This window comes from Dermacentor andersoni, chromosome 1 (assembly GCF_023375885.2).
Source record: "Dermacentor andersoni chromosome 1, qqDerAnde1_hic_scaffold, whole genome shotgun sequence".
In the NCBI taxonomy this organism is placed as follows: domain Eukaryota; kingdom Metazoa; phylum Arthropoda; class Arachnida; order Ixodida; family Ixodidae; genus Dermacentor; species Dermacentor andersoni.
The window spans coordinates 385,002,159-385,290,516 of record NC_092814.1 but is presented as its reverse complement, the minus strand read 5'-3'; the positions used below and the strand labels follow the sequence as shown (position 1 = coordinate 385,290,516).

Genomic DNA, 288,358 nt, shown 5'->3' with positions numbered 1-288,358 from the left:
AATAGATTCTATTATCAACCTTCCCACACGTGTCGAAATTTTGGGCACATCGCTTGTGTCTTCATGCATAGATCACGTCAATGTTCGCACTGAGAACGACCAGGTACTTCCGTTTATTATTGAGCAAAAGCTATCCGATCACTTCTATGTTGGGTGTAGCTTTCTATCGTCTCAGCATGCTGCGGCTAACAACCCAGTATCACAGATAGAGGTTATTGATAAAAGAAAGCTGGACTCGTTGTTGCAAGGCTACGACTGGAAATCTTTCCTAGCAGAAGTTCCTGCCAGTCACCTGTATAAATCTTTTATTGCCGTTTATACGCAGGCAGTGCACTCTTGCAAAAACGTAGTCGTCTTAAAGCAACGAAAGCCGAAATGCCCGTGGATAAATGGAAATGCTCTAACCGCGTTAGCTGAAAAAGAACTAGCCTGGGCGCGTTGTCGGCGCTCACCTAATAATCAGTATCTTCGTGAAGCTTATAAGATGGCTCGCAATAAAGTCACTGCTGTGCTTACAGGTGCCAGGCGACAGCACTTCCAAGGTAAATTTTCTGAATTTAGAAATAACCCGTCCAAGACTTGGTCCGTGGTTAACGAATTAAGGGGTCGTCCCCGGAAAGGCGCATACCAAACTATTGCGAAGAATTTCGGTCCACCATCTATAACGTTAGCAGACCAATTTAATTCCTTTTTCTCGTCTACTGCAGCAAGCTTGTCCGGTAATACGGCTAGTTATTGTATGCCACAATCGGTAGTTGACTCTGCATTCCTGCCTGAGTGTACCGAGGATGATATTCGCTATATTTTATTTAACTTAAAACAGCACAAGTCGGTTGGATTAGATGGTGTATCTGTGGACGTCCTTCGCAGAAATTTCGAGGCCCTGAAGAATGTTCTTTTAGCACTTATAAATAACATTATAACCACAAAAGAAATACCGCCTGGCCTCAAGGAAGCGCTTGTAGTTCCTCTCTTCAAAAGCGGACAGGTCAATGTTGTCACAAACTACAGGCCAATTTCGATACTTTCGTGCATTGCTCTTATACTTGAAAAGCATATTTTTCACGTAATGCAGAGCTTCATTGATGCGCACAACATAATGTCGCCTAATCAGTACGGATTTACTTGTGGGCGTGGCACTAGATTAGCATTAGATGAATTAACCGATTTCCTCAATAGTACTCTTGAAATTAGTGCATTCGCTTGTGCATTATTTCTAGATGTATCAAAAGCTTTTGACTCCGTCAACCATGAAATTTTACTTTGTAAACTTCATAGCTATGGCTTCCGAGGGCCTTTTCTAACTTTCCTTGAGAATTATTTGCACGGTCGAATTCAAGTAGTAGATCTCGGAACTATTAAAAGCAAACCTAGACAGTTGAGCGCTGGAGTTCCCCAAGGGTCGATTTTAGCTCCCCTTTTATTCAACTTGTACGTTAATGATCTCAGTCAAGCAATTTTTCGCTGTCAGGTGTTTCAATACGCACATGACACGCTTTTAGTATCTCGTCATACTAATTACCATCAAGCCGTGGCTGAATTACAAACTGACACTACAAATGTTATCAGTTGGTACCGTAAAAACTTAATTTCTATTAACCAGAATAAAACTAAATTAGTATGTTTTCACGATCCGCCGAAATCTATTCCTGTCATCACTCCACTGTTTCTTCATTGTCCTCTGTGTAACAATTGCTCTCTCTCTCCTATTCCATACCTCTCAAGTGTCAATTATCTCGGTGTTCATTTCGATTCTAACATGTCCTGGAACACTCACTTGGCTAACGTTTGTGAAAGGCTGCGCAAAATAGCCTGCCTACTGCATTCTATTAAAGAACTATGCCCAATTTACGTAAGGAAAACAATAGCACATGCATTAGCGTACAGTGTGCTGAGATATGGAATCTGTTCTTTTTATTTCTGTTCAGTGTTTTGGCGCTATAAAGTTGATTCTTTACTAAAATCCATAATTCGGGCGGTGATGTATGGTGTGCACATTACTAACAATTCCAATCTATTTTCATGCTCGCACATGCCCTCGTTCAGGCTGTTATTCAAAGAAACGGTAATCCTTTTGTATATATGGAACAATGAGTTCTGCCTCCCGTATGTCCCCGCCAGAGCATTACGTACACGCGACCGCTTTACCTTACCAAGTGTACGGACAAGATATGGCAAACGTGTCCGTGCCTTCTATGTACCTGATGTGTTAAATGACCTTCCAGATAGTTTTATCTTCCAGCACACGGAAAGAAGTTAAATCTTATACTTTTGATTTGTATGTGTAATTTCGTTTCTTTTCTTTTTCTTTCTTTCTTTCTTTAGTTTTATTTTGAGTCTTGTACATAATTGATTTACTGTGCCGCTCCCTGGCTTGCTCCATTCTGCCGAGCGCTGCCCCACAAGCCCATTGTTGGCTTGGGCAGGCTCGTATTTGTATGTCATTTTCGAAATAAATAAATAATTTATATATATATATATATATATATATATATATATATATATATATATATAAAAAGACAGCCCACACGAACACATCATACAAGAATTCTGCGCTCTTGAAGAAAAATATCAAAATTACATGCAATTTTACACTGATGGCCGTAAAACAAAACAACGCGTGGGTGTGGGGCCGTAACGGAAAATTGGGAAACAAGTATTCGAATAACAAAACATGCCTTCGTTTTCACTGAAAAAGTGTATGCTATATGGGTTGTGGTTAAACAGATTATCCCTGACAAACACCCCCCCCCCTTCCAAAAGTAGAGTAACATACACAGATTCCTTAAGTACACTAAAGGCTCTACATCCGAACTCTGACTGGGAACCCCTGATAGGAGATACCTTAAACGTGGTGGCGCTTAACAATTACGCGAGATAAATTTGCTTCTGCTCGATCCCAAGTAATGTGGGGTACCGGGTAATGAAGCAGCTGAGAGATGCGCATCGATGGCAACGTACAAGGGCATAACAAGCACAAAACTTGCATATAAAGATAGCACCCGCGCAATTAGGAAGGCCTTAACGTCAAAATGGCAACACGAATGGGAACATTGTGCAGAAAGCAAGCTAGATCCTACAAAATCCGAACTTGTTGAATGGAAGTGATGCAACCACCAGGAGCGGTTCTTTGAAGCAGTTTTGTGCCGACTACGCCATTGGACAGACACACCTCACACACAATTATTTACTTACGAAAGAAGACGCACCAACATGCGAGAAATGCCAAGATCCACTAAGAGTTATGCGCATATTACTGACATTTTCACATATTGAAGTACACAGACGACACCTTTTGCACAGTTTATATAAATGACACATACATTTACACCTTGCTTTAACTATAGGAGATGATTTGGCAGTTCCATTACCTGACGTGCGTAAATTTTTAGATGACACTGGCTTCTTTACATAAAATATAGATCAACACAGCCTTTTTCTTTTTAAAGGGGATTTTAAAACACCTTGTGTTTGCCGCAGCAGAGCCTTCGCCGCTTTTGCGCCACTAAACGACATTTAACGAACAATATTTACAATTTAGTAAAGCAATGAAGGGGGCTGGTTGGTGAAGCGCGTTATTGAACAGTATTAAACAGTTGGTAGTTTGGGCTACGTCCGTCCACGTCCTGTCCTTCCTTCATATCGTCTGTGTAAAACTGGGCGCAATATAACCATGAATATTTACAACTTCACTGTGAACTACGTAATCATGCAAGGAAGATTTAACTCTGCATAATGATAGAATCGTCCTAGCGGCCAATTTCAGTATGATTTGTTTCGGGATAGTTTTGACACAACAACAATTACAACCTATTTCTGTAACTATACTGCCTCCGTACAAGTCGATGTATTCACAGCAGACAGGGGAATTCTGTAATGTTTACAACTTCACTGTGAACTAACTAATATTGACAAGTAAATACAACTCGGCATTATGATAGAGCCCTCTTAGCTGCCAATTTTGGGATAGTTCTTATACAAGAGTTACAACCGTTCTCTGTAACCGTACTCCCTCCGTAGACGGCCATGTATTGACAGCCGACGGATGAATTCTGTACCGTTAACAACTTCAGTGTGAACTAACTAAATATGACATGTAAATAGAACTCGGGGTAATGACAGAGTCGTCTTAGCGGCCAATTTGAGTATGACTTTTTTTCCAAGGCACCTACATTAAATTGAGAGCTACAGAGCCTTCGCGAGAAACTAGAGAGGAAAATTTTTTCGTGTCGACGTGACCCGTATACAGGGTGTCCCAGCTAACTTCTAACAAGATTTTGAGAAAAAAACTATATGCTCTTCAGAACAGATATCGCGTGGATGTTGTTAGCGCTTATCTAAACTTACAGCACCATTTTTTGCTCGTCTTTTTTTGAGTCATTAGCAGTGATAAATAAATTACCTTCTTAACTATAGCTTGAAACGTTCAGGCGTCAATAGGAAATTTGTAGAGCTTCACAAGTATTGCCGAACCCAGGTACTTCCAACGAGATAGACTTATTGTGGCCGTTTTTATTCGGGAAAAACGATAGCCCGCGGAGTTTCAAAAATACCACGTGACAGCGCGCTTTGTGCGCCCAAATGCACCGCGATTACAGCGCCCTCATGAGTGATTTGTAAAAACATCGCCAGCGCCACGCCTTCCCTTAGGAGAAAGGGCTTCAACCTTTGCTCGGCTCTGACATTAACGGCAGCGGCTGGCGACGGCTCTCCGAAAAAGCGCTTCGTCAGCAGCCGCTCGCACCTGTCGCTGAAGAAAGCGCCGTCATCAGCCGTTTATTCGTCTTTCTTTAAATATGGGGTTTTACATGCCAAAAACCACTTTCTGATTATGAGGCACGCCGTAGTGGAGGAATCCGGAAATTTTGACCACCTTGGGTTCTTTAAGGTGAACGTAAATCTAAGTACAGGGATGTTTTCGCATTTCGCCCCCATCGAAATGCGGCCGCCGTGGCCGGGATTCGATCCCGCGAACTCGTGCTCAGCAGCCCAACACCATAGCCACTGAGCAACCACGGCAGGTAGCCGTTTATTCCGACATGACGAGAGAGCAATTTCATTTCCAGCGTTCTATTCGATGCGGAATAGAAAAAATACGTACAAAACATGCATCATACATCGGGAACGTGTGCGCGAGAGAGCATCATTTGTCACAACGCCGCTTTTCTTCTAAGCTATGCCAGCGGCTAGATGCATGTGAGCTCGACCAAGGTAAATATACCTGGTAGCGAAGCTTCCATAGGAGCCCATACGTTCAAAACATGGCGGTCCATCAGCGGTTCATTGGGCTTAGCGCCACCTGTCTGTGGTGGGAACACTTCCGGCGGAACAAAATCTAATGTGACGCCATGCCCATTAAAAGCAGAAGTGACGTCATTTTGTTTTCGAAGGCGCGAAATTTGTTTTGTTGGCCTGCATTTGGAGCTATATATTCAAATGCCCCACCATTCGACTTGATTGGCGTTTCGAGCTTTCGGCGCGGAAAGCGATGCAGGAAAAGGCCAGCCGTAGGGTTGTCGAAATCGCACCCCTGCACAGAACATACTTTCTCTGTAGGCCGACGAAAGCTTTAGATGCAGAGTGCTGATCCTATTGTCGGACGCCAAGCCCGTCAGCTAGCGCAGTCGCACGAAAACAACTACACAATTATCTGGCGGTCGTAACTCACTACTTTTGACTGAACAGATTAAGAAGCGATGAAGCTACCCGCGTCACCAAATTCAGACAAACTTCGACAAGCGGGAAAGCACAAACTGTGAGGGGGGCGTATTTCCACAGTTGAACTTTGCGAGTGCACCTTTCTGCCCATTTCAAGACGTACATTGCATTGCGAGTGATAGTGGCGTCAACGCCCCCTGTAACGATGGGCGCCGAAAATAAATGCATTTATTAATAATATAATTGAATAAACTTGTATTTTCTTAACTCGTCACAAATATATAAAATTGACCAGGAATTTTATTTTCGTTGAATGAGTCAAACTGTGTCTTGCTTGAATTAAAAAAAAACGCTTTTTTCTTTGTCAATGTTTGTTCCCTCCAAACATAGTCGCGCTTCAATCGCTGCTCCCATAACCTCCCTTGCTGATGTCGGTGACAATCTGTACTGAACCGCTTTTCACCCGAAGCTTCGCGACCTATTTGGATCGACCTTGGCTCGACCGTCTATTACTAGACAGTTTCAGAATAGCGTTTGCAACCGAACGTAAAAGCATTACATACGTAAAGAAACAGCGTCGTCCTCACTGCGAATGCTCGCAATGTTATTGCGCTACTGCGGTTTACGCGCGCTATGATAACGTACGTTATTTGGCGAGTTTAACGTCAGTAATGTTTACACTATAAGAAAAGTTTGAACCCTTTGGAGTGTATCTCTGCCACACAACAATAATCGTCATCCGCCTTGATCCGTTTCCTTTCTTGAAAACGCCGCGCCAGCTACTTTCCTGTCGGAAATGCTATGTCATGCTGATAACGCGCATGCCGTTCGTTACTGGAAAGTACCGGGCTCGCAGCGTTAAAGCACGGAAACACGTCAAGACAGATGACAATTATTGTTGTGTGGCAGATATACACCCCAAAGGGTGCAAACTTTTCTTAGAGTGTACGGACACTAAGAAATAGCGTTGTCGAACATGGCGGCACCCGTGACTCCCGCTTCAGCGTGAATTCTCGTAATGGCTGCGCTTTGACTCCCGTTGATCGCCAGTAAATATTGAAATGACCTTTCTATTTCTCTAAATTTACCTGAAATGTTAGTTACGAGCGCATAGCGCGTCAGATTTCTGAGATCGTTCAGCGATTCCAGCGCCCGAAGGCATAACGAGACGCGTCGGCATAGCAACAACAAAATAGTTGCTAGTGGATTGTCTTGGCTTGGACATGTTAGGCACGAGGCACCAGACGGCGCCCTGTTTTATAACGTCTTCCTTACGTTTGCGTTCCCGTACGGTAAACTAAATGTCTTAAAGGACGCACACCGTAACGTTCCGCAAAGGTGATTACGTTTAACGTAGGTAAGGCGATAAACGCTATTCTAAAACTGCCTACTGTCGTGCCACGCAACCGTTTCGAGGAATTTGTTTGCAGTGCCTAAAGCATGCCGTACTCAAGTGAGCAGAAGGCGAACATGGTATTAGCGTTGGGAGCGGCACGGCGTGACAAGAGGAAAGCTGCCAAGGTAAATCGAAATTGGCAATGTGGGGGAAGACATAGCGCGAACACAATTGTGAGGAGTCACTTGACGCTGAAAGGAACAGGTAGCTTCAAGAAGACGCCGCACAGAAAGGGGACTATCAGTAAAGAGACTGAAGGAGACATTTTGGCTTTCATGACTGCAAACGCTCATTCCCGCGTGCGTGATGTGAGTGGTGAGGTCAGCATTTCAAAGTTTGCAGCGTCAAGAGTTCTTAGGAAGGATGAAATGCATCCGTATCATCTCCAACAGCATCAAAAGCTGCAAGAAAGAGACTTTCAATGGCGGCTTGATTTTTCAAATTGGATCCTTGTGAACAGTGACGAAATACCGGATTTTTTTGACAAAGTGCTCTGGAGTAATGCGCATTATGGATGTTGACTTGAGTGTTTCTTAAGAAGGTTGCCTCATCTATAGATGAGGCAAATTTTTCTTGAGTCCAAATCAAATGCCAGCCATGCGCAGATGAGTGTTGACAGTATAGAACTATGCGTTAACGTGGAATTTCTTTTGCAGCTATACTTAATTTCTGCCAAATGTACTTGTCCTACTAATTTAAACCATGAGGAGCCTTGAAGCAAAATTTCTGCTCTCTTGAGTTTTATACGCACAAGAAATTGCATACTTTGAAGCAGAATATTGAAACTAAAATTCATTGCGGCATCTGGCATTTTCTTTGTTCTGTAAATATTTTTACAAGAAAAAAGGAATAACGCCCGTTCAAACGTTGTTGATAATAAGTTGACACTTCAGCTTCCATATGGATGCTTCACAACATTAACTACTCCAAACTACTCCAGCTTAAGGAGGTTTTGGTCCAAATAATGATTTTTTACGTTGTTCCTTCTTTTGATTACGCATCTCTTTAGCTTTCAACAAATCTATAACACTTGGGTGCACACGGTTTATGACATACTTATTTATGCCATTTATGTTGCTGCATCGACAAGAAAGTGGGCCTGCCTCGTTCTGTAGTCTCGATTTCGTACGAAGCATTCATCACATAAAAACAATCTGTGTTTAAAACTAGTGAACTGGTTTTAAGACTTCCTTGCAGTCATCAAGGATGCCACTTGCACGTTCCTCTTTCTTTGGTTTGCGGTGTCACGCGCTCTTCGAAGAGTACGTCGGGTCCATTGAAGAGCCATTTTGTGACTTTTTGAGTGTTGCTGACGGGGAGAATGCAAGTACTGAGACGAAAAACTTGGAGGACGCTTAAGCTTCGCCCTCTAGAGTGGAACGCGATAGCGTTATCGCACCCCGTTCGCACAGCCCACTCATTCGCTCGGCATGCACTTGAGTCGCCCAAAGACGAAACGTGCGCCTGAGCAAGCGCAACGAACCAAATAACTCGCTGCCTCGGAGGAAGAAACGATCTACGCGAGCCGAACGTCGTGATCGGCACGGACAACCGGGCCGCGACGCGCCGTGAAGGCGGACGCGATCATAGGGCTGACGCCTCGATGGGATCGTCCTCTATCTCACTAGGGAGCCCCACGCAGACGCATGACTCCTCGCCAGCAGCACGGCACACATCGCAGGGGACGCTTTCTCACCAGACGCGCTACGGTGCAGCTATGGTGGCTAGAGGGGGAGGTGTCAGCATCGGCTGGGCTGCGCCGCGCATGGCGGTGCGGCATTTTTTCATGACAACGACAGGTGGCGCGCTCGTCGTCTCGGAGATGCCTAGCGCGAGGTTGTGTTTGAGCAATCTCTCCGGCTCTAAGCGCGCGTCATGAAGTTAGCTTCGCCGGCCAGCTTTTGTTTGCTTGTCACAAGAAGTTCTGAGTAGCCTTCTTGACCCACGCTACTGCAAAAGTTTGGTCGATATGCAGAGTAAGCTGGATGATCTGGATGTGGGCCACCTAAATGAAGTTCACAACATGGTAATGGCCTGCGATGTGATGCCAGATCATAGTGAAATGGTGGGATCAAATAGCGACTCTCGCATAACCTACTACGTTAGGGGGTATGTGGCCACGAAAATGCTAATGAGAACAAAGTGCGAAGAGTGTTCTCAGCTGTTGCTTCAAGCAAAAGACTCGCGCTTGCTTCCGGAAGGGTCGTGCCTTACCAGCCACATGGATAGAGGTGGCCTACTTTACCCATCTCAGGCACTAAAAGGCTTGGTTGCTGCGATGGAAGATGCCTTCACGCATTGTTTCAGCTTTAACAAGTTGAAGGCGGACAGCATCATAGACCTTATTACTTGCCTGTCAATAAATAGGCTGGGTAAGGTTGGCTGTGCGCAACATAGCGTAGAAATCACCAACCAAGTGATACGGTTTTTGTCATCACGAAGTTGCACTTCCTTGTCGTAGGAGAGAACGCATCGAAGCAAGGGAAGCGAGATAAAATGAAGTACCTCAAGCTGAGGCGCACAACATAACTGCATGACTGCCACGTTTATATCAAAGACCAACACAAAGCGTATGTATATGTATATAGAACAGGAATTGTTCACATCACATTGTATGCCCAGAAATATCTGCATATCTGAACAGAACTTCCCACTCGACAAATTATTATTGTTTGCACTGCACCTTGTTCACCGTTTCTCGGTATATACCTCCATTATATATTGGATTTGCGCCCCATTTCGTGTCATATTGTTTGTTTGAGAGCTAACAACTATGCATATGCAGTCGTGTGCATTATTTTATTAACAACAAATATTCTTTTTTTCTAAGGCATTCTTGGCATTATCTGAGCGGTACTACGTATACGCGCATTTAGTTATTTGCAGGTTCCTAATATTGGAAACCAAATTTCCCTTTGCGCTCTCATTATGCTCAGTTTTGACCATTGGTGCCTACTGCATGTTCTACCTTTCATCACAAAATTAAATAAACTTGAAATAATCCTGGTTCATTTGAGCAGCCCGTTTCAAGTGCGGAGGCGCGCACCACCCAGTAGACGATTAGGACAAGCGCCTGTAGCTCAAGGCACTAATAAGGTCACGCCAGACAGAACTGCATACGGCACTCCATTATAGTCCCTTAAAATGTAAAAGCGGCACTGGCAAACCGCAAACGCACTGAGTGCGAAGCTAAAGCACGGCGATAAAATGACCAAAATTTAGTTGTACTTTGGGCCAGCTACGGTGATAAAGTCGCCTAGCCTTTAAAATGATTTTCCGATACGCATATTGCGCCTCAAGAAGCCGCGCAGCGAGAAAGCACTTCATAGCGACCAAATAACCGCAGCGGACCTTAGCCAGCGTACGGGAGGCATCTCGGAGCCGACAGCAGCGCCGCCGCATCGTCCTGAATAAATGCTGCTTCTCGGGCGCTCCAATGCTGACGCCTCCTAGCCACCATAGCGCAGCGGTCACGTCAGAGACGTCCCGCATCGGACGCTGCACTTAGGAATCGCGCTGGGAGCGGAAAGAGGAGCCGCGTCGCCTAAACACGAGGGTTCGAGTGATGCACGCTGGAAGTTGGAAGGGGAGAGAGCGAGAAAACTTATAAACGCTAGGGTATTAGGGCATCCTCGCACCGGTCCCCGCACGGCCCCAATGCGCTCAAGTGCGACGGAGGGGAGAAGCGGGCGAGTGGCGCGCCATCTGTCGGGGCAGCGCCGCACATTGCGAGGAGGGGGTCTTCTGTGTTTGCCGCAAGATGGCTCTGCGTGTGCGCCAAGCGCAGAAGAAATGTAGCGGAAACGTACTTCGCTACGCGTTTAACTGCGACTTCTGTAATTTACATGCTCATAATTGCCGATATACACCGCAGTATAACTTTCTACGGCACGTTTCTAATGCAACACCGCATTCACTAGAGGCACTTTTGTCCCGCGTTGAAGCATCGAACTCATGGCTGAGTCATAGCCTCCTCTATTTTTCTGTGCCTGCTCAAAGGCTGCTGAAGCGCCGTCTGAAGGCAACGCCCCTTTGCCGACCGAATTTTTCCGCGAGGCGGCGCTGCCAGCCCTGGGGAAGGCACGTGCGGGTGTGCGGGCTGCGGCGATCAGTCGGCGCATTGTTTGCGTTGTGTTTACGCAGCGTTTCGCGTGGTGCCAAGAGCTATGACATACTGCTGTGTGCCGGGATGCAAATCAGACGCGAAGCGGAAAGTGCCAGGAATTTCATTCCATGATATTCCTAGTGACAACGACTTAAGAGTGAAGTGGCTGCAAGTGATATCCAGAAAGGACTGGGTGCCGAATACCACATCACGCTATTGGGTCGTTTGCAGCAAACATTTCCTCCCTGACGACTACAAGGAAGAATGCAAGACTAGGAAGCTTAAAAGAGGTGCGGCACCGAGCGTGTTTCCAGACTATCCAGAGCATATGCAACCACCTGCGAAGAAGTCCCGGAGCGGTGCTGTTTTGAGAAAACGGGAGGCTGCCGTTTTGCATTCCACGTCCCTTGCCCGTGCTACTGCAAGTTGCCTGCCTCGCGATGTCACTGCCAACTCTCCGCTACCGACTGCATCGTCCCCCGTGCTTGACTCCTCGAACATGGATGTTGCTCGAACATGGATGTTGTTGAGAAAAATAAAGGAGGCTATTGCTGAGTGGTAGCGTCTCCATCATGCACTCCGGAGACCCTGGTTCGATTTCCACCCAGCCCATCTTGCAAGTTGTTTTTATTTATGAAATGCCTTCCACTATCTTTCTCTCACGGCTGACGCCGACTAAAGACCCTCCGTCCACGCGCCACCGCCGCGTTCTTAAGTAGCGACAACCTTTGTAGTGCGCCGCCTTTTCCCCTCACACCAAATCCGGTTCCGGCATTTCCGGTTTCAAAATTTCCGGTTCCGGCGTTTCCGCTTCCTGAAGTTGCCCTGCGGGAATTTCCGCTTTGACTGCTGTTAGGCGATGTTGAGACGCCCGCGCGTGCTTAGCAGAGCTATGACAGTCACCATAAGAAGAATGCAAAGGGGACAGGCTGTTGTATTCCGCTGAAGTTAGTAGTTCGCGATCGCTGTTTTCCAAATGCACGAAAACGGCAGTGGTCTCCAAGCGCCCAGGCACTACATTCCCACTGTACGTTGTCTCTCGTTGCACAACCCGTCGCAGGTGGACGCGAAGCAGCGAACACGACCAGATCGCTGATTACAATAGGCGGTGCTTCTTGGATGGAATCGCATTCACAGTTTGAACCGCAGCTGGTGCAATTAAAGCCTCTCCATCGACGCGAAAGTAAACAACGCTAAACACATAGCGTCACTTCCACTCGGAACAGGAAACTGCAGCTACGTAAGTTCCGATTGACGCCGCAAGTTGAGGGGGTGAGTGGGAGAGAAGCGTAAAGGAGGAGGGTAGGTTGGCGGTACTTAACCTGGTCGGCGGTGGCGAGTGGATGGAGGGGCTTTAACGCCGACGAAACAGGCTTTTGTCCGACGCGAGCTCCTTAACGCTATCGTGTTGAAAGTTCTATAGCAACCACTAAAATTAAATTCCAAAACGAGGCACGTGGACTCTCCGCCGGTAGAGAGGCTAGATGGTGGCAAGGAGTGCTGGTAATGGTGCCTTACGTGCAGTCTTAGTGTTTCAATTGCGATGTGGGGCCTCGATGAGGTGGTCTCTGGTGATTTCAATGATTGCCCTACGTTGACGCACTTCGAGGAAGACCTAGGCGTATCCGGAGCACCTCATCCTGAACACAATGTATAGTAGGTAGGTTTGTTTTATTTGCATTAGTCAATCCTGGCAAGCTGTACCACAAGAAGCCGAGAAAAAGTACCCTATATTGTTTCAGCATAGCGCTTGTGGACATTACCCAGGTCTTTCCAGCAAACAACTTCAGAAGGTGAGAGATGCCTGTCAAGCTCTTCTTAATGTACGATACATACTCGCTCCATTACATATCTTGGTCAATTATGATACCCAAGAATTTTTAAGACCGTAGAAATGGTATCATCTGCCCGTTGATTAATACACTGTAGTGCATCATGGGCTTATGCGTAAATACCACAAGTGCACATTTGTCTGATGAAATCTCCATGCCTTGATGCCGGAGGAAGAGTGCAATCTGAATGGCAGCTTTTTGGAGCCTTGCACGCAGCTATAAGCGTGTCGCTCCCAAGCCCAAGCGCATATGTCGTCCGCGTACATTGCTAGTTTAACTGTGTTTGCAAGGGGATCAAGGAGACCAATCAGGAGGAGTTCAAGGAGCGTAGGGCTCACTACTCCGCCCTGGGGAGACGCCACATTAGGTGTAATGTTTAGGAGTGTGGCCGTCCTCGGTGCCCACAAAGAAAGATCGCATAGAGAGATAGCTATGTATCTATCGAAACATGCGACCACCGAGGCCGCCAGCGTGTCATTAAACTACAGGCATGGCGTATGCATAAATGGGAGCATAATTAGGCTGTTATTGACGGCAGTTTCTTCAGTAGGTTCCTTAAGAAAGTCAGTGAATAAAATGAAAAAAAAATTGACCGCCCTTCCACTAATGAGAAGACAGCTGCAAGCGAAGTTCGGGATCCTCGGCTCTTCCTTGTCGTAATGCCTTGGCTTCCCGCTCCCTCACGGCGTTGACGACGAGCCCTTCCTCGAGCGAGTTTCCGGCGGCGTTCATCAAGCGCCACCTGTTCCTCGTTCAAACGCACAACGCGCAGCCCACTACCGTTCCTTCAACGCAGCCTTCTCTTCGGCAGAATGAACCAAACGCGGGCTCGCCGTCTGACTGCCGGGATTGAACTGGCGGCAAATGGTGGGCACGAGGAGTGAACACGCGATCACACCCTTTCCCTCCTCCGGAAGGAGGGGACTCCTGTGATTGGCTCGATCCTTTTTCAGCTTCGTCTAGTTATTCACGCATAAAAAACCCTACTTTAAAGAGCTCGTACTTTGAACCGACAGTGGCTGAATTGGTGGTCTGCGACAATTTCCTTGATGACGCCTTGAAGTCTTGTAGCTAAAATCTTCATAAAGCTCTTACAATCATTTTTGTTAGTGGTATAGGTCTATAGAATAACACGAATATGAGTTTGTCTATTTGATCACACTTAGGTCACTCTTGGTGTGCGCTTTTCCAAAGAAGGGGGCAATGATTTCTTCTCGTACGCATCGTTAAATACGTCTGCTAATAATGCGGCCAGTTCTCTTTTGAAAGCCTTATATGACCCTGCACAGAGTCATTCAGGCCCAGGCGACTTGCCCGAGTTCAAATCACCGATGGCCTTTTCGACTTCCTTCTCGGTAATGTTGCCTTCTAATCGTTCTTTGGCGTCATCTCCCAGTCTCGGCATCCAATGAAGAAAATCGGCTCTAAAACCATCTACATTCGCTGCCTGAAATGCAAAAAGCGACTGGTAGTCCTGAAAGAAGGCACGTCCTGTGCTATCGTTGCCGTAAACAACAACCCCGTTCATTAAAGTCTGATCGACATGGTTTCATCATCCGCGCGCCTTCTCAAGTCCGAGCGCCCTTTTAGTAGGCGTTTCCCCGCCGCTAATGCATCTGCTCGTGCTCGCACGATGGCGCCTTGATAAGACTCTTTGTCGAACTGTTCAAGCTTTGCTTTGACGTTTGTCCCATCGCCTTTGTACACACCAGGCTCTCTGCATTTAAGCGTTATCAGCTGTTGAAGCAGTCTTCGCAAAGCCTTTACTTTCATGTGCATCTCAAATTTTAGACAACTTGACCTTTCTATGCCTTTCATTTTAACATTTTGTTTAAATCATTCCCACTTCTCTACGATTGTTCCCGCTACATCACTGCATACTTCAGTAATCGCACCCCCTACCGCCTTTTAAAAAAACTGGCCCTTTAGCAACAATGCATTCATTTTCCACATTTCCCAATTAAACGCATGTTTCTGTTTCCCTATACCTACGTTACATTTTACGAGACAGTGATCTGAGAACGACACGGGTACTACACAATAACCGTGGCATCGTGGAATTGTATCTAACTAAATGTACATTTGGTCCAATCGCGCATGGCTGCTGCCCTGAAAACGTGTAAAAGTCACTTGACGCCCCCCTTCCAGACATTCAAAAACGTCATGGAGTTCATTTTCACATATTAGTTTAGATAACACATCACTGCTTCTGTCACACACACCGGCATTATTGGCTCTGTCTCTAGCGCTCATTTAACAATTAAAGTCTCCTCACAGCATAACGCGTTTATCGCATCGAACATACTGCGAAAGGTTCTAAAAGAAAAGGGCACGCTCATCTACTGAATTCGGCGCATATAAGCATATGACGCAGAACTGAACATCGCACAAAACAATATCACAAAAAACAATCCTTCCAGACTGACAAGAAAAAATACTTTGAATCTGCAGTCTAGGCAGTTTCTTCACAAAAAGAATGCACCCCCCAGCCGTGCCTAACGCATAGCTTACCACCGCAAAATACCTAGTCGTGAAATGGCACACCATGCTCCCGGTCTCCTCCTCCCCGTCAACCTTAGTCTCCTGGACGGCTAGAACGTCTACATCGTGGTCAGTGACCAACCGTAGCACCTCACTTTGCCTGTGACTAGCCGCCAACCCTCTCGCGTTTAAAGTGACAATTACTAAGGGACGGTATTTGAGCTATGTTGAACTAAAGAGAAAAGTAGGCCCGGAGCATGGCGCTTTACCGCGGACGGCTAGCCCTCGGCGAGACGCCTCCGGGACCTCCCGGCTTCCTGTTGTTGTTCGTGGGCGGCACTTTGTCCACAGGCTTTCTCTCAGGTAGGACATTCGCCTTTGGTTTCAAGCCCATCATCCGCCTCCCAAGAGGGGTCTTTTTCGGCGGCCCTTCGCTGGTGCTGGCCGCACTCTCGTTCCGGTCCTTAGTCTGGTAATGGCGGCGCTTGACTGGGGCTTCAACAGTCGCAGTCCGGTCGCCGTCGTGGACGGCCTCCTACTGCTGCATCGCCGCCGTGCCGTTGTCGGGCGGGTCTTCACTACTGCTCCGCGTAGACTGGCCCATAGCAGTCGCGACCTGTACCGTCCCACTCGGCTTCAGAGTAGTCTCGGCCACCTTCCTTTCCACACCCAAAGTCGTCCTCTCACTGGCCGCCGTTGTCGACACCGTCTCTACAGTTCCTTTAGCAGCGTCCTCCATCTTGGCCGCGTCTATGACGTGCTCTGCCGCAAAGATGCTGTTTACTGGGCCTGTCACAGTGGCATAAGATTTTACGCAGTCAGCGTCGACGCGGCCGAAACGTCTGCATCGAGAACAGCGAGGGACTCTGCACTCACGGCGAACGTGTTCCATGCGTGGCAGCGCAGGCATCGGTCGACCGGGATTGACGACCAAGGCCAACTCTCCACCGACGCGGATCTGATGTCGGTTCCATCATCAGTGAGGGCGTGGCCTTGGCGTACCAGAATTGCACAACAAGATTAATTGTCAATAAGTCTCGGGGGGCCCCCATTAACATCATGCATTCAGTTCGCCAAGGCTGTCCCCTCAGTCCGCTGTTATTTGCTATCTATATAGAAGCAATGTGTGTAGTAATTAACGGAAACGACAAAATACGTGGTTTTAGATTAGCAGTGACAGAGGTGAAGCTACTGGTGTATGCAGATGACATTGCAGTGTGTTGCACAGACAAACCAACTGTAGCGGAAACAGTATCGGTAGTGAAACATTTCTGTGATGTCACGGATAGTAGAGCAAATTCGGAGAAATCCCTAAGCCTGTGGCACGAGTAATAGGTTTCTGCACCGGACAACTTCGCGAACATTAACTGGCTCAAAACACCGACGAGGTATCTGGGTGTTCCTGTCAACAGCTACAATAGTAGCGATGAATACTGGAGGAGCTAAGCCGATGAAACGAAAGAAACGGCGGACAGATGGAAAGGTACGAAGCTGTCTATTTTTGCAAAGGCAACAGTCTGTAATATCTTTTGTCACTAAGTTATATTATGTCAAGGGGCAATCGTGGTATCGGTCGAGAGAAAATGTGCACAGGCTGCACAGAGTGTTTGCGGTTTTCATCTGGGCTTCAACGTACGAACGGTGCAGCCGAATAAATTTGTTCAGAAGAGTGAAGGACGGGGGTGTGGGTTTGGCGCAACTTTTTGTTAGACAACTGTTAAACCGATTTTTGTTTTTTCGCGATGTGCGCGATCCTTTTCTGCGCACCGTATGTCCACTCATGTTGAGCGGCGCTTTGCCGGCACATGTTGTTACTACGGCAAGCGCGACCGGATCACTTCGTGGCTACTTTAAGGTAGTGGTCGACAGTGTAAAATTTCTTTCTGTTCGATTTTCATTGGATTACCTTTGTGAAGACAAAAAAAAACACAATACAAAAATGTGTGTGACAGTCTTTCCAATCTCATTATACATAGCCATATACAGTGGAGGGCCAGGACATGATGTACTTAAATGGGTAAAACGCATGGGGGTGCCACCAGGGGTAAAAACCTTTTTGTAAGCTTCACACCGGAACGCTATCCGTGAAGACTTTCATGGAAGAGCGGAGTTGTATAGTACCATGGGGAACGCACTGCTTGATCTGCAAAAAGCCGGAAACCATAGATCACGTTTTCTTCGAATGTCGGGAGGGTTTTTTTCTGTGACGTCTTCAAGCGAACCCTGAAAAAAGAGTTACCGGTGGACCCCCAAGGGATCAGGTATCTGGCAATTAAGGACGATGACGGGGTTCCATATGACTTTATTATGTTGAACGCTCTCCACTGTTTATGGCAGGCTCGTATGGCAGGGTACTATTGCAATCCTGACGCTGGGTCCGCTCGTGTTTATTTCAGAGAATGCATGCCACGATTTATTGAAATACGGAAAATGCAACAATGTGTTCCGGAATGGCTGTGGAGTCTAGAACCTCTGACAGCCATGAAGGAATCATAATTTGACAACGCCTGTCTAATATGGACAGACGGCTTAGTTGTACGGTTTGACTCATTTCTTTCTTTTTTTTTTTAATGTATTGCATTTGTGATACTGTAATGTGTGCTCATTGCACGTTCTGCCAAAGGCCGATAATAAATAAAAAAAAAACGACAGTGGCTGAATCAGTTAGCGTGGTGGTCTCGCAACGCGGAGATCTGTGGTTCATATCCGCAGCCCGACATGCAATTTTTACTTTCGCGCGGTTTGGGTTTTTTTGTGCGGCGACACCGACACAAGTGAAGCAATACAAGCTTCGCTTGAATAAATGACAGTGCCACAGAGGTTTTCAAAAGCACCTTCACCTTTTATTCATCTAGAGCAATGCAACCAGTATAACTGACCGAACAAAACATGTTTGAATGGATGAAAAGCTCTATGGCCAGCACACAGTACGGCAACATATGCGAACCCACTTTACAGAATCATTCGCAATTCCGCGCGACACGATGTATTCATATTGAACAGTTATCAGACAAGACATTTCCTCACATTATCATTTATAATATATTCCACTTCTTAATTATGCTGCTCGTCGGAAATTCAGAGCCTTTGTTACGGAGAGTAAATGAACATAGTGCGACGTTTCTTTGCGGAGTGTTCCGAATTTACCTTCACGACGAGACACAGCCCCTCGGATGCCGCAGTGTGAACTTGCACGATAACAAAAAGCCTGAGCTCAAACCTTTTGCCAATGAAGGCTCTACGCTAGGTCACGCAACATTTGAAGTTAAGCGCACGTCACGCTTTGAATAAACACGCAAGCAAATAAAAAAAACTCCGATGAAACAGCCGCGTTCAAGTGAACAACGCCATTCGGCTCGACATAATGGCTGGCTTGCACAGTCTTGCCAAGTCTTACGCCAGAATTATTCACTGGTTAGTAGGGGTCACCCAGAACGAACTGATCAATTCTGAAATTGAAAAAAAAATAACATTTGTGGGTTTTTATAGCGAATATATTTGAAACGGAATATTTACTCGTATGAGGGTATTCTGGTAAAATTTTTGAACATTTTCTATCCAGATAAGTTCTTTCTTGCGTTTGTACCCCCCTCACGTACGCTCTTACACTATAAAAAAAGTGTGCACCCTTTGGGGTGTATATCTGCCACACAACGATAATCGTCATCTGCCTTGATGCGTTTCCTTTCTTTAACGCTGCGAGCCCGGTACTTACCAGTAACGAACGGCATGCGTGTTATCAGCATGACATAGCATTTCCGACAGGAAAGCAGTGGGCGTGGCGTGGCAGAGATACACCCCAAAGGGTGTAACATTTGCCTAAGAGTGTACACCCTGAGATACACTCTAAGAGATACACCCTTTGGGGTGTATCTCTGCCACACAATAATTGTCATCTGCCTCACTTGCTTTTCCTTTCTTGAAAACGCCGCGCCCGCTACTTTCCTGTCGGGAATGCTATGTCATGCTGATAACGCGCATGCCATTCGTTACTGGAAATTACCGGGCTCGCCGCGTTACAGAAAGGAAATGCGGACAAGACAGATGGCGATTATCGTTGTGAGGCAAAATAGTGTAATTCTGCTTAAGAGTGTAGTTGAGGGGGGTACAAACGCTGAAATTAAAAACTTATCTGGAAAGAAAATGCTCGAAAATTTTACCAGAATACCCTCATACGAGTAAATATTCCTATAAGAGCTCTCGGCACGGAACGTTGCAGAAAGGTCTTATCGAACCATTTTATTTTATTTTCTAGCTTCGACATTGTTTTGAACGTGCCTCGCAGCTCAGACGCTGCTGCGTCGATGTTATCGCTGGCATCACTACTCATTGCTGGGCATGATAAAAAAAGAATGCAAAATGAATTCAATGTTGCGAATGGGAAGCAGCTGTTTCGACTTCAAGGCCGCCATGCCGCTCTCCGTCACTCGTTCATGAGGCTAACAGTGAAATAACGAAATACGAACATAATAAGTCTTGAACAACTCGCAAAAGAACTTCCTGTGGCCTTACCATGAAACGGCGACAAAGCTGCAGTGTCAGACCCTGGCAGGAGAACGAAACAAGGATCCTCGGTTGCATTTTAGAGAACAACGATGCAGCGAGCCTGGCGACGGTGCGTGACTGGGCTTCGCACGTGTTGGCATGCGACGTCCAGTCCGGTATTGGGTCGTGCCACCTGTCAAGCTGCTAGCCACGGCTGCAGCCACATTTTGTTGATGTGCTCGGCCACCTAGTGGAATCGGCGAATCTTCATAGCTTGGCCATAGAGTAATGTAGTAAACGCAATAAGTAGACATTCGGGTAGGCGCCTGCGGCCGACAGAATCGGCGAAATGCACCAGCGTCCAAGATGGTCACCGCACGCCGCCGAATTTCGGAGGCCATAATTTCAGTTTCGTTTTTCAATATTTGTTTGTGACCCATACCGCTGCCTAAATCGAGTGATTTCATGCAGGTGCTTGTGCCGCTGTTTATATGCTACGACGACGAGCGCGCAAAAGTGTTTCATTTTATGTTAGTTTTATTTAAATTTATATTTGCTGTGTCAAGCTATAACACAGCGCAACAATCATGCCAACTGTTGAGGACGTAGAACTTTATCGCTTGTGATGTTTACGTTTAGCAACTCATGCCAGAAGGAGTATCGTAAATAAATGTGTCATGTTCCATAAATATAAATCAACTTGCTGCAGAGCCAAGAACACAAAAATAGCAGACAACAATTAATTCCAGCAAGACTAAGAGGCAGATACATGAAAACGGGAAGAAACTGCGGAAAGCAAGTAATACGAATGTCACACGGCCCACTTTTAATCGCGATCAAGCCCGATCCGACTTGAATTTCTCGGTCATGATTGGTTCTCTTGCGCAAGGTGCGCGAGGGAGCCATCGCAGTCGGAAATTTATATCCGGATCGGGCTTGATCACGACTGGAAGAGGTCGCGTGACACCACTAGAATGGAGAATGGGCGGAAATTAATGGCGGGATCGCAATAGCTTTACACAAGCAAAATATATACAAGACCTGTTGTAACTAACCAGATAATGAACAAAACCTTCAGAGAGCCGCCAACAGATAATTAGCTCAAAATGGGATTGTTTTAGAAGGAAAAGATATGACGCTTTTTGTGTACTTCTGTGAAGGAGGGTGAATTAAGGTAGCAAAATTATGTGAATGGTTGCGTGCCAAAATAAAGTTGTTACAAAAATAATTGGGCACGCACAAACATCCTCATCTCGAAAATGTAAGCCAGTGTGTCCGTCATTAAACAGCTGCAATTAAGCACTTTGTTTTGGGGGGTTTTCACCTCCTGTCTTCGAAGCCTTGCAATCGTCTTCTGAGACTTGGAAATTTGTCCTTTGTGATAGGAAGATGTGGGCTCAGGCCTCAACCATACAGGGATGGCACAATGAACACAGAGAGGCTTTAATGACACGGGCACGGGGCTAGGATAACGTACACGATAACACACACACAGTTCTTTTCATGAGTGTCTGTCGCTTAGGTATAGTCACGCTCAGCGTCAATGTAGGAAGGCGTCCGATAGCGCGTTGGTATCACACACTCACGGCACGAAGAGGCGCAAAGATGAATCTGGAGCAGCGAGTGGCACAGGGGCTGGAGGCCGGGGCGGATGCCCGGCACACGACGAGCCACTCGCGTGACAGCTGGGTCGGGACGTCTGCCCGCCACAGGGTAGACCGTTCGGAAGGCTTAGCTGCACCGGAACATGTCGGCGTCGGATGCTCGCCCAGCAGTGGACCAGGCCGGTTGAAGCCCAAGGACAGCCCGGCCTGTTCTGCCAGCACACCAAGGAACCACCAGCCTTGGGTAGACGAACTGCTCGGCTCGTTCGGAAGGCCAGCCCAGACCCCGGCCCTTCTCTTCCTCTTCGTCCGTCGCCGCCGCACACCAGTCACGCGCATTCGGCCGCGACATTCAGATAGACCAAACTCCTATCACATTTCCCCCCAAGTTCAAGAAGTCGAGGAGGGTAGCACTACGGAGTATAACAAGTCACACAGTTCAAACTATTGCTCTCATGACACGTTAGTCTGGGTCCGTAGCTATTCTACTTAGATAGTCTGCACAACGTTATCAAATCCAGGAATATACTCATCATGAAAGTCATAATCCATAAGGAGCAAACTCCAACGTAGTACGCGACTGTTGACGTGCTTCGCCGAATTTAGGTATCGCAGCGGTTGGTGGTCGGACTGCAGGATGAACGGTTTACCGTAAAGGTACACATGAAATTTCTGTACAGCCCACACTATGGCGAGGCACTCCCTTTCAATTGTATAGTAGGCAGCTCCAGGCGGCAAAAGCTTCCGGCTAGCGTAGGACACGGGATGCAAATGCCCGTCGTGTTCTTACACAGGAACTGCTCCGAGACTCCTCGACTTCAACTTGGAGTCGCTCATCCATAGTGAGATGGTTCGAAATGGCAACGTCTTTTGATGTCTGCGTTCGGACGAGTAATGGGTAAGGCGGCGTTGTCTCTTCAAGCTCTAGACCTGTCGTGTCATCTGTACCCACCGTTGTCGCTGTTACCTGAAGCAAATCACTGTTGGGTCACTCTTCATATTTTTTCAACATATTTGTGTGAAATACCGTTCTTCTGCTCCCAAGGTCAACAACATACTCCAACGGACTTTTCCTTTCTACAACGTTGAAAGGTCCCTTCTACATAAGTATCAACTTATTCCTTTCACCAGGCAGTAGAACAAGTACTTAGTCTCCAGGATTGAGCTCTCGCGTCTTGGCTCTCCTGTCATAATACGTTTTCTGTAGCTGTTTCGTTTTGGTGAGCTCTTGCGTGGCGATGGCGCGCGTACGCTCTAGCCGTTGACGCAGTTCCATGTTGTATTCATAAGAAGATTTCGTGTCGTTATCCAAACGGGGATTTGTCCACAATTCCTGTAGCACAGCCATCGGACCACGGACATTGCGCCCATACAATAGTTCAAATGGCGAGTAACCGATGCTGCTCTGTGGCAGTTCTCGGTACGCGAAGAGTGGCGGGCCGAGGTAGCGGTCCCAACATTTAGGTCGCTCTTGGCACATCCGTCCTAGCGCGCGCTTTAGCGTGCCGTTAAATCGTTCCACTAATCCATTTGCCATGGGGTGGTACGGTGTGGTAGGCAATTGCTTAATTGACAGAAGACGACTGGAGTCCTTCATCACAGCTGACATGAAATAGGACCCGCGGTTGCTGACGATCTCCTGCGGTAAGCCCACTCGGGTAAACATTTCGACGAGTTCTTCCGGAACAGTTCTCGACTCGGTAGATGGCAGGGCGACAGCGTCAGGGTATCTGGTGGCGAAGTCACCCATCGTAAGGATGTAACGGTTGCCTTTATCTGAAGTTGGGCATAGAGGACCAATAATATCGATGCCTACGCTAGCAAAGGGAGTGTCAATTACAGGCATCGTACCCAGCGGAGCGCGTCCGACTAAATGGCGTGGCACCGTTCCTTGACAGACGTCGCACGATTTAACAAACCGTTTTGTCTCCGACTGCACCCCTGGCCAGTAAAATTCAGCAACAATTCGATCCACCGTTCTCGTCACACCCTGGTGACCGGCGAGGATCCCTTCATGAGCCAACTTCATCACCATCCCCCTGAGATCTTTTGGCACCACCAGCTGATCTAGTATCTTCCCACCTGACACTGTGTGCTTCCTGTATAAAATTTCGTCCTGCAGGTAATATTCGCTAGCGCGGCCATCCGCGACCATCATCTTGCCTACCTTTTCGAAGTATCTCTTCAGAGACCAATCGTCCCTCTGTAAAGCTTTTAATTTGCCTTGCTCTATTCCAGTGACTGCGGGTTGCGGGACAGGCAGTGTAAGCAGGACCGTATCTTCGTTTCCTTTGTCACAGCAACGAGCTCGGTACCAGATTCGTAGTCTTCTGCATGCCTCGAGAAGGCGGCTGCGTTTTTAGCTGTGGACAACGTTTGGCCCTCTACGTCTGGTAGATCTGCTTGAGCGGTGGATGACATCCTGTTGGCAGGGTAACTCATCTTGTCGCTGTTGTGTTTCTGCGGAGACCATGAATTGGCCGAGTCATCAGGTGCACGGGCACCTTCAATGTTTCCCAATACCACATCATACAAGGGATCTCGCATACATTTAACTTGCGCGACGCCTGTAAAGAATGGACTGCCTAAGTATAGTATCGCTTCCGGTAAGTATTGAATTGTGCGGTGCAGCAAGAACACTGCGCTTCTTGTTCCTGTCATTTTGTCCTCAGATACCAAAGAGAGTCGCACGACCACGGTATTGCAGCCAGTGTCTCGTAAGACAGACACCGGTTGTGATTCGAGGAAGCCTCTTCCCACTGGCAGATTTCCACTGTCACATTTGGGGCCTTGTCGCATTAACGTCATGTTGACTATTGGGACCGTTTCGCCACCTTGAAGCACGACGTATCCGCCACCCTCTTCTGTCGGCTTTTCGGCTTGCGACGGAGCCAGAATACACAGAGCTTGTCCTTGATTTTTCCTTCTTGAGGCTTCACCTCCTTGTCCCTTTCTGCCGGACCATTCGCGACCTGTAGAGTTCTCTTTAGTCCGGGACCAGCACTCTGAAGCTCGATGTCCTGCTTTATCACAAAGGAAGCACCGATCAGTTGCACGCGGCATCGCCGTTGGAGGTTCAGTCTTGCGAGCAGAGTCTAACACGACCTCCTTGGATAACTTTTCTCTACCTAGATTGGTCAGGTTTTGTGCCTCTATAAAACAATCGGCATTCTTTGACAACATAGCGAGGGTCTTACAGTTCCTTTCTTTCAGGAACACTCGCAGCGACGCAGAACATCTTCTCAAAAACTGTTCAGCAATCACGCTGTCCCTGAGGGAGTCGAAGGTCCTTTCAATAAGGGGAATTTCAAGCCAGTGGTCAAAGTAGCCCGATATTCTACCTGCATATTGCAGGCCAGTCTCATGGTGTTCGGGCCTTGCGTTCTTAAACGTTTCTCGGTATCCCTCAGCGGTGCACCGAAAGCGCTGAAGGAGCCTTCAGCTAGTCGTAGCCTAGGGCTGCATTAGAATCAAGCCATCCTATGACCGTCAACGCTTCTCCTGTCAGGCAAAGGCTGAGGGAGAGTGCCCATTTTGCGCGGGGCCATTCCTGACTCGTTGCCACTCGCTCAAAACGTTGCAAGTAGGCGTCTAAATCATCCCTAGCTTCGTTAAACGGGGGGATCAACTTATGGGGACTGAATAGCTCAGGAGCCGCCCTGGTAACTGACTGTTCCGTAGTTCTGTCACTCTGTGCACTTTGTGCGCCAGCAGCCTTTTCCTGCAGCTCGATCTTGAGCTTTAGTGCTCGTTCTTCCGCTTCCAATCGTAGACGCTCTTGTTCTGCTTGCGCTTTCACGTCTTCCCGATGTTGGGCGCGCTGGTCGCGTTCCCTCACAATTTCTGTATCAATCCAACGCTTTAACTCCGCTCCTGTCATTCCTAGCTCTTTCCCTATGACATACAACCTCTCGATCTCCATCGCTCCTCCTGTGCGTCTGAAAATCCTGGCAGCCTCGCCAAAATTTGTGATAGGAAGAGGTGGGCCCAGGCCTCAAAGACACAGGTATGGCACAATGAACACAGAGAGGCTTTAATGACATGGGGACGGCACTAGGATAACGTACACGATAACACACACACAGTTCCTTTCATGAGTGTCTGTCGCCTAGGTATAGTCACGCTCAGCGTCAATGTAGGAAGGCGTCCGATAGCGCGTCGGTATCACACACTCACGGCACGAAGAGGCGCAAAGATCAATCTGGAGCAGCGAGTGGCGCAGCGGCTGGAGGCTGAGGCGGATGCCCGGCACACGACGAGCCACTCGCGTGACAGCTGGGTCGGGACATCTGCCCGCCACATGGTAGACCGTTCGGAAGGCTTAGCTGCACCGGAACATGTCGGCGTCGGATGCTCGCCCAGCAGTGGAGCAGGCCGGTTGAAGCCCAAGGACAGCCCAGTCTGTTCTGCCAGCACACCCAGGAACACTGGCCTTGGGTAGACGAACTGCTCGGCTCGTTCGGATGGCCAGTCCAGGCAGTTCAGGCAGTTCGCATGGCTGCCGCCTCCGCCCAGACACCGGCCCTTCTCTTTCTCTTGGTCCGTTGCCGCCGCACAGCAGTCACGCGCGTTCGGCCGCGACATTCAAATAGTCCAAACTCCTATCACACCTTTAATATTCGTGATGCCCTTTGATTGTAGAGTGTATTTTGAGGAAATAGTAGAGATTCTTGCAATAGGTAGAAAGAAACGCAGAAGGTAAGCAATACTGGAGCCTTCTAAGAATTAGAATGGACATACTGCGTTCCTTCGTGGAATGCATATTTTTCTCATCTAAGGCCAAGGAAGCAGTGATATAAATGCAAAGAAACATGAAACTTTCTACGGTAAGGACTCCATACGCAAAAATGAAAATACGTGTCTTCAGCCAATGGAAAACAGCTAACAACGCTCGAGAGCACATAGCCTGCTACAAAGGTTAAGAAAGCGCGTATTATTGCATAGTGCAAATATAGTACCTGTACCGCTTTAGAAATAGCTACATTTCTTTTGCAAAAGTGGAGCACCATACTTTTTTAGAAGTCGCTGTGCGTAACATAAAGCTCTCTGCGCCGAACGGCATCTGTTGATAGACCGCATTTTTTAATGGACCATTTTACTTTATTTTCTAACTTCGTCATTGTATCGAACGTGCCTGGCATCTCGGAGGACAGGAATTTGTTGTCCACCCAGTTCTACAAAATGATATGGAGCCAGTCCTTTCTTTCTTGCAAAAAGAACACAAGAACTTCCTTGGGGGTTGATTTTAAATCCGTTTTGGTCAGCCAACTTGAACACCTTCTTTAAGCCCTGCTGTACCTGTGTCTCACACACTGTGAGGTTGCTGGATTTGAAACCTATTTGTATATCGTCTGCGTAGACGGAATAAAATAATAACTGGTGTTAATGATGCACGAAGCGTGTTAATCTTGACGACAAAAAGCGTGTAACTGAGTACGCCACCCTACGCCAGTTTCTTCTCTGAATTTACGCGACACTGCTTTACTTATTTTCACCCGAAATCTACGGTTTTCTAGGAAGCTTTCTATAATGTTTTCCATATTGTCGCGGATTCCCAGCACCGAAAGGTCGGGCAGGATTCCGTACCGCCAAGTTGTATCGTACGCTTTCTTTCATATCAAGAAACATGGATAAGAAGGATTGTTTGTGTCCTAAGGCATCGCGAAATCTGGCTTCGATGCGCACGAGATGGTCTGTTGTAGATCTCACTTCCCTAAAGCCACATTGAAATGGGTTAAGCATTTTGCTAGACTCTAGGAAATGTAGGAGACGGCGATTGATCGTTTCTCTTTTAAAGTTTACAAAGCCAGCTCGTAAGCGATATAGGACGGTGGCTAGTCAGCAATCAAGTATCTTTGCCGTACTTCAAAACCGGGATCACAATGGCTTCTCTCCACTTGGATGGGAGATAACCAGCTGCCCAGATAGTACTGAAAAGTGTGAGTAGCGTGATTCGTGTGTCGGAGTGCAGGTACTTAAGCATATCATACATTATTCTATCGCGGTCCGGTGCAGAGCTCTGAAGTGCTGATAAGGAAGTTTTAAGTTCGGAACTGGCAAAAGGACGGTTATAAGGATAGTTTGGGATACATTTCCGATTCAGTGGCTGAAGTTCTGTTTCTTTATGTTTCAAAAAGTTATCCGAATAGTGAGTGGACCTAGACACATGCTCGAAGTGCTCACAAAGAGGTTGGCCTTGTCTTCCAAGTTGTTTTCCTATATCAACAAGGAGCAATGGATGAACTTGCTGTCCCTTAAGTATCCTTAGCCCATTCCATACTTTTGCCTCCTGTGTGTATGAGCTAATACCGGACAAGAACCTCTTCCAGCTTGCCTTCTTAGCTTGCCGTCGCGTTCGCCTTCTCTGTGATTTAATATTTTTAAATTCTATCAAATTTTCTGGAGTTGGGGATCGACGCAGTATGGCCCACGCTTCATTTTATTTTTACCGCGCCTCCTTGCACTCATAATTCCACGACGGAGCTCGTGTTTTGGATGAGCTACCACTTGATTGTGAAATGAAGTTATTCGCGGCTTCAATGTTAAACCATTCTAAGTAAGGGACAAGAGCTCCCGAGCCAATTGAGAGGTCTAAGAATAACGAGAATTGTGAGACATATTATAATAAGCCGGTTTGTTTTTATTGAACGCACATGTATCCGTGGTTACTAAAAAGTTCTCTATCAATCAATCTCTCGCGTCGCATCGTGAGTCTCCCCAAACCGTGGGGTGAGCCTTAAAATCTCCCACTAGTATGTAAGGCTCGGGAAGCTGGATAATGAGACTACAAAGGTCTGTTTTTTTAGATGATGATTCGGGGGTATATAAATGGAACATACAGTGATTAATTTATTAAAAAGAATGGCCCGAACTGGCACTGCCTCAAGGCGCGCCATTAGGGCGACGTATCGGCAAGCTACAGACTTGTCGGCTAGTATTGCTTGACCGCCAGAGGCGTTAGCCTCGTCTCGGTCCTTTCGGACGATGAAGTAATTGCGAATAAAATTATTGTTTGTAGCCTTCAGATGTGTCTATTTAACACATAGCAACTTTGGATCGTATTTGTGTAGTACTTATGTAATGTCGTCTATATATAGGCTATGACGAAGTCCTCGGACATTCCACTGAAGTATTTGTGTCTCCATTGTGATAAATGTGTTTAGTGCTGTGTGTCTAAGACATGAAGATTAGCTCACGAGCCCTTTCCAGGCGCCGAGACGCGAGTTTTGTCTTTTTTTGAGCGATCGAGAGAGGCTCACCGCTCCTTTGGCGCTAACGGCCCCGTTTGGCTGGTCGTTGTGTCAATCGCCTCTTCCGAGCACTGTGTTTCATCACTGTGCTTCGCCCGTGAGCGAAAGCTTTCGTATACATCTATACGTGTGTGCACACCACTGAGCAGATTATCCATTCTCCTCGGCTCGGCCTTCAAAGGAGCGCAAGATGGAGGTGCTCCGTGTCTAGTCGCCTAATCGGTGAGAGAAGTGACCAGTTTTCCACCATCATCTTACCCCTCCACGTTCTAAGTGCTGTCAAAGGTGGCCGAAACGCCTTATTTCTATAGCCGGGTTCGCGGCCGTATGCGCACGTGCGATTCCGGAACAACGAGGCCAGAACCGTTTATAAATCATTCTACATTGGGGCATCTAAAGGAATCTATCGCGTATTAATCAAATCAGTTTTTAGGCAGGTAGGGCCCTCTGGGCTGTACTTGTCGGCGATAAGCTAGCCTCGCCGCCTACCGGAATATCTGCCTGAGCTATGTCGAATGCTCGGTTGCCATAGTCGGAAGTTCAAATTCTAATATAAGGGCTTTTTTCGACGATTGTGAGCGTGAAATTCACCTCCTCTAGTGCACAATATCTGCAGGCTTCGAGTGGCGTCTGACACCGGCAAAAGATGCCTAGAGCGGGTGGGGCTATACTAATCCACGTTCAACCAAATTAGGAAGGCTCACTAAGCTTCTACAAAGACACTCCCTCTCCCTCTCCAGAACAGGAATTGGCCTCCCTGGTGCAGTATTCGCCCACCACCTACCAAATGGTCCCTACAATTCACCCACGGCCCTCAGTCCCCAGGAGCTGCGGAGCACCTGACCAAGGCAGCGGTCAGAGCTGTAACGCAGAACAGGGTGCTAAAAATCTCTGGGTCCGGACAGGCCACCAATTGGAAACTGACCCTGTCAACCTTTAATTTCCGAACTCTGTCGAGTGAGGCTAGCTTAGCAGGTCTCTTTGAGGAACTATCAGACATTGTTTGGGATATCATAGGCCTTAGTGAGATTAGAACTGGTGAGGCTTATACATTGCTGAAAACCGGCCATGCCATCTGCCATAGAGGTCTCCCAGACAAGAGGCAATATGGGGTAGGATTCCTAATCCATAAGGACGTAGCGGCCAACATTGACGAATTCTACAGCGTTAATGAGAGGGTAGCTGCAGTCGTAATCAAACCTAATAAGAGGTACAGAATAAATGTAGTACAAGCCTACTCTCAGACATGCAGTCACGATGATGATGAAGTAGATCAGTTTTGTGAAGATGTTGAATTACCGATGAGAAAAGTGCAATCTCAGTATACTGTAGTGATGGGCGACTTCAATGGAAAAGTGGGGAAAAAGCAGGCTGGTGAACAAGCAATTGGCAACTACGGTGTTGACTCTAGAAACGTTAGAGGAGAGATGCTGGTAGAATTCTCAGAAAAGAATAAGCTTCGAATAATGAACACCTTTTTCAGGAAGCGTAGCAACAGAAAGTGGACCTGGAAGAGCCCTAATGGGGAAGCAAGAAAAGAAATTCATTTCATACTTTCTGCTGGTCCTAGCATAGTGCAGGATGTAGAAGTTATACGTAGGGAAAAGTGCAGTGATCATAGGTTAGTGAGCGCTAGGATTCTCCTCAATTTAAAGAGAGAAAGAGTAAAATTGGTCAAGAAGAAACAGGTCAACCTAGAAGCAGTAAGGGTAAAAGCCGACAAAATTTGCTTGTACTTGCAAACAAATATGCAGCCTTAGAACAGAAAGAGATGAAACCGTAACTAGCCTGGCTTCAGAGGCACCCATTGAAATAGGAGCCTGGGCTCCAAGGCAAACAGTAGGCAAGCTCTCCCAAGTAACAAAGGACTTAATAAAGAAACGACAAAGAATGGGAGTGGCCAACTCAACAGATAAGACAGAATTCGCACAACTGTAAAAACTCACCAAAAAGGCGGAAATAAGTGATACTCGAAACTATAACGTGAGAAAGACTGAAGAAGCTGTAAAAAATGAAAGCAGCTTGAAATCAGTCAGCAAGAAACGTCACATAGGACAAACCAAGATGTATGTACTGAAAGATAAGCAGGGTAATATCATGAGCAATGTGGAAGATATAGTAAAAGCAGAGAATTAATTATATACTAACCTGTACGGTACCCAGAGGAGTCAGGATACCACAGTTAGAAACAGTTATGAACAGGATACAGAAACTCCTCCCATAACTAGCGATGAGGTCAGACGGGCCTTGCAAGACATGAAACGTTGAAGAGCGGCAGGGGAAAATGAAATAACAGTCAACTTAATCAAATATGAGACATAGTGCTTGAAAAACTGGTGGCTCTTTATACGAAGTGTCTGTCGACCGCAAAGGTCCCAGAAAACTGGAAGAATGCAAACATTATACTAATGCTCGAAAAGGGACAAGTTAAATAATTCAAAAATTAGAGACCCATTAGCTTACTCCCAGAATTATATAAATATCTACCAAAATAATCTCCAATAGAATAAGGTCAACACTGTAATTTAGTCAACCAAGAGAACACGCGGGCTTCAGGAAGAGATACTCTACAATGAACCACATCCATGTCATTATACAGGTCATCGAGAAATCCCCAGAGTACAATGAGCGCCTCTATATGGCTTTCGTAGATTACGAAAAAGCATTTGATTTAGTAGAGATAGCAGCAGTCATACAGACACAACGTAATCAAGAAGTACAGAACGCTTACGTAAATACCTTGGAAAGTTTCTACAGAGGTTCCACAGCTACCTTAATTCTACACAAGAAAAGCAGGAGGATACCTAAAAAAAAAGGGGTCAGACAGGGAGACGCAATCTCTCCAACGTTATTCACTGTGTGCTTGGAAGCATTCAAGCTATTAAACTGGGAAGACTTAGGAGTAAGCATCGATGGCGAATATCGCGGCAACCTTCGATTTGCCGATGACATTGTTCTGTTTAGCAACAATGCAGATGAGTTACAACAAATGATTGAGGATCTAAACAAACAGAGTGCGAGAGTGGGATTGAAGATAAATATGCAGAAAACAAAGGTCATGATCAATAGCCGGGCAAGGGAACAAGAGTTCAGGATATCCAGTCAGCCTCTAGAGTCAGCGAAGGAGTACGTTTACCTAGGTCACCTAATCACAGCGAGCACTGATCATGAGAAGGAAATTCATAGAAGAATAAAAATGGGTTGGATCCCATACGGCAGACATTGTCAGCTCCTCACTGGAAGCTTACCATTATCGCTGAAAGGGAAGGTGTACAATCAGTGCATTTTACCAGTGCTGACATGTGGGGCAGAGACTTGGACACTCACAAAGAAGCTTGAGAACAAGTTAAGGACCGCGCAAAGAGCGATGGAATAAATATTGCTAGGCATAACGTTAACAGACAGGAAGAGAGCGGGTTGGATCAGAGATAAAATGGTTATAGAGGATATTCTGATTGACATCAAGACAAAGAAATGGAGCTGGGCAGGTCATGTTATGCGCCAGTTAGATACGTTTCGACCATTAAGGTTACAGAATGGGCTCCAAGAGAAGGGAAACGCAGTCGACGACGGCAGAAGACTAGGTGGAGCGAGGAAATTAGGAAATTCGCGGGCGCTAGTTGGAGCCGGTTGGCGCAGGACAGGGGTAATTGGAGATCGTAGGAAGAGGCCTTCGTCCTGCAGTGGGCATACAACCGGCTGATAATGATGATGATGATAGATAAGCAAGGCGCATCGTAAGTCGAGCTTGGGAAATTGCAGCTGGTTGTTTCTGTGCGAGTCTTCATCCGCTCTAAGGCAACGATGCCTGACTTTTGCTATGCACTCCCCCCTTCCCCTGATATCGTATTAGGACGGCGGTCCAAGTGTCCGAATGCACAGATTTCCTACTGACCCGACGATGCGGGCAGCATAGACGTCAGATGTTACCCTGAAAGTCTTCTTGCCAACAAAGTACGCAGTTGCAAGCATTCATTTTCTGTATTTCTACTCTGTTTTCTCAGACTAAAAGCTTTCGGCGTGCGATTTATCCGCTGACGGTTGCAAATGCATAATTTTGATTACGCACGGGGCCATCGTAACGCACGTGCTCACGATCTGTATTTCTTTCGCTATGAACATTTTGGCGCACTCTTTATTGGAATTTTTTTTAGTCCCAGTGTCATGCTCATTTGATTTTTATTTTATTTCAGCTCTGTGATAGGCCTTTTTTGCCAAAGGATTGCGCGAAAACTGCCTACACAAATATCAAAACCTGAAAAGTTTTCGAGGTTCCCCTGAAAACCGTTCAGCTGAAACAAACTGCAGTTGCAAGGTTGTTTCTGAAGTGCCCCTTATATTTATCCCGACAACAAGCATCGACAAGCACCAGAAAACAAAAGAATGCGCTTGGAAGCCACTGCTTTGCAAGTGGAAAGTGTTTTCAAAGCAGGCTCAAGCTGAAGAGGAGGCATAAAACGGAATAAGTGGTTTCTCCAACTTGCCTGACGCCTTGCCAAACCTTCAAAATTCTGACCTCTGGGCTATCATAAACAAGGAGGGGAAGGTTTCCTTCTTTGACATGACACTTCATTCTGCTCCTGCAGTTCGTTCGTCAGTGATTGTGTCGTCGGACCTTCACGTAGAAGTGTTTTTTTTTTTGCGATACCCACTTAGCTAGTCTTTTGATGTGCTTCTCCCGGATAAGTTGTGTGACCTAAGCGATTTAAAGTACTGCTACAGACGATTAAAGAGTTTTAGAGGAGTAGCTGCACTGAGCCTTTTCAGAAGATTCGTTCTCTTTTGCAATTGGTAGCAACTTTAAGATTTTGCATGCAAATTGCAAGAATGGCCTTTCGAGGTTTAAACTTTTTCAAATCCAAGTTGATCTTGTTTTAAACAATGGTAATAAATATCCCCATATTTCTTGCTTTTGCCAGCCTTTAGTTTAGAATTTCACCTCATGCGTACATGTTTTTATGAAGTTCGATGAAACAAGTTAGCGCACCCTGACACAATCAGAAGGCTCTCTTCATCATATGATGTAAGTGCTGCATGAGAACAACAGTTATCTGACTTTGTTTCTTATGCGAAGCGAGTTGTAACCACCTACCAGGAGCATGCATCGGAGTAACTGTATGATAGATCAAGTGCACCTTAAAGCATATTTTGATGACAAGGCTGTATTCGTGACTGGTGCTGCTGCTAACTTATCAAACCCTGCAGAAACACCCCACGTCGTTATAATCCACAGTCTACTTTTTTCAAACAAAGATACTGTGCGCATCTTACCTGCTGCAAAAAGTGATGCTAGGGTGCCACATGACTTTCTTCGGAAGCTTATTAATGATCTGGAAGCATCTGGTTTAGGAATCATAGCACTGATATATCATTCAATAACTCCATAAACAGAAAAGCTATCTCCTTCTTTTCTAAGCCTGCAAGTCTCAGCATTTTATACTAGCGTCCTGCCGATCGATCATGCCCCGTGTTTTGTGGCAGACCCTATTCCCTTAAATGCTGTGGAAATACCCGGCTCAATCAGCGCAACATTGGGAAGTGTACGTACTTTTCTGACTGAAAACTACTGATGCCCAACCAAAGATACTTACAGCATACCTTAAAGTGCTGTGTGACGTGCACGCAGCTGACAAGAACAAGCACTTAAACGTAGCGCTCAACGCTTGCCGTACAAACACCGAACCGTTCAAACAGGGAACACCAGAAAGCTTGCCCTGAACATATTAACATACCCACTATTGCTGCTCTTAACGCAGTTTCATTCTAGCATGAAACGGAAAAGTCCAAATACATCGGCACCATTTCGAAGTGGTGGATTGTAGTAAAAGTAAAGACACCAAAAAAAATTGACCGCTCTTCCACTACTGTGAAGAGGGGTGCAAACGATGCTCGGGATCCGTGGCTGTTCCTTGTCGTGGCGCCTCGGCTTTGTGCTCTCTCATGGTGAGGTCGGCGCGTCGACAGTGGCTGAATCGACATGGTGGTCTCGCAACCCGGAGGTCGGTCGTTCGAATCCGCAGCCCTACACGCAATTTTTACTTTGACAAGGCTTGAGTATTTTTGTATGGCAACAACAACACCGACGCCGGCACAAGTGCGGTGACACAAGCTTCGCTTGAAAAGGACAGCAGCTTCGAGATGAGCTGCAACGCCCAATTACGTCATCCTGATGTCCTCAGCTCGAACATCTGTGCAGTATTCGGTCATTCCAGGGACTATAGGCGGCGTGACTGTAGGTCAAAATGGCTGCCAAGACGGTGATGAAGCTATCTTGCAAGCGTGTGCATCTCGAGCAGCAATGCACGTCAGGCCTTCTGGTTTCGCTGCACACCTTACTTTCTCTCACTAACGAGTCGCAAACGTGTGTAAATGAAGGCGGAGCTACGTTCAACGCCGGTCACATCATATGCTGCGGCATCAAGTCCATTACAGACACCGAGGTCAGCGTCGATTCGCTCTGACTGCAGGCGAGCGCAATCAAGGGCCCGCCGCACTGCGTGAACATCGCAGTACGTGAAGATACAGGCTCTGTAAAGGTCAGTATCTCGTTACTAGCCTTGAAATAGCTCACGGGCATGAAGCCATATATTTGTGTTTTCGCAAACAGTTAGTAAACACAAGCGGACACCGGTTACAGACGTTAGTTGTTTTTCAAGCGCTCTTGTTTTCAACAAATTATTCCTGTGCAGTAAGAAACAAACTTTAGTGCGTTTTGAAATGTTATCTTAAAAAAACGGCTCTAAAATACAATTTATCACCGGCCTCGTCTAGAGCCTCAAGCAGCGTACGGCGGAGCAAATTAACTGAAATTTAGCGTAGCTGTTCCACTAGAGACAAAGTACTTGTGCCTGAACGGGTTTCGCGTTCTTCCACTTGCGTTTCGAGCTGTTTTTTCGCAATTCAGTACCTGCTTCAAAATTCGCTTCCCCTTTCCGCAGAGCTCGGGTCGATCGTTGAAGACAAGTGGGATCACCTCAGTACGCGATTCAGTGTCATTAAGTAAGACCTTCATAACTGGTTACAGTGCCTGAGGTCTTTACGCCTGTCTTCAAGTACACTTTAAAGATACCTTAGCACAGAACACTAGCTAGTGAGGTAGTTCCCTTCCCGAAATTTACACTGCGACCTCGTCTGAGGCATCCCATGTTTGTTTTTTTATGTTTAGGGAACATGCACATACAAGGCAGGCCTTTCTTCACAATGCAAGCTTTTTCCACCATGATTTACTTGAACCGGTCAATATATATTTTTACTACATTGTCATAATCATGTCCCTGGCAACTAAGAGTAAAAAACAGCAAAAGAAAGAATGCCTACATTATCAATAATAGGTGTTCCTTGGGAAATTTTTTTTTACTATACCACTTACAATCATAAGTGTGTCTTCAGTAGTGCATAATCCACTTCATTTGTTTGCTTGTTAGAAGAGCTTGTGTACGTAAAAGACAGCATAAGTCTGAAAAACCGAGTTTTGTTTCTCATTTTATTTTCGAAGTTCAGGGCAAGCAAAGACAGCCTGGATTTACTCTTGCATCGACGTCCAGCAGCAGCGGGGCCGCGCTGCCCCTTCCAGCTTGCATCAGTCACGACGCGTGAACCCATTTTGCCACGTTCAACGACCAACACAGGAAGATTTCCCTCAAAACATTAAAAAGTACATTCTGAAAGAACTGATTGAGGCTGCGCCAGGCTCTGCGCTTGCTAAACACAAGACACGTGCTCGAAAGCAGCACACTCTACGAAGAAGCGATGCTTCACGTGTTCTTCGCATTTTTAACACTTTATGTACACAGGACCATGCAAACTCTCCTCTGAGTGACTATGCAAAGTTCCAGTTTTTTTAATGTGTGTGCAGTGGCATGACGAATTTTTAAGAGGCTCGCTGTAGACATGTTAACCACAAAAGAGCGAGAACTTTACGAGAACAGGATGTGTGTAAATGTCGACACATCAAAACATATATGTGAAATAAAAAAAAGGATAACTGGTAGCACATGCAGTGAGTTGTACACTTGTCAAGAAATGGCGAGTCGCACATGGGTGGCTTTCAACCTCGACATGTGCCACTTAGTTGTGAACTCCAAGGTAAAAAGCTTGGTGATCCCTGTGGTGAAAAATTTTCAGCACATTCGTGAACAGCTGGGCAAGTTGCAGCCTGTGTATTTTATTAAACTACTTCCCAAACTTGCCGACATAAGCAAAAGGCAAAATTGTGCACCAAACTTGGCAAAGCCATGCTGCATGTACAGTAATGCGCATTTCATAAAAAAGGCGAATGGCATTTTCTTCAGTAATATGCACTTAATGTCAATTGATGTACTATTGTGTACATAAATTATATTCAATTTATAGCCAGCAAACTATTTATTTCCTGGGTATATCTGACTATAGCAGGGTCAACTTAAGTCTACAGTGAAACTCTACCGAAATTAAGCCTTGCCACACAGAACTGTGCCGCAATAAAAGCGGTCAGTTGTTCAAACTTTCATTGCTTGTATTCCTTTATATTGTTAGCTCACTGTGCTTTTAAGAACCATAAAAGGCTGAAATCAATAAAGGACCCCCCAAATGGCACACAATTTGTTAATGATGCGGATGTAGCACTAAAGAAACAGCCCCTCACACCAAAAACTTATTGTCTGCCAATATTGGTGAACACAAGTTTGTCGTGCCACATGCTACAGTAAAAAGTTTATCTATATGCGGAAGCATTTCCCACAGTATTCTACCGCTAAATATTTTGAATATTTTTACTCTTTGTATGGCCCTTTCAACGTGCACTCTAGCCCTTGCAATGTCAGCCGTCTTCAGGGCTTCAGCTTCAGAAAACGTGCTCTCCTTTCTTAGAAATGGGGGCCTAACACTTGCCAAAACACGAGCTGCACATAGCTCATCAATGAAAAAACCTCTGTCAACCATGATGTCAGTGAAAGACTCGAACTTGCCAAGGAGGCCGCAATGTTCAGTAATAGCGTTTTCAGATGCACGTCCACCAAATGCATCACTAATAAAGGTGATTGTACCTCCGGGACGGACACACACAAGAAATTTATCCGTACAGGTTGATTTATACTGGGAGGACGTCAGCAGACGACACGTTAAACAACCTGACCATTCAACTGCAATTCCTGTGCAGTCTACAACCCCTCTTACTCTGATGTACTTCTGAAAGTGCAAAGCTCTATTGTTGAACACCTCCTCTTTTGAGGGCCACTCAATGCCTGACTGAAGAATTGCTGCGAGAGGAAGTGTGTGAACAAAAAAGCTATGCACATATGATACACTATGCACATATGAGCGGAACGACCACGCCGATGGAAGGAGGGCGGAACAATGTACCTCCTGAAAGGAGCCAGCAGCTACACTCGAAAGCGTGAGGACGGCCTCCCAAAAAAATGAGAGCCGCCAGCCAGCTACGGATGCTACTCAGGCAGAGGAAGACAACGCGACCCCAACTGGTGCCCGCGTCGAATGCGTCTTCGCACCGGTCAAAAGGTCCCTCCAGCAGGAGAAGAAAGTCGACGGAAAGGCCGGCGGTGACTCCGAGGCACCGCCCGCTAAGACGCTACCCGGCAGGCGCCTCCACCCTCAAGCCTAAGCCAAACCTGGATGCTGACCGTAGGCTCAACCCGAAGCCGACAAAAGACGAACTCTGGCGACGGCTACCGGATGGCCACGGAGGCGTCTAGCGGTCAGCTAGACGTTAAGGTGAGCACCATGCTCCGGGCCTTCTCCCCTCCGGTTTTCAATAACAATGGTTACCAACCCATCGCTTAGCCTCGGCACGCTAAACGTTGGAGGTCTGGCCGCCAAAAGGAAACAGGGTCAGGCTTACAGACTACTAGTGGACCACGACCTCGACGTTTTAGCCGCGCAAGAAACCAAAGTGGACGGCGAGGAGGAGACCGGGAGCATGGCGCAAAGGTTCGCGTATAACTATTATACGGTAGTGAGCCACGCCTTAGAGACTTCGGCAGGGTGTGTGCTGTTCGTGAGGAAGCTCCCTGGTCTTCTCATAGATGGTTACTTCTCGTGCACTTCTGGTCGACTTGTCTATTGTGACTTCAGCTACAGCAATGTCCACTGGCGCGTGTTTTGCATTTATGCGCCTAATACTGTGCAAGAGAGGACAAATTTGTTTTCCAGTTTAAACGATCATTTCCATGTGCACAAAATGATAGCCTGTGTAGGATATTTCAACTGCGTATTGAATGCTGAGGATAGGTCTACGCGACGCGTAGTTTATGAAAAAAGCAGCGATATCCTGGCACAGATTATACATGAATTCGAATTAGAAGATGTCCCTGAGTGTTTTCGGGCTGACCGAGACGTGATGTACGCTCACTTTCAGGGCACAAGTCGCGCACGATTAGACCGTATCTATCTGTCATACGATTTAGTAGAAAAATGCCGGTGCTATGCAGTTACGGCCATATCATTCTCGGACCACTGCCTGGTAAAATGCAGGGTAGGCAGCAAGAAAGAACAAAACAAATTCGTCTGGGAACTGTGGAAAATGAATGCTGAGCTGCTACGGGATGAGTCTTTTAACGAAAAAGTAGTGGCTGCTCTGAATTCTTTTGCAACAGACAGTTCTATGAAATTTGGTGGGGAATGGGAATTGCTGAAGCAAAGCATTAAATTGAAGGCAATCGAAAGAAGTAGCGTATGGCGTGATGAAGAAAAGGCCAGAGAAAAGGATTTAAAAACATTGCTGCAAAAATTGGCGACGCTGGAATACAAGCAACCGGGCGCCTATCAACAAGATATGCGCGCCGTTAAGAAGAAGCTCGAGGTATTCGACGAAGAGGGCTATCGAGGCGCACTAGTGCGTGCTAGAGCAGAAGGGCTAACACGCGGGGAAACGCCAACGAAAAGAGCACCGGGACTAGAAAAAAAAACATTCCAGACGTAAGCAGATGGAGGCCATTGAATATGAAGGGGTGGTATTAACCGATAACCATAACATAGGGCATGCGTTCTTTGAACATTACCAAAAGCTTTTTTGCATTCAGGCATGTCAACGTGCCTGATTTCATGCATCTATTCTTGCATCGAATGTCACAGCTGTCGAGCGAAGTTAAAGAAACGTTAGAACGACCAATAACAGAACCTCAAGTGATGAAGGCCATCGTAGACCTGAACCCTGGCAAGTCACCAGGTCCAGACGGTCTTTGTGCCGCTTGCTACAAATCGTTTAAAGGCCACCTAGCTCCTATCTTAACCGCAGTTTTCAATGAAGCCTACGAACTGAAAATATTTCCACCATCCAATGACCAGTCCCATACAGTACTAATACCGAAAACAGAAGAGACCGAAAAACTCAAATAACTTTCCTCCTATAGACCCATAGCGTTTACTAACTGCGACTACAAATTATTGATGAAGGTGCTGGCACGGCGTGTGCAGTCAGTTATTAAGGAAGTAGGCGGCCCACACCAGACGTGCGGCATCCGCGGCAGAACCATTTTTACTAACATTCATAACATGAAGTGTGTGCTGGAGTGTTGTGATGCCATGTGTGATGCAGTAGCGATCCTCTAGCTTAACTTGGAGAAAGCGTTTGATTGCGTTTCTCACTAGATATTGCTCACCATCCTTTAACACGTTAATTTTGGCCACATAATCACTGAGGGTGTGACCATGGCGTACCGGAGCTGCTATACCAGACTTATAATTAATCAGACTTTGGGGGCCCCCATTAACGTGAAGCGCTCCGTTCGCCAGGGTTGTCCACTCAGACCACTCCTGGTTTGTGTCTACATAGAAACGCTATGTCAGGCCATCATCGCAAATGAATGTATTAAGGGGTTTTGTCTTCAATCACCAGAGGTGAAGCTATAGGCATACGCTGATGATGTGGCTGTGTGCTGTAAAGATAAGCAAAGTGTATTGAATACTCTTAGTACGGTCAGAAAGTAGAGTAACGTCACTAACAGCTTCGTTAACTGGCAGAAATGCTTGGGGTTTTGGCATGGAATATGGGCGTCTACACCAGACCGCTTTTCGAACGTAAAATGGGTCACGACGCCAGTTAAGTACCTTGGCCCACCCCTTGATGCCTACAAGGACAGTAGCGAATACTGGAAGGAGCGAACAAAAGAAGTAAAAGAAAACGCCGACCGATGGAACGCTGGTCATTTGTCAATGTTCACAAGAGCTATAGCGTGCAACATGTTTCTCGTGACAAAGATCTGGTACGTAATGTAGGTCCTACAGTGCTCTCGTATTAATGTGCAGAAACTGCACTACGTGTTCGCGGTATTCGTGTGGGCATCGAGCTGGGAGCGATGCAGCCGAGATAATCTCTTCCGGCGTGTGAAGGATGGCGGTCAGGGGTTGGCGCACCTCTTCTTCCGTCAACTGGTGAACAGATTATTCTTTTTTCGAGACACAAACAACCCATTTCTGCGCACCGTGATCCAAATGAGGCTGTCAAGATCACTTCCCGAATTCGTTGTATGTACCGAAATAATGCCAGGACCAGTCCGTGGTTTTTTTCGGGAAATAGTTCAGAGTATTTCCTTTTTGCGCGTTCGCTTTTCAAAATGCATATTTGTGGAGCGCAAAACGAAAAAAGCTCTATCGTGATTTGTGTAACAGTGTTTTGCTTTTACCCATGTACAGAGCCGTGCACAGTGGAGGCCCAGACCTAGACGTACTGAAAAGATTGAAGATGATGCCAGTTCAACCAGCCACGAAATCATTCTTTTTTAAATTACATACCGGCACTTTACCTCTTAAAATCTTCCTGGAACGACGTGGGTTCTACATGCGATAGGGAACACATTGCCTTATTTGTAAACAACTGGAAACTATAGATCATGTCTTCATCCACTGTTGGGAAGAGGTCTTTTTTCTGGGACGTGTTGCAAAGGACTTTAAAAAAGGAGTTACCGATAGATCCACACGGAATTAGGTTTCTACCAGTAAATGACGAGGAAGGTTTCCCGTACGACCTCATCATGCTTACGGGCCTCCACTGTTTATGGCGCGCAAGAATGGCGGGTTACCATTGTGATCCGGAGGCCCGACAGGCACGTGTATACTTCCGGGAATGCATGCAACGGTATGTGGAAGTGCAGAAGTTGCAATTGCCTGTTTCTGAGCGGCTGTACAGTCTTAAACCTCTGACAGCACTCAAGGAATTTTAATGAGACAACGTCATGCTACAGTAGCGGACGGCAACGCATGTGTATTGTACTGTTTATTTTTCGGTTTTTGTATTCATTCCCTTTTTGTTTGGTCTCGTTGCATATTTTTTGTTGTATGTATCAAGGAGTGTGCGTTGTTGTGATACGTCGAGGACTGGCAAAGAGAAAAAAATCTGCTAGCTGCCTGGTTAGCTCAGATGGTAGAGCGGCTGCCCCAGAAAGGCGGTGGTCCCGGGTTTGTTTCCCGGACCAGGGTGAATTTTTCTTCAATTGCGAGGCTTTTCTTTCGAGGAACCCGTATGGGTTTCCTTTTGAGCAATTGCCACGATCGGGTGGATGTTTCATCTTTCTCTTATTAATGTATTAACTTTAGGAATGCGTAGAACCAGCTAGCGCCAATAATTTCTGTGGCAGTTCTACATTTTTTTGCAGTGAAAGAGAAAAAAAATATTCACTTGGCTAGGTTGCTGTTACTTCCTGGAAAGTGGTCACTATTTAAAATTATAATTGTTATGACACGCACTGGCGGTGCATCTGCGTATCGTGCTGATTATAGTTAAAAAAAATTGCCTACGCGCGTTCCTGCGCTCGTCGTTCGACCTGCATGGTGAAGCCGGCCTGTAGGCCCATCCGACTAGCGTGACGTCATGCCGTCGTGTGGAGCCCTTGAAGTTTTCTAGGTGGCTTTCCCCAACGATAGTAGACTACGTGCAGTTTTAAAACTTGGCGAGGTCGCACGGAACCGCCACGGATTTGTGCATCCGTGGTGCTGCTATCGCACCCAGATCCACGTTTTCTGGCTGCCACTGAGAAAGGCTGCGACGCAATTGTGTGTGGCGGCAATCTTTGCTTTCATCCCGCACAGCAGGTTGATTATTTCGATGATGACCTAATCGTGAATAATAGCAGTCATATTCAAAGCAAACCATGCCGACGTGTTGCGTTCCCGGCTGCAGAAGTGGCTACAAGAACGACGAGAACCGTTTCATGGGTCATTTTTTTTTTTGCCCTCCTTGCGATCAGCATCCCCGTTAAGTGTGGAATAGAGCCAATCATCGTACAGATAAACAAATATAATGGTAGTGCAAGGTATGCAATCTACATTTTCACGAGCAAGACCTTCTGAAGAGCTACATTCATGTTATCAATGGACATACTTTCACACGCCGCGAGGTAAGTGGTCGCTCGCTTGAGGGTACCGTTCCAAAATTTTTTCCACATCTTCAATCGTACTTGCCTAAACCTCCGCAAAAGAAGAGCAAAAGAAGGATGGATATTCTCAAATTCTACAGATCTCGCTCAAGTGCCGTTTCGTGGAGGTTGCGGCACGGATGCATGATATGAGCGAGATACTGATTCTATTGCTTAAGCTGTGCAAGAATTGAGTGACGTGCGATGTGTCCCGCCACCTCCATCTTAGTACAAAATCACAGTTGATGGCAGTGACGGCCCATTCATCGCATTTTTCAAACTTGAAGTTTATGTACAACGGCTGGAAATCGAAATATGTGTGTTGGTAGGAAGCGAGAAAGCGGCCACAAGTGCTTTTTCTGTTCATTCGCGGCATTCTCGAGTGTGAGCGTTGCCACCGCCGATTGCCTGACATCGCTGATAAATACTGTACACAGGTACAAGATTTGCCAAGGATTAAGAATGATGGGCAAAAGCCAAATTTCTGATAAATGCAAGGTTCTGTGTACAGAGCCGACATGTCTGCCGTGCCACTCTGAAAGAAAAAGCAGCTGGCACAAAGCACTCGCTGGAAAAACATGATGCAAATCAAACAAAATAAACTAAAACCTTGCAAAAAAAGGCCATCAGAGCTGCGGCTGCCAGGGCTTCCTTTAAGATAAACATTGGCAGCCTAAAACAACAACTCACAAACGGACCAACCCTAAAAATCACACAAGCACTAAGTGCACTTCTACAAGGGCAACAGCTGCCATTTGAAACATCCTTGCATCAAGTGAAAGCGAAAAGCCCTCAAGGTATCAGATACGCAAGAATGGGGGTTACGAATTGCCTGCTTCTTCGCATTGCAAGTCCGAAAGAATGCAATCTCCTGCGCAACATGAAGTTGCTTCCTGCCCCAACCTGCAGCCGTCTGAATCAAACTCTCGCCGATGCGCCCTGTTAGTACAGGTACAGTCAGATTGCTCTAGAAGCAACGAAGACGTTTTTTAAAAAATGTACATCACTTTGAAAGGTGTGGCACACTTGTCCTTGACGGAATTTAGCTCAAGGAGGGGATTGAATTGACCGAGTGGATATACAAATTTGATGCATTTGTGGACTTTCTAAATATTCTACGGCCACAGACACCTGTTGCAGCTCACCACGTTCTTAGGATAATCTTTATCCCACTGTTCCTTAAGTGGGTGCAGCCAAGTACCAGTTTTCCAACTAGAAGTTTGTGCCAGGCATTGTGGTAGGAAAGATAGCAATCGAGTCTGTGTTGAAGCTTAAGAAGCATGAGGCATCTGTTGCTCTCGTGAGTGATGGTGCAGGCAACAACAGATCTATGTGGATTCATTTGGGAGTGTCGAGCAAAATTTCAGAGCCCGTCAACAAGAAGCCCTAACCATCACTTGAAATAGGACTCTTTCTGCACTTCCTATGTGATATGCAACATATATTTAATTGCGTATCCATCTCTTCTCACACACATATGGGAAGGTAATGTTCACGTTCATCCAACATCATGAGTGTTACTCCTGTACGATATTGTGATATTACTAAGCAGTTTTGTATTTCAGGCCGGCTTTGACTGCATCAACTTCAAGCCTTTCCAACTCCTTTGCGATACCGTGAAAGACCAACTGCTGAAGCTTGCGCCAAAAAGGACAGCTTCACACGTGAAGCAAATCTCGAGATGTGAATGTGTGACTTGTAACACAGGTACAAAACCAATATTGTGTTTGCTGTATTGAAATAACCAGTTTGTTTATTTTTTTATTTGTGAATGGAGCGAAATAATACCTTAATCTACATTTTTCCGCTTTAGTTTCATTTGTTCAGCAGAACTGTTGCCACTCGCTCGAAATTCAACAGAGAACCGCGCAAGGCTCGTTTTTAAGGCACAGAAAGCCGCACTAATTTGATGAACAAGCTGTTTGACGCATTAAATTCAAAATGTCTAGCCACCGGAATAAGCACAAACACATCGCATATTGAGGTACAAATTATATCCTGTAACGTTCCGTGCGTTATGGGCGTGTGCGAAGCATTGACTAGGCCGACACGGTGAAGGGCGAAAAAACTGCTTGCGTCCTTTATTGCGCTTGCTTATAAAGACACGCCAAGAGCAAAGAGGGAAAAGTAAAGAGAAGGGGCACGGCTCGTGCCGAGTAGAAATAGTGATGTGGGTTGCGCTGCTAAGCGTACTATCAGATTACGATACATCCCTCTCCTTTTAAAAGTACACCTATTAGTACAGCAGCTGTGTAATGCACGTCCTCACAGTATTAAAAAGTCAAGCGTTAAAGGCAACTGCTGAAAGTTCGAGTCGTACTGCAGACGATGAGGTGGTCTGAATTGGCGGCGAGATCTTCGTAATGATGTAGTGGGGTCTGTCGCCATTACAGGCGGTGCGTTAATCTGGTCGGGCAGGTCGGGAGCGGCGTGTGTACTTTGCTGGCGTTCGTCAGTACCGTGATCATCTTCCAGTGCGTCCTGAATGAAACCTTCACCTGTGGGGAGCAGATGTTGCCTGTTGAGACGGAGTGTTTTATTGTCCTCTGTCAACACTTCGTACGATCTTGGATAAACCTGCGTAACCACTTTCGCTTTCCGTGAGCAAAACTTTTTCTTCAGCCCAACAGTCTGTTCCACTGGTGGTAAAACCCGCCTCGAATATTCCTTTTGAACATGTTTCCACACTTGCGTTTTCTGCTGGTTGCTGAAATCCGAAAGAGTCGATCTTAATCGCCTTTCTTGGAGTAGTTCTCCGGGTGATCGTCCATCTTCTAAGGGGGTTGACCTGTAGCTAAGTAGCCCCAGCCAGAAGTCTTCTCTTGCTTCTTTCGTTTTTTTTTCAAAATTTTTTGAGCTACCGGCACGCCTTTCTCTGCAAGTCCGTTGGACCTCGGAAACTCCGGGCTTGAGATGACTTGTCTGAAGTCATACTTGCTTACAAACCTGCAGAAGTCTGCATCAGAACTGAGCTCCGTTGTCTGTACACACCTCATGCGGAACACCATATCTCGCAAATATGGCCCCCAGCTTGTCGGTGACGGTTGTCGCCGATGTGTCACGTAACTCCTCCACTTCTGGAAAGTTAGAAAGAGCGTCATACACTGAAAGATACGACCTTCCACTGTATTCGAATAGGTTAACACCGACCCTATACCATAGGTAATGCGGTGTAGGTCTAATGATGAGTGGTTCGGTGGGTTGATTGTATGCATAGTGTTTGCACACAGCACACCTCTGGATCATTTCTGTGATATCTGCGTTAATGTTTGGCCAAAAAAAATGAATCTTCTCGCCCTTGCTTTACATTTATTAAGGCCCATGTGGCCTTCATGCACTCGTGCAATCATCTCGCCTCTCATGGACACAGGCACGACTACTTTTGTACCTTTCAGTAGAATATCTTTCACAATTGACAGCTCGCCAGTGAAAGGTTTCAGCTCTTCAACTTTTTCACCATTGCGAACTGCCTGAATTACGGCGCGTAAATAGGGATCCTTATCCGTCTTCGTTTAGCCGCTTCAACGTGATGTCGCTGACAAGGGCTGTAACCCCACTCACAGCATGGATTGCCACATAGGCATCAGCGTCCGCATCATCCTGGTCCGGTATCGCGGCTGTGGCTCGCGAGAGCATGTCTGCCAAGATGAGTCCTTTTTCTGGAACATATCGAAGGACATAGTCATATTTGAGCAGACGCATAAAAAAACCTTTGTAGTCTAGGCGGCATATCAGCTATTGCTTTTTGAGCTATAGCTATCAACGGCCGATGATAAGTTTCCAAGACAATCTGTCGACCATAGATGAAGTAATGAAACTTTTGGCAGCCGATAGTCACTGCTAATGCTTAATTTTCTATCTGCGGATAACGCTGTTCCGCGTCAGCTAGCACCCTTGATGCGTACGCCACAGGACGCTATTCACTTCCGTGGCGCTGCATGAGAGCTGAACCCAAACCATTCATTGATGCATCTGACGCCACTTTTGTTTCTGTGGGTCAAAGATATCTAGCAGTGGCTGCTGGCCAAGGCTGTCACAGATACTGTGCCATTCATGCGTATGGGTTGGTGTCCATGCAAATACTGCATCATGCTTGATTAGGCTGCGCAAAGAAGACGTGCTCTGCGACAAGGTACTTGGAAAAATAATTGGCTACACCCAGGAGACGCTGCACTCCCTCTTTGTCGACCGGAATGGCCATCTGTTTCATGCACTCGATCAGTCGTTGGTTGGGCTTTATGCCGTCTTTCGAGATAATATCACCCAGAAATTCGATTTCGTGAACACCAACCTTGCACTTTTAACATTTAGCTTAAGACCAGCTTGCCTAGCAGCTTCGAGTACTGACCTCAACCGATGGTCATGTTCCTGCGAGATTCCCCAAATCAAAATGTCATCTACATACACATGAACACCCGGTAAGGAATCGAATATTTCGTACGGAGTCTTTTGAAATACTTCTGACGCAATTCCAAAGGGCATCCGCAAGAACCTATACCTTCCGAAAGGAGTTGCAAAAGTACAGAATCTTGACGGTTCTTCATCGAGAGGAATTTGATGAAAGCCAGCCTTCGAGTCAAGTCGACTGAACACCTTTGCACGGGCCAGTTCCGCCTCTGTCCTCATGCCTTGGCATTTCGTAATGCTCCCGTTTTATGTTAGCGTTGATTATCCTGGGATCCATGCAAACCCTCAACTTTCCATCTTTTTTCTTGACTATTACCAATGGGCTTACCCATTCAGTCGGTTCGTTGACCTTGGTGACGATGCCCGCTTGCTCCATCCGCTTCAGCTCGTTCCGAAGTGGTTCCTTTAGAGCCAAAGGAACTCGTCGGGCAGCTTGAACCACTGGGACAGCATCCGCAGACAGGACCATCAAGTAGTGTCGCTGTACGCAGCCGGTACCTTCGAATAGCTCGCCGAATTCCTGAATTACCTGTTCGGAGTTGCTTGCTGCCACAGCGTCGACTGTCCTGGTAACTAGCCCGAGCAATTCACTTGCCTTGAGCACGAGCAGTGCCTGCCTTCCTTTCTTGGAGACGAAGAAGTCCAAATGCCGGCGTCTGTCACCAATGACTATTTCTTGGCTGATGACGCCTCGGTGTTTGATGACGGCCCCATAGTATGACCGCAAAGTGATGTTGCTACGTTTGACAGGCGGCATTGGCCGCAGCTTCCCGTAGGCTGAATACGGTATGACGTTAGCTTGAGATCCCGTGTCGACTTAGAATTTGAGTTCATCGCCGCCAAGGCTCGGTATCACCATCCAATCACGTTCATTCCGTATGTTACTGGTACATACATCCAAAATTTCGAAGGCGTTGCCATCACCGTCATCCAGGAGCTCATCTACGCGCGCCGCTATACTGCAGCAAATAGCAAAGTGATTCCTTGCGTTACAGATTCTGTAAGTTTTGCCATAAGCTGGACAGTCGCGTAGCCTGTGTTCTCTGCCACAACGTGAGCATAGGAAAGTTTTTGGATGCTTGGCTGAGCTCCGAGCGACATTGACTGGATCTACTTCGTTTACTTTGTCTGCCCATGCTTAGCATTGCAAAGCAGCTGCCTCTGATGCCTTGCATATTTTCCGGCTTTAGCCAGCGTGAGCGCGTTGTCTTGCAGGAGTTTAGCCCGGAGGCTGTCATTGCTAATACCGATCACAATTTGGTCGCGAATCATGGAGTCTGTTAGCTCACCGAAATTGCACGATCGGGCTTGCATTCTCACGTCTCGTGCGAACTGTTCAAAACTCTCCCCCGCTGTCTGCATCCGCTTCCGGAACAGATACCGCTCGTACACTTCGTTTGTTTAAGCAACCGAGTATGCGTCAAACTTGCCGACGACGCTCTCGTAGTCTTCTTTGCTTTCACCTTCGCTGAAGGAGAAGTTGAAAACTTCTAATGCGTCCTGTCCTGCTAAGCTCAGTAGTACTGCTGTCTTTGCTGCCTTGCTTAGGGGTTTGTCATGCGGCTTTGTTACCGTGAAGTAGAGCTCCAGCATTTGCTTAAATCGTTTCCAATTCTTGCCCATATGACCTGTCATTAGTAGTGGTCCTGGTGGCTTCAGCACATCCATGTCTGTTCCTGGGTGCGCCCGAGGTCCTGCTCCCGCTGGGAAGTGTTGCACTGGGCGGCCACTTCTGACACCATGTAACGTGCGTTATGGGCGTGTGCGAAGCAAAACTGCTTGCGTCCTTTATTGCGCTTGCTTATAAAGACTCGCCAAGAGCAAAGAGGGACAAGTAAAGAGAAAGGGCACGGCTCGTGCCGATTAGAAATACTGACGTGGGTTGCGCTGGTAAGCGTACTATCAGATTACGATGCATATCCCTTTGTTAAATTTCTTGTATTTGTACGTGTGTGCGTTAAAGTATTACATGCCATTCTACATTGTGGCAGGTCATCAAAAACTTTCTGAAAATGCTCAATGGAGCAGAAAGAAGCCGTGTTGAAAAAAACAAGATTTTTTTTGCATAGCAAATGAGCACCTGATCCCTACGCATAACAACAAAGTCCATTCTGGTTATTATCTCTTTGCTCCACGAGAAGGATGTGAGATGTGTACTCTCAACAAAGCTGAACCAGGAACCACTGGAGGTATATTTCTTTTTTTACATGCCATTTGACCTTAAGAGATGCTATTTGTTTTCTTTTGTACTGTAAACAAATTAAAAAAACCAACTAACTGTGGTGACGGCAAGCAGTCCCTAGATGATACGGGTACTGTACCACCAGCGGCCATCCTTAATTGAAGTCTTGTGTGCCTGGTGCATTGAAGAATCGTCAACCGCCCTGTATTCTATACTGTCAGGCATCGAGAGTGTAATGGAAAGACAGACAAGGTGGAACAGCTTGTTTGTAAGCCTGTTGTCGTGGGTAGTAGATAAGCTGTCCGACAATTGCCTCAGTCGTGCTGGGTGCGCAACGCATTTCGATGACATAGGGGCAGGCATGATTAAGTTGTATTTGGCAGCACGAAAGCATTTTTATACGAAATTCTTGCAACAGCACCGAAGCTCTAGCATGCAAGTCGGCCAGAAAGGGTGCAAAGGTGCTGTACTTCCAAGTAAAGGTCTTCAGCCTGTTGTGAAAGAATTCAACCCTACCATATGTGCTGGTGATGTAGAAATAAAGGCCCGCTCAACGTACATCAGTCCTGCTTTCATAATTGCAGTAGTGAGTCTTTCTAAGACTTTAGTGTACCTTCAGTGTCAACTAAGATTGGCTGCCTACTCTAGCTGCGTGGAGGAGTTTATATATATATATATATATATATATATATATATATATATATATATATATATATATATATAGAACTTGAGTGGTGCTACAAGGTAAACAGAACAAGTATTTAATTTCGACAGTTTCGATCGGTGGACCGATCTTTATCAGGGTTTACAAAAAAATGGCAGTTCGGCCCTGGTAGTGAAGACACCAGACCGGGTGCCCTGTCGTTCTTACATACATCAAACCGAGAGGAACAGTTGTGACAGTGATTGATTTTCGGCGCCTTGGCAGATTTACAGCGGCCTTTGGCAGCTATGCAGGGCAAGAGGAAGGCGGAGTCACATGTATGTAGAGCAAGGAGGTCAGTGAGGAAAAAAAGGGAAAAGGAAACAAAAAGGAAAGAAAAAGAAAAAAAAAGAAAAAAGAAAGAAAGCACACAGGAGGAGGGAGACGTGAGTCGGAGAGTGAGGGGGGCGGGAAGTAGCGGCAGCTAGGTTCCCGTGCACCCGAGGCAAGGAGGGAGAAAACGGTCGCTCCGCAACACCAGTGCGTGGGCTGCCGTTGTAGCGGGAGAGAGGGCAAGTTGAATCGGGTGGCGGGGGGCACAATAGAGAAGGGGCCCAGAAGGAAGACAGAAGAGCGGCAACTTGTGGAAAGAAACACAGTGTCACAGTACACATATACAAGGCACGGCCCGCTCCGGCAACTCTGTGGTCCAGCTACGGTGCGAAAAAATATATATATAGTTCCAAAAAAGTATATATGCATGGGATTCGCAAAGCAAGTGCGCCCATGGGCTTAGATTTAGGGAGCCGAGTTAAATAGCCTCCTTGTGGTCCGATTTTTGAACGTTTAACAGACAACTGCCATCAAGTCAGCACGTGCGTATTTCAAGAAGGGCAATAGGTCGCTCAGAATGACCACTTCAGTGGCAGGGTCCAGGAAACTGAATTTATTGGTTTTACGCTCGCGCCCTTGAGGCGCATGCGGAGGGGTGAGCAAGCAGTAAATAGACAGCGTCTCAATTTTTAAGTACAGAACATGTACTCGCGTTTCCCATGCACTTTCACGGCATATCCCGGAGGCACGTCAGCCGCCCCGGACTCTCATTAATTCCTTTAGTGTACGTTCCAAATTTATGGATGAAAAAAGATTCTCTCTGCTCGCGTGCACGGGTGTGTTGGAAACCAGATTGCAAGAGCACAACGCTCACGCGTTCAAAGGAGTGATCTGGCAGCCGAACGTGCCTGGAGAAGGGTAAATTGGGGAGACTTTTCACATGCGCGCGGTGATTGTTAAACCGCAGGCGAAAAGGGGTCTCTGTTTGGCCGATATATTCCTGCCTACACACCTCGCATCGAATTTTGTACACGACGTTACTGGAATCACAGTCAAGATTTTCGGTAATTTTATATACGAAGGGCGAGTTCGATGCTTCAGCCGTGTCTGCTGTTGTCATGTGACGGCATACCTTGCAACGAGGTTTCCCACACGGTCGACAGCCCTTGGGCGTGTTTGACTTCTGTGTCCTCGCCCTGACTAACAAATCCCTTAAATTTTTGTTTCTTCTATACACAACCCGAGGCGGCTGCTTGAAGATAGTAGTGAGTCGGATGCTCTGTTTCATGATATTAAAATGGCGGGTGAGAATGGCATTGACCCGCGGAGCACCGGTGGTGTATGTGAGGACCAAGTTTGGATCTGATTGTGTATTGCTATTGCTAACCTTTTCTCCCATTATCTGTGCTCGATCTAAGCTGCGGGCGCGTTCAATGGCATCGTCTACTATTTTTGGAGGATATTTTTGGCGTATGAGAGCAGACTTCAGTTCCTCCGCGTGTCGCTCAAATTGCGCAGATTCGGAACAGACTCTTCTGTATCTGTGGGCCTGGGAGTAGGGAATGCCTGTTTTGCAGTGATGGGGGTGGCTACTATAAAAATGCAGATATTGCTGACGATCTGTCGGCTTTTTGTATAGGGACGTGGAAATGCGACCGCCACTCAGTGACAGAGTGACGTCGAGGAAGTGAATACTATCTTGCGAGAAGTTGTGCGTAAAGCAGATTGACGGGTGCAGAGAATTGAAATTGGAAATGAAGTTCAAGAGACTTTGTTCATTGTCGGCCCACACAAAGAAAATGTCATCCAGGAATCGCTTATAAAATATTGGTTTTACGGCCGAGTTTGCGAGGAAGGGTATTTCTAAAGATGCCATAAAGATATTTGCATAATTTGGCGCCATCTTCGTTCCCATGGCGGTTCCACTGATTTGCAAATAATGCTTGTCCTCGAACTCAAAGTGATTATATTTCAGTACTAGATTTAAAAGAGTCTCAACTGTATCTTTATCTAATTGCCTAGGTTGGCTGGAGCCAGCGTAAGCCGAAACTGCGGAAGCTATGCCCTCGGCGTGAGGTATGTTGGTGTACAAAGATGCGACATCCATAGTGACCAAGTAACCCCCCGCCGGTACCGTCAGGTTTGATACCTCCCGAAGGAAATGATTTGTGTCTTTAATGTACGAGGGGAATGAAGATGGGATGTCCTTAATGAGACTGTCAATAAAGCTGGATATTTTCTCAGTGACTGTTCCATTACTGGAAACGATAGGCCGACCGGGATTGTTTATTTTGTGAATTTTGGGTAGTAGGTAGAAACGGCCGGGGCCAGAGTTTCTTGGTATCAATGCTTTGAACGTCTTATCGGTTATCTGCCCTGCCTTGCGCAGAGTGGTTAGGGCGTCCTTTATTTCGCTTTCAAATTTGTCGGTAGGATTGCTTGGGAGTTCTCTGTAAAATTTAGAGTTTCCCAGTTGACGGAAACCTTCGGCTATGTAAACACTCCGGTCAAGTACCACCACTGCACCACCCTTGTCCGCTGGCTTAATGACAATTGTCTGATCATCACGTAGAGTTCGCAGTGCCTGCTCTTCCTCTTTTGAGAGGTTACTGCGGATGGGACGATGCCTCTCGTACTCTTTTATAATGTCTTTTTGAACCGCACAAATATACATGTCCAAGTATTTGTCGCGTGCCTCGCCAGGTGTCCATGATTTTTCGGAGAGTTCAGGTAGCTGATCAAGACGCCCTTCTGTAGTTTTTCGATCATAAAAGTACTCCCGCAGTCGCAAATTTCTCGCGAAGTCATCCAAATCTTGAAACAATTGAAACTCGTTCATCCTTCCTGACGCCGGACAAAAAGTTAGACCTTTCGAAAGGAGATTTAGTTGTGCACTCGACAATGGGCTACTCGACAAGTTTATGACATTTGAGGCATTGCCCACTGTCTCGTGCTTTTTTCCACTGATTACTTCAGAATAATCGCCCGCCTTGGATTCAAGGTTTTGGCTTTGAGAATCAGCTCTGATGGCCGTTGGGATGTTGTCACGCTCCCGTTTCTTTCTTTGTTGTTCTTGGATATTGCCATTTTTCCTTCCCTCGTACTTTACCAGTTCCAGCGCTTCCAATTCAGTGAGCTTTGACTGACACAACAGAAGCTGCTCCTCGTTTTTAAGCTGCGATGCTCTACGCACGCTATGTTGTGCCACCAGCCTAGTGAGCCCAAGCGAGGCCTCCCGCAGTATAGCATTCCACTGCTCTCTTTCTTTTTCGTCAAAGGTGTCCATTGCCAGCTTCTGTTTTACCTGAAGACCCTTCGGTGCGATGCCCGAGGCTAAATATTTATTCATATTAGAGGCATGCATCTCAAACCGCACACGCTTGTCAACTGTTTTACGCAACGTCATGAACTCGCGGGACCAAAAAGTGCCGGAGCGCGCCGTACCTGAAGTGTTGGCCAGTCAATCTCTCGGCGTTGGCGCTGCGCAGCCGACAGCCTCGGCGTAGGTGGGGCGATCTCCGCGGTGTCCGCTGCCCTCCCGGCAACCGGCGCCCCTGGTCGTGCCTGAGCTCCGGGCACGTGCAGCGTGTTGGTCCGACCCGTCACAGGGGGCAGCCTGGGCGTCGCCCGGATGGTATGGTGAGCCCCGCCGCGTGGGCCCGGCGTAACCATTCGAAGTGTGATCACGCCAAGATCCATGCAACCGCCCGCCGCCCCGCAGGAGCACGCACCTCAGGTGACTGGCAATGATGGCCACCCCCTCGAAGCTGGGGTGCACCCCATCAGATGCGAGTACTCTGCCTGGGGGCAGCCACTGGAACTCGTGGTCAAGGTAGATGGCGTTCCTTGTCCGCCGGCAGTGATTTCGCAGCAAGGCATTGAGGTGACATGCCTCCTTGTTGAAGCGCTCGATGTACCATCTGTTGCGACACGCTCGGCGGCGGTTTGGTGTTCTCGGCAGCACCAAGGTGGCGAACAACTTCTTGATTTCCGGGCGCAGCTTGCGAATTGTGTCCAGCAAGTTTCTATACCGCTGGAAGACCATGCTGCCTGACTGAGAGGTGAGGTCGTTCGTACCCACATGCAGCACCAAGGTGGTCACGGAGTGTGGCACAAAGTCCAAAAGCGACAACGTGTCCTCAATCGATGCACATGACTGCGAGACAAGGAACGGCGGACAAGGAACGCCATCTACCTTGACCACGAGTTCCAGTGGCTGCCCCCAGGCAGAGTACTCGCATCTGATGGGGTGCACCCCAGCTTCGAGGGGGTGGCCATCATTGCCAGTCACCTGAGGTGCGTGCTCCTGCGGGGCGGCGGGCGGTTGCATGGATCTTGGCGTGATCACACTTCGAATGGTTACGCCGGGCCCACGCGGCGGGGCTCACCATACCATCCGGGCGACGCCCAGGCTGCCCCCTGTGACGGGTCGGACCAACACGCTGCACGTGCCCGGAGCTCAGGCACGACCAGGGGCGCCGGTTGCCGGGAGGGCAGCGGACACCGCGGAGATCGCCCCACCTACGCCGAGGCTGTCGGCTGCGCAGCGCCAACGCCGAGAGATTGACTGGCCAACACTTCAGGTACGGCGCGCTCCGGCACTTTTTGGTCCCGCGAGTTCATGACGTTGCGTAAAACAGTTGACAAGCGTGTGCGGTTTGAGATGCATGCCTCTAATATGAATAAATATTTAGCCTCGGGCATCGCACCGAAGGGTCTTCAGGTAAAACAGAAGCTGGCAATGGACACCTTTGACGAAAAAGAAAGAGAGCAGTGGAATGCTATACTGCGGGAGGCCTCGCTTGGGCTCACTAGGCTGGTGGCACAACATAGCGTGCGTAGAGCATCGCAGCTTAAAAACGAGGAGCAGCTTCTGTTGTGTCAGTCAAAGCTCACTGAATTGGAAGCGCTGGAACTGGTAAAGTACGAGGGAAGGAAAAATGGCAATATCCAAGAACAACAAAGAAAGAAACGGGAGCGTGACAACATCCCAACGGCCATCAGAGCTGATTCTCAAAGCCAAAACCTTGAATCCAAGGCGGGCGATTATTCTGAAGTAATCAGTGGAAAAAAGCACGAGACAGTGGGCAATGCCTCAAATGTCATAAACTTGTCGAGTAGCCCATTGTCGAGTGCACAACTAAATCTCCTTTCGAAAGGTCTAACTTTTTGTCCGGCGTCAGGAAGGATGAACGAGTTTCAATTGTTTCAAGATTTGGATGACTTCGCGAGAAATTTGCGACTGCGGGAGTACTTTTATGATCGAAAAACTACAGAAGGGCGTCTTGATCAGCTACCTGAACTCTCCGAAAAATAATGGACACCTGGCGAGGCACGCGACAAATACTTGGACATGTATATTTGTGCGGTTCAAAAAGACATTATAAAAGAGTACGAGAGGCATCGTCCCATCCGCAGTAACCTCTCAAAAGAGGAAGAGCAGGCACTGCGAACTCTACGTGATGATCAGACAATTGTCATTAAGCCAGCGGACAAGGGTGGTGCAGTGGTGGTACTTGACCGGAGTGTTTACATAGCCGAAGGTTTCCGTCAACTGGGAAACTCTAAATTTTACAGAGAACTCCCAAGCAATCCTACCGACAAATTTGAAAGCGAAATAAAGGACGCCCTAACCACTCTGCGCAAGGCAGGGCAGATAACCGATAAGACGTTCAAAGCATTGATACCAAGAAACTCTGGCCCCGGCCGTTTCTACCTACTACCCAAAATTCACAAAATAAACAATCCCGGTCGGCCTATCGTTTCCAGTAATGGAACAGTCACTGAGAAAATATCCAGCTTTATTGACAGTCTCATTAAGGACATCCCATCTTCATTCCCCTCGTACATTAAAGACACAAATCATTTCCTTCGGGAGGTATCAAACCTGACGGTACCGGCGGGGGGTTACTTGGTCACTATGGATGTCGCATCTTTGTACACCAACATACCTCACGCCGAGGGCATAGCTTCCGCAGTTTCGGCTTACGCTGGCTCCAGCCAACCTAGGCAATTAGATAAAGATACAGTTGAGACTCTTTTAAATCTAGTACTGAAATATAATCACTTTGAGTTCGAGGACAAGCATTATTTGCAAATCAGTGGAACCGCCATGGGAACGAAGATGGCGCCAAATTATGCAAATATCTTTATGGCATCTTTAGAAATACCCTTCCTCGCAAACTCGGCCGTAAAACCAATATTTTATAAGCGATTCCTGGATGACATTTTCTTTGTGTGGGCCGACAATGAACAAAGTCTCTTGAACTTCATTTCCAATTTCAATTCTCTGCACCCGTCAATCTGCTTTACGCACAACTTCTCGCAAGATAGTATTCACTTCCTCGACGTCACTCTGTCACTGAGTGGCGGTCGCATTTCCACGTCCCTATACAAAAAGCCGACAGATCGTCAGCAATATCTGCATTTTTATAGTAGCCACCCCCATCACTGCAAAACAGGCATTCCCTACTCCCAGGCCCACAGATACAGAAGAGTCTGTTCCGAATCTGCGCAATTTGAGCGACACGCGGAGGAACTGAAGTCTGCTCTCATACGCCAAAAATATCCTCCAAAAATAGTAGACGATGCCATTGAACGCGCCCGCAGCTTAGATCGAGCACAGATAATGGGAGAAAAGGTTAGCAATAGCAATACACAATCAGATCCAAACTTGGTCCTCACATACACCACGGGTGCTCCGCGGGTCAATGCCATTCTCACCCGCCATTTTAATATCATGAAACAGAGCATCCGACTCACTACTATCTTCAAGCAGCCGCCTCGGGTTGTGTATAGAAGAAACAAAAATTTAAGGGATTTGTTAGTCAGGGCGAGGACACAGAAGTCAAACACGCCCAAGGGCTGTCGACCGTGTGGGAAACCTCGTTGCAAGGTATGCCGTCACATGACAACAGCAGACACGGCTGAAGCATCGAACTCGCCCTTCGTATATAAAATTACCGAAAATCTTGACTGTGATTCCAGTAACGTCGTGTACAAAATTCGATGCGAGGTGTGTAGGCAGGAATATATCGGCCAAACAGAGACCCCTTTTCGCCTGCGGTTTAACAATCACCGCGCGCATGTGAAAAGTCTCCCCAATTTACCCTTCTCCAGGCACGTTCGGCTGCCAGATCACTCCTTTGAACGCGTGAGCGTTGTGCTCTTGCAATCTGGTTTCCAACACACCTGTGCACGCGAGCAGAGAGAATGTTTTTTCATCCATAAATTTGGAACGTACACTAAAGGAATTAATGAGAGTCCGGGGCGGCTGACGTGCCTCCGGGATATGCCGTGAAAGTGCATGGGAAACGCGAATACATGTTCTGTACTTAAAAATTGAGACGCTGTCTATTTACTGCTTGCTCGCCCCTCCGCATGCGCCTCAAGGGCGCGAGCGTAAAACCAATAAATTCAGTTTCCTGGACCCTGCCACTGAAGTGGTCATTCTGAGCGACCTAGTGCCCTTCTTGAAATACGCACGTGCTGACTTGATGGCAGTTGTGTGTTAAACGTTCAAAAATCGGACCACAAGGAGGCTATTTAACTCGGCTCCCTAAATCTAAGCCCATGGGCGCACTTGCTTTGCGAATCCCATGCATATATACTTTTTTGGAACTATATATATATTTTTTCGCACCGTAGCTGGACCACAGAGTTGCCGGAGCGGGCCGTGCCTTGTATATGTGTACTGTGACACTGTGTTTCTTTCCACAAGTTGCCGCTCTTCTGTCTTCCTTCTGGGCCCCTTCTCTATTGTGCCCCCCGCCACCCGATTCAACTTGCCCTCTCTCCCGCTACAACGGCAGCCCACGCACTGGTGTTGCGGAGCGACCGTTTTCTCCCTCCTTGCCTCGGGTGCACGGGAACCTAGCTGCCGCTACTTCCCGCCCCCCTCACTCTCCGACTCACGTCTCCCTCCTCCTGTGTGCTTTCTTTCTTTTTTCTTTTTTTTTTCTTTTTCTTTCCTTTTTCTTTCCTTTTCCCTTTTTTTCCTCACTGACCTCCTTGCTCTACATACATGTGACTCCGCCTTCCTCTTGCCCTGCATAGCTGCCAAAGGCCGCTGTAAATCTGCCAAGGCGCCGAAAATCAATCACTGTCACAACTGTTCCTCTCGGTTTGATGTATGTAAGAACGACAGGGCACCCGGTCTGGTGTCTTCACTACCAGGGCCGAACTGCCATTTTTTTGTAAACCTTGATGAAGATCGGTCCACCGATCGAAACTGTCGAAATTAAATACTTGTTCTGTTTACCTTGTAGCACCACTCAAGTTCTTTACGTTTGAAAGGTAGCCTGAAGAATCCCTCTTTGCCTACTACATATATATATATATATATATATATATATATATATATTATTCACATTTATTCACATAGGAAGTAACGTAAGCTTCTAGCTTACGCCGATGAATGCGGATCTGCAAACGATGTTGTGGACGGCACTACTTGATGCCGATAACATCGTTGTATTCATGCATGCCGGAATGTAATATACACGTCAAGAAAAAAAACGAGCATAAAGCTCAGACGACGAAACTGCTCGGGTACGGCGCAGATTTCATAGTAATATCAGCAGCGGAGGCTGGTCAGCAACCATCCGAGTCTACGGTTTCCTACGGTTTGCTGTCGCTTGACAGCACGCAGGGCAGTGAAGCTTATTACAAACTATGTTGGAAAATAAAACGCCGAGGAGACGTAGCATGCCTTGAAGTGCTCGTTTCAAGGGGCGCCTGACGCATGTAGCGAACGGGACAAAGCCATTGCGAGGCGCACGACGGAACGGTGGCGCCACCTGGCGGCAATTTCAGAACTGGAGACACTGGCGACAATGAAGCAGGCGGACCGTTGCAAAACTTATCTTCGTCTAGTAATATTGAATTGTCTTGGTGCGGCCCAATCCACTGCGAACGCAGCGCGACGACGAAATGTTCTGAGGCGGCGCCACAGTATTTTTCGTCTTCGCGCCCCTCACTGCAAAGCACGTGCCACTCCAGCCGCTCGTCCCACTCAACCGTATTCTAGTACGATCTACATTATCACGGGGAACGAGCGATCGTTTGAAAGATGAGTGGCAAAACATGCGCACACCATTCTGTGCTCGGAAATGCGAGCGCAAGCACGCAGCGGTCCGCGCCGATCCAATCCGGAGAAAAGAGGAGGGGGAGCGTTCCCTCGTGATGTAACGCGTAACAGAATAAATACAAATTAGTCCTATACATATTATGTGTGCATCTTGTAAACTTTAAAATGTTTAATCCACATTATAGGGAAAAATAAAATAGAAATAAATGCATTTTAGAACTTGCTTAGGCATCTAATGCACTCAGTGCAACGACCAAGTGAAATAAGGGAGAGAAGATGCACTAACGGTATAATCTCGTGAGCCCCAGTTTGTTGACCACCGATAAGGCAACAACGCCCAAGGAATGATAGCCACCTAGAGTTAATCCAGATAAACAGCTGAAACTAGTGGCGTGCCGAGGGACAAATTTTGTCTTGTTACCGTTAGCAAGGTATATGTAATTAGGTGGCGAAGCTTCCACAGGAGCCCTGAAGTCAGCAAAATGGCGGCTCGTCAACCGTCACCATATCGGTATCGGGGGACAACTGACAGCTAGCAAAATAAAAAGTGACGCCATAACCGGAAATCGCAGGGACGCCAAGATCGTGTGCTGCTCGGCATGAATGTTTGAACTTCTTTAGCGTCCGTCATTTCGAACGCTATGCCAGCAGTTATATTTCTTTGTAGGCGGAGGCGAGCTTGACTCACCTCAACTGAAGAACCACCGTTTCATTAAACTACAGGAACGGCGTGTGTCTTAATTTGACCATAATTAGGCTGTTATTGACGGCAATTAATCCAGTACGGTCCTTAAGAAGGTGAGCGAATAGGATAGACAGATATGACAGTGCCACGCAGGTTCTAAAGGCAACTTCACTTTTAGTCGTCTAGAATAATGTAACCAATATAACTTACCAAACAGGACATGTTTGAATAGATAAAACGCACTATGGCCATCATACAGTCGTAATGTATAGCAACATATGAGAAACCTTTTCACAGAATAATTCCCTGTTCCGTGCGCCACCATGTATTCATATACAACAGTTCTGAGACAACATTGCCCCACATTATCATTTATAAAACATTCGCATTACTAATTTTACTGCCTGTCGGACACTCCGAGCCTTTATTACGGAGATCGAACGAACATAGCAAGACGTTTCTTCGCGGAGCGCTCCGCATTTAACGTCGGGACAAAACCGCGCGTAGGATGCCTCAGCGTGAGCTTGCGCGATAACAAAAAGATGCACTCACCCCTTTCGCCAATCTATGCTGTGCGCACGCCACAGCTTGAACAAACACGCAAGGAACTAAAAAAAAAAGACTTGGATGGAACGGCCGCGTTCAAGTGAGCAATGCCATTCTGCGCGACCTATAGCATATTGTTATGCGAGTGAAGAATTAGCAACTGGAGACTGCTTACAAAGTCTATTTACATAGGATAATGCAGCGCTAGCAGTTGTTGTTGTTGTTGTCCCGAGTGGCCCAGTCCCTTGAGGATGGCCGCGTGGCTGACGTTGTCGAACGCTCCTTTGACATCGAGTGCCATTATTATGTTTTCTCCGTTGTAGGGGATGTTGCTTAGAACCCCCTGTTTAATTTGTAGTAGGACGTCTTGGGTTGATAATTTGGTGCGAAAGCCGAACATACTGTGGGGATACAGATCTTCATCTTCCATTTATTGTTGTAGCCTCCTTGTCACGATTCGCTCGTACAACTTGCCAAGGCATGAAGTTAGTGATATCGCCCGTAGGTTTTCTACTAATAGCTTTTTCCCTGGCTTGGGGATCATAACTCCCTCCGCATGTTTCCATTCCTCTGGCAGTGTCGCCGTTTCCCAATGTGTGTTGAGGAAGTTCGTCAGCTGTGTGACCGCCTCATCACCTAGGTTGCTGATTAGTGCGTTCCTAATCTTGTCCGCGCCTGCTGCTGTGTTCCGGGTCGATACCTTAACTGCTGCAAAAGCTTCCTTCCTGGTGATGGGTCTGTCTAGGTTGGCGTTTTCTTCGCCTCGGTATCTCTCCGTGTACGCTTCGGGTTTATCTAGCCCGTAGCATTTTACACGGACTTTTTCCAGTAGCTCTTCTTCTGTCCCTTCAAATTGGTGTACTAGTCTTTAGGTGGCCTTGTTACTTTCTGACTTGGTCTTGGTTGGGTCCATTAGAGCCTTGAGGATATGCCAGGTCGTTGCGGTGCTAAGGGTTCTATTCAGCGAGTTGCTAAACTTTTGCCTACTTTGTCGTGTGAGTTGGGCAGCGTATTCCTCTGCCTCCTTGGTAACCTCTGCTATCTTCTTCTTTAGCTTCTTATTTAGTCGTTGTTTCTTCCACCTTCTTTTTTTTGGACGATCTGAACAGCGGACGAAGAATTCACGGCTACGTGACAGCCTTCCTTTGAAACAGAACAGCCACGGTGGGGTTAGGAGACCTGCGGACAGACAAGTTCCACATGCCTAACAAAGGAACCCCGCAGGGATCCGTGATCCTTTTCAACATTACAATGATTGGGATAGCCCGGAAGCTGAAAGAGATCGACGGCATACATCACGTCATTTATGCCGACGATATCACCGTCTGGAGTAACCAAGGCTCGCTCAGCCAAAAAGAAGAACGACTACAAGCCGCAGCAACATGCGTGGAAGAATGTGTTAGGGAAAGAGGCCTCGCCTGCTCGACGGAGAAGTCAGAGCTCCTGCGAGTCAGAAGAGGAAAACGCTCGGAAGAACAAATCAGCGCCACCCTAGAAGGACAAAAGATACCAGAAAAATAAGCCGTCAGGATTCTGGGAATGTGGGTGCAGAGCAATCAACGCTGCACACACACCATAAACCTACTCAAGCAAGCGACGGCACAGGTGGCACGTATGATCACCCGCGTCTCGCAAAAAAGAAGCGGCATGAAGGAGGAAGATACAGTCATGTTGGTTAAGAGCCTCATAATCAGCCGGATTACGTACGCCCTCCCATATTACAACACAAACAAAGGCGAACGGGACCAGGCCGACGCCATCATAAGGAAAGCATTCAAAACAGCGCTTCACCTGCCGGCCAACACCTCGACAGAGAAGCTGCTGGCTCTTGGACTCCACACCACGTTCGAGGAGCTCAAAGAAGCACAATTAGGGTCGCAGCTACTCAGACTACAGCAGACTACCACGGGCAGAAAGCTGCTAAAGAAACTGGGGCACAAAGAAATTGAAAGGGAAGCAAACCGGCAAACCTACCCGATGAGTATCGCAGCACCATCAAGGTAGGGTCCCTGCCAAGAAACATGGACCCGAATTTACACACAGCCAGGCGGATCGCTCGGGCAAAATATGTAGAAAAATACCTAGCAACCAAGGCGCACACGGTATACACGTACGCCGCGGTATATCCCCGAGAACGAAGGGAACAGAACGAAGAGTCGTCGCGGCAGTAATAGACTCGGACTTAGGCAAATCGCTTGCGCGTCGGCACAGGATTGTACGGTAACCGAGGGAGAGGAAATGGCTGTTGCTCTAGCAGCTGTGGAGGGCTACCGCACAAATAGATCCCTTATAATCCTAACAGATTCCAAGGAAGCATGCCGAAACTACATTAACGGCGGAATCGGTCAAAAAGCGCTCCAAATCTTCCTCCGCGCTGGCCAACAGAATCAACGCATTAGACACACCCACTTTTGGGTACCGGGCACACGGAGATTGAGGGCAACCAAAGGGTTGATAGGATCGCTCGCGAGCATACAAACCGAGCGGACCTAAACAGAGATCCTGAGGACTTCATGACAGTGATCCCAACGTACTCGGGCATATGCATAGAGGGACGAGGATCAGATATCCCCCGCCCCACAGTACACTCACTGAACAACAGGCAGTTTCCTGGCGAAAGCTGCATACAGGAACTTTCCAAAATTTGCATATATTAAGCAAAATGTTCCCAAGTCAATACAGGGACACATGCCCGTGGTGTGGCGCAATGCCCACACTTTATCGCATCACATGGGAGTGCAATACCAATAAGGCATTCCACAAAATAGAATATCCGAGTGCGGAACAGTGGGAGAGCATGCTCTCCAGCGGCGACCCTAGCCTCCAACCGAGGCTGGTGGATCATGCCCGACGAGCAGCCACGCTCAGTGGTGCCCTGGAATAGGGGCGCCAACCATGCAGGCCAGACATCGTCATCAAGCAATAGAAGATGAAGACATCCGGCCCGACCGCTGAATTACTCTTTCTAGAGCAATAAAGTTTACTTCCTCCTCCTCCTCCTGAGTGGTCGTGGCACATACCGACAGTGGGGGATTGGCCAAGAATCAGTTGGTTCAATTAGGTGCATAAAAATAATAATAATAACAAGGGAGTTAACAATTTGAGCGTTGGAGTTTAAAAGGGAACGTTTTGTGTTTGGAGAAAAAAGGAAATAATCAGATGAAAACCGGGTATAAGATAATAATAATAATAATAATAATAATAATAATAATAATAATAATAATAATAGATAAGTTCAGCCGACAGCTCGAGAGCCAGGGAGCATTCGTCGTCTTCGTCGGGGCGCCCGCGTGCATCGTCCACAAGAAACACGCAATATGCATGTATCATTATCCCCGGCGGCGCAAGCATCGTCCCGCTGCGTCAAAATATTGGTGATAACAGGAGAGTAATGCGGTTTGAGGCGTGCGTCATGCACAACGTCAGTGGAATTCGGGGCAGAGGAGGCACTGGTACTGACAGGGGCGATTTCGCAGGTAACTAGAGTCACGGCACGCAGCACTCGATATGGGCCTGTGTACCGAGACAGTTTTTCTGACCGGCCACCGTGACGAGTAGGGGACCACAGGAGTACCAGAGATCCAGGCGAAAAGTGGATGTCTCTGTGTTGCCGATCGTACAAACGCCGTTCCTTCTTTTGCGAGGTCAGGAGGTGAGCGCGGGCACTTTCGCGTGCATTTGGCTGCCCTGCTGATGGCGTCAAGTGCATACTCGCTGGTCTCTGCTGCGGCGGATGGAAGGGAAGCGTCCTGTGGCAATGTGGGTGCTCGGCCGAACAACAGAAAGAACGGAGACGAACCGGCAGTGTCGTGACGCGAAGAATTATATACAAAAGCAACATAGGGTAGGGCAAGGTCCCAATCAGTATGGTCGGACGAGACATACTTTGCAAGCGCCTCTGTTAGGGTACGATTCAGACGCTCCGTGAGACCATTAGTCTGTGGATGGTAAGACGTAGTCAGCTTGTGGTTCGTTGAGCAGGACTGCAGGATGTCGGCGATGACGTTAGAAAGAAATCTCCGACCACGGTAAGTGAGCAGTTGGTGTGGAGCGCCATTCTGCAGAATCACGTCGCGTAAAAGAAAATCGGCGACATCTGTGGCGCAGCTCATTGGAAGGGCTCTGGTGATGGCGTTGCGTGTGGCGTAATCCGTCGCCTCAGCAACCCACTTGCTGCCAGACGTGGACAGAAGGAACGGGCCAAGGAAGTCCAAGCCGACGCGAAAGAATGGCTCCGAAGGAATGTCGAGCTGTTGAAGGCACCCGGCTGGCAGCATCGATGGTGTTTTCAGCGCTGGCATTTCTCACACGCCACAACGTATTTCCGGACGCCGCGGGCAAGGCCTGGCCAAAAGAAGCGTTCCCGAATCCGCTCGTAGGTGCGGGAGACGCCAATGTGACCTGCCGTTGATAAATCGTAAAGTTCTTGGGGAACAGCTGACCGGAGGTGCTTAGAAATGACGAGGCGTAGGGCAGGACCATCGGGGCGTACATTGTGCTGCTATAATGCACCATCCCAGAGAACAAACAGTTGAAGGGACGAATCAGAAGACGAAGATTCCAAGCCATCAATGATGGCGCGCAAGGTGACATCACGACGTTGCTCGTCGGCAACGTGTAGCAGCTGAGAAACGGAGAAAACGCAAGCGGCGGCATTGGGGTTAGGGTCGGTGGGTGGTTCGTCCACTGGATAGCGTGATAAACAGTCTGCGTCTTGATGTAATTGGCCCGACTTGCACCCTACTGCATAGGAATATTCTTGCAGCCGCAGAGCCCAGTGACCATGCCCGCCGGTAGGATTCTTGAGTGAGGAAAGCCAGTAGAGCGCGTGGTAGTCTGTAATGACAGGAAGAGCGCGCCATACAAGTACTGGCGGAATTTGGATATCGCCCAGACGAGAGCCAGGCATTCACGATCTGGAAACGAAAAGTTGCGTTCTGCTGCTGTGAGGAGGCGGCTAGCGTAGGCGATAACATGATCTTGACCTTGTTGGCGCTGGGCTAAGACGGCTCCGATACCGTGACCACCGGCATCGGTACGCACTTCTGTAGGAGAGGATGAGTCAAAGTGGGCCAGTATAGGTGGCGTGGTGAGAATGTTGTTGAGCTGGGAAAGCGCGGCAGTTTGAGCGGGGCCCCACGTAAACGGCACGTCCTTCTTCAGAATATCAATAAGCGGTCCGGCAATTGCTGCGAAGTCTTTAACGAAGAGTCGGAAGTAGGAGCAGAGTCCTACAAAACTTCGGACGTCTTTGACAAACTGAGGTACAGGAAGAGACGTGACAGCACGAATTTTCTCAGGGTCTGGTCAAATACCGGAAGCGTCGACGAGGTGGTCCAGAACTGTAACCTGCCGACAACCGAAGTGACATTTTGATGAATTTAGTTGAAGCCCAGCCTCGCGGAAGACTTGAAGAACAGCTGATAAGCCCTCAAGGTGTGTCTCAAATGTCGGTGAAAAATACGAGAACGTCGTCTAGGTAACAGAGGCATGTTGACCATAAGAACCCTTGAAGCAAAGAGTCCATCATACCTTCGACGGTTGCTGGGGCGTTGCATAGACCGAATGGCGTACCTTTGAATTGATATAGACCATCAGGGGTGACGAACGTGGTCTTCTCTTGGTCCTTTTCATCCGCAGAAATTTGCCAATAACCAGATCGAAGGTTAATTGATGAAAAGTATTTGGCACCATGGATACAATCGAGGGCGTCCTCAATGCGAGGAAAGGGGTAGACGTCTCTCTTGGTTTAAATGACCATAATCTACGCAGAAACGCCATGTGCAATTTTAACAAGCACCATGGGCGACGCCCAAGGGCTCGACGAAGGTTCACCAATAACTTTGGCAAGCACCTTGTCCACTTCACCTTGAATAACCTTGCGCTCTGAAGCAGAACTCGGAACAGTCGGTGATGAATAGGACTGGCATCACCAGTATTTATGTGATGCTTAACAATTGAAGAATGGCCCAATTGGCGATTGTTGAGGTTGAAGATGTCGTGGTAGGGAACCAAAAGGCGACACCGAGCTCCTGCTTATTCAGGCAAGAGGTCCGCAGCAATCATGGAACTAAATGTTGCGTCAGGGCAAATAGCATCCTGTCGACATGGTGAATAATCTGAGAATACGTCGACCGAAAACGTCGCGACGTGGTCATCTCCTATAGCACGCAGCGTTGCAACCGATATGTCTTGGGTTAGAACTTCCCCTGTCAGGCCAAAATTGACGATCGGGAGGAATGTCCGCTTATCGGTGACGGTGACGATGGAGTGGGGCACAGTGATATTGCGCATCGAAAGGACATCAGGAACAGGTGTGGCTACGTAATCACCATCCGGCACAAGTAAGGTTGATAGCAAAGCGATGAAAGTCAAGGCGTTAGGCGGCAGGTGGACGAACGCGGTCGTACTAAAGTTGTTCAGCCGTTTGGCAGAAATATGCGCCAGTAGAGGAATTTCGAGGCAAAGGGTGCCGGCATAGCAGTCGATCAAAGCTGAATGCGCCGTAAGGAAGTGGAGTCCCAGCATTAGGTCATGGGAACAATTGGTCAGCACTGTAAAAAGAACAGGAACGTGGCGGTCGGCGATGCTGATGCGGGGAGTACACATTTCAGTGACGTCAAAAGTGCTACCATCGGCCACGCGTATGGCTCGAGTAGTAGGAGCCTTGAGAACCTTCTTCAGTCGACGATGGAGGTTACAACTCATTATGGACAGGTGGGCTCCAGTCTCTATTAGCGCCGTCAAAGGGACACCATCGACGTGAACAAGTAAGTTCTGGTTCGTTGGGAGCGTCAGTGGAGGATTTCGACACGACGTAATGCAGCACTACCCCCAGCCATGGTCTAGTTTTCTGTCCGGGAGGGTCCATATATGGACGGCGACGAATAGCGGAGCGGCTGATGCGACAGGGACCGATGGCGCTGAGGTGACGGCGAGCGACCAGGACGACTGTCATCGACGGATGCGCCTGAGGTAGGAGGCATACGGCGAGGCGAGTAACGGCGTGCGTCGGCATAAGTGCGAGGAGCCGGGGAAAAGGAGCTCGATTACGGCAACGTCCAGGAGGCGCGGCAGTGGCGAGCAACGTGGCCGATGCGGAGGCAACGGAAGCAAATGGGCTTGTCGTCCAGAGTTTTCTACTCGGTAGGGTTGCGGTATCTGGGAGGGGAACACATATGGCTGTGAGGCTGAGCTGTCGGCACCGGTCGGGCGTCAGGTCGGGAGACGGAGCAGGCAGCAGGAAAACCGAGGTTGGCAAATTCTTGCCGCACCACTTCCTGAATGAGAGAGATCGCTGGGGCCAGTTGGGCAAAGGTGGGGTCAAGTGGGCGTGGATGGAACGGCACAGGACTTGTAGCCTCGAGCTCGCGGCGAACAATACGTGTGACGGACTCATTTACGGCCGGTGAAACGGTAAGGTCGACGCAAGACGACGTCGCAGCCATGTTAGGGACCCGTTGAGAACTTCGGAATGACGCGGCGGCTTTTGGCGAGCTCAAAGCGGCGGCATTCCTTGACAATGACGTCGATGGTGTACACATTGTTGAATACCAACAAATAGAACGCGTCGTCCGCGATCCCTTTCAGTACGTGGCCGACTTTGTCAACCTCAGCCATTTTGTCCTCGACTTTCCGGAAAATGGCGAGCACGTCTTGTATGTACGACACATACCATTGAGTAGAAGACTGAACTCGGGTAGCAAGCTCTTTCCTAGCAGCCAGCTGCCGACCGGTGAGATTGCCATAGAGGTCGCTGAGCTTCTCCTTGAAAGCATCCCAGCTAGAGATCTCGTCCTCGTGTGTCCTCAACCAGACACGAGGAGCTCCACCGAGTAGAATAGGACTTTCACTAGCATAAGGGTAGGGACCCAGCGGTTGTTTTCGCTAACACGCTCATACAGGTTGAGCCAGTCCTCAACGTCGACATTATCTTGCCGGAGAATATGCCAGGATCGCGGGCGTTCGTAACCGTAATGTACGTTGTTGTCGGGGTCGTAGGAGTAGAAGCAGACGAGGTGTCATCACCGGGAGCCATGGCAGGAAGCAGGACGGTGCGGCCATAGCGGAGCTTCGTGGCGAGGACGGGGAACAGCACCCTCCTGCAAAATGTTACGCAAGCGAAGGATTAACAATTGGAGACTATTTACAAAGTATATTTACAAAGGATAATGGAGCACTGGCCCGTTCAGCCGAGAGCTCGAGAGCCAGGGAACGTTCGTCGTCTTCGTCGGGGCGCCCGCATGCATCATCCACAAGAAACACGCAATATGCATGTATCAACAAAATAGCCGGTAAGTGCAGTCTTGGCGAGTCTTGCGCAAAAATCACTCGTTGGTACGGGTCACCCAGGACGAACTTATAAATTATGAAATGGAAAAAAAACTTGCATTTGTTGCTTTCGTACAGAATAAAGTATTTGGAGCGGAATATTTACTCCTATGACAGTATTCTGAATAACATTTTTCGAATTATATTTCTTAACATAGCTTTTCTTTTTTCAGTGTTTGTCCCCACCCCCCCTCCCATCACCTAGTCGCGTTTCCATCGTGCACCATAAACTAATATCTCTGGCAATGGGTAGAATTTCGCTGTTCATTCCAAGCTTAGCGACCTCGCTATTAGCACTTTCATTTGGGACGTCGCCATGGCTTGTGAAGATCCCAAGTTTCGCCAAAGTCGGCGCATTCTGCAAAGCACTCTAGCGCTCGTTTTTTAGGGACAGATCTAGTGTGCAGCGATCCAGGTCTAAAACGTCTGCTGCTTTCAGGTTAAGCTTAAAACTATTTAGGGCCTAAATCTTAGAGTTTCGCACGGACTATCATCTACCACAGTGCCTCCAAGGAACAGTGTGTTATTTGGCGGTAATTCAGTAGAAAAAATTTCCTCTTGCTTGGAGCTGTTGAAGTTTCACCTTCAACCAGGATTCCGCGTGATGGATTGCAGTACCCGTACAGCTGGTTCTCGTGGCGATCAACTCCAGGGGCCAAGTAACACGCACACTTCTCTATCCATATAACCCTTTCCAATCCATGTAACCGCTGCAATCATGCATTTTTTTTTCTTTGAGCAGACCTCATCGGCCACAGCCGATGAGGTCTGCTCTGCTATATTAAATCTAAAAACACTTACCCAGGTCTAGATAATGTCTCTGCCTATCACTTAAAACGTGTTGCCCTTTGCATTGCAGAAACACTAAGCAGCTTAATTAATCTAATTTTTAAATGCGGCACCTTTCCTAGTTCGCTTAAGAAGAGAAAAGTCATTCCTGTCTTTCAAAAAGGTGATAAATCTCTGGTGTCTAATTATCGCCCAATCTCTATATTGACACGTGTACTTATCTTTATCGGGCAACCACGTTTCGCCGCCTAACAAATGTAATTGCACAGCGTGGGACGCGCCTGCATGTATCCGAAGTTTCTGAAAAGTTATCGATGCTTCTATCCGCCGTCTGTTGTCGCCGAACCTTATGTTATCTGATTTCATCACCTGACGCGAATGGTGTAGAACTTTGTGGAAGGCACGCGGGTCCGAACGATTAGTCTGGAACATTCGAAGACTGCTCTATAAAAGCCGGCGCACTTGACCCGCTGATCAGATTTTCCGACGATCGCCGACCGTGTTCGCCGCTATCGTTGTGCTATAAGTGTCACCCTGCCACCTTCGTTATTCTCCAACAGTGTTCACGAGACGTCATTCTCGGTATCGACTTCCTGGACCAACACGGCGCCATCATCGACCTGAAGTCGAAGTCAATAACGCTGTCGGAAGATAACGCGATGCCGCCGGAGAGCCCTCGTAGTCACCACGCCTTGAGTGTGCTCGAAGATCGAGTGAGCATCCCGCCTCGCTCCAGCATTGTTATTTCGGTCGGCACCGAAACACCCGCTGACGTAGAAGGCGTCATCGAAGGCGACAAACGTCTACTGCTAGACCGTGAAATTTGCGTCGCAATAGGGATTGCTCGACTGAATGGAGGGAAAACTGAAGTGTTGCTGACAAACTTCAGCCGGGAGTTCAAGCACATCAACAAGGGCACGACGATCACGTACATCGAGGAAATTATGGTAACCAGTAACACGTTTGTCCTCTCGGATTCCGCCGCATCTACCCCGACGACCATGGTTCCCGAAACAGACTACGACATTAATCCAAGTCTCCCCGTGATTAAGCAACAGCAGCTGAGAAGACTGCTCCGACGATACAAAGGCTGCTTTTCGACGTCATCGAGGATTCGACAAACACCAGTCGCCAAGCATCGCATAATCGCCGAGGAGTGCGCTCGACCACTCCGCCAGAGCCCTTACCGAGTTTCGCCGCGAGAACGTGAAGCTATTAGGCAACAAGTCGACGAAATGCTGCGCGACGACATCATCCAGCCGTCAAAAAGCCCGTGGGCACCTCCTGTAGTCTTGGTGACGAAAAAGGACGGAACCCTACGTTTCTGCGTCGATTATCGTCGTCTAAACAAGATAACGAAGAAGGACGTATACCCCCTCCCACGGATAGACGACGCATTGGATCAGCTCTGCAACGCTAAATACTTCTCGTCGGTGGACCTGAAGTCTGGCTATTGGCAAATGGAAGTCGACGAAAGAGATCGCGAAAAGACCGCCTTCATCACCCCAGACGGCCTCTACGAGTTCAAGGTTATGCCATTTGGACTGTGCTCGGTGCCTGCAACGTTCCAACGCGTGATGGACACGATTTTAGCAGGATTGAAGTGGCAGACCTGTCCCGTTTACTTGGATGACGTCGTTGTCTTTGCCGGAAATTTCGACGATCACCTTAGGCGGCTTGCAACAGTACTAGAGGCCATCAAGTCATCAGGGCTTACTCTGAAGCCAGAAAAGTGCCGCTTCGCTTGCGATGAGCTTCTGTTCCTAGGCCACGTCATCAGCAAGTCTGGAGTCCGCCCCGACCCGCAGAACACAGCTGCCATTGCAAAGTTCCCGCAGCCCATCGACTAGAAGGCAGTGCGTAGATTTCTTGGCATGTGTGCCTACTACAGGCGATTTCTCAAGGACTTTTCACGCATCGCTGAGCCGCTGACACAGCTAACTAAATGTGACGTCGAGTTCAAGTGAGAAACGCCCCAGGCCGACGCATTTCAAGAACTCAAACGACGCATGCAGTCGCCGCCCGTACTTGCGCACTTCGACGAGCACGCCGATACCGAAATACACACTGACGCCAGTAGCCTAGGCCTCGGTGCCGTCCTAGTCCAGAGAAAAGATGGACATGAACACGTGATAGCTTACGCTAGCCGGTCGTTGTCAAAAGCGGAAGGCAATTATTCTACAACCGAAAAGGAATGCCTCGCCATCGTTTGGGCTACAGCGAAATTTCGGTCTTACCTTTATGGCAGGCCATTCAAAGTGGTCAGCGACCATCACGCGTTGTGTTGGCTAGCTAAATTAAAGGACCTTTCAGGACTGCTGGTACGGTCGAGCCTCAGACTACAAGAATACGGCATCACTGTAACATACAAGTCCGGACGAACACACTCGGATGCCGATTGCCTATCACGCGCCCCCATTGACCCGCCGCCGCAAGATGACGAGGATGACGCCTTCCTTGGCATAATAAGCGCGGAAGACTTCGCCGAACAACAACGAGGGGACCCGGAGCTAAATGCACCAGTCGAGTATTTGGAAGGGCACACCGACGTTGTCCCTAGGGCATTTAAGCGTGGATTATCTTCGTTCACGCTTCAAAACAACCTACTCGTGAAGAACAACTTCTCACCTGTCCGCGCCAACTACCTTCTTGTTGTTCCGTCGGCGCTGCGTCCAGAAGTACTACACGCCCTACATGACGATCCGACCGCTGGGCACCTCGGTTTCTCCCGGACGCTATCGAGGATACAAGAAAGGTATTACTGGCCGCACCTAACCGCCGATGTCACCCGTTACGTCAAGACATGCCTCGACTGTCAGCGAGGCAAGACACCACCGACAAGGCGAGCGGGATTCCTATAGCCGATCAAGCCTCCTTACCGACCTTTTCAGCAGAGCGGGATGGACTTGTTAGGACCGTTTCCGACATCAACATCCGGAAATAAGTGGATCGTCGTGGCGACGGACTATCTCACCCGCTTCGCTGAAACTAAAGCTCTACCGAAAGGCAGCGCAGCTGAAGTGGCGAAATTTTTCGTCGAGAGCATCCTGCTGCGACATGGTGCTCCAAAAGTCCTCATCACCGACAGAGGAACGGCTTTTACACCAGAGCTCGCGCAAGCCATTCTGCAATACAGCCAGACAAGTCACAGGAGGACAACTGCCTACCATCCGCCGACGAATGGTCTCACGGAGCGCCTCAACAAGACCCTCGCCGACATGCTAGCAATGTACGTCGACGTCGAGCACGAGACGTGGGATTCGGTCCTGCCGTACGTAACATTCGCTTACAACACGGCGGTGCAAGAAACAACACAGATCACGCCATTTAAGCTGGTTTACGGCAGGAACCCGACGACGACGCTCGACGCCATGCTGCCGCACGTCACTGACGAGGAAAATCTTGACGTCGCTACCTATCTACAGCGCGCCGAAGAAGCCCGACAGCTCGCCCGCCTGCGGATCAAGAACCAGCAGAGGACCGACAGCCGACAATACTAGAGTCACTGGAAAAAATTTCAGAGTACCGCAAAGGTCGGGATTTGACTGGCAACACTGAGCGTCCACCGCCATATACCTTCCAAGCCGACTGCGTCGCGGGAAGGCCGCCGTGTTGGAAGAGCTTGATATTCGGTGACACATCGGGTTGGGTGTTTACTGAAGTACAAATACTTTGTGCCCGGAGATAATGGTTGCTAAGAACGAAAATAAGATGCTAACGTTGTGCGAAGTAATGCAGCCGGTGGTTGTTTTGCACGCCGATCATGTTTATTGCTGGAACTGTGCTACGATTGTGGGCAGCAGCTTACCACCGCTATCGGGAGTTTATGCACGCGTTTTTTTTTTCCTTCCGCGGAGCGAGCTACGAAGGAAACATTTCGTCACTTCGAGCCGGAATGAGGGAAGCTTGTGCTTTTGGGCTTGAACATCGTGGACCGCCATCGGCTTCTATTGAATGTTTCCAAGCAGGACGAAACTAACACCTGACAGTGTAACAGGCACGTACGTTCATTGTATAATTTCACAAGCTTAATGGGATACATTTATTTTAGTTTGTAAACGGATACCGCGCGTTCTCGATTCTGCCGGGCGACTTCGTCGGCCGTACACGCACGACACACTACGACTGCATGCCATGTGCGCACCGGTGTTTAGCCGTGATTCGTGAGATATCTGTGCACAGCAGGCGTAAAAACCAACTTCGATGACCATTTTGCGCACTAAATCTTGTGGAAGGCCAATATGAGCCATTTGCGTGATTACAGCAACGTATATGTACTTCTGTACACTGATAATGAGCGAGAGTTTGCTACATTGCGATTTATGAAGGCGGCTGTCTAGTGCGTTCATGAGCGGCTACTCTTCTCAACTTATTTATGACTGTTTGCTGCCTGTGTAAAAAAACAAAAAAAAGCAGGAACGCCCGCTGGTGACGCAGCACTGTTTTTTCTAAGTTACATAGGCGATGTATGAAATTCTTGTGCTTTTAGAGCGGCTTATGTAACATGCATAGTGACAGAGTGAAACTAAAGCTACTGGGTGTTCTGTTTTGTATTTCTTGTTATGCATCAAGCACAACATTATTTGGCTATGCACCGTAGCATTTCAACATAAAACATAATATGTATGCTGACTTCAGTTCATTGCATGTGCTCGGTTTACAAGCTCAAAATTTGAAGCATGTGTTGTGAATATCACCTGGCCATTGGTTTCAAGGTCGAAATGCGTATGTATAAATGAGCAAAGGATAAGTGGAAAAAAGTAAGTATCATGGGCCTCGTATTGACCATGTTTTTATTGACTGCGATCGTCACCGTCTGCAAAAAACAAGTACCATATGGGTCGAGCGACTCGAGGCGAGAGCGCGCTCACGTGCGCGGAGAAATCATGCGAGTACCTGGTGCACGTGAGGACGCGGAATTCTCGCGCGACCAGTGTGCCTTCGCGTGCCACGAGCACGGAATAACCACGTGTGTTGAGCAACAAACGCGTACACTTGTACCCGCGTCAAGCGTGCAAGACGCGAACGATCCCTGCAATGAACTCCTATTTTCATAGCATCGCTAACACCGCGTGCACTTCGCCTAAATATCTTCTAAACAGTGCCGAAAAGCACAAGCAAGGTGTACTTATATCTCACACACGCGGGTGTTTTCTGTAGGCTTGAAGTTCTCCCGGCCGATTCTGTGTAACCACGCAGAATGACGCTCTCGGTCATTTTTCCCAGTCGGAATAGAGAAGAAAGTCTTTCCAGACTCATTTCGGTTGCTGCGTCCGAAGGCGCAGCAGCCAGGCATGATTTCGTTGCAGTGAAATGCGAGCGCGACAATCGGAAACACACACACACACACACACACACACACACGCGCGCACGCACGCACGCACGCAAATACGTTGGGAACCTGCGCTGCCTGCGCTCTAACTCAGCCGGCCCGCCCGGCGCTTGGAAGGTATATGGCACCCGAGAGGTCACGTGGTACGGTTGGGCCAATGAACGTGTCGGCGGCGCGGGGAAAACGAATGCGGTACTCTGAAATTTTTTCCAGTGACTCTAGACAATACAACCTCCGACGACGCTTTGTCGAGTACCAGCCCGGTGACCGTGTTTGGGTTTGGACCCCTATACGCCAACAAGCACTGAGCGAGAAGCTTTTGCCTCGCTATTTCAGACCGTACAAGAGCATCTGACGTATTGGCGCACTGGACTATGAGGTCGTGCCAGACGGCATTTCGCTATCACAGCGGCGCCGCTCACGACCTGAAATAGTCCACGTTGTGCGACTCAAGCCGTACTACCAGCGTTAATGAACTTTGGGGCTTCGCGTAACTGACCTTTGGACTTTGTTTCTTTTCGTTGTTTTGTTACTTATGTTTAATAAGTGTCCTGTTGTGTTTCGCTCTCTTATATTTGTAGCATCGGGACGATGCTTTTTAAGAGGGGGGGGGGGGGGTATTGACACGTGTACTTATCTTTATCGGGTAACCACGTTTCGCCGCCTAACAAATGTAATCGCACAGCGTGGGACGTGTCTGCATGTATCCGAAGTTTCTGGAAAGTTATCGATGCTTCTATCTGCTGTCTATTGTCGCCGAACCTTACGTTATCTGATTTCATCACCTGACTCGAATGGTGTAGAACTTTGTGGAAGGCACGCGGGTCCGAACGATTAGTCTGGAACATTCGAAGACTGCTCTATAAAAGCCGGCGCGCTTGACCCGCTGATCTGATTTTCTGACGATCGCCGACCGTGTTAGCCGCTATCGTTGTGCTATAAGTGTAGCCTGTTTTTGTGGGCACAGGTTCGCCCAATAAAAGCTAGTTTTGTATTCCACCGTATTGCTGCTTTCTTCACCGTCACTACCACGTGACAATATTGTCCTCCATTAGTAAACTTATCGAGAAATTATATCTGAAACGTATAAACAGCTAGCTAACAAAGTTTAAGTTGTTGAAATCTTGCCAGTTTGGTTTCCGTCTTGGCAGTTCGACGAGCTTAGCTTTTATTGCACCAGCCGATTACATAAGGTGTTGTATTTACAGCGGTAAATTGGTTGGTTCAGTAGTTTTAGATTTTACTAAAGCTTTTGACATTGTTAATCATACCATTTTATTTGCCAAACTAGAATCTTTAGGTATAACAGGTCCAGCTTTAATTTTTCTTAAAGATTACTTATATGACCGTGAGCGAACAGTCTCTGTAGGAGGCGCTTATTCTGAGTCGAAAGTTATTAATCAAGGGGTACCACAGGGCTCAAATACTGAGACCCTTGTTGTTTCGAATTTACATTAACGACTTACCCGATGCTCTTCACCTTTCTAATGTTCTTTTATGTGCTGACGATACTACTATTTCCATGCCTGATAACTCTAACAACCTTACTCTTTCAACTGAGCAATGAACTAGCCAACGTTGTAGAATGGTGTCAGGTAAATAATTTAATTTTATACCCTCTCAAAACACGGTTATTGTTATTTAAAATACAGCAGAAGATCTTGCCGCGTATCCGCCAAGTAGCTCTCCCCAGTCACCTCATTCCTGTAGCAGACTGTGTGTCGTTCTTTGGCATAAAATTATTTTCTCACTTGAAGTTTACTAATCATATTGCGTTTGTTAAACAGCAAACAGCTTTTGGCATAAAATCTCTCATAAAATCACATGTATTCTTTTCACAGCACGCATTATTATTTTTATACTTTTCGTTCATTCATAGCCATATCACCTATGCTATTGCTTCCTAGGGAAACATATATAACTCCCACTTCTCGTATATTCATCGCATGCATAACAAGGCTATTCGCATAATCACCAACAGTTCCTTTTACTCAAATGTTCTCCCGTTACTCCAGGCAAAATTGATACTACCTCTATCTGGCTTGTTTAAGTATCATCTAAGTATTCCCTTTTTAAATTACCTAACAAACAGCTTGCTTACGAATTTGTAGACTACAAATTACTCACTAATACCAACCACACTGAGTTTGTGCATAATTACAACTTTTTATTACCTAAGTGTAACACCAACTACGAAAAACTGACATCCTCGTTTTCAGCATTAAAGATATGCGCTGGCCTACCCCATTCACTTAAACTGACGTCATCTTTGCATGTATTCAAACATGAGTTAAGATGTTTAATTCTTTTCGTAAACAGTTTCATCTCCTATAGCATGTGCTCTGCATAATTATGCTTTTCTATATATGTACTTTTTTGTTTCTTTTCTCTTACCAATGTATTACATTACGAGCGTTCATTTGTTTTCCGTGTACCTTTTTCATTTTTGCAGCTGTAACCCACGTTTTGTACACATCTTTTTTTTTTTTAAACCGAGTGTCCTGTTGTAGTCATTGACTTTGGGACCATCGTCTGCATGCTATTTGTCATTTACTCATTGTTTTTTGAATGAAGAACAAACTGAAACTGAACTGAACTAAACACGCACACAGAGCAGTCATACAGGCAACTGAAGGGCGCACTAGCGGCGAAAAAGAAGGTAAACACAAAACTTATCTGCGCATGCTCAGGTATGGCAGCGCCACCTCTTCATCAGGCACACGTGCTAGCCCATGCGAGAGATAACTGTTTAGGCATTTCACTTTTTTTTTTCTTTAAGCAATTCAGTCCATGGCTGGCTCACGCATGCGCTTCCACTACGATGGATATGCCAAGCCTCGACCATTTGACACGTTCTCTTTGTCACCCTCACGGCCGAGGAGCTACCGAGAGCCGAACAAAGTTGGATTTATATCTCAGAAGGGCTTTTCACCTTCACATCACTTTATTTTCCGTAAAGACCCTATTCAGAGGATAATACATAAAGGATGGGGTTACATATCTGATAAATAGAAAAGCAGTACAGGTAATTGCCTTGGGATATGAGTGGTCACGGCATAAAAAAACGCATTTAGGGCATGCGATGGCAACGACTTCGTGCGGAAGGGCATTCTAGGCGACGATTGCTCGTGGCAAGAAGGATGCTCAAAAATTTGCAGTGCGGGCATGTAATCTAAAATGCATGCGCAGTGCGGAAGGATATGTCGGCGCGATGCACAACATGTGGTGTCTTATTTAGTGAGCTGTGAAATCTCTTGTACAGCAAGCAAAGGCTGGTGATATAACGACGAAAGTCTAAACTTTCGAGATTGGAAATTCTCTTTAGAGATGAAACGTTGATGAAGTGTATGTGTGATGCACGAAACGAAAAATAGCGTTTCGAGATGTCGACACGCTATGGATATGTGTAATACATATATTAATATATGTATTAGTATATAGAAGGCTAAACAAGAAGGCCAGCAAGAAGGCTAAACGGTGGCAGCTGTCGTGGTAGAGCTGACGCTCCTGCGATTTCGGGGCGTTTCTGGACGAAGCTCTTCGCGACCTTTTCTTGGCCGGGTTTTGTGACAGACGCACTCAAGCAGAGTTGCTGAAGAAGAGGAAGTGGACGTTTAAAAATGATTGCGAGATCGCAAGGAGTATCGAGTTGGCCCGCAAGGCAGCCAGAATTTTCAGCCCAGCGTCGGGCAACGAACCGTCAACCCTCTTCACCGCAATCCAGGCAGCGGGAAACCCCAACCTCGCTGGAGAGAAGAAACTGCTACGGCACCCGCTGGAGAAAGGTCGACACAAGCACAGTACTGTTTCCGATGCCGGTCAGAGCATAAAGCGTCTACCTGCAAATTTTGCAAATATTGTTGTCGGTTATGCAAACGTGTTGGACACTAAGCGACGTTGTGCTAAAGTAGAGACTCGGCGAATGCGATAGATGAGGACAGTTATGCGGATGAACTTGTGCTGCGCAATGTCTATTCCTGCGAGGGACACACGGCGCTTTACGAAATTTGTAAGCTAGAGCAGAAAAGTGTTCGCATGCAGATTGACACGGGGGCATCTGTATCAATTGTACCAGAGCCACTGTACAAGAAATACTGGCCCAACCTTCCCCAAGAGCGATGCACTCTTAAACTAAAAACTGACGGAGGCACTCCCCTGCCGGTAACGTGGAAGCTAACCATTTCGGTAGAGCAGAACAGTTAGCACAAGCAGCTTCCGTTAATTGTCGTCAAGACAAAAGAAAATACCAATGATGTGCTCTTGGTATAGGACTGGCTGGTGGCACTTAAATTAGATTGGGCTAGTGTGCATGGGATTTGCTTGTACCAAATGGCCTTGTTGCTTCAAGACTACACTAATCTTTTTGAACCTACTTACAGCCTAATAAAGAACAGTGCAATTAAATTAGTGCTGAAAGAGGGCAGTACGCCAGTCTTTCCAAAGCGCGATCGGTGCAGTTTGCAGTTAGGGAAGCACTGTCTTCGCAATTGCAGGATCTCATAAGGACAGGAGTATTAGTACCTGTTCAGCAGAGTGAACCGGCGACGCCACTAGTGGTCGTACCTAAACGGAACAATCAAGTCAGCGTGTGTGCCGATTTATAGTGATGCTAATTCCATGCCTTACAACGGATCATTACCTCCTTTCTGTCGTGGCGGATTTGTTTGTAAGAATGGCCGGGTGGAAATATTTCACTGTGCTTGACCTGCCTACCGCATATCAGCAGCTGTAATTGCATTCTCGGGCACAGTCGCCAGTCGTGATCAACACACACTTTGTTCAAGTACACGCGCGTACCGCGTGGCAATACGAGTGCATCTTCTATTTTTCAGGCTCTCATGGATGACTGTTTAAAGGACTGTATCGGGTAGCGTGCTATCTGGACAACGTGCTGATAGCAGTAGCTGCCTTTGACGGATGTTTTCAAAAATTCGGTAGTGTGCTGTCCAGGTTTCAGGACAGAGGCGTGGTAGTGAATAAAGAACAGTGTAAGTTCTTTCGAACGTCTGTCTCGTACTTGGGACACGTTGTTGACGAAAGGGGATACGCCCGCCAGATGAAAAAGTGAAGGCTATAACGGAGGCGCCTGCACCAAAGTATGAGGCACAATAGCGGGCCTACCTGGGGTTGATTAACGTTTATGGAAAGATTGTTCCTGACATGGCCGCAAGGCCAAGGCCACTGCACGATGTTGTAAACCAAGGCAAATGCTTTAGGTGGTCACGTGATGCAGAGCAAGCCTTTCAGCAAAGTAAAACGGGGCTAACGGAAGTAAAGGTTGACGTACTACGACCAAACCAAAGGGATACGGCTTGTGTGCGACGCATCTGTGTATGGCGTTGGGGCCATCCTGTTTCATAAGACGAGTAGAAAGGAAAAGCAAATTGCATATGCATCTAGGGCACTGAGCAACGCAGGTCAACGTTATGCTCACATTGAAAAAGAGGCTCTGGCCCTGGCCTTTGAGCTGAAGGAGTTTCACAAGTAACTGTTTGGGCGTAGTTTCGTAATTTATTCCCATCACCAGCCATTAGCTAGCCTTCTGTCGCCCACGAATCCCGTTCTAGTAATGGTAGCAGCACGCATGCAACGCTGGGCTTTATTGCTAGCGGCGTATGATTAAAAATGGATGTATCGTAAAGGCAGCAATGTAGGAAACGCTAACGCACTTTCGCCGTTGCCGTTGTCTAACGATCGTAATGCCTCAGATTATGTAAAATTATTCTCAGTTGTCAGTGAACTTCCGTTTTCTGCTGACGCAATCAGGATGGGAACGGGTACAGATAGTGTGCTATCGAAAGTGCTGCTGTACACGAGGAGTGGCTGGCCTCCTCATGTATCTGACAGCGAATTGTCCCCGCATTTTGTTCGTCGGCATGAACTGTCCGTAGATCAGCTGTGCGTTACGCGGGGAAATCGTGGGTAATTCATCGATGCTTGCGCAAACAAGCGTTGGCACTTTGCCACGAAGGTCAGCCCCTAATTACGCGTATGAAAATGCTCGCGCGTAGCTATGTCTGGTGACCTCAGTTAACGCAAGACGTTGAAGATGATGTTAGAAGTTGCTGTACCTGTCAGTTGACGCCGAACGCTTCACCGTAGGCCCTTCTACAAACTTGGGTTCGGCCGAGCCGCAGATGCCAACGAATCCACCTTGGTTTTGCATTCACAGACAACCAATGGCTTTTATGCTGGCGAATACACACTCAACATGGGTGTAAGTGTTCGTGATGAATTCAACAACGACAGACAAAAATTAAATTATGGGGTTTTACGTGCCAAAACCACTTTCTGATTACGAGGCACGCCGTAGTGGAGGACTCCGGAAATTTCGACCACCTGGGGTTCTTTAACGTGCACCTAAATCTAAGTACACGGGTGTTTTCGCACTTCACCCCATCGAAATGCGGCCGCCATGGCCGCGATTCGATCCCGCGAACTCGTTCTCAGCAGCCCAACACCATAGTCACCGTGCAACCACGGCGGGTAACGACAGAAAATGCTATCGAAAGCTGCGGAGTGTGTTCACGTCATATGTCCTTCCGAAGGAGGTCGTTACGTACAACTGGCCGCGGTTCACTGCGAAAAACTTCAGAGTTTCTGCTTTAGAATAGCGTGCGGCATATCAGGGCACCTCCGTCGCTGCGTCAAACGGAAGCGCCGAGAACTGCATCCAGACGGTGAAACGGGATCTTATGCGACAGCTTCTCGAAGAAGTTATCGGCCAGGAGTAAGATCCTGCAGCACCGCATAAACATGTTTCTGTTCAGGTACCGGGATACCCCGACTACAACAACTGGGCGAACGCCAGCTGAATTGTTCCTGTCGTGGAAACGCCGCACTCGCCTGAATCTGCTTCCGCCAAACCTGGAGAGACATATAGAAGAACGTTCCTCCAAAGTAAAGGGCCAAGCCGACGTGGAGGGTATTCAAGAAGGGCCAAGGTGTTCTGGTCCAAGGCCTTCGTCCAGGTGAGCCCAAATGATTACCTGCGGTCATCGAAATAAGGTGCAGTGCCGTTACGTACATTGTGCGTGTAGGACCGGGAAGCAGGTTTATGCAAGTCGACAATTTACGTTCACGTTATATTGAAAGTAACGAACAAATGAACAACAGTGAACCTCCCTGTGTGGTGCCAAGGTCCATTTCAGACCCTGTGCCGGAGGCGTCTGCTACGAGACCTCCTGTTCCTTGGTTGGAGTCTCCTAACTCATGCTGCAGAACGAACGCAGCCACTCGAAGACTGGACCTCCTTGGGACAGCGGAATGCCAATCTACACCAAGGGTCCGCACCGCTGTCTGCTCTTCGAGAAGGTGCATCCCCTCTAGTAGCACAGACCCTTCGACGCAGTGGTCGTGCAAGGAATCCTTCCGACTGGTACAGGCCATAAACATAGTAGGAAGGAGTATGGTGTCATGCGAAGCGCGTGTGACGTCATACTGATAGCGCATCGCTCTGGCTATATAAGCGCTGTGAGCAGGGCGCTCCGTGTTCTTTATGGCTCAGCACTCACGTGCTAATAAACCGTTACGTTTGTGTAAGACTTGCTTATCTTGTATACTTTTTTAGGAAATCTATTGTGCCCTAAAATTCAGGCAAACATTTTCCGATAAGCTCTTGATATCAAGTATGTTCTAGTTCACTTGCTAAAAACACGGCTTAGTTTTTTTCACTACATTTATGGCCCAAACAATGAAACGTTCCTTTCATTCGAGCGCTTCCTAACTTTACGTGAGGCCTCCTTACAGCGAAGGACCGATGGAGGAAGCAAGCGAACTCTGAAAGCTCCCTTCACCCGTCCTCACGTAAGGAACGGTTGCCGCATGCCTGGGTTCGAGATTATCTCTTAAAAGCTTTACGCGAACACCATTATTCAATAAAAAAATGTATCGTCGCACAGTCTTTAAATTCAAGAGCTAATATAGAGAAGCGTGGACGCTTTCTTCTACTTTTGTTTACTAAAGTTTAAAAAAGTAGCGCATTACAGTGCAAAACTTGATGTGCTCCATCAACGCTGGCACGCCGGCGTCGTGCAGCGCCTAGCAACGCCTAGAAACGCTTTCATGCCGCATGCGTGACTTAAACGAACATGTCTGGCAAGACGTACCATGCTCGCGCTTATCCGCAGGTGGGCGACAGCGCGCATGCGCAAGCAAACGTCACGTGGTTAAGCAGTGAGGTGAATCGCTCGTTCAGGCCCAGGTGCGGCGTAAGTACGCATGAAGGTAGCTTTGGAGCTACCTTACGCTAAGGAAGCAGCAAGGAAGCCTTCACCGAGGGCCCCTCAGTGAGGAAGCTTTCAGAGTGACATAAGGTAGCTTCACCGCAATGAAGGCCATCTTACTGAGGTAAGAAAGATTTCATTGTTTGGCCCTATGTATTTGAGCACCAGACTGAGTGTTCTGCAATATTTTTGTTTTTCACTGCAGTTATGTCTTGCATGGAGTGACACGATAAGGGTTGTGCAACATCGTGGTCTGGGCGGCGATTGGGACTTTGTCAGGCATTCAGTTGCCTTTTCGCCACCTCTTCCCGCTGTACCACTGGATAAGATATGTATACTTGAATTGATGATGAAATAAGTCACTTCATTTCACGTTGATCCTCCCCTTGGCTCTGCCTCGTCGCTCACGGCTACAGGAGTAACAATGAACAATAAATGTGTCGGAAGCCTTTACGGTCAGAACCCCAGTGCTTCAGGGCCAGGACTTTTAGGACATTGAGTGTCTTATTTGGTTTAACCTTTAGGTTTATATAGTGTGCAAAAAAATTTTGCATTTTATCGAATATGATCCCTGCAAACTTGCTTCTCGTTTAATTGGTAGTACAATTTCATTTAGTTTCAGGGAGGAGCCCAGTTCTAAGCCCCTCTGCTGAGATAATATCCAGGCAGCAGTTTTTTCCGAGGAAAAACGAAAGCCGTTTGCATTAGCCAACTGTGTCAATTTGTTTAGAGTGATTTGGATCTGCCGTTCATATGCTATGTTAGATGCACGGAAAGCAATTTGGAGATTGTCAACGTAAAGAGAATCCATAAGGGTAGATGATAAGACTTTGTTAACACAGTTCATTTTAACGAGAACGAGTGTTGTACTCAAAACGCAGCCCTGAAGCACACCGTTTGCTTGGATGAATAAACGTAACAGCACCTTGCCAAGGCGCACCTGAAATGTTCGATCACACATAAAATCAGAAAGGCACTTCAGCATCTTGCCCCGAATCTCCAAGTCTGCCAAGTCCCTCAAAATGCCGAATCTCCATGTGGTGTTATACGCCCCCTCTAAGTTGAAAAAGACAGCTAGGGAGTGTTGTTTGTGTAAAAAGGCATTGCGTATTTCATACTCTAATCGGACCGGGTGATCAGTTCTAGAACAACCATTTTTTTTTGTAACCACAATACATATGTTTAAGGACTTTTCTATTTCGAGGGTGGAAGTTAGTCTGGTTTTCCCAACACATTCGTATGACTTTGCCATACAGCTGGTGGGGCGGTATCTGCAGGGGGATGTTGGAGGTTTTCCACCTTTCAGAAAGGCTATAATTGCGGCATTTCCACATGTTTTTGGCTTTTCACCAGCTTCCCAGATCTCATTTAAGATTTTAGTAATGTTTTTGTAGAGGCTTCTGAGATGCTTCTGAGAGTAGAGGCTTTTGAGTGGATGCGGTCCGTACCAACTGCAGTTTTCTTTCAGCAGAGAGTACCCTTTTTACTTGTGGAGAGTGCGAGGAGCATTGTGTGGTTGATCGGATGCACCTGTTGTCGGTAATCTTCGTTTTTCAGCCGATTTTTATTGGTGCGCGAATCGAGTGACACACTTGCTTCGTGCGCAGCACTTCCGGTTCTACTACGGAGAGGACCGGGGGCAAAATTCAATATAAACCAGAACAAAAAAAGAAAAAGTACTACAACAACAAAATCATTGGTTTCTTTATACATATATCAGAGCATAATTTATCAACACCTGCAGACGGCCTACATGGTGCATTGCAGATCGACGGAAAATAACCCGCCGTGGTTGCTCAGTGGCTATGTGTCGGGCTGCTGAGCACGAGGTCTCGATATCGAATCCCGGCCACGGTGGCCGCATTTCGATGGTTGCTAAATGCGAAAACACCCGCGTACTTAGATTTAGGTGCACGTTAAAGAACCCCATGTGGTCGAAATTGCCGGAGTCGTCCACTACGACGTGCCTCATAATCAGAAAGTGGTTCTGGCACGTAAAACCCCATAATTTCGACGGAAAATAGGCGCCTAGGAAGACACACACGAACAGCCGAGAAAGACCAGGAGATGGGAAAAAAGACCGGGAGATGGAGAAAAAGCAAAAAAAATAATAATAATGCTGCAGAGGAAGTTGTCGCCGTAGACACATCTGAAAGGGCTAATTGCAAAAAATAACTTCATTGTAGCGTAAAAGATTAAACTGCTACATAGCTACACTGCTAAATACACAATATGACAGACTACAAAAAAAAATTCACAGGTTGTGATGCAGGATTGTGCCGCGAAATCAAAAAGTAAACCTTGCTACTAATTTATTTTCTGCATTGCTTCGAGAAATGTTGTGGCTTCACACTTTTGATAACTAGCGATACTTTGTTTTGCAGCCGCAACCGTAACCGTAACCAGACTAAATAGTAGGTCGTACCGAAACAGGTTCGTTTCGGATACTCAAAAATGCCGCATAGTTCCGTTTCGAATACGAAGTGTACACTACACGCTCACTAATGCTATTCGTATTCGAAACTTGGAATATTTGCACGCCCCTACCTAAAAGTAGTTGATAACTTTTACGTTACTTTACTGCCAAGTAAATTCGCACAAATACAGTAGATAGGACTATATCTGCATTCCTTGACCCGTTGCTCATCTTTCATAATAATTGCTTTTTCAAAAGGTCTACGGTCATCTTGCCTCGTTTCCTGGTAAGGGCACTGCGCCAAAACCGAAAACTCGCTCAATGTCAGCGCTGGAGAAAAGGCCGGTGTTGTGCGTACGAACGCTTTGCTCAGAAAATTGGGGGTAACTGAATGCCGCCATGCTCGGGTGTACACCGCTTAGTCCTCTATGAAGCTCTATGGGCAGCAGGCGATCTTCTCGCATCAACGTCCGAAGTGGTCATCGCTATCGAGCTGTAGCAGCGCTGGTTCAATCAGTAGGTCAAAATGTGGTGGAGCGTGAATGAGAAGCAAATAGTGGGAACCCGGCTTTGCCTGTCTAAATGCGTGCACTCACGAGCCTGCTGTGGGGGCATCACTGTGGGCCGTTCTGCTGCAGTTCCTCCCAAATTCAATCCCTCAAAGCTGTTCTTTCGTTCAGAGCTTGTCTCGTTAATTAAGTAACTGGTTGCATGTAATTTTTCTAAAAAGTAATTGAACTTTAATGGTCATTGCTGAGTAAAAAATATTTGAACAATTAGGAAACTACCGATAACGTAATTTGTTTGGAATAACTACTTACGCGTAATTCGTGACCTAATAGACTGCAGTCAATATTAAAGTTTCGGCTGCGCAGTGGAGACAGCGTGTAAGCTTCTCCAAAGAATTCAATGGTATAAGAATCTTTGGTTAACTTTCCTACGTAAATCAGGTTGCCGTCGCAGTGATTACTCTTTGTAGTGACTTGCTTCGCAGCTCACCATACATGCGACTGAACATTTTTATCGTTTTATTCGACGTTTTGTCCATGCATTCCATACCGAACTTCTGCCGTCACGCGCAAAGCGCCAGAAAATCAAAACTTATTGCAACACTCTTGGAGCGTTCACATAGTGGGGACTTCCAGCCAACTCTCCCATTGGCTAGATAAGCAGGCTGAGAAGCAGACGAAATACGCCTAATAATTCCATCGGGCGCACACCATCATTGACGAAATCTCTTGATCGCTGCGCGCTTGATAACTTGCGCATCAGCCCTCAACAATATTTGTGCGACAGTCAAAGCATGCGCGCACGCTATCATTTAGTAAACGCGCATGTGTTTTTTAAAATAATTTTTGATGCGCACTTTGGGTGGCCAAGGTAATCTTATAGAGGGCGCACGTTGTTATGACGGACCGTTTTGAACCTTTCTGAAGCACTATATCCACCTCGTAACAGCGACCGCACCTCGGTTCGACAGCGCGCCGATAATTGCGCGTTCAACTCCGGCTCTTACCGTCTCGGCGCTGGTCACTAGAGGCGACTATCGAGTAACATGTTCGCTACACGTGGTGGCAGCTACAGCACGAGCAGCGGAACGTCCGCACAGTGTGTGGCCGACGATGCCCCGCCGCAGCGGCGCCGTATGACGCGCCGCGATGACAGCCGCGCTCCGGCCGCCCCTGAAGCGGCGTGGGATGAGCGGCGACGACGAGACATCGCCAAAGGCGATGGCAACGAGAAGCTGGTCCACGACGGTGGCAGAGCGTCCGGCGAAGTGGTGAAGTCTTCCAAGTTTGACCAGTGCTGCAGCTACGACGTCACCTGGGGCGCCTTGGAGATACAGACAGCAGAGAGGGACGACAAGCCGGACATAACCGTGACCAGCTCCGGCAGGTGAGGAGATTCTGCGCACTGGCTTCGCCGTGCTCATGGCACATGAAAATTTGGGCGGGTTTGCAGCCTTGCAACTAGAATATCTTTAGAACGAGTACGCGGTATCAAAATAGGGTTTTCTCATAGTGTTCGTGAGTGTGTGGACGACCTGAAGCGAGACGAATATCGCAGCATGTCTATGTAAGTGCTTACCCAAACTTAGCGCATACCATGAACTGGAAAACGTTACGCCCACCGTCAACGACGTAGCGTCTTCGTCGCGTTGAGTGAACGGCGCTTGCGGACTGCAGCAGCCGAGGAGATTCCAGTGGCGGTGAGGCGGCAGTAGATGTCGTCGCAACAAAAAATAAAGTGGTGTAGTGATGGAAGTTTACTTTCTCACCGAATTGGCCCGCAGTTAGCGTTATCGAGATACCCACTAAGTGCTCAAAACCTCTAGCTATGCCTCTTATCTGGTTGAACTCTGACGACGCCCGGACAGGATCCTATAGCTCGGCGATCAGGCGTGGCTTCTCTCCGCGCAGCGCCAGTGCAGACAGCGTGGCCGCGCATGGAAGAAGTTGGCGCAGGTGTAGCCGTCCTTAGAGGCGAGGCCTTGTGTCCTCTAGTAGACTGTTCTGTTGAGGTCAGTTCACATCGTTACAAAGGCGAAGTTGAAATGCGGTTCCAAACCAATGAGCAGCGACCTCAATTATGGTCGGTCGATGGAAGCGCTAATACGTCTCGCGGGTCAAAACACTAGTCGACGAAAATTATGCATCCAATACGCCACCATTAAAAAGATTTGAAAAACCACAGACGTTACTAGAATAGGAAAATGTGAATTCATCGGCTGTTTGCTTCCATCTACAAATAATTGAGTACGAAACTGTGCAGGATTTCTGAAATTTGCTCGTGGAGGTGAGTGCTGAGATACGTAGACATTGTATTATCGCATTTTACACTGTAATGTAGTCAAAACTCTCCTATTCGTGGTCGTAAAAACTGACAGTATATATAATGTTAACCAGCAAACATTTGACAAGTAAATTTATTTTTTAACTGCCGTATTACTAAATGTTTTATCTGTCTTCAAATACCATAGAAAAACTACAGGTGGCACGGTTTTTTTTTGTTATTGAGGCTTAAAGTTTGATTTTTGTGAATTATTTCAATATGATTTCGATTTTATCTTAACACGGAAATAGCTGATGCATGTGGTTCTTAATTCAAAATCGGGGTGAACCGACTGCTCTGAAATCATGCAATACTTGCAAGGCTCCTGAGTGTAATTCTGCCGTTATAGTATGAGGGCTATAAATACGGATGGGTGTATTCGTATTGGATTGTGAACCAGTGCAGTGGCGAATATCCTCACTTACTTACGCTTTATGTGTATTCTTGTGTGCTCTACATACGCTATGGGTTGTAAGCCGGCGCTGTAGACTGACTTGGCTCAAGAGGCCTCGAACGGCAAACCTGGATTTTCTTTCACCGAGAAGTTCGCCCTGAGAAATGCAGATGACGCGGCCGTGCCTTCACAACTGTTAGCATATAGCCAGAAATATTTGCTAATTCTCGTTAATAATTATGGAGACGAACGAGACAGTCTAGGTTTCAGTTTTAGCACAGCTATGTCCGATGGGATATTTTTCAACGATACAACAGATCAGGAGCTTACAATACAAGGCCACGAAATACCCCGTGTGGCTGAATACAAATATCTCGGGATATGGATAAACAAAGAGCAGATGTACACGGAAAAGCACGAACAGTCTCTCATAGCAAAAGGGCGAAGGGATGCCGGGATAATGAAAGATACGGCATTGTGGAGGTACAACAGGTATGAAGTACTGAGAGGTATTTGGAAAGGAATAATGGTGCCGAGGCTTACTTTCGGGAATGTGGTCCTGTGCTTAAGGGCAGAAGTTCAATCGCGACTAGAAGCAAATCGGAGAGCTGTTGGAAGATTAGCACTAGGTGCCCACGGGAAAACCACAAACGAGGCAGCACAGGGGGATAAGGGCTGGGCATTGTTCGAAGCACGGGAATCTCAGTGTAAAATCCTATACGAAAAAGGCCTGTGGAAATTTGACGATAACAGGTGGGCAGCTAAGGTATTTAAATACCTACACAGAAAGAGCATTGACTCACAATGACGGAAAAGAATTAGGAAGCTAACCAGTAAGTATGCCAGAGACGTGGACGGAGAAAGAGCATTAAACGACAGGTTGAAAACGCGGAAGGAAAAAATTGGATAAATTCAATGGAGAAGAAGCATAGTATTGAACTATTTCGATACTGCAAACAGTAGATCAGGAAGGAAGCGTTTTATGATAACTCAAGAGGCAGTGCCCTACTCTTTGAGGCTAGGTCAGGATGTCTTAGAACGCGGAGCTATAAAAAGAAATTTAACGAAGACACACGTACTGTGTGTGGTAAATCTGTATAAACAATAGAACACCTCTTACTAAAATGTGATGGTATCCATGACGATGTCGATGCGGGCACAGTCACGCTTCCTGAGGCCCTAGGGTTTAAAGATAACAATAGTCATGTAAATAAAAATCCGGCGGAAATTAGCAAAAAGCGATGGGAAGATTGGCGGCACAAAAACGGGGGTAACATAAGGCTAAACGTATAGGTAGGAAGGCGTATTTGAATAAAATGGCGAATTTTAATAACTTACAACACAGTTAAACAAAAACTAAAAGCTGAGCATGGCGGCAACTGTCATCACCCTGTTTCAAAGGGGACGCTCCTAGCTTACAGTATTGATGGATAAAAAGCAAACAAGTGATTAATACGACCGGATCCGTTACAGGTATAGGTAGCAGTGCAATATAGATGTAGATTAGCAAGGTATCTTTAAGGAAATGAAAAGCGGTTAGGGAGACGTTTTCACAAATGCTGTAATGAAAAGCCGGTATAGCATACCTGATGAGCTCAAGCAGGCTAGATGACTATTTGTCACCGCCCCGTTTCAAAGGATGTGGCAATAACCATAACCAAGCCGCCATTGCAGGACGTATGGGTTTCTATGGTAGCTTCGCTACCCTGCGTTCATATACCTCGATTCGGGCGCGTTCTGGGGAGCGAATTTCACTGCCAAGATCGTACGTATGGTCTTGTCTGCCATGGAACGTAGGCGGCTTATTGGCTCCCCACCCTTCGTCAAATGAACTGCATCGACACCAGAAAGCTGCCGACCATTGGCGAAGGATTTCGTTCTTTCCTAACTGCCACTGATAAAAATGAGACAGAGTTCTTACCCGACATAAATGCTTTCTGGCGTCGATGCAGTTAATTGGCCCGAAAATGGCGAAAACGCCTGCCTTTTACACAAGGTGCAATAACGCAAGGCTGGCTTCCCGGCGGTGGTAATATTCTACTTAGAGCGGACTTTCATTCACGGCAACGTAGCCTCGGCACGATCGAACACTGCTGCAGGTGGTGCAAAGTTACGCCTCCACCAGTTACGATGCGCGGCCACGGTAGCTGCACTTGCTCTCTGTGGAGCGTGGTCTTGTGTTTACTTCAAGGCCCGAAGATGATTTCGTTAAAGGGTTGCGCATGCCACTGCTGGAACTGTCAGGCAAAAAGTTGGGCCAGTGGAATGTTTGCCTGAGGCAGCAGTCATCCTGTGTCCTCTTTACGCGTCTTCTGCTCAGCATCCGAACCTTAGGAGAGCGGCCTATTTACAGAGTCGTGCCCGCGCCATCCGATTATTCGCAGGGTGCTCGTCGCCTTACCCTCACTGAGTGACCCGGTATTGTAGCAGCATACCGGACGCTTCAATATGTCCCTCGCTTTACAACGCTCGTCCGCCGATGCGGTTAGGTGGCCGTTACCACGCCTGAATGCTCGCGAAATTCTTCTCTTGGCGACGCGCGTCACACCGATTTCTTATCTTAGCAAGTGCCTAAGCTTGAGAGTTACCCTCCTTTGCCTTTCCACACTCTCTTGCTGGATACTGACCTTTGCGCATGCACCTATGACACCTTGGTGCTTCGCAGGTTTGATTTTAGGCGCTTAGACTGCATCCGTTTTTCTCAATTTTTTCGCCTGCAGCTGTTGTGCTCTGCATCGGTTGCATCTGTTGCGTTCTTCACAGAACCGGCGCCATCGGCGCACGCACTTGAAATTGCGTTGCCCCTTCGGGTTTCACTATGCATCTGCCTTTCTAACACAACATGACCTAAATTGAACTTTCGGCGAGCCGACTCTTCATCAAGTCTGCCTTCGGCTGGCCTAGTTCTATCACTGCCGTGGAGAGCGTGCAAAACTTCTCGCTGGCCTTCGGAGTCGGCGTCTGCTTGCACTACAGCCTTGCGAAACGGCGAAGCAGCTGTTTTTTGCGCTGGTCAAGGTGTTTGTCAACTACTGGCAGCGCAGCGTTTTCAGCGCTCTCTTAACAAGCACTAGGCTTGCTTTACCCATAACAGTACTGGGTTTGTCACTGTCCTCATGGCCTTTGCAGTCAGCCTGACTTAAAACAATAAAAGCGGGAGGTGGCAACTGCTGGCTCGCCTCAACCTTACCCTAACGAATGCGGTTACAGCTGAATTTAAACCACCTACTGGACTGTGCCTAATCTCATTAGCAGAGGTGTGAAGTATTAGGAAAGCGTTTGGCACTCCTTCCCATCATGCTTTCTCCTTCCCATTCCCACGCTCTTAGTGCTTCCTCGCTGCATGGGTGTCACTAATTTCTGTCATGTTTCTTGGATAATTTGTCCGCACACCCGCTCTCACAGAATACCAGAAGTGACACGCCCCCCCCCCCCCCCCCCCCCCGGAAATTAACAAGCGCTCCGTCAAAGAGGGGTTTTGTTTTCTTTTTTTTTTTAGTGGCACGAGCATCGAGCCTTTGACGAAGATAGGTCCTCCTATAGAAACGTTGACCAGCCTTTCTGAGGCCCTTTGCCTCTTTTTATAACCTTTATACCACACGAGCATCGAGTGACACTCTTGTTTCTTGCCCAGCACTTCCCGCTCACCTTTCGAGGCGACGGAAAAGGAAATTCGAAATATATAAGAAAAAAAAAAAAAAAGAACAGTACAGTGCAAAATTCATGGGTTTCATTTAGATATACCAGAGCATAAGTTACAAGTTGAGCTACTAAAGTACCTTGAATAATTAGAATTTGAAATCACTCAGACGACCGGGGACAAAATTCAGACGACCGGGGACAAAATTCAAATTAAATAAGAAAAATAAAATCATAGTACAGTACGAAATTCATGGGTTTCATTATAGGTATCAGAGCGTAAGTTCAATTACAAGTTGAGTTTTTGAAGTGTCTGGAATAATTAAAATTCGAAATCACTCGGACGACCGGCGACAAAACTTAAAATAAATTGGAAGAAAATAGAAAAAGATAGCGCAGTACCAAATTCATGGGTTTCATTATATATGGTATCAGAACATAAGTTTAGTTACAAGCTGACTTACTGAGGTGTCTGGAATAATTAGAATTTGAAATCACTGATTACCGCACACCAAAGGACATAATGGTAGACCCATCACGTGATCACGACTTCGGCATAATTCTTGGAAACCCGAAAGCATACAGCCGAAGTAGTGACGTCACTCATGATATCACACACAAGAAGGTGGCATATTTAACCGGCTAAATAATGGATAAGTTGCCTCCGAGTTCCATTCGTGAGTTGCGTTCACCTAAAGTTAACCTAAAGGACACCAACGCCGCGCTGCTAGTGCCACTAAGAGACACCTCAGCCAAAGATTAGGGACCCCTACCAGTTCTTTATATTTGCTTTCTACGGTTCGCTTCGTATTGCAAGCGTGAACTGTGCACGGAGAGAAATAACAGCGCTACAGCAAAGGTCTCAGTGTGCCTGTGTTTCTTAGGGGACGCCAGCTGGCCGTCGGCTCCATTTAAGAAGTTTGTAGCACAATTCTCCATTGTGGTTCACCGTAGTTTCCTTTGTGGTCACAACTTCAGGTCCGCTGGGTTTGCTGTGACCGCTATCAAGGTGCGCTGAGGAGCACCACTCCTCCTAGCGTCTGTAAGGCACGGTGTAGGGGCTGGCAGACGTAAAGGCCAAAATAAAGTTATAAAAATAAGTTAGTTCCCAGAAGTTATATGTGGCCGTTACAACTATTACTTGGCATTAAGCGGGCAAGTATTTTATGAAACCAGTATTTTCTTCTTCCAATCATACGCTGTCACTACGCTGGCCTCTATGAGCTTTTGACGACCGGGCTGTTGTTCAATTAGGGAATTCTTGGCACCGTCAACGCGAAGGTCATAGACCGCATAAAAGATGCTTCCCATTGTGAGTCTTTGTCGTAGGCCTTTAAACCCGAGAAAAGGGCGTGCGACATCATCGCCCTCACCTTCGGTGACGGTGTCAATGATCCCACATTCATGAGTAGGGACAAGTAGGTAATTGCCCCGCATTCCAGCCCTTCACACACGGTCAGTTACACTACAGAGAGAGCCGAGAAATGACTTGCATACTTCGTGCGTCACGCCACCTATTCTGCATGTTTGAAAGATGAGCGGCTCAACAGTCGGCTACCCCCGTTTGTTCTCTCATCCACTCCGCTTTCTGCCAGTCTCTTAACGTGACGCCTAACATTTTTCGTTTCATCACTCGTTGCGCGATTCTTATCAAGCTTCTTTGTTAACCTCTAAGTTTCTGCACCAGATTTTAGTACGAGTGGAAGGCAATGATCGCACACTTTTCAACGAGCTCCCACTCATCGTTTGGTAATGGCCGCCGTATGCGCTGCAACCCATTTTTTCCCTCAAATTTCTTTGTCATAACCAGGGTCCCTGTGAGTAATTGACCTAGATAAACGTATTCCTGCACAGATTCTAGAGACTTACTGGGGGTCATGAAACATTCGCCTCTTGTCAGGCTATTAGCTTTAGAAAAGAAAGCTAGTCGTTTTAAAATGTGTAGGGTGACAATGAGGTAAGGACGCAAGCCGCCAGGCTGCATGTACTCTCCTGACGATAGTAGCAGCAGGTATAGATCTCAGGAGCTACCTCCAGGTGGTGCTGCCGCAGTCTGTAAGTGGACACGTGACCACTCGAGGCAAGTGTGATTCCACTGTACTAGGAATCTAAACTCTAATTTGCGCGTCGCGTTCTTTTCTAGCGAGCCCTCGCTAAGGGGGCGGCAACTCGCGACTCCGAGTAAATGACCACTGCTTAGTGGCTGCGCCGAGGAGCAGCCCATCCAGGTTCAGGCTTGAAGCGAACTTCCCGTCCCAGCATGGGCTGAGTGCCTCGTAGTTCTCAAATCGTCGTGATGTCGCCGCGCACAAACCCTAAAGTAAAGAAATGCGGATGTCGAAAGGCTTTTGTTGTCTACTATTATACGTGTAATCGCCGTGGAAATACAGCAATCTAAGATTTCATCGTTTCTGGAAAGAAGCAGACGACGAGCATGGGAGAGCGACTTGGATAAGAAACTCCCGCATTGGGAAAACGTGACTCGTATTATAACGGTTTGTTCGAAACACTTCACTCGTGTGGATTTCTCTAATCCCGGTAAGTAGACCATTAATTTCTTTTTGATTAGTTTGAATATCTTGTTGGCGTTTTAAATCGCGTAGGGCACTTCTTGCAAGCAGGTGCTTTGATGAATTATAGTGAGGTACGCTTAAGCTGCATTTAGTTTTTTGTTCGTTTAGTTTTCTGCCCCAGCAATAGTGTTACTAATCCTTCAAACAGCAGGTATATTCTCGCTAATGTGCTTCTAGTAGCTGGCACGGCGCCAGGAATTATAACTGCCTCGGCAGGTCTGAAGTTGATCATCACACATGTTATGCCGGGAGGAGACACATCGTTTTCGTAGCGTTCTTTAGTTTAGCGGTAACACGCACGAGATATTTCGTCATTCAACTCGGTGAGTTTTCGGTTTATTAGTCGCAAGAAATTGGAAGCAACTGCAAACAGCACTTATTCCAGATTTGGAGCGTTGGACCAGCGCACAGCGCCGCTATTTTGCTTTCCCACACTGTGCACACTGCTACATTCCGGTATGACTGGTTCAATTGGTTGACAAGTCATGCATTTAAAGTAATACAACTGATTTTGCCAAAAGAAAACTCGCCAAATTTGGGAAACCTGTTGCAACAAGCTCAACTTGGGCCATTGGTTGTCATTCAGTTTTCGCGTTTCAACGGGTTCGCGAATTTCCACGTGCGGCAGGTGTCTGCTGTGCTCCCGGGCCGTACACCTCGACCACGGCGCGCACGAACAAGAGCTAGTCATCGGACGACCTTATCGCACGTATCGGCTAACTATAAAGACAAGCTGCATCCCGACTAACAAACGGAACTCTCATTTGCTTTTATACCCAGTCTGCCTAGCACGAGGTCGCGAGATCGAATCCCTGCCACGGCGTGCACATTCTGATGGGGGGAAATGCGCAAACACCCGTGTACTTCAATTTAGGTGCACGTTAAAGAACCCAAGGTGGTCCAAACTTCCTGAGTCCCCCACTACGGTGTGCCTCATAATCAGATCGTGGTTTTGGCAGGTAAAACGGCATAATTTTTTAAAGATACACTGACCAAGTGACTATAGTTTTAACTTCGTTCTATCAGTGTGGAATATCCGTATGTGGCTTCCGAAAGCACGACAGACGTTACTGCCTATATGTTGTGAGATGCTGTATGTAATATACTACAAAACAAGTCGCAGCGTGTACTTGCCCTTGAAAGCCGAAAACTGTCAAGTATCGTACTTGTAGTAGTCAAGAAACCGCGCGCAAAAGTGCTTGCTACTTTTGGAGGCCCGCTCAGCCAAGCACTTAAATTTTTTTGAGTGGCACGAGCATCGAGTGACTATTTCTTGGGCAGCACTTCCGGTTCACCTCCTGAGACGACCGGGGACGAAACTCCAAGTAAATTGGAATAAAATGAAAAAGATAGTGGAAATAAAGAACAAAGATAAAGATAGAAAAATATATGGTATCGGAACATAAGTTTCGTTTCAAGTTGAGTTACGGAGGTGCCTGGAATAATTCGAATTAGAAAGAACTGTTTACCGCACACGAAAGCACAGAATTGTCGACTTTAGATACGCCACGTGAGGGTCGACTTTGGCGAAATTCCTTGAAATCCGGAAGTAATGACGTCACTAATGACGTCTTGCACAAGGTGGCGTGATATTAACCCGGCTAATTAATGGAAAACAGTTGCCTCCGAGCTCGGTTCGTGCTTTGCGTTCGCCTGTACTTAACCTAAAGAACACCAATGCCGACGTGCGAGTGCCATTAAGAGACACCCAAATCGAAGATTAGGGTCGCATACCATTTTTTTAACCACTCGCTTTCTTGAATGGGTCTTTGTCCTGAAAAAAAAAAAATCTGAAGCGGCTCGCACGGGTGTCCCGAATATTTGTGCGCACAGTGCAAAATTTTCGCGATTTCGTTGCGCAAATCCTTGAAACTGATAAAAATAAGGTGATCGACATGAAGGACCCTTCCACGAAATACCTCGAGTCGCCTGGAGGGCACTCGCCGAACCAAACGGAGAGTGTGGATTGAGTCGTGCGTCGTCTGCTAGGCACAACGCGTTCGCGTGTAAGGCGTCAATAACATTGAAGACCGTTTCTGCAGTGGTCGTAGCACAGTCGTAAGTGCCGTTCTGCATTTTGTGTACCGTGTACAAAAGTATTTACCGTTGCGCTGTCATTTGCTTTGCGCTGTAAGATCAGCGACTGCCCGTGTCGAGCATGCGATGTGTGTTGTCATGCCTTCCGCTCACCGCAATTTTCACTTGTTTCCAGCATATCACAAATAAGAATTTTATCTCGTTTTAAACAAATGAAGTGGGAGACACGTTACGCGAATGCTGCGCTTTATCGACTTTTCACGATTTGTTGGTCACCCCGAAACATGCGTATATACATCGCTAAACAGTCGAAAAAAGAATGGTAAGCTTGCACTCCTACCATATCGCGTAATATATATTATATTACAACTGTATTACGATAATTGCGATAATTGTACGACTCTAGATTAAGTTGGTATGCGATCAGAATTTTTTTTTTATTACGTGGTTGTGATGCTACTATGGTGCATTCATCTTGCCTCGATATTAAATCGAGAGCTTTTGTACGTTGATTCGCTGCTATAAAATGAAAGCTAAAATAGGGTAATATACGAGGATCATGTGTTACACGGCAGTCTCTATACGCGGAACGTCGTGACACTTTCTTCCTTTCGCCATTCATAGTGGCGGTTTGAGCTTGACGCAAGACAGCGGCCAGTATTAGCTGCAATAAAACAACCTGATCATTCTAGCTCCTTAAATAAGTACATCTTAGTCGTACCGCACTCGTGTGTTGAACCGTTTAATGGCCATAAAGATAATCTCGTCCAAAGCAAACTGAACTAAAATTTAATGAAAAAAGCACTTTCTGCAAGCCTATTGACCCCATATCCCCCTACATCCGACATTGTATGTAGGCGCAGAACCGTTTTCTTGACATGAAGACAGTTCCAAATTTCCTAAATGATGTGGAGAAAAAGGAGAACAAGGTGAAAGCAAGAGCCAACGTTTCGACAAGTGGACTTGTCTTCTTCAAGGCGACATACGCTTTCCTCGCCACAGTATAGACCTTTGCACCGGAAGCCTCGAACCAGAGAGTGGGAAACGGATATCAGGCCCCCGGTAGCGAAAGTAGCTAGCGTCTCATATTTTCCCTCTCTTGCTGGACTGTCACGCGCGCAGTTCTCGCATTGACTGCACGACGTTTTCGCGATTTTATGCTTATCCGCACAGGCTATGCGAACGTCAGGGCAGCACTGCACTGTGTACGGTTTTTCGAACAACCAGAAGAAGCGCAATGTAGTAATAAAAGTGCAGTGCAGCACGCACAATGTTCTGCAAGAGGACTGCATGCGGCTGCTACATGTACCTGTTGTATCGGTTTCCTGCCGACGCGGTACTGAAGCATCGCTGGATTAGCGCTGTAAATCGTAAGGGATTCCTCCCTACGGAGTCGTCGCGCGTCTGCTCGATTCATTTTATCGACGGGAAGCGGACATCTGAGAATCCAGAGCCGATGCTTCAGCTCGGATACGCGAGGTAGGTAAGATGCGCTGTGTGTGTCTCCATCGTCAGCTCCTAATGTTTAGATGGGCTATAAATATGTAAATATGAGCCAACAAGGTCAAGTTTTGGCCTTGTTGGCTCAAGCCGGCAAGCCGACAGTGGCTGACGTCGACGCCATTCCGCAATCGCACGGACTGATTCTCAGCCACGGGCGCTCAAAACAGGAAAGTATTCGCCGTAATGCGTAAAGCGACACGTCTCAACACTGGTGATGCTTGCACTAAAGGTCCAAAACGAAGCTGAGGAGACTTAAGACACGGAGAATCATGGGTGAAAGCAGCTGCAGCGCTGAGCTGACGCTTGCCGGCACCATCCGGCAGTCGCGTGCAGTCGTACGGCCGCTGCCAGCAGGAAAGTTTCCGTCTCGATGCGTAGCCGATGCCTCTCGACACTGGTGAGAATAGCACAAAAGTGGCCAGACGACTCTGTGAAGGCCGAAGATACGGAGATACGCAGATGTAGATAGCAACCAACGTATTTAGATCTGTTTGTTGATAGCAACAGCAGCGCTGAGCCGGCCGAGGCTGAGCAACGACAGTCCAGCATGGCATCGCCGCCAAGCAGACGCTAGGCGGCGCCAGTAGTCCAAATATAGTGGCACCCATGGAAACCTCAGTGCAAAGGTCTATACATAGGTGGGGTTCTTCTAAAGGTGAGAGGGCGTGCGGCAACCAGCGAAGGTGTGTTCGCGTGTCGAATTGAGGATAAGAGTGCTGTGCACAAGGCCATGGACCCTGCCGTCTGTCAATCACGTGTCTACGCCCGTGTGTCAGCCGGTGTGTCAACGGCGTGCACAGCAGCCCTCTATTACCTGTTTCCCTGGTGGTCGTAGGCTATCATGTCTCTGAAAGAGGTAATAGGAGCGGCACAAACCGGTGCTCGTAAAAAAGAAAGGGAAGACAAATAGGAAAATACTGAAATGATATAAATAAATAAAAGGGGCAAAACGGAAAGAAGAGAAAAAAACACGATAAAAAACCAAAGTAAGTGTTGTTGCGTATAGCTTGAAATTTAGCATGCGAATAGATTCTAAAGCTCCCTTTGAAACGTTTATGCCTATTGGTTGTAATGTCTTGAACTTATGGATAAAGTATGATTATCTTTGTTTTCTTTCTCGTTCACAACGGAAATTTGACCGTAAGTTGTAGACTTTAAGTTGATCAAAGTTATGACCTGGTTGGTTGAAATGCTCGGGGATGGCTCTGGGAAGCTTTTAACTCTGTCCGCGCGATGTGCGTTTAATCTGAAGTTTATTGATTGTCCTGTTTCACCGATATAGTGTTTCTTACAGAAGGTACATTCAGGCATATAAATCACATCATAAGATGTACAAGTGAAGCTAGATTTGACTTCCTGTGTATAACTATTTGCGATGCTTCTAATTTTAATGTCTCTTTGAAGGTGCCTGCAGGTTTTGCACCTGGAGCGACAACATGCTTTTATTACGGGGGAATGCTGTTGGCTTACTTTTGCCGCCACTAATATGTTTTTAAAGTTCCTGTTGCGACGATAGTTAACCCTAGGTACATCTGGGAACGCTTTTCTCAGACTCCTTTATTCTCAATTCGACACGCTAACACACCTTCGCTCGTTGCCGCACCAACCCGCTACACGCCCTCTCCCCTTTAGAAGAGCCCCACCTATATATACTGTGGCGAGGAAAGCGTATGTCGCCTTCAAGAAAAGTCCACTTGTCGAAACATTGGCTCCTGCTTTCAACTTCTCATTTTGCTCATCGTCTTGAATTTACATCTCCCGCCTTTCCCTTGTTTTCCCTAAATGATGTGGTGCTACATGTTATTTGCCCAGGAATATCGTAGCGCATCCTCTCACCAGAGGGTGCTACTGTGATAGTAGTTAGTAAGAGTCGATTGGAGGATTAGTGGAAGCAAAGTAGGGAAACGACAAAAAACGCAGATGTACGAAAGCACAGTTCGCAATAGAGGATCAGAAAATTTCGTTGTGGGAGTTCATAGTGTTTTTTATTCTTTTTTTATTGTTTAACCTAGGTAGGACATTAGGCAGTAAAATAGCAAGAGCTTGGTGGCGCAACCCACCGCCCCGTTCTAAAGGGGACGCTCATAAGATCCATCCATCCATCCATTTTGTAGAGCACATGGCTCTTGGCCCTTGCCTTTAATGGAGCCCTGAACCACCCCTCGAGCCTGGTGGAAAAAACAGCCCGCCAGTAGCATACGCCGCACTCAACATCTGAGCGAAAAGTATGCAATCGTGCGCGGCGCTTGGAGCTCGCATGTGTAGCGCGAGGTCACATGTCTCTCAAACGGTGTTTTCAACAGAAACCTGCTCGTCCTTCTTTCCTGGACGCTTTATTTTGTAATATAGCAAATTCTCATACGCGGTTGCCATTGCCCGATAGCTGACATCCATCAAAAAGGCTGTTTGAATAAGTGCGCTTCTTCCTAATGTTACTGTGTATATTTATTGGCACAGTTTAATAAATAGGCTGGTGTAAGCGAAAATCTGCTTTCCAATTTCTATAATTATTACGTACTTCCGGAACGCTGTTGTTTGCTCACCCTCGGCTGCGCGCGCCTGCTTAGTATTCGGGCCATCCGGCCTATCGATGTCCCTGCCGTCTGGCATCGCTAATTTTTACTAGCTTTGAACACTCAACTAGCCTCGAAACACGCGAAACTTAAGGTCGGGACACACGCCCGCTTGCGAGCGCGCGCTCACTTCTAGCCTCTCTTGGTTAGATGCCTTGGCAGACTTCGCTGTGTATTGAGCTAGTGATAGCGCTTGAAAATGCGCAAGTTGGATGTGGCCACTATCCGTCGGTCAAGCTGGTGCACGACAAAGCCGGTCCGCACCACGTCGCAGAACCAGACCGGAGCATATGAGCGCGAGCATGCATTCTGTCCCGCACGAAGCGTAGTTTCATAAAATTACTAGAGGGAACTGTGCCGCATAGTCTCATACGATTACTAGAGGGAACTGTGGCACTAGCGCCTACGGCAGGTGCAAGCGGGACACTTCAGCCAGCGTGGGAATGACGGGCAGTACGTGTGCTTGCCTAAACTTCACCTTCTGGCTTGAAATGGGTTTGCCACTTTGAAATGTGGTCACTTTAGAGAAAGTACTAGCGATTTAAGGTATTACAGATACTTTATTAAAATTGTCCGACGGCGGGATTAGGACACAGGACCTCTAGCACAGAAGCGCGATATTGAAACCATTACACCACGGACACATGTACTAGCGGAACCACTGCACCATGGTAGATATAAAATACTAACAGCAGCTAAAACTTCGCACTTATAAATTATTCCTCGTAATTTTGTAGCAATTCTGGAAAGACAAATGTTTCTTCCAAAGCAAATACCATGGCAAAACGACAAGCTGTCACCTCAGAAAAAGTCTGATAGGAAAACCACGTTGCAGAACAAGACGCGGAAATCAAAAACTAGTTCAACTTCCTAAAGCTTTAAACGGTTACCCCTATATTATTCGACCAGATAAATTCCGGAATTTCAAAGCAACGTTTTAAGATGACGGTAAAATAATTGTTACTATTTGAAGGTTAATACAAATGTTAAACTACAAGTATGAAATATTTCGCACGTTTTTGTTTCCTGTTTCAAGTGCTTAGCAAACTGCAAGATTGATGTTTTTCCTTTACTTTTTTCTCTTAATTGTGCACTCAACTGTTTAAAAATGTGTACTAGCCCAATTCTATGTGTGCTGTTTTGAATGTCTGCCATTTTCGCCATACTGCTGCCACTGTATGGGTGGCACGGCCTAGTCAAGAAAATGTTTGCCTTTAGGCGTGTCCCCCAAGACAAACTGAATGTTGTATTAAATAAATCAATAACGAATTAATATGTAAAGTTTTAATAATATATATTATGAATTGTTACCTAATTAATAAATAAAGCGACTAAACGTGCTTGCACAGTCTTATTGCCTCCTGCCTTAAAAAAATTTACCTTTGCAATTTAGGCGAGTTAAGACCAAAATAAAGGGTAAAAAACAAAGCCACAAGAACGTCTCTGGCTCCAAGCACGAAGTTCCGTCTAGTAATTCAACGAAACTCTGTGGCGCAAAAGCAAAAGCTACATTTGCACGTAGCTGCGGTCTGCTACGCATAGCGCGCCGATACCGCGGGGTGATTGCAATGGGGCTCGCTGAGGACAACAGCGTTTGGCGCCAAAGTAGGAAATAGTGATGTCTACGTGAACATCTGAAATCAAATTCGAACTGCCCGCCATGGCGATGTTCAGTAGGCGCAGCGTTGTGGACGCGCCCCGATCCGCCGTAGCCTTCGTAGTACAAGTCATTGACGAAGGATCGAAAGCATCGTGAATGAGATGTTTGATTCTGCTGAACGCATTGAAGCACTTCTTGCGGCAAAGTATTTTGGAAATAGTCCAACTTGAAACGCCTTTCTTTAATTTGATAAAAAGTGGTTCATGGCCCTTTTAAGGGCTCTCGTACGGCGTTAGTGCCACTGATATACTTGCCTACCATAGTATATCATGCCTCTGCTAACATATGAGAGAAAGAGAGAGAACCCGTTAATGCAAACAAATATAACTGTCATAACACCCTTCGCTCTCATGTTAATTCTTTTTATGCCTACCTATTTTACGCACTTTACAGGGACTTATTTCATGCTCATTTACAGCCAGGCTACATTTACCTGTCGCAATTCATCTTTCCATCACATTGAAATATCACTGACACGCCATCGCAATTATCATGACGTTCTTTGACGTTCTTTGGCCATATCTGTTCCGTGTCTTTCTCTAATGTCTTTCTCTAATGAGCAGAAGGTAAACATGGTCCTGGCCATGTCATCTGCAAATGGCAACATCATCATCATCAGCCTGGTTACGCCCACTGCAGGGCAAAGGCCTCTCCCATACTTCTCCAACTACCCCAGTCATGTACTAATTGCGGCCATGTTGTCCCTGCAAATTTCTTAATCTCATCCGCCCACCTAACTTTCTGCCGCCCCCTACTACGCCTCCCTTCCCTTGGAATCCAGTCCGTAGCCTTTAATGACCATCGGTTATCTTCCCGACTCATTACATGTTCTGCGCATTCCCATTTCTTTTTCTTGATTTCAACTAAGACGTCATTAACTCGCGTTTGTTCACTCACCCAATCTGCTCTTTTCTTATCCCTTAACGTTACACCCATCATTCTTCTTTCCATAGCTCGTTGCGTCGTCCTCAATTTAAGTATAACCGTTTTCGTCAGCCTCCAAGTTTCCGCCCCGTACGTGAGTTCTGGTAAGACAGCTGTTATACAGTTTTCTCTTGAGGGATAATGGCAGCCTGCTGTTCATGATCTCAGAATGCCTGCCAAATACCCCAGCCCCCATTCTTATTCTTCTGATTATTTGTCTCATGATCCGGATCCGCGGTCACTGCCTGCCCTAAGTAGATGTATTCCCTTAACACTTCCAGTCCCTCGGTACCTATCGTAAACTGCTGTTCTCTTGCGAGACTGTTAAACATTACTTTAGTTTTCTGCAGATTAATTTTTAGACCCACCCCTCTGCTTTGCCTCTCCAGGTCAATGAGCATACATTGCAGTTGGTCCCCTGAGTTACTAAGCAAGGCAATGTCATCAGCAAATCGCAAGTTACTAAGGTATTCTTCATTAACTCTTTTCCCAAATTCTTCCCAATCCAGGTCTCTGAACACCTCCTGTAAACACGCTGTCAATAGCATTGGAGAGATCGTATCTCCCTGTCTGACGCCTTTCTTTATTGGGATGTTGTTCCTTTCTTTACGGAGGACTGTGGTGGCTGTGAAGCCGCTATAGATATCTTTCAGTATTTTTACATATGGCTCGTCTACATCCAGATTCTGTAATGCCTTCATGACTGCTGAGGTTTCGACTGATTCAAACGCTTTCTCGTAATCAATGAAAGCTATATGAAAGGTATATATAGCAACAAGAAGGCCGCAAATATATATATCAGTCATGAAAATGTGGCGGTAGACCAAACGCATCTGCTATCATAAGAAATTATGAAAACCTGAGACAAACTGGGAGCTTCAAGAAACCGTGGCGTAGTACTCCATATTGGAGTTCTAGCTATATACGCACGGATGTTCTAGCATTTACGACCTCAAACTCTGATGTTAGCTTGCGGGGATGAGGCCGCCCAGGTACCAATTACCAAGCCATCATTTAGGACGATTCTAAATGACGGTTTTTCACCCCTACCAACTTAACCCAAACCAATGCTTGGGAGATAGGCACCTGTAGAATCATCTCAATTTCTCTTATTGGGTCATCGCAAAATCCCATGAGTCACTGGACATGTTGAGCAACATCATGTGCACAGATGCAGTCAATTTTAGCAGAAACGCCTACGTAAATTTGCATAATACACGCTATTGGAGAGACTCCACTCTACGCTGGGTAAAGCGTAATCGGCACCAGTACCAGTGGTCGTTCGATTTGGGGTGCGTAATTCATGCCGCTGTTATAAGTCCCATCTTCGATCGCACGCTGACTGGGCTGCGTTACGTAAACGAAATCCTTCAATAACAGGTGAATGAGTTTCTCAGCTAAGTCCTGCTGTCACGTCTCCAACTTATCTGCTGTCAACAAGATGGAGCACCAGCACACGGGAGCAGCAGAGCATTAAAGTGGCTGGATGCGATTTTTCATGCGCAATAGATTGGAAGACACGGGCCTGTAAATTATCCGGCTATAGGGTCCCCTGACCACTCTCCACTCGATTTTTTTTCTTTGGGATTAAGTGAATGATCGTGGTTACATGATTGAGATGGACGTCAGGGTAGCTCAAGGCAAAAATACCGGATCTCACGAATTCATAGATAAGGGCACACTGAAATCTGATTTTCTTATTTTTTCTGTGCAGACATTCTGGTTCCCAATTTGGCTCATTTAGAAGTGGTACATTTCCTTTCTTGAATCCATCGCTTTTGCCTTTTCTCTAACGTTGGTCGCTGTCCGTTCTGCTTATTTTGCTTTTATTTTTTAACACTTGCCTGTTTTTGCAGCACGTATGCTTTCGTGAAAAATAAAAAGCTCACTTTAATTTGGCCTTGGTCCGAAGTAAATTTCTGGCGCGAATTATACCTTCGCGCAGACTCTTTTGATGCGGTACGAGCAAAGCCGAAATTTTCAAACATTCTATGCCTATTCCATTGGTTTTCGCATTTCGTGCGCGGCCCGAGCGGCGCTTCGGCCGCATTATTAAGGGGCTTTTGTTTTAGATTTAGGTGCACCTTAAAGAACCCCAGGTGGTCGAAATTTCCGGAGTCCTCCACTGCGGCGTGCCTCATCAGAAAGTGGTTTTGGCACGTACAACTCCACAATTTTAAGGGGCTTTTGTTATCAATGTGAACAGTCGGCCTTGAGAGACAGATAAGTGTGACGTAGAAATGAGAGGAAGGAATAGCTGCGGAGCCGCGAAACCTGTTGTTGGTGCTCCTTCTGTACCATTATTAAGGTGTTGCGCTCTCTTTGGGCTTCCGTCAGGCAGAGCAGTTGCTTTCAAACCGCTTTTTTGAGGGCGCTGCTTAATGATTCGGGTGGGAGCGCGCTCACCTGGTCTTTTTCATACTTCGGGAGTTTTTTTGCCAGTTGGAAATAATTGTAAGCAATTAGTACGTCGCTGAAAAAACCGCAGTTAGATGTCATTTTGGGGTGCCTACAAATGCCTCAATGACACTGAAAATTAGGATGATAGTTCTCGCGTTAGATGATTGATTGCAATTACCGAGTTAAATCTCTGTAACGAAATAATTACTGGAGGCTACTCCGTTGCACTGAAAACAATATGCACTATGTTTTCTTCAATTAACGCAACTGCCCTTTCTTTAAGTCTTGGAGCATGATAGTTGGGGAACACTATATAATTCACTCAGTAACCGAAATTAGGCCAAGCCGGATTCACTCGAAATGAGAATCAAAAGCAGTCATCCACAGCAGCACTTAGACTCGGACTCACAGAAAGAGAGACAGAGAGCACACATACATGGTACACATGTTGCCCAAGACCCGCCGTGGTTGCTCAGTGGCTATGGTGTTGGCCAGCTGAGCACGAGGTCACGGTATCGAACCCCGGCCACGGCGGCTGCATTTCGATAGGGGCGAATTGCGAACACACCTGTGTACTTAGATTTAGGAGCACGTGAAAGAACTCCAGGTGGTAAAATTTTCCGGAGTCCTCACTACGGCGTGCCTCATAATCAGAAAGTAGTTTTTGCACATAAAGCCCCGTAATTTAATTTTAATGTTGCCCGATCTATCATTCATCACGTTTTTTTGGCCCTATATTGACGAGTGTTGCCTACAGGCAATACCATCGGCCCGGCGTTGCACAAGTTTCGGGTTATCGACCCACGTGTGGACAGCGCTTAACGCCTGCTTCACCTCTGCCGCGGGTCGGGCCGCATTGCACTGTCTTCGGGATCGGCTCACATATGGGGAGTTTTGTGAGTTAGCCACATAACGTACGGGGCCGCTTTCCACAACTGGAGGCCGAGCGAACGTAACAAGATAGACGCCACCATACGCAAGGCGTATAAGGCGGCACTCGGCCTCCTCGGGAGCACGAGCACCAAAAAATTCATGGCGCTGGGAGTCCACAAAACGCTGGACGAAATAGCCGAAGCACAGAGAACGGCGCAACTCGAGCGTCTCTCTGAAATGAGAACCGGAAGAAAGATACTGCGGGACTTTGGCATCGAGCCGAGGGAAGGCGAGCAGCAGAAAGACGTACCTATACCGGATAGCATCAACAGAAAGCTCAGGGTCTGCCCGATCCCGAGGAACGTGAACCCCGAGCACAACAAGGAGCGGAGGTTGGCGAGGGCCAGGGCTCTCGTGGACCTCCACGCCAGAGAAGAAGGCGCCATCTACGTGGACGCGGCGGAGTACCGAGGGAGCAGCGACGCATACGCGGTGGTGGCTGTCGGGGCATCGACGGGTGCAACGAAGACTGCGGCGAGCGTCCGGACTCGAGAGGCGCACCGGGCGGAGGAGGTGGCCATCGCCTCGGCCGTCTCCGACCCCGGATGCACTACAGTGTTGTGTGACTCTCGAACGGCAGTGAAGAACTACGCCAAGGGTAGGGTATGTAGTCAGGCTGCGCGCATACTGCGCAAGGCCGAAGACATCGGACGCGCAAGCGCTGTGGTGATCAAGTGGTTTCCGGCCCACATGGGCAGTGACGTGTCGGAACGCGGGAACGTGAACCACAACGAGACGGCCAACTCGGCCGCGCGAGGATTAACCAACCGCGCAGCTGTAAGCACGGCCGACTCGGAGTGTTGGTCGCGGTGCAGTGCCAAGGACAAGATGACCACCTTCAACGAAATAGTGAAGTGGTACAGACTTAACAGACAGACTATGCCGCCACGTCACCCGGGGCTTACCCGGAAGGAGGCAGTGTTATACAGGCAATTACAGACGGGGTCCCTGCTCACCCCGGTGCTAGCTAAACACGTGTGTCCGAGCGTGTACGCGAGTGACGTGTGTAGACTGTGCGCTAAGGAGAGAGCCACCGCGGCTCACATCCTTTGGGACTGTAGTATAAATCCACGAGAAGCCAGCGAGAAAACGATGATCCCGCCGCAGCTAGAGGCTGCAACGAGGAGATATGACCAAGATGCACAACTCAAGGCCGTCCAGCAGGTCTCGGCAGCTCTAGAGAGGCAGCGACCTCGCGAAACCGAGGAGAAGGGGGGCAGCACCCCGAGGAAGGGGGCGGCGGCCCTCTCGGATCCGCGGAAGTAGCGAGGAACCAAGACCTTGAGGAGCACAATGCACGAGATTGACGTAGTGGCCGCGTCGCGGTAAAAGCTTGTCCTCCCTGCGTGGAGGGAGCCTCACCGACTCTACAGGCATATTCTCTAAAGTTGTTCTCTCTCTCTCTCTCTCTCTCTATGCACGGACACGATCCTTGGAAAAGTAGCCCTTAACTGCTTCGCTGTAAAATTGATAACGTCTTTGTGTTTCTTAACTAATCAATGACGACGACGAACGCGGGAGCACTGTTAGGAGCTTGTTCGCGCGGTAGTACCGAGAGGCGCCAATGCGCCAGCTGTGGAAGAAGACGGCGGCGCTGGAGCAAATCCTGATGATCATAGCTCTATGTTGACGCACTGACACGATCTTGGGGAAAGCAGCCCTTACAGCTTCGCTGTAAAAAATTCCTCGTTTTTTCTCCTTAAGTAACCCAGTGATCACGACACCATACCTCGTTAACTTCAGAGAGCGACAGGTAATTATTTGGTGTCTTCTTTGCAGAGTCCAGTCCAAGTTTCGGTTTCATAATTACGGTACAGGGCAGGGAAGGAATGCAAACACAGCTGGGCGAGTGACTGCAAAAACCTCTCACGTGTGCTGTGACGTGAGCTGTGACGTGCGCTCTGACGCGCACGCTGGCGCGCAATCTTCATGTTGCTAGTTCGTCTGCTATGCCTGCACGTACTTTGCGGTGTCATCGCCGCCAATGTCGTCGTCGGTTTCGTCGACCATCAGCGACGATTTCCTGCAGGCGGGAGTCGCCGCCGTATTAGACGTGGCCAATCACTTTCCATTCGACCCACTAGAAAGTAGGGACTCGGATTTTGCGGCTGGTGAAAGCGAGGACAAACCTCAAGACCCTCGCATTGGCCACGTTCAGTGGTCAGTGCAGTGCAGTCAACCTGTCAGTGCAGCGCAGTGAACTTGATAGTGCGGAAAATCTGCGAACCCGACGAAAACTCCCGTTTAATTCGGCAGTTGCTGCGACATGGAGAGCGTCCCACTACAAGCAACAACTAAGAGCGCATGCAAGCAGCATGGCAGCCAACGATAATTCGTGACGCAACGTTTTCTCAGTTGTTTACAATCATTCGTTGATATCGATGTCGCGAGATGCTGCGTTTTGTGGTACGGTGCGCGCGCGTACTTTAAAATTGATTTGAAATATGTTCTAAGCTGAATTTGCCGTTGTTATTTTGCAGACGATGTGTGTGTGCCCACACAAATCGATCTCGCGCGTTATCTTAACTTCGAAATTTTGCGCAAGTACTCCTTTATTATGCTTCCAAATGAACTTGCTACGTTCATAGGAACGAAAGCCTGTAACTCTCCTGTAGATATTACTGCTCCAAACTTGAAAGCATTATTGCGTAGCAACTAAAACCTTTGGGCATAACTTTGGTAAGCTGAGCCTTCAGTAAGCTTAGTTGAATCCCGCCGCATTCAGTTAATTGTGCGTTGATAGCTAATACGCGACGAAATGTTGTATTGTTGATTGAGAATAGGGCGCCATATGGTACCCATTCTTACCCAATGACTGGAATTTAGCCTCAAGTTAGTGGTAGACAGGGCGAGATGCTTTGCCTGAGTTTCGGAAAGTGTAAGCTGAACGAAAAAAAGAAGCAGTTTTCCGCGCCTTACCAACATCATAGTCCTCTCCTTCCAGCATCGTTACTTGGTGCGGAACCGTTTTTCGAAACCAAAGCTGTTCTAAATTTCATAAATGAAGTTGTGCTACATGTAGTTAACCCGAAAGCTGCGTAGCATATCCTCTCACCAGAGACTGCTAATGCAATTGTAGCATTTTCTAGACCACTTGCCTCCAGTTCATTGAGTTTAAAGCGCATTGGCAAGTCAGTAGCGTTGCTGACATTTACCCATTTCAGCACATGATACATTAAATGCCGTTTATGTCCATACCACACCGCACCAGTCACTTCATTTCATTACGTATATAATTTACGCACTTCAAAGCGATAGTTATTGGGCTGGTATAGAGCCATGCTACATCTATACATCTACTCCTTGTCACTGTCGGCATAATCTACTGCATAATACTGTTGGGAGCTCGGATTAGCGGAGGCAAGTAGTACACTCGATGAGTTACTTGATCTTGCTATTACTCGAGGAGAGTTTAAGTTCACCAAGTAATACACGTTTCGACAAGTTGAGAACGGAGAGTCTACTGGCTTTAATCAAAAGAAAAAGCAGGTTTGCCGAGTGGCTGTGGTGGCACCCCCGTCGGGCAGGGGTCAATAACCCTCACGTCAAAGCACTGTGAGCGTATCAAAGGGCAATGTCCCCCACAGCGCTGCCATCTGCATTTCTAAGGAGCTCGGACAACGAAGTGACGGACGTCGCTACAATACCATTGATTTCCGCTCGTTGGCAATCATTGGGCCTTGCGCCATAAAACCCCATATATCATTTCCTCTTCCACAGCAACATCTTTTGGAGAAATCCGTTTGGCCGAGTGAACTATGACCTACTTAGGCACCTGTGACTGTGTTACAGTTGCTTCTTCCGTTCTCGCAGCTTCCCTTGCCTGCACATTGCTTTGAGTGGGCTAAAAGAAGACCTCAGCTACTACCTGGCCATAGAACTCGTGGAAGTGAGAAGTGGTGCCGGTGACATGTTCTCTCCTATGGAATACTCAGGTAAGCATCATATGAATAGCAAAACATGCCTCCCTAGCTTCGCTTGATTTCCCGCAGGGGCGTTTGCGTCAGCAGGCGTTTGGTGTGTTGCGACAGCACGTACCCGAGCCCATGAGGGTTGGAACATCCCGCGTGCAGCCGTGCGCGGCTTAACCGTGTCTGGGGAAAGGGAGATCCTGGGGTTTGAGCCGATGCCAAGTATTCGGACCTTTAAGCCTCCCCGGCGGAGGCAACACACGCCGTTGGCCTCTGCTTCACGTAGACGGCACCTCCAAACTGACCCACTTGGAAGAAATTGGCGGTCGCCTTTTCCTGTCCTTCTCTTCAATCTTTCTCTTTCTCTCTCTTTCAATCTTTCCTGTCTTCTGTTCACTTCTTCTCGCTTCCAGATTTCCAGTTGGAAAGGGTTAACCTGGCATAGCTATCCAACTAGGGGTATCTTAGGTTATAGTAAATGTGTACAGCTGGCGTCTTTGTTGCTTTTGGGCTTCGTAGCGTCCCCTTGTTGGGCTAGGTGGTAGGCGGCTGCCATAGCTACCGAAGTAATATTTATTTTGATGACGTTTTCATCTTTCCCCTGACTCTCTGATCGCCCTCTTTCCAAGAGAGGGCGCGCCGATGATTCCCTAACACTATTCGGTCAGACCAAAGAAATATACCCTAAGTAACATGCCCTAAGTTCTGAAAACCCTGATAAAACTACGAGACCTCTATCACCATTTGTTGCCTCAAAATGTCTTACTGAGAAACTAGGTCCCGGCTACAAGGTCACGAAAATGGCCGGCGGTGATCTGTTGCTCGAAGTAAGTGACAAGGAGTTCGAGAAACTATCAGGACTTGCTGAAATTAATAATACCCCCATCTCCATAAACCCGCATCGTTCTTTGAACAGCACACGCGGAGTCTTATCAGAGCAAGATCTCCTATACTTGAGTGAAACCGAGCTGCTTGAAGGCTCGAAGGAACAGCCCGGGACAAATATCCAAAGAATAAAGGTGATACGGGATGACAGAGATCCCCACTAAACACCTAATGTTCATATTCTGCACGAGCACTTTACCAGAATATATTGAAACAGGCTATATAAAAATCCAACTCAGACCCTACAATTCGAAGCGACGCCACTGTTTTAAGTGCCAGTGATTTGGTCAAGGTTGTTAGAGATGCCGGGGCCGTACCACATGTGCACTGTGCATGTCACACGACCATCCTGCCGATAATTGTACTGAGGCACACCAGTGCGCAAACTGCGACGGTGACCACCCTGCATACTCTCGGTCATGCCCTTCTTGGAAGAGCAAAAAGGAAATAATTACACTCAAGATCAAGGAGAACATTTCTTTTCAAGAAGGGCGAAAGCGCATTTCTTTCCTCCATACCGCAGGGTATGCTGACGCGGCGCGTAGGGGGGTGACACTGCAGCAGACTGGGGCATCAGCCCGGCCCACAAAGAGTGTGGCAGGGGCAGTGCCCCCAGCCCCACAGGCACAGCAGCGAGCGCTGCTGCACCGTCTAAAAGCAGGGCCCATCGTTTTCTGGGTTGGTGGCCTCCAAAGCTTTGCTTGTCGAGGCAAGGCCTACCTTCAAAACACCCCGCTCTACTGAGCGGAAGTCCAGCGGCTCCCAGGAGTCGATGGGCACAACCCCAAGCCGGGCGGCGCATTCAGTGCCTTGGGAGGGGCGCGATCCTCTTGACCACTCCGAGAAAGACAAACCCCGGATGATGGGGTCTGGAAATTCTCCAAAGCCTACTTGACTCCTCTTGACAAACAGCACAAAAACACACAGTATGGATACACAAATATTACACTGGAACATGAGGTCTTGTCCACAACCTTGATGGTATTATAGAACTTTTACTCAAATACAATCCAAATGTGCTGTGTGTTCAGGAGACACATCTTAAATTTACGCGAACTTTATCAGGCAATACGCTATTTTCCGGAGAGACCGAGACGACGCTGTTGCATCGTCCGGCGGTGTAGCAATATTAATCGACAGAGGCGTTGCTTGTCGGCAATTCCAACTCCAAACTCCTCTTGAGCAGTTGTTATGGAAGCTGTGCTATTCAATAAGCTAGTCCCCTTCGCGACTGTATACATCCCCCAAGTTATCAACTTTCTAGAACATTTCAAAGCTTTATTGATGAGCTCCATCACCCTTACACTGTAGTCGGTGGTCTAACCGCGCATAGTACTGTGGGGTGACACTCGCTGTGATGCGAGACAAGGGTTTATAGAAAACATCCTATTCTCTTCAAGTGCCTGCTTGCTTTACAAGGAAAAGCCAACATGCTAGAGCTCTATACACAAAACATTTTCATTCATAGTCCTAAGCATACCGTCCAGTATGATTGTGCCATATCTAGAGTGGGATGTCCTTAATAACCCATATGGAAGTGATCACTTCCTCATCGTTCTAAACCTTAAAAAAACTGAGTGTCCTGCATATGTTCCTCGATGGAAAGTTGATTCAGCCGACTGGATGAAGTTTCGCGAACTAACAACGCTGCCCTGGAATGATATCTGTGAACTTAGTCAAGAACATCCAGTAGCATACATAAAAACGTTCATTATTAATGCTGCATCAGTGTGTATCTCCCATACAAATTGGTCGCCTTCAAAACGACATATTCTGTGGTGGAATAAGGGCAAGGAAGCCCAGAAAACGCAAAACACGGCTGGGACACACAAGGACACACACACACAATACACAAGGACACGCTCTTGAGGACCGGGCAGATTGTCCAGGAGCACATTTCGAGCACATTTACAGTACATCTCATTACACAGATACGTTCCTAAAATGCCAGCGACTGGCAGAACAGCTGCGTTTGGGTCGAAAAAACACATGCAATGAAGTATACAATCGTACATTTAAAATGGCTGAGTACCAGGCCTCACTGAATTCTTGAACAAGTCCACTCAAGGAAGTGACAGAATAATGTATTACATGATCAGACACTTACACTCCGAAACCCAAAAAACACTGTCACTCTGGAACTCCATGTTCTCTGCTGGCTACATTCCGTTTGCCTGGAAAGAAGCAATCCCATTTCCTATCCTCAGAGGCCAAGGACCCTTCCTCATGTAGTAGTTATGGGCCAATAGCTCTGACAAGTTGATTATGCAAACTATTTGAGAAAGTGATGAACCGGTGTCTCATACATTTTCTTGAAAGCAACAAGGCACTCGATCCCTCACAGTGCGATTTCAGGGAGGGTAGATCCACAATAGATCAACTTGTCCGTATCGAGACAAATATCAGGGATGCCTTAGTCCACAAACAGCTTTCGTTCTCAGTATTTTTAGATTTGGAGAACACATACGACACAACCTGTCGCTTTGGAATCCTCCATGATCTGTCTGAAATGGGAGTTCGAGGCAGTTTGCTGGACGTGATTTAGTTACCTCTCCTATCGTAGGTTCCCTGTTAGATAGGTTCCCTGTTAGAGTGGGTAATGTTCTGTCTCGTCCTTTTATGCAGGAGGCTGGTGTTCCACAAGGTGGTGTGCTAAGCTACTCTTTTTGTTGTCAAAATGAACTCAATCCAGACTGTCATACCACGCACTATGTTTTATTCTGTATATGTGGATGACATACAGACAGGTTACAAATCATGTAATTCAAGTATCTGTGGGCTACAAGTACAGAAGTACAGCTTTGCATAAATAAATTATCTAAGTGGGCGACGAAAACAGTTTTAAACTAAACCCTCAAAAAAGTACGTGCGACCTGTTCCCTAACAAGAGAGGTATACTGGCGGACCCAGTAATAGGTCTCAAAGGAGAACAGCTATCTGCAAGCCGTGAACACTAATTTTTGGGGATCCTTTTGGACACTGAGCTAACTTTTCTACCACACTTGAAGTATCGTAAGGCAAAGTGCTTGAAAGCTATGAATCTGATGAAGCCCTTGTCACGCACATCTTAGGGAAGCAATGGGAGATGCCTTATAAAGTAGTACAAAAGCCTAATATTAACAGCCTTCACTACGGAGAAATAGTCTAATTCTGCTGGACCTAGTGGCCTGAAAGTGATAGACCTTATTCACCACTTAGGCGTCCGCCTTGCTATACAGGTGCCTTTAGGACTAGTCCTGTGGAAAGCGTCTACGTTGAATCTAACTAAGGCATTATGCTACCGAAAGACATATTTAACTTCTACTCCCCGAAAGTCAGATCAGATATTCAACATCCATGTTGTATTACTATTCGCGACTTGTCCACTGCCAGGCTGATAAAATTGACGTACAGCGCGAAGGACAAGAACTGCAACAGACGGAATACACTGTTCTGTTTAGCAACCGCCCAACCACTAGGCCTCCTCTGTCCCTCCGGTTGGAAGCACTATAAGAAAAAAAACAGGTTCCTCTTTTACAGAATGTCCTAATGGCTCCTACTCGGCTTCCACAGCCTTGGGAGTGGGAGACTATGTGACATCTCCTTCTTAGAAATATCCGAACGAGCACCTGAGGCACATATATATTCGCCTTTTATTGAACTTCACCCCGCAGGGGCGTCTGCGTCAGCAGGCGTTTGGTGTGTTGCGACACCACGGACCCGAGCACACGAGGGTTGGACCCTCCCGCGTGTAGCCGTGCGCGGCTTAGCCGTGTCTGGGGAAAAGGGGATCCTGGATGTTGAGCCGATGCCGGGTGTTTGGACCTTTAAGGCCCCCCGGCGGAGGCAACACACCTCTTTGGCCTCTGCTTCACACAGACGGCACCCCCGGACTGACCCACCCGGGGGAAATCGGCAGTTGCCTCTTCCTGTCCCCCTCTCCACTCTTCGTCTTTCTCTCTCACTTTGAATCTTTCCTGTCTTCTACTCACTTCAGTTTACTTCTCATTTTCCAGGCAGCAAGGGTTAACCGTGTGTATCTACCCAACCTTGGGTACATATATTAGGTTATAGCGGCGTTGTATAGCTGACGCATACAGGTATGTTCCTAACCTCGTAGCGTCCCTTTGTTGGGCTCGGTGGTGGGTGGCTACCATCGCCGCTGAATATTCCAAGAATACATGGCAAATGCATTCCCCCTCCTTGCAGATCGTCCTATCAAAAGAGGGCGCACCGAAGCAATTTTTGATTTCACTTTGAAAACCAACGCAGAAACGTTCCCACGCTACCATGTGATCCACAGTGAAGGATCTCTGCCGATGAGAAAACTATCGCCATTCCTAATAGCAAAATGCCTAGTTGAAAAAATCGGAAAGCAATACAAAGCTTCAAAGATGTCAAGTGGGGACCTCCTCCTTGAACTCAAAACCAAAGACCAAGTTGCAAAGCTCGCTGATCTAACCAGTGTCGGTAACATCAAAGTCACAATCTCAGCACACCATTCTCTCAACACAAGCAGAGGTGTAATATCAGAAGAAGATTTCTTAAACCTAAGCGATGAAGAACTCCTAGAAGGTTTCCAAGAACAAAATGTAATCAAAGTTCAAAGAATAACTCTCCGAAGAAATGATGAACAAATCCCGACCAAACACGTTATACTTACCTTTGGTACCAGTATTGTACCTACTACACTTGATGCAGGCTATCTAAAGATCAACGTAAGACCGTATATCCCAAACCCGAGGCGGTGTTTCAAGTGCCAGAGATTCGGACATGCATCGCAATCATGCAGAGGTAAATCGACATGTGCAAAGTGTAGTGCCAATGACCATCAGTCGGAAAACTGTAATGCTGCTCCACACTACAAACTGCAAAGGAGATCATCCAGCATATTCACGATCTTGCCCCTGCTGGAAGAAAGAGAGAGATAATTGCACTTACAGTGAAAGAGAAGATTTGCTTTTATGAAGCAAGAAAGAAACTAGCACACTTACCTCAAACAACCTACGCCAGTGCGGTGCGACAGGGGACAGCACCGCAGTGGTCTCAGGAGTCTACAGGGACCGCAGTCAGTGGCCCAGTAGTAACTCCATCCGTCCCCTTGGTGGCAGCAGCCAGTCCTGCTCCATCATCATCATCATCACAGACTGGCCTGCAGACCCCGGTTCCACAGGGCCCCAGGCTAAATCGAACTCCCAGGCTTGAGATGCGCGTCTCAGCGCCTGGTTCTCGATCATCCAGTGCCTCGGAGAAGGTTATGGATGTCGACACCAAAACTCCGGCGTCATCGACGCCAAAACATCAGCGCTCTCTGGAGCGCACTAAGAAAGACAAGCTCCCAATAACTACGCGAACAAAGGGACCGGTAACGTGAACGGTTACCGTTCTTCCAATAGCACATTCCGACTAACAAATGTCACCTACAGTTACTTAGTACATATATGTAAATTACCATTCTCAATTCTGCCACTATGGATTTTATAGTGCATTGGAATTGTAGAGGACTGATTCGCAATTTAGGTGACATTAAGGACATAATAAATAACTTTTCTCCAATCGCATTTTGCCTACAGGAAACAAACTTAGGCCCTAAACACAGTCAATTCCTTAGAGGTTTCACCGTTGTCCGAAAGGACCGCGAATGTTCCAACCGGTTGTCAGGTGGAGTGGCTATAGTCGTGCAGGGCGGCACTCCTACCCGAAATGTCCCATTAAATACATCTTTAGAGGCCGTAGCTGTCACCATTCTATCCTACAAAACAATCACCATTTGCTCACTATATATCCCACCCCACACACATTTTACTATCAAAGACTTAGAAAATCTAACAGAACAGTTACCGGAGCCATTTGTCTTGGTAGGAGATTTTAACGCTCATTGTACTCTTTGGGGCAGTGTCAAAACTGACCAAAGGGGGCAACTCGTTGAAAATTTTATCCTGTCAAATAATATTTGTCTTTTAAACTCAGGTGCGCCAACTTACTTCTCACCGACTTCTCGCACATTTAGTTGTTTAGATTTAGCTTTTTGTTCACCCTCTCTTTTTACTGATTTTAAATGGGAAGCTCTCGACACGTCATATGGTAGCGACCACTTACCCGCACTCATCAAACACCTATCATCCCCACAAACTCTACTAACTAGACCACGCCGATGGAAATTACAGCTCGCTGACTGGCAGGTCTTTATGCAGAACGCGAAACTGCAAAATGTCTTTTCGCCAGAGCTCAGTATTGATGATCTTAATAAAAAAATCACTGAAGTTATAATCACAGCGGCAGAAAAGGCGATACCGCAGTCTTCCGGTATTGTGCGCAAAAAGCTAAATCATTGGTGGACAAACGAATGTACTAAAGCCAAAAAAGAACAAAATAAGGCCTGGGGAATGCTACGAAGGTACCCCACTTATACCAATCTTCTAAATTTCAAACAGGCCAAAGCCAAAGCACGATATATTCGAAGAAATGCAGAAAAATTATCATGGCAAAAATACATATCTTCAATCAATAGTACAGTGACATCAAAACGAATGTGGGACCAGGTGAGGAAATTTAGAGGAGAGTACTCATCACACACTATACCACTACTTACATGTCCAGGCACACAAACAACACTACAGGACCAGGCCAACTTATTAGGTGAACACTTTCATAACATATCCAGCTCAGCAAACTATTCAAATACATTTTTAAAATATAAAGAATCGGCTGAGAAAGAGAGGCTGCCTACCACTGGGGCTTCAGCTGAAATGTACAATAAGCCCCTCACAATACATGAATTGAACAGAGTTCTCTCTGCTGGTAAAAAAACGGCAACAGGTCTTGGCTGTGTGCACTACACAATGCTGGCACACTTATCCCAAGCGTCGGTAGGGGCACTTCTTAAATTTTTCAATAAGATATGGGAGTGTGGGGTAATGCCCACAGATTGGAAAAAAGCGGTAGTAGCACCTTTTCTAAAACCTGGTAAACCCGGTACATCCCCTAGCAGCTATAGACCCATTGCACTAACAAGTTGTCTAGCCAGATCTTATGAGAGCATTATAAACATAAGACTCACATTCATCCTAGAAACAAGAAACCTTATAGACAAACACCAGTGCGGATACAAAAAGGGCTATTCCACCACTGACCATCTCGTGCGACTAGAGCATGAAATACGTGACGCGTTTCTTCACAAGCAATACTGCCTCGCAGTTTTCTTTGATTTTGAAAAGGCATATGATACCACATGGCGATACGGAATTTTGAGAGACCTGGCTGACATGGGAATTCGCGGAAGAATGCTGAATTGTCTATGCGATTTCATGTCAAACCGAACATTTCAAGTACGTCTCGGCACAATACTCTCGGGCACATTCACACAAGAAAATGGCATTCCACAAGGTTGCATTCTGAGCACGACGCTCTTCATAGTCAAAATGAACTCTGTGAATAAAATCATCCCATCATCTGTTATGCACTCAATATATGTCGACGATTTGCAAATGGCTTGCCGCGCCTCAAGCTTACCCACCTGTGAACGACAACTACAAATAACGATAAATAATCTTACACAATGGGCTAACAAAAATGGTTTCCGGTTCTCAACACACAAAACTGTTACAGTTCTCTTTTCCCAGAAGCGAGGGTTACACTGTACTCCAGGTCTCACATTGCATGGTATAACGCTACCGGTCAAACAACACTATAAATTTCTAGGCGTAACGTTTGACACTAAACTGAACTTCCTGGCCCACATTAACGCAACCAAAATTAAAGCAAATAAAGCACTAAACATCCTCAAGGTTTTATCACATAAGCACTGGGGATCTGACCGTACATGTCTACTACGTATATACCTATCCCTTGTACGTAGCATCCTCGACTACGGTAGTGTAGTTTATGGTGCAGCTAGGCAGTCCTGCATTAAGCGACTTGATCCAGTTCACAATCTTGGCCTACGACTGGCGAGCGGTGCCTACAGGACATCGCCTGCACAAAGTTTATACGTTGACGCTAATGAGCCTTCATTACAGCACCGCAGAGCACTACTTACACTTTCCTATGTACTAAGAATTCGGTCATCACCACAACATATATGCTACAACATCGTAACACAGTGTCAATCACGAATACACTACACAAGTAAACCAAACATGATTCGGCCACTCATCTTAAGACACGAACAATACTGTCAGACTTATGATATCCCTCCTGAAGCCCTGCAGGTTGCCGAAAGGCCACCAAGATTGCCCCCGTGGTGCAATTTTACACAGCTGTGTGACTGGACGTTAACACATACACAGAAAAAAGACATTCCACAAGAACATATAATACAAGAGTTCCGAGCCATGCAAGAAAAATATAAAAATTACACAGAATTTTACACTGACGCCTCTAAAACACAAGGATACGTAGGTGTCGGGATCGTAACAAAAAATTGGGAAAATAGCATTCGCATAAATAATTTTTCTTCAGTCTTTACCGCCGAAGTTTATGCGATTTGGATGGCAGTTAAGAAAATCACTTCCGACAAGCAGAAGAATGCTATTATTTATACCGACTCGTTAAGTGCCCTAAGAGCCCTTAACTTAAACTCCGCGTCTGAACCCCTGCTTGGCGATATTTTAAACATAGTGTTTAACAAGAAATACGAAGGAACCATACGATTCTGCTGGGTCCCAAGTCATGTTGGGATAGCAGGGAATGAAGCTGCAGATAGAAGCGCATCCATGGCAGCGCACAAAAGTATCACACACATAACACTTCCATACAAAGACAGCATCAGAGTGGTTCGTAAGGCCCTAGCATCAAAATGGCAACAAGAATGGAACACGTGCGCAAATAACAAGTTACATATAACTAAACCCCTGCTTCGCGAGTGGAAATCATGTACTCACCAAGAACGGTTCTATGAGGTAATGTTATGTCGACTTCGAATTGGACACACGCATCTAACACACAATTTTTTACTTCGAAACGAAAGTCCACCAACATGCGAGAAATGTCACGAAACGCTCACAGTAACCCACATCATTATATCATGCCCACACACTGAAACACAGAGACGGAAACATTTCAAAAATTTGTATCACTTACATATACCTCTGCACCCTGCCTTAATATTGGGCGATGACCCACTAGTGCCATTCAGTAACCTGTTCCAGTTTTTAGGCGAAACCAATTTTCTACATCGACTTTAAGGTAACACAGCTATAGCTACCTTAACATTGGGTCTTATACTGTCCTGTGACTGGCGCAGCATGGCCTTAGTCGCTTTTGCGCCATTAAACCCGAATTAACTAACTAACTTATTGAACTTCAGAAGTAGTTCTGTCCTGAATATTACACAGATGCTTCGAAGTCTCCCACTCGTGTTGCTTTCGCAGCTCACGAACCCTCATTTTCGACATCTTGGGCACTAGACCAGCAGCGGAAGAATACGCTATACTCTCGGCTATTCAACACATAGGGCTCACAAATGTGCTAGAGCTAGTCTTCACGCACCTATTAAGTGTCGTCAGAGCCTTGATTAGTCTAGACCCGCCGTGGTTGCTTAGTGGCTATAGTGTTGGGCTGCTAAACACGAGGTCGTGGGATCGAATCCCGGCCACGGCGGCCGCATTTCGATGGGGGCGAAATGCGAAAACACCCGTGTACTTAGATTTATGTGCACGTTAAAGAACCCCAGGTGGTAAAAATTTCTGGAGCCCCCCACCACGGCGTGCCTCATAATCAGAAAGTGGTTTTGGCACGTAAAACGCCATAATTTAATTTAATTTTTGATTAGCCTACGAAAACACATGAACTCCATTTTGAATGAACTGTACAACTTATTGTGTTCCGCGCATCAGTGCAACCAAGTGATTGTCTTATGCTGGGTACCTGGCCACAAAAGAATAAAAGGTAATGTAGCTGCTGACGAAAACGCTGCGTTAGTCGGTTTTAGCGACACAGATGGAAATATCCCGATCACTGCCACAGGCCTAAAGCCTTTTCTACGCCGTAAACTGAGGAACCACTGGGAGGAGAGTGGGATACTCAAGCAGAAAATAACCTTCACGTAACACAAAAACTAGGGAGCTGGATAACTGGAAAACGGTAATGTATAAGGAAGTACTTTGCCGATTAAGAATAGGACGCACTTACGGTATTAACTCTTACCTCTTGACTGGGGCGATCCTCCAACTTGTAAGTGCGGTAGTAATCTGACAGTACTCCATGTTATTCAGCGCCCTGCATTAGAAAAAGAAAGGAAAAAGTATTTGCCTTCTGTAAATTATGAAAATATACCTCTTCGCCACGCATTTTTCTGAGCGATGAACCGCTTTTTAATCTTCAAATAGTCTGCTATCTTAGCCGAAACCGACACCGTGAAAATAATTTGTCCAAGTAATTTTAACACGTGATTAACAGCCCTTGTATTCAAGGACCCTCTTCAAGCTCTAGCGTCACTACTGTTTCCTCGTCGTATGTTTTTACCAAAACAGAATTCCCGTCACCCACGTTCCTAACTAATCAGTGTCGTTATTTTAGTACCTATATATTTTACGCCATATACAGCGGCAGTTTTTAGGCCCTTTTACAGCCATGTTACATCTACCATGATGAATACACTGTCCACGCTATTCACAATACATCCTTAAAATTACCATAAGTCATGGTGCTCTTAGGCCATACATGGCCCTTGCGCCATTCAACGCCACATGTCATCATCAGCTTTGCTGCGTTAAAGCGGCCCACGGCACTGTTTTGACGATGAAACATTGAGCTTCAGGATATTACACGTCTCATTTTTAGTAATGCATTCAAAAGTGAGAATAATTGTCGCCCGTGCACCATGTAACCGCTTGAAACGGTTCGGTCATCCTCAGCTCTATAAATGTTGCTCCTGCACTCTACGGAAGACATCTCCCCAACGAATTCCTGTTGTGACAATTGCGGTGCTGTGGAACACGATCACATTTTAATTAATTTGTATTTTGGTTTATTACATACGGCAAACGGGAATGTGGTCCAAGCAGGACGAATCCATAACAAGTACGCGTGTCGGCCTACTTGATATCCAAATACGCACAAAATACTGCAACGTTGTAGTGACGGCGAAGTACACAGTAGAAAAACTGTGAATCACGAATCACTCTTTAGTGGGCGAACCTGTGCCCACACAATCAAGTGTGACTCAAAGTACAAGAACTGCGGCTAGCACAGTAGGCGATCGTCTAAATCTGATCAGTGGGCCAATCGCGTTGGCTTTGATACATGACACGTCGAAGGTTCTAGCGTAATCGATTGTGGCCGCATGCCTTCCAGAAAGCAGTACACAATTCGCGTCACACATACACCAGGTTACCCAAGTTTAGGAACCATCAGCTACACCGCAAGGGCGTTTGCGTCAGCTGGCGTTTGGTGCGTTGCGAGACCACGGACCCGAGCACACGAGAGTCGGACGCTCCGGCGCTTAACCATGCGCGGCTAAGCCATGTCCGGGGAAAAGGGGATCCTGGGGCTTGAGGCCATGCCCGGAGTTTGGACCTTTATGGCCCCTCGGCGGAAGCAACACACTTCTTTGGCCTCTGCTTGACGTACATGGTACCCTCGGACTGACCCATCCGGGGAAAATCGGTAGTTACCGTTTCCTATCCGCTTCTCCGATCTTCTTCTTTCTGTGTCACGTTCAACCTTCCCTATATTATCCTCTTTTTCTTTCGCTTCTGATTTTACAGGCAGCGAGTGTTAACCTTGTGTGGGTAGTCAATCTTGGGTATCCCATATTTGGTTATAGCGCAAGCGTACAGCTGGCGTTCGTAGGACTTGCATTTGCAGGCCCCACAGCCTCCCCATGTTGGCCTTCCCGGTGGCTGGCTGGCCTTCGTACCGGAACATTAACATTCGCTTGGCTAGTTCCTTTCTCGCGTTTCTTGATCACACGCAAATGAGGGGGCGCAGCGAAGAAGTTCCTAAAATTTTTGGCCGCCAGACATAAGTTTGCACGCTGACATATGATGCACACCTGGACCCCCGTAAAGACCATGAGGGTAATCTCAGATTTAATTGTTGCAAAGACCTCGAAAGAGACCATAGGACCAGCTTGCATGGCGACGAAGATGGCCAGTGGTGACCTTCTTTTGGAAACTCCGCGATAAGAAGCAATGTGATAAAATACAGAATCCAGTGTCGCTTCGAGACTTTCCTGTGAATGTGACCACGTGACGCAACGTGAACACCACCCACGCGGTGTTATTTTTGATGATGACCTGTTGGAGCTGATCGAGGATGACCTTGTGGAAGGAATGAAGGAACGAAATGTTTTGGATGCAAAAGGAATCAAGCGGAGGCGCGATGGTAAGAAGATTCACACAAAACAAATAATTATTCATTTGGATGAGCTGTTCTATCCGGGACCATTGAGGCCGGGTGCATCAAATTTTGTGTTAGAGGATACGTGCCAAACCAGCTCCAATGCTTCAAGTGCGAAAGATTCGGCCGCAGTTAACAGAACTTTCTTGGCCGACTGACGTGTGACAAGTGTGACCAGGGACATACATTTGCATCATGTGTTAACTCTGTCCGCTGTCTGATATGCGATGGGGAGCACAACGCACACTCGCGATCCTAATTATCTCAGAAAAAAGAAAAAAATTATAACTATCAAAGTGAAAGAATATTTCGTTCAGAGGCGGTGGCCACACCTTCTAACCAGATGGCGCGGCAAGCACCTAAGGAACAGCAGGAGTCCCTCGACCACTCCAAAAAAGAGAAACCGCACATCACAGTGCCCGTAAAGGGCTATGTAGGGCTATTACACTTCCTATATTAGACACAAGGCACACATATTTTCTGCAATATGGACCGAAAAATATTGCAGTGGAATGTTGTGGGGGCTTTTACACAATGTAGACCATGTTAAAGAACGTCTTTAAGTTCTTTACAAACTGTCTCCAAAAGTGCTGCCTGCACCCCGAACACTACACGGGGAGACGTAAAGCCAGCGCCAATGTTGCTCCAACAAGGAGGCAGTTTTAAACGCCGCATCCCGTTATCGAGACAGGAAGAGTTTCGTGGCGTCACTTACCAGCCACCGAGGCAACCACCTCACGAGCGGCAAATGCCGAAGCGGCAGAGGAAGCGGCCATAGCACTGGCCCTCACACAAACCAAAGCGACATACGTGATCTGCGATTCGCAAACGGCAATTGGCAATTTTGCAAATGGGCGCACCTCGCAAGTGGCGTATCACATACTCCTGCGACTTCCCCTACACCGGGAGAGGCCGACTTCGATAACCGAAGGCATTTGCTATGGATCCCAGCACACACTGATCCCAGCACACACATAGCCGTGTCTGGCGAAAGGGGGATCTTGGGGGTTGAGCTGATGCTGGTTGTTTGGACCTTTAAAGCCCCCCGGCGGAGGCAACACACCCCTTTGGCCTCTGCTTCACATAGACTGCACCCCCGGACTGACCCACCCGGGTGAAATCGGTCGTTGCCTTTTCCTTCCTCTCTCTCCCTCCAGCCTTAGTCTTTCTCTCACTTTTCATCTTTCCTGTCCTCTCCTAGCTTCCGCTTACTTCCAGTTTTTCCAGGCAGCAAGGGTTAACCTTTTGTGAATAGCCAACCTAGGTTATTTCATATTTGGTTATAGTGGTAATGTACAGCTGGCGTTTGCAGGCTGTGTTTCACACCTTACTCTTTACACAAATTACTCTTTTTATGGCTACTTCCTTCCCCCCACTACCTGATCGCTCCCTGAAAAGGGGACGCACCGATGATGTCTTTGAGTTCTTTGCCCACCAAAAAGAAACTTTCCCTCGTTTTCATGTAGTCCACTCTGAACAACCAGACAAACCCGAGTGAACAATCTCACCATTCCTCGTGTCTAAGTCTCTCACCCAAGTTTTCGGTACAGGTTATAAAGCATCAAGGATGGCAAGCGGTGACCTCCTCTTGGAGCTCCGCAACCAGAAACAGTATGAAAAGCTACCCAATCTAGTATCATTTGGGGACACCCAAGTAACAGTAACTCCATGTCATACTATGAATACCAGCCGTGGCGTAGTCTCCGATGATCATCTATTGCAGCTGACTGAAGCTGAGCTCTTGGAGGGCTTCAGTGATCAGAACGTCAACAATGTCAAACGAATCAAGATGAGGCGTGACAATAAGGAAATACAGACCAAACACCTAATACTTACTTTTGGCGCAAGTGTTCTGCCCGAGTCCATCGAGGCCGGGTATATCAAGCTTCGTGTTCGGCCATACATCCCTAATCCCCTGCGATGCTTCAAATGTCAGCGTTTCGGTCACTGCTCACAGAGCTGCCGAGGCCGCCAAACTTGCGCGAAATGCAGTGCTCATGAGCACACCTCTGAATCTTGTGTAAACTCTCTCCACTGCGTGAACTGTGATGGGGAGCACGCTGCATACTCGCGGTCGTGCCCATCTTGGAGGAAAGAAAAGAAAATTGTTACAATTAAAGTAAAAAAAAAAACATAAGCTTCAAGGAGGCACCCAGGCGGGTATCCTTCCTGCCAAAGAACACCTTTGCCGATGTGACGCGTCAGGGGGCAGCGACACAACGGAATCCGGCGGCTGTCCGACCCACAAGCAGTGAGTCGGCAGTTACGCCATCTGCCCCCGCGGCGGTTGCAGCTAGCGCTGCTACGCCAACCCAGAACGAGCGATCTACCTCCGCGCAGGTGGCCTCAAAGGCCTCGTCCAAGGTGCCGAGGCCTTCACGTCAAACCAAGCGCTCGAAAGAGCGCGTGTCTAGCGCCTCGCAAGACGCGATGGACACAACCACCAGCACGACGGCGCGACCAGCACCTAAAGAGCGGCGAGGCTTTCGCGATCGCTCCAAAAGAGACAAAACTCCCGTCACGGCGCCTGAAAAGGGCCCGTGAGCTAACTGTCGTCTCTTAAACACACAGCACCTAACACATATAGCATAATGGATACAGAAACTTTACGATGGAATGTTAGATAAATTCTCCATAACCTCGACGACATTAGAGAACTCCTACACAAACACAATCCCAAGTGGCTGTGTGTTCAAGAGACACACCTGAAATTAACGCAGACCAACTTTCTAATGCAATATGCCATTTTCCGCAAACACCGAGATGACGCACTCACCTCCTCGGGGGGTGTAGCCATAATAGTCGATAAGGACGTAGCATGTCCGCGAATAAATCTCCGGACCTCCCTCGAGGCAGTTGCAGTACGAGCTGTGCTATTTGGTAAGCTAATCACGATTAGTTCAATGTACGTCTTCCCTTCTTGTCATCTTACTAAAACAGAGTTTGAAAGCTTCATCGATGAACTTCCTCCGCCATATATAGTCGTTGGGGATTTAAATACACATAGGCCCCTGTGGGGCGACACGCGTTCCGATGTACGTGGGCGCCTGATAGAAAACTTTCTATTTGCTTCAGGTGCATGTTTATTGAATAAAAAAGAACCAACGTACAACAACATTACACATAATACATACTCATCCATGGACTTCAGCATAGCTTCGAGCTCACTATTTCCGTATCTAGAGTGGTCTATTCTCAAGAACCCCTATGGGAGTGACCACTTCCCAATTACTATAAAGCTAACAAAACCAGATGCATGCTCGCCGCATTTCCCTCGATGGAGCCTCGAATCAGCGAACTGGGAACTGTTTCGAGAACTCGCATGGTTACATGGGGACGACATTTCTGATTTTAATGTAGATGACGCTGTAGCATACCTAACAGGATTTATGATTGTCGCTGCAACAAAATGTATTAAACAATCTAACGGACTAGCAAAGAACCGTCGCATCCCATGGTGGAATGACGAATGTCGAAAAGCACGCAAAAATCAAAACAAAGCTTGCGGATTGCTTCGCAATTTTCCAACAGCTGAAAACCTTACTTTTTTTAAACAGGTCAAATCACACGGCAGGAGAACACGTCGACGTGCAAATAGAGAGAGTTGGAAGCGGTACATATCTGGGATAAATTCTTACAAAGGCGAGGCAAAGTGTGGAATAGGGTGAATAAACTAAAAGGCCGGGAGACGAACCCCTTGCCCTTATTGAGTACTCAAGGAGATGGCCTGAAAGACCAGGCAGACTGTCTGGGTGAACACTTTGCGTTGATCTCCAGTGCATCTCATTACACGCAATCATCCCTCAAGATCAAAGAACGTGGTGATCGACAGCCCATTGATCGGAAAGGTTGCCAATATGAAGATTACAACCGCCCGTTCAGTTTAGCTGAGCTTAAAACTTCTCTTGCTTGTTGCAACAGCTCAGCACCAGGTGGTGATCGTATCATATATGAAATTATCAAGTACCACCACCCTGAAACACAGAAAATACTCCTCTCACTTTATGTCATGTGGGCGGCTGGATATGCTCCCTCTTTTTGGAAAGAACCTATAATAATACCCATACTCAAACAAGGCAAGGACCCGTCCTTGCCTAGTAGTTACAGACCTATCGCCTTGAGAAGCTGTCCTTGCAAGCTTTTTGAAAAGATGATAAACCGGCGCCTTGTATATCTCCTTGAGAGCAACGGACAATTAGATCCTTACTAGTGTGGTTTTAGAGAAAGCTGGTCGACCGCCGACCACCTTGCCCGTATTGAGGCAAATATAAGGGATGCCTTCATACAGTTTTTTCTCTCTGTATTTCTTGATTTGGAGAAAGCATATGACACCACATGGCGCTTTGGTATTATCCGAGACCTTTCCACTATGAGCATCTGCGACAGTATGCTGAGTATCATCGAAAGTTACCTTTCTAACCGCACATTTCGTGCAAGGGTGGGCCATGCCTTGTCGAGGTCTTTAACCCAGGAAACTGGTGTTCCACAAGGTGGTGTGCTAAGCTGCACACTCTTTATTGTGAAAATGAATTCTTTGGGCATGACCATCCCACGAACGATGTTATACTCCGTATATTTAGATGATGTGCAGCTTGGATTTAAATGATGCAAGTTTGCTATCTGCGAACGCCATGCCCAGCATGCCTTAAATAAAGTGGCGAAATGAGCTGAAGAAAACGGTTTGAGGTTGAGCCCACAGAAAAGTACATGCGTTCTTTTCACCATCAAGAGAGGAACAGTACGATATCCTGCTGTTGAGCTCTCGGGTAATCGATTACCCGTAAGTGCCGAGCACAAGTTTCTCGGCATCATATTGGACTCGAAACTCAAATTCATCCCGCATATTAAATACTTGAAGGTTAAGTGTCTTAAAACAATGAACTTATTGAAACTTCTATCAAGCACAACATAGGGCAGTGTCAGAAAATATCGTTTGAACTTGTATAGGTGTCTTGTCGGCTCACGTCTTGACTACGGCGCTATAGTATATCAGTCCGCTACATCAAGTGCTTTAAAGATGTTGGATCCTGTCCATCGTTAAGGAATCCGCCTCGCGACCGGAGCCTTCAGGAAAAGCCCCGTACAAAGCCTTTATGCAGAAGCAAATGTATGGTCACTCCATCTTCAGAGATCATGTAGCAGTTTTACATATTTCCTTAATTTTTTATTCAACCCGTGAACATCCCTCTTATTCATGCATAAACGATATGACCGCAGCCATACTCTTCAATAACTGGCCTGCAGCGAGAAGGCCGTTCTCTTTGCGTGGAAGGAACCTTAGTGAGGAAATGGGTGTTCCGGGTGCTTGACCATTGGCTTCTGGCTCCAGTGAAAATAATACCGCCATGGCAGTGGCAGCTGATAGTGTGACACATCCTTTATAGAGGTCACTATACAAGCGCCAGAGGCACATATAAAATGCATTTCGTAGAACATTCGTACAAGTACTCGTGCACACTTACACAGACTTTCCTAAGTCGCATGTCGGGGTGTCTTACGCAGCCATTGGTCGATCCCTCTCAGAAACCAGCGTACTGCACCCTGCAACAAGTATTTTTACGGCTGAGGCCTACGCATTGTCGGATGTGAAGCATATAAAAAAATCAAAACTTCAAAAAGCAGTTATAGTTACAGACTCCTTAAGCGTCGTAACAGCCTTGAAGTCACTTTGTAAACACAAAAACTCGGTACTTGCTGAGCTCTATTCCATTCTCTGTAGAGCGTATATATCAAACCAGCATGTGATTATATGCTGGGTGCCTGGCCATAGAGGCATCGAGGGTAACGTTCTAGCGGACCAGATGGCCACATCAATTGCATCGCATGCTGTTAATCGTACCGCTGCAGTCCCTGTCACAGATCTGAAGCGCTTGTTACGAAGCAAACTACGAAACTACTGGCAACACTTGTGGGACCTGGAAACAAACAATGAGCTGCACGTAATAAAGCTCCGATTAGGCTTCTGGCCTTCTGAAACAATCACGCCGGACAGATGTCCTATTCTGTCGTCTAAGAATAGGACACACATTTGGCACACAACTTTTTACTGACCGGGAACGAGCCTCCAACCTGTGGCAGATGGGGGGAGAGGCGGACCGTCCTTCACGTCCTCCTGTAAGGTCCGGAAGCCGAAACTGAGAGAAAAACATTTTTCATTAGCATACCGGCAGCACATCCACCTTCATCATTTAATGTTACTCGGCCAAGAACCTCTCTTTGACACAACCGCAGTCCTAGGTTTTCTGAAAGATGTGTTACATGGTATTAGCCCCACATATTCCTAGCGCCTCCTCTTTTCAGAGGATACGGCTGTGATAGTTGTTTCGTATAGCACATGCCTCTAAGCCCTTGTGTTTCAAGGGTTCTGGTGAGGCAGTAGTGCTCTAGACAATTTTAGCATCTCTCATATTTTGTATATTGTATGATTCTTTCCTAATACATATTAGTGTTCATAGTACATGTCAATATTAACTGCCATAATTTTATTACGCGTAGATTTTATGCAATTTACACCAACTCTTTTAGGCCCCTTTACAGCCACGTCACATTAAAATTAAATTCACATTAAATTCACAGTACCCATAAAACCACTACGAACTCATAGAACTAGCATGGCGCTCTTTCGCCATACCAGGCCCTTGCGCCATTAAACATCAAACATTCATTCATTCATACTCTTCACACAATTACAAACGGATTGTTACAGAAACCCCAGACTCATGCACGCCATGTATCCAGACATCTACATTACAAACAGATGTCCATCGAGTGGCGAGGTCGCCACACTTAATCACATATTATGGGAGTGTGAGCACTTAAACAAGTCGAGCAGTGCCGATCCCTCTGTCTCTTCTACCACCAGCCTCCGCTCGCGCTGCAAGACCGCACTGCAAGACCGCTGCAAGACCGCAAAAGAAGTGACTACACTAAATGTTAAGGAAAAAATCTTGTTCTATGAAGCCAGAAAGCGGCAATTGTACCTTCCACGAAAAGTTACGCCGATGTGACGCAGATGGAGGCAGCGTCACAGAGGCCTCCGGAGTCCTCCGAGCCCACGCGCAGTGGTGCCGCAGTGACTCCTCCTGGCCCCGTGATGGAAGCAGCCGACGCTGCTCCATCCTCTTCAAAGGCCCTGCAAACACCAATCCCGCAGGGCCCTAAGATCAAGCGAACTCCAAGGCCCGAGGCACGTGTCTCGGCGCCAAACTCTCGGTCCTCCAGCGCCTCAGAGAGAGCGATGGAGGTCGACACAAAAACCTCGGTGTCATTGACACCGAAGGACAAGCGCTCTCTCGAGTGCGGGAAGAGGGACAAAATAACCACTCAAAATAAGAAAGCAATAATATAGGTTATTGCTCTTTCCGTAGTGCCATTTCTTATTTTTCAATTTCAAAATGGCTTTTGTTATCCATTGCAATTGTAGAGGTCTCATACACAAGCTAGGTGACATTCAAAGACATCAACAGCTTTTCACCAGTTGCAGTATCTCTCCAGAAAACAAATCTCGGTGCAAAAAGTATTCGAATTCTCAAAGGTTTAACCGTTGTCCGAAGAGACCGCGAATGTTCTAGCCGTTTGTCAGGTGGAGTGGCTATGGTCGTGCAGGGCTGCACTCCTACCCGAAATGTCCAATTGAATACATCTTTAGAAGCCGTAGCTGTCACCATTCTATCTTACAAAACCATCACCATTTGCTCACCGTATATTCCACCGCACACCCACTTCACTACTAAACAATTAGCAAATTTAACAGATCAATTACTAGAACCATTTGTTTAAGTAGGGGATTTTAATGCTAATTGTACTCTTTGGGGCAGCGTCGAAACTGACCAAAGAGGACAGCTGGTTGAAGATTTTATCTTATGCAATGATATGTGCCTTTTAAATTCAGGTTCCCCGACGTACCTTTCACCAACTTCCAGTAGTTTTAGTTGTTTAATTTAGGTTTTCGCTCGCCATCTCTTTTTAATAATCTTAAATGGGAAGCCCTCGACAGGTCATATGGCAGTGATCACTTGCCCGCAATCATCAAACTTTTATCATCACCACCAAGCTTGGTCACACGGCCACGTCAATGGAAATTACAGCTCGCTGACTGACCGGTTTTTATGGAAAACGCGAAACTGGAAGTTGTCTTTTCACAACAACTGAGCATTGACGAACTTAATAAAAAAAATGACTGAGGTCATCATATCTGCAACAGAAAAGCAATACCCCTGTCATCCGGTACTGTGCGCAAAAGGCTAAATCCCTGGTGGACGAACGAGTGTACCGAAGCCATAAAAACAAAATGAAGCCTGGGGAATCTACGGAGGTACCCCACTTATAGCAACCTTTTAAATTTCAAACAGGCCAAAGCCAAACCACGATTTATTCGAAGATAGGCACAGAAATCGTCATGGCAAAAATACATACCTTCAATTAATAATACCGTTACATTAAAACGAATGTGGGACCAGGTGAGGAAATTTAAAGGAGAGTACACTTCATACACAATACCACTACTCACAAGTCCAGGCGCACAAACACTACAGGACCAGGCCAACTTATTAGACGAACACTTTTACAAGGCCTCCACCTCAGCAAACTACTCAAATGCTTTCTTAAAATATAAAGATTCGGCAGAGAAACAGACTGCCCACTACTGGGGCTTCAAATGAACCTTATGATGCCGTCCTCACAATGCAAGAATTGAACAGGGTTCTCTCTGCCGGTAAAAAAACGGCAACAGATCTTGACCATGTCCACTACACAATGCTAGCACACCTATCTCAAGCACACCACAGGGGCGTCTGCGTCAGCAGGCGTTTGGTGTGTTGCGACACCACGTACCCGAGCACATGAGGGTTGGAACCTCCTGCGTGTAGCCATGCGTGGCTTAGCCGTCTCTGGGGAAAAGCGGATGCCGGGTGTTTGGACCTTTACTGCACCTCGGAGGCGGCAACACACCTTTGGCCTCTGCTTCACGTAGACGGCACCCCCAGACTGACCTACCCGGGGGAAATCGGCAGTCGCCTCTTCCTGTCTCTTCCTCCTCGAATCTTCGTCTTTCTCTCTCACTTTCTGGTCTTTCCTGTCTTCTTCTCTCTTCTATTTACTTCCTTTCTCCTTGGCGGCAAGGGTTAACCTTGTGTGGATATCGAACCTTGGGTACACCATATTTGGTTATAGTGACGGTGTACGACTGGCGTCGTGCCGGCTTGTATGGAATCTCTGCCGCGTCCCCTCGTTGGGCTCCGTGGTGGGTTGCCGAAAGTTGATATATTTTCGTGGAAACTTCTTTCCCTCCCCCCTTCCTCATCGCCCTCAGAAACTAGGGCGCACCGAAGATGTCTTCCAGTTTTTTGGACCCCAAATCCAGAATTTTCCCCGCTTCCACGTTATTCACTTCGAAAAGTCAAACAAAGCAGTGCGAACCATATCACCGCTCCTGCTTTCAAAGTCCTTGACTGATGTTTTTGGTCCAGGTTACAAGGTGTCGAGGATGGCAAGCGGCGACCTCCTCTTGGAGCTCCACGATCAGGAACAATATGAGAAACTACCTAAACTAGTGTCATTTGGGGAGACCCACATAACAGTAACCCCGCACCGTACAATGAACACCACCCGTGGTGTTGTGTCGGATGGTGATTTGCTTGAGCTGACTAAAGCAGAACTCCTGGAGGACTTCAGTGAGCAAAATGTGATCAATGTGAGAAGAATTAAGATCAGGCGGAATGGTAAAGAGATTCATACGAAGCGCCTAATAATTACTTTTGGATCAAGTGTCTTGTCCGAGTCAGTCGAGGCCGGGTACATCAAGCTCCGTGTTAGGCCGTACGTGCCAAATCCACTCCGATGTTTCAAATGCCAGCGCTTCGGCCACAGCTCGCAGAGCTGCCGAGGCTGCAAAACTTGTGCGAAATGCAGTGCCCAAGAACATAGCTCTGAAGCTTGTGAGAACGCTCTCCACTGTGTAAACTGTGACGGGGCGCACGCCGCGTACTCGCGGTCGTGCCCCTCCTGGAAGAAGGAAAAAGAAATTGTAACGATCAAAGTAAAAGAGAGTATATCATTCAAGGAGGCATGCAGGCGGGTTTTATACCTGCCCAAAAACGTTTTGCAGATGTGACGCGTCAGGGGGCAGCGACACAACGGCCACCGGCGGCTGTCCGACCCACAACCAGCGAGTCGGCAGTTACGCCATCTGCCCCCGCGGCGGTTGCAGCTAGCGCTGCTCCGTCAACCCAACAGACGGGGCCACCGATCCCGAAGGTGGGCGCAGCCGAGGCTGCCCCAACCTCCCCGGCCCCTTCCAGCGCTGGCAACAGCCGGCGCAGCCAAATCCCTCAGGGAGCCCCATCGACCTCCGGGCTTGGGGGGGCAGGGGTCTTGCCCTCCAAGGCGGGGGACTCTCTCTAGTTACTTCTCGCTCGCAAGAGCACGTGTCCGGCGCCTCACAAGATGCAATGGGCACTACACCTATCATCAAGGCGCACCAAGCGCCTAAAGAGTGGCGAGGCTCCATCGAACGCTTCAGAAAGGGCAAAACCCACGTTACAGCGCCTCGAAAGAGCTCTGTAATCTGAGGCTTCACTTCCGTTTCCGTGCACATAGCACCAGTTTACTTTAAATATGGATACACAAATTATTCAATGGAATGTCAGAGGTCTTCTTAGAAACCTTGATGATGTGCAAGAACTTATCCACAAACACAATCCAAAATTGCTGTGTTTACAGGAAACACACTTAAAATCGAAACACAAATTTCCTCCTACACTATGTTACTTTTCGCAGAGATCGCGATGATGCTGTCGTATCATCGGGTGGTGTTGCCATTGTTATTCATAAAGGCGTAGCGTGTCAACGTTTGCAGCTATAAACGCCCCTTGAAGCAGTGGTGGTTCGTGCTGTTCGCCTAAACAAATTCATCACCATTTGCTCATTTTACATACCCCCGCATTACGAAATAAACAAACATGAATTTCACTCCTTTATAGATAAACTGCCAGAACATTGCTGTTGTTGGCGATTTCACTGCACACAGCAGCCTGTGGGAGACTCTCGTATCGATGGGCGAGGTCGTCTCGTTGAACAGTACCTTTTTTTCTTCCGGTGCGTGTCTGCTGAATAAGAATGCACCCACATATTACTGTCTTGCAAACAGAACTTTTTCTTCAATTGATCTTAGCCTAGTTTCCCCGTGTATACTGCCTGCACTCGAATGGGAAGTTACCAACAATCCTTACGGGAGCGACCACTTCCCCATACTGCTAAGGTCACCTAAAGAAAACGAATATCCACCACAAGCTCCTAGGTGGAAGATTGAGACAGCTGAGTGGGAGAAATTTCGAACTCTTACTAGTATCTCATGGGCTGACATGTCTTCGTTAGGAATTGATGCTGCAGTGTTTTCTACAGCCTTCATAATAGATGCCGTATCTAAATGCATATCAGAAGTAAATGGCTTGGCGTGGTGGTCGTGGTGGAAAGACGAATGTAGGATTGCTCGTAAAAAACAGAACAAAGCATGGGGGTTGCTACGCGCCTCTCCCACTGCGGAGAATCTTGTTCACTTTAAGAAAGTAAAGTCCCAAGGCAGGAGAACGTGCCGACAGGCCAGAAGAGAGAGTTGGCAAAAGCTTTTATCGGTCATCAACTCCTACACAGATGAGGCCAAAATCTGGAACAGGGTTATTAGGATGAGAGGGCGACAAGCATATGCACTCCCTTTGGTAAACACACAAGGCGATACGCTGCAAGATCAGGCAGACTCGCTTGGGGAGCACTTTGAGAGCGTGTCGAGCTCAACCCATTATTCTCAATCCTTTCTCAAGTGTAAACAAACAGAAGAATGTAAGCCAATAATAAGAAAATGCAGACAGAATGAACCCTATAACTCGCCTTCCAGTATTGCCGAGTTGAGAGCTGCCTTGAACACATGTAAAAGCACTGCACCGGGACCTGACAGTCATGTATGACATAATCAGAAACTTACATACTGACACACAATTTACACTACTCACACTTTTCAACACTATTTGGGCTGCGGGATATTTCCCATCTACATGGAAAGAAGCGATTGTGGTTCCTGTCCAGATGCAGGGAAAGACCCTTCCTTGGCAGCCAGTTATCGTCCGATAGCTCTCACGAATTGTCTGTGTAAGCTTTCGAAAAAATGATTAATCACAGAGTCATACACTTCCTTGAACTCAACGATATGCTCGATCCCTATCAGTGTGGCTTCAGACAAGGGTGGTCGACAATCGATCATCTTGTGCGCATTGTAGAATATATCCGCGATGCCTTTGTACACAAACAGTATTTCCTCTCGATATTCCTCGATATGGAGAAGGCATATGATAAACGGCGTTACGGGATCTTGCGAGAATTGTCGGGAATGGGCATCTGTCGAAATATGTTGAAAATAATTGAAAGCTATTTGTCCAATTGTACCTTCCGTGCAAAAGTCAGCAATGCACTGTCACGTCCTTTTACGCAGGAAACTGGTGTACCCCAGGGAGGCGTGCTCAGCTGCACTCTTTACCGTTAAGATAAACACACTACGTGCTTCACTACCACCGGCCATTTTTTATTCCGTATACGTAGACGACATACAAATAGGCTTCAAATCCTGCAACCTCAGAGTATGCGAAAGACAGGTACAACAGAGCTTAAACAAGGTGTCCAGATGGACAGATTCAAATGGGTTTAAAGTCAACCCCCACAAAAGTTCTTGTGTTCTCTTCACAAGAAAGAGAGGCCTGGTCCCAGATCATTGCGTAGACCTGGGCGGACAACAAATTCCTGTAAACAAAGAGCACAAATTTCTTGGCGTTATACTTGACTCCAGGCTTACTTTCATTCCTCACATACAATATCTTAAAGAAAAATGTCTTAGAACAATGAACTTACTTAAAATCCTATCCCACACAACGTGGGGTTGCGACAGACAGCGTTTATTGAATATATGCAGGAGCCTAGTTCGATCACGGTTAGATTATAGTGCCGTAGTATATCACTCTGCCGCACCGAGCGCGCTCAAGATGTTAAACCCCGTTCATCCTCTGGGTATCCGTCTGGCCACTGGAGCATTTAGGACAAGCCCTGTCGAAAGTCTATGTCGAGTCAGATGAGCGGCCACTCCATCTTCAGAGAACGTACATCAGCTTCACCTATTTTCTCAAAGTGCGCTCTAATAAATAACATCCGTGTTTCACAACCGTTACCGACTTGACCTGTAAAACTTTTTCATAATAGACCGTCTATGAGACTTCCGTTGTCACTGCATGCAAGAGAGCTTAGCAAAGAAATGGATGTCCCAATTCACGAACATCGCTTAATGCCTCTAGCTAAGCTAGTACCGCCCTGGGAGTGGCAGGTGATAGACTGTGATGTATCCTTTGTGGAGGGCACAAATCACGCTCTTGACCTCTAAATTGCTATGCATTTCCGCGAACTTCAATCGAAATACTGCTGTTCTGAGTTCTACACAGATGCGTCTAAATCACATTCTGGTGTATCTTATGCTGCTGTTGGTCCCGCTTTTTCTAAATCTGATATATTGAACTCCTTAACGAGTATCTTCACTGCAGAAGCCTATGCTGTACTGTCTGCAGTAAAACATATAAATAAGGTAAAACTCGACCGAGCAATAGTACTTAGACTCGTTAAGCCTTGTAAAAGCGCTGAACTGTTTACAAAAGTATACAAATCCGGTTTTCATTGAAGTTTACTAACTCTTATGCAGCATTTGTTTATCATATAGACATGTAATAATATCTTGGGTACCTGGCCATAGAGGCATCGAGGGTAATGTACTAGCTGACAAAGTGGCCACATCACACGCACCACTAACCACTTTTTCTACGGCTGCTCTCCCTGTCACAGATCTGAAGCCTTTCTTAAGAAACTGCGACAACACTGGCAACGCATGTGGGACTCAGAAAGAAATAACAAATTGCGTGTGATAAAGCCACAGTTAGGTTCTTGGCCCTCCACAACAAAATCACGGCAAACAAATGTCCTATTCTGTCGTCTCAGAATAGGACACACATTTGGGACCCATCATTTTCTCACTGGAAGTGAACCTCCAACCTGTGGTAGATGTGGTGAGAGGCTGACCGTGCGTCATGTCATCTTGGAGTCTGGGGAGGCTGAAGCTGAAAGAAATATTTTCCTCTGGCATACCGGTATTACATCCCTCTTCACCCGGCAATGTTTCTTCAACAGGAACCGTTATTTAACACGAAAGCAGTCCTCGGTTTCTTAATGATGTTATCTTACATGTTACAAGTCCATTAAATTCGTAGAGCATCCTCGTTCCAGAGGATGCCGCTGCGATAACTGTTTTGCAGAGCACATGCGTCCGGGCCCTTGTGTTTCAAGGGCTCTAAGGAGGCAGTAGTGCTCTAGGAAATTTTAGAACCAGATATATTCTATACATCGTATAATTCTTTTCAAATTCATCCTAACCTTCATAGTATACACGTCACATGTCACAGCAATAATCTTATTATACAGATTTTACGCAATTTAAAGCAACTATTTTAAGGCCCCTTTACAGCCACGTCACACCAATTTCATAGAACTCATAACTACACTGCGAACTCATTACCAACGGCATGGCGCTCTTTGTCCATACATGGCTCTAGACTATTCCTCTAGACTATTTTCTCCCATTATCGTCGTGGGTGCCACTGGTACTGTACAAATCTCTATAGAACTCCTCAGCTACTTGAACTATCTCATCCATATTAGTAATATTGCCGGCTTTATCTCTTAAAGCATACATCTGATTCTTGCCTATTCCTAGTTTCTTCTTAACTGCCTTTAGGCTTCCTCCGTTCCTGAGAGCATATTCAATTCTATCTATATTATACTTCCTTATGTCAGCTTTCTTACGCTTGTTGATTAATTTTGAAAGTTCTGCCAATTCTATTCTAGCTGTAGGGTTGGAGGCTTTCATACATTGGCCTTTCTTGATCAGATACTTCGTCTCCTGCGTTAGCTTACTGGCATCCTGTCTAACGTAGTTACCACCGACTTCTATTGCACACTCCTTAATGATTCCCATAAGATGGTCGTTCATTTCTCCAACACTAAGGTCATATCTCCAACACTAACGGGAGAACCATACGATTCTGCTGGGTCCCAAGCCATGTTGGGATACCAGGGAATTAATCAGCAGATAGATGCGCGTTCTTGGCAGCGCACGAAGCCATAACACAAACAACACTTCCATACAGAGACAGTATACGAGTGATTCATAAGGCCCTGGCATCAAAGTGGCAGTTAGAATGGGACTTGCATAAATAACTAGTTACACACAATAAAACCCCCGCTTAGCGAGTGGAAATCGTGGAGTCACCAGCTACGCTTCTATGGGGTGATCCTATGTAGACTCCGAATTAGGCATACACACCTGACACACAATTTTCTTCTTGAAAACGAAAACCCACGAACTTGCGAGAAATGCCTTGAACCACTCACAGTGATGCACATTATTATGACATGTCCACATATTGAAACACAGAGACGGAAGCTTATACATATTCTCTATACCTTACACATACCTTTACACCCCGCCTCAATACTCGGAGATGAACCGCTAGTGCCCTTCACTGACTTCTTCACCTTTCTAAAAGAAACCGCTTTTTTGTACAAACTCTAATGTAACGCAGCTTTCGCTGCTTTACCATTTGATTTCCGTATGTCTTGTGGCTGGCACCGCATGGCCTTAGTCGCTTTTGCGCCATAAAACCCGAATTAACTAACTCGAATCTTGTTGATTTGAAAATAAAGTTTACGCTCTCTCTCTCTCTCCAGGAAACAGACCTAATACCCGCACAAACTTTCTCAGGCACTACGCCATTTCCCGGAACAACGCGGCGATGCAGTCGCCTCGTCGGGCGGCGTCGCTTCAATTGTAGGTGTTGCCTGTCAGCAATTACAACACCGTACGTCACTTAAAGCAGTTGCTGCCCGAGCATTGCTGTTCATTAAGCTAGTCACAATGACCTCCTTCTACACTCCTCTCAGCTACCAAATGGACAGAACTTCTGAGCCATATTGAACTTCCTGAACCCTACATACTCGTAGGAGATGTGAATGCGCACAGCACCCTGAGGGGAGACTCACGTTGCGATGCGAGGGTTCACGCAATAGACAATTTATTTGGTATAATGGTTCTGCGGAAACCCGCAAGATGGAGAGAGGTAATTAAGGCAAAAAGAGACATCCACACAATGAGAGCACAGATCTCATTCCCCTAATTAAGAAAATTTATTTTTTTCCTCAGGTGCATGTCTCCTTAAAAACGTGCGCAGCTTGCAAGAGTGCCGCAAGGCGGGAGTTAACAGCGGAGCTTGTGATCACCTAGCTTTTACGAGCTTACCTAAGTTTTTAGTAGGTTTTGCGAGGTTATGCTAGGTGTTGCTAAGTTGTCTCGGCGGGCTTGACGCTGAAAGATTTAGAGCAGTCGCGGGCCGCGATCGATTTCTCGGCGACGTCGAGCATTCAGACGCCGACTCTAGCGTTTCCTGGACTGACACTCGGGATCCCCGACTCGACGTCGTCTCATCTAGGCCGCAGCTTCGGCGCGGTGTCCCGGATCGATTGGCGGCGACGCATCGCTCCTCGCTTGGCAGTATGGCGCACTTCCTGCGAAGCCACTTCATCCGGCGTCCGGACTTCGGTCTTCCCATGGCGCAGCACATACGCACGGAGTAGAAGAGGCGAAATGTGTGTCACCGCGCCTGCTGTTCCGAGCTTTACACGCCTGTGACGTCGGGACTCTGCCCTTCTAGCGTGGGGTGCGAGGAGGCTACGTGGCTCGGCGCTCTCGCAGGTAGCTTCTAGGCAACGCGAGGTGGCGCACAGCTGGACTGAGTTTTATGGTAGCGCTTCATGACGAAACTAAAGCCTAAACAGCTCCGCTGTTATTCTTCGTTGATGGTGTCCAATAGGCCAGGTCACGGCGATCCCATCCTCGTCCCCAGATGACCTAAGGCAGAAGAGCGACAACGGCCCAGGAGAAGAAAGACAACAAGACAGCCTACTTTTTACAGCGTTGCGCTTAACATTCTCGTTGATAGACATAAGCTTAGCGTCAGGTACACATCTGCCGTACGTACAGTGAAGCGTCATTAAGAAACCTTATGAAAGTAATCATTTTCCGATTGCTTTAAAGCTAACAAAACCATATAAATGCTATACACAGGTTTCCAGATGGAAAGTCGATTCAGGCTACTGAACGCGATTTCACGAACTTTCTCAGTTAACCTGGGATAATGTATGTGCACGGTGTATTGATGATGCAGTGGCGTACATAACAGGGTTTGATTGAGGATGCATCAATATGTATCCCACAAACTAAAGGCTAAGCTAAAGGCTCAGCTAAAGAACAAAAGCGCTCCTGTGACCCTCTTGCAATACTTCTTCCTTCGTCTGTTTCTGCTCTTTTTTTCCGCACTTCGCACTGCAGAAATTTTACAGCATGGACCTAAACCAACTCGCCCACATCGCTATTCTTACTGAGAGCATTTCGAGCGTGTTTCTAGCTCTGAACATTATTCCGAAGCTTTCTTGAAGCAGAAGAATATTGTCAAAATTAAAGCACTGTTTCGCAAGCGCAGTGGAAGTGAACAGTAATAATGTCCTTCTGGTTTAGCCGAGCCCAGAGCTGCTTTAAATGCCAGTGAAACATCTGCTCCGTGAACTGATCTGATTAGTATGTGATGATCAAACACCTTCCCTTTGACGCAAAAATAGTTCTGTAGCGACTTTTCAACACTATCCGAGCAACAGGATGCATTCTCTTAGCGCGGAAACAGGCTATTGTAGGCCCTATCTTGAAACAGGTTAATGATCCTTCTTCTGTGGCAAGTTATCGGCCTGCATCGCTAACAAGCTGCCTCAGTAGGTTTTTTGGAAAGATGTTTAATCACCGGCTATTAAATTTGCTCTGATCGAACAACTTGCTTGACCTTTATCAATGCAGATTTAGAAAAGGCCGATGCTCAACTGACTACGTCGTTCGAGTTGAGGCATACATTCGCGAAACTTTTCTTTCTGTCGGTGTTTCTGGATATGGAAAAGGCGTATGACACCGCTTGGCGCTAAGAAATTTTGCGAGATCTCTGGGAAGTTGGTCACGTGGCGACATGCTTAGTGTAATAGAAAAGTATTTATATAATCGCACGTTCTGTACTAGAGTTCGCGACGCTTGTCAAGACCATTTATCCAGGAGGCTGGGGTACTACAGGGTGGCGTACTTATGTGCACCCTTTTCATTGCAAAAATGAATTCGCTCCGTTCATTTGTTCCAAGAAGTATGGTTTATTGCACTTACGTTGACGATGTTCATATGGGATATAAATCCTGTAACCTCTCCATCTGTGAGCAAAAAGTTCAATTTGTCCTGAACAAAGTGTCGAGATTGGCACAGGAGAATGAATTTAAGCTAAATCCCTTAAAAAGTCAGGTCTTGTTTTTTTTTTTCAAGAAATAGAGGCATGGTCTCAGCCCTTATATTCAAAAGCTCACTGGTGAGCTACGAGCGCTACTACCCCCACATTTGGGTGCTACTACCCACACGTGTAGGTGCTACTACCCACACTTGTGGGTGCTACTACCCACACTTGTGGGTGCTACTACCCACACTTGTGGGGGCTACTACCCACGCGAAAACCTTGTCTGATTAACGAACTATTCGTGAAGTCTCTCTGCAACCAAGTTTTAACGCTTATGGACGTAAACACAACGGCAACCACCCTGCTGCGGTCGTCTCGGAAACTACTCATTGCCGCTAAACTACAGCCTAGGCGGAATAGAGTAATCTTGCAATGAGGGTGCATTCGTGATAGGAATGTTTGTAGATACACAACTGCTGTCTGAGGCTTATTATTGTAGGTTCAAACGCAGGTGCTCCGCCGTCTCACTAGCAGCATATACACTGGCCATGGGGAGTTGTATCATTTCAATACACCTCCGTATCATTTGGAACGTACCAAAAATTACGTCATGCAACTTAAACCATGAATGTCCGAAAACAAATGCTGAAAATTGCAGTCCAGCGTGTACCTGCGTAAACAGTACGAAGCATTCGCGCAAACCAGCATGGCGGTGAAGTGGGCTGGCTTATAGATGCTGCGCTGCGCACGAACTATGTCAGCACGCTGGGAAAATTGTCTATATGCTCAATAAAATCCCCAAAGTTCGCTATTTTATAGTGTTCGTATTGAATGTAAGGTATTAGACTTAAGGTTACATAAAAAAATCCCATGTTTTCATTGCCTTTTTTCTGCTCCGTCCTCTTTCTCTCTCGGCAGAGTTACCCACGTTAGAATTATAAAAAAATGAAACGCCATCGTATTTTGCTGCGAGTTTTAAATCGGATATCTAAAGTGTTGAAATTTAAGACCGGCTTCAAATTTCATGCCTAGAACACATTTCCCAATGTGACCAGGCTAATTTCTAAATTTATGAATTGAATGTGTAAATGTTGTTTCGTTTCTTAAGTTCACTAGCACTAAGAGTTTCTTAAACGAAAGAGCCTCTTCTTTCTACACTGGCCTAGCGGTTCCTGAAAGTTGCGGCAGAACAAGTCCCAGGAAGAGTTGGTACAGCGGCACCTTTTTACTTTTGTTCAATAGCTGCCTAACTTAACACGTCGCTGTTTCTTGCAGATCCATACTACATTCCACGTCAGAACCACCTTAAAGGAGAGCAGTGGATGAAGAAGCCGCGGTACTACAACCTATCGGCTATCGTCAACGGTTGGCTCGAGACGTACAATGTAAGCAGACGGCTGTGACCTTTCTGACGGAGCTAACCTGTAATCTACGAGGTATAATAGCTATCTTCAATATAAGGCAGTGCAGAAGATAAGTATCACACGTTCCATGTCCGTATACGTTGTTCCGCTGCCGATTATAATGTCGTAGCTTGTCATCGGCTGTGGCAGTCGTATTTCTATTGGAAATAGTGCAAAGATGTAATTTCATATAAGGGGGAACTGAGTTGATGCCGATAAACCATTCATAGCCGCGGTGGCTTACATGCTGTCGTCTTGTGCTGCTAAGCACGAGGTTTAAGGACCTAAACCCGGCCGCAGCGGCCGCGTTCTGACCGGGCGAAAAGCAAAAACACCCGTCTCCCATGCAATGGGGCACATTAAAGATCCCCTGGTGGCGATAATTACACCGGAGTGCCCCATATACGGCCTACCTCATAAGCAAATCGTGGTTTTGGCACGTAAAACCATAGAATTTTTAATCAAGCATTCAAGGCTGATAAAGCATCAGTCCTGCTGACTGTACCTAAGCACATGGGGACTGGACCCTCCCGCATGTAGCCGTGTATTGCTTCGCCGTGTCTGGGAAAAGGAGGACGTGGGCGTTAAGCTGATGACCGGTGTGCGGGCCTTTAAGGCCCTCCGGCTGAAGCGATACACATTTTTGGCTTCTGCTTCACATATTTCTGCCCACCTGTACGAAATCGGTAGTGCCCTTTGCCTGTACCCCTCTTCAATATTTTTTTCTTTCTCTTCCACTTTTCCATCATCCCTCTCTTCTATTCATTTCTCCCCTCTTCAAAATTTTTTGGCGGCAAGGTTTAACTTTCTGTATTATATCCATCCTAGAGTATATATATTAGCTTATATCGGTGGTGTATAGCTGGCGTCTGTAGTTAATATTCGCAGCTTGCAGTGTCTCCTCCGTGGTGGGCGGCTACCTTTGCTGCCAAAATCAATGAACCTTTATAACATCCACACCTTCCCTAAACTGTCGATCATCCTCTCTCAAAAAGAGGACGCACCCAAGAAACCGCTCAATTTTTCTTTCAACGCAAGCAAACTTTCCCACACTCCTATAAAAAAATGGTCAGAACCCTCTCAACTCAGTGTTGCGAAATGTCCCACAGAAAGAATTGGTCCCGGTTACGAAGTTACAAAGATGTCTAGCAGCGACCTCCTCCTTGAGGAGCGCAATAAGCAACATGACAACGCCTGAAATGTGGTCTCATTCAGTGGTGTGCCCATCTTAATCGCTCCAGATCGATCCATTAATACAAGTAAAGGAGGCATTTTTGACGATCTACTGAATCTCAGCGAGGATGAGCTCCTAGAAAGCTGGAAGCTACAGAAAGTTACCATGCTGAAAAGAATCATAATTAAAAGGCAAAACACAAAAAATATGTAAACATCTGATCCTTACCTTTGTGTCCAGTCTGCTACCAGAAACCTTAGAAACAGGATACATGAAAGTCCGAGAAGTCTCTGCATCTCATAGCCTCGGAATTGTTTCAAGTGCCAGAGATATGGCCATGGTCCAAATAAGGTATCGAGGAAGACGAAGCTGTGCGAAATGCGGTGCCCACGATCACCCTTCAGATGACGGTAATGGCCCACTCCACTGTCCGAACAGTAACAGTGCACACGCAGCATACACCAAAGCTTGATCTACGTGGGAGAAAGAAAGATATAATCACCCTCAAAGCAAAGGAAAACATTTTCTCACATGAAGCGCAAAAGTGCGTATCCTTTTTCCATACCGCAAGGTATGCTGATGCGTTGCGTGAGGGCGCAGCGCCGCAGCAGACTCCGGCATCTTCCCGCTCCACAAAGATTGTGTTGGGAGCTCGGTTAAGCGGAGCCAAGGAACACATGTTTTGACACCTTGAGAACAGACAGTCGAGTGGTTTTATTCAAAGTAAAAGCAGGTTTTTCGAGGAGCATTGATGGCCCCCCATTCGGGCTGCGGCTTTGGTTCGAGGAGGGGTCAATGACCTCCACGGCGGGGACAACGAAGTGACAGCAGGTCGCAACAAGGGCTCCCCCCCCCCCCCTTAGAATGCAGGAAGCCTAGGTGGGAATGGCGGAAGGAATGAAGAGCTATTGTTCAAGATAGACTGGTCTCACGCGGTCACACGACACCCTTCTTTGCCGCGAACGTCAATCTTCAATGTTCTCTCTGAACCTCACACCACACGAAAGGGGCCTTTATAGGAAGGACTCAATGATGGCCTGATAGAGTAGCGTCGCTGAAAGACGTGCCTTGTGTCCTTCGTCGGTAACTAAATACAAGCTGCGTGGGGGTGTAGGTCGAAGCTGGTCGAGCCAGGAATGTAGCCTAAGTGCTACGCGGCCGCTGGCGAAATGCCTTGCTGGGTACCGGAAAAGTGGCCTGGAAGGCGGATTCCTGACCCATAGAGCATCTCGGTTGCGCTGACTCCGAGGTCATCCTTGATTGCCCCGCAGGGGCGTCTGCGTCAGCAGGCGTTTAGAGTATTGCGACTCCACGTACCTGAGCATACGAGGGTTGGACCGTCCCGCGTCTCAACCGTTCGTGGCTTAGCCGTGTCCGGGGAAAAGGGAATTCTGAGGGTTGAGCCAATTCCAGGTGTTCGAACCTTCAGGGCCCCTTGGCGGCAGCAACTCACCTCTTTGGCATCGGCTTCACGTAGACGGCACCCCCGGACTTACCCAACCGGGGCAAAGTTGCCTTTTCCTATCCCCCTCTCTAATCTTAGTCTTCCTCTTGCTTTCGTTCTTTCCTATCTTCTATTGGCTTCCTTTTACTTCCACTTTTTCCAGGCAGCAAGGGTTAACCTTCTGTGGCATAGCCAACGTTGACAATAACTTATTTGGTTATAGTACTACCATACAGCTGGCGCATGCAAGACGTGTCTTTTCACGGTCTTGCGGCGTCCCTTTCTTGGGCTCCATGGTGGGTGGTTGGCGGTGCTGCCGAATTTCCGAATATATCTATGGCAAGTTCTTTTCCACCACTTCCTGACTGCCTTCATAAACGAGGGCGCACCGAAGAAGTATTTAGGTTCTGTGGCCACGAGAGTGATCTCAAATTTCATGTCCTACACGCCGAGAGAACCGCGAAGTCCGCGAGAATGATCTCTCCTTTTGTAGTGTCGAAATCATTAACGCAGAAGGTCGGTAATCGGCTGAAGAACTTGCGCACAAGACAGTATGAAGCACCTGTGAAAATGTGAGCCAAAGAAACTCGCGCAACGTTCGGAAGAAGGTTGTAGAGGGGAATTCTTCGATTGCCCGCACTCGTGAGTACAACGGCTTGATGCCTTGGGATGAAATGCGATGGCCTCGAAAATACAAGGCTTTAACTCCGAAAATGCATTTCTGGGGCTTTAGGACCAGGCCGTATTCATCCAGTCGCTCAAATAGAAGGCGAAGGTTCTCCGGCGTGCTCTTCGTCTGTGGGACGTGCAGCGAGAATGCCCAAGTAAATTAAAATCAATGCGAGTCCGCGTGTAACCTCGTCCATGAACCTTCGAAAACTTCTTAAAAACGTAAAGCATACGGACAAGCTTAAATAGGCCAAATGGAGTAGTGATTGCTGCCGGCGGAGTGTCGCTCGGTTCTACAGGAATTTGGTGGTACACGCTTATCAAATCGATCTTGCCGTATATTGTCACGTAGTAGTGCCGCTCACTAATACAGCGGTAAATCTGTGAACGAGAAAACTAACCTTTACTGGGCGAACTTGCGCCCACAAATGCAAGTTACACTCAAAGCACAGCGATAGCGCCGAACACGGTTGGCAATCGTGGAAATCTGACCAGCAGGTCACGCGCGTCGGCTTTTATACATGAGTTCGAAAGTTCCAGAGACATCGCTGGTGTTCGCGTGTCTTCCATAAAGTACTACGCAATTCGCGTCGCGCATTCATGCAAATCGGATTACACAAGGTTGAGTGAACACAGTGAATAGAACAATCTTTATTATTCCACAAACTTCCAATATATGGTGGCGCATCCTGAACTGAGCGATAACATTTGTTAGACGGTGAAACGGGGTCTCCCGATGAAAGATTAAAAAAACTACACGTGTCAATATTCCGGTTCGTGCGAGACGGGCGCCGAAATTGTTTGTGGGGAAGGGGATAAAGACCCGGAGTAGTGACTGCATTCACAGCTCTGTAACCACCCCGAGGTCACCAGTCGCCACTGATCTGCTTTGGAACAAGATGGGCTGAAGACCAATTGCTGGAGGAAGGATGAATAACGCCAAGCTGAAGCAAGTGTTCGAACTCGCGGCGGGTTACTTCCAACCTCCGTCCAGTGAGCCTCCGTGGCCCATCGGCGACAAGGGGCCGGTGTTGGTGATGTGATGCGTCACCTTGTGTTTTACGGTCACCGCATCGTTTTGGGGTATCGTGAGTTGCGGGTAAGTATCTTGTCGTACGTTGAGACCAGCCGAAACATACGGATGCCAGATGAGGTGAGGTTGGACTGCAGGACAAGTACATTGAAGGATGTCACGTTATCTTTTAGGCGCCCATCGCGGACACTCACAGCTAGGTTGAAATGGCTGAGGAAGTCCAGTGCCAGTATGGCAAAGCTGACGTCGGTCATCACAAACACCCGTCTGTGTAAGTGCCGGAGCCCATACGACGCGATGGCAGTACTGTTCACTGCGTGGAGGGTTGGTGTGAACTTGCCGCGTTGGCGATCTGCGGCTGTGACGGAAACGAGACAGCTCGGCAACGGTGTCGACGAGGAGGCGGACGCTGATGATGCGGTCGACAAGGAAGAATAGGGGACTTGCTCAAAGGCCGATGTCGCATGCCGCCGTTAGCGACGGGCCAGTTCGTTTGCCGTCCCCGAACAGGGCTGAGTGCAGCGACGTGCTTGTTCGCAAGAGCGATGTGGTACCAGCACAACTGCCGCAGCTAGTGTGCTGTGAGACTATGAAGCAGAAGGGTTGTGCCGAAGTTGGTCGTGACTGTTGCCGCCAGTCGTCAGTTTCTCCAGTGTACTGGTAAGGTGGTTGACTGTTTCCTCCAGGCGACAAAGTCGACCTCCCTGCGCTGAGACTCGCAGCGGCGATAAGTAGCTGTGCCGAAGACGAGTAGTCACACATGCGGTCAACGAGTGCTGCTAGACTATCGATACTAATTTCGTCAGAACCCGCCAGTACCATGCTTGTGGACTGTGGGAGGCGTTAGAAGAACAGCTCGCGCAAAACTGGAAGCTGGCTCTTGTTGGCGGAATGTTCACCCAGTAACTGATGCAACCGGCGTAGCAGTTGTGAGGGCAGTTGGTAGCCGAGCTCCTCGGAGAAGAGCTGTTGGAGCCTACTCTGTTGCCATGCCTCGACGCCCTGTAGGACCGTGCGTGTCAGGTTGTCGAATGTGGTGGCTGAAGGCGGACCCGCTATCAAGTCGTCTAAGGCATTGGTGATGTCGGAGGGTAGCGCGGTGACGACGTGCTGGTACTTTGCTGTCTGTGAAGTGATGCGCCGGGGTTGGAAACGGGCGTTCACTTGCATAAACCGAACTCAGGGATTTTCGGGCCAAAAGCTAGGGAGCTGAAGCTCTGCGGCGTTGACAGGAGACGTAATCGTGGCGTCGTCTTATTCAGCAGTAAGAACAGCGTCATCCATGGCTAGTGCTCGAAAAAAACGTAAATATCCTGGGTCACCCTTTTTTCGAAGGTCGGTTTAGCGGAGGCAAGGAATACGTTTCGACAGCTTAAGAACGGAGAATTGACTGGCTTTATTCAAAAATTTTAGAGCTGGTAGTCGTGGCGCCCCAGTTGGGCAGCCGCTTCAGTTAGAGCAGGGGGCAATGACCCCCACGGCGGGGACAACGGAGTGACAGACGGTCGCTACAACCGTGGGCACAGAAGTGCCACCAGCCACCTTGGCCAAAGCAGCTAGCACTTCTTCGCCTAAAGCAAGGCCGATCGACCACCTGGTTGGTAAGCTCTAAGCTTCGTCTCTTGAGGCAAGGCCTTCACGACGATTATACCGTTCACAAGAGCTGACTTCCAGCGCCTATCAAAAGTGAATGGACACTTTCCTATGCAGACGGCGCAGCCAGCGCCGAAGGACCGCCGCGAACCTCAGGACCGCGACAAGGAAGACAAACAACGCATTCGGTGCCCGGGGAGAGCCCTGAAACTTTATCAATTTTCCTCGCTGAACAGACACCTTACACATCTTCGTTAATGTGGAGACACACATATTACAATGGAACGTCAGAAGACTCCTGCATAACCTTGACGATGTTAAGGTACACAGGCGTAAATATAATCCAAATGTGCTGTATGTCCAAATGAACAGTGTGTCCATGAGGCCCATTAAAACTTAGACAGGATTTATACTGCAGTGCGCCATTTTCATCAAGAACCATGACGATGCTCACGCCTCGTCCGGTGGTGTCGCAATTGTAGTTGATAAGCGTGCAGAATGCAGGGCTTTAGGACGCGGAACGCCTCTTGAGACGGTTGCAGTTCGAGCCTATCTCTTTCGAAAACTAGTTACAATCTGTTCTGCGCACATAACGCCCAACTATCGACTTCAAAGAACATAATTTCTTAGTATAATTGATGAGATCCTTAAGCCATACCTACTCGGTGATTTCAACGCGCACCACAATCTCTGCGAAGCATCTCGATGCGATGCCAAAGGCCAGATAATACAATTGCTTGCTTCTTCAGGGGCACACTTAATAAATAAGAAGGAGCGGACATTACATAGTACAGCACATAACACTTACTCTGCGATAGATAAGACATTTAGTATTAACGATGCTATTCCTTATTTTACCGCTTTATAATCGACGCGGCATTTCAGTGCATTCCAAAAAGGCGCATGCCGTGGTGGAGTGAGCAACGTAAGAATACGCGTAAGGAGCAAAACAAAGCCTGAAGCTTACTGCGTCCGTCGCGAATGGCAGAAAATATAGTGAAGTTCAAAAGACGTGAAATCGCATGGCGGACAAACGTGGCATATTGCTAAAAGAGAAAGCTGCGCAACATAAGTCACCAGAAAAATTCCTATACGTAAGAAGCGAACGTATGGAACGTGCAGCGACAATTATTCAGTCGGCAAACTTACTTTTTGCCCTTGGACGATAATCGAGGCAACAGCCTTCAGTATCAGACCAACACACTTGGACAACATTTCGAGCGTGTGTCTAGCTCTGCCGACTATTCAGTAATTCCAGAAGCATAACCAGATAGCAGAAAGTAAGGTACTGCACCGTAAATGTAGTGGAATTGAACCTTAAACTATCCTTTTATCGTCGCCGTGTTCAGCGCTTCTTCGAACCGCTGTCAGTCATGAGCTGTTAGTCATGTATATTATAAGACATATTCACCATGACACGTCTATGGGACAGTTGCCTCTTTTCAACATTATCTGGGCAACAGGAGACATCCTCTTAGCATGGAAAGAGGCGATTCTACTCCCTGTCTTGACACAAGGTAAAGATACGTTCTCTGTGGCAAGCTACCCGCCCATAGCACTCACACAGCACTTAGACTACGGGGCCATAGTGAACCACTCTGCTTCTCCAAGCGCCTCAAAGTCGCTGGACCCTGTTCACAATCTAGGTATCCGCCTGGCAACCGGCACCTTCAGGACAAAACCTGTAGCGCGCCTATACTTATAAGCTAATGAATGGTCTCTGCATCTACAATAATCATATTCCAGATTCACATATTTTCTCACTGTTAATGCGAACTGTGACCATCCTTTTTAGACAACCGTAAGTGACGTGACCAATCGACTAGCAGTGAGGGAACACTGCGTGTCAGAAAACTTAGCATGGAAATACGTGTTTCAATATTTAGCCATAGTCTGATGACGCCAGCAACGCAATTGCCGCCGTGGCAGCGGGAATTCATAGAACGTGGTACATCGTTCGTAGAGGTGAGAAAACGCCCTCCAGAAGCACATATTAAAATGTTTCTTAGAACTCCAGCTCAAGTACTCGTACCTAGAGTTTTACACTGACGGTTTCAAGTCACATGCCGGAGTATCTTACGCAGCAGTCGGTCAATCCTTCTCGACATCTGATGTACTGCATCCCGAAACAAGCATCTTTACAACATGAACCTATGCACAATCGTTGGCTGTGAAACATATAAGCAAATGAAAACTTCGAAAAACAATTAAATTTACAGACTCCCTAAGCACCGTAAAACCCATAATGTCACTCTGAAAAACACAAAAATCGTGTAGTTATTTAGCTGTATTCTGTTCTGTGCAGAACGTATGTATCTAAAAAGAATATCATCTTGTGTTGGGTACCTGGCCATAGATGCGTCGAGGGTAATGTGCAAGGAGATCAACTCGCCACATAAATCACATTGCAAGCTGTTAATCCTACCGCTGCTAACCCTGCCACAGATCTGGAGCCTTCTCAAAGAAACTGCTGAGCCAATGGCAACGCTTATGGGATGCCGAAACATATAAGGATCAAGTGATAAAGCCACAGCTAGTTTCTGGCCCTCTACAACGAAAACACGATGAATTGATGTTCTATTGTGTCAACTCAGGATAGGACACACCCACAGCTTTCTGGTGTGTGTGTGTCCTGTGTGTGTGAGTAGATATGGTGAGAGGCTGACCATCCTCCACGGCCTCCTGGAGTATCGGGAAGCCGAAGCGGAGAAAAGGAAACATTTTTCTTGAGCCCGTACCGCTATCATTTCCCTCTCCGTCCTGTTGTTTCTTGGCGCAGAAGCGTTTTTTGCCACAAACACAGTCCTGAGTTTCTTGAATGGTGAGTTGCATGTTACTAACCCATCAAAATTCGTAGCACACCATCTCGCCAGCGGATGCGGTTGCGATAGCTTTTGGTGAAGCCCATCCCTCCAGGCCCTTCAGTTTCGAGGGCTTTGTTAAGGCACTATTGCTTCTCACAAATTTTGACCACTGACATATTTTAGTTCATCATATCATGCATCAGTATTGTCACTTTTGCGTTCATTGCAACATCTTTATTACACATACATTTTATGCATTTCTACGACTATATTTAGGGCCCCTGTGCAGTCAGATCACGTCTGCCTCGTACTTATTCGCTACATTGCCAAGTCTTTAACACTAGGTTGGAGTTATTTACCCATACTCGGCCCTTGAACGAGAAAACACCAAATCGAACAGTCCTGCTGATCGGCACGAGCACTGGTACGGCAATGTGACATCCATGATTTCAAACTATACTTCCGTATTTAGGCTGTTACTTCCACAAGTCATTGAAACTCTCTAGTCTGGCTGGTTTAGAGAAAGCAGTCCATCTTAATAAAAGAAAAGTTGGTTTAATTGTCTCGAGCGGACGGCCGTCAAATTATGTGACGTCACTGTCAGGTGGTGCGGGATCTTGGAAGTGGCGTCGCAACGCAGCTCTCGTTTTAGCGTGTTTTCTTGCTTGCGAAGCCTCTTCTCGTGGTAAGAGTGTTTTTTCACGTTGGGTATAAAAGATAATTTGCTAAAAGTGTTCAACGTATTTTCCTTCTTTAGATGCGTTTAAGGACCCAATTCGATGCATTGCATAAGGAGCCATATAACCATATATTGTGCTTTTGAAGCCCTCCAAATTTTAAAGGGAAGCAACTAAATGAGGATAAAGAAATCAAGTTTACTCTAATAAAGAATTCTTTGGAAACTGAATTCTCATTAGGCATTGATTATAGCTAGATAAGTTGTCTTTGCCTCGATTGTAAGACAATGCAGTTTGTATTTACCAATAAAGCAAATAACTACGTCGGAGCAGACGTACTCACAATCCAAAGCGTAATGGTGGTTTGGTGCAGGAACTTAATTTTGGTGTTGTGAACTTTCTTTCCTTTTTACCTCTTTGCTGGCCTGCCAAGACCCGTTTGATGGTCAGAGGGGCTGTTTTTTTTTAACTGTAGCTCGGATAATTTCTATTGTGTACTTTTGCACAAACATTGCAGTCTAGGTGCGCGTGCTAGGAATATTTATTTCATAAAAAAGCTGCGTTCTGCCTGACCTGTGTTCTTCCTTGCTCCTCGACGTTAGGATCAACGGGAATGGAAGGTGAAGACAAGAAGAGAAAAGTAGCTGTGCGTGAACTAAACTCGGAAGCACTCGTTACACTCGCATATCCAGTCTGCTTTCTCATAGTAAGCTACAGTGACACTCATAGTCTGACAAACTATAGCAAACGCACTCACGGGGAGCGTTCGTACGCTTATGCCACTTTTTCTATTCGCCCGACAGTGTGCGTATGCGGAAAGCCTACTCGGCCGTTTTTTTTTTCTTTACCGCGCCCAACCATTGCTCGCATTGACAGAATTTCGCAGCGATAAAGCTTTTTAAAGCTTTACACAGGGAGCTAACGTCTGCGCTCGCACGAGCTTGAAACAAAACAAAGCAAAAAAAAAACATAGAAGGATACGAACAAATGACAGCACTGCTGGTGGATTTTAGTTGTACGAACTAGGCACATGAAATGGCATTAAAGGAGCACTACGCTGACAAATTGAGTTTTATTGGCACACTGGACTCTGTGTTATAAAAGGCTCTCTGCGTTGGTAGGAGACTTGTTAGGCTAAAACATACGCAAGAACGAAAGGCAAGTGGCGACGCGGCCTTTAAGCCTCTGCAAAAGCACGGCCTGACGTCATTAATTTTGACAGCGTCTCTTGAGCGCAGTTAATTTGTTATCGCACTGTATTCTGAAAAAGGGAAAGACTTAATTAGACATGTTTTATGACCGTTTAGTGAGAGACGACGACCCAAATACAATGCAATTTGAAAACCGTGTATTACATTTGCAACCAGTGCGGAAGTTTCGGCTTGAAAATTGAAAAAGTTTGATACTTTGACCTTTTTCTTTTATAACAATGCTATCAAATCAAAATAGTTATTTGGAAGAATATTTCTGTCTGATCTGTTTCGGCATTCCTCTTTAGTTTTCTTTTAAAGTCGAACTGTACGGAAATTTTGGATGGCTCGTAAAGTATAGTTTAGAATAGTGTAGATATGCAGTATCCTCCATGCGAAATTTTACGTTTGAAATACAAATGGTAGACCCCGAAAACCCCAAAATAATGTAATTTAGACAAAGAAACTATAAATTTAAATAAAAACAATTGACGATAATTGTCAATATATGTCAATACCCTGAACGAGCCCGTTGTGAACTAGTTCACAATAGTCCAGGTCAATCCCAATGTACCTAGTACCACCGATCCCCCGCCCACTCCTCCCTCCCGCGACTCCCAGTCAATTCGGTTGCCTGAGAGGACGCACCCTTTCACTCGGTGCGATTCCTCGCCTTCCCTCCCCCCCAACCCGACCACCGACCATACACCACTGACGAGCCTCGAAAACGACCGAAAGAGCCAAAGAAAGCAATTTGCTTTTTACAACAATACGCTGAAATTACCGCTCATCGTAAGTGACGCATAAACTGCAAAGGTGGATTCTTGGGACGACCTCCGAAATTTAGGCCCCCCACAGGCGGTACCCGTAGGGTGCCTGTGTCCCGGTGAAAAATTATGGAGGCGATGTGCTGGAACTTCTTTCATAGCCCCTAAACATCAGAGGCGTGCATCATGTGCTTGCGTGTTGTTCAGAAGCTGGTAATAAAATTATGAAATTACCAGCTCCACGCCTTTGCCAAGGCGTGGAGGGATGGGCCTCACCAAAAGCTATCGCAACCGCATCCGCTGGCGAGATGGTGTGCTACATACTGCTAATTTAAAATCAGTATAACCAAAGTGCTATTTCGTTGCAGTTGGCCTTTACGCGTGACCGAAGAAACGTACATAATCGAGCGTAATTTCATTGCATGCAGTCGGAATGCTGCACGGCTGGGAACCGATCCCATGACATCGTGCTTAGCACGGACAGCAGCAACTTGGCTGCCGCGGTGAGCGGGCCAACAATTAGTGATTTTCAGCGGATGACAAAGTGAGGAATCTCATCTTCTTCGTCCCTATCCACGCGAAGTCAAACCTTAGTGCTGAACAAACAGTGTGCGTTCTCGAAGAGGCGTATGTTGAATACATGCCATGTTTCTCATGGAGATACTTTGAATTATGCATGTATTTTTTTTATTAAAAGGGTGTTTCTAGCGCAGCCGTGTACGTGAACTGACACGTTGTAGTATACAGGCCTGTACAGAATGGCTATTTCTACCAGGAGCACAGTTAGGCTCATGTATTCATCGTCCTACGATGCCACTCCTTCGCCATGACTGGCCCTTGCGCCACTAGATACCACACATTCACCACACGCATCCAAGAAACGGTAGGACCTGGGCTATGACCATAGATAGAGGTCTTTATATTTATACCGCTCCACTCCAGGCTGCAAGTTGTTCGTATAAATCGGAAAAGAGCTGTTGATTCAGCAACCGCTGAAGCGATCGCGAAATTCACGCCTTTAAATTGACAAAGTTGAGAATGTTGATAAAATATTTAAGTTACTCAAATTTCTCAGCAATATCCAAACACGGAAAGACAAAAATAACGCGGCAGCCTTTCACTGTACCTACACATTACAAGCAGTTATCAGAATTATGTAAACTCCAGGTAGGTATTGGGCAAACTTGATATAGGTATGATAAACTGCTCCGAGTTGTACGTATTCGGTAATAGAGCATTTAGCCAAACTTCAGTAAACGATTTACCTCTTTCCGAAAAACTGCAGGCTAATGGGCGTTTCCCAGACGTTCCCAACGAAATAAAAAAATTTCACGATGGTGGTCGTTCATGCCTACGGGCAGCGCTAAACCGCGAGCAGAGACGGACCAAAATTTCAAACAGGGTGAGCGGTGGACTTCAGCTAAACTTTATTGGCGGAAAACGCTGTCACAGTGCATCAGTACACCACTGACAGAATTATAGCTCAATGAAAGCACATGGCCCACTTAGCCGACCGCTGAGGTTGCGCACCTGTTTTGGTGTTTCTTTCGCACTTTTTCAGCGCACCTACCACGGTGCATCAGTGACAGTGGCAATGCGCTTCCGTGCGCGAGGTTGCCGGTTCAGTTGCAAGTCGTGGCCGCAGCATGTCGATGATGGCGGCATGCAAAACCTCTCGCGTACTGTGCGTCGAATGCACCCTAAAGATGGGGGATGTGGTACATGTATGAGACGTCAGAATAATGTGACTGTCTGAAAGTCCTCTTCGAGTATAGTTTTTAAAATTCGCACGTGCTTGTTAATTGCATATCTCGTTACCCATGCTGTTTCATTCAGGAATATTGAAGCGTTGCAATTGTAAACTATTGTCTTTCTTTTTACTCAGGTGAAAGAACATTTCAAAAATGCCTTCCTCAGAGCGTTGAACCTTCTTTCAAATATTGTACCCAGTGTTGGCTTTTCTCTGAAATAGTACAGTAACATTCACATTGCCTTTTGCTATTAAATAAAATTTTCAACACTGAAATTCTTATAAGATGATTTCCCAAGGCAATTTTTTAATAACGAAAAAGTAATTTCGGCTCAGAAGATGCATTAGACGTGCTACGAAAATTGAGTGAAATATCGAAGCACAACGTTTGTTGGTGGCTGATATTACAATGTTCATCCTGTGAGAAAAACCTGAATTTTCCAAAAATCGCGTTTAAATGTTTCCTTGTGAACCAGCGTGCTTAAAACGCACCTCGGACATACCTTAGAGCAGCGTTAACCCGACATTCCTCTGCAAAATCTTTCCTTGCAATCACTCTAGCTTTTCTTTCGATATTGCTTTTGAGTAATTAACCGAGACAACAGCGGTATTCATTGGGCTCGAGATCGTGAGCTCTGGCATACCTTTCTTGGCTTGATTTAGCACACCTATTACCGCCTAATTTGTGCTTTCTCTTTGGGTTTGACGAGAACCGAGGTGTACCTGTCTTCTCAGTGTAGCACGTTCACACAACTCCGTTGCTACTCAATTTTGAGAATTTGAACTAACAGGAAAAAAATTGCTGATGTATAAACAAACGCGGTCCCGCCAACGCTGAACAACTCAGTTTCCAGTAAATATTCCCCTCTTATAAACTAACTAAAAAAAAAATACCTTTTTGCTCTCAGCTCTATAGGGGTTAGAGACAAATCGCTATCAAACCAATGCGCTTTTTATAAGCTGAAAGTAAATTTGGTGCTACTTTTTGAGCACGTCTAGTGCTCGCTTCGGAGGGTTACTTGGTTGATCTCATCATCCACAAAAGGAGTATATTCTTGGCTGCGAAATGAGAAAGCCGCTTTTTTAAAGGATATTACTTATCCCTCCTTAAAACTCGAGTTAGCAAAACTAATCAAGCGCCCTCCACTGTGGCACCCCTCATAACCCAGTGTAGAGATATTTATTGGCACAATTTATGCATTTCCAACATGAACAAGCGCGGAGCCTAATTTAGGTGTAACATATGAATATTTCCATAAATATTAGCTGAATTCCTCAATGTCGCTCTTAGAAACCGAAATAACCTTGTGGGAGATATATTCGTTTTTCTATTTTTTATGACGTGCAATTGACGGGTTGTCTCGCTTTGAAGTAGTTGGTGGTGGGCATTGGTTTTTCACTCCTGCTTTATACTCATAATATAGTTTCCTACTAATGTTTGCGTTAGTCATGGCGTGCGATAGCGGGGGTACGTTTTTTTTACGCAACCAATTATTTTCCGCCAGTAAAAATTATTTGCAGTTCAGCAAACAAGGAAGGCCCAAGCATCACTATTCCGGAACTTGTCTGACGCAATAACTGGCAGATTAACAATATTTTGGCCAACAAACACGTCTGCAAGAACTCGACAAATCCAAATATTAGTCTGGCCCTCTAAATTCAACTTCATTTATCTGCCTGTTCAACAGCGGTATTCACAAGAATGCCAACTGCGAATAGCGGCAGATGTTTTCGCGACCGATACCCGCAGTCTTCGTTGTTGTCTTAGCTTGCTGGCTGGTTATATTCTCGCCACTGCGGAAATTGCTTCGTTTTTTTACGCAAGCTTGTTTTATCCCCATAGAGGTGCATCTCAAGAACACTCATGAACTTTGTCCATCCAAGTACCACGCATTAGTCGTGGGCCATACATTTGCCTTTAGCCAGCAGCTCAATAGCCTAGTTTTTGGAGAAACGTTTAATATTTAACTCATTTATGTAATTTAGAGACCTAAATGAACAATAATATTTGAGGCTAGGTCTCCGTTCATTTCCAGTTAAAGGGTTAAGCAACACGAGCACACGAGCTGATGCTTTCCTTGCGCTGAATTTGAAGCAGCGACGCCTGCTGTTAGTCACAACTGTCGGGGAAATCCCCATCGCCAAACAGAAATCCCTTGGCGTTTTGTATGCTACCTATACAATGGAAATAGAAACGCCTCTGCCCCTCCTCATGGTGAATTCTCACTGTTTGTGGTGGTCTGTCATGACAGAAATGTTAGTGTGAGCCGCATGCTGCGCGGATTTATTGCAAGCCGTCATCCATCAAAGAAAGACTGCAGCGAGCATCGCTGACTCTTCGTCTGAAAACAGGATCCCGCCGCGACACACGGCCACAAACATCCTGCAAGTTTGTTACATGGTGTAGTAATAGTAAATGTGCCGTGTACATGTGATCCAGCACAATTTCCACGCAGAGCTGCTCTTTCTTCTTTTATCTCATGCAATGAGGCTAAAAAAGCAGACGACGCGCAGCGTTGTAGAAGGCACGGGGTTATTTTTCTCGCGCCATCTGGCATGTGCTGTAGCATTCCAATCACGAGAGCTCTAGCAAACTAGTCATCAAAATGCAAAAGCCTTTATTTATACCAAGAGTTTTGCATTTTAGCAATCGGTTTTTTGAGCGGGACTATTTTGACCGCGGAGGCAATCGGCTAAAGAATGCATTGCTCTTCAATAACCTCAGCATCCGAGATCGAGTGGTGTGTGCCGCCCGATCTGGGAAGCCTGTGTGATTTCTACGAAGCTGCTTTCACTGATAACCTTCCCTCTAGTGCATTCGAGTAGACGGCTGGAGTTCCTGCGGACGAAGCTTTCGCTAAGGAATCGCCGACCAGGGGCATTGAAGCGTAGTCACTGCTTTTATCTACGGCCGGTGCTGCCATCCACTTCCTCGTATAGTCCTTGAGTTTAAACACTGTAATGCAAGGGTAAGCTTTGGAGCAGTGAACATCAGCGAGATGCTTTCGGAAGATTCGAGGCGAATGAGGAAACAAAAGAGCGACACAGAGGAAATATTGTCAGCAGCAGAGTGGCGTAACCCTGCGCTTATGAACAGCAACAGGGGAAAATTTTAACTTACGCTTAATGGCATCAAATTCGTATATGAACTTAAATAGTACGCAGTGCAGTATGGTAGCACATGCTACTGCCCCGTTTCAAAGAAGGATCACCATCATGGGACAATAGTGACTGAGTGGTGAATGGAGAAACCTTCTGGAGCATTTAGGTTTAAGGCCTCCACACTCCTACGAAAACCGAGTGCCACATTTCGTATCGATCAGTTTCCTTTTCCGTTCTCTTAGTCTTTCGTCGGTTGAGACTCCGTCGTTGTCACGGAGAAGGGCCACTCGTAGTGATGCGTAAGATATGAAAATCTAGTGGGGCGTTACATAATAGTGGCGGCGATGTGTAAGTCGTCCACCTTGACAGGGGAAACCTTGTGCGCTCCCCAGCCGTCCCGGAACACGTGTCTGTGCAGTGTTTAGTGGTGTCTTCCCCCTCTCCGGCAGTGTGTTCTCAAGGACTGCGGTGAGTACGTGCCAACTGTGCGTCTTCTGGAGCACCCGGAATCCACGTCGGCATTGTCTCAGGATGTCATCCGCTTCGAACTGCATGCGTCCGCTTTCATCATCTCTTCAGACATGACCAATGTGAGTTGAACACCACCCCCTGCTTATCTGAGCCTGCACTTGAAATGTCTGCAGTTTTGGCTTCCAGATGATGATTCTACATGGAGTGCGCAGTACTGTTAACAGTTGGCAACAAAGCTAAAGCTACCACATGCTAAAGCTCTAGGTAGAGCGTATGTCAAAGAAAACCTATTACTATTTCAGCAGCTTGATGCCTAGTTCGATTTATTCTGTGGCAAGTGAAATCCAAGTGTCTGCAAGCTTGATGCTGGCAACGTGTGTGTGCGTGTGCGTGTGCGTGTGCGTGTGCGTGTGCGTGTGCGTGTGCGTGTGCGTGTGCGCGTGCGCGTGCGTGTGCGCGTGCGCGTGCGTGTGTGTGCGCGTGTGTGTGTGTGCGCGTGTGTGCGCGCGTGCGCGTGTGTGTGTGTGTGTGTGCGCCAAATCTATGCTGTTGACAGCAGCACAAGAAAACGTCCAGTATTTGTGTTTATGCAGATAAATTCATAGTAATTTGCTAACTGCATGGTCAGCTGTGTTTAAAGGGACACTAAAGGTTACCAGAAACTCAAGTTAAAGTGGTAGAGCAATGTTCTAGAACGTCTAAGGCGTCAATATAATCGCGAACAGAGCTTTAGTAACCGAGAAATTGAGGTAAATGCATGACACGATTTGAGACCCCCCAGTGACATTCCGGTACTAGCCCGATGACGAAAGCACTCCTCATAATTTGTGTTACTAATCCTCAACTACTCGTATTAAAAATATCATTTCATTTGATTATAAGACGGAAAAAAATGCTACTTGTCTACGTCTATTCGATTCTAAGAAAAAATAACATTTTGAGGTTACCCTTCAGTAATATGGGTGTTCGAAAGGTTTCGTTTTCGCTCGACTGTGCGCGCAGACTCTGCGCCTCGCACGCTTTGGTGTTTCAGTATTTTCGTTATCGCGTCGTGCTGTGAGGGTTCTGCTGGCTCGCGAAAGTTTCATTTGGAATAAGCAGCGAGAATGCCACGTCCATGTGATGTCCTGGGAAGCCCTCGTTGCTTTCCCGCTCCGGAGAGCCGGTGTCGAGGCCGCCGTCGTAGTACGCAACGACGCCGGCAGTGCGAGCCGTCAGCAGCAGGTCGCGCTCGTCGGTGTTCAAATCGCTGAAGTTGAGCCCACCATCGCGAGCCAATCTGTCGGTGTCAGGGTCCATTGCGACGAGCGTCGAAGTTTGCGTCATTGAATGAAGTACCAGCTTATGGGCGTCTTGCGCTGGAGTTTGAGGTATAGTAGCGGCGCCTGGTGGCGGTGCGGGAAACGACATCTGGGTCGTGCCAGCTTGGGTCGTATTGAGCCCTGGCTGTGGCGAAGCACGTTTCTAGGCCGAGTTTTGCGTCGATTCGCACTTTTTTATGCCCTGTTGCAAGTGCGAAAAGGCTCGTCACTTCTCACAGACCACGCCGACCGCGCTGCGAGCTCGCCGCAGCCTATAGTTTAACGAAAACGGACTCTCCGTGTGCCGTGGGACGTAATGTGGGACGTAATTCGTTTCTCCTTCCGCCAGCCACCATACTCCCGCTTTCGCTCTGGTGTCGGCTCTGTCTTGGCTCTGTTTCTGGCCGCGCGTTTGCGTTTTGCGCAGAAAAGCCGTAGCGCCGTCTGCGGACGCCGTTCTACTCACCGATGGCGCAACGTCACTATGAGACCATGATGTCAGTACTCCTCGATCGGAGGGCGGGCGATTTGAACTGCGCTAGAGGTACACGGACGCTTCAGAACGCATTTTCTCTTAAAATAAGTCTCTCCTTGGCACGAAACAAGCGTTTCGAGGTTTCTGTGATGGTATTTCAACAGTCCACGTTGACTTAATAGTAACCTTTAGTGTCCCTTTAAGGGGTACATGTCAACACTATGTATTAGAACATGTCCGAAAATATCCATATCATTCATTAGCTCTACTCACTCTCTCCGACAACATTAAAAATCAATCCGGCAAAATTAAAGACCTTCGTGCGAAAGGTCACTGCTTTATAGCACAGGAGCTGAATATCAACTATTCCGAATACGCATAGCAACTACTGAATATCAAATATGCATATCGACTAGCCAAACGCCCTGGTGGATATACTTACAGCAGGAATATTACGCCTGTGCCGACTAGTGCGAAACGGACAGCTACACGTCAGGAAAAAGAAATCTGCTTTAAACACCATATCACTAATTGTAACTTAGAAAAAAAAGTAGAAGAATAAACTATTGGCATCCTAGGAGCCGGGTATGCTAATAAGCTAGCCGTGAATTAATGGGTGTTGCACGACTAGCTAAATAAATAGTTAGCAAAAAAATATCGGTAGTTCTGAAAAAAGGAAAAAAAAAGCTGTAGAAACGGTGTACCACACAGACGTGACGAAGGGCTTGTTGTAAAGAAAGCATCACTGGTTCTAGCACAAAATATAAAACTGCTACATTAGACTGACAAAAACATTAAATGGTACTACCATCAAAGCTCGGAGGTTATCATGTAGCCTTGCGCCGTTAAACCTAGAAATACCTTGCATTAGCCATTTCGTGTCTGCATTGCTTTAAAAAAGTGTTGTCATTGTTCTGCTTCTGATAATTTGCGATACTTTGTTTAGCAAAAAAAAGAAGAGTAACCAGATTTTTGGTGCGACAATGCGAAATGTTTCGTTAGTTTCAATTCATCGAAAGCACCGAATAGATATTATTCGTACACGAATTCGAATAATCAGTGCTAATGTTCCTTTCTTATCCGAAACTTAGTATATTAGCCCACCCTTAGTTGATAGCAATATCAAACTACTAGACAACAAACCGAAGTAACGTTTATAGTTTTATCAGTCGAAAAGTTTGAAGTAAAACTCGCCTACGAATTAAACAATAACCATATTTCACCCGCGCACGGGCACATTTGAGCATATTTGTGGATGACCACGAGCACTCGTTGTTACGATTGTGTGATGAAGAGCGCCGGTAACGGTTAGCGAATGCTTCGTGCAGCCTCTCGCCTCAACTTGTCTCCGAAGCTTCAGAATACGTGACCTCCAACACTAGGCGTGTAGAAAGACATCGCGCATGAAACCACCAGCCATCTCGGCTCGCTCGATGTGTGCACCTGTCACTGATTATCTCATGGACATGGCTCTGGCTGCGTATGCGCTCAGCCGCGTGGATAGCCGCGTGGATAGCCGTGTGAAAGTCGCTGCTGTAGTCGAGTGCCTAGGCATTGCACTCAGAGCTCGAGGTTGCGGGTTCAATCCCAGCTGCAGTAGCCGCATTTTGATGTGGGCCAAAAGGCGAAAACGCTCGTTTACCGTGCATAGGTGAACGTTAAAGCGTCCTAGTTTGGCCCAATACGATCCGCAGTCTGCCAGTACAGCGTGTGCCTCATAATGAGATTTTTGGCTCGTAATATACCACGATATAATACATTTTATTTGCAAGACATGCGTGGACACGACCGGGTTTCAGCATGACGAACGCCCCATCACCCCACTGACACGTCCGTGATCATGATCACGTCGCCACTCACCCCTCCCTTGCTTGCGCTTTATCATATAACTTCTAACATTGGGCGTGAGGGAAGACGGCGGCCCTCAAGCCACCATACTTCTTAGCTCACTTTTGCGCGTTTCTTCTCTCCACCACAGCATAATGATTGTGGGGCGCTATATTAAGGCAGTTTGTCGTGTGCGTATCATGGCTACGCACGCTTATATCGCCTTCCGTTTCTCTACCACGGGTGCGCTTTAAAAACACGGCGCTGCAGTTTTTTGCTTTCCTTTCCTACCTTCTTCTCCGCCCTTAAACTGGCTCTCTTAACTACTACACGCAGAGACAAAGCAACAGCGCGCGCATGCGATCCCATAGATGAGATGAATATATATATATATATATATAGAAAACTATCAGTCATAGCTCTCGTAGTATAGCCCTCTGGGCCGTTTCCTTTTTTTCTTTCGAAAGTAGTCCTATTAGGGTTATTATAATTACACGAAGGTATTTCGCCCTCGTCAGCAGCAGTCCTTGAGATTGTTATTCTGGCGGCTAGCTTCCCACGCTATGCGTGCCGCCATCGCACCTGGTTAAGCTTCTCCTAGACGCTAGAGTTACGCTTTGTCCGCGCAACCTTGAGCGATCGGAAGGCGCGTTTCCCCCTCTTGGCCGGCGGGGACGGGAGGCTTCGTTCCGGCCGCGAAGCTCTCCACGTCTCAGTAAGGTGCCTGGTGGTGGTCTCGTACGGACGATGCCCTCTCAGTGAGCGCAAATTTCCCCTCATCTTTTAAAAGTTTCAATACTTACAAGCATTTGTCTCGCAAACCATATTTATTTCAAGGAAATTTCCCACGTCTCAATAATTTCTCTCGTCGTATTCGAGTTCTGATTGCCGTGCTATAGTTTGTTAACGAAGCTTTCCCTCAAGTCTAAATATTTTAAGGCAGTTTTCCTTGTCTCTAAAGCCGCTCGAGTTCGCTCTTCTCCTCGGGCAGCCATTTTTCCAAGAAAGTATTTTTCCAAGAAAGCAGCCATTTTTCCAAGAAGCGACTATCGCGGACAACATGAGTCCCTTTCCACGTAAGTGTGAGGCTCGGAGCAGGAGCTGTGGCGCTTGAAAGTAGCCTGGGGCCTGACTAACCAACCGACTGAGCTATCTTTCCGGGCAACATCGAAAGGTCACGAGTTCAAATCACCTGTTATGTTCCCTTTTTTTTTTCCGGCCCTTTTTCTTTCTTTTTTCTTTTCTTTCCTTTAATGTCTTGTCCTTTATTTTATCACTGTACGGGAACCCTCCTAAAATAAAAACAAGAAAGATATATATCTTCAAATATGTATGGCCTCACATGTGCAGGTCATAAATACCAGGTTCTCTAGCCGAGTGCCATCCGTGCGGTATAACCGAGCTCAGATTGGTCCACCTTGAATGATCAAATAGGGCACCACTGTATATTAAATGAGGCGTACAACTCCTGCGGCACCCGCCGTGGTTACTCAGTGGCTATGGTGTTAGACTGCTGAGTACGAGGTCGCGGGATCGGATCCCGGCCACGGCGGCCGCATTTCGATGGGGGCGAAATGCGAAAACACCCGTGTACTTAGATTTAGGTGCACGTTAAAGAACCCCAGGTGGTCGAAATTTCCGGAGTCCTCCACTACGGCGTGCCTCATAATCAGAAAGTAGTTTTGTCACGTAAAATCCCACAATTTATTTTTAAATTTTACTCCTGCGGGGACGGTACAGTATCCGCCTCCCGTGCAAGAGGACCGTGATTCAAATCCCGGGCCGCACATTTCTCCACCGGAAAATACCAGAAAAAAAAACAACAACCGTGTGTTGAGAAAATTGCACAAACAGGCCTGGAGTGCGGCCTGATCCCGGTGACCAGAACCGGTAACGCACTCTCTCACCAGAGCAGGATTGGCCACCCTGGTGCAGTACTTGGCCACAACCTCCTATATGAACACAACAATCAAACCCCGGCCCTCAGTCCCCAGCAGCTGCGAAGCAACTGACCACGGCGGCGGTCAGACCTGCGACGCTGCAGAGGGTGCTAAGAATGCCTGGCTCCGGACAGGCCGCCATTGGAATATGAACCTGGCAACGTTTAACGCTAGAACGTTATCTAGTGAGGCGAGTCTAGCAGTGCTATTGGAGGAATTAGAGGGCAGTAAATGGGATATAATAGGGCTCAGTGAAGTTAGGAGGCCAAAAGAAGCATATACAGTGCTAAAAAGCGGGCACGTCTTGTGCTACCGGGGCTTAGCAGAGAGACGAGAACTAGGAGTCGGATTCCTGATTAATAAGAACATAGCTGGTAATATACAGGAATTCTATAGCATTAACGAGAGGGTGGCATGTCTTGTTGTGAAACTTAATAAGAGGTACAAAATCAAGGTTGTACAGGTCTACGCCCCTACATCTAGTCATGATGACCAGGAAGTCGAAAGCTTCTATGAAGACGTGGAATCGGCGATGCGTAAAGTCAAAACAAAATACAGTATACTGATGGGCGATTTCAATGCCAGGGTAGGCAAGAAGCAGGCCGGAGACAAGTCAGTGGGGGAATATGGCATAGACTCTAGGAATAGCAGAGGAGAGCTATTAGTAGAGTTTGCAGAACAGAATAATATGCGGATAATGAATACCTTTTTCCGCAAGCGGGTTAGGCGAAAGTAGACGTGGAGGAGCCCGAATGGTGAGACTAGAAATGAAATCGACTTCATACTCTGCGCGAACCCTGGCATCATACAAGATGTAGACGTGCTCGGCAAGGTGCGCTGCAGTGACCATAGGATGGTAAGAACTCGAATTAGCCTTGACTTGAGGAGGGAACGGAAGAAACTGGTACATAAGAAGCCAATCAATGAGTTAGCGGTAAGAGGGAAACTAGAGGAATTCCGGATCAAGCTACAGAACAGGTATTCGGCTTTAACCCAGGAAGAGGACCATAGTGTTGAAGCAATGAACGACAATCTTATGGGCATCATTAAGGAGTGCGCAATAGAAGTCGGTGGTAACGCCGTTAAACAGGAAACCAGTAAGCTATCGCAGGACACGAAAGATCTGATCAAGAAACGCCAATGTATGAAAGCCTCTAACCTTACAGCTAGAATAGAACTGGCAGAACTTTCTAAGTTAATCAACAAGCGTAAGACAGCGGACATAAGGAACTATAATATGGATAGAATTGAACAGGCTCTCAGGAACGGAGGAAGCCTAAAAGCAGTAAGGAAGAAACTAGGAATAGGCAAGAATCAGATGTGTGCGTTAAGAGACAAAGCCGGCAATATCGTTACTAATATGGATGAGATAGTTCAAGTGGCTGAAGAGTTTTATAGAGATTTATGCAGTACCAGTAACACCCACGACGATAAGGTGAGAGAGAATAGTCTAGAGGAACTTGAAATCCCACAAGTAACACCGGAAGAGGTGAAGAACGCCTTGGGAGCTATGCAAAGGGGGAAGGCAGCTGGGGAGGATCAGGTAACAGCAGATTTGTTGAAGGATGGTGGGAACACTGTCCTAGAAAGGTTGGCCGCCCTATATACACAATGCCTCATGACCTCGAACGTACCGGACTCTTGGAAGAACGCTAACATAATCCTAATCCATAAGAAAGGGGACGCCAAAGACTTCAAAAATTATAGACCGATCAGCTTACTGTCCGTTGCCTACAAAGTATTTACTAAGCTAATCGCAAATAGAATCAGGAATACCTTAGACTTCTGTCAACCAAAGGACCAGGCAGGATTCCGTAAAGGCTACTCAACAATAGACCATATTCACACTATCAATCAGGTGATAGAGAAATGTGCGGAATATAACCAACCCTTATATATAGCCTTCATTGATTACGAAAAAGCATTTGATTCAGTCGAAACCTCAGCAGTCATGGAGGCACTACGGAATCAGGGTGTGGATGAGCCATATGTAAAGATACTGGAAGCTATCTATAGCGGTTCCACAGCCACCGTAATCCTCCACAAAGAAAGCAACAAAATCCCAATAAAGAAAGGCGTCAGACAGGGAGATACGATATCTCCAATGCTATTCACAGCGTGTTTACAGGAGGTATTCAGAGACCTGGAGTGGGAAGAATTGGGGATAAAAGTTGATGGAGTATACCTTAGCAACTTGCGATTCGCTGATGATATTGCCTTGCTTAGTAACTCAGGAGACCAATTGCAATGCATGCTCACTGACCTGGAGAGGCAAAGCAGAAGGGTGGGTCTGAAAATTAATCTACAGAAAACTAAAGTAATGTTTAACAGTCTCGGAAGAGAACAGCAGTTTACGATAGGTAGCGAGGCACTGGAAATGGTAAGGGAATACATCTACTTAGGGCAGGTAGTGACCACGGATCCGGATCATGAGACTGAAATAACCAGAAGAATAAGAATGGGCTGGGGTGCGTTTGGCAGTCATTCTCAAATCATGAGGAGCAGGTTGCCACTATCCCTCAAGAGGAAAGTGTATAACAGCTTTGTCTTACCAGTACTCACCTACGGGGCAAAAAACCTGGAGGCTTACGAAAAGGGTTCTGCTGAAATTGAGGACGACGCAACGAGCCATGGAAAGAAGAATGATGGGTGTAACGTTAAGGGATAAGAAAAGAGCAGATTGGGTGAGGGAACAAACGCGGGTAAATGACATCTTAGTTGAAATGAAGAAAAAGAAATGGGCATGGGCCGGACATGTAATGAGGAGGGAAGATAACCGATGGTCATTAAGGGTTACGGACTGGATTCCGAGGGAAGGAAAGCGTAGTAGGGGGCGGCAGAAAGTTAGGTGGGCGGATGACATTAAGACGTTTGCAGGGACAACATGGCCACAATTAGTACATGACCGGGGTAGTTGGAGAAGTATGGGAGAGGCCTTTGCCCTGCAGTGGGCGTAACTAGGCTGATGATGATGATGATGATAATATCTTATCGCAGTTGGCCTTCATGCGGAGCATCACAACGGCGAAAGTTCCCTCCGAGTGCACGCATAGTTGCCAGAGTGATGATTTAGCTGCGCTCGTTGCCTTCTCTTCGCCTTGGCGGCGCATGGCGCGTCTGAGGGCATAAACGGCCTGCACGTCCTCATCTTGGAGATAATGTGCGCTGGGTGCAAAAGTTGCGCGAGCCGAGATACTTGGTGCCGCCATGCTACGATGTCTCACTAAGTGCCCGGTGTTGAAGGCCGAGCAATCTCAAGTTTCGGAGAGGCCTTGAAGCGAGAGACAGGGAGAAATGCTCTGACCGCTGCCGGCGCTCTTCTTGCGCCCGCGCTGTGACCGCAAGCGTTTGCGGTCATCGAGTGAGATGTATTCATGTTTACCTGTGCACGCGCCACATCGTGCTTGTTAATTTATTAGTACGGGAAGGTTTATTGCGATTTATACGGCCGATAAACTACGTACCTTACTTCGTGTAGTTCTGTAATACTTTGCTATCACGGTGAATGCTTCGGTTTCTGGGCTAAACTCCAATGCTCGTTCTCGCACCCCATTTGGTAGCATTATATTCGCAACCAGTGTTTGGCAATGGGTTAAATGATTCCGTGTAAACACTGCAATTGTTTTTTTTTTCATAAGAGACAGCACTCGGCGAACATGCAGCAGTATACTGGAACCCGGCATAAACTTGTGAGCAGCGCAACCATCCTTGCACGGTTGCGACCCCCCTTGCAACGCGCCTAGAAGACATTTACAAATTTAGTTTATAGGCGTATCTTTTTTACTGTGCTTCTCCAGAAGCGCCTTGCGCTGAAGCTTGCCACAGTTGACCGCAGTGTCGGAACAAACCCAACCTAGCGATCACTGTGCGGGACGCGAAGCAGCGTGACACGCTAGTGTTGCGTATCACAATGCACGAGGTGTGAAAATGCCAAAGCGCCCATGCTCAACATGACTAGGCGTGCTCTCCATGGGACGTTGTCAGTGATACTCAACAAAGCGCGGCACACGACGCTGTGGCGAACGATGAAGCGTAAGTCCTTCTCGGTTTTAATATATCATCATTATCTTGATGTCCCCAACTTCAGGTGTCGGTGACTCTGGGGTGATAAATGATATCGCCACAGCACCGCCTGGCACAATAAAGGACCTATAGCCTTTGCTTTCTAGCGCGATAGCTTTTCTATCGCTCTTTAACTCTTTTTTGCTGTCTATATGTTTCCAACAGTTTGACATGCGAATGTGCTTGGGCCTCTAGGTTTGAGCTGGCTTCAGTCTTCCCGCCAAAGGGTATAAACTGTTCTTAGAGTGTAGTAGATTACCTGTGTCATGGAGTATGCACCACTGGGTATGTGCTCGGACAGACAAGTTCTGCAATTATGTGATAATGGTATGTGATGATTCTGGTCAGTCCCCTATAATGGGTGTGCCGAGGTGAAGCATGATGTATGTAGCCCTTAATACACTAAATCGATAGCGCCCTATCCACAGCAGACATTCCAAATTGAGCATGGCCACTTGATTCATAGCCATTGCAACGGAGTTGCACCGAGGATGTTACGGGTAGCACGAGTTTCAGGTGAAGTTTCCACCTGGGTGTTGTGATCACAAGGCAAAATGCTGTCGTGGTATCATATGCCATTGTGGTTGGCAGTGTGATTGCCACTTGCTGTATCTACTGTGGTGCCCATAAGACTTTGATTCACGGATGGCATGGGGTTGTGGAAGAGGTTACACAAGAAAGCTGTCGCTGGCTGACTATGATCTTAGATGGTTTCTGCCACATCTTTAATACGATTGGCACTCTTAGGATTCTTCTTGAACTTTGCGTGGGCTATCTGTCTCCAATTGCCTTCCCGCCAACCTGGATCACTGGTAGTCTATGGTCTAATTGGTAGTGCATCGGTCTGCTGTGCTGAGGGAACCGGGCTCAGAACCAACCGTCGAAGTAGCTTGGGTCACTCAGTATGTGACACTGCGCATGTGCGCTTTTCAATGAACCGCTTTGACGCACATTTTGGTTACTTGGTATGGGACGCTCTTCAATGACAATAACATCCTTTAAACTTTCTCGGGTACTGAGTGGAATCCGAGCATATTTTGTCAAGTGTCTTTCACACATGCGCGGACTTTGCGGCTGCGATGCTAGATAGCGCTGCTTATCTAGCGGGACGCGCTAGACAGGAGCACGGTCACACACTTTATGCGTTAAGCGTCCCGCGTTGGCTATACGGTTTGCCGCTACATTTCTTCAATGTTAATTGCATGAATGTCGATATTCATCGGGATGTGGGATCTGTCGGAATTTTAAAGCTGCTTATGCAGGAGCTGTGTTTTAAATGAAGTTTCACTTTTCTCGACTTCACGGTGACCACTGGTCTTTTGTTCACTTAATCTTCAATCGCCTTTGTTGTCTCCTGCCCTGTTTCAGCAGAGACGAAATGGATCCTCACCCATGAAGCGTAGGATTCTACTGCGGCTGAAATCCGACACTACCACGTGAGTTGAACTCGTTCATTTTATTTCCGGAAAAAACGTTTAGAGTATGTTAACAGAGAAACCGCTTTGAACTGAAGCCAAATGCATGCGGTATGCGTGTGATAATAGCCTAGCCTCGTTGTTACGACGGCGTTCTTTGTTCATATGGTTGCTTGCTTCGCTAGTTCCTTCATTGAAACTACCGCAACAGCGCGAAACATAGGGAAGGCACGAGTATGGAGACCGAGGGAAAATAGCGCTGGTTCTTGTCAGTTCTTGGTTCATGTTGTCATTGCGATTTAAGTGGTTCGTAAAATGAACACACAGACTTCACAAACGCTGGCTGCAATTGAAATTAACTTATCACAACACTACATAAAGCTGCTACCATAATAAAACTTAACTATAGCTGAGCATGCGTGGCACTCATCCTTTAAGGTCCTCCGTTTCTTTCTTTGTAACACGAGCAGAAGCAGAGCTAATGCAGTTATCACTTTGTATTTTCAAACGAAATGTGCCGAAGACGATTGTGCTATGTTCTAATTTGAGCCGGTTTGGGAAACGTGTTATCAAAGGCGGGTTACGAGGACATCTTCGGCTGTGATCAGGAATATGTTCTGGCCCTGCTGTGGCCGCTATATGCATGTGTTGGTCTCTCAGCCTATCATCGGGGCATCTTCCGATAACCAATATAGCAACTGCCGCACAAGGCTAATATCTTGTGCACTACTTCACTTTTACGCGCCACGAATAGTGTGGAGTGCCCTTTTCCACAGGGAGCCTTTATTTTCCCGCCATTGACGACTGGGCGCGGTTTTTGTGCAGTGGAGAACAGAACCGGGACACCCCGTTTTACAAATACGGCACAGTTCCACCACCACCACCGGTCGTACTTCAAGACGGTTCTGGTTAGGGAACCTGCATATACACTCTCGTATATGTGCGTATGAAGGCCGCCTAGTGCTGCTGGGTCCTTGGCTCCTTCTTTCCTGACTTCATCTTTAACAATACTTTCAACAACTTCTGCTTTTCTAAGGCGCTAAACTTCACCTTTCACACTATTGGACACCTGATGCTCACACCATTTAAGAACTACACGCAAGTAGGTTACTGCAATGACTGTCTTCACTGTTTTAGAGCCTTCTGAATCATACAAAAATATTCCTTTGTTATCCGACGCTTGCGCAGTGAACACGTCTCTTTCGTTAAAGTTTCCGCAAGTAGAGAAACTCCAAGCAGTAGCTGTACCAATCGTACAAGATTCAAACACTCTAAACTAAAACAGCATTCACAGCAGGGCTATACTGTACAGTGACATTCATATAAAAACTTACCAGATACTATTTCACATATCTCAAAACTTTAGCTACTTTGACAATATTCAGGTTTATGTGTTTGTCACATCGGGCTAAGAAAACATCTCAAAAGAGAGGCGCTATAATGACCCGAATGCATACGCCACCTTTTTGCACAAGATTTGTCGCCATTCTGATGGATGCTAGCCCTCTGCCAGCGTTCGTTGTGTCTGCGGCATCACTTGGTGTCCCGTTTGTTTACCCTCTTCTCGGCAATCTTGTGGGCGCCGTCATATATTATCACGTGGTGACGCGTTCATTGCTTACCTCAGCTGCCTCCTTTGCCTCCGTGCTTACAATGGATGTGCGTGAAGCCCGCTCCGGCTCAGCAAACTTCAGTTTCGGCTGATATCGTAGACAGTGGCTGTGTGGACGACACGAAACTTTGGTTACAGCTTCAGAGGACATGTAAGCACTTTCGCTACTCATTACGCCTTGTCCAAATATCGCGAGCAGTGTATAAGGTGCTTGTACTAAAAGCTGAGCTAGAAATGTATTCCAAGCTATCCAGACTTTCCATTTATTAACTAAATCAGGATCAGTGTTTCGAACTCCGTAAAGTCTCTCGCTGCGGTCACTGATTGTTTTTCTGCCTAATAGCTCGCCGGTGTGCTCAGTTGTCATAGGTTTGTTTTAGCTGCGCACAAGGCTTCGAATGTAGGTCATTTGTACTTTGTAATAGAGAGTTTTATAATAGGGGCCCCAATATTTTGGGGCCCCAAGAGCTTTGCGGGTGTTAGCGTTGGGCACGCACGAGCGAAGAGCTTTAGAATAGGGAGGCCTTTGCGTTTGCGGATAGCGTCTTGCGCTGACAGCGTCACTACGGCATAAAGAAAAGCTATTAGAAATAACTAAATAAAATATACCATTTTATGATAGGAATAGTAGTAGTGACCTTGCGTGTACTCGTGTTTAACTACAATTCAGAGGTTATTCTGTAAGCAGCAAAGAATTAGTTGCGCTTAGTTTCGAGCAAACCAACTTTACGTGCCCTCACTAGCAAAGCTTAGCTGCGTTAGGCCTACGAGCCATAAAATCCTCAATCGAATTCGGAATCAGCGGCGTATAATGAATCAATCTTCATAACAAACGCTAGTTGAGAGAAAGCGATAACCGCAGTCACTTCTCCTAGCTTGCGAACTTCACGCGTTACCACGAATTGAACCCAGTTTGGTGCTAGGTTAGAGCCGTCGCTTCGATGGGTGCCGCCATGTTTGCTGACGCAGAGCTTTTGGGGCCGCTATTTGGGCTGCCGCTATATTGGTGAAATAGCGTTCCCAACGCAAAACCCAAACGCAGTTTGCGTCTCGCGCAAGCGCAACGGCTTCGACGCTCTCTCTTTGGGGCCCCAAAACGTTTGGGGCCCCTATTCTAAAACTCTCTAATAGCTTGTAGCAAATATGTACTGTTGTTAGTCACTTGTTCGCTGTCATGAAACGTACAGCTTCGAACATTCGTGTATTGCTGCAGACGTGTAGTCGCCGTCACCCACGCTTTGGCGCATTCATTTAGGAGTCCGCTCAGTTACTTAATAATGCGATAGCAATTATATGGACACTCCAGGTGCATTTCTGCCATAGGCGTCACTGTGAGGTTCTGTACAGTCCAAGGGCGATAAAATCGTCTCCACGCGCTATTGGCGGCGAGGAGTTACGGAGCCGCCATCATCAGAAGCGCTTCGCTTGCGTAGTATGAGGGATCACGTGGCACGCTCCTCATAGGTTTCGCTTACAGCGCTCAATAAAAACACCACGCGGCAGCCTTCCTGGAAAATTATGCAGGTACTCTCAAAACGAGGGAAGATTTTGACTGTCGGTATAATAATCTTGGGCAAACTGAAAGCACAGATTCGTTTACAGACGCTATCTCTTTACCGAATACGTACAGTACATAAACGCCACTGCGTGCGGTCGCCGCGATGGAGTCTCTAGAACCGGCTTCTTGCGTGAAAGGTAGGCAAACGCTGAGAGTAAACTATGTGAAATATGTTTTTATAGTGGGCTGTCTGTATAACCAAATGGGGCATAACAGAATGGAGCCTCAATCCAGCAATCGCACGCGTTCGCAGCGACCGTCTGCGTGTCTCCATGCATGTCCGCGCACAATGTTTTGCTTTCGCTGTGAGCGCGTTTTCGCACCATGCCATGAGCTTTAGGCCGCACCATATGAGCATTCGACAGTACAGTAGCAACCATTGTTGAGTGGACGCTATCGGAACTGTTCAAAAATAATTCCGTTATAGAGACTTCGACGCCTAGCCACGGCGACTGTGATGTGCCGTCGCGACGATTCAATCTTTTTTTGTCTTCTAAATTCTTGAACATTTCAATATTATTTCTCAAGTTGCGTCGCACTGCGTGTTTATCGGTCTTCTCAGCTTGCGATTTCCCTCTGCTTGATATTCGTATCCAGTGCATTAATTCATAACACAAACATGACCATATGCCGTGCCTTTTTTTAATGTCGTCTTATTCCTCCCTTTCCGTGCCAGTGAACTTGCCAGTATCTAGCGTCAACAAGTTTATAGAACAAACCGTCATGACATAAGCCGGGCAGCGGGCGTGGGCGAGCGTCTCAGTGCGCGTTTTCTGCTACTCACTGAACATCGCGCAGTCCCGGCGCCGTAGCATAAATGTTCCTCGCGTGTGTGCTTGCTGCATACCCGAATTGCAGCCGATGGCTGTCTGCCGGTTCTAAGTTTCGCCAGCCAAGCTTCACGCAGCTCCTTGCCCTGTGGCTACGTGTGAATAAGGCTGACACCAGGCTCCGTTGCGTGCGTCCGGCACTGCGGCACCGAGCAGTAGCCTATCATGCTGCACGCCTCCAAAGGCAGCCACTACCTATTATAGTACTTTCAAATATTGTCAAGCAGACACCCAAGGCCATAAAGCCTCACCACTTAATCAGAACTGCCGCTCAAGTGGGACTTAAAACTTTCGTTTTCAGCTCGCTTCGGCGCTTCCAAAGCAGCTGACGCGGCCGCTGTGACCACGCGATCCCTCATGCCACGTCACGCCGACGGTGGCGCTATCCTATCCAGTGGTCGAGCTCGCCGCCAATATGCTGTATCTGCAGCGAGTGAAAGCTTGCGAGGCTCAACCGGTTAATGCGCCTCAACCTCGCGTGCGCGAGCGAGGAAGGCGGGGCGGAAGCGCGCCCTCTCCTGTCGCGCTCGAGGCACGGGGGTGAGGCGAAGGAGGGAAGGGGGGGAGCGGTATTATCTAAACGCTTTATTAGAAAGTTTTAGCATAGAATAAAGAACCAACTTTAGAGAAGGGAAACTGTACCATCCGCAGTGGCACAAAAATAAGCAGTGGCATTGCATGGAACTTACCGCGGCGGACGCCAGATGGCGTTGCTCAGCCAGGAAGCGAGGTCCTCCGACGTATGTGGAAAGGTTTAATGGTCCCAGGACCTACTTTTGGAAATGCGGTTGTTTGCTTTAAATCAAGGGTACAATCAGGACTCGATGGGAACCAAAGGTCAGTGGGTCGCCTCGCATTGGACGCTCAAGGGAAGACTACAAATGAAGCTGTGCAGGGTGATATGGGCTGGACTAGTTTTGAAGTGAGGGAAGCTCGCAGTAAAATTAAGTATGAAGAACGCCTGAGGAATATGGAAGAACGTAAATGGGCTGGGAGAGTGTTCAAGTATCTGTACCGGAAAAACATTGATTCACAGTGGAGGAAAAGAACTAGGAAGCTTACCAGCAAGTATGTGGCTGTAGGGTGGGCAACACAGCAGCAAAGACGGTCAAGCGGAAAGTGAGAGAGACAGAAACAATCTCATGGGTGGCGGCAATGGAAAGGAAACCTGTGATGAGTAACTACTTAAGAGGAAAAAACGAAACCAGGAAAGAAACAATTTATGATAGCTCAAAGGGAAGCTCATTACTTTGCCTAAAAACACGCACCTATAAAGCGAGCTATAAGAAGGAACACGAAGCATGTGCTTGCTGCGGTAAAGCTAGGGAAACTATGCAGCATGTTTCATTACAATATGAAGACGTCTACCCAGCGGTCGATTTAAGCTCCACTGGCCTCCTCGAAGCCCTTGGGTACGGCGGGAGCAGTGGAAAAGTAAACATGTCCGCAGTAGGCATTAGTAAGAGACGATTGGGGGATTGGTGGACTAAAAGTAGGGAAACGACAAAAAACTGAGACGTACAAAAGCACAGTTAGCAATAGGGTATCAGAAAATTTGGGTGTGGGAGTTCATAGTGTTTATTTTTTGTTTATTGTTTAGCTTAGGTGGCCCCGCAGGGGCGTCTGCGTCAGCAGGTGTTTGGTGTGTTGCGACACCACGTACCCGAGCAAACGAAGGTTGGACCCTCCCGCGTGTAACCGTGCGTGGCTCAACAGTGTCTGGGGAAAGGGGGATCCTGGGGGTTGAGCCGATGCTGGGTGTTTGGACCTTTAAGGCCCCCTGGCGGAGGCAACACACCCCTTTGGCCTCTGCTTCCCATAGACGGCACCTCGAGACTGACACACCTGGAGGAAACCGGCAGTCGCCTTTTTCCTGTCTCTCTCTACCCTCACCTTCGTATTTCTCTTCTACTTTAAATCTTTCCTGTCCTCTCATATTTTCCATTCACTTCGATTTTTCCTGGCGGCAAGGGTTTACCTGGTGTGGCTTTCTTACCTTGGGTATACCATATTGGGTTATAGTTACGGCATACTGCTGACACTGTGCAGACTTGTTCGCATGCTCTGCCACGTCCCCTTGTTGGGCTCCGTGGTGTGTGGCAGACGCCGTTGCCGAACAAATTACTTATTTCTATGGGATCCTCGAACCCGTTTTCCCCTGATCGTACCTCGAAAAGGGTACGCACCAACGCAACCTCACTGTTCTCGCCCAAAAACAAAGAGAGAGAGAGAGACAACTTCATGTAGTCGCCTGCAGAACGACACCATGACTAAATGGCGCCGTGACGGGGGCCCTAACGTCTTCTCAGCGGGTGGTCTCTACTCAACTCCAGCGCGTGTTACTCCCGCGGTCGGTCGCCCTGAGGGGCAACGTTCCGTCGGTTTCGCTCGGCCTTTGTCTTTCAAGAGCCGCCGAGACCTGCTGGACGGCCCAGGTTTGGCTTTCGTGGTCGTAGCATTCCGCAGCAGCCGCGAGTCACGGCGGAATCGTTGTACTTGTCGTAGCCTCATTGGGGAACTTGGTGCAATCCCATAGGATGTGCGTCAGGGTGGCCCTCTCCCGCTGGCACACGCGGCACACATCACTCACATATAATTTAGGGTATAGATGAGTCATTAACACTGGGATGGGTAAAGAACCAGTTTGCAATTGTCTGAACAGCACTGCCTCCGCTCGGCTCAGCCCCGGGTGCGGGGGTGGGAAAGTCCTTCGAGCCAGGCGGTGGAACTGTGTGAGTTCGTTGAACGCCGTCATGCGATCCTTGGCACTACACCACGTTGGACGGTCGGTTGCAGCGGCGCGGCTGGTTAGCGCTCGCGCCACTGCGTGTGCCGTCTCGTTGTGGTTATCGTACTTCTCGGACGCATCGTTGCCCGCGTGCGCCGGGAACCACTTGATTCTAACATACCGATTCTGTCGTTGCAGGTCAGCCGAGCACAGAACGCGCACAGCCTCACCACACACTTTGCCCTTTGCATAATTCCGCACTGCACTTCGCGAATCGCACAACACTGTCTGGCACCCGGGGTCGGCAATGGCCAGGGCAATGGCCACCTCCTCCGCCTGACACGCCTCGCGGAGCCGTAAGCTCGCCGCTGCCCTGGTCGCGCCGGACGACGCCTCGATGACGGTAGCTACGAACGCCGCGCAGTCTCCCTGGTATTCTGCCGCATCCACGAACCTTGCGTGCTCGTCCTTGGCGTGAAAGTCGATGAGGGCCTTGGCCCTCGCCGCTCTTCTCTCCTTGTTATACTCCGGGTTCATGTTTCTCGGGATGAGGTCCACCCGAATCCGGCGCCGGGTTGCGTCCGGGACAGAAACGTCGCTACTCGCCGCTTTCGCTCCGGGCGTGAAGCCCAAGTATAGGAGTATGCGCCTGCCGGCTTCGGTCATAGAGAGCCGCTCCAGCTGGGCGGTCCGTTGCGCTTCCGCAATTTCCTCGAGGGTATTGTGTACCCCCAGGCTCAGGAGCTTGTTAGTGTTCGTACACTCGAATAGTCCGAGCGCCGCCTTGTAAGCTCGGCGTATCAGGGCGTTGATTTTATTCCTTTCACATTGCATCCAGTTGTGGAAGGCTGCAACGTTCCCGAAATTCCACGTCCTTCACTATGAACAAACATCCACAAAAGCTAGAGCAATTTCACCATTCCTTGTGGCCAAGTGCCTAAATGAGACCATCGGAGCTGGTTATACGGTAACAAAGATGGCAAGTGGGGACTTGCTCCTCGAACTAAAAGACAAAGAACAATACAACAGACTCGCACACCTCGTAGCCTTTGGTAACATTCCTGTTTCTGTGAGTGCACATCGAACTATGAACACAGTCAAAGGCGTAGTATCAGATGAAGATTTAATGGCATTGAATGAAGAACTCCTGGATGGATGGAAGGACCAAGGCGTAATCCATGTGCAGCGCATCAAAATTAGGCGGAATGACAACGAAATCCCAATGAAGCATTTAATACTCACTTTCAGTTCAACTACTTTACCCGACTCTCTTGAAACCGGCTATGTAAAATTTCATGTTCGACCCTACATTCCTAACCCGCGACGTTGTTTGAAATGTCAGAGATTTGGTCATGCATCCCAGAGCTGCCGAGGGCAGCTTAGTGCGCGAAGTGCGGCACAACCGGTCACTCTGCTGACGACTGCAATAATGATGAGATACGTTGTGCGAACTGCGACGGCAGCCACCCTGCATACTCCAGAGCTTGTGCAGCCTGGAAGAAAGAAAAGGAAATGATTACTCTAAAATTAAAGGAGAATATAACGTTCCGTGAAGCGCGACAACGGGTCTCCTCGCTATTCACAATGCAAACATCTTTCGCTGAAGTGGTGCAACGGAGGGCGGCACCACAACGGCATCTGGCGGCAGCCCGGACAACGCCTAGCGTGCCTAGGCTATCGCAACCCGCCCCTGCGGTGGGATCAGCCAGCGCAGCCCTGCCATCTCTCAAACTGTCCACGCCAGTGGCCTCTTCAAGCTCCGACAGCAGCCAGGGCACCGCAGAGACCACAGGGGTCTTGTCGACCTCCGGCCCGGTGGGGACGAAGATTCATCGCTTGAGATGAAGTCTAGGCGACGCACACATCGCTCTCTAACGCGGGTGTCCAGTGCCTCGAAAGAGGCTACGGACACCAGTCCAAGCCAAACAGCGCAGGTTGCGTCGAAGGAGCGGCGAGGTTCTCTCGACCGCTCCAAAAAAGACAAAACACCAATTACAGGGCGTAACAAAGGCCCTGTAAAGTAATGTCACTTTCGAGACACAGAGCACAATTTCATTTTAAACATGAATGACGTCATACAGTGGAACGTTTGAGGACAATTAAGAAACCTAGATGACGTCCAAGAAATCCTCTGTATGTTTAAACCTAAAGTGCTCTGGGTTCAAGAAAACCACCTAACTTCCAAGCACACTAACTTCCTCCGGCAATACATGACATTCAGGAAAGACCGCAAGGATGCTGTGGCATCATCTGGCGGTGTAGCCGTCATTGCTGACTGTAGTGCAGCGTGTCAGCATTTGATGCCCCAAACGGCCCTTGAGGCCGTGGCTGTTCTAGCTGTACTTTTAAATAAACTTATTACAATCTGCTCTTTGTATATACCGCCACATTATCACATTCACAGACGCGACTTATTATCATTAATAGATGGGCTCCCGGAGCCCTATTTGATTCTCGGTTATCTTATTGCACACATTAGTTTGTGGGGCGATTCACGCTGTGATGCGCGAGGTGGCGTCATTGAACAGGTGCTTTTTTCCTCTGGAACGTGTCTCTTGAGCACGAAGGAGCCCACATATTTTAACCTGGCCAACAAGTCATACTCTGCCATAGATCTTAACATTTTATCGCCGACGCTTTTACCTTATTTTAAAAGGAATGTGATTAACGACCCGCATTGGAGTGGCCACTTCCCAATAATCCTAGCTACGCCGAAACAAGATCAACTTCCTCCGCAGGTCCCTCGGTGGAAGGTTGACTCAGCCGATTGGGAACATTACCGAGCTCTTACACACATGACTTGGACTGAGATGTCCGGTATTACCATAGATGACGCTGTTGCATATTTTACAGCTTTTATACTTGATCCCGCATGTAAATGTATTACATCAGCGAGCGGCATGGGTTCCAAACGGCGTGTTCTCTGGTGGAACGATGCATGTAGGCAAGCACGGAGGAACCAGAACAAAGCGTGGGCGATGCTTCGCGATTCTCCAACAGCTGAAAACCTAGAAAACCTTAAACATGTCAAATCCCAGGCAAGGAGAACGCGCCGACAAGCAAGACGAGAGAGTTGGCCGAAGTTTATATCAAGCATCAACTCGTACACAGATGAGAGAAAAGTATGGAATAGAGTGAAAAAAGTTAATGGGCAACAACCGTATTCCCTGCCTTTAGTAAATAGCCACGCAGAAAGCCTGGAAGATCTAGCCAACTTTCTTGGTACACACTTTGAACACATATCCAGCTCCTCACACTGCTCCGAAACATTTCTAAAGTACAAAACACGAATAGAGAAGCAAAAGTTAGAAAGGAAATGGGCAAAAAGTGTGGCGTACAACGAACCATTTTGCATAGCAGAACTGCAGGCTGCACTGAACTGTTGTAATACATCCGCCCCAGGTTCAGACCGCATAATATACGAGATGTTAAAACAACTACCATCGGAAACACAGAAAACCCTCATTTCCCTTTAGAACGTTATATGGTCTTCCGGCGAGATCCCCTCAATTTGGAAGGAGGCTATTATACTTCCAATATTGAAGCACGGAAAGGATCCTTCCTCTGTTTCAAGTAACAGACCTATAGCATTAACAAGTTACCTCTGCAAAGTATTCGAAAAAATTATTAACTGTCGCCTACTACACTTCCTCGAATCAAACAAATTGCTCGACCCATACCAGTGCGCGTTTCGGGAGGGTCGATCCACCAGTGACCATCTCGTACGTATCGAGGCATGTATCCGTGAAGCTTTTGTTCATAAACAGTTTTTCTTATCAGCATTCTTAGATAGGGAGAAAGCCTATGATACTGCGTGGCGGTTTGGGATATTGAGAGACCTCTCGCAGTTAGGTATACATGGAAATATGTTTAATGTTATCGAAAGTTATTTGTCGAATCGCACATTCCGTGTTCGAGTGGGCAATGTTCTGTGACAGAAATTTCTACAGGAAACTGGAGTGCCGCAGGGCGGGGTGCTTAGCTGCACGCTTTTTATATAAAAATGAATTCTCTTGATCTACACATACAACATAACATCTTCTATTCAACATATGTTGACGATGTGCAGATAGACTTTCAATCAAGTTCCCTCGCAATCTGTGAGCGACAGGTCCAGCTTGGTCTTAACAAGATCTCCAAATGGGCTGATAAGAGCGGGTTAAGACTGAACCCGCAAAAAAGCATCTGTCATTTTCTCTAGAAAAAGAGGCCTGCACCCTGACCCTGAAATTGCGTTGCATGGTGAGCGTCTCCCTGTAAACAGGGAACATAAATTTTTAGGCATAATTTTAACCGCGAAATTACCCTTTGTACAGCACGTAACATATCTTAAAAACAAATGTTTGAAAACAATGAATATCTTAAAGGTGCTCTCACGCACAACCTGGTGCAGTGATAGAAAATATCTCATGAACGTGTATAAAAGCCTCATACGCACATGACTAGACTATGGAGCCATAGTTTACCAGTCGGCTACTCCAACTGCTCTAAAGATGCTAGACCCTGTCAACCACTTAGGAATTCGCCTGTCCACAGGCGCCTTTAGAACAAGCCCAGTGGAAAGCCTGTACGTTGAATCGGATGAATGGTCGCTTCAGCTGCAGAGAACATATTCGTCTTTCATGTATTTTCTGAGAGTGAACGGAAACAGCCAGCACCCCGCGTATTGCACCATAAATGATTTGTCCTGTTAACTTTTTCGCTACCGGCCCACAGTGGCAAAGCCTTTCTCACTCTGTGTTAGAGACATAGCTGAAAAAACAAGGGTTCCGCTGCTTGAATACCACCTTATGTCCCCTGCTATACGGCCCCGCCGTGGCAGTGGCAACCAATAGACTGTGATACATCTTTCGTAGCTCCTACAAAGCACTCGCCTGTCGCGCATATACGAATGTACTTCCTCGAGTTACAGCACAAATACTCCTCTCCTGAATTCTTTACAGACGCATCGAAGTGTAATTCTGGCGTAACTTACGCAGCGGTCGGTCCATCCTTTTCGGATGCCGGTCTTCTGCATTCTAACAAAAGTATTTTCACAGCAGAGGCCTACGCGAAATTGGCTGCTGTTAAACACATTAAAGAATTTAATATCCCAAAGGCAGTTATATACACACTCTTTGAGCGTCGTAAATGCTTTGAAAACTGTCAAAAAATATCAAAACCCTGTAATTATATCTCTTTACTCAGCATTACTAACCACCTATGTGTCCAAGCAGCATATCATCGTATGCTGGGTGCAGGGGCACCGAGAGATAGAAGGAAACGTGTTGGCTGATCAGCTAGCGACATCCGTCCACGCGAACGCTTCCAACACTTCCATGACTGTCGCTGTAAAGGATCTCAAGCCCTCAATAAGAAAAAAGCTAAGAGCTTTCTGGCAGCGCTTGTGGTATAGAGAAAAAGAAAATAAAATACATGTTATCAAGCCGTATCTTGGCAACTGGCCGCCGGTATCAAAGAACCGCCATTCAGAAGTAACACTTTGCAGACTCAGGATAGGACACACATACAGCACACACGCATACCTCTTGTCTGTTGGCGATCCACCCATGTGTGATAAATGTGGTGAGTCGCTTACCGTGCTTCACATCCTGCTGCAATGCACTGAATTAGACGCTAATAGGGAAAAGCATTTTCCATCACCATACCGGCAACAAATTCCACTTCATCCTCTAGTGATCATAGGTATTAGCCCCGAGAACGAACTACAGGGGCGCTGCGAGCGCCGCTCGCGTTACGTCAGGGCAAGGACTAGCGCCTGTCGTCTGCTACAGTTCGGGCGGTGTCCGAGCGCTTTCTGCGGTGTTTTCGTTTGCTCTCCCTCGTTCTCTCTGCTTGTGTACTTCTGGCGGGCGTCTCAAATATATTTTTACGACGTCTTCATTTGCGAAAATTCATTCAAAGAGCTTATTTCTTAGACGACAATGCAGCTCTCGAAGGCAACGCTACAGTGCCAGCCGAACGAGCGCAGACCAGCCCATTGCGGGTTTTCAGTCGACAACCGCAAAAATATAGAAAATAAGAATCCAGTTATGATACCATACCTGCCGAGGTGCAACAAGTATGTCACACACGCTGGCTATATATGACTTCTACAACAGTCACAATCCGCTAAAACTGCTTTGCTCACGACGAGCAGTTCATGGTGTAATATCGAATTTTTGCGTTTCTTCACAGAAACGCTCGGCAGTAACACGAGGACTTAACTAATACTGCAGTTAGGTTCTACAAGCACAACTTACTTCTTTGACTGCTTCTTAAAATTAGGCGCTTCTTCACGTGTTTATTTTAAGCGGCGGTAATTTGAAGTAAAGCTAATGAAGGCTTACATCTATTTACAGAATACAAAATGGAATGTACCAATATATATTCCCTTTTCTGTGCTACACGTTCAACTCACTTGAGAAATTTACTGGTGCTTGCTGCTTGAGGAATATACATGACGAATTTGTTTGGCGAACTGACAGAGGCTGCTCAACCCAAATTTTTTAGAGAAATGTGCCTTTTGGTCCGTATGGCTGCAGCCAGAAAGAAGTCGATGCGTCAATCATTAGTAGTATGGGACATATTGAAGATATAATTCCCCTGTGGAGGGTCAAAAATCAAGTGAATATATATATGTCTTCTGGTGTTTTCTTTATGAATGTTTGCGATAGTATTGGAGCAAACTTTATTTTGCCTGTAGTTGGGCGAGGTTCTCTTTTATGTACCGACGAAGCGAATAGTTCTCCGTTTGCATAATTAAACAACGCGGGATCGAGACATGGTGAGACAGAAACTGCTTGAATTTTCCTTTTCTAGGCAATCTAAGCTGCGCTGTAGTAGCTCGAAAATATTTTAGCCATTCCAATTGGAGCTGTAAAAAAATGCTTTATGGTTTCAATTAGAAATTGTAGTGAACTGATGGGTTTCACGAACAAAGCGTGTCTCGCCATACCGACAGTGGGTTGCTACCGTTGCGTGCTACCATGCGTGATGAGTGTGCCATATTGTCGATAAAGGCTAATGACGGCCACCATGAAACATTTCATCGCTTGCAATTGATTGGCTCTCGATCTTAACAACGAAACTTTTCTCTCAGGTGATTGCTACTATGGTATTTGTGAATTAATTTTATAAATACTCTACATGACGCGCCATCGTGTTAGCAGCAATGAGCGTTTCGTTTTTGGAGGCCTGTTTCAGAGAGGGGTGAAACTAGCAGCAAACTTTTTCATAAAAAATTGGCGCCTAACTCTTTCTTTTACGCATTAATAAATGGCCATATTTGGCTACACCAACTCGCCAGAGTAATAAGAATCATGACAGCTTCGCTGGGCAATGTCTTTCTAACACGGATAACATGCTGACGCCAATTACCAAGATGTTTCTTTCATGTAAAATGCAATGTCTCTCATAGCTAAATTCTAAGGGAATGTTAAATGTTTAGCCAAGCATCGTACACAACTTTGCGTATTGAATTTGCAGACATTCTTTTTACGCAAAATTTATGACAGACACGGCGTATATATGCTTTGTAAAACTAGTAGCCCCGTTCAACGCTACATTGCTTGCGATATCTAAGCCCCCAAATTTTATTGACTCACGTGCTTTAGAAGGAAGTGTGGTTCAGGCATGGCAGCAGAAAGAAGCCGACATACCCTTCAATAAGAGCGGCTCGAGCCACCCATACCCCAAGCGTACACGAAGGGAACGAGCGCGCGCGGCCGCCGAGCGAGACGGAGCGAGCGGCGTCTTGGCCGTGACGTCACACGCTAGAGGGCGCCACTCCTAATTCTCGCCGCTAATAGAACCGCTCTTTAAATATGAATCCTTGTTCGAATTTTTAAAAGATGTACATCGTTTTCATGTTATATCACCAGGAAATCCGTAGCACGGCCTCTTAACTGAGGTTTCTGCTGCGATAACTGCATTAAAAGAAAGCACCTGCCTCCCAGCCTTTGGGCTCAAAGGCCTCCCAGAGGCATAGGTGCTATTTCCGTAGTTTTGCATTTTAGCTCCATGATCACTTATCACGCGTACTATATCCATAGACAACTATATGTATCACTATCATAATTTTATAATATTTATCATTTTACGCTTCTATGATACGGACTGATTTCAGGCCACTTTACAGCCATGTTACATCCCACCATCACAACTCAAAAATCAGCGCTTAACACAACATTATCACTCAGAAAATAATTAATGGATGGATGGAAGGTAGGACGTCCCCTTTGAAACGGGGTGATGGCAGTTGCCACCATGCTCATGTTTTTATTTTTGTTTACCTGTGTTGTGTGTTATTAAAATTCGCCATTTTCTTTAAATACGTCTTCCTACCCTTTTAACCTTATGTCACCTCTCTGCTTTTGAGCCACCAATCCTCCAATCGTCTTTTGTTAATTTCCACCGCATATTTATTTACATGACTATTGTTATCTTTGAACCCTAGGGCCTCGGGAAGTGTGACTTTAGTATGAGGCGCTCTATTGTTTCTACATATTTACCGCACACAGTACATGTTTCTTCTTCTTCGTTAGATTTCTTTTCCTAGCTTCGCGTTCTAAGACATCCTGACCTAGCTTCAAAGAGTAGGGCACTGCCGCTTGAGTAATCATAAAACGCTTGCTTCCTGATCTGCTGTTTCCAGTATGGATATAGTTCCACGCTATGCTTCTTTTTCATTGAATTTATCCAATTTTTACCTTCCGCGTTTTTAACCTGTCCTTTAGTGCTCTGTCTTTCTCCGTTCTCGCGTCTGTCATACTTACTGGTTAGCTTCCTATTTGTTTTCCGCCATTGTGAGTCAACGCTTTTTCTGTATAGGTATTTTAATACCTTAGCTGCCCACCTGTTATCGTCCAATTTCCTCAGGCGTTTTTTTTTTTCGTATAGGATTTTACTCTGGGGGGGGGAGCTTTCCGTGCTTCGAACTATGCCCAGCCCATATCCCCCTGTACTGCTTCGTTTGTGGTTTTCCCGTGGGCACCTAGTGCTGATCTTCCCACAGCTCTCTGATTTACTTCGTCTCGACTGAACCTCTGCCCTTAAACACAGGACCGCATTTCTGGAAGTAAGCTCCGATACCATTACTCCCTTCCAAATACCTCTCAGTACTTCATACCTGTTGTACCCCCCCAATGCCCTGTTTCATTATCCCGGCATCTCTTAGCCTTTTTGCTATGAGAGGCTGTTCGTGCTTTTCCGTGTACATCTGCCCTTTTGCAGATGCACGGATGCGATGCATGGATGGATGGATGTTATGAGCGTCGCTTTTGGAACGGGGCGGTTGGTTGTGCCACCAAGCCTATTATACTGCCTAATGTCCTACCTTGGTTAAACAATGAAAAAGAGAAAAAAAAACACTGAACTACCACACGCAAACTTTCTGATCCCCAATTGCGAAATGTGCTTTTGTACGTCTCTGTCTCTTGTCGTTTCCCTACTTTTCTTCCCCCAATCCTCCAATCGCCTCTTACTAATAATGTCTATTGCGGACATGTTTGCTTTACCAAGGCTCCCGCTGAACCTAAGGGCTTCAAGGAGGCCAGTGGTGCCTAAATCGACCGCTGGGTAGACGTCTTCCCATTCTAATAAAACATGCTCCGGCGTTTCCCTAGCTTTACAGCAGCAAGCACATGCTTCTTCTTCCTTCTTATATCTCGCGTTATAGGTGCGTGTTCTAAGGCATCCCGATCTCGCTTCGAAAAGTAATGTGCTTCCCTTTGAGTTTTCATAATTTGTTTCTTTCCTGATTTCGTTTTTTCCTCTTAAGTAGTTACTCATGGCAGGTTTCTTTTCCATTGCCGCCACCCATGAGAATATTTGAGCCTCTCTGAATTTATGCATGACCTTCTTTCTTGCTGTGTTGCCCACCCTACAGGCTGCATACTTGCTGGTAAGCTTCCTAGTTCTTTTCCTCCACTGTGAATCAATGTTTTTCCTGTACAGATACCTGAACACTCTCACAGCCCATTTACTTTCTTATTCTTATTATTTTATTATTTATTAATACCTCAAGGGTCCAAAATAGGACATTACATGAGGGGTGGACACGTAAAAGGCGGGATTGATGATGTTGAAATTAGAAAGGTAAGTCGGAACACTCAATGGCAGATCTAAAGCGCGCTGTATCGCGGATGAGTGCAGTTTGTCTGGGAAGGTCATTCCAGTCTTGGGTAGTTGGGACGAAGAATGACTGCAGGAACGTAGTGCTGCGGGCTTGTGGTGGGATTAGCGAGTTCGGATGGCCTCTTCGACGAACACGATGAGCCAGCTGGACCCGCTGGCTGTCACGAGGTATGGAATAAAAAAAACCTGTGGTAGAGGCATAGGCGAGAGATGCGAATACACGAGGCAAGAGGCGATAGGTCTAGTTTAGATTTTAGTGATGAAACGCTAGTGTGATAAAAGTAATCTGAAAGAATAAATCTAGCAACACGGTTTTGAACGCTTTCAAGGGCTTTAGTGAGATTAGTTTGGTAAGGGTCAAAGATAGCACATGCATATTCAATTTTTGGTCGCACAAGCGTTTTATAGGCAACTGATTTCACGGGTGGTTGTGCCATGAAGAGATTACGGCGAAGATAACAAAGAATTTTGTTAGCTGAAATAATTATGTAGCTTACATGATTTGTCCAACACAAATCTTTGGATAGGTGAATTCCTAAGTACTTGAAGGAGTCGGTAGTAGATATAGTGCAGTTGTTAATCTTGTAGGCAGGGGGGATGTAGTTAGGTCGAAGATGGAATGAAATATGAAGTTGAAGTTTATTTTACCACCAACAGTACAGTGTGTTTTACACAGAACGTGTTGTGGAGTGGAAAAAGGGAAAAAAGCTGCGCTGATGCAGCTTGACTAGCCCCACCTCCCATCCGTACAAGACAGCAGAACGACAGCACAGCAAACTTCATACAGTCTTAACGTATGATAGAAAAAGAAACAACATAAATAAATAAAACTTGTACGATAATTGTCAAGTAGACATAATTATTTGCGCCCTTGGGTGCCTAAAAGTGCATCAATCATTCACGCACAAAAAATCAAAACCAATGACAAAAAATTCTTGCAAGATAACATAACAGTAAGACATACTGTAAACAGCAAGGAGTGCTTTATTTCGACAGAATTTTTCTAGGCTTGTAGGGGAATATGTGAACATGTTAAATAGTTCCTTTCCTGGAAGGAAATGCAAGTGATTTTCTGTAAGCTTGAACGTATTGAGTACGTGTGTAATGGTGAATTTTAACATTTGGTGGCCGTAATACGTTCGTGTTCGGGGAATGTGCCAGTGTTCAGAATTTCTGATGGGACGCAATGAAATGTTCGGCTGTAAATTCCCTAAACCTCTTAAGAGGAAGCTTTAGCTCGGGTGCTCCTATCTAAATACATGTAAAAGGGGAATTCGTTTTTCTCGGCAACCACTGCACCAAATTCGACGGGGTTTGCTGCATTTAAAAGAAAAGCTTAAAATCTAGTGACTGTTGGTTTCGAATTTTCGATTTAGGTCGTCAAATTTTTATAAAAATTTGGCAAAAATCGCAATTTTTCAGAAAACGAAACTATCAAGTTTACAACTCCGTAACTCAGCAAGAAAAAATGATATCGCAATTCTGTGAATTGCACCTGATAGCACATCTAAAGCGGACAAAATTGATATGTTACACATGAACCTCAAAAAATGGAGTAATGTGTTATTACAACTTTTGCAGACCCTTCGTGAACAACGTAACAAAATCACGTAAGATGTAAACTGACGTATCAAATTTGTCCGCTTTGAATGGTCTAATGGATGCCGTTTACAGAATCGCGATATCTGTTCTTGATACAGAGCTATTAGCTTGTAAACTTCGTGCTTCTATTTTTTTCAAACGTCTGAATTTTTGAAAATCCTTTTAACAAAATTCAAGCCCTAAATCAAAATTCAACTTCCAACAGTCACTAGAATTTAACTTTCTCTCTCGAATGCAACAAATTTCATTAAAATCGGTCCAGTGGTTATCTCAGAAAAACGTTTTTGCGTTTTTACATGTATTTGAATAGGCCGCGTCGGAGTTGGGCCCGAGCTAAAGCTTCCTCTTAAGTTAAGGCTATTTTTGCGAATTTCAGACCTCAACGACAGCAACAATTGATGTTCATAGGCAACACTGAATTTTAAAACCTTAAACTTCATAAATAAATGAGATGTATGATCTCTCTAGCCTAAATCTGCAACAGCCCGTAAAGCACACTTCTGAGGTGCATATAACTTTTTCTTTGATGTTTGAGTTCCAGATACCCATGCCAACTGGCAAAAGCGTAGGTGGGGACTAAAAAGTGCATTAAAAATATGAAGTTTCTGGGGAACCGGCAGAAACGACTGACACCTCCTTAGCATACCTAGGATTTTTCTTAGCTTAATACATAATTCATCAATGTGAGAGTCCCACAGCATATGTTGATCAAAGATAATACCTAATGTTTTGACAGTCTCTGAAAGTTCAATTTCAAAATTATTTAGTAGCAGTTTATGCGAGTACTTGCGAGCCGTTCCTTTCGCGCGGAAAAGAACGGCCTTGTTTTTAGAGCTGTTGATTTGTAACGAATTACGACAAGACCATTCGGATAATTTGTGTAAAGTTTCAGTAGCTGCTTGAATCAACTCATCTAGGTTTGCTCCTGTAAAAAATAAGCTCGTGTCATCTGCATAGATAATGTATGTTACTGATCAATCTATGTTTACAACATATTTAGTATAAAGGTTAAATAAAAGAGGGCCTAATATACTTCCCTGTGGTACACCACGTTTGGTTTTTGGGGCATAGATATTTCCCTATTTATTGACACACACTGGTACCGATCGCTAAGATAGCTCCTTATTAAGTCAAGTGTAACGCCTTTGATGCCATAATAGGGCAATTTTTCTAACAATCTTTGGTGATCAATCCTATCAAACGCTTTTGTAAAATCTACGAATACGCCTAGTGTGAGCTTTCTTGCTTCAATGTTGCCTATTATTACCTCTTTCTGACCTAGAAGTGCTGTCTCTGTCGATACACCTGACCTGAAACCGTATTGTGCCGCCGTAATTGCAGAATGCATGTCCAAAAATTTTGAAAGTCCAGTGAAAATAATTTTTTCAAGAGCTTTTGAAAATATTGGCAATGCCGATATTGGTCTGTAATTACTCATTTCGTTTTTGTCGCCACTTTTGTAAAGTACCGCGACCTTGGCCTTTTTCATACGCTGAGGGAACAAACCTGTGCTTAAAACAAGATTATATATATGGATCAAACAAGGTACTAATAAATCGATGACAAAAATAACCGGTTCCATTTTTATGCCGTCAATGTCTTCGCTTTTACTTTTTTTAAGTTTCATAAGAACATTAGTTACCTCAGATTGTTCTGTGTGGCAAATAAATATCGAGGGTGTTATTGGCGTGGGTAAATAACGTAACGCATTCCCATCGTCAGAAAATAGCGCTAGCCTTTTCTCCTTCCCCACAAGAACCACTTCTCCTTCCCATCGTGCGTACTGTCCGATAAAGAGCTTAAGTGGTCATTAAATTTATTGGCCAACGCTTTTCCCTTGAATACGTTTGTCAATTTTAATTTCGTTGACGCGGGGCGCTTGTTTACGTGAAAATATAATTGTGTTTAGGGTTTTCCACATTTGTTTGGTGTCTATGACGCCGTCGAAGATAGTAAAGTAATGATTACGTTTGGCTTGCCTTAATATTTTGGCAAGATTGTTTCTGTAAGTCTTAAGCATTTTTAGTGCATCTAAATCGTGATTTTTCAAGAACTCCTGGTACAGCCCGTTTTTTGTACGTATCATTATTAAGTGACTTATTCTTATCCAAGCTTTAAGTGCACGTTTTGGCTTCGTTATTTCTTTGTAAGGGAAACGTCGTTTATAGAGAGAGGAAAAAATTTCAATGAAACGCTCATATGCGTTATCAGCCGAAGAGCACGCGAGCACCTCGTTCCAGCCAGTCGTGACGAGTTCATCTCGGAACTGAGCCAGTGCAACGGTGCTGATGTCCTGATATATTATTTTCGCAGTGATGTCTTTTGCCGTATGAGATGTGCCAGTGACTAAATAAATGGGCAAATGGTCGCTATGGGTCACATTATTGGTACCAGAAAATAGGTCATCAAGTGATAGGTTGGTAATGAAAAGGTCTATAAGTGTTCCGCTGTTTGCAGTAATACGTGTAGGTGTGGTTATTATATTAGACAAAACATGAGAATCGAGGATTGCCGATAATTCACTTTGCTTAGTAGATTTAACCAACATATCGATGTTTAAGTCACCTCCAAAAATTAAAGTGTATTGATTTGCATTAACATACGAAAAAAACAGCATCTAGACACTTGAAAAACTCGCTCAAATTACCATCAGGTGGTCTATACGCCACAGCAAACAGAAATTTGTCGCATTTTAAACAAATTATTTCAATGTCAGCTGTGGACCATTACAAATCATCTAGATAGTCGCAGCTAATACGCAAGTTTACAAACATGCAAACACGGCCACCCCTTTTCGATTTCCTATTCAAATAAACAGCCCTGTATTCGTCTAAATGTATAGTGTCATGATCATTGTACCATATCTCAGTTAGCATTATAACTGAGAAAGAAAACCCAAATTCGCGTAAAAACATACAAAAGTCGTCATATTTTCGACGTGCTGACTGCATATTCAAATGCATAAAAGTTAAAGGCTATTTACATCTTTCCACAATATCGGGCATCAGAGTGGTCGGACTGATACGGCATACACTTATTGTGGATTTGTATGGGTCAGCATATAAGTACATACAGTTTGATTTACACGCAATATTATGTAAACATGACACTGCAATAAAGACCTGTATTTATAACTAGCGTACTGCGAAGTTGGGAACAGACAAACGAAGGATATGGCTTTGACAACAAGTTTCATCAGCAGTGACAGAAAATGAAACCATGATTTATCCTGACACATGTCACGATACAAGCAGACATACAAATAATCCAGACAAAAGAAAACGGGCCAACTAAAGGATAGTACTTCGAAAGTTACAACATAGAAGATAAAGAAATAAAAAAGTAGACAGGAACTTCTGCGCAGAGATCAATGCAAAGTCTTACTAACGTTTAGGGACATGAGCCATGTAGCACACCAGTTTTGAATATGAAAGAGGTCCTCCTGAAGAGTAGAGACGTCTGCGACGGTATTGATAGGGCGGTATAAGACACAATCATCAGCGAAAAGACGTATTGCAGAGGTTACAGTGAATGGCAGGTCATTAATGTAGATTAAAAATAGGAGTGGCCCAAGAACAGTGCCCTGAGGTACACCAGAAAGAACGGAGGAAACTGAAGATGTAAGGTTGTTAGCATATACAAACTGTTTTCGGTTAGTTAATAAACACTGGATCCAGTTAAGAACAAGTGGGTGGATGTTTACGCGTGATCATTTTAGTAAAAGGCGAGAATGTGCAACCTTATCGAAAGCCTTTTCGAAATCTAAGAACAGGGCGTCAATTGGAGTGCTAGAGTCGAGGTTTAAATTAATATGAATAAATAAAGCTAACTGCGTTTCGCCTAAGTGATCTTTCCTGAAGCCATGTTGATCAGGGCGAAATAACTTCACTGAAATTAGGAAGTCAGCAACATGAGAGTAAATGACACGTTCCATGAATTTGGAGCATACGCTGGTGAGTAAAATGGAGCGGTAGTTACTTGGGGAAGACCGATCACCTTTCTTGAAGACTGAAATGACCTTCCCTGTTTCCCAGTCTCTTGGAACAGCGCCTGTGCCAAGTGATTGCTGAAAGATGATGCAGAGGATCGAACTACAGACATACTTCGTATTTTTTAACACTTTGGCATTAATACCGTTGGTCCCACAGGATAATGAGCACTTAAGGCCATCTATTACCTTAACGATGCCTTCCGGCCTAACATTAATACCTTCCATTAGTGCAAAATCGAAAAATGGCAGATCTGGTAGTTCATTGGCAGGTTCTTTTGTAAACATTGAACAAAGTGCAAGGTTCAAGGCATCAGGAAGATTTAAGTCAGAAATGGGTGAGCCAGAATTATCACATAGAGAAATAGAGCTATTAGTTTCGGGTTTTATCGTTTTCCAAAAACGTCGCGGGTTAGAGTGCAACATGTTTGGGACGGTAGTAGAAAAGAAATAACGTTTTGTGTGTGCTATTAATGAGTTATTCTTTAGTAGCTTTGTTATATTTTTCCCAGGCAGAAGAACCTGAGCATTTGGCTACACGAAATCGTTTTTTTTCCTATTGTTTAAGCGCTTTAAAGTAGTGTTGAACCAGGGGGAACGCACTGTTTCATTTATCGTGATAGTTGGAATGTAAAGACCGATTAAACGCAGCATTTCTGTTTTGAAAAGTGCCCAGTTACTCTCGGTCGACCACTGCTGATACGCAAGGGCAAGTTGCTCATGAAAGGTAGAAAGTTCACGATGAATGTTTGAATGATCGGCTTTATCATATAGTGTTAGTACTTTCTTTGGTATTTTACTTTTGAGTATATTGCAAGGAAACGTGGCCTGGATGACGGTGTGAACGATAAGACCACTGACGTACGTAAGAGGAGGCATCTTATCGGGGTGTGACGCTAAGGCGAGATCGAGGATATTTGATGAGTGATGAGTTATTCGCGTAGGTTTAGTAACCAGCTGTGATAGACCGAGCAGCAAGAAAATGTTTATAAATTCGCTAGCCATGTTTGTTTGTGTTAGACATGACGCAACGTTACTCCACTCTATATTTGGAAAGCTGAAGTCCCCGAGTAACAATATGGGGGTGTTAGGATAAGCCGTTGTTATTTCAAACAACGCATCGTGAAAAAACGAAAGAAAGGAGCTATCACTGCTGGGTGGACGATAGCAACAGCCGATGAGCGTGCACGGTGAAGTGGCGTGGCAGCACGTCCAAATCATTTCTAGCGGCGTTCTTATATTTACAAAAGAGCACTTAAGTTGGCGATGAGTAACAATAGCCACGCCACCACCACGGTTTCCATCGCACCTGTCTTTGCGAAAAATATCAAACTCTGATAGATCAGGAAGAATTTCGCAATCAAGTATTGTGGAATTTAACCATGTTTCCGTTAGTACTACAATGTTACTGGACGACGAGGAGATCTTCCATATTCCTCAGCCGTTCTTCATACTCAATTTTACTGCGAGCTTCCCTCACTTCAAAACTAGACCCAGCCCATATGACCCTGCACAGCTTCATTTGTAGTGTCCCTGTGAGCGCCTAATGCGAGGTGACCCACTGACTTTTGTATCCCGTCGTGTTTAAAACCACAACTGCTCACTTCCCTGTTTACTTCGACAACCTCGACGCCTTTCTCTCGGCTCATTTTCCCTATTGCCTCATTAGGAGCCATTACGGCTCTTTGTACGTGACTGTCACGTACAGGCACTTCAGGCACCCTGCACACCACGATCTGCACCTGAGGGGATAGCTCGCGCAAGTCGTCCACCCCCTTCGCCAAGCGCTCGGCTAGTCGTGGCCCTTTCCTGTTTAGGACGTCATTTAGCCCACCTGCCATTATGACAAGGTTGCGCACGTGGGCATTTTCCGCGGGCGTTTCTTTTGCTCCCTCCATGACAGAACCCAGTGTCTGCCCTGGAAATGCCCCTACCGCCACTCTTTTGTCGCCTTTCACCCTCTCCACAATTGCTTTTGAGCACCCAGCCAGGTTTGAGTCGCCGGCGATAATCACCCTTTCACTCTCTCCTACCTCGCCCTGCTTCCCTTTGTCCGTTTCCGCGTGATTCGGACTCGACAAGGGGCATTGTCCCCTGCGCTCCTGCTTTTTCCGCGTGGCGGCCTCAAGGTAGGTGCCACTCTTTCCAGCTAACCCTTCATCACGCTGCATGGATTCCACGTATTTCGGTGACACTCCCTCACCTGTCGCATCGGGGGTCTGTGTTCCATTGTCACGCACATTCTCGTTCACAATGACGGCCCTGTTCAGCTTTTTCTCGGCTGCTTCAAGGCTCTCCAACTACCTTCCGTGCATCACGCTCCCTGTTTAGCTCATTTTCGAGCTCTTGCACCTGTTTGAGAAGCTCTTCCAGGAAAGCCTCCATTTTCTGCAGCCTAGTATCGACATCACATTGTGTTTTGGTTGATTCGGTGCCCTCTCCATTCTCGTGCGTCTCCTCATCTGCCTTGAGGGACCCCCCGCGCGCTGCTTGCTTTCCCGTCTTTGTCGCCATGTATTGCACGGCTTTTTGTAACTACTACAATACTATAATAACGCTACTACTGATGCAAATACTACAATACTATATCAATGCAGAGCGCGTGCCTTTTAGCAAAGACCGATACGCACAGGATCTAAATCTTCAAAATGTCGCAAAGCAACTCTCAACACTGTTTCAAAAACAATCAATGCCGCGGAGACCGAAGGTATGCCACGCTCTCGCACGCGCCCAACCACGCGGCCACGCTCTCACTTTCCTACCAAAACACGCACAGTAAAACCACTAATAGCTATTAGTCTTGCCACTTCCAAGCTACCATTTAAAGACTACAAACACTCAGCGTCCCACCCGGCTGCACGTGTTGGAGCACGTGGCACGAAAGGACGCTCTAACCATCCTCCTAAACAAATGTACACGAAGCACATCCGCACCCCGAAATACGAGAGACAAAAAAGGAAAAGAAAAAGAAAACCACCCAATTACTTTTGAAACACAAAAAATCAGCAAATAAAAAACAAAAGCAAGCTCAAGCATTTCGTCACGGTCACGGAGCCCCGAAAAGCACGTCCATTCGCCACAAAATCGAACACCGTGTGCAGATGCAGATGCGCTTATGACGGCGCCCCTAGCGGGAGATATTGAGACTAACTCGGGCATCCTTTGAGTGCTTCTACTACGCTTATTTTATTACCAGCGGCTCGCGGTCTATTTTTTCGCCCTCTGTAGCCATTTCTTGAACTTGAGAGTGTGCAGGGCCTGGTTTTAGTGCCACGTGCGTAAATGCTTTGAGTGCGTAGAGCTCTTACGCGTGAGAACGCAAAGGGTTTCCGTGAGTCTCACGGACGTATGTGCGACTCATTATTCTCCGTCGGCTGCTGCTTACGACGCGGCCATGCGGGCGCCGTACCTTGAGAGCTATCTGTGACGTGGCCAAAGTGCGCACCCGCGCGGGCCTCATCGTCAAAGCGATCTGCGATGTTTGCAAAGTGCGCGTAGTGCCGGTAGCGTCGTATGCGCTGTGATTTCGACAATTCGTTCGCGTTGAAGCGAGAGGTGCACGAAGGTCAATCGCTTCCTGCTGCTGCCAAGATTCCTCACTCTACCGTTTTGACAGCGAGTTGTCGCGGTCATCGAGCGATATGTGTTCATGATTACCGGTGCGCGCATGACACCATGCCTTTTCATTTAGCTAGTAAACAAATATTTACAAGTCTATAAGGCTGATAAAACTACTATCTTTACTTCGTATAGCTATCTACTAGTTGAGAAGGACAATGATTTTTGTTTTCGCATCAGTACAGTGTAACGATACGAAGGGGCGTGCGAGAAAGCTGTCATTTGGACAGCTTGAGAAAGCCGCAGGCCCCCGCATTGGCGATTACAGCAATCACAAACGCAATCAGCTTATTACTTTTGACAGATTACACAGGAAAATCATGCAAATAACAAGTTATCTACAAGAATGCGAAATTACACAATCTTACAGGAATACATAACATATAAGCCTATATTCCTACAGACAAATGCAATCTGCTGCATAGACTGAATTCTAAATAAAGCCCAAGGTGCACATTATTATTCAAACATTTTTATGCTAGATGAAAAAGCAAGAACGAACAAAGCAAAGATACTGCTCTTGTCCAAAACAGGCCGGAGACTAAAAAACTATTTTGTTTTTGCTCAAAAAAGAATCAGTTAAGAAAGAGCAAAGAGATTCGTCTAGCTTAAAGTGGAAATAACTACGAATAGCTTTAAAGGTAGTGTTTCCCGGTTGAAGCGCTTCGCTGTGCAATGCACTTAGTAATCTTGGTAAGTTAATACGAAGCGTTTGTTGTCCATATGCTGTTCTTACTGTTAGTAGTTTCCAGCATTCCTGTCTGCGTTACATATATAGTGCTATTGTTTCCTAACTTGGCAAGTTCTTTAAAAAACTCGATCCCGTGTTTAACTCCTGATGATAAGCTCTACACAGTCGATAATCGCACATTGTTGCGATTGGCGTCGCTCTTTCTTTTACAAAAAAAAAAATTGAAGTGTATGAAAGTCACCAGGGACATTTTAAATTACACACGGCAACTTTTTTTGCAAAATATGAACGCAGTGCAGATTTTCTTGAGTGGTAGTAGCCCAAACTAAATGACAATAGTTAAGCCGAGATTGAAAGGTGTTAAAAATCATCATCAGAACTTTTTAAGTCAGTATATGGCGATTACGATAAACTATAACAATTACCTGTGACATTTTTACTGCTAAACAATCAACATGTGGATCGCAGAATAAGTTTTCTTGTAAGATGACACCCAATGTTTTAAAGCTGGGTACAATAGCGATGAGCGAAGATAGGCTATCGCAATCAATGCTTCGCCTATCGGAGGAAAGTGCGACTTTTTCTTGATACGTAGGCAATACCGTGGGCGTAAACTTGTGTGTAAGTTGGGGTGGATATGTGTAGATAAAGTGCGAGCAACTTTCTTTGCAAGGAAGTGGTGCTACTCCCTACGCCTCTTTTCAGCGAGTGGTACTCACTCTTGTCAAAGTACCGAGCTTGAAGTCCATTCCCTGGAGATTAGCGATATAACGCTGGTGGAAGAGTGCACTTTTTTTTATCCTCGAGGAAAGCCGTGAATTGCGAATGGTGGCTGGAAACACAGGCAGTCCTTATGTTGCAGAAATCGGTGGAGTTCGTCACACAGATTCGTTACATTCCGTAATATGACAGTCACTATTTTTGCAGCCAATCACTGCACACGCCTTCCCTATGCTGTTCCACATTTTGCAGCATGAATGGAGCACCCTGTGTTAGCGAACACCTCGTCGCATTTCGGACAGGTCATCACACAGTAGCAGGGCAGAAGCGGTAAGGGTTTCGCATTCGTGCGCATTCGCTGAGACAACACGCGGCGTGCCGCCGAAAGTGCCATCTCGTTCGTCTAGGGCAAACTGCTCGGCGAAAAGGGTCACTATTGCGCTGGTAACTAGAATCGAGAATCTAGCAACCAACCTGCCCGTATTAAAGCATTAGCTACCAAAGAGTAATTTTGAAAAGGGGCACAACCTGCGTGCGGGCACATTAGTTTAACCAAAGACAAAGCGCACCCCTTAAAGAAGGGTTAAAAGCGACTGGATAACGTAGCATTCTAGGATGTAGACTGGTAATAAGCGCCTCGTACGTGTTATACCTGCGCATTTAAGTATGCACAAGTTGTTTATCACAGCCCACATACTTGAAGAGGTCGCCAAACTACCCACAAGCATGTATGTACTGTACATGCCGATTTCCGCATTCGCTCGCTTAATGAAACCTTCTAGTTCGCCGCGGAAACGTGCGCCTGAGAAATTCGAGTTTGGTTGAAAAACAGCATTGCCGCTGTCCTTTCATTGGGCATCAGAAAGGTGAAGGCCTGCATGAGGTGCAAATTAGTCTGAAGCCACTTAACACGGTCTTTTCTATGTGCGTCTGCGAAGCCGCATCCGTATCTCTAACTTCGCGACTTGTTTCGTATGCAGCATCATTGAGGATACGAGAGCTCAACATCTTCGTTATTGCTCATTGCGGTTACTTTATCAAGGCTCGCCTCACCGTATTACCAGCTCTTTAAATTCCTTTTAGACGATGAACTAAATGCCCCTCTGAATTCTCCTTGCACCACCAGAGTACGGGAGGCCTCACGCAACGAATCTACGTCCCGTAGTCCTGAGTCATCTGAGAAACTGTCGGACAGCCAACCACTGCCCACTAGCACGGAAAAAAGGGCAAACCGATCGCCTTCACCGCCAACGCTTCCCTACAGCCAGCGCCTGGCCACTAGCATGGAAAAAATGGCAGATCGATCGCCTTCACCGGCAACACTTCCTGACAGCCGGTGCCTGCCCACTAGCACGGAAAAAATGGCAAACCGATGGCATTCACCGGCAACGCTGTCTGACAGCTGGCACATGTCCACTAGCATGGTGGTGAACATGACAAACCGGTCGCCTCCACTGGCAACGCTGTCTGATGGCTGGCGCATGTTCACTAGCATGGTGAACTTGGCAAGCGCGCTGACGCCACTTTCTCCCGCTGGCAACAGAAAGTCGTCGCATTACGCATCGCAGTTGGCCAGCGCCCTGAAAACACACGTGAGTGCGTTTAACTGACTTGTCTATAATGTACAGTGTATCAAAAGGGCCCTGCAAGACCGTTTTGTCAAATCTGAAAGCGCAGTGTACTCAGTACGATGCAGTTAAGTGATTATATTCTCGCGCTTATATATATATATATATATATATATATATATATATATATAACTGCCGTTATATATATATAACTAATAACTAACTATATTTATATAACTATATATATAACTAATAACTGCTGCTTCGTAACTAATTTGAAGGTAGGAGCCTCGTTGGCCACATGCCGCAGGGCGCTGCCTCGAGAGGCTAAAAGAACGGCACAGTTCCTTCACACAGTTCACCGGCCTCACATGCGTGACCACTTTAACAACGTGGTGTTCGTACCTCAACAAAGTCGGGGAGAGTCACAAGAGGTATCAAAATGTAGGCCTCAAATAGACAAGAAGCGAGAATTAGTTGCAAAGTCGGTAAAAGAAATTTACGAGCGTTATTAGCCCCAACGTATTCGAAAAGTACGCACGTTGTACTATATCCCTGTGAAGGGTGCGGTGGAAATGGATTGCGGTACTTTCCAAGTTCCGGTGAATTTAGATAGCGAAATGTTGGGGCAAAGCCACCATGCAGCACACTTTTCGAAATGGAACGAGTTCGTTTGGATTAAGCAGAAGAGCTCACGCGAGGCAATCGCGTCTGGAAAGCGGCTTCCGCGCTGTCCACAAGAAGCGATAGTTAGTCGCGGAGTCGCTAAAATGGGCGTAAGTAGCGCCAATATAGTAGAACGTTAACCACATTGCTCCATAGATTGCACGACCTCTGCGATCAGCCCGGAGGTAAAAAAAAAAAAAACCTTGGTCAAAAAGAAAAGGGTCAATGAAGTATCGATGCTAAAGAAGACAACGTCATCGTGCGTGAAGTATACGAAAAAGATACGAATTCAGTGAAATATGAATAAAGAGACAGAATAGAGACATATACAACATTTAATATTTTAACCACCATGTACGTCAACCTTGTCTTTTGTTCGCGTCGACGTTTCGTTGAACCTGTCGTCTGTTGCTATTGATGACACGACCGCGAAGAACGGTCTAACTCGAATTGTACATGCGTTACTAACGTAAATGTGAATAATGCCCACTGTTCACCATAAAAACGCGTAATCCCGCAAAAGAGAAATAAATAAGGTATATCGCACAGGCATACGCCTGTGACATCCAGGCGTCTACCAAACAAGGAACCACATCAAATGGACTCGCGCAGGAAAGAAGCGCAGGAAGGACAATGCGAAGTACAAGTAAATAAGCGAAAGTGTAAAATAATGATTTCTAGTAGCGTTTTTTTATTTACTTCTGGAAGAATTACAGAGGAATATATATTTGTGGAACAATCAGTTATTTTTGATCCCTCGTTTACTCCTTAGCAAGTTAAGTGCCAAAACCGACTCGCATTGTCATTTGGGAAGTTGCATTACTATGCCTGGCTGTCAGTTCCGTACAGCCGCGCAGAGCACACAACGCTGCGGTTCTAGACGTACTCCGCCCACCACGGAATGTTAGAAAAACACCCACATAAGCATAGCAGAGAAGAGGGCACGTCAGGCGGTTAGACTGATAACGGTAGAAGGGCCACTCAAAACATGCAGACTCCTTCTCCATTGCCGGTGGCGTTTCCGCTACTTCCTTTTCAAATAAATAGGTTTCCATTTCCCGCAGGGGCGTCTGCGCAAGCAGGCGTTTGGTGTGTTGCGACACCACGTACCCGAGCACACGAGGGTTGGACCCTCCCGCGTGTAGCCGTGCGCGGCTTAGCCGTGTCTGGGGAAAAGGGGATCCTGGGGGTTGAGCCGATGCTGGGTGTCTGGACCTTTAAGGCCCCCCGGCGGAGGCAACACACCCCTTTGGCCTCGGCTTCACATAGACGGCACCCCCGGACTGACCCACCCGGGGGAAATCGGTAGTTGCCTTTTCCTATCTTTCTCTCTCTTAAACCTTCGTCTTTCTCTCTCATTTTCCACCTTTCCTGTCTTCTTCTCACTTCATTTACTTCCAATTCTCCAGGCAGCGAGGGTTAACCTGGTGTAGTTCATCCAACCTTGGATCTATTATATTGGGTTATAGTAGCTATGTACAGCTGGCGTCTGCGTTTCCTTCGGGTCTCGCAGCGTCCCCTTGTTGGGCTCGGTGGTGGGTGGCTGGCATAGCTGCCGAAATGTAATAAGTTATTAATGGCTTTAAGCACCTTTCCCCGACTTCCTGATCGCCCTCTTTCGAAAAGAGGGCGCACCGAAGAAACTTTTCAATTCTCTGTCCAACGCAAGGAATCCTTCCCACGCTACCACGTCATGCATAGTCAGTGCCCTGATAAAACAGTAAGAACCCTTTCACCATTCACCGTTGCGAAAGTTCTCACCGATGTTCTTGGTCCTGGATACAAGATTACTAAAATGGCTAGCGGCGACCTACTGCTTGAAGTACGTGACCAGCTCCAACGTGAAAAGATATCAAATATTCTTGCTTTTGGTGATGTCGAAGTCACAGTGACGCCACATCGATCTATGAACACATCCAGAGGTGTGGTATCAGACAGCGATCTTTTGAACCTGAGTGAAGAAGAACTACTCGAAGGATGGAAGGAACAAGAAGCTGTCAAAGTACAAAGAATAACGATCAAGCGCGACAACAAAGAAATTCCTACCAAACATCTCGTTCTCACGTTTGCTACAAGTGTTCTGCCAGAATCTCTCGATACAGGATACACAAAAACACGAGTAAGGCCATACATTCCAAATCCACGTAGATGTTTCAAATGTCAAAGATTTGGCCATGGCTCACAAAGCTGCCGAGGCCGTCTCACTTGCGCAAAATGTGGTCAAGAGCACGCTTCCGACAACTGCACTGGCGCACTCCACTGTGTGAACTGCGACGGTGATCACGCCACATATTCCCGATCATGTCCGACGTGGAAAAAAGAAAAGGATATTATTACACTGAAAGTTAAAGAGAACATATCGTTTCAAGAAGCGCGGAAACGTGTTTCATTCATTCATACCGCAGGCTATGTTGGTGCGGCGCGTGAGGGGGCAACGCTGCAGCAGACTCCGGCATCAGCCCGGCCCACAAAGAGTGTGGCCGAGGTTGTGCCACCAGCCCCCTCGGCGATAGCAGCCAACGCTGCCTCGCCGTCACAGAAAGAGGGCCCATCGACCTCAGGGTTGGTAGGCACGAAGGTCTCATCTGCCCAGGTGAAGCCTTCACGACAAACGCGCCGCTCACAAGAGCGGACGTCCAGTGCCTCTCAAGAGGCAATGGACACTACTTCAAGCCAGACGGCGCAGCAAGCGCCCAAGGACCGCCGCCAGTCTCAGGACGGCGGCAAGAAAGACAAACTCCGCATTACAGGGCCTTCCCAGGCCCTGTAATCTAAATCAAGTTTTCCTCTCTTAACACACAGCACACACACACACTATTAGCTATGGAGACACAAATATTACAATGGAACGTCAGGGGTCTCCTACATAACCTCGATGATGTCAAGGAGCTCTTGCGTAAATATAATCCAAAGGTGCTGTGTGTACAAGAGACCCATTTGAATCTTACACAGACAGGATTTCTACCCCAATTTAACATTTTTCGCAAGGACCGTGACGATGCTTTTGCTTCGTCCGGTGGTGTCGCGATTATAGTTGATAAGCGTGTAGCATGCCAGGCCTTGGAACTCCGAACGCCTCTTGAGGCAGTTGCGGTTCGAGCCTTACTGTTAGGCAAACTCATTACAATCGCTTCTGTGTATATACCACCCCATTATCGACTCCAAAGAACAGAATTTCTTAGTCTAATCGATGAGCTGCCTGAGCCCTACGTACTCGTTGGGGATTTCAACGCGCACCATACTCTCTGGGGAGACTCTCGATGCGATGCCAAAGGCCGCTTAATAGAAAATTTCCTTGTTTCTTCAAGTGCATGCATATTAAATAAAAAGGAGCCGACATTCTATAGCACAACAAATGGCACGTACTCTGCGATAGATTTAGCTATCTGCTCGGCTACACTTGTACCTTGCCTAGAATGGGAGGTAGTCGAAAACCCATATGGGAGTGATCATTTTCCCATCTGCCTCAAAGCTTTAGAACAAAATGAATTCCTGCCACACCCCCCTCAATGGAAAGTTGCATCCGCAGATTGGAAAAAATTTGAGGAAATCACCCAGATGCAGCGAAACACTTTTAAAGATTTTAGTGTGAACAATGCTATTGCTTATTTTACCGCTTTTATAATTGACGCTGCAATAGAGTGCATTCCACAAACGAAGGGGACTGCAAAAAAGAGGCGCGTGCCGTGGTGGAATGAGCAATGCAAGAATGCGCGTAAGGAGCAAAACAAAGCCTGGCGTTTACTACGTCAATCTCCAACGGCAGAAAACCTCATCAACTTTAAGCACGTGAAATCCAAAGGCAGACGAACGCGTCGTATCGCTAAAAGAGAAAGCTGGGAAAAATACGTCACAAGCATAAATTCCTATACACAAGAAGGAAAAGTCTGGAACAGGCTAAGAAAATTAACTACTCGACAAACCTACAACATGCCTTTGGTTGATGATGAAGGCCACAGCCTTCAAGACCAGGCGAACGCTCTGGGAGGACACTTCGAGCGAGTTTCTAGCTCTGCGAACTACTCGCAGTCATTGCAGCAACATAAACAGATAGCTGAAAGTAGGGCACTGAACCGTAAAGCTAGCGGAAGTGAACCGTACAATCATCCATTTAGCATTGCTGAGTTCAAAGCTTCCTTGAACGGCTGCACGAAATCGGCGCCAGGAGCCGACAGTCATGTACATAATGATAAAACATCTTCACCCTGACGCGCAGATGGCTCTGTTGTCTATTTTCAACACTATCTGGGAAACAGGAGACATTCCATTGGCATGGAAAGAGGCGATAGTAGTCCCTGTTTTGAAACAAGGTAAAGATCCGTCCTGTGTGGCAAGCTACCGGCCCATAGCACTCACAAGTTGTCTATGTAAGCTTTTTGAGAAAATGATAAATCGCAGGCTCTTGCACTTCCTTGAATCAAACAAGCTCCTTGACCCATATCAGTGTGGTTTTAGGGAAGGCCGATCGACGACAGACCACCTCGTTCGCATTGAAGCATATATTCGGGACGCTTTCATACACAAACAGTTCTTTCTTTCTGTATTCTTAGACATGGAAAAGGCTTACGACACCACGTGGCGGTATGGAATTCTACGTGACTTATCAGAGTTGGGCATCCGCGGAAAAATGCTTAATGTAATCGAAAGCTATTTATCTAATCGCACATTCCGTGTCAGAATTGGTAATGTCCTCTCGAGACCATTTCTACAGGAAACTGGGGTACCGCAGGGTGGCGTGCTTAGCTGCACACTTTTTATCATAAAAATGAATTCCTTGCGCTCATCAATACCGCGTAGTATATTTTATTCAGTATATGTTGATGACGTTCAGATTGTATTTAAGTCATGTAATCTCGCTATCTGCGAGCGACAAGTACAGCTTTGTTTAAACAAGGTGTCTAAGTGGGCTGATGAAAATGGCTTTACGCTCAATGTCAGCAAGAGTACCTGTCTTCTTTTCACTCAAAAAAGAGGTCTCATAGCAAATCCTGAAGTCGAACTTCAGGGACGGCACATACCTGTGAGCACAGAACACAAATTTCTAGGCGTTATTTTAGACACGAAATTAACCTTTATTTCACACCTGAAGCACCTCAGAAACAAATGCCTAAAAACCATGAACATTCTTAAAATTTTGTCACACACAACGTGGGGTAGTGATAAGAAATGCATCCTGAACCTTTACAAGAGCCTCATTCGAACACGCTTAGATTATGGGGCAATAGTTTATCATTCGGCTAGCCCTAGTGCACTGAAGATGCTGGATCCTGTCCATCACCAAGGTATCCGCCTGGCGACCGGTGCCTTCAGGACAAGTCCTGTGGAGAGTCTTTACGTTGAAGGTAATGAGTGGTCGCTTCATCTTCAGAGGTCGTACTCAAGTTTTATGTATTTTCTGAAGGTAAATGCAAACCGTGAGCATCCCTCTTACGCAAGCGTAAACAACATGACATCTGCAACTTTATTTAATAATCGACCGGCAGTTAGAGAACCCTTCTCACTGCGTGTACGGAAACTCAGTCAAGAAATGGATGTTCCACTTTTTGAAAATCCTCTTATGGCTCCTGTCATGCTATGTCCGCCGTGGCAATGGCAGCTCATTGAGTGCGATACTTCGTTCGTTGAAATAACAAAGAACGCTCCCCAGGTACACATTGAAATGCACTTTCTTGAACTTCAGTCGAAGTACTCTTGCCAGGAATTTTACACAGATGCCTCAAAGTCGCATGCCGGCGTTTCGTATGCAGCCATCGGTCCATCATTTTCAGACTCCAACGTCCTGCACCCAGAAACAAGCATATTCACTGCTGAGGCATATGCAGTACTGACAGCTGTTAAACATATCAAGAAAATGAAATTGCAAAAGGCTATTATATTCACAGACTCCCTTAGTGTCGTAAAATCTCTAATGTCACTCCAGAAACGCAACAGTCCTGTACTCAATGAGTTATATTCGCTCCTGTGCACAGCATATACATCTAATCAGCACGTCATAATATGTTGGGTACCTGGGCACAGAGACATTAAGGGCAACATGCTTGCAGATGAAATTTCCACATCCATTGCAAGGAAAGCTGGCAGCTGTTCCGTAGGTATCCCTGCCTCAGACTTAAAGCCATTTCTGCGCAAAAAACTTCGAAGGCATTGGCAACACAAGTGGGACACAGAAACCTCGAATAAACTCCATTTGATCGAGCCACAATTACGAAATTTCCCACCGATAACAAAAATACGGCGAATCGAGGTCCTTTTCTGCCGCCTTCGGATAGGTCATACGCATGGCACGCACTCTTATCTCTTGACCGGTAGCAAACCTCCCATATGCTGTAGATGTGGCAAGACACTAACCGTCCTCCATGTCTTGCTGGAGTGTAGAGAAATGGAAACTGAAAGGAAAAAAACACTTCCCTCTAGCCTACCGACAAAACATTCCTTTTCATCCTGCAATGTTGCTTGGTGCTGACCCATTTTTTCACAGAAAGTCAGTTTTTAACTTTCTGGAAGATGTTAATTCATTGCAAGTTATAGGCCGAAGAGATTCGTAGCACAGCATCTTACCAGACGCTGCTGCTGCGATAGTAGCAATTTGTAGAGCACGTGCCTACAGGCCCTTGCACCTAAGGGCCTCTTGAGGCAATAGTGCTATTGGCATTAACATATTTTATTCCATCCCTCCATGAGAACATATCTTTTAAATTCATAGTACACCTTAAAAGTCACTGTGACAATTTTAATAGATATATATTAATTTTACTATTGTTTTGAGGCCCCTATACAGCCAGGTTCCATTATTATAGCCAACCACGACGCCATCGATCATTACTTGCATCACTGACTCCATTAAAACATTGCCTGGCGCTCTTTGGCCATGAGTGGCCCTTGCGCCATAAAACCCCACATATCATCATCATTTAGGTTTCTATTCAAAAATAGTTTCACAAGCAACGGTTAAATTTGTTAATTTTTGTTTTTCCTTCCTGTTTAGGTGTTGCCTCGGCTCTCTCCTTTAGTAGGTCGCTTACTTTCTCAACTCCTTGCGACTCTTGTTTCCAGTTCACAATTTTGCATGAAAAGTGCTGTACAATTAGGGAAAAACCAGACGAGGTAACGGGGAACATTTATATTGCTTATGAGTTTAACGGTTATTGCATGGTTCGATCATGGACGCTGTTTCGCATGATCTTATTTTCTACGTTATCTAACCTATATCTCGCATAAATGGTTCCAAGGATATGTCAGCACCACGACGAGCCGTCACTCGAGGAAATAATGAAGGAAATGTTGAACGCAACTGGCATAAGACAGTTTTAGAATAGCGTTTGTCGCCCTACGCTAAACGTAATCACATTTGCGGGAAGTTACAGTGCGCGTCCTTTCAACACTTTCAGTTTACCGTACGGGAACACAAACGTAAAGATCTTACAAAACAGGGCGCCGTCTGGTGCCTCTTTCCAAACTTATCCAAGCCAAGACAATCCATTACTAATCATCCTGTTGTTGCTATACCGATGCGTCTCGCTGCGTACGGGCGCCTGGATCGCTGAACCATCTCAGAAATTGGACGCGCTATGCGCTCATACCTAACGTTTCAGGTTAGCTTAGAGAAAGGGAAAGTTCATTTCATTAATTATTGGCGGCCAACGCGAGTCACAGCGCAGCCATCACGAGAATTCACGCGGAAGCGGGAGCCAAGGGTGCCGCCATGTTCGACAATGCTATTTCTTAACGCACGTAAACATTCCAACGTTAAACTAGCCAAAAAACTTACGTTATCATAGCACACGTAAACCGCAGAAACCCAATAACGTTCAGAGCATGCGCAGTGATGACAACGCTATTTATGTACGTACGTAATGCGTGTACATTTGGTTGCAAACGCTAAACTAAAACTGCCTGTCTCCGGCCGCAACTCGTTCCACGAGCATACGGACCAGCTGACTACGAACTGAATCCCTTTCCTGGTCACTGCATCACTCTAAACAAAGAAGGTTGGACTAAAGAAACAGCGATGCACGTGTCTTTTGCAATAGATGGTGACAACTGAACGCATCACGAGTTAATCGCGCGGGCACCGAATGAATGAGAAAACTGAGATTTACACCCCAGGAGATGCCGATAACTGCCGCCATCCAAAAGGAGTGAAAAAGGCAGCAAAATATTGACCGCCAAATAGCTGTGCAGACTCAACATTGATTAGGCAGCGCTTTAGGAATCTGTATGAGGAGTGGTGGTGCGGGTAGGGGGGGAGGGGTATGCTGCTTAGTTTGGGGAGGGGGGGGGGGCTGGCGCCCTCTGGGTTCGTGCCTCTGTACAACCCATATCAGACTGCACTGCCACATTTGTTTTATCTCGGCCTCGCAAAGCCAACTGGCCTATCTATCTGTGGTTAAGTTCTAACCCTGATAAGATATCTGATTTTAAGCAGAAAATGCATTTGCGGACGTTAGCTCTGACACCATTACTGCTTTCCAGATTCCATACAGCATCTCGTATTTACTGTGACCCCAACTTACTGTTTCATTTTTGCTACATTCCATTTCCCCTTTTTTTTCTGATTTTCTTAATGGGTGTTTGAGTAAGTTTTTGTTTCATTGATGTATGCGCTCCGGTATTTAAATTTCTTGGCAATGGGTATGACTTGCTGTTGAATTGATGCCACATAACTACTCGTATTTTCATTAAAGATCATAATTCCCAATTTCTCTGTGCTAAATTAAAGCCAAGATTTGTCATTGCGTTCCCACAGATATTCGGTGGTTTTTGTAATTCTCTCGCTTGGTCTGCTAGTAGCACTACGTTGTCCGCCTCCATGAGCCCAGGGACCTTCTTTTGCACGCTTTGCCCATTTCGAATGCAAGATAAACCAAACCCAAATTAACTGTTTTCTAGTCGTCTATCTATGCTAACATAAAGTGCGAATAAGAGTGGAGACAGAGAATTTCCTTGCTTCACTCCACGGTGAATTTCCACCATTTCATTGCACTTCCTGACTTTCTATGTAATTTGTAGTTGGTTGTCCCCTTTCTTCCCCCAGCAGCTCCACAAAATCGCCATCGCTCTTCGTGCTTGAGAATGTATTATTACGATATTATCGGTAGACACCCGAGAGACGAGCCGCCGCGAGAACGACCACGAAGTGGGTCTGTGCCCTTGGCGCGAGAAAAATGTCGGCCTGGTGCTCTGGCTCCAGTCCAGTGTAAATAGCTTGTAAATAGCCTCTTCCGTCCGTATCTTTCTACACGTAACATTCTGGTGGAGGTGCGGGGTATGCCACCCGCCATGAACCCACTGTTGCTGATGCCCCTGCTCCGAACCTTCGCTACAGCCGCTCGCCCTCACCTCGACGCCATCAGTCTCGTTCGCCCCAACCCCGGACCCAGCCGGAAAACTAGGCACTGCAGCTTCTGGAGGTGAAGCTGCGTTGTCGACCCTGCCCTCAAATCCTCTGCTCACGTTACCAACGAACCAAAACCTTCTTGACGTTGACGGCTATCCTATCACCGCACTCATCGATTCAGGTGCACATCTTTCTATTATGAGTGCTGCCTTCCGACAACGACTCAAAAAGCTCCTCACCCCAGAGTCGGCACGCGTCCTCCGCGTTGCGGATGGCGGTACTGTGCCTATTGTCGGCATGTGTACGGCACGAGTCAGCATTGCCGGCCGCCACACCCCTGTCCTCTTCACCGTGATTGCTCATTGCCCCCACGACCTAATTCTCGGCCTCGACTTTCTCTCCGCGCATCCTGCCCTTATTGACTGCTCTGCCAGTACCCTTCGCCTTGAGTTGCCGATTCTCACAGAACCTTCTGACGCATCCCAGTGCCGCCTACGCCCCACCGGCTTTATTCGCCTGCCGCCAACATCAATAGCCTATATTGAACTCTTGTCTTCCCCACCAGTCCCTGATGGCGAGTACCTCGTTACTCCTCTGCCCGCTTTCCACTACAGTATGACATTACCATGTCTCACAGTATACTCACTATTACTGCAAACCGCACTCGCATACCTTTCTTTAACTTTGGATTGGCAAAACAAATTCTACCGCAAGGTATTTGCCATGCCAACGTTGATTGTCTCGGCGACCATCACGTGGCAGCGTTATCAACCGATGCTTCTTGCGAGCTTAGCAGGACCATCGCGCCAGCCTCGGCCGCCGATCCCAAGATCCCAAAATGGTTGCGACGGACCTGTCTTCAGCGCAGGCTGAAGACCTTTACCAAGTATTACCGTCCTAGGCCGATCGCCCTTACGATCGTCCTTTAGTACGATCGCCCTTTAGGTCAGACGCTCGCGGTCAAGCATCGGATTCTTACTGGCGATGCTACTCCTCTTCAACGATGACCGTATCGAGTTTCTGCGCCGGAACGCCGAGTAATTCAAAGCGAAGTCAACAAAATGCTACACAAAAACATCATTGAGCCTTCTTCGAGTACCTGGGCGTCACCTGTAGTGTTGGTTAAGAAGAAGGATGGCACGTGGTGCTTCTGTTTAGACTACCGCCATCTGAACATCACTAAGAAGGACGTCTACCCGCTCCCACGTATAGACGACGCCTTTGACTGCGTCCACGGTTCCAGCCATTTCTCTTCTATCGATCTTCGTTCTGGATACTGGCAGATTGCTCTTGACGATATGGACAGAGAAAAAACAGCGTTCATCACACCTGATGGCCTATACCAATTTAAGGTAATGCCGATTGGATTATGCAACGCCCCTGCCACCTTTGAGCGTATGATGGACTCCTTCCTCCGCGGTTTCAAATGGTCCACATGTCTCTGCTACGTCGACGACGTCATCGTCTTCTCGCCCACGTTCGACACTCACCTCGAGCGCCTAACAGCTATACTTGATATATTTCGAAAGGCGAAGCTGCAACTTAACTCGTCGAAATGTCGTTTCGGCCACCGCCAAATTACTGTTCTGGGCCACCTCGTTGATGCTTCCGGAGTACAGCCTGATCCCGACAAAACTCGCGCTGTCCGTGACTCTCCGATTCCGAAGACAGCCGTAGACGTTCGAAGTTTTGTCGGGCTATGCTCGTACTTTTGTCGTTTTGTTCAAGATTTTGCGGCAATTGCTAGACCCCTCACTAATGTTTTGAAGAAAGGCGTACGATTCTCGTGGGGCACTGCAGAAACCGCCGCCTTCTCTCGTCTCGTCACTCTTCTCTCCTCAGTACCCATTCTCCTCACCACCACTTCGACCCTGATGCCCCTACAGAATTGCGTACAGATGCCAGCGGTCATGGCGTAGGTGCCGTCTTAGCCCAGCGTCAGCGTGGCCAGGATCGCGTTATTGCTTATGCAAGCCGCCTCCTCACACCATCGGAGCGCAACTATTCTATTACGGAACGAGAATGCCTTGCTGTAGTCGGGGCGGTTGCGAAGTTCCGTCCTTATCTCTACGATCGCCCTTTTTCCGTAGTCACTGACGATCATGCTCTCTGCTGGCTCTCATCCCTAAAAGATCCTACAGGCCGGCTTGGTCGATGGGCTTTCAGGCTACAAGAATTTTCATATTCCGTGGTCTACAAGTCTGGCCGCCTGCACCAAGACGCTGACAGCTTGTCGCGTTACCCTGTTGACGACTCTGGCTCCTCCAATATCACCAGTGCTGCTTGCGTATTCTCTGTATCACAGCTGCTTCATTTCGCCGACGACCAACGTCGTGACGCCAACACCAGAGGACTCATCGACCGCTTTGAACACTCTCCGGCCGACGCCACTTTACGCCTCTTCGTCCTCCGCGACGGTACTCTGTACCGTCGTAACCTTCATCCGGACGGCTCTGAGTTCCAACTTGTAATACCTAAACACCTCCGCTCAACCGTTCTAGAAAAGCTCCACGACGCACCAATGGCAGGACACCTCGGCGTAACTGGAACCTATGACCGTGTACGTCACCGTTTTTTCTGGCCGGGCCTTGCCCGTTCCCTACGACGTTACGTCGCCGCTTGTGAACTTTGCCAACGACGCAAGAAGCCTTCCCAGCTCCCCGCTGGTTACCTGCAGCCGCTCGACATCCCTACCGAGCCCTTCCATCGTGTTGGCTTAGGCCTTCTCGGCCCATTTCCGGAATCTACATCACGAAACAAGTTGGTTGCGGTCGCGGCTGACTACGCGACCCGCTTCGTCGTAACCCGCACTCTTCCGACCAGTTGCGCAACTGACCTTGCGGACTTCCTTCTACATGATATCATTTTGATGCATGGTGCTCCGCGTCAATTGCTAATAGACCGTGGCTGTACGTTTTTGGCGAAAGTCATTGACGACATCATGCGGGCCTGTTTCATTCAGCATAAATTTACTACCTCCTACCACCCTCAAACGAACGGCCTCACTGAGCGTTTGAACAGCACCCTTACAGACATGCTGTCCAAATACGTTTCAGACGACCACTGTGACTGGGACCTGGCTCTACCCTACATTACCTTTGCATACAATTCTTCCCGTCTCGAAACTGCCGGCTTTTCCCCGTTTTACCTCTTGTATGGCCGCGAACCGACGCTACTACTAGACACCGTCCACCACAGCTTCAACTAGCGCTTATGCTCGTGATGCAATCGCCCGTGCTAACCATGCTCGTCAACTTGCGAGCGTTCGTCTGCAAGTCTCTCAAGACAAACAGACACGACGCTACGACCTCCGTCACCGTGATGTCCATTTTGCGCCCGGCACCCTCGTGCTGCTTTGGTCACCATCGCGTAAAGTTGGCCTTTTTGAGAAACTGCTTTCCTGTTATACCGGCCCATATCGCGTGCTCCGCCAAGTGACCGATGTCACCTATGAAATTGTTCTAGCCACGCCCACTACGTGCTCTGGTGTGCCAACCAGTGACATTGTCCACGTCACCCGACTCAAGCCCTGCAACGCTCCACGTGCCTTGGATATTTAAAAGCACCGTGACGGCGCTTTTGCCGCCGGGGAGTAGTATTACGATATTATCGGTAGATACCCGAGAGACGAGCCGCCACGAGAACGACGACGAAGTGGGTCTGTGCCCTTGGCGCGAGAAAAATGTCGGCCTGGTGCTCTGGCTCCAGTCAATTGTAAATAGCTTGTAAATAGCCTCTTCCGTCTGTATCTTTCTACACGTAACAGTATCATAACAACATACGTTTTAGTAGGCTCCCTTAATATCCAGAAATGCTATCCCTATAGGTACTTTCTGAGATATTGGAATTTGTGCTCTGAGTTAGTACACACATGTTATCCTCGATGTACCTGCCTGGCCTGAACCCATTCTGTAGTTCCCCCAGAATATGGTTTTCCCCAAACACTTCGACAGTTCTAATTTTATGGCTTGCATTGGCATTCTGCAAATAACCGGTATTGCTGTAACTGGCTTGTAAATGTTTCTTATTCTTATCTCTTTTGTCTTTGTTGTAGATGAGATTCATGTTCCTTTCACGCCATCCAACCATATTTTCATTTTAATCACTTGTTTTATGGCACTAGTGAGCAGTGCCTTGCTATTTGGGCCGAGGTTTTTGATTAGCTGTATAGGGATTTCATTGTGCTCTGCGGCGGTGTTATTAGGAACATATTCTTCTGCCTTTTACAGTAAAAATCTTCTATGCTAAATTGTGATCTCTCAGGCTCCTCTATTGTTGCTGAATCAGTTTCGGTGTGAATTGCGCTTTTGTGCCGATGTTAGACCTAATAAAGTTGGATTGGTTAAAGAAATTGGCTATAGAACACCTCAGGCACATATCTTTTACACCATGTCTAGGAAACACCAGACTTCAACATCTTGAAGAAAACAACTTAATGCCAAACACCATGTTTGGCTTCCGGCAAAATCTCCAACACAAGATATACTCCAACTTTTAAAACACCAAGTATTAACCAACGTTACAAAAACAGGAAAACACATTGTCATGGCCGTCGACGTAAAATGGGCCTTTGGCAACGAAAGTCATCAGAGCATACTGGATTGGCTGCCAGAGACAAACTGCGTCAAAAAAGCACCAGTGCGTCCAGATCTTCCTCAGTCGGCGAATAGTAGTAATCAGAGAGGACGTATCCTAAATCCTCCACCCACTTAGCATAGGAACACAGAGCTGTAATCTCGCCTACACTTTTCAACATAGCCATGATTCGTTTAGCCAAGAAACTCAAAGGAATTCCAGACATCCGACACTCTTCCTATGCGGATGGCATAACAATATGGACAACCAAGGCTAAGCTGGCCGAAAAGGGAGCCTACAAGGAGCAGCTAACTAATAGAATAATAAACGACACAGAGGACTTCAGTGCTCAGTGGAAAACACGGAACTCATTCGATTCTCAAAAAGTAAAAAACGAGGGACGGACCCGAGCCTTTGACTTGAGGTGAAGATATACGGAGGTATCATTACAAAGGAAACCCCCGTGCGAGTCTTAGGAATGTGGCTACGATTCAATCAACGATGTCTTCACACACTAAATATGGTTAAAAGAACACATGATAGTCCGATAGTTCGCATGATAGTCCGAGTAACAAACAATCAAAGAGGAATGAAAGAGTAAGACAAGCTGTTTGGTAAAGAACCTGGTCAACAGCAAACTAACTCTCCCTACCCTACCACAACGGTGACTAGGGAGGATAAAGAAAAGACAGACCAAGTAATAATGGCGTATAAAGCAACTCTGTGGCTACCTCACGTTCCTCAAATGAGAAACTACTAGCGCTTGGCTTCCACAACACAACTGAAGAGTTGGCTGAAGCACAAAGGACAACTCAAAGGAACCACCTTCTACAAACACCAAAAGCCAGAGAAGTTGTCCACAGGATCGGCCTCGGCCAAGAAGTACAGGCACAACAAAGAACAAAGGCACTCTCTTGCCTAATCAAATTGGTACACTGTATCCTCACTACCAAAGAACATGGATCCAACTATGCATACTGGGAGAAAAAAAAGCAAGGGCAGAGTACATAGATAAAATGACAAAATACATGAACACGGTGACCCTCACAGACGCCCTACCTTATCAGACAAACGCAAAGAAAATCGTGGCAATGGTAATCGACGGAAAAGTAAAAATTACAGCCTGCGGCTCAATAAGCCGAGCCTCTATAACAGATGCGTAGGAGGTTGTAATCACATTGCCAATAACGGAACGCAGGGAGCGAAAAGCGCCACTAACAATAATTACTAACTCACAGGCGGCATGTAGAAATCATTGAAGGGGTAGAATAGGTGCGAAGGCATACCTGATTCTGGCAAAAGCTCATGAAGCACCCCCCCCCCCCCCCCAATTGAATACACCCGTACTATCATCTGGGCCTCAGGGTATGAGGATATCACAGGGAACCTGTACGCAGGTATGGAGGCTCGACGCTTCACAAATCACCGAGCCGCCATGGACACTGCAATAGGGGACCCAACACCCACAGACCCTAATTATGCAACAATTCTGACATATTACAGGAAGAATAGAAAGTATACACTGCCACATAAGAATCTTACAGAAATGGAGACTGCAGCGCTAGGCAGACTCCAGGCAAATACATTAACAAACTTACGCAGGCTGCACGTATTTTGCCCCACAGCACACAAGGATATATTTTATTTATTCATTGCATTACCCTAAAGGCCCTAGTGGGCTTTACATGGGGGGAAGAGATTTCAGGTGAGTACATAAATATCAGTTATAAAGAATACAAATCGAAGACAAGAATACTAACAACAAAACAAGAAAACAGAAACAGCAAGTTGATTTGAACCAAGGTGTCCAGAATATCATAGACGAAAAATCAACCAAATGCATTGAATACGAGTATAGAACATTTTGTCAAATATCCATTAAAACACTGATCATAAATACATTATTAAGAACACTGCATACATAGAGCGTACAAAAACTGTATATGAAACGAAGACAGGCAGACATGGGTTAGCAATGTTTTCGATTTTGTAAATAGCCCAAGAGTACTGAGTGAAATATTCAAGGATCGCATATCTCGACGATGTTGGACGGCAGCGAGCTCCATTCGCTTGTACACAATGCTACAGGACAAATTTTGGTACTTCTTCCCCGGGAGAAAATGGGCGATACTTTGTGCGTATGATCGAGATGGGTTGAAGTATGAGGGATTGGAGAAACGTGTTTGGGCAAACATTGTTTTGTTATGGCAAGGTGAGTAAAAAAACGATAGCCGAGTATGTCGCCTGCGCATGACAAGCTTAGCTTGATTAAGTTCTGCTTTTAGTGATGAAACGCTTATGAAGCGTGAATAGGATGACGTGACAAACCACGCGGCCATGTTCTGTACCATTTCGAGCATGTTAGTAGGGCCTGTCAGGTGAGGATGCCATATGATTGAAGCATATTCAAGAGAGCGCCGAATCAGTGAATTGAAAGCGTGTAGTCTTGTGTCTTTATTACCAAAATGCAAAGCGTCATATAACAAGGCCGAGCTTCTTGAAAGCCTTCTTAGTAATATGCTTGATGTGAACAGCCCAGCTTCAGTCAGAAGTAAGTATGCGATGCCCAGGTACATAACTGATGTGACTTGTTGGATTACTGTATCACTTATTTTATTAGTTTGAGCATGCAAGAGAAATGTTAGTAAATTTTAACCGCTTGGTTTTTCCCAGATTAATTTTCATTTCACAATCACTGCGTCATTCCTTTAACCTTGAGAGATGAGATTGTAGTTCTGCGACGTCGGCCTTGCAAGTTATTTTCTTATAACACAATCGTCACCGAAAAGACGGATTGACGAACATATGTTAGATGCTATGTCAATATTGTATGCTAGAAATAGAAGAGGACCCAACACCTCTTGAGGCACCCAAAATGTTACACGTGTCGGATTAGATATATAATCGTTAAGTTTACCTAACTGCTACCGACTTTTTAGAAACTATTCTATCCAAGCAGTCGTTCTCGTATCGCGATGCAGATTGCGTATCTTTAACATTAGTCGATTATGTGGAACACGGTCGAAAGCTTTTGAAAAGTTTATGAAAATGGCATCGATGTAGACGGACATATGTAGTGCTGTGCGCAGATCTGTCACAAGTTCGAAACGTTGTCTGACATAATTTTTAGCGAAAACCATGCTGGCTGTTAAGAAGTAAATTGTTACGGCTGAGATGATCCATCACCTGTGAATATATGATGTGCTCTATTGCCTTACAGGAAGTGGACGTAAATGAAATCGGCCTGTAGTTGTTAGGGTGAGTGCTGCTGCAAGATTTCAATATAGGTACCAGATATGCAGATTTCCAGTCGTCCGGTACACAGCCAGAATCAAAGGGTTGCTGGAAGATTGACGTGAGCAGATTAGCTGAATGATGGCAGGTTAATTTCAGTAGTTTGGTGCTGATGACATTGGGACGGGGATTGGTTTTGTGTGGAAGTCGATTTAGGGTGCTAGCTATGCCATGGTCCGTAGTTAAGATTGTTGGAAAAGGGTGCGAAATGGACAGCTGTTACCATGACAGTGAATCGTTGAGTGCAAGTTCTTTAGTTAATACTCCACTGAAGGGTCAATAAATTGTTCAGCACAGTGTTCTACCGCTAAAGTGCTGCCGTCTTCCGTCGTCAACACCGCTATTGAGTGGGCGCTTTCAGGATTCACCATATTCGAAAATTTTTTTAGAGTCCGTTTTCATCAGGTTAGGGAGCGTTTCATTAAAGTATTTGTCTTTAGCTTGGAGAATGGCACTTTGTGTTTGGGGAGCCTACGAAAACCTTGCTGTTCAATCTTGACCACAGTTTGAGCGACCCGCTTTCCTGTAAGTCCTTTTTTTCTTGTTAAAGGGACGTTTCACGTCTTGGGTGAGCCAGGGGCCATCTGTTCGAGAAATCATTGTTACTTTACGCAAGCAAGCAGCCCCGATTTCTTTTAGTTTGTCCCGAAAGAAGACTAGTTTTAATCAGTTGTAGGGTCGTCAAAGTACTAAAAAAATCTGCTACAAAAGCCTGTAGCATACTGTTCCACTTTGTTATGTCAGCACACGCGTAGTTCAGCAGTTCCTTAATTTTTATTTGTTTGCTGGTGGAAGTGAAACCAAGCAATGGACTGTCCTATGATCGCTGATTTCTCCAAGTACGCGTGTCTTAGCGATTTCCGGGCTGTTGGTTAGACCGAGATATAAAACGCGATCCTTCCGCGTAGGTTCATGTACAAGTTGTGTTAAGTTGTGATAAAGGAGCAACTGAAGAAAGCGAATACATTCAGGCAGATTATTATGATTACGGGTGGAGAGAATGAGCCAGTGTATTTCTGTAGAATTAATATCACCGCCTAAGCAGGAAAGAGAATTCGGAAAGTTGTACATGACTTGGTCAAAGGCGTTGCTAAGAAGATCTGCAACGCTGAATTGCTGTCGGTTGGTCGACAACATGCACCAATGGCGCACAAGCGACGTGACCAGTGTGACAAGAGGCCCAGGCTGTTTTGAGAGGAGTCTACTAGAATATGAGAGGGGTGGTATAATTCCTTAATCGCAATAACTACACCACCTCGGCACCCAATTCTGTCTTTGCGGAAGATGACGAATGACGATGGTAATGAAAGCTCGCTGTTTTATGTTTTATAAGCTCCCTGTTTGATGTAATAACAGCATGTAATTAAGGAGTTCTGCTTTTTTTCCAGTAAGACTTTAGTACACTACATTTCGATCTCTCAGGCTTCTGTGTGCTTGCTATATTAAATTGAGTCGGGACTACACTTTCTTTCATGCCGAAGTTGATTAAGGTCTCTGATACACCGCAGCGATCATCTTCTTCGAAGCGAAGTTGTTGCCGTCTTCATCTCTCCCTAAAGTGCTCCACCTAGAGGTGTCATGGAGGATACTATCGGATCTAATTAAAATACCTGAAATATGAAAAAATGTCATGTATATCGTCGGTGTTGAGAAAACTCTCTGTATTGAGCACATGGCGCAGCTGGCATCGAGTGATTCTCATACTGCTTCTTTTCTGTGCCATTTGCTTTCCTGAACGCGTGCGAATGTTTTCGCTTACTGCTTTTCACTTTTTCCCGCAATGTCATCGGGTGATACAGGGTTCTTCCAAGTACTGACGTTATAATGCAGCGTGCCGACTGCAATTATCCGCGTAATATATTATTTGGGACAGGAGCAGGACGGGTGCATAAAGCGCGTTCAGCGCCACAATAAAACGGTCCACTTCTGTGGAGGTGTTCAAGTGCACGTCTTTTTTTCCTGGGTTATTTTTTGTGCAATTTATGCTCGCATTATACCACTTCCTAAACATTTAACACCGAGGCGTTGTGTTAACATAAGAGAGCGTATTGCTCGTTAATGTTTAACGTCCAACAGCTGGTATTATTTCCATCGCGCTTTCCGTTGTCATCTGCAGGTATTTCCGCAGACCCCTGTCCGTGTTCTGTTGCCAGAAATGGTTCCTGCGTGGTTCCCGAGATACAGCAGCACCTCGCAACAGTGGCTATCAGCTCCACAGGCTAATCAGCAGGCTAACGCATACCGACAAAGCTCCTCCCCGCGAGAGCTATGTCGCATCTGTCAGCGTGCCTGGACAATGGGCTGCCCAATATGTCCAATGTGCCAAGCGTCTCGGCGAAACCTATAGGTGTGCCACTATAAAATTTATTTGCCGTAACAATTCGCTGCTAGATGGTGGTTCGATCTGCACACGTAGCATTGTTTAGAGAAAAATACGCAAGAACAAAGGCGTTTGCTTATACTCTTCATGTTAGCGGCAGTTCGGAAGAAATATTCATTCTGGAATCTAGTTCCTGAGCCCGTGGGGACCCTGCCTGTACAAATAACTAAGAACAGCTTAATTTTCAGTGTTTCTAGAGCTCGTGGAAGCGTGCGAACTCAAGCAGGCATGTGGATGTTGAAAGCATCGTGATGGAGTTATACGAGAAAGCATCCGCCTAATGGGCAAGGGTAATACACAGGTTTTGTTTCGTTGGCCTACTAATTTTCTTTTCAGACACGTAATATTGGTGCTTTCAGAAGCTTCCTTTAAAAATAAGTGTTTTGTGCACGTGTGATAAGTAAGCAAACTTATTTCAGCATAATGCTTAATTATTAAGCTCGAGCTCTGCCCTAAAGCAACGCTTGTTAGTAACAGACTAACGATTCCGTTCTCGCACACTGGTGCTCGGGTCGGGTAATAAGTTTAACAAACATGTTCATTCGGAATTTGAAGGCCGGGAAAGTTAGAAATTACACAGACTGTAAGCAGCATGCGAACGCACCACTACTATTTCATGAGAAAGCAGAACACGCGCTTCCTATCCAGTGAACGTTTATCCAGGTATTTGTTCAAGTGTGTATGAAATGTACCGAAACTTGGAACCGGGAAATAACCCTGTGTTGTCTTGTTAACAAAAGATCCCGAGTCATCGGTGAAAGCTATTTCTTTTGGCAGCTTGAAAGTAGCCCGTAGTGTCCGTATTTTGCCGTGCGGAATGTCTAACTTTTTTCAAGCGGTAGTACGTACGTCCACGATACGATCGCAAAATTAACTCAAGTTAGAATCCTAGTTGTCAAGCGATGTATATTCCTCAAAGAAGTGGCGTTATCATCACCAAATAATTAATGCAGCGTACCGTTCACCTGATACATCCTTTGCCACATATTAGTGTTTAACTTATATACACAATGCCCGAGCCAGCCGGCGCGCCTATATACGCATGGTCTTACCTTCGTAATGCTCTTGCCTGCTCCTGTTTCCAACTTATTCTAAATAGCTTCACACAAACTGTCAAGCATTTTGCCTGCCGAAAAAAAAAATGTCAACACTGTAGCACCTTGCTGCGTTCTTCAAGAAGTGATTGAATAGACGTACGAAGAACCATTTCTTGCAATTACTAAACGCACAAGGCTCATGTGCCAGATGTCTCAATTTCTGGGCGATTCCTTCTGAAGCAATGGCGAAGATCGCAACTGAAAATGCATCCGACTTCAAGCGATCCACCACTTTATAGTAAGATATTTAATTACAAAGGTGATAAACGTTGGAGATCAGTCTAGAAGCAGAGAACAGCATGAGCTCTCTCGCAATCGCAGCACAGGTCATCGTCTTCGAGCTGCCATCGAAAACATGAGGTGTTTGAGCGTTGAGCCCGGGCGTGAGGCGTCGCGATCTTGGCGGCTCAGGGACGAGACAAGATGAAGGTTTCGTAAGCTTTAGGCGTCTAACGTGCACTGTCTCGCGACCGTGACAATGAAGGTCCGGCGATGGTGTGTCGGGCTCAATGATGTAGCTCACAGGTGAGGTGGCATTGATGATACTGTATGCACCGTAGTACAGTGCAAGTAGTTTCGATAAAAGGCCAGGGGTGTGAGGCGGTATCAAAAGCCATACAAGGGAACCGGCAGAGAACTTGGGCATGGTCTGATGGCTGTCACGTCGTGCCCTCTGACGCCCCTAATCTTTGTTGGTCATCAAAGGAGCCAGCCAGCTGGCGGCAATCTACAGCGTATCGAGCAACTTCAGAAATTATAGTGCACTCATAGGCGTAAGGTCGGTAGGGCAATATAGCATCCAGTGTACACAACGGCACGCGTACTTACAAGAGAAAAAAAGATTAAATACGGGTGGTCGCTTGCGCCGCGGTGTTATATGCGAACGTAACGAACGGGAGTACGGTGTCCCAATTTGTGTGTTCGGACGAGACGTACACCCGTGAGCAAAAGTATACGGACCACGGGAGCGCGTGCCAAACTGCATCGACGCACCGTCTACCGACGCGGTGCCTGCTGTCGGGAGGGCCGCTAGAGCAGCGGTGTGCATGCGCGTCCCATCATATCTGCTGGCCTGACATGTAGCTTTGCCTGGCGTGGTTACGGTGCTCGTAGACTAAACGTCCACTGGGCGCCGTTTTCTCTGCTGTGTCGCATCTGGGCCACTGTTTTACGCAGCGGCTGCGGCTGGGCTTGCACGCGCGTCCGCCGCGCTTAGCTTTCATTCTTACCTTCGAGCTATTATCGCCCGCCGCACTGCCTTCTCTGACGCTTTTAGATGACTCGCGCAATATGACTTTCTGCGGCGTTATTATCTCGAACTGTTCCAATGTTTGCTGCCGCAGGTAGAAGCAAGGTTTTGCAATCGGTGTACGCCGTCGCGTTAAGAAGTAGAACTGAGTTGCTGGCGCTAGTGTGCTCCGCAAGCCGCAGGATATTAAAAGGAGAAATTAGCGGCACCGCACTGCCTTTATTTCTTAATTTCGTAATGGGTCTGAGGTCGTAAAAGGAACGGAGAGCGAAGCCACATCAGGTGTTTAGGAGAGCGGTAGAGCGTGTCAGCGTCGAAGTGCTTTTGACCGGAGCGCTATACGACACGAATGTAACATTCCTGCAGGCGAAGCGCCCACTGGCCCAGGCGACCGGATTGGTCTTTCAAAGAGGAGAGCCAAGAAAATGGGTGATGGTCACTGGTGATGCTTAAAGGACAACCGTATACGTACGTACGGCCGAAACTTGCCCAGTGCCCAATTTCTGACTAAGCATTCCTTCTCGTAGCGGAGTAGTTCGACTAAGCTTTCTTAATGGTACGGCTCGGATAAGCCACGACATATTCTTCATTCGTGGATTGCCATTGTGTCAAGACGGCACCAAGGCCTACACTACTGGCATTGATGTGAACTTCTGTCGGCGCAGATGGGTCGTAACGGCGAAGAATCGGCGGTGAAATCAACAACGCGCTAACCTTTTCAAAGGCTTCATGGCGTGTCAGGAAGGGGGAGGACGCAGTCTTTCGAGACAACACGGCCCAAAATAGTTCGTTTGTGGCCAGCGAAACGGCTCTTGAGGTTGAGCTGTAGACCAGCTGAAGTGACAAATTAGGATGTCATACAGGCGGATGAGATGTGTCGGAAACCTTTCTTATAAAACAAACATGTCATCCAGGTAACATGAACAAGCCTTCCGCTTGTGTTCGCGAAGGATGGTACCAATCACGCTCTCCAACGTCGCGGGCGCATTGTAGCACCTGAATCGCCAAAAGTTAAGCACGTATAGGTCAGCGGGAGTGACGAAAGCTGTCCTTTGGCGGTCAGGGTCAGCCAAGGAAACCTCCCAACTGCCTGAACGATGATCTACAGATGAGAAGTATTCTTTATCTTGCAGCCTAGAGTCTCTTCCATCCGCGGAAATGGGTAAGCGTCTTTTTTTAATCCTGTTTAGGCGGCCATAATCGGCACAAAATAAAATGCAGCAATCATTTTCCGCACTAGAGCGACAGGTGAAGACTTAGGACATTGACAATGCTGAATGAATCCGCGCTTCAGCATGTCTTCCACTTGTTTCGTGGTAACTCGACGCTCTTCGGAAACGAGATATGCAAGCTGTCGCAAGGGGGCATGTGAACCGGTGTCAATGGTGTAAGATGGACTTGTGCAACCCAATAATGGTAGGTTGCAGTCAAACGAAGTGACTAGCTGCTTAAGGAGGGTAAGAACTTGGATGCAGTAAGATGGCGAGAAGGTCTGCGGCGATGCTGCAATCGAAAACAGCTGACGGTGGTGTTCATTGAACAACAGCTATGGCGTCAAGATGTAAACGGGTGGTGCCATCCTGAACGTCAAGATCTTGAATACACGTAACAGCTTGCACAAATCCTAAGGTCTCCCCCGCAGGGGCGTCTGCGTCAGCAGGCGTTTGGTTCTTTGCGACACCCCGTAACCGCGCACACGAGGGTTGCACTCCCCCGCGTGTAGCCGTTCGCGGCTTAGCCGTGTCTGGGGAAAGGGGGATCCTGAAGGTTTAGTCGATGCTGGGTGTTTGGACCTTTAAGGCCCCCGGCGGAGGCAACACACCTCTTTGGCCTCTGCTTCAGATGACGGCACCCCCGGACGAACCCACCCGGGGGAAATCGGTAGTTGCCTCTTCCTGTCTCTCTCTCCCTCCAGCCTTCGTCTTTCTCTCACTTTTCATCTTTCCTGTCTTCTCCTACCTTCAGCTTACTTCTAATTTTTCCAGGCAGCAAGGGTTAACCTTGTGTGAAGAGCGAACCTAGGTTATCTCAAATTTGGTTATGGTGATAACCTACAGCTGGCATGTGCAGGATCTGTTTTCACAGTCCCTGTAGCATCTCCTTGTAGGGCTTCACGGTGGGTGGCTGGCGTTATTGCCGAAAATTACATTCTTCTATGGCAAGCTCCTTCCCTCCCCTCTCAGATCGCCCTAGGAAGAGAGGGCGCACCGAACATGTATTTCAGTTCTTTGGACGTCAAAGACCCAACTTCCCATGATTTCACGTCATTCACTCCGAAAAATCAGATAAACAAGTGCGCACTATCTCCCCATTCCTAGTTTCAAAGTCTTTAAGTGATGTCCTTGGTCCAGGCTACAAGGCATCAAGGATGGCAAGTGGTGATCTCCTCTTAGAACTGCATGATCAGAAACAATAGGAAAAATTGCCCAGTCTAGTGTCATTTGGGGATGTTCCCGTGACAGTAACTCCAGACCGTACTCTGAACACCCCCCGCGGCGTTGTCTCGGATCATGATTTGCTCCAGCTGACAGAGGCTGAGCTCCTCGAGGGCTTCAGTGAGTAGAATGCTGTTAATGTCAGGAGAATTAAGCTGAGGCGGGATGGTAAAGAAATCGCGACCAAACACCTAATACTCGCATTCGGCTCAAGTATTCTGCCCGAGTCTGTAGAGGCCGGGAACATCAAGCTCCGTGTTAGACCATATGTGCCAAATCCCCTCAGATGTTTCAAATGCCAACGTTTTGGCCACAGCTTGCAGAGCTGCCGAGGCCGCCAAACATGTGCGAAATGCAGTCCCCATGAACACACGTCTGAGGCTTCCGAGAACTCTTCGCATTGTGTAAACTGTGATGGCGAGCACGCCGCGTACTAGCGCTCGTGCCCGTCTTGGAAAAAATAAAAAGAAATTGTCCCGATCAAAGTGAGAAAATATATCGTTCAAAGAGGCACGTAGGCGGGTGTCATACCTCCCAAAGAGCAGGTTTGCCGAAGTGGCGCCTAAGGGGGCAGCACCACAACGGTCTCCGGCGGCTGTTCGACCCACACCCAGTGAGGCGGCAGTGACGCCATCCGCCCCCCCCCCCCCCCCCCGGCGGCTGCAGCTAGCGCTGCTACGCCGCCCCAGAAGACGGGGCCATCTACCTCCGGGCAGGTGGCCTCAAAGGTCTCGTCCAACGTGCCGAGGTTTTCACGTCAAACAAAGCGCTCGGAAGCGCGCGTGTCCAGCGCCTCGCAAGAGGCGATGGACACAACGACGAGTCAGACGGCGCCACCAGTGCCTAAGGAGCGGCGAGGCGCTCTCGATCGCTCCAAACGGGACAAAACTCCCGTCACAGGGCCTCTAAAGGGCCCGTGAGTTAATCCTTATCTCTTAAACACACAGCACCCAACACATTTTACCATAATGGAGACACATACTACAATGGAACGTTAGAGGTCTTCTTCATAACCTTGACGATATTAGTGAACTAATACAGAAACACAATCCCAAGTTGCTGTGTGTTCAAGAGACACATCTCAAACCTACCAACAGAATTTTTTTTTCGGAACTACACCATCTTCCGAAGTGACCGTGACGAGACAAATGCCTCCGGTGTTGTAGCAATAGTAGCAGACAAGGCGGTAGCTTGCCGACACGTTGCCCTTCAGACACCCCTTGAGGCAGTGTTAGTTCGGGGCATTTTGTTTAATAAGTTCGTCACTCTATGTACCATTTATATACCCCTGAGCCATCATCTGGAAAGGCGTCTTTTATAATCTTATTGACCAGCTTCCCGAGCCTTATATACTCGTGGGAGATTTTAACGCTCATAACACGATGTGGGGAGGCTCACAATGCGACGCGAGAGGTCGACTCATTGAAAATTTCCTTTTAACCTCCGGTGCGTGTCTCTTTAATAAGAAAGAACCAACATATTATAACCCACATCATAACTCGTTCTCATCAATATACCTTGCGATCGGCTCCGCTTTCATCTTTCCCAATCTAGGATGGTATGTAATTAAAGACTCATTCAGAAGTGACCACTTCCCAGTACGCTGAACTTCGCAAACAAACTTCATTTTCCTCCACGCTTCCCTCGCTGGAAACTGGCCTCAGCTGACTGGGAACGTTTTAGGAAGCCACCCACATATCACGGGATTTTATAGACAATTTACTATAAGTCATGCTGTTTCATACTTCACTGCATTTATCATTGACGCCGCTGAAAAGTGCATTCCTCAAACAAGAGGCACCTCATCCAAAAGACGGTTCCCCTGGTGGAATGATTATTGTAGAGAAGCTAAGAAGAGACAAAATAAAGCTTGGAGCAAACTACGTGAAAGTCCTACAGCCGAAAATCAAATAGAATTTAAACAGGTTCAGTCAAAGAGAAGGACGCGACGACAGGCAGAGGACAAGCTGGCAGAGGTTTCTCTCAAGCATCAATTCGTATACACAAGAATCTAAAGTATGGGATAGTCTGAAAAGACTACGTTCACAAGACATTAATCCGTTGCCCCTAGTGAACGGTGAAGCGAACCGCTTGTAAAACCAAGCTGACGCCCTTGGCGAACACTTCCTGCACGTTTCCAGTTCTGATCATTCCTCAAGGCTTTCCTAAAACACAAACAAGTAGCGGAAGGCAAGGCTATCGACCGCAAATGCAGACAGAACGAACCCTTTAACACGCCTTTTAACATTGCCGAGTTGAGAGCCTCCCCGACTGCATGTCATAGCTGTGCACCTGGACCCGATAGGATCATGTACGACATGCTTAATCATCTCCCCAGTGATACTCAAATTACCCTGCTAGAACTTTTTAGCGCTATATGGGCTGCGAGGTACCTCCCTACTGCATGGAAAAAAATCGCTTGTCATTCCGATTCTGAAACAGGGCAATGACCCCACATTAATAACAAGTTACCTCCCAATTGCCCTCACAAGTTGTGTATGCAAAATTTCTGAAAAAAATGACAAACCGTCGACTTTTACACTTCCTTGAACTAAAAAAATTTCTTGATCCATATCAGTGTGGTTTTAGAGTGGGCCGATCAACAGCCGACCATCTAGTGCGCATCGAAGCAAACATTCGTGATGCTTTCGTGCATAAACAATCTTATCCGTGTTTCTCGACATGGAAAAGGCGTGCGATGCAACTTGGCGCCACGGAATCCTGCGTTACCTATCGACCCTGGGCATGCGCGGCACTATGTTGAACATTATAGAAAGCTACCTGCACAACCGTACATTCCGGGTGAAAATAGGTAATGTGCTGTCGCGTGCATTCATACAGGAAACTGGGGTATTCCAGGGAGGCATACTGAGTTGCATGCTCTTTGTCGTTAAAATGAACTCTTCGTAAAGTATTACAACCATCTATTTTTTATTCCGTCTACGTAGACGACATACAAGTAGGTTTCAAATCCTGCAGCCTAACAGTCTTAGAGACAAGTACAACAGTGCTTGAACAAAGTTTCCAAGTGGGAATACGAAAACGGGTTCAAAGTGAACGCCAACAAAAGTTCTTGCGTTCTTTTCACTAGGAAGAAAGGGCATGCTGCAGATCCCACTGTCGAAATATATGGGCCACAAATACCTGTCAACAAGGAACGCAAATTCCTAGGTGTCATAGTTGACTCCAAGCTTACCTTCATTCCGCACATAAAATATCTTAAAGCAAAATGTCTTAAAACAATTATTCTACCTAAAATCCTATCCCACACAACATGCGGCAGCGACAGGAATGTTTACTCAATCTTTATAGAAGCCTAGTTCGATTACGACTGGACTATGATGCCCTGGTTTATCACTCTGCCACCCCGAGCGCGCTAAAGATGTCAGACCCAGTCTACCACCTGGGTATCCGCCTGGCCACTGGCGCCTTTAGAACAAGCCCTATCGAACGTCGTCTATACGTAGTCAGATAAGTGGTCACTCCATTTTCAGAGAACATACACCAGCTTCACCTATTTTCTCAGTGCGCTCTAATAAGAAACATCCTTGTTACACGACAGTTAACGACTTGACGTGTCAAACATTTTCCGTAACAGACCCTCTGAGACTTCCTTTGTCACTTCGTATAAGAGAACTTAGCGAAGAAATGGATGTCCCCCTACTCGAACATAGCCTAATGCCTGCAGCTAAGCTATTACCGCCCTGGGAGTGAGTGGCAGGTGATAGCATGTGACGTATCCTTTGTAGAGATCACAAAGCGCGCTCCTGAGCTTGAAATTGCTATGCATTTCCGTGAGCTTCAATCGAAGTACTTCTGCTCCAAATTCTACGCAGACGCGTTAAAATCCCATACTTGCGTGTCCTACGCTGCTGTTGGTCCCTCTGTTTCTTAATCTGACTTGTTGAACCCCCTAACAAGCATCTTTACTGCAGAAGCCTATGCAGTACTGCCTGCAGTAAAATATAAGGAAACTGAAACTTTACAGAGCAATCATATTCACAGACTCGTTAAGTCTTGTAAAATCACTCATTTCTTTACAAAAGCACTCAAATTCTGTCTTCAATGAACTGTGCTCACTCTTATGTAATATCTACTTATCACATAGACATGTATTAATATGCTGGGTTCCTGGTCATATAGGAATCGAGGGAAATGTGCTTGCCGACGAGGTGGCCAAGTCAATAGCATCGCAAGGTATTCGATCTGCTGCAGTCCCTGCCACAGACATGAAGCCTTTCCTAAGAAACAAACTGCAAAGCCCCTGGCAACGCTTATGGGACGCAGAAACAAGTAATAAGCTTCACCTAATTAAGCCCAAGTTAGGTTTCTCGAACCCAACTAAGAAAACACGAAGAACAAACGTCCTATTCACTAGACTAAGAATAGGACACACATTTGGCACTGATAACTTTCTCCTTACCAGTAACGAGCCTCCAACCTGTGGCAGATGTGGCGACAGGCTGACCGTCCTCCACGTCTTCCTGGAGTGGCGGGAAGCCTAAAGAGACAGGAGGAAACATTTTGCTTTTGCATAGCGCCATCGCGTCCTTCTGCATCCGGCCATGTTTCTTGGCGAAGAAGCGCTTTTTAAGACCAAATCAGTCCTCGCTTTCTTGAGAGATGTCGTGCTACGCGTTACAAGCTCATTAATTTCGTAGCGCATCCTCTTTCTAGACGATGCCTCTACGATATTTATTTTTGTATAGCCCATGCCTCTAGGCCATTGGCTTTCAAGGGCTCGGGTGAGGCAGAAGTGCTCTAGACAACTTTAGCATTTCACATATTTTTTATATTGCATCATTCTTTCCCCATGAATTTTAGTGTTCATAGTACACGTCAATAGTCATGCCATAATTTTATTACGCGTAGATTTTATGCAGTTTACACCAACTCTTTTAGGCCCCTTTACAGCCACGTCAATTAAATTCACAGAAACCATCAGACCACGATGAACTCTGTAACACTACCATGGCACTCTTTGGCCATACCTTGTTCTTGCGCCATTAAACATCAAACATCAATCAATCAACTCCTAAGGTCTCGCCACGCAATATAGTCGCTGTGTACGCATGCGGATTACGTGTGGACATCAAAGCTGATTCAAACCTAACACTGAGGCCAGCGAGCGGGAGAAATAAGTACGTGCGTGTAGCAAGCATCATTTTGAGGTGTAACTGCCACAGTGGAGTATCCACGGCTTGCACACGACAGGGTCACAAGCACCTACGCCTCCGCAGGCAAATTAGTATGGGCGTCAATAGAGACTTTGCGAACACCGTGGCCGGCGCCGGCCCATGGTAAGTCACATAATGGCGAAGGGGCCATTTGCTGGTGAGAACAATCGATGATTGCACTATGACGTTACAGAAAGTCCCCTCCGAGGATGACATCATGGCAACAGGATAGTAACACAAAAAAAACTCGATCTACAGAACGTCTTGTATGGCTACACGGGCGGTGCATGCAGCTGCAGGATGAATGCGTTGTGTTGTAGCAGTACACAGTGTCATGCAAGATAGAGGCCGTGAGTTTAGATGCCGACAAAAATTTTCATTAACCATGTAAATGGCGGCCCTGATATCGGCAAGCGCTTTTGTGGCTGCTCCCTCGACATGGTGATCAATGACATTGTGCGGAGAAAATTTAGGTCTTAGAAAGTTCGAGCTTGCAGTTCTTGCCTCAGAACCTGCGCTGATCAGTCTCCCTCGGCAATAGGGGGTCGGAGACGCATAGGTGACAGCGACCGTAAATGGGTAGAAAAAGGACAGCGACTGTCTCTCGGCGGCAGGTCAGCGGCATCGCGGCAACGAATAACTGTGGCATGTTGCTGCACGTAGCTAAACTGGTAAAAACGAAAAAGTGAATTCTTGTGAGTTACGTGCCAAAACCACCATTTGGTTATGAGGCACGCCGTAGAAGGGAGTCCGGAAATTTGAACAACCTGGGCTTCCTTAAGGTGCACCTAAATATAACTACATGGTCGTTTTCGCGTATTGCCCCTATCGAAATGCGGCCGCCGTGGCCGAGATTCGATCCCAAGATAAGCTGGTGGTAGGCGCCATGACTAAAGTAGATGTTGCAGTGACAGAAGCGCACAGCGTGACCAGCAATTCTTCAGGTAAAGCAAGTAGGCTTGTTGTCTGGCGTGCGCCACGTGTTGGCTCGAGATGAAGCTGGTCTGACTGCCGTGGAACGGGAGCGAGGGGAACCCGGTGGCGTTGTTGGTGGGGCGGAATATTACTTTGGGGGTGACCTTGCGACCGTGGCAGCGTAGTTGAGCGGCGGAAGTGTGACCCGAGACGCGTAGACGGCATGCGAGAGTGGTGCCGTAGGAGGTGTGAAGATGCGGGCAGTAGTATGAGAACGGTGCCGTCATGGAGTGAGTGAGTGAGGAAATTTTATTTCGAATCCGAACGATTGGCGTCCGGCGTGTTAGTGGGATGGGGCACCCTCCGAGGTTACGGCGAAGAGTTCTTGCCTCCAGGCGGCTTCCTTGGCCCGTTGGACTGCACAGAGTTTGTGTTCTGGTACGTCCACACTAGCGACAAAAACGCGCGCGACACGCCGCGCGCGGCGAGCGGTGCTGACGCGCGCGGCAAGATTCACGAAAAGCGGCAGCAACGCGCGGCAAACGCGCGAATGGGTGCGAGACCCATTTTTCGCGGCAGACGCAAAACGACCACCAATCAGAAGCGAGCCGCTTTACGAGCCGCGCGGTTGTGGCGCCACCTGTCGCATAAGCAAAGAATCATAATCTATGGGCTCTGAGACTGAACAGTGACACGCGCGCCGTAAAATCTCAGAGGCCATTTCCAGTCAAGGGGGCTGTTTTTGTTAAGCCTTACCACACCGCCACTGAGGCGTCGACGAAGAATTCGCCTCGCAATGGAGGCGTTTTTGGAAACCGTTCGCGGATATGCGTGCCTCTATGATAAATCGAGTGTCGGACAAGGAGCTGCGCGCCAACCGCTGGCACATTATGGACAGCAGTTTGGCATGACAGGTGAGTAATTGGTGAAGGCGGGGAAGCAGAGTGTGCGCCTGGCCCTCAGTGTCCCTGTACCGCACCCAAAACTTTCTCGTCCGCTTTTTGGCACGTCGGCGTCACACAAGTAAAGAACAAGTATTATAGTGTTCACAGTCACCAGTAGCTCCTCGTCCGTATCCGACATGCCTGAGCGTGGCCGGCAGTGGCGCAAAAAAACGCAGACACTTCCGATGGAAGACGAAATGGGCAGAACGGAGAGCGCTTTGTCACGAGAAGTATCGAATGGAACGAGACAACGTGGGACTCCACGGGCCGCTGCCGCGTGCCGCAAAACGCGACTGTGGACTTGCCCGCACGCGTCTGCCGCGCGGGCGCTTGCCGCGTGCGGCGTGTCGCGCGCGTTTTTGTCGCTAGTGTGGGCGTACCATTCCACGTTCGAGCTGAGCAGCGCGGCCTGCCATTGCGGGCAGAGGCTGTCGATGGAGGTCTCGCTCTCATTGTCGTGTATTAGACCCTGGCGTTCCCATAGCATGTGTTCTAGCGTGGCTCTGGTTCCGCACACTTTCCATCTATCTATTGTGTATATGTCTGGATAAATAGCGTGCATTAGTGCCTGGCTCTTGTATGATTTCGTTTGTAGTTGTCGCCACTGGACAGCTTCCGATCTACTGAGTTGTGGATCGGGTGGTGGATAAGTGCATCTTTGCATTATGTAATGGTTGATGTTGTTGAACCTGGTCATTCTGTCGAGGGGTCTACGTTCGTCGCAGCTAGGCAAGTGAGTCCTCGAGCTACATTGTGTGCCGACGCATTAGGGTTGTCCTCTCCCGTTGAGTCAGGGGTGTGCGCTGTTATCCACAGGATTTGGACGCTCCAGCCTTCCCTTGTTTTCCCTTTTTTGAGTATGTTTAGCGCCTCAGGTGAGATACGGCTGTTTGCGAAGTTGCGTACTGCCGTCTGCGAATCGCTGATCATATAGTATGCGTTGGTTTATAGTATGGCTAACGCCATAGCCGCTTCCTCCACCGTTTGGATGCGTGTCACGTTCATAGTCACGCTTGTGCAGCATTGTCTGTTGTGGTTAAGTACTGCTGCGACAAAACTGGGTTTGTGTTTGTAACCTCCAGCGTCTACAAAGACGGCGTATTTGTTTCTTCCGTAGTTCTTAGCAATTTTGCTTGCCCTGCTTTTTCTCCTGCTCTCGTGGTGTACAGGATGCATATTCTTGGGTAGTAGGGGTACCATGAGTTTGGCCTTTATTTCCTTGGGTATGTCTGGTTTGTCTCGGTGTTGTGTGTGGTAGCGGATCCCTAAATTATCTACAATATCTTCCCGCAGTAGCGTTCCAGAGGCGTTCGTATTGTGCTATACGTTGCGCGTCTATAGTTGGTCTAGCGTATTGTGCAGTCCCAACTCTAGGGCTTTCTCTGTGCTAGTGCTTGGCATCAGTTAAACCGCTTCTTTATATACTTTCCTTATAAGGCCGTCCAGCTTCTTTTCTGCGGCGTTCCATCTGTGGTATGCCGCCACATACGTGATCTGACTTATGATGAACGCCTGGATGATTCTTATGATGCTTCCTTCTTTCATGCCCTCGTGCCTGTGGGTGATTCTTTTGATCAAGCGCATCATCTGAGAAACTTTGGCTTCGATTTTGCGAATGATTTTTCCATTGGTGCACTTGGCTTCCATGCTCATTCCCAACACCCTCCTCTTCTGGACTTTGGGTATGGGTTGGCCATGTTGGGTCTTGAGTTGTATGTCTGTGTAGGTCTGTGTGTTGTGGTCCTTGGGAGGTCTCCCCTTTTGCGTTGCTCTGTACAGCAAAAGCTCAGATTTCTTGGTCGACCATGCTAGACGGGTGCCTTCTAGGTATTTCTCGACTGATTCAACTGCTTCTTGTAGTCTCTGTTCAATCGATCGATCACTGCCATAGTTTAATCATAGCGTGTTGTCGTCTGCATAGATTGTGTGGTTAAGTGCTTTGATTCCTTGTAGTTTGCTGGGAAGACCAATCAGAGCTAGGTTAAAGAGCATAGGCGATAATCGATCCCTGCGGTGTAGCTGCACTGCCAATAGGCACGTTCTCGGACGTGAGATCTCCTACCGTGATTTTTGCTTCTCTGTCCGTTAAAAAGTTTCGTATGTAGTTGTACGTCTGCTCACCCAAGCCAAGGTTGCTGATTTGGTGCATGATCGTTTGGTGTGCCACATTGTCGAATGCCTTCTTGACATCTAGCCCAAGTATGGCTCGAGTTGATCTCCCTGGTGCGTCTATCACTTGGTGTTTCAGTTGCAGCATGGTGTCTTGTGCAGACAGGTTTCTTCGGAATTCTATCATTGTGCTTGGGAGTAAAGTCATCGTCTTCTGTGTAGTTAGTTGGTGAGCCTCGCGAGGAAAGCATGCTCCATTAATTTGCCCACGCAGGAAGTTAACGACATGGGTCTTAGATTCCCGAGTTGTTTGCCAGGTATTAGGATCACTTGGGTCCTCTTCCACGGCTGCGGTACGTTTCCTTGTTTCCAGCACTTGTTGATCGATTGTTAGTTAGCCAATGGACGCGTTGTCTAGGTTTCTGAGTGTCTTGTTTGTAAGGGATCCGGGCCCGGTGCCGCATTGGCGTAGAGTTCGTGCAGGATTGCTGCTATTTGTGTTTCGCTCAATTTTTCATCGAGGTCTGCGTTCTGTTCTCCCTCGTAATCGGGATGAATACACGGCGATGCCTTTGATAAGTATTTGAGTTCCGCCTCTTCCAGGAATTCTTGCAGTGTTCCTTTATAAGCGTATAGGATCTTGTGTATGCTTTGTCTCCGCACCATTCTTGTTTCCTCTGGGTTGAGGAGATATTTGGGCAACCTCCATGTGTTGCTTGTGCTCACTTGCTCATCAATCTCTGTGCATAGTTCTTCCCATTTTCGCCTTTGCAGCTGTTGTGCACATTGTTCTATTTATTTGCTTAGTAAGGATATCTTCTTTAATCTATCCTTATGTTACTGCGTTTTCCATCATTTCTGCAGCACTTGTTTGGCCTCCCGCATCCGCGAGAGCCTGCTGTCTATCGCTTCTGGCTGAGCCTTTTGTGGAATCACCTGCGTTGATTTGCAGATGTTTTCCTTTAGATTGACTCTCCACTCATTAATGTCTGTAATGGTTTCCATGTTCCTCTCCCCTTCTTTTCCTAAATTTCACCCAATCAGCTAATTTTAGTTGATTAGCCCTGCGATTGTCGGGGCCTCCATTGAGCTCGATTTTGATTACGGAGGGGTCACTAGCCAGGTCTGCCTGTGTATTTAGCCATCTTATTGATTGTATATTCTTAGCGAAAGGGAGATCTGGTGTGGAGTCGTCACAGATGCTATTACCTTGCCTTGTGGGCGTCGCTTGGTCCATGACGAGGCTCAGACCTTCTTGTTAGGCATCCAGCCATAGATTTTTGCCTTTGATGTGGACGTACTTGTACCCCCGCGCGGCGTGGGCGGTGTTAAAATCTCCACGTATTATCACCTTCCGGTCACCTGCTATGTATAGCGTGCGTTGGAATAGTGTTAAGTATCTGTGTCTCTTGAACTTTGGACGGCTATATACGTTTCAAATAAATATACTTTTTGTCTTCCTTGAATGGTATAATTTCAATAATGTGGTCTATGTCTCTGACTCGTGTATCATGTTGTACAACCGTATGGTCTCTTTGGACTAGGGTGGTAAGAGCCTTGGTTTCTCCTACGGCATTGCCTATGGATTGGTACCCTCATAGTCTGGCGAGACCATTTGTTTCTTGTAGAATTATTACGTCTGGCTTGTCCTTCATTTTTAGGTATTGATACAGATTGGTCTTTTTATTTCGGCAACTTCTGCAATTCCATTGCCATATGGTATAGTTACTTTTTCTTTGGCCATCATTGTGCTGTGATTTTAGATACCGTCGCGCCTAGTATCGACGCCATGACCAGTAAGGGAGATTTGGGAGGCGCCTGGACTGTTTCTATTTCCTTTGCAGGGGCTACAGCGTCCATTCTTTCTAACCTCGTCACTCTTGCGTTTATATACTCAAGCTGTTACTGTACGGATTGTAGTTGGTGCGCGACCATGCTGACCATGGCCACCCGAATCGATTCTTCCATCTGGCTCATGCGCTCTTCTATCTTTTTCTCAAGTATGGGTTCAAATTCATCTAGACGTTCCTTTTATAGGCTAGCGAATTTATTTTTCTTCGGTTTGCTCCCGTGTTCCTCAATAAGCTCTACGGTCTTGCAGTTCAGTTGAGGAGTATCGCTGTTTTCTTCCATGTCCACACTCTCGCTCTCCAATGTTTTTGTTGCATCTTCGCTCTGTTTTTGTTTTTCAGCTTGGTGTTTGTGAACCTCTTCCTTGAATCACTTATTCTCCTTACTCAATACTACCATTTGTTGGTTCATTGATGCAACAAATTGTTTTAGCTGTGCCAGCTCTCCCTCTAATTTACGATTAGCCCACAGCCTCCGCCACCACGCGCTTCCCTTTGACCAAGCGTGCCCAGCTCATCGTTGGTGTTGCCGTAGTGCCTCCAGAACTCCGGGTTTCCTTGGCCTTGCACCTGGCTCTGCTCCTGGACCTGGATCTGCTACGCCCTTCTTTCGAAGGTTTGGAAGGGGGTTCCGGCCGATTCTTCAAGATGCTTAGGCCTTGCGGCTCATCTTGCATCGTGTAGTTTTTTGTCTTTTTCTCTTGTTTAATTCTTTCCCAGCGACGTTTCTTAACCAGGATGGGGACCTTGTATCTTGCCTTGCATTCTCGATCTGCTGTAGGGTGATCCATGTAGCATAGCTGCCACTTGGCGTGGCATTCATGATTTGCGAAAGGCTCCGCCAACCCGCATCTTCAGCAAATCTTGGCGTCGTGGTTAGGACACACTTCGGCTCTGTGTCCTAAGCGTCCAGATTGGTAGCACATGTCCAGTTGTTTCTTTTATAGCGTACACCGCAACAAGGCCGCACCGCATCTCATGTAGCTTGGGACCTTGTATTCGTCAAACAGTACAATCACGTTTGTTGTGTTGTGGCTTCACTGTTGTACGGCGCGACCGTACTCAGATGAACCGGCTTTCGGGTGGTGTAGCCATTGTTGTGCAGGGCGGTATTGCAGTTAGAGAAGTTCCGATTACCAGTCACATAGAAGCCGTTGCTGTCACCGTTATAACTCACAAAACCATCACCATTTGCTCGCTGTATATCCCACCCCACACCCATTTTACCACTAAACACTTAGAAAATATAACAAGTCAATTACCGGAGCCATTTGTTTTAGTGGGGGATTTTATTGCACACGGCACTCTCTGGGGCAGTATCAAAACTGACCAAAGAGGGCAAATGGTTGAAGGTTTTATTCTGTCAAATGATATCTGCCTTTTAAATTCAGGTGCACCGACATACTTTTCACCGACTTCCCGCACTTTTAGTTCTTTAGATTTAGCTTTTTGCTCACCATCACTTTTTAATGATCTTAAATGGGAAACAGTCGACAAGTCTTATGGCAGTGATCACTTGCCCGCAATCGTCAAATTTTTATCATCACCACTAACCATAGTCACTAGGCCACGCCAGTGGAAATTACAGCTCGCTGACTGGCCGATTTTTACGGAAAACGCGAAACATGAAGTTGTCTTTTCCCAAGAACTAAGCATTGATGAACTTAACAAAAAAATCACTGAGGTGATAATCCCTGCAGCAGAAAAGGCAATACCCCAGTCATCCGGTATTGTACACAAAAGGCTAAATCCCTGGTGGACGAATGAGTGTACCGAAGCCAAAAAGAAACAAAATTAGGCTTGGGGAATCCTACGGAGGTGCCCCACTTATAACAATCTTCTAAATTTCAAAAAGGCCAAAGCCAAAGCACGATTTATTAGAAGGCAGGCAGAGAAATCGTCATGGCAAAAATATGTATCTTCCATTAATAATACGGTCACGTCAAAACGAATGTGGGACCAGGTAAGGAAATTTAAAGGAGGGTACACGTCATACACAATACCACTACTGACATGTCCAGGCACACAAACAACACTACAGGACCAGGCCAACTCATTAGGCGAACACTTTTACAACATCTCCAGCTCAGCACACTATTCAAGTTCTTTCTTAAAATATAAAGAATTGGCAGAGAAACAGAGACTGCCCACCACTGGGGCTTCAAAGGAACCTTACAATAACGTCCTCACAATGCAAGAACTGAACAGGGTTCTCTCTGCCGGTAAAAAAACAGCAACAGGTCTTGACCGTGTCCACTACACAATGTTGGCACACCTCTCTCAAGCATCAGCAGAAACACTTCTTAAATTTTTCAACAAGATCTGGAAATCTGGAATAATGCCCACAGACTGGAAAAATGCAGTAATGGTGCCTTTTTTGAAATCGGGTAAACCCGCAACGTCCCCAAGCAGCTACAGGCCCATTGCCTTAACAAGCTGTCTAGCCAAATCTTACGAAAGTATCATAAACATAAGGCTCACATTCATCCTTGAATCACGGAACCTGATAGACACACACCAGTGCGGATACAGAAAGGGCTGCTCGACAACTGACCACCTCGTACGACTAGAACATGAAATACGTAACGCGTTCGTACACAAACAACACTGTCTCACAGTATTTTTCGATCTAGAGAAAGCGTATGATACCACGTGGCGGTATGGAATTTTAAGAGACCTGGCTGACTTGGGAGTACGTGGCAGAATGCTAAACTGTCTATCTGATTTTATGGCAAATAGGACATTTCAGGTGCGTCTCGGCACAATACTTTCACGCACGTTTACACAGGAAAATGGCGTTCCACAGGGTTGTATTCTGAGCACGACACTATTCACAATCAAAATGAACTCTGTTAATAAGATCATACCATCCTCTTTTATGCACTCAATATATGTCGACGATTTCAAAGTGGCTTGCCGCGCCTCAATCTACCCACTTGCGAAAGACAACTACAAATAACCATAAATAACCTTGTACAATGGGCTGACAAAAATGGATTCCGTTTTTCAACAGAAAAAAACTGTTACAGTTCTCTTCTCACAGAAACGAGGGTTACACGTCAATCCAGTTATCACATTGCATGGTACAACCTTGCCGGTCAAAGAAGACTACACATTTTTAGGCGTAACATTTGACACAAAGCTGAACTTCCTGGCCCACATTAACACAACCAAAATTAAAGCAAATAAAGCATTAAATATCCTCAAAGTGCTATCGCACAAGCACTGGGGCTCTGACCGAACTTGTCTACTACGTATATACCGGTCCCTCGTACGTAGCATCCTCGACTACGGTAGTGTAGTTTATGGTGCAGCTAGGCAGTCATACATCAAGCGACTCGATCCAGTTCATAATCTCGGCCTACGACTGGCAAGCGGTGCCTACAGAACATCGCCTGTCCAAAGTTTATATGTTGACTGCAATGAGCCGTCCTTACAGCAACGCAGAGCACTGCTTACACTTTCCTATGTACTACGAGTTCGATCATCACCACAACATATATGCTACAACATCGTTACACAGTGCAAATTAAGGATACACTACACAAGCAAACCGAACATGATTCGGCCACTAATCTTACGATACGAAGAATACTGTCAGGCTTATGATGTTCCTCACGAGGCCCTACAGGTTGCTGAAAGGCCACCAAGATTGCCACCATGGTACAACTTTTCACAGCTATGTGACTGGACACGAACACATCTAAAGAAAAAAGACATTCCACAAGAACCCATAATACAAGAGTTTCGAGCTATACAAGAAAAATATAAACATTACACGGAATTTTACACCGACGGCTCCAAAACACAAGAATACGTAGGTGTCCGAATAATTACGAAAAATTGGCAAAATAGCATTCGGATAAATAATTTTTCTTCAGTGTTTACCGCCGAAGTTTTCGCAATATGGGCGGCAGTAAAAAAATTACCAGTGACAAGCAGACAAATACTATCATATATACCGATTCGTTAAGCGCACTCAGAGCTCTAAACCTTAACTCCGCGTCCGAACCCCTACTTGGTGACATCCTAAAAATGTTGGCTTATAACGAATATGGAAGAACCATATGATTCTGCTGGGTCCCAAGCCATGTCGGGATACCAGGGAATGAAGCAGCAGATAGATGCGCGTTCATGGCAGTACACAAAGGTATAACGCAATCAACACTTCCATACAAAGACAGTATCCGAGCTATTCATAAGGCCCTGACATTAAAGTGGCAACTAGAATGGGACTCATGCACAAACAACAAGTTACACACAATAAAACCCGTGCTTAGAGAATGGAAGTCGTGCTGTCACCAGCAACGCTTCTATGAGGTGATCCTATGTAGACTCCGAATCGGGCATACACACCTGACACACAATTTTCTACTTCAAAACGAAAACCCGCCAACTTGCGAGAAGTGCCATGAACCACTCACCGTAATGCACATTATGACATGTCCAAATATTGAAACACAGACAAAACCTTTTACAGAATCTCTACAACTTACACATACCTTTACACCCCGCCTCAATAATCGGAGATGAAACGCTAGTGCCTTTTGCCGACTTGTTCAGCTTTTTAGAAGAAACCGGTTTTTTACACTCTAAAATAACGCAGCTTCCACTGCTTTAACATTTGAATGCTTAATATCTTGTGGCTGGCGCAGCATGGCCTTAGTTGCTTTTGCGCCATTAAACCCGAATTAACTAACTTTGTTGTGTTGCCCATTCGCTTGGCGGCAATTGCTGCAGGATTTCTTGGAGTTATTAATTTTCGCACAATGTCTTATGCGCTGTCTTCCAGTCGTATCCGTCGGATGACTCTTTTGGATGTATTTTCCGGGGCCACTTAAGCACTGATTTCATATTCCCGCATATTTGTTCTTATACAGACTACCTTCTTTTACTTGTCGGCGTGTTCTTCTGTGGGAGTACTGATTGCTATTATGTTGTGTTGATAGATATTGTCCCTTGCTCTTGTGCCTCTTCCGGTAGGCTGGCCACTTTGACGATGCTTTGGGCAATGTGGGTGCTCGTTTGATCGGAGACTCGAAAACCCCCGCTTGGTCTTACTATTATCTTGTATTCCTCCTTGGGTAGATACGGCATTCTGCCAGCCTTGATCTCTCGTATAACGCCGCTCTACCTGTTTCTTACCTTTTCCCGTCGACTGGGATGGCACGTGTTGTCGCTGTCGCGTTGATTCCTTGGCTTTACGTCGTATAACCGGACGCAAGCCTGTGCTATTATCGTAGTCGTCCTGCGTAACATCTTCTCCTTCCACCGATACTTATAATCTTGATAAATTTCCTGCCCACTAAGCGCGCGGAAAGCCACGTCGCCATAGCTGCGGCGACGCCGCCGATGGCTGCCGTCCAGGCGTAATGGGGTCAAAAATCGGTAATCCTACCTGAATTAGGTGTCAGGATGATCGAGGTGACTTGCTGCGTCAATCCGTGGTATTTTTTCCGATGAATTTGGCGCATTTCCTCCAAGAATCACTCGAGAAATGGAGAGCCGACGGGGAGTGCGTCCGCTCACCATCGTTTTTTTTCTTCTTCTTCCTGCCGTCACAGAAGCTAGCGGACGAATTGGGGGAAATGCAGCAGATATCTGGACACGGATGGCTTGCTGCATGGCCGGAGTCACTGTTGGGGGCAAGCTCCTGGCTATGAGGGAGCAGTGATAGCTGGCGGGCCACTTTCTCTTTAATGAAATCCTTCAGCTGTAGTACAAGAAGAGAAGAATCTACATGGCCAGCGGCAACTGCAATGTCCGAAACGGAATGAGCCTGCGGCATGTTATTATTGCGGCTGTGTTGCAATGGCGGCGCAAGTGGTCTAAACTCTTACACAGGTTGAAGAGTACGGCACCACTGGTTGGACTCTTGGCAAAGAGCACTTGAAATGCGCTTAATATACATTTCATTGCCTTTCAGAATGTTTGACCTTCTCATCATCCGTCATTGCTGGATTAACGCGGCTGCAGAGGTCCAATATTTGCTCAATGTAGGTGGGAAAAGTCTCGCCTGGCTGCTGTGCATGCTGGCGTAGGCGCTGTTCGACGCGTAGTTTACTGACCGTGGGGCGGCCAGTTCCGGGAACTGTCCTAAATGCGAACAAACTCAAGATATCAGATTAGTGATTCTTAAACGGTAGGTTGGCGAAATCAGCACGGTAAAATATGACGTTAAGTTTCATGTGGTCGTCCTGCTTATGGTGAGTGGTTACTCGTTCATAGGAGGACAGCCGGTCTTCGACGTCATGTTCTTCGGTCCCGCTGATGATCGCTGGGTCGCACTGAAGGAGAAGGCCGGCGCTAGTGACGGGGGCAGCCATGGATTCAGTCGGTGCGTTGGTCTCGTCACACATGCTGTTAGTGGGTAACGTATGAGCGCGGCGCTCCATGTTGATTTGAGGGATTCCAGCAAACTCTATCTAATGTAACGACATTTAATTACGAAGGTGGTAATTGTTCGACAGCCTAGCAGCAGCGAGCACGAGCTCTCTCGCAATCACAGCATGGGTCAGCGCGATCGTCTTCGAACTGCCACCAAAAATTCGAGGCGTGTCTTCATTATAACAGGAAATTTCATGTGTAGCATAAAAACAGGATTTCGATAGTAGTCAATGTAGGGACCGTAGGATGCAAGCACATTTCTCACGACCTTAGTGTGCGAGTTGTAATTTAAGCATCACCCGCCGTGATGGCGTAGTGGCTTTGGCATTGCGCTGCTAAGCTCGAGGACGTGGGATGGTAATTGAATATTTTAGTCATCAGCAGCAGGTTAGGAGACGGTGGGATGATGGTCGCACTAGCTGGCCGGAACCTTCTAGCTGTCGGCGGCTTTGCTGGCGCGCTCGGCGGCCCGCAGTTCTTCTGCCGTGTCGAAGTTAAGCAGCACGGCCTTCCATTGCTCGGTAACATGGAACTGACCAAGTTCCTGAGGAGGCGGGTCCTCCAGACTGTTACGAAGTATGCGATATAATGTGCTTTTATGTGCCACAATGAGTGCAGGAGGGAGAGTACTGACCGGGATATACCTGAGTATACCCGGGTCAGTAAACCCCGTTTTCTGGATTTTATTCCACGACCCTCAACATCTGTATTCTTCTAATTGCGATGTTTGAATGAAGTGGATTTGATTGTATTTCCGCGTAGGGGAAGGAGTGGGTCTGTAACCAGCACCAGATGATTTCTTGAGGCTTGGTTAAGGTCTTGTAAGGAAGTGGTTAGTGTTGACTGTTCAGGCTTTAGTGGTGGAATATATTGTGAAATAAGACCAGTTTCTTTCTCGCAGACGTCCACAGGGAGGCCCATGAATCCTCGTGCGCTAGTATGGGCAGACTAGTTCAATCTATCGGAGGGGATATGGGGTGTGATGGAGATGGAGTGTGGTAGGGTATATACGGCCCTTTGCAGAGGAGCGTAGGGCTGCTTTCGTACTGATAGGGGGTCACAGCTTTCTGCACTGATTCGGTGGAGGCTGAGTACATGGTTGCAGCCACGAGCGAGGTGCCGGTCCCAGTTACCACTACCAACGCGAACGCGTCGGGGGTAGGGTATTCGACTGCGTCGATATAGACGGAGTTGGAGTACTGGCCGTACTTGCTGTCAAAGGCATGTGCTCGTGGTGTACTGCGACCCTCATGATGGATGGATTGCATATTCTTTGGAAGCGGTTTTATTTCTTATGTTTTGTGAACGTGCGAGTAGAACGGGGGTGCGGGTCTGAAAAGTCGAAGCCAATGTTAGGGTGGTAGAGGATAGCCCTGCCTGATCGAGTGCGGGTGAGGCGATTGTACTGGTAGGTGTGGTGGGCCTCGCACAGTTTGTGGAGAGTTGTATTTACTAAATCGAGTAGTCTCGCTGTGGAGGTTGTCTGTGGGAGAAAGATAGAGAACGCCAAAGGAAAGACGGGGAGATTAGCCAGAGATTATCTCTGATTGACTACCCTTTGCCGGGGTAGGGGCAATGTAGCGCCGACTTATAGGCTTAACGAAGGAGATCGTCTACCATGAGCTTCTCGGCAGGAGGAACGTAAAGAAGGGTAGGATGTAGACAACGCGGCTCAGGGCGAATGCTTGAACCAGTCGGCGGAGGTCATGTCCTGATATTTGTTGGCGATTCGCCGTATTAGGCGGGTGGTTTTAGTGACCATTCTGGTCAGTTTAGCGAGGTCAGTCTTAGTATTCCTATGGTTGCTCTGGAGGAGCGTCCCCCAGAACGCGGATTGTGGAGACTTCCTTTATAGGGAGGCGGCTTGTAGTTATTCGGAGGGCAGGGAGGCAGTGGGCCCCTAATGACCAGGAACTCAGACTGTTGGTGGAATCACTGGAGTCTTGCCCTCGAAATGTGAAGCTCGATCACGTCGACCGCCTTCTGCAGGGTCTCCTACTTCGCACTCATGCCCCGGTGTTACTTACAGGCCGCAGAATACTGTGGTGAGGAAGGCTGGTGAGCTTATCGTGCGGAGTGGGACCTCCGCGTAGACGTACTACGACCTTATATTCATCGACGGAGAGACGGCGAGAGGCGGTTGTTTACGGGTCCGCGTAGGAGAGCTGCAGGTCAGGAATGGCGGCATGTCTCAGCGGCAGTGTGGTAAGGGTGAGGTTAAAAAGGAATGGCTCTAGAACCGTGCCTTGCGGTGAGCGGTCGCTGCCTAGGGGCATTGGACCCGACTTGAGACTGTCTAGCCTGATCTCGGCAGTGCGAGCGGGGAGTAACGAGCGTTTGTAGTTGAACAAGCGTTCGCCGGTGTTTATGAGGGAGCGGGTAAATAAGGCTGAGCTGGTGCGACACGTTGTCAAAGGTTATTGTTAGGTAGAGCCCGATATTGACTTTCGTGCACTTTCTGTAAGCGGGTTCCACAACGTCTCGCACGTTGAACCATGATAACCTCCATGGACAGGTGGTTGCAGAATCCAGCCATGCTAGGGAGAAGAGGTCGAGGCCTTCCACGTGATTTTGGAGAAGGATTAGGATAACGTGCTCCACAAAACTGCATATACAGGAGGTGAGCGATATTGAGCGAAGGTTTTCGTTGGAGAGGGGTTTGCCGCTCTTTAGAATAAATGTGACTTGCGCATGACGCCATGCTTCGAGGAGTTCGCCTTTCCGCCGGTAGGAGTCCATAAGCTCGGCTAACGCCGATACGGAGGTAACTTGGAGGTTTCAGAGGGCTTTGTTAGAGGCCCCGTTAGGGCCCGAACCGAAGTGGTACGGAGTTTATTTATTGCGTAGCGCTATTCAGCGCCGACGACGTCCGCATCAAGTGCCTTGTTAGGGAGGCCTGCATGTGTGATGGAGTGGGTCAGAGTGTGACGGGTTTAGAAAGCCGTGACATAAATCCGCGAGCACATCCGTGTCAGTACCTTAGAACTCATGGACGAGACGCACTAATGCGTCGTGTTGGGATGATTTTAGCATGGGATCAAGTAAATGCGAGAACAAATGCTGCTACTCTTTAGAGCCTACCTGCCCTTTGATGCTGTTGCAGATCTGTTCCTACTGCTGTCGCACCAGAGCGAGTCTATGATCCCTGGTCCGGCGGTCCAGTTTTGCGATCCTGCGACGCAGCTGACGATTGGGCTGTTGAACTTTCCAGCGTTTAAGAAAGCTGGATTGCGCTTCCCACACGTGCGGGAGTTTGGTATCTGTTGCGGGGTTAGAATGAAGAGGTACCGTGTTTTTTGTGGTAGCTGAAATGTATTTGACGACCTCGACCAGTGGGTGCACACACTCAATCTGTGTGGGTACGGTTTGGTCGCGTAGGCGTTTGAACTTGTACTAATTTGTGATTTGGGTATGGAAACGTAGAGGTTTGTGATACGGGATATCAAAGGTTGTGGACAGAATGCAGTAGCCATTTCCGAGAGTGGGACTAGTTTTAGACCAGTGCGCCTTGCTTATTTCTTTGATGAGGGAGGGGAAAATTGTCTCGGCTGACACTGTTCCCTAGGCGAGTGGTGGTTAAATGTACGTTTAGTGAGGGGGGGGGGCGATATGTTGGATGTGGAGCTGCAAGTTGGTCCGCTTATTGCGGTACTCCTTGCAATCCACCTTTTTCATGGCGATACGGCGCATGCGTCCTGCTCTACCGGATTAGTGGCGAAACGTTTTAGAAGGGTCGCGTGCGTGGCCGCGTGCCGGAAAATCATCCCAAAAAAAAAAGTGATCGGACGCGCGCTGCTGCAAACACTCATGCCGTGTGCCGTGTTGAAACTCTACTGGTAGCTCTACGTCAGTGCGGTGCCTAAAACATGCGTAGCACAAGACTGCAACTCCACTTTAATATAGGAAGCGGCCAGTTGTCCGGACTGCACCGTGAGCCGGGTAGTTGCCACCTTTCATTTATAGCTAGCAAATTTAACGAAAACCCATGCGTTACACTTGGACGACACTTAAATACATCTCACTGCTGACAAGGTATTCTTGCAGCGTTGGTCCTTACTTGCTGGTGCTGGCATCGCGTGCCTGACCGCGTACTCTAAGGAGCGGTAACAGTGGGTCAATACGAGACCGACAAGACGTTCACGCCAACAATTGACCGACTGTCGTGCGTCTCTTAACCGATTTTATCATACCAGGCCAACCACGACGACACCGACGAGCACTAGTTGTACTGCGATGGGCTTTCTTCCACACGGCACCGGCAAAATCAGCGTGCCGACCATCGTTCGACCGAACCCCCTGCGATCTGCCGTCGAATCGACCACACGATAGCGACTGCGCCTTCGCTTGCATATATAATTAATCGCGCTCAAAATGAGCCAAACACGCCTACCAAGTTGAAATGCACAAGCTTCAATCCTCTCAAACCATGCCCATCAAGTTAGAGTCAATGTCGATCCTGTCAGCGAAGGTTATGCTGGCGCCATCGAGTTCGTGCACCCGCTGCCGGTGGACCTAAATTGAGCAGTTAGGTCGAACGAAAGTGCTCTTATAGTAAAGTTCTGGCTTTAGCGATCACAGATCAACTACACTTCACTTCGCACGGCACGTACACATTAAGCGGCAAGCGGCGACACAGCGCTGTGTCAACATTTGTACGTTACCGTACATGTAGGCTGTCGGTCGCATTCGCTATACGTATATGGTAGGGTTGGTACGTGTTGCCTTGCCGACACATTTTTCAATTTCAGAGGTGCACTGTTTGCCTCTACGTCAAACGGCAAACAAGAGACGGTGCATTCGGGATACCGCAGCATAAACAACCGCCTCGCTCACTTATACCAACACCATATGAGCGATGTTATCCATGCGTTTTTGCGAGCGAACATGGACGATGAATGAGCACTTACGCGAGCGCAGTTTTCTCTAATAATGCTCTATGGCCCGCATAAACTGCAAGTATGATGGAGAAAGAAAAGTGACAATCGGTAATAAATTAACAGCCTGTAATATATGTATCAGTATCACAGTTGCCGTTGTTTAAGTGGTCCTCCCGCTCATATTTAAGTGGTCCTCCCGCCAACTTTCCCCGCAGGGGCGTCTGCGCAAGCAGGCGTTTGGTGTGTTGCGACACCACGGACCCGAGCACACGAGGGTTGGACCCTCCCGCGTGTAGCCGTGCGCGGCTTAGCCGTGTCCGGGGAAAGGGGGATCCTGGGGGTTGAGCCGATGCCGGGTGTTCGGACCTTTAAGGCCCCCCGGCGGAGGCAACACGCCTCTTTGGCCTCTGCTTCACGTAGACGGCACCCCCGGACTGACCCACCCGGGGGAAATCGGTTGTCGCCTTTTCCTGTCTCTCTCTTCTCAAACCTTCGTCTTTATCTCTCACTTTACATCTTTCCTGTTTTCTTCTCTCTTCCATTTACTTCCTTTCTCCACGGCCGCAAGGGTTAACCTTGTGTGGATATCCTACCTTGGGTACACCATATTGGGTTATAGTGATGGCGTACGGCTGGCGTCGTGCAGGCTTGTACACAAGCTCTGCCGCGTCCCCTCGTTGGGCTCCGTGGTGGGCGGTCGGCGCTGTTGCCGAATCTTATATATTCTCATGGAAACTCCCTTCCCCAAACTTCCTGATCGCCCTCCGAAACGAGGGCGCACCGAAGATGTTTTTCAGTTTTTCGGACACCAAATCCAGAATTTTCCCCGGTTCCACGTCATTCACTCTGAAAAGCCAAACAAAGCAGTGCGAAACATATCACCATTCCTTGTCTCAAAGTCCTTGACTGATGTTTTTGGACCAGGTTACAAGGTGTCCAGGATGGCAAGCGGTGACCTCCTCTTGGAGCTCCGCGACCAGAAGCAATATGAGCAACTACAGAAACTAGTGTCATTCGGGGAGACCCACATAACAGTAACGCCACACCGTACAATGAACACCACCCGCGGTGTTGTTTCCGATGATGATCTGCTTGAGCTGACTGAGGCGGAGCTCCTGGAGGGCTTCAGTGAGCAAAATGTTATCAATGTTAGAAGAATAAAGATAAGGCGAGATGGTAAAGAGATTCAAACGAAGCACTTAATAATCACCTTTGGTTCAAGTGTCCTGCCCGAGTCAATCGAGGCCGGGTACATCAAGCTCCGCGTTAGGCCGTACGTGCCCAACCCACTCCGCTGTTTCAAGTGCCAGCGCTTCGGCCACAGTTCGCAGAGTTGCCGAGGCCGCCAAACTTGTGCTAAATGTAGTGCCCAAGAACACACCACTGAAACGTGTGAGAACGCTCTCCACTGTGTAAACTGTGATGGGGAGCACGCCGCGTACTCGCGGTCGTGCCCCTCCTGGAAGAAGGAAAAAGAAATAGTAACGATCAAAGTGAAAGAAAATATATCGTTCAAAGAGGCACGAAGGCGGGTAGCATACCTGCCAAAGAAAACCTTTGCCGAAGTGGCGCGTCAGGGGGCAGCGTCACAACGGCCTCCGGCGGCTGTCCGACCCACAAGCAGTGAGTCGGCAGTCACGCCATCTGCCCCCGCGACGGTTGCAGCTAGCGCTGCTCCGTCAACCGAGGAGAAGGAGCCATCGACCCCGAAGGAGGGCGCAGCCGAGGCTGCCTCAACTTCCGAGGTTCCTTCATGCGCTGGCAACGGCCGGCGTAGCCAAATCCCTCTGGGAGCCCCATCGACCTCCGGGCTGGCGGGCGCAGGGGTCTTGCCCTCCAAGGCGGGACTCCCTCTGAAATCTTCCCGCTCGCAAGAGCACGTGTCCGGCGCCTCACAAGAGGCAATGGACACTACACCCATCCTCAAGGCGCACCAAGCGCCTAAGGAGCGGCGAGGCTCCCTCGAACGCTCCAGAAAGAACAAAACCCCTATTACAGGGCCTCGAAAGGGTTCTGTAATCTAAGGCATCCCGTCCGTTTCCGTAAACACAGCACCAATTTATTTTAAATATGGATACACAAATCATTCAATGGAACATTAGAGGTCTCCTTACTAACCTTGATGATTTGCAAGAACTCATCCACAAACATAATCCAAAAGTGCTGTGTTTACAGGAAACACATTTAAAATCCAGACACGCAAACTTTCTCCGTACGTATGTTACGTTTCGTAAAGATCGCGATGATGCCATCGCATCATCGGGTGGTGTTGCGATTCTCACACATAAAAGTATAGCATGTCAACCTTTACAGCTTCGAACGCCCCTTGAAGCAGTGGCGGTGCGAGTTGTTCTGCTAAACAAACTCATCACTATTTGCTCGCTTTATATACCCCCACATTACAAATTAACTAAACATGAATTTCAGTCCTTTTAGATGAACTGCCAGAACCCTATGTTGTTCTTGGCGACTTCAATGCGCACAGCTCCCTGTGGGGCGACTCTCGTATAGATGCGCGAGGTCGTCTTGTTGAACAGTTCCCTTTCTCTTCTGGTGCATGCCTGCTGAATAAGAAGGCACCCACACATTATTCTCTCGCCAACAGAACATTTTCATCAATTGACCTCAGCCTAGTTTCCCCGTGTATACTGCCTGAACTCGAATGGGAAGTTATGAACAATCCTTACGGGAGCGACCACTTCCCGATACTGATAAGAACATCTAAAGAAAACGAATGTCCTCCACAAGCTCCTAGGTGGAAGATAGACACAGCCGACTGGGAGAAATTTCGAACTCTCACTAACATCTCATGGGCCGACATGTCTTCTCTAGAAATTGATGCTGCTGTAGAGTATCTTACATCATTCATGATAGATGCCGCATCAAAATGCATATCCGAAGCGAGTGGTCTGGCATGCAAACGACGTGTACCGTGGTGGAACAGCGAATGTCGGACCGCCCGTAAGAATCAGAACAAGGCGTGGGGGTTGCTGCGAGCTTCTCCCACCGCTGAGAATCTTGTCAACTTTAAAAAAATAAAATCCCAAGGTAGGAGAACCCGCCGACAGGCCAGAAGAGAAAGCTGGCACAAGTTTTTATCGAGTATTAACTCGTTTAGGGATGAGGCCAAAGCCTGGAACAGAGTTAATAGGATTAGAGGGCGGCAAACACATTCACTCCCCCTGGTGAACACACAGAGCGATACACTGCAAGACCAGGCAGACTCACTTGGGGAATATTTTGAGAGCGTGTCAAGTCCAACAAATTATACACAGTCCTTTCTCAAATACAAAGAAACAGAAGATCGTAAGCCATTAAGAAGAAAAGGTCGAGAGAATGAGCCTTACAACCGTCCTTTTTGTATTGCTGAATTAAGAGCTGCCTTGAGCGTATGCAACAGCTCCGCACCAGGATCTGATAGAATCATGTATGAAATGCTCAAAAACTTACATAATGACACGCAGGTTACACTACGCACACTTTTCAACACCATTTGGGATGCAGGGTACCTTCCAACCGCATGGAAGGAAGCCATTGTGGTCCCTGTTTTAAAACAAGGCAAAGATCCTTCCTCAGTGGCAAGCTACCGCCCGATAGCCCTCACAAGTTGCATGTGTAAGGTATTTGAAAAAATGATAAATCGGCGCCTCATCCATTTCCTTGAACTGAACAAAATACTTGATCCTTATCAGTGTGGCTTCAGGGAAGGGCGCTCCACAACTGATCACCTTGTACGTATTGAAGCAAACATCCGTGACGCATTTGTACACAAACAGTTTTTCCTATCCATATTCCTCGATATGGAGAAGGCATACGACACAACGTGGCGATACGGGATCTTAAGAGACTTGGCAGAAATGGACATTCATGGTAACATGCTAAACCTCATAGAAAGCTATTTGTCCAATCGCACATTCCGTGTAAAAGTCGGCAATGTGCTGTCACGTCCTTTTACACAAGAAACTGGTGTACCCCAGGGAGGCGTGCTCAGTTGCACACTTTTTATTGTTAAAATGACAACGCTTCGTGCTTCTTTACCACCGGCCATTTTGTATTCCGTCTATGTGGACGACATTCAAATAGGCTTCAAATCCTGCAACCTCACAGTATGCGAAAGACAGGTACAGCAAGGCTTGAACAAGGTTTCCAAATGGGCAGACCAAAACGGATTTAAGGTCAACCCCCACAAAAGTTCTTGTGTTCTCTTCACAAGAAAGAGAGGCCTGGTCCCAGATCCTTGTGTAGAACTGGGCGGACAACAAATTCCTGTCAACAAAGAACACAAATTCCTAGGTATTATTCTTGACTCCAGGCTCACTTTCATTCCTCACTTAAAACATCTTAAAGAAAAATGTCTTAGAACAATGAACTTACTTAAAATACTATCCCACACATCGTGGGGTAGCGACAGACAGTGTTTATTGAATATTTACAGGAGCCTAGTTCGATCACGGTTAGATTATGGTGCCGTAGTATACCACTCTGCCGCACCGAGTGCACTTAAGATGTTAGATCCCGTACACCATCTGGGTATCCGTCTGGCCACTGGCGCATTTAGGACAAGCCCTGTTGAAAGTCTATATGTAGAGTCGGATGAGTGGCCACTCCATCTTCAGCGAACCAACGTCAGCTTAACGTATTTTCTCAAGGTTCGCTCTAATAAGGAACCTCCGTGTTTCACAATCGCTAACGACTTGACGTGTGCAACACTTTTTCATAACAGACCCTCTATGAGACTTCCTTTCTCACTGCGTGCAAGAGAACTTAGCACGGAAATGGATGTCCCAGTTCTCGAACAACGCCTAATGCCTCCAGCTAAGCTAGTACCGTCCTGGGAGTGGCAGCTGATAGAGTGTGACACATCCTTTGTAGAGGTCACTAAACATGCGCCAGAGACACATATCAAAATGCATTTCTTGGAGCTCCAGTACAAGTACTCGTGCACAGAGTTTTACACAGACGCTTCTAAGTCGCATGCCGGGGTGTCCTACGCAGCCATTGGTCCGTCCTTCTCGGAATCCGGTGTACTGCACCCTGAAACAAGTATATTTACGGCTGAGGCCCATGCACTATTGTCGGCTGTGAAACATATCAGAAAATCAAATATTCAAAAAACAATTTTATTTACAGACTCCCTAAGCGTCGTAAAAGCCTTGAAGTCGCACTGTAAACACAGAAACCCCGTAATTACTGAGCTCTATTCCATTCTCTGTAGAGCGTATATGTCTAACCAGCATGTCATTGTATGTTGGGTGCCTGGACATAGGGGCATCGAGGGTAACGCTCTAGCAGACCAGATGGCCACATCAATTTCATTGCATACAGTAAATCCTACCGCTTCGGTCCCTGTCACAGACCTCAAGAATTTTTTAAGAAGGAAACTGCGAAACCATTGGCAACGTATGTGGGACGCAGAAGTAAACAACAAACTGCACGTGATAAAGCCACAATTAGGTTCTTGGCCCTCCGTAACAAAAGCACGGCGAACAGATGTCCTATTCTGTCGCCTCAGAATAGGACACACATTTGGCACACATAACTTTTTACTCACTGAAAATGATCCTTCAACCTGTGGTAGGTGCGGGGAGAGGCTGACCGTCCTCCACGTCCTCCTGGAGTGTCGGGCAGCCGAATCTGAGAGAAAGAAACATTTTCCCCTAGCATACCGGCAGCAGATCCCCCTTCATCCAGTAATGTTACTCGGCCCCGAACCGCTATTTGACACCAACGCAGTCCTAAGTTATCTGAAAGATGTTGTTTTACATGTAATTAGCCCCATACGTTCATAGCGTCTCCTCTCTCCAGAGGATGCCGCTGTGAAAGCTATTTCGTATAGCACATGCCTCCAGGCCCTTGTGTTTCAAGGGCTCTGGCGAGGCAGCAGTGCTCCAAGTAATTTTACCATCTTATATATTTTATATTTTTCATCATTCTTCTACGATTGATTTTATTGTTCATGGTATTCGTCATTAGTCATCGCCACAATTTTATAGCACGTAGATTTTACGCACTTTACAGCGAATATTTTTAGGCCACTTTACAGCCAAGTCACATCTTCCATAGTACATCGTCAACATTACCACGTGTCATGGCGCTCTTTGGCCAGACCTGGCCCTTGCGCCACAAAACACAACACATCATCATCATCATCCCGCCAACTTTGCAAATATGAATTTCGAATTTTTCGGAGCACTTTATTGACAGGCACCTATCATTCACGGTAGAAGAAAATTGGCTTCTGTTTAAAAACTTCCTCAAAGAACTAATAGAAAAATTCATACCTATCATTACAATAAAAAGCAACCGTACTACTCCCTGGTTCACGCAGCAGCTTCGGCGTTTAAACAATAAAAAAAAGCGACTCTACAGACAGGCCGATAAAAACGTTACGTCGGTTTCTTGGCTGCGTTACAAAGCCTGCGATAAAGAATACCAAACATTACTTAAAACCACACCCGGTCATTTCTTTTGCCATAACCTAACATCTATGCTTAAAAATAACCCTCGAAGATTCTGGCGCATCGTGAATCCCAAACAACATCCTGGTATAACTCTTCATGATAGCAACAACATTTCACTTCCGGAATCACAATGCGCAGAACTTCTAAATGAGACATTCACGGCTGTTTTTACCTGCGAGGACATTACTACCGCACCTATGAAGGATTGTATATCGGACATTGACATGCCAGAAATCGATGTAACCGAAGCGGGCATATTTTCCCTTTTAAGTAAACTGAAAATTTCTTCTACATGTGATCATAATGGTATCAATAACACTATACTGAAAAATACACGCCATGGCATCTGTAGTATTCTGACGGCCCTTTTTTCACAATCTCTCGCGACAGGCACTATCCCCGATGATTGGCGAATAGCCAAGGTAGCACCCTTTTTCAAGTCAGGCGACCGTCCTTTACCATGTAACTACAGACCTATTTCGCTAACAAGTACCATATGCAAGGTCATGGAACACGTCATTCACTCCCAAACTGCCAAATACTTAGAAAGCCACAACATAATATACCAGTATCAACACGGTTTCCGCAAGGGCTACTCTTGTGAAACACAACTTGCAGGGTTTGTTCATGACTTACACTCATCCATTGACGCTGGTTTACAAGTAGATGCAGTTTTCCTTGATTTCTCCAAAGCTTTTGATTGCGTTCCGCACCACAGATTACTTCTCAAACTTGCATGCCTTAACATACACCCTAACGTCCTCGCATGGGTTAAAGATTTTCTTTCCTCCAGGCTCCAGTACACTTCCGCTAACAACTACAATTCTTCTTTTGCCCACGTTACTTCCGGTGTCTCCCAGGGCAGCGTGCTAGGTCCTTTACTTTTCTTAATATATATTAACGATCTTCCTTCTTGCGTAACGTCCCGGGTTCGTCTCTTTGCCGATGATGTCGTAATTTACCGCACAATTTCCTCTGATATCGATCGCCAATGCTTGCAATCTGACCTTGATGCAATTGCCTTATGGTGCTCCAAATGGCTAATGTCGCTTAATATCTCTAAAACCAAGTTCATGACATTTAACGGCCGAAAGTCTCGAATTGAAAACACTTACTTCATTAATAACAGCACGATTGAGTCTTCCACTTCCTACAAATACCTTGGCCTTCATTTCCAGTCTGACCTAACATGGCATCACCATATAAATTTAACCCTGGCAGCTGCTAACCGTACTCTTGGAATACTTAAACGAACCCTCAAGCAAGCGCCACCACTCGTACGAAAACAGGCATATACCACAATCATTCGCCCGAAAATTGAATATGCTGCGGCAATTTGGGATCCCCAAAAGGTATATCTAGCCTCTAACCTTGAAGCCCTGCAGAACCGTGCTGCTCGATTTATTTTTTCAGATTATTCTACATTCACCAGCGTTACATCTTTAAAAAATCGTGCCGGTTTGCAATCCTTGAGCCTTCGTCGAAAACATTCCCGCTTATCACTATTTCATAAACTTTTCCACCATTCCTCACTTCGTGATGATTTCTTTCAGTCACCGCCGATTATCTTTCCTCGCCGCGATCACCCTAACAAAGTAAAACGCATTTTGTGTCGGTCATTAACTTTCGCTCAATCCTTCGTACCACGCACTATCATCGATTGGAACGATTTACCCTGATACATAGCCATGGAAACTGACATAGCCAAATTTAAGGAAACAATTTGCACTACTGTGAGAAGCTGCTAAAATGTTGTTTCCTTATTCAGTGTGTTTCCCGGATAATTTTTATGCTGTGTGATGTGCTGCTTGCTCCTGGCGTTTTTATGCAACGTTTTTTTTTCTTTTTTTTTTTCTTATGTTGACTACACTGAATTGTTGAACGAAAACAAAAAAACGTCTTCTAAATGTTTTTCTTTTTATATGTATGCTGTACCTGAATGTACACTTGCTTTTCTTGTAGCCCCCCCCCCCCCTTTTGTAATACCCACCTTCGAGGGCCTTTAGGGGTATTGTAAATAAATAAATAAATAAATATTCAGTCGTTTCAAGGAGGAACAACACCGCACATTAGCACAGATATGTATGTTTTGCTATGTTTCGACATATTTTATGTCATGGATGCACCTTTTCCACAATATTTTACAATAACAACCTGCGGATGTAGACGTCGATGTAAACAAGTGCACCGGTTCGATAAATCAGACGCAGAAAGCTCCGCTGGAAGACTTCTTGAATAGACAGTTTTAGCAGAGCGTTTGCTTGCGCTCCGCTCCGCACACGTTTCACGCGCACCGGTGGCTGCACCGAATGCATTGATTTCGCTTATCTAACAAGAGCGCCTTCCAGAGATGCCACTGACGTGCTCTCAGCTTGGCGGTAAAACAATTACGAAAGCAACTACACGCTCCCTGACGTACCGCTAAATCAGGTTCCTAGCGGAACGTGGTCAGCGTCCCACGTTCCGCTGCCGCTATGTGTGCTGTGCGCACGCGCCTGAGCGTTCCCAGTAGCGTTTTCCTGAGCGGCGGCGTGCCAATTGTTGTGATAGGCCGGTCTGAGCGGAGCGGAGCGTAAACGCTCCACTAAAACTCTCTAATATGCGAGCTGTCTAAATGTGTAAAAAGAATACAAAAAGCGAGCTCCAAGTGCATAAATCAGCGATCACTTCCAAGGCAGCCATGTCGCCAAACGGAACTCAGCGTGCCTTAATAGGCCGCACTGTTCGCACAACAGCCCACTCAGGCCTGCTCACCCAGTGGTCGGTGAGCGCTACATAGCTTCCAGGAACTACTTGCTATGCCGAATAAGCACTCGACGTGGGCGCACTCAACGCACTCAACGTGGGCGCAGGTACACAAATCAACCGGCGAAAGCCCCGGGACCCTTTCAAAACGTTCTCAACGGTGTGCGGCAGAGGGCAGCAAAGGACAATGAAAAAGGCGGATTGCATTTTCATATCCTTACTTGCTAGCAGGGCGCCATGGGGAAGTTCTGACTGGTGTACAGGGGAGGGACGCAGGTAGATCGACTGCGGGATCTCTAGCAGCAGTGATTCGATGTTTGGGAAAGCCCTCTGGGCTGGAATTTCTGGAGGGCGCGAAATTGATACTTTGAACATTTGTTGGCTTTTTTGGGCCAGGGAAGTATGAAGCGGTCTTTGCTGTTCTTTCCCCCTGTGAGATGGGAGCTGTTGCAGGTGGTGAAGTTTGGTGTGCTGGTCGGTTCCTGAGTGGGTGGGTGATTTTCACTACATCGGCGACAGAGGTGAGTCAAAGGCTTGGGAAAGACATCGGTATAGTGGCCGATTTGCTGGCAGTTGAAGCACGTCTCCGCGCTGCTATAGAAGGGGGGGGGGCAGACGAAGAGACCCGTTCGCAAGCAGACCGACCACCTTCTTCCTGCAAAGGGGCTTGCGAAGACGGTTGTCTGCCCCAGACGGCGAGCGGCTCTGACAGGAACGTCAGCAATGCATTGGAAGAAGTTGTCGAGGATTTCGGATGGTGTCTCGTTCCAGTAGGCACTCTGGTGATCCCCCGTACAAATCGTTGAGCTGGGGAGTGTAAGCGGCCATGGTGTACGTTTGGTAGTCTAATTAGAGAGAATTCATGGTAACATAGACGAGTACCCTGGACTTGACTGGGGTGCTGATAGCGAAAGTATTATTGGTGGGGTTAGGATGCGGTCTTGGGCGACCACATCTTGGAATGGAAGGTTGAGGCCACAGAATACTGTGGTGAGGAGGGCTGGTGAGCGTATCGTGTGGAGTGAGACCTCCACGTAGACGCACTACGACCTTATATTCATCGACGGAGAGACGGGGGAGAGGCGGTTGTTTACGGGGCAGTTCTGGCGCAGGCGGTGTTTGTTGGGGCGGGGGCTTGGCGGCAGGGACGCGGCTCTTGCCTTGTTGAGACGTGGCTGCGGTGTTGTGGTTAGCGGGTCTTGCGGAGCCGGATCTTGGGTAACGATCGTGGAGCTTGATTACCAGCTACCAATTTTGGTCGGTCAGCTGACCTGGAGGTATGTCTTCGCCTAAAATGTCCTATTTCAGTTCATGGGATGAAATGCCGGCCGCAGCTGCTGCATTTCGGTGGCGGCGAAATGCGAAATCACCCGTGTACCCTGTATTGTGTGCACGTTCAGAAGCCTCAAGTGGCCAAAATTAACAGCGAGTCCCCCACTACGGGGTGCCTTATAGTAAAATCTTAGTTTTGGCACGCAAAACCTCAGAATGTTTTTTCTTAATTTAGGCAACGAATGCTGTGTGCGCGTACATTCAGCATACTTGCCCCGGCTTGAAACAGTCACCGCAAAAAAGTGAAGCTCCTCCTCTGTCTTCGCACCAAACAAGAACTCAAGTCCCCGACGCGTTTTCGTAAATGACAACCACATTCAACATAGTTCAGGCGTAAGTGGCACACGCCACAATGACTAAAAAACTCATTTGTCGCCAAACCATCCAAGCTGCATAACATCTTGCCGTCTACATTGCTCCGAAAGCACCGAAAAATTTGGTGCGATGGAGATATTTTTCACGAGAACGTCAGCACACCAGCACGGGGGTAGCGTTGGTGCACCTGAAAAAAAGTATAAGAATTCTAAACATATATAATAGGTGGGTTGTCAGTTTTTCTTCCAAGGTAGCTGTGCACGCATTTCCGGATTTTTTTCAAAAGAAAAATTCATACGACAAAATTCTTACAAATCGCGCTCAACCGATTGCGCACATCTCATAATAACGCGTATTACATGGTCTTCAAGGGGGAAGTATTAGCGGGGATGTCTATCAAACATTTGGAAGTATGACACAGAGACAAGAGTGCTTAATTATCTTGCAGAAGTTAACTTTCTACATATCATCTCATATCATCCCAAGCATCAGATTGTGCCTCACAGGTGAGGTACAGTCTGATGCACAAAAGTATGTCTGAGCTCTCGCACTTCTTGCGTAAGCAAGAATTGTACAGCAAGGGACTCGGACAATCCACAATAATTTAACATGTGTGCCTGTAACCAATGCATTTATTGTCCTATATTTATCTTAGTAATTTTTTTAGAATTCGTGCACTAGTATTTATAGATATATGTTACGTGCAGGCCTCTATACAGCCTTTAAGTCATAGCCCTAAACTCACAATTTTACTAAACCAAAACACATGCCCTGGCGCTCTTTGACCTTAGATGCCCTTGCGCCAATAAACTTCAATCATCATCATGACACAGAGAGAGAGCGCTCTTTATAAGACTTTCTGGCGTGTATACAACCGCTGACATACGATTCTGCAAAAGGACGGAGTAAGGAATTAACTATCGCTGGCACATTTTATCACCTGAGGATTACATAAAGATCAGACAGTGGGTAAATGCAGGTGTTCTATATCATATAGGGAATCTTTAAAGCTTTCCGATAAGGCCACTTGCTAAGAGGTATTAGCACATTAAATACGAAACCCGCCGCTATTTAGAAGGGCTGATCACTGAACCTATGATGCTAGCTATTGCTGCTATAATCATGAAGCTGGTCTGTATGTCCCCATCGAGGAGTATTTATTGAGCCAACTCATTAAGCACACTATTCGCGCCTCACTCTTTGCTGAAGTTACCGGCCCGCCTTTCAATACATACACGGAAAAATGACAACAGGGTCCAGAGTAGTTTGCATATGCCAGGGAAAATTGAAGGCCGTAGTAAACGGCTCTGCGGCACCTTGTTATGACCGGAGCTCGCTGTCGGGCAAGCTTCGTTCTTCACCGTTGCAGAGGCAGCCACGCATCCGATGCAGCGCGGAAAATTGATTGGTTCATTGTTCGAATGATTCATTTACTGATTCTTTTACAGATTGATTAGCAGTATTACAAATTAGTGACTCATTCGCTGATTGCTTCATTGGTACACTGAGTGATAGAGCGATCGCCCCAAGAAGACGCTGGTCGCGTGTTCAATCATCGGACCAAGAACAATTTCTTGTTCACCTGTGTAGCTTTCTTTGCCCCAGGAAACACGTATGGGTTTCTATTGTAGATTCGTGCACCTTTAGATGGACGACAAGATTACCTTTCGATTTTGACTAAGGCGCCACTGACTGATTCACTGGTTGATTAATTGCCTTCAAAAAAGCTTTAGCTTTGGAGATCGTAATAAATACTACATAAGAACCAAATAATTATGCTTACTTGATAGCCAGTGCACTGACTTCTTAGCGCCTTGTCAGATTTCATAGAAATGTTATTCTAGTGACCGGAAATATTTCTACTTCGACCATCAGCTCTTTACAAAAAATATTGAGTAGGACTTCCGGAAAACCTTTCGAACAATGTAAAGATTTTACGTAAGGTGTGAATTCATGCAGGGTGATCATTTCTAAGCTTTATGTAATTTAAAAATATCACCTGGTGGCAGATGGCATAATTTTTGTCCTCCAGCTGGATTATTCGACGAAGAGGACATTACGAGCACGAGAAATCAAAACACCGACTCACCTAATTAACTAACATACCCTAATTAACTTCATAATTACTTCACGGCACATACTGTAGTTCAGGAATTGCGGGCAGCTTGCAAGACGAATCCACATGAAATGAATTTCCAGGATGACGCCAGCTTCGAAATATAATTTCCCAAATTGTGTAACGAAATACATGGGCGTTCTATTTACTTTGTGGTTCAATGTATATAGTTTTCTGTTAAAAATTAGGTGCAACAACATTGCATTTTTACGGCAAGTTCGGTGGCGCATATCCCGAAACCAACGTCATTCTGTCTTTCATTCCAAGTGTGTGCGCCTTGCAAACTCAACGGCTACAATTTGTAAATTGCGATATGTGCTGTAAGAGAATTAAATTCAAAAGAAATTAGCTGATTTTGATAATTACTTGAACGTACCTTTCGATTTCTCGTGCAATTATTGTCGACCTTTCTGAATAATGCAATTTAAGGACGAATTATTATATCTGCAACTGGCTACTTTTGAAACTCAAAAATGCTCGCCCTTCAAATCGATTTTGTTCGCTTTAGATTTTGTAACAGATAGTTTGCAAATATGTGATACCTATTTTTGATGCCCAGTTAACTATTTGTACGTTTTTGAAAATTTGCGCGAAATGTTTCGGCTCTATAGCGATAATTCTGCTTCATATAGAGTCGCTAGAATTTAACCTTCTTTTTAATGCAGCACGTTCTATTCAAATCGATTCTGTTGTTTTCTCAAAGTATTTCTGCGTTTTCATGCTTAGGCTAACCAAAAAACTGAAATGTACGTACGTATTACAGCAACGTTAAACTGAATTTGATACGTGTCCCCGGAGTTGGCCCAGAGCTTAAAGCTTCCTCTGAACGTTATTGATCAACACATTGGCTATTAAAGACGCAGCGATGCAGTGGTCCATATTAAGTTGGACCAACTGAGGGCTAGTTCACGAGCAATGAATGTTCGGCGCACTCATTCAACACCAATCTCTATGTGGCAGCCACGACCGGGAATCACGGCCACCGGCTCGAAAACGCTTATTCTCAGTCCCAAGGCGAAGTGGCTAGTGATACTGACGCGGCCATATTAGTGATCATCTGTATAACGAAGAGCCATCTAAGGAGAGATGTATCGTGAAAAAGTTTTCACGCAATAACAAAGATGGCTTTTTTTTTTCGTAAACTTGCTTTATATGTGGCTTCGGTGCATTACATGTGAGACGCAAGGATTAATGTATCGCGGCTTTGGGCTGAGCCAATATGTTGCGATTACTGGAGCAGGATATGCTGCATCTCATTTTTGCGCAAGTTGCGAAAACTTGTTTGGGGCTGGTCATCAAATGTTATTTTGCTCTCCTTCCAGTACGAGAATTAGGCAGCCGTAGTAAGCAGTCAAAAAAAAATGTTTAGGTGATTGCATTTTGCACCCTTTTAATATTAGTTTTTTTCACGCACGTGTGTTATTAGGCACAGATCACAGGATCCACAAGAGATACAAATGTTTTATACCAAACTTCTCCCTAATCTCCTAGTGTTGTCGTTAGCTTTACAATAACTTACTTCAATAATAAACGATATAACACAGACAATACGCAATTAACAAGTAGAAATTAGCATTGGCTTTCTGCTTATTAAAATGAAGGGAATGCGGGACGAGAAGGCCTGTGCGTTTGTTTTTCTAGACTTCGGGAACAAATATTTTCAGTGGCGCTAGTCACGATTCAGAAGCAGAAACTTTCAGGCTCTAAGGTTATCAAAATAATTACAGTTTTTTGCTCGATCATTTCGCCAATGGGCGCTCATCGCGCAATTATTTCTCTACCGTCGCTAATATAGATCATTTCCTTAAAACTGCTCTCTTCTAGTATTGCCTCAAAAAAAATATTTTTTTTCCCTTTGAAGCAGCCGGTACAGGTGCGTATGTTTGGAAAGGCGTGTGGACGCTCATTAAAGGTAATTTTAAAAGCGCGAAGGTGTGTAGGGAACAGAAAACACACGTGATACAACATCAAAGAGAGCGCTAGTGAATATTCCGGAACGCCGAGGCGACTCAAACACCGATCTTGATGCCGAGCTTGTTACAGCAAAAGACTGCGTAATGTATGCATCTAAAAGCAGGCAGGTAAGGGCCGGTATAGCCGCGGGCGACTCGTGCAGTCCCAACGACTGGCGCGCGCAACACTTTTGGTTCCTCCGAGCCATTACCACAGCACATTTTGACTCTCATCTCGAAATTTGGTTTCGACCTTCCCGCATATGCTTGTGAGCACGCATATTTCACCCAAGCATTTAGAAACACTACTAAAACAAAAGTCTATTTTTGAGAGTGTTTATGTCTAACATTATTACTTCGGTTCCATTGTTTTTGTGGGCAGGCGCAAAGTTCACGTGGATGGGCTGACCATAATTTTATCCGCAGGACATTCCGAATAGCCGCGAGAGTTGTCAACTGAGCGTTGCAAGCAGGCTGCCTCCTGAACAAGCCAAGCGCCAGTTCCAGTCCTCGTATTTCCACAATGCGGCGTCGACGTCGCCTTGACTGTTTTGCAGCTCTGCTAGCATTCGCAAAACAGTGTCATTCCAGCACCTTCCGCTCTCATTCTCTCAGGCTTCTGTACATGCATGCGACAGGCGTGTGAGCTGTTCGCCGAAATCAATCACCAACCATTTTTGTTAAACCTAGGACTAGAGTAACGTCTGTATACGCCTGCTTTTTTATTGCATCTAAACTTGTGGCTTCACAAAGAAAGCTGCGTAGAAGCTAGGGATAGCAAGCACCAGGAGTGTGCCACTTTTCATATAGTCTCTTTCCATCACACTGTCTAAGACTCCATACTTCATGGTCACCAGAAATTGGTTTTCGACAAAAGCAGTTTTTAGCTTGACGCCACTGATGAAAGTGGTGACGTCTGGAATGTCGATCATATGCAACATGTTATCTTGTGCAGTGGTACCGATGCCAGCAAATAAAGTGCACTATGCTCGTTCTACGCGCCTGTCTCCGAGTGTTCAGTTTTGTCAATTCGAAAGCCGACTGCAGTGGGCCTACTTCAGAAGCTGCTATCACAAGTGTGCAGCGCCTATCTTTCGGTTTTCGGAAATGTTTCAACTGCTGGCCCAGCTAGGAGGAACCTCCCTGGCATAAATATTGTTACGTAAGATGTTTATTTACAGGGTGAAACGAGGTCCAAGATGAAGCCGCAGGCAAGGCCCAGCCGGCACAGAGTACAGCCGAGCCAACGCGCGCTCACTCTACTTCTTCTTTCTCTGCCTCAGTCGCGCAGTGCTGCTACAGTTTCTCCGGGGTAAACGAAGCTCGCTGTGCGATTTAAAGGTTTCTGTGAAGGTACTGCTTGAATTTGGCCACGTAAATAACTTGTGTCGCGCGCGAACGCCGATTACTTGCTGTCACTTTGGCGAAGACATAGTTAACGTCACTCAATCAACTGAGTATAACGAATGGTCCAGTGTAAGTGCCGAGAAACTTGCGGACAATCCCTTTTTGCAAACAGGTGCAAACAACCAAACACAGTCACCGGGAGTAAAGCTCACTGAGATATGTCGCGATTCGTAGCCAATCTTGCTGTTGCCTTCTTACGACAACATCCTAAGATGCGCCACTCGACGTGCTTCAACACGACACGGAATTTTGGTGATTGAAGGATCTTATTGACATGATAAAGGTAGGATAGTGTCCGGAACGCTCTGGGGAGCCTGTGCGTACAGCAAAAATAACTGCGCATGTCTAGTAACTTCATGCTTGGTAATATTTTACGCATGCGTTACAAAAGTTAAGACAGCGTCCCAATTTTTGTCGTCAACGGCGACGTACATTGATAGCATGTTGGTAAGGGTTCGATTCATCCGCTCCGTGTGGCCATTAGTTTGCGGGTGGTAAGGAGTGGAATGACGATGTGCAGAACCACAAAGCCATAATAGCTCTTCAACGACATCGGCGGTGAATTCCCGTCCCCAGCCACTGATGACAACCCGTGGAGCGCGGTGACGTAGTATGACGTGATGCAACAAAAAGATCTACTGCAGTCGCGGACTGCAGTCGCGGATGGAAGCGCCGCCGTTTCCATGTAGCGAGTAAGATAATCAACGCAAGCTATAATCCAGCGATAGCCAGCTGATGTCTTTGAAAGTGGGCCGAGCAAGTAGATGCCGACTTTTTCAAAGGGCAATGTCGGTAACCTAACTGGTTGCAAAAAGCCTGCTGAGGCCGGCGTCGTTTGCTTGTGGCTCTGGAAAACAGTACATCTGGCCACATATTGTTTCGTTGTTTTCCAGAGCTTGGGGCAGAAAAACTGCTCGCGAAGTCGGTGTAGTGTGCGTGCGAAGCCAACGTGTTCGGACGTGACATCGTCATGATTGGAATGAAGGACAGCAGGGCGCAGGTTTTCGGGCACAACTGGAAGCAATGGAGGACCATCAGTCAAGTAATTTTTTTGTACAGCAGAACACAACAAAAAGCAAGCGGTGTTCCTGCTGGCTCACGTGCAGCTGCCCATGGGATATCAAGGTAGGGTCACATCGTAGCTCGCTCTCTAAGACACGTCTGGAAAGTCGGAAGAGATAGAAACTAGGTAGTCATCGTCAGCTTTAGTGTGCGGCGAAGGGAGACGGGATAGGCAATCGGCATCCATGCGGCATCGTCCGTGCTTGTAGTTGACAGAAAAGCTACACTCATGGAGGCGCAAAGCCCAGCGGGCCAACCGACCAGACGGGTCACGCAGGCCAATGAGCCAACAGAGTGAATGATGGTCAATCACTATCGTGAATGCGTGGCCGTCTAGATAAGGACGGAACTTCTGAAGGGCGAACACGACTGCTAGACACTCGAGTTCCGTAGCGGTGTAGTTTTTCTCTGCTTTTGTAAAGGTCCGACTAGCATTGGCGATGACATGCTGCACCTGTCGTGGTTGCTCAGTGGCTATGGTGTTGGGCTGCGGAGCACGAGGTCGCGGGATCGAATCACGGCGGCCGCATTTCGAGGGGGGCGAAATGAGAAAGCACCCGTGTACTTACATTTAGGTGCACGTTAAAGAACCCAGGTTGTCGAAATTTCCGGAGTCCTCCACTACGGTGTGCCTCATAATCAGAAAGTGGTTTTGGCACGTAAAATTCCATAATTAAATTTTTAATTACATGCTGACGGCCACCGCAGATCTGAACAAGCACAGCGGCAACACCCACACCGCTGGCGTCAGTATGCAGCTCAGTTGACGCCTCCGGATCAGACTGCCGCAGAACCGGCCCCAGAAGTCAACAAAAAATTTCAGCTGTTGAAACGCAGACTCGCAGTCGGCAGTGGCAAAGTATGGTGGGTATTTGTGAAGGAAAGACGTGAGGGTAGAGGCAAGCTGTATGGAATCCTTGATAAAGCACTGGGAATATGAGCAACGGCCCAAAAAACTTCGCTGATCTTTCACCGTGTGTGGCTGTTTGAAGTCATGAACCGGTGCTACCTTTTCAGGGTCTGGTCTTATGCGGTCTTTGCCGACAATAAAGCCTAGTAGGAGGGCTTGACGCTCACCCAAATGACATTTCTTCGAGTTAAACATAAGACCAGCTTGCTGGATACAGTCAAGAACGACCGACAGGCGCTGATTCTGCTCGTGAAATGTCCGGCTATAGATGATGACGTCGTCTAAATAGCATATGCAAATTTTTCATTTGAGTCCGCCGAGCACGGTATCCATAAATCACTCGAATGTCGCTGGAGCGTCTCATAAGCCAAAGGGCGTAACGTTGAACTCGGAGACCGTCAGGTGTCACGAAGGCTATCTTCTTCTTGTCTGAGGGGTGCATGGGAATTTGCCAATATCCGGACCGTAAATCAACAGTAGGGGAATACGACGCGGAGTGGAAGCACTCATCGACGTCGTCTATTCGTGGTAGGGGGTACGCGTCGTTCTTTGTGACGGTGGTTAGGCACCGATAGTACACGCAGAATCTCCATGAGTTGCCTTTTTTTTTTACTGGGATCACAGGAGCAGCCCAGGGGCTACATATTTCCTGGATCACTCCTTTTCTTAACATTTCTTCTACCTGCTCGGCGATGAGTTTTCTCTCTGAAGGTGAAACGCAATAAGGCTTCTGACGAATTGGCGTTGCTTGCCCTGTATGGATGCAGTGTTGCATACGAGCCGCCAGTGGTGTATGGGACGCTCGTTGGTCTTGAGCGAAACGAAACACTGGCGTAGCGAGCGAGCACTCCTTGAAGCAGACTGCTCGCTAGAGCACAGCGACTTGTTAATCATGCGCTTAAAGCCAGCGGGATTATCATGGCTGCAATCGGGGTTCAATTTTTTTCCCGGCAGTTGACATTTCGACCAATCCGACGCTGATAACGGCTCGTTCGCAAAACTTCCCAGTGTAAGTCCTAGCGGCCATGTTATGGATTGGGTTGCAACGTTCACTGTCCATAAACGAGTGCAACCATCAGTGGTGACAACAAGTGAGCGAGGAACTATCACATTCTTCATGAGCGCGTTGTTATAATTGGGCTCGGCTAAACCCCAACAAGAACCAGCATGAGGGCAAGAAATATTGACAGGTACAAACATTGCAGTCTGAGGGGACAAACATACATCTTGCGACACAGAGACAACTATCACAGCATCACTCGTGTTAACCGTTATTGAAGGTCGCGGTTCGCGGCGAAGAGAAAGGGTGTGAGTGCCGCAATCCAAGGTTGCCCCCCACTCGCGCGCGAAATGAATTTTTAAAAGAATGCCCCGCGTTGTACGTGCAAGCACACTAAATTGACTTCTAAATGTCTGGTCCCCTGTCATAACTGAAACAGAATGGACCCCAAGTGGGCGCGACATTTCCCCGCCAACTCCACGAAAGGTAGCGTTGCGATCCCAAGAAAATATAACTTTTTGTCGCAGATGATTTTTGAAAGACAGGCCGATAACAGAAACTGCAGCCCCGGCGTCAACTAAAGCAAAAGAATTCACATTGTCAACTGAGACACAAGCTTTCTTTTTAAACACTATTGCACAAGGGGTCTTGATGAAGATGTATATATTGCGCCTCACCTCCGTTGGTCGCACCAGCTAGCTTCCCAGCGGCAGCGGTAACAACGAGCAACAACGAGGTGACGGAGGGTGCCGTTGTTGTGTCGGTGGGGGTTTGAGGGTGCGCTTGGAAACGGGGGAGTCACTGCAGTTCGCGCGTCCCTGCTGCAGTCGTTGGAAGAAACTGGGATACGGCCAGGGCTCATCAGCGGGCGCACAGGGTGTATAGGCATTAAACCCTGGACCACGCTTCTGGCGGCGGTGGCAATACCTAGCAATGTGTCCAAGCACACCACAGCTGTAGCAAATGCGGGAGTCACAGCTCGTCACGGGTGACGCCGGTGGCATGGGTGTCACGGGTAGAAGCGAACTCGCGGGCTGATTGTAGGAGGCAGGAGCCCGCGAAACAAATTGTTGTGGTGCATCTTGCCAGCGTGCCAGACTTGTCGGTTGCGGTGGCAAGTTGTTGCTTTCCAGACGATCAGCATGGGCCCTGCAAGGCTCTCGGTAACTCTGACGGGCCCAGGTGGCCGGTAGCACACTAGTGACCGTCAAATGCACACTGATGGCACACGTGAGCATCACCAACAACTTTGAGGTGTTCAAACTTTTTTTTAACCACTTACCGAATCACCGAGGAGATATAGTCATGGGCTGGGACGGACACACTTGAAATAGAGGTGATATTGTCCAAACGCCCAAACTTTGACCCAATCCTTCTCATATTCAGCGCTTCAAGCGCCCGGCAGTGTTTCTTCAAATCAGACGAAGTACTAAGATGTTCCTTCGATATAAGAAAATTGTAAACATCTTCAGCGACTCCTTCTAGCACATGCCCTAATTTGTATTCGTCTGTCATGCTGGCGCTGACGATTCCGCATAATTTCTAAACAGCCTCTATGTACGTTGTTGAAGTTTCTCCAGGTAACTGAGGTCGTCGAGAAAGCGTCTGCTCGGCCTTCTTTTTTTTAGAGATCGGGTCCCCGAAGCACGTGGTGAATTCTTCTACAAAATTATCGTAGCTTGTCAGAACGTTCTCGTGGTTTTCAAACCGGAGGAGCGCGGTTCCAGCGAGGAAAAAAAACGCGTTATTGAGCTGCTTCGTAGTGTTTTAGCGGTTCTGGCGACTTACTTTTTTGTAGTGTTTCAGCCAGTCATCGACCTCTTCGTTCGCCTTCCCCAAAAAGTGGGTGACTGTCGCAGCGGTGCCCAGTAACCAGCCTGTCCTGCGGGATTGCTGTCTGGTTCGCCGCTGGTGGGGTCATAATTGCCTTCTCCAGAATCGGGCATACCCACTGCTTGTGGTCGTAAACCGGCCAAGCGTACACTCCGTCGGGCATTTGACAGAGCTGCGTTGTCCAGGATCGTCCAAGATTTACTCAGCACCTCCACCAAAGACATTACGAAACATGTTTATTTACAGGGTAAAGCGAGGTCCAGGAGGAATCGGACAGGCAAGGCCCAGCCGGTGCAGACTACAGCCGAGCCAAAGCGCGCACACCCTACTTCCTCTTTCTCTGCCTCAGTCGCGCAGTGCTGGACAATGTTTTTTTTTTTTCACAGAATACCAACTGTCCCCATCTACAGCTCTCGTCTAGGGCACGAACGCAGTTTTTTTGGAAGTGGACAAACGAAGATTTCATGGTCGTGCAGCAGACTGTCGAGTATTCAGGTGGCGCGTAAAAAACGGGTACCAGATCAACCAGTAGAAAAACAAGTATCGGCGAATGTTTGTCATAAACAGCCACCAACAACGCAGTCGTGTTGAATGCAATTACTAAAGGTGCGAACAAAACGCTCATGTGACGTGAGCGTATTAGACAGAGAACGGGAGGAATCTGCTTGCTCGAACCAACAGAGCAGGAGGTGCCCAGTAGAATACTAGTTATTTAGAATCTCGCGTGCATTGAATGCCAGAGTGTGTGCATACTTGTCAAGGTATCCATATTTCGGCTTCTTGAGGACTTTCGGCAAATAACTATACGTGCTGCCAGCAGCCTGAATAGCATGCCGACCAACAGTGATGATGAAACAGACTCGGAAAAAAGCTTTCCACAAGGTTGTTCCAAGTGAGGCGACGTTATACTAAATTTTTAAAAAGCTGACAGATTTGGCAAAGCGCATCGTATGATGCACATTGAAGGACTCCTTTAAAATTTATGGAATCCAGACGGGAAGAAAAAATCTTATGTAGCCAGAATGTTTCATGTCTAGCAATGAATGGCCTAGCCAAAGCAGCTCCAAAAATGTATTTTTTCTTTAATGTCTTGTGAAAGCCCGTCACGCAAGGAGTTCGTAAATAACCAAGCTATTCTGGCAATGTTTTCTACTTAAAATTAGCACGTAAAATATTGCATGAGGTTTGCTGGTTATTAGCCAACAGTCATTTTGAACTAGACGTTTAGTTTTTATGAGGCAAGCAAAAATTGCTGTATCTAGTAAGATACAGCATGCAGTTATAGGTTTTGTGCAGGAGGTAGCTGAAGCTACTTGCAGCTAAAAGCTAGAGCCGTTGTCCGGGCAAGTCGCGAGAAGAAAACAAGATCATAGGGCAGCCAGTCAAAACTTAAGAAAACGGTCTCTGGCCCCCAACCCTATGTACAGGACCGCGTTATATAGGCTAGTTACTGCTCAAACAAGTTACAAAAAATATTGCTTCCGAGTTCTTCCTAATGTTGTTCACAATGTCACTCAAGCTGTACCTTCTAGTACGATAAAATGTTTTGTGATTTCCAATAGCGGCAGATATAGGAAAGCGCCAGATATAGCGGCAGATATAGGGCACTATACAGTTCAGTGCCATCTTTTGGCGCTGAGACAGGGTTGCCTATGCTCTTTTGAGCGCCGGTGGTCCGTGAGTTCCGCGGCGTGGGTTTTGCGCCACTTCCAGAGATGGCGCCATGCTGCGTGGCGCCTCCTTTCGGCACTTCTTTTTCTTCAAGCTGGGTAGTGCGCTCTGTCTCCTTGGCGTCTTTCGCTGTCTGTCGGGCCGCCTTCAGCCGGTTTTCTTCTTCTAGCTGGGCAGCATCCATATAAACAAGTGCACAGTATGGCGTAGCGTGGTGTGGTGGGGTGTGCCGCTGCGAACATGCATTTTAAGATTGTGGATAGTATCATCGCCAACCAACATGCTTTCCCGGATGACACTTCATGCTTACATCTATTCTCGATTTTCGGGACAGCCATAAATTTTTTGTTCATGAGCCAACAAATTTGCTGGAAAAAGGTTTTTACTGGCAATATTATTTGTTAGCCCTACTGATGTCATGAATAGCTACGAAAATAAAAACTATCGCACCATTACAAACATATCGTCAGGCACACAGTGTTCCAAGAGCGAATGACAGCAAACGAATTCGCGAGAAAGAGGATGAAGGCATTTTTCTGACTTGTGTCCCCTTTCTAAAAGCACGCTCGTAAAATAAAGGAAAAAGAATAACATCACCAAATTTAATAGGCCCCTCACCAGGTCTGGCCGTTTTGAGCTGACAAGCGCAGAGCATACACTGCGCGCCAACGATCATGTTTGAAAAGAATTACATCGCTACGAGCCGCGGAAAGGCCTGAAATTTCAATCCGAACGCCGTTTCCTTCTTCACTCACGGCGAATCCGCCAGGAAAGGGACGGTGACGTACTCGGGCTCCTGCGCCTACGTAATCGTGTCCGCAGTGTGACGTCACTCTGGGAGACACGTGACTTCACGAATTGTTCAAGACAACATCTGTTATCTGTGCGATCTGTTGCTTGAGTTGACGAATTCAAGTTTATAGAAAGAAATGAAACACACAAATTGAATGTCTGCGTGTTTTTCATGCTACTTCCCACCGAAGCAAGAGAGGTGTACAGAGTCGATCACACTTGTCTAGAGTGGACCGAAGGCAGCTCCGCACTGCGCCTTCGACACCTAGCGACAAGCACCGGGTTCTAGATGTGTTGGCCGATAGCGCCACGCGCGTGGACGCTGCGGCATTCGCGGGCGGCAAAGATACAGGCCTGCGTGATTTTCGGGTCGCGAGCACCGGCTTTTTATCACTGGACGAGCACTGCCAGCTGAGCTGCGAACGTGACACGGCTAGAATGCTGCGGTGCGCAACGCGTTCGAGCGATGCGATACCGCCGGAAACACGCATGCTTGCTCTGCCATGTGGGTTTGCGCGAAACCTGGCGCACCGGTGAACGTTTGCGCAGACAGCCGCGAACCATTAGGATCGCAATCACACGCAGCCAAAAGATCACTGCCGTCTTATTCATGGCTCCACGTCTCACCGCAGAAGAAAGGCGTGCTATTGCTGTTATGGGTCGCACAATGTCCCATATAGCCATCTGCAATGTGACAGGGAGGCCTATGGCCACCGTCAGCAGGGTGATGCAGGCTTTTTACAAAGAAGGCCGCATAGCAGACGCCCCACGCGGGCGTCCCGCAAGGGCGACGTCCGTCGAAGAAGACCGTTTCATCATTGCTGCGGCGGTCGCGGACCCTTTCCTGACTGCCAGGGAAATTAAAGACGAGCTTGGATTGTCTCACGTAAGCGTGTCAACCGTTAAAAGAAGGCTTCATGAATGTAGAATCCACAGCATGGTCACGGCCCTGAAGACTCGTCTCGAACAGTCGCACAGGCAAGCTCGACTGGAGTTCGCTTCATCGTGCGAGTCATGGACACCAAACAACTGGCGTGCTGTGATTTTCACAGACGAAGCCACCTTTTGCACCAAATGGGACGTGCAGAAGAGATGTTGGTGGCCTGAAAAGTGTCGGTAAGTGCGGAATAATCATTTTTAGCATTAATTGAGCCCTGACCATCGGCACCTTAATCTATAATATATACACCAGGGCAATAAGGAAATAATTTATCACACGATGATATCATATTATTTTTTCGTGTAATTCTGAAAAAATGTTAGTTATGAAATTTTTTCTTACTTTTGCTTATTGCAGTTATTCGGATAAGTCAAGATGCCTGCCAAATTCCATGCTTCAGACATGGTCTTTGATCCAGATATCAAGATTAGTTTGAAGTTCTCAAATACCTAAGAGAACTGCCGGAGACAAGCAGCGCATGACGAAAGGGTGCAGCCCATAGGTGACAATGTACCATGCGCTGCGACGTTTCTACCGTTGTGACTTTTGTGCCGAAGGGTGCTTACAAATTGCAAAAGAACCAAGTCAAGTGTTGAAACATGACTTTTCATGATGCTGTGAAGCGCTGCCAATCTAGCGCGTTAAAAAATACGGGTTTAAAGTATAGCGGTTCAAGGTGTAATGAGTAGTGCCTGTGCTGCCCGGTTGCAGTTAGCAGGATTCAAAGAAACCAGCATTTATAATGCATTCAATTCTTATCACTTGAAAAGTATACCATATATCCATTTGGACATCGTGTGCTGCGTAATCTGATCTATTTGCTTTTTCTTCGCACACTTTCAATGCAATGCAGGGAAGACGAGCAATACGTATGGAACGTTCGTTCAAGCGGCCGCACCTCTGTGCACGTTTGGGGAGCAGTAAGCCACGCCGGCCTCGGACCACTTTACCGATTCACGGATAGGATGACGTCCGAGGCATACATGACTATCTTGGAGACTGTTTTTGTGCCATATGTGCTTGATGGCCCTTTCCCTGACGGACTTTTCTGGCTGCAGCAGGATGGCGCACCGACACACACAGCCAAGCGTGTCCAGGAGCTATTGACAGCCTAGGAATCATGAGGGTGGACTGGCCAGCAAGAAGCCCTGACCTCAACGTAATAGAAAATGTGTGGGGTATCATGAAAAACAATTTGTCAAAAAAGGCTTCTCTTACAACGGCAATTGGGGACCAACTTTGGGAAGCCGTAAAGGAAGAGTGGGAACGACTGCGGCTTTTGCCTGATTTCGTAGATTCGTTGTACGATTCGCTTCGAAAGAGAACCCGTTCCGTGAAAGAACGGCGAGGAGGTGCTATTTTTTACTGATGTCATTTGTTCTCCATAACAAAATTCTCCATAACATTCAGTATTGTTATAATTCATGTTCTTTTGTATGTTGGTTTCTTTTGCATGTATTAAGTTTGTATTCCAGTGTTTTATTTTTACATCACTAGTAAAAAATTATTTCATTCGATTGCAATAAACCATTGCAACATCACAATTTTATTAAGGAAATTCTCCACGTGTTGCTTCTATTTATTTCCTTCCTACGGCCAATCCCCAATGTGGCATGGTAGGCAGCCACTAACCTGCGAGCCGAAAAGGTTTTTCTCCTCGGGAATTCATAAGCCTCACAAACGAGTAACGCAATGCACAAACACTTATTGCGACATCCTTAGTTTTTAACATCTGTTCACCCTTGGAAATACAGTCTAAATAAATGCATAATCACATGCTTAAGGGGGTTATGACATCATGTGTCGCCGTTTGAAAGCTGTAAACCAAATGAATTTTTTTCTCACTTCGTGCTAACGAATTCCAATCGTTATCAGACTCCGTTTCGGCGAAGCATGTTTCCGGCCGTATTGTATCGCTCGAACGCGTTGCGCACCACAGCATTCTAGCCGTGTCACGTTCGCAGCCCAGCTGGCAGTGCTCGTCCAGTGATAAAAAGCAGGTGCTCGCGACCCGCAAATCACGCAGGCCTGTATCTTGGCCGCCCGCGAATGCCGCAGCGTCCACGCGCGTGGCGCTATCGGCATACACATCTCGAACCCAGTGCTTGTCGCTAGGCGTCGCAGGCGCAGTGCGGAGCAGCCTTCGGGCCACTCTAGACAAGTGTGATCGACTCTGTACTTCCCCTTCGTCTGCTTGTTCCCACGGTTGTGCGTTCACGTGTGCAGTTACCGAAACTATGCCATTTTCTACCGTGTTCCAGCGCGTGATCACGCTCTGCGATCTTCTTGTTCTACCTCAGTGTTCGTGTAGCACTGAATTATACTGCTAGTCATGTTCTCTTGTGCGCAGCGCGCAAAATCGTGCGCTGCGCGAACGAGACAGCAGCTCGCGCGCGGGGCGATCGGCGGAAATGCGTAGCGCAGTAAATAAAAAAGCGAGGAGAAATAAAAATGAAGGTGGGGCCTGTGACGTATGCGTCACGCGCTCCTCGAGGTCTGTTATGGGAGAACGCAGGGAAGGAATTTCGCTTGTGAAGGCCAGACGAGACGAGAAAAAGTGTTTCAAAAGCCAGGGAAATTCGTACTTCAACGTGTTGTTTTCATTGGCTTTACTCAACAATAAAATAACATAAACATAGACGTTTCGCCACTTATGCGGGTGGCATCGTCAGTACGCAAATGGCAACAAATGAGAAAATACATCCTATTTATGTATGATGCTGCTCTAAACATGCGGCAGGGGGCCACGGTTAGAATTGCATGCAGATTGATGCGATGGATGAACCATGATTCCACTAATTTTCTTGCTCCCCATCGGTGTTCCCATGCTAACGTGGTTACATTATCGAAATCTAACGTGTGTGGGCGAGTGGAGAGAGTGGCTAGCTTGGCAGTGGAGCCCGCCTGCTGAAATCATAAGTTCGCGGCACTGAAATATTTCTATCTCGGCTATTAATGAGCCGATTTGAAAACTCTTTGCGGCAAAACGCTCCCTAGAGGACACGGAACAACTTCCAGCGTATAACCAATATTTGCTATGCGGCTTGGTGAGGGGCCCTTTAAGGAAACTTCTACATGATGGTACTGTGAGAAATTCTCTTTTTCGAAATAGGAAATTTCCAAGTATTTATTGTTAGAGACATTTTGTAGTATTTCTGCAATTTGAATGCCTTTCTGTATGGTCACCAAGTATGCCCGTAACTGCAAGGCGTATCCTATATGACACGCGACAACTACACGTTTCTTTAGAAGACCGTCAGATTTGTTCGAGCATATATGTCCTATACAAAGAGCAAGGACCTGTAATTATTTAACAAGAAGTTAATGCAGTAAGGGGTTCCCTGATGAAAGCGTTATAAGCCAGGTAACAGCAAACTGTCTGCACGTGCAACAAAAATACAGGAAACCAATAGTGTGAAAAATAAACCAGGTCTAAAAAAAGGACTAAGATATTACATGGTATTTCAACTCGTCTCGGGCCGCCCTCTGCGCATATTTCACATACCTGAGCTGCTTTTTTTAATTAAATGAAGGCGCACTGACGTATGCGTTTACCAGCCTAACGACTTTCACGTCATTGAGTGTTTCTCGAATCGCCAGTCCAATGCTGTTTTCTCTTAAGCTTCACTGCTCACACTCGGGAACACTTGCAAGGCTTCCAGTGAAAGCCTGAACAGGAAGCTTCATTATTCTGTACTGCATAATGGGCATTGATCCATCCGATGCTATGCGCCTCATTTATTTATTGATTAGTTGACTTATTGGTTTTTTTGAATAATTGGTTAAACATTGTATTTTGGAGTTTTACGTGCCAAAACCCCCATCTTATTATGAGGGGCATCGTAACGGCGGAGTCTGGAATAATTTTGACCGCCAAGGGCTCTTTTACGTGCAGTTAAATCTAACAGCACGATTCTATTTCCATTTTTTTTTACATTTTACTCGCATCGAAATGCCGCTGTCATGACTGCGATCAAATCCGTGACCTCGATTTCACCAGTGCTACGCCCGTGGACATCCACGGAGGGTGGCTTAACGCATTGAGCGATTCACTGATTTGTTCACCGTTTCACTCAGTATTGTAGAGCGACCGTCGCAGAAAACTGTCGTTCTAACGTTCCATCCATAGGCGATGACTAATATTTTATCAAACTGCATAGCTTTTTTTCTTCTTCGACACACATATGTGTTTTCTTAGTAGCTTCGTGCTACTCGCAGGTGTGTGACAGTATTTCAATTTTTTTTTTAATGGAGTTGTCGCTGATTGATCTCGTGGGTGATTCATTGGCTGTAACGTCTTACAGTGACATATTGGCTACTTGAGGCGCTGAAGTAGAGTGGCCGGAATTATTTAGACCAACGGACGTTAGTAAGCGAGGAGCCAATGATCGGTACATTCACCCTGGCCCATTTGACTGCGTGTCCCGCTACCGGGAATCAAATCCCCGCCTACGTGTTCGACAGTAGAAATCCATGTACTGCTACTGATCCGCCGCAGAGGGTTGCTACGAAAACAGTCTCGTGCACGTTAACCGAGCACCGGCCCGTATTCGTATCTGTAGCTCCATTTGTGATTCCGGGGTAAAGTCTGGCGTGGATTGTTACGTTTCGCCTACGACGCGCGGTATAGCCGGCGCGGATGCAACGGACGCCGGGGCATCGTTCAAAGCAGCGGACATTTTGGCCCGTTCGGAGCTGCCGCAAAGCCTCCCCGCCAAGCGCGTCCAGGCGTGTGTCAGTGCCACGTGTCTTCGTGTGTGCGTGTGTGTGTGTGTGCCCACGCTTGTCAAAGCGCGGCAGCCGGGGAGAGGAGCTCCCCAAGTGTGAAGCGAGGAGGTCTGACCGGCGCCGGCTTGGCGGATGCGTCACTACACTCGTCTCAACGTGTCTCTCAGCCTGTCCGTGCCCCGCCGTCACGTGGTCTCGTCACGAGGCCTTCCTCTTGCCCTCGACTCCGAGAGTATAAGAGCAGCTGCCCCCGGACGCCAAGAGAGAGGCTCCGATTTCTTCTGTAGAGTAACGTGCTCTCCCGTCTCTCCACTTCGGTCGACCTGACCGCCCGCTCTTTTGCGATGCTAGAATAAACAAGTTGTTCTGTTACCCGGTGACTCATGCTTTGCCGGGACCTTCGGATGCTTCCAGTTGTGCCCCAGGCCGCCAGGCCAACGCTACCCTTGGGGCTTGCGACCCATTTGCAACAACTCGTGCTAGCGGTGCGATTGCAATAACGGGAGTCAGCGCCGAGATTTCAAGCAACTGGCTGGTAGCGGTGAGATCGCGACAACGGAGGCCAGCAGCGAAGATATTCGGTTGACTGTATGCTGAGCAGCACAACGACCATCCGGGAGCAGTGCAACGAGCCCTTTGTGATGACTGGTTGCCTGCAGCGGAACGACTGCGCTGAATTCTTGGCTGCGAGGTTTGGTGAGTGCGGGACTTTCTTCTTCTGAGTTTTACCAGGCTTTTGTTAGTGTCAGAAACAGAGCTGGTAATTGTGGTTGTCGTTGCTGCCGGGTTAGTTTGCGGCAAGACAATAGTAGGCAGTAGAGAAAGCAGCATTCAGAGCAGCCATGGATTTGAAGTCGTTGCGCAAACCGAAATTGCTGGAGCTTGCAAAAGAGTTGGGTCTGGATGTCTCAGACAAACTCAGAAAACCAGAACTGCTAAGGGCTATTCTTGAGTTAGAAGCTGAGGATGACGAGCTGTCGGAATGCCTTGAGACCATTGAGGAGAGGGAGACGGCAAAAAGACAGGAGCGTGAACTTAAAGAGCAAAAAGAGAAACAGGAGCGCGAACATCAAGAGCAAAAAGAGAAACAGGAGCGCGAACTTAAAGAACAGAAGGAGAAAGATGAGCGTGAACGAAAAGAACAGAAAGAAAAAGAAGAGCGTGAACGTAAAGAACAGATAGAACGAGAGCAACAAGAGAAAGAAAGAGAGCGCGACCGTCAACACGCTTTGGAAATGAAGCGTCTCGAGGTAGAGATAGAACGCGCTCGTAATGGAAGTCAGGCACACGGTGCAGGAGAACGAGTATTGTTCAAAATGACTGACCTGATGCGGCCGTTTAAGCTTGGAGAGGACATTGGTTTGTTCCTGGTTAACTTTGAGCGAACGTGCGAGAAGCAGGGGTTCTCTCGGGAAACGTGGCCACAGCGCTTGCTCACTTTGTTACCCGGCGAGGCGGCCGACGTAGTCGCTCGCTTGAATAGAGAGGAGGCAGAGGATTTCGACAAAGTGAAATCGAGTCTGCTAAAAAAGTACAGGCTGTCAGCGGAGGCGCTCCGTCGGAAGTTTCGGGAAAATGAGAAAGGTAAAAGTGAGTCATATACAGAGTTTCCCTACAGGCTTATGTCAAACATGCAGGAGTGGCTCAAAGAAGAGAAAGAGTTGGGTGATCACGAGAAAGTTCTGCAGTGTTTCGGGCTGGAACAGTTTTATAGTCGGTTACCTGAGAACGTGCGGTACTGGGTCTTGGATAGGCCAGACGTTAGTACGGTGGCTAGAGCCGCTGAGCTAGCCGAAGAGTTTGTGACGCGTCGGGCTCGTGGAGCTAAGGACGGTCAAAAGGGTGAATTTGGCTCCAAGTTTGAGAGGCCGAAGTTCACGCCCATGAGAGCAAAGGGGGACAGACGTAGTGCGGATGCGAGTGAAAGCAGTCCGACCGAACGTAAGGAGACGGCGGCAGCCGAAGCCGAGCGCAGAAAGCGGTTCGAGACGAGGCAAGTGCGCGTGTGTTATACGTGTCAGAAGCCGGGTCACTTTTCGGCGCAGTGTCCAGAAACAAAAACAAAAGTCGTGTTTTTGTCATTATGCAGCACTGACGAGAACATGAAGCTTCTCGAGCCTTACATGCGAGACCTCCTCGTGAACGGGAAAGAGTGCCGAGTGCTTCGCGATTCCGCAGCTACGATGGATGTAGTTCACCCCTCTTACGTAGAACCCGATATGTTCACGGGCGAGTGCGCACGGATCAAGCAAGCCGTGGAAGCTCATAGCGTGTGTCTGCCCGTAGCAAAAGTGCTTATTGAAGGACCTTTCGGAGCGCTTGAGACGGAGGCCGCAGTGTCATCTATGCTGCCCCCCCAGTACCCGTACCTATTTTCGAACAGGTCCGATCACCTCCTGCGCGAGAAGGGGCTTTTGTTTGGTGAGGCTAGCGTTCAGGCCTTAACCAGATCGAAGGTTCGGGTGCTCGCGGCAAAGACGGTAGTTGCGGGGCCGACGTTGTCGAACGATGAGAAAGGGTCAGAGGCGCAGCAAGCTGATATTCAGAGCACGCCCGAACTGAATAAAATTGAGCCTGTAGCGTTAAAGGCACCAGATACTGGAGAGGAAATTCCCGATGCGGGAAAGTTAGAAGAGCTATCTGCAGATTTGCTCATCGCGCCTACGTCAGACGGACTTAATAGGTTGCTAAAAGTCAGCCGGTCGGCTTTGATAGCCGGGCAAAAGAAGGATGGCAGCCTAGAAAACATACGCTGCATTGTCAAGGAAGGTATCGCCAAGAAAAATGCTCGCTTTGTGGAAAGAGGTGGGGTCCTGTACCGGAAGTATCTAGACCGCACGGGAGTGGAGTTCGATCAGCTGATCGTGCCTCAATGCTATCGTCAGGATCTGTTGTAACACCTAGGAGTTAAGAAAACTAAGGACCGTCTCTTGCAAGAGTACCATTGGCCAGGGTGTTTTCGGGACGCAGACCACTTTGTGAAGACATGTGACACCTGTCAGCGGGTGGGCAAACCAGGGGACAAATCGAGAGCGCCGTTGAAGTTGGTACCTATCATTACGGAGCCTTTTAGACGGCTCGTTATTGATACAGTGGGACCTCTGCCGGTAACAGCCACGGGGTACAGACACATTTTGACTGTGATCTGCCCAGCGACAAAGTTCCCTGAAGCAGTGCCGCTTAAAGAACTCAGCTCAGTTGAGATAGTCAATGCACTACTGTCCATATTTGCGCGAGTTGGTTTTCCTGCGGAAATCCAGTCAGATCAGGGCACGGTGTTTACGAGCGCTTTGACGACAGCCTTTCTCGAAAGGTGCGGGGTAAAGCTGTTACACAGCTCAGTGTACCACCCACAGTCGAATTCCGTTGGGAAGCTCCACTCCGTCATGAAGCGCGTGTTGAGAGCATTGTGGTTTGAACAAACTGACTGGGAGCTGTGTCTGCCTGGGGTGACGTTGGCATTAAAGACCGCGCCGCATGCAGCTACGGGGTTTTCGCCAGCTGAGCTAGTGTACGGTCGCTCGCTGCGATCTCCGCTTCGCATGCTTCGATACGGATCACTGCCCTCTCCAATGGCTGCAGACTATCTCTTCCACAAATGGCCGCCTCCTGCGCTGGAGCCTCGCTTTGCAACAACATTCCTTTGAGGTGCGTTACAAAAAGGGGAGTCTCAACGGTAACGCCGATGGCTTAAGTCGAAGCCCCTAACGTGGGAATCAGCCTCAAAATTGTTTGTTACTGATGTTTTTCTTCCTGAGGCAGGATTTTTAACATATTGCTTTTGTGTAGTGTTTCAAAGTGATGATGTGCTTTCTAGTGCAATTTTCCGATTTGTGGACGCGTTCTGAGTGATGCTAAACTACTGTAAGGAACTAGGCAGTAGTATAAAAGGGGAAAGAGCCTGGCAGGGCTTAGTGAGGGTTGTGCCGTGCTTGCTGACTGAGCGGTTGAGTTTCGGCGTAGTTCTAACGCTTGCCGGGAACGAGAACAAAAATGTCAACTCTCCCGAAGTCACTTTGCAGTGTCCTGTGTGAACCTGAACGAGAGAACGAGGCCTTCTCTGTGCGCTGCGCTCAAGAAACGCCGAAGGACGACCGACTTCGGTTATGAGCATCATCAAGCGACATCCCTCCGGACAGCGGATGCAGTCCCCTGACCATCGGGATCTCCTTCCCCCGGCGGGGCGGTCTGTTACGTTTCGCCTACGACGCGCGGATAGCCGGCGCGGATGCAATGGACGCCGGGGCTTCGTTCAAAGCGGCGGACATTTTGGCCCGTTCGGAGCTGCCGCAAAGCCTCCCCGCCAAGCGCGTCCAGGCGTGTTTCAGTGCCACGTGTCTTCGTGTGTGCGTGTGTGTGTGTGTGCCCACGCTTGTCAAAGCGCGGCAGCCGGGGAGAGGAGCTCCCCAAGTGTGAAACGAGGAGGTCTGACCGGTGCCGGCTTGGCGGATGCGTCACTACACTCGTCTCAACGTGTCTCTCAGTCTGTCCGTGCCCCGCCGTCACGTGGTCTCGTCACGAGGCCTTCCTCGTGCCCTCGACTCCGAGAGTATAAGAGCAGCTGCCCCCGGACGCCAAGAGAGGGGCTCCGATTTCTTCTGTAGAGTAACGTGCTCTCCCGTCTCTCCACTTCGGTCGACCTGACCGCCCGCTCTTTTGCGATGCTAGAATAAACAAGTTGTTCTGTTACCCGTCGACTCATGCTTTGCCGGGACCTTCGGATGCTTCCAGTTGTGCCCCAGGCCGCCAGGCCAACGCTACCCTTGGGGCCTGCGACCCATATGCAACAACTCGTGCCAGCGGTGCGATTGCAACAACGGGTGTCAGCACTGAGATTCCAACAGGATGCTTTCTTTTCATGCGGGGGGTGGGGGGGCCTGACTAAGATGGTGACACATTAGGATGATGACTGTACAGATACTTACGGGGAATATTCAATAAATCAATCAACCAATATTTTTTTCATGTGCTCACCAACAACACTGAGGTCTGGATGCTGGTGCACAGAAACGCAAAAACAAAACATCTCTCGATAGATCCCAAGATGGTGAAATCAGTCGTAAAGATTTCCCATTCTTTGGAGAAGCGAGTATGCCGAAAGGGGTAACAGCAAAAACAACAACAAAAATAATGATGATGATGATGATGATGATGATGATGATGATATTTCTTATTGCGAGTTCTTAGATACACGCATCTCTTGTCAAATATGCCGAACCCTTCCGAGGGCTAGCATGGCAGAGACCTGACAGTCACCAAAATCTCATCGATAAGGTATCGAGCATAAATAATGCTACAAGATATAAACTAAATCTCATTGTCATTTTTAATAACACGTACAAAAACATAAAAAACCATGAAACGCCCCAAATAAAGCGACAAAAGTGCCACATGTCATCGTCAAAACGTATCACACAATAGTCGCGTACAACTCCTCCAAGGCGGGTCCGCATGAGGCTCCACCAATGGTTGCGCACTCTAGACTGACGTCATGAGCCGGAGGGCCGGTGACTGCGCTTCGAACTGGGCCGAGTCCCGTCAGCTGTGTGCGCCTGCCGCTTGTCAGCGTGGATTCCCGAATAGCTTGTGGTGGTCTATCATGCCGGTAATGTTATTGCAAGAGTACCAGGCACCATTTGTGCATCGTGCTTTTATTTTGAGCCGTGATCCATTGACGAAAGATTGCAGTGAGCATCGCTGGCGCTGCGCTACATTCCGTCTGAAAACGGGATCCCGCGGCGACGCACAGCTACAAACCAACGTCAACTGTGTTATTAAATGGTGTTTTGTTTTCCTCCAAACTGAAGTTACGGCGAGTAAAGTTTGCCAAAGTCGCGTGCCTACTGCTAGCGGCGGGTGTGCTCGTGCACTGGGTCGCTGTGTTTTCCGTCCTACGGGGTGAAGTGACGGAGCGAAACCATTCTCCCGAGAAATGAGAGAAGCGTACGCAGATGACACAATCCTGCGAGTGTCCCAACGGAAACGATTTCCGAAAGCAACCTCCAGCGCAACGATTCGTTCCTGCCAGCTCAGCGCGAACGATCGTTGACAGCAGTGTTATAAGATTGCCGAGCCTGCAGCGGCGTCGTTAGAGCGTGTGTAGCACCATCGATTGATTGCTGTCCACCGGTGCTAACAATCAGCGAAAAGCGCTGGTTGAGCGAATGTCATTGAATTAGTAATGGTCAGATGTTTGCTCGCAGTGTCTGTTTCCTTAATGTCAGCCCCAGTACCAAGTTGTATAAAATTAGGACCGTTAAACTGGTGCCTATACAAGGGAACTTGGCATTAATTCTAGTTGCTGTGTGGCTTACTACTTTTTGCTCGCTACGCGTGCCAGCTGCAGAATGCCTGCTGTGCCACAACATATTTTCGTACAATTCAGCTATATGCGCTGCTTTGCGAGTTTCGCGATATGTTGCTATTAAAAATTCCCATGACAGTGGTAAGGCATTGGTGCAAAAAATAACAGAAAAAAAACGTACGACAACGTAGGCAAACAGCTTGGGAACCAACGCCTAATACCTCTACCCGTGTCGGTTGCTAAATGTGTGCGCGTTATCTTGCGTTTTTATATATGTGTGTATATATATATTGTCTCCATTTCTTTATATTTGAGATTTTAGTTTTCGCAGTCGCGTTGGTGTGCCGGCGTCTGAATATGATCCTGCTTCTGTGCGTGTTGGTCTTTATTATTAGTGCGGTCCCTTTATTTTATATTACCATTTGCTGTAGGATGCTTTCTTTCAGCTACTTCTATTTTCACAATTTCATTAAATCGTCTCATTCAAACCACCAAGTCCTGTGAACAACAGGGCCGGCCTCTTCTCTTTCGTCTACCTTGTCTTCTCAGTCATCTGGCTTTGTTTTCTGTTCTTGATTCTTGTGTTGTTTCCAGAATGTGATTAACCAACTTGCACAAAGAAAGTTATATCAGCTATGACAACAGAAAAGTTTACAAATACATTTTGTTAAGAACATCACGTGGGTCGCACAATAACTTCACCTCATACCCCTCTTCATATGTCTATGCCTCAGTGCATGTGGGCGCTCACTGAAGGTTCACATGAAAGAATGCCATATTCTTACACAGCACCTTGCTATGTTGTTGCATTTTGGTGCTGCAAATTTTCATCATGAATAACATTGTGCAGTGGGTTGTCATTTCTTGTCTGACGCTTTCATCGTTACAAACGCGTTTTTCAGTGAAGAGCTCAGCAAAGCAGTACGCTGAGAGCTTTTGCAACTTTCGACATTTATTGCTGCACCAATTTTATTGTCCAAATCTCGCCGTCGCTTTGCCTATGGCTTGTGCAATGAACAAAGTGTCTCAATAAAACCCATTTAACGTTACTTAGCTTTTTTCGATGCAAAACATGCTAGCAGAGTTGTTCAGGGTTAATAATTGTGCTTGAGTTTGCGTTACTTGCCGTCAGACAAACAAATTAAACAATGGCTACGATATGAGTGCGATTTGAACTGCAGAATGCTTACGGTGCCTTTCAAGCGTGCCCCCGACCACTGCTATTTCAACAAGGGCCCCGTCAAGCTCGACGGTGGCTGCCCGAATGAGTTTTCTGAGGCTCACTATCCTAATGATGCTTCATAATTTTTCTCTAATTCGCATTTCTTGTCTGAGCAAGATAACCAAAATAAACAATGCAACTACATGAATGTTCTTTCGCATGCAAGCTGCTAACAGTGGCTGTCAATTTCGCGTTTGCTACTGCTGTTTTGCCAACAATGGTTACGACAGGACTGCACTCTGAAGTGCAGAATTCTAACGGTGCATTTCCAACGTTCCGTAAACTACTGCTATTAATAGTTTCCCGAATTAGTATTTTCGGCCTCACTCAGCTAATTATGTTTTGTAATTGTTCTTTTATTCGCATTACTTGCCTGAGCGAGATTACCAAAATAACCAATGCAACCACATGAATATGCTTTGGCATGTAAGTGGCTGTCAATTTCGTGTTAACTACTGCTCTTTCACCAACAATGTCTACGACAGGATTGCGCTTTGAAGTGCAGATGGCTGAAGGGGCTTTTTAAGCATGCCCAGACTACTCTTATTTCAGCACGAGGCTCGTCAAGCTCGATGGCGGCTGCCCGATAGAGTATATTGGGCCTTCTCACATTGGCATTATTCATCTCAGCAGGCTGGAAACAACAAGAGGGGCAGCACAACTACCTGGAAGCAGGTCGCCTAACAGGGGCATGCCATTCTGCTTGCCTTGCTCGTATTTGTTCAAGTTGCTTATTGAAATTAACAATGAATGTGCAGTTGAGTGAACCGAGCCGACGGTGTGTTCTTGTTATCGCTTGGCCACACTTATTGGCCTTTACGGGCATGTAAATCTTGACGATGGCTCCAACATGACTGCTTCGGCAGACCTGAAGCTTAGTATTGGTTCTCGCATTGCTTACATTGGCATTATTCATCTCAACAAGCTGTGAAGAACAATAGTGGTGGCATAACTGCCTGTAAACGGGCAACAGGGGCATGTCATTGTGCTTGTATTGCTATTATATATTCAGGTGGAATAATTAACAGTGACTGTGCTGTCGAGTAAATTGAGGAAACGGTGAATTTTTCTTATCACTTGGCTGCATTTATTGACCCTTAGGGGCATGTAAACCTTGACTGCTTTTGTTTTCGTTTCGACATGCAGAATGCTAACTTGGCGGTCAATTTCGCCTCGGCTGCTGCTACTTCACCATAGCGCCCGTCAACTATAATATGGTTGTCCGAATGAGCACTTTGGGTCTCACTAAGGTAAGGATGCTTAACCGTTGTTCCCTTATTCGCATTACATGCCTGAGCCCGAAAACCAAAAGAAACAATGCAGCCACATGAATCCGCTTTGGCGTGCAGGCTGTAACAGTGGCTGTTAATTTCGCGTTGACTTCTGCTGTTTCACTATAGGGCTTGTCAAGCTGGATAGTGGCTGCCCGAATGATTATTTTGGGCCCCATATAGTTTTACAGTGTTAACAATTCTGTTTGCGTTCAGATTACCCAAAATTTAAGCATGTTTCACGCCAGTACCTAAATTGAGCAAGATCTGTGCAGGACGTTGCTTTTTCAGAGTTCAGCTTCCATTAAAAGGAATGCGCCACAATATGAACTGTTATTTATTTGAGAGTGCAAGGAAGGATAGTTGGCTGCTGCGCACCAAGCGGCCAAATTTTGGCAGCCCTAATGAAGGCTGTTTTTTTTTGCTAATAAGAAGCTGTTATGCTTCGTCTAGTGGCTCAATCCCGGATAGCTCTCAGTCAGAGTCGTTTTCTTCAGTGTTATTTTCACCCACTTGGATGACGATGGGTCGGATGTAGTCACTCCCAGACGTGTCAAGTCCGAACATTGCATCCAGGTCAATAACGTGGTGAATGTTCTTCCTTCTCTCTTCCGTCGTTACGTGCTTCATTTGTTCCCTCAAGACGTCTTCGACCGTGGACAGCTTGAAGTCTCTGCTGTCCGCAGCGACTACATTTTTTACCTTTGCCCACACAACCTTGATGGGAATAAATTCACACTGCTACGGTGGTAGCCTGAGTACAATGCAACCGGCCCTTTCAACTGCATTGTCGACGATGTAGCTCAGAAAGCGTGACTTTACAGATGCCACCATCTCAAGCAGCTGGTTTTTGCTACCAATCATTATACCAATCCACAAAAAGAGAGATGTTAAAGAATTGAAAAATTATAGGCCTTTAGCTTACTTCCAATATTATATAAAATATTCGCCAAGAAAATATCCAATAGAATAAGGGCAAGACTGGACTACAGGCAACCAAGGGAACAGGCACATTTCAGGAAGGAATACTCTGCAATGGATCACATCCATGTCATCAATCAGGTAATCGAGAAACCCGCAGTGTAAAATCAGCATCTCTATATGGCTTTCATAGATTACGAAAGGTATTTGATTCAGTCGAGATACCAGCAGTCCTAGAGGCATTACATGGGCAAGGAGAACAGGAGGCTTTCATCAATATATTTGAAAGTATCTACAGAGATTCAACAGCTACCTATATTCTCCACAAGAAAAGTACGAAGATACCTATAAAGAAACAGTGCAGACAAGGAGACACAATCTGTCCAGCGCTATTCACTGCGTGCTTGGAAGAAGTAATCAAACTATTAAACTAGGAAGCCTTAGAAGTAAGGATCAAGGGCGAATATCTCAGCAACCTTAGATTTACAGATGACACTGTCTTGTTCAGCGACATTGGGGACGAGTTACAACAAATGATTTGAGGACCTTAACAGACAGAGTATAGGCGTGGGGTCGAAGATTAACATTAAGATGCGAATAATTAATACCTTCTTCTGCAAGCGGAATAGCCGAAAGTGGACGTGGAGGAGCCCGAATGACGAGACTAGAAATGAAATAGACTTTATAGTCTGTGCTAGCCCTGGGCATCATACAAGATGTGGACGTGCTCGGCAAGGTGCGCTGTAGTGACCATAGGATGGTAAGAACTCGAATTATCCTAGACTTGAGGAGGGAGCGGAAGAAACTGGTACATAAGAAGCCGATCAATCAGTTAGCGGTAAGAGG

The 288,358-nt window shown here is 47.0% G+C and overlaps 1 protein-coding gene across 4 annotated transcripts; it reads left to right on the top strand.

The window, feature by feature from the left end:
- Nucleotides 1-87,416: 87,416 nt before the first annotated feature.
- Nucleotides 87,417-264,448, top strand: LOC126518533 (uncharacterized). 4 transcript variants are annotated; one of them, XM_055065011.2, is made up of 8 exons: nucleotides 87,417-88,029; nucleotides 111,415-111,536; nucleotides 144,386-144,495; nucleotides 161,166-161,306; nucleotides 172,164-172,228; nucleotides 200,797-201,262; nucleotides 221,227-221,457; nucleotides 263,878-263,963. In XM_055065011.2, exons 1-7 carry the CDS (start codon nucleotides 87,689-87,691, stop codon nucleotides 221,455-221,457), a joined length of 1,476 nt encoding a protein of 491 aa, XP_054920986.1. In that variant the 5' UTR covers nucleotides 87,417-87,688; the 3' UTR covers nucleotides 263,878-263,963. The 4 variants fall into 4 exon arrangements, with proteins under 4 accessions (XP_054920986.1, XP_054920985.1, XP_050024274.2 ...); XM_055065010.2 differs by having other exon boundaries at nucleotides 172,161-172,228; XM_055065012.2 differs by lacking the exon at nucleotides 221,227-221,457 and having other exon boundaries at nucleotides 87,418-88,029; nucleotides 172,161-172,228; nucleotides 263,878-264,448.
- Nucleotides 264,449-288,358: the final 23,910 nt, after the last annotated feature.

Coding starts and splice junctions, on each gene's coding strand:
- LOC126518533 (XM_055065010.2), top strand. CDS start 87,689: ATGTTCGCTACACGTGGTGGCAGCTACAGCACGAGCAGCGGAACGTCC. Junction 144,496..161,165: donor GTTGGCTCGAGACGTACAAT/GTAAGCAGACGG, acceptor CCTCTCCGGCAG/TGTGTTCTCAAGGACTGCGG. Junction 161,307..172,160: donor TCTCTTCAGACATGACCAAT/GTGAGTTGAACA, acceptor GCCCTGTTTCAG/CAGAGACGAAATGGATCCTC.